The 211,704-nt window shown below is 37.3% G+C and overlaps 4 protein-coding genes and 1 pseudogene across 6 annotated transcripts; 2 read left to right on the plus strand and 3 right to left on the minus strand.

Annotated features, from left to right (window-relative positions):
* Positions 1-30,669: 30,669 nt before the first annotated feature.
* On the plus strand, positions 30,670-147,017 carry NT5DC1 (5'-nucleotidase domain containing 1). Its single transcript, XM_069487690.1, has 12 exons — positions 30,670-30,833; positions 35,822-35,913; positions 37,723-37,794; positions 42,469-42,575; positions 46,095-46,174; positions 47,981-48,065; positions 129,350-129,524; positions 131,321-131,418; positions 135,937-136,055; positions 137,566-137,727; positions 141,748-141,916; positions 145,880-147,017. The coding sequence occupies exons 1-12, from the start codon at positions 30,741-30,743 to the stop codon at positions 145,993-145,995; spliced, it is 1,368 nt and encodes a 455-aa protein (XP_069343791.1). The 5' UTR covers positions 30,670-30,740; the 3' UTR covers positions 145,996-147,017.
* On the minus strand, positions 49,016-126,038 carry COL10A1 (collagen type X alpha 1 chain). Of its 3 annotated transcripts, none has more exons than XM_069487689.1 (3): positions 125,861-126,038; positions 56,661-56,811; positions 49,016-52,062 (listed from the first exon to the last, which is right to left on the minus strand). In XM_069487689.1, exons 2-3 carry the CDS (start codon positions 56,794-56,796, stop codon positions 50,174-50,176), a joined length of 2,025 nt encoding a protein of 674 aa, XP_069343790.1. In that variant the 5' UTR covers positions 56,797-56,811; positions 125,861-126,038; the 3' UTR covers positions 49,016-50,173. The 3 variants fall into 3 exon arrangements, with proteins under 3 accessions (XP_069343790.1, XP_069343788.1, XP_069343787.1); XM_069487687.1 differs by lacking the exon at positions 125,861-126,038 and adding an exon at positions 81,877-82,047; XM_069487686.1 differs by lacking the exon at positions 125,861-126,038 and adding an exon at positions 57,331-57,410.
* Positions 147,018-149,068: 2,051 nt separating the features above from the next.
* Positions 149,069-149,371, plus strand: LOC138395693 (peptidyl-prolyl cis-trans isomerase FKBP1A pseudogene; annotated as a pseudogene).
* A 4,449-nt stretch (positions 149,372-153,820) lies between these two features.
* Positions 153,821-155,989, minus strand: TSPYL4 (TSPY like 4). Its single transcript, XM_069488216.1, has one exon. It carries the CDS (start codon positions 155,985-155,987, stop codon positions 154,743-154,745), a length of 1,245 nt encoding a protein of 414 aa, XP_069344317.1. The 5' UTR covers positions 155,988-155,989; the 3' UTR covers positions 153,821-154,742.
* A 7,426-nt stretch (positions 155,990-163,415) lies between these two features.
* TSPYL1 (TSPY like 1) lies at positions 163,416-168,280 on the minus strand. Its single transcript, XM_069488090.1, has one exon. It carries the CDS (start codon positions 168,247-168,249, stop codon positions 166,942-166,944), a length of 1,308 nt encoding a protein of 435 aa, XP_069344191.1. The 5' UTR covers positions 168,250-168,280; the 3' UTR covers positions 163,416-166,941.
* Between the last annotated feature and the right edge of the window lie 43,424 nt (positions 168,281-211,704).

Here is a 211,704-nt window from a genome sequence, read left to right on the forward strand (position 1 = left end):
GAGCAATTGGGAAAGAATGAGTCCCTCCCTTTTTTCATTACCAGGAATAGATTTTAATAGCCTCAAAGTATATTCACAGTCTGGACAAGTAAGAAAGCAGCTGACGAAAACACTGAGAACCTGAACCACTGCTTTTTCCCACAGACATTTAATTTTCCATCCTTCAAGTAGGATTTCTGAAAAACATACACATGCACACACACACACAAACTAGGTGGCCAGTAGAGAAACGAAGAGAAGAAGGGCTCTTCATGTGCTGCTCTGGAGGCTGTTTCTGCTAAACTGTCACCTCGGGTCTATACTAGTTCTTACTAACCCTGTTGGCAGGGGCCCAGGAACTAATGAGACTGAGACCAGAACAGCCATCCCCAGGCAGGCAGTGGGTTTTGCTCGACTTCCCCCAGTTCAGGGCAGCTGTCTCACAAAATGTGCCCTGGATCACAGGAGTAACTGGGCAATGAGTTTGGGCAATTTATACTACTAATAGTAAGGAGCATTGCACAATGTTTTATAATGTGTCACTTGTTTTTGTATAAGATGTTTATTTAAATGTTTCTCTCTTAAAAACAATCTTTCAAAGTGTTGTCAGAGCCTTGAACCTGGCTAATCTAGCCCCATTACAATTTCAAAACTCCTGTTCTTTTTCTAATTGCAACGCATTTTTAGTAATCAGAATAATCAAACTCAAGAAAAAGGAAAAAAAAAAAAAAAAAGAAAGAAAGAAAGCCAGAGAACCATGGCTTCAGCCCCACCTGCTATTACCTTGTGCTAAAACCAGGCCCTAGCAGTGGACAATCATTTGGCTAAAACAAGATCTTACATCACACTCTCGGTTTCTCCCATTGTCTTTAAAGTCAGAATAAACGTGTCAATTCAGCAAGAACAGAAAAGCCAAATGCTGAGCCAGGTTTTTGTTGTTTTGTTTTGTTTTTTAATGATATGGGATCTAAAATAGAATGTATATATAACTCCATATTACACACAAATGAGAAAACAGGTAACATCAAGAGACCATAAAGAATATTTTGTTCCACTGCCCTGCTCTTCTGTACTACCTGTACAAAGTCTTTTCTTATTTTCAATAAATGTCAGACACTATTGAAAAAGAAAAAAAAAAGGATATTTTGTTCCAAACACAATACGTATGAAAAAAGTGTAGGATTCTATCAATGCCCCAAAACAGAGCCACAGATGCTGAGACAGCTACATGATCTGGAAAAGAAAAAGATTTGGAAGCAACCAGAGAGACATACCCATACCCAATCAAGTGGGGTTTGAGACTCCAAAAAAATTGAAGGTTCTACATTCACATATGCCTTTGCTATGGTTATGACAAGGCATTCTGGAAAAAGACAAAGCAGCAGACCTGCACAGCACAGTCACTGAGCAAGCGAATGAAATTCAGAAAGCGGCCAACCATCCCAACATGTCAGGGGAGCAATGGCCTGAGACAGCAGAGCTGAGGGGTGGGAGAAGAAAGGGTTTCCTCGTGCCTGTTGTACCAGAATTCTCCAGGCACCCAGGCTTGAAGCCATGCAGCCATCGTTTACTCGCTACCTGGTTTCCTTCAGCTAATCAATCACTAAATTCTGCTCAGTCTTCCTTTTAATTTATTCCAAAAACTCTTTTTTTTTTTACTCCTTCTTAGTGACAGGTGGGCACTTGACAGAAAATAGAAAATTCTTTTCTAGATTATTCCAAAAGCCTCCTAACCAGTCTCCCTTCCTCTGCTTTATTCCCATCTCTGGCTTATTTTGCACACCAAGATGAGTGGTGTTTATAATAGTTTATAGAGCAATTTTTACAATAGTAACGGTGACTGAGGTGATACAAGTACTAGTAAAAATCGTTATCTGTTTTGGGAGGCTTTCCACGTGTCAGGCACTGTGCTAAGAAAGCTAGAAACGAGATCTGGCAATCCCACTCCTGGGTATAGATACAAAGGATTTGAAATCAGGACGTCTGAGAGATACCTCACTCCTGTGTTTATTGTAGCACTATTCACAATAACCACATTATGGAATCAACCTAAGTGTTCATCAGCCAATGAGTGAACAAAGAAAATGTGGTGTATATATACATAAGGGGATCCTATTCAGCCTCAAAAAAGAAGGAAATCTTGAAATTTGTGACAATATGAATGAACCTGAAGGATATTATATTATGCTAAGTGAAATAAACCAGGAACAAATACTGCATGTTCTCACTTATATGTGGAAGCTAAAAACATCAAACACATAGAAGCAGAGAGCAGGATGGTGGTTACCAGAGGCTGAGGAGTGGGGGAAATAGGGAGATGCTGGTCAAGGGGTACAATGTTTCAGTTAGACAGGAAAAATAAGTATTTGAGGGGATGGCTATGTTAATGAGCTTAAGTCAATCATTCCACGGTGTTTGCATATATTATAGTATTACTTTGTACCCCATAAATATGTACAATAATGATTTGCTAATATCCAACAAAAAATAACAAAAGAATGTTACAAATAATACATCGTTTAATTCTCACAAAATAAAAAAAGAATGCCTTAATTATTTTAAATTATTTTAGAGAACAAACTGAGGGTTAGGTTAGGTAACTTGCCCAAGGTCACACGGTCACCAAGTGGCTGAACCATGAGTGACACCCTAGTCTCACTCTGATTCCAGAGCCTGAGATTCAAATCCTCAGTTTCACTGACTCTTAAAAAAAATCTGATATTATTCTTCTATGTAAAATCCTTCAAGAACCTCCCACATGTTTGGAATAAACTTTAGCTCCTTAGCAAGACACACAAGGCCCTACTAACACCTCTAGCCTTATGGTCCCTCGCTCCTGCCCAAGCTTCCTGTGACATAGCTCATCAACCACCAGCAGCTCCGGAGGCCCCCTTCCCCACCACATGTCTGCATCCTCCTCGACCTGCTCCCCTCGTGACTTCATGGTCATTCTTCTAGGTTGGGTTCAAGCACCACCTTCTCTGCCCTAATAGATTAGGGGCTCCTACTCTGTGCACCCCTAAAACCTGGCTCACACTTCTCCTTGGTTGCTTGTCGAGCTCCTCTTGGTTCCTTTATTCATTTGCTTTCCTAGGAGAAGAGATTCCCTTCTCTGAATCTTCAGTGCCCCTTATAATGTCTGATATGTACGTAGTAAATACTCAGTATTTTTTGAATTAATTAAAACAGAAAGAAAGAGTTAGAAGGAAGAGGAAAAGGGAGGGAGAAAAGAGAGAGAGGGAGGAGGGGGGGAGGAAGAAACCACTGCGTGAGATAAAAATGTATGCAAATATTCACAACTGAGAGTGCAAGTTCTGTAGTGTGAAAAGAGCCAGGAGCACAGAGTGACTTTCTCTCTATTGCCTCTCGGCCCCTTCCTTTCCTCTCTTACTGTCCCCTGAATGCTGGATTCCTTTGCCAGCCTCCTAAACCAGTTTTCCTGCCTACTGTCACGTTCCCTCTCATCCTTAGAGCAAATTGCCACCACATTAATCTTCTTACTCAAAATCTCCTGCACAATAACCTTCAACAGATTTTCATTGCCTGGAAGACGTGGCTTAGAATTCAAGGCTAAGGAATTTGAACTTTATCCAGTCTTTATCAGATGTACCCTTTCAACACCCCTCTCCATTATGGCCTTACATTAGCTCTCCCACTCAGCCAAATTGGTTTATTGGATCTCCCAATATGCCTCATCTGTTCCCACATCTCATCCTGTCTCCTTTGCCATTCTTTCACTTAATATTCCTTCTCCTCCCAGCAGACTGCTGCCTGTATTTCAAGATCTAAATAAAAGTCCTCCATTTCCTTTAGACCTTTCTCAACCATTCCTGCAAAAAATAATTTCTCTCTTCCTTAAATCTTTCTATATCCTACAATCCCCATCCCCAATACACACAACAGTGAATGAATTGAACCATGCTCCTGTCTGTATCTGGTGTGCTGAATGCTGCCAAAGAAAATCCTACAGCTATTCAGTTTTATACTAGGACAAATTAATGATCTCCAACTCCTGCTAGGCCCTCCACACCACCCCACACTCTTTTATGTGCCAGTCTGATCAGTCCCTTCAATTTCCCATAACACTATCTCAAATTATCTATCATTCGCCCAGGGACTCTGAGGATATCCCTTTCTTCTGATGACCTTGTCATACAAATTCACAAAAATTCCAAATCTAGTTGACATTAACTAATTCAATTTCCTTTTCTTGCATCAAAAAATGAGTCTATATTTGCAAATACATGTACTTTTTTTCCACCTGGGAAGAAAAACTTCTACTTGCCTACTTAATGTTCATTTTTTTCTTCTTCCTTCCTAATAGAACTTTACTTTTATAGAAGCAAAAAGCAAAAGATTATATTTCCCAGCCCTCCTTAAAGCTAGGAGTGGCTAATGAAAAATAAGCAGAAGTCTTTGGGTAGGGTTCCAGGAAAGTACCTTAAAGGAGGCTGACTTAGCTGGGAGATCTACTCTTTCCCTTCCTTCTTTTCTCTTTCCTCCTGTTTGGAACTCAGTTGAGGTGGCTGAATCTCCAGCAGACATTCTTGGACCATAAAGTGACCTTAAAAATAGAAAGCATAAAAAGATAAAAGTAACTTATTCCCCTAAGGCCCAGGAATACTTCTTTGTAATATGGGAGACAGATTATCTTCTATGTAAGGTATAATTATTTTGATTTTTTGTTATAGGTAGCTAAGCCTAGACTTAAGTGATATGGTCTCAATAACAGAAAAAATGGTTAAATCCCATGCCTATGCTCTAATATTATCCCCTCATGGGATCTGATTCCATCAATGAGCTGTCACCTTGCCTTTCTCTGTAAGTGACTCCCTCAAAAGCCTGTAGTCAAGTTCAAGAATTAAAAGAAGAATTAAAAATAATTAAAAAGAAAAGAATAGAAAAAGAAAAGAAAGGAAAATAAGAAAGATAATTGAAGAATAAAAAGAAAAATAATCTTAAATCTTTTATCCCACTGTAGCTTCTATGCTGCCTCTCTTCTTTCTTCTACTATACTTCTCAGAGAAATAGCGAATGTTTCCTTTCCCATTTTTCTCTTTGTTTTCCACTCATAGACTACAATCTGGCTTTGTCTCATGCCACATCACTGAAGCTGGTCCACATGATGTCACCAATGCCTTGCCATTTGCCAAATCAAATCACTCTTTTTCTGGTCTCATTCCACTTGACCACTTCCACTATCTGACAAAGATAGATGCTCTAAACATTAATCCACAATGCTGTCCTCCTGATTTTCTTCTTTATCAGACAATCCTTCTCAATATCTTGCAGGTTAGTGTTCCTCTACCTATCCTTCAGAGTTTATGATAACTGGAAATTCTAGCTGGAACCCTTGGCTAGGTTCTTGTTCCCTGCACACACTACCGAGTGGCCATGCCCTCTGTATCCATCACTTCAACTGCTGATAACTTCCAACCCTACACCTACACCTAGACTGATCCATTGAGATCCCAATCCACATAGTCATAGTCTGCCCAACAAAACTTCCCAGAATATTCCACAGGCACCTCCATTTCATATTCAACAGATCCAAAATAACATTCACTATGATGCTCTCAAAACCTTTCATTTTTATGTATTCTCTGTCTTGGTCAAAATCATGTCAACTAGAACCTTAGGAAGCATCCTAAACTCCTGTTGTTTTTACTCCCTTCACTGATCAGTGACTAAATCCTATGATTCTGAACTGCCCAACATCTGCTCTCTTCATCTGCTTCCCCTCCACCCCACTGACACTTCCTGGATTCAGGACGTCTTTGACTCCTTCCTCAAATCTTTAATAATCTCTTTGTGTCTTAAGGAAAATCTCGAATGTTGTTCTAGATTTTCTATGCATAGGTGGTTTCCCTGCTTTTACTTTTTTGATCCACCACAATCTATTTATTCTTCAAATGTCAGCCAAAATATTCTTTGTAAAATATCAATCACGACCAGGCGCCATGGCTCACACCTGTAATCCTAGCACTTTGGGAGGCCAAGGCAAGAGAATCACTTGAGGTCAGGAGTTTAAGACCAGTCTGAGCAAGAGCAAGACCTTGTATCTACAGAAAATAGAAAAATTAGCTGGGCATGGTGCCACTCACCTGTAGTCCCAGCTGCATTGGGAGGCTGAGGCAGGAGGATTAGGATCGTTTGAGCCCAGGAGTTTGAGGTTGCAGTGAGCTATGATGACACCACTGCATTCCAGCCAGGGCGACAGAGTAAAACTCTGTCTCAAAACAACAACAACAAAAACTATCAATCAATTCTGTGTTTTTTAATAGCTTCCGATTGCACTTAAAATAAATTCCCAGGTGGGTGCGGTGGCTCACATCTGTAATCCCAGCACTTTGGAAGGCCAAGGCAGGAGGATCACTTGAGCCCAGGAATTAGAGACCAGCCTGGGCAACATAGCGAGAATTTGTCTCTACAAAAAAACTAAAAAACAAAAAAAAATTAGCCAGCGTGGTGGCGCATACTTGTAGTCCTAGCTACTTGGGAGGCTGAGGCAGGAAGATTGCTTGAGCCCAGGAGTTTAATGTTGCAGTGAGCTATGGTCACACCACTGCACTCCAGCCCAGGAGACAGAGCAAGACCCTGTCTCATAAATAAATAAATAAATAAATATAAATAAATTCCAAATTCCCTATCTTTGGGAAGAAGGCCCTGCCCGAGCTGTCTCCAGCCTGCCCCTTCCCCTCCTTCTAACACCACTCCTCTGGTTCTCCATGGTCCAGCTACAGTGGCCACCTTTCTGTTCACCAAGGCAACAGCCAAGACCTTTTTCTGGTGGAGGATTCTTACTCACTATTCTCCCAGTCAACACCATGCTTATCCAGATCCTTCATGTGGATGGATCTTTCTGTTCTGAGCCTAAATAATACATCATTAAAGAGGTTACCCCAACTACAATGTCTAAAGTAGCAAAACTGTCCAGTCTAGCTCCTCTCTTAATATGTCTTAGAGTTGAATTGTGTCCTCCAAAATGATATGTTGAAGTACTAATTTTTGGCACTTTAGAATGCGACCTTATTTGGAAGTAGGGTCTTTACAGAAGTAATCAAGTCCAACTGAGTTCGATAGGGTGGGCTGTGACCCAATATGACAGAAGTCCTCATAAAAAGGGAAAATTTGAACACATACAGGCACAGGGACAATAATACTGTGTGAATACACACAGGGAAAAGCATACGACTACACATGTGACTAGAGTGATACTACTGTAAGCCAGGGAACACCAAGGATTGTCAGCAAACACTGGAAACCAGAGGGGGCTATCTAGAGGAAATGGCACTGCTGACACCTTGATATCACACTTCTAGCCTCCCAGAACTGTGAGAACTTGAGGTTCCTGCTGTTTTAGGCCACCCAGTTCTTGGCACTTTGTTACAGCAGCCCTGGGGGACTAACAATATGTCACCATATTTATATTTTTGCAGCACTCATCACAATGTGTATTGACATTGTCTATTTCTTTGTTTGCTTGCTGAGTACAGTCTCCCCACTAGAAAATGTTTCCAGTGAAGTAGAGGCTTCATCTACCCTCACTGCTATGTCCCTACAGTTTAGCCTGTCATAGATGATTGATCAATAATTATTATATAAGTAGTTAAGATACCAAAAACCATATTTTTATTGATAAAATAATATCACTATAAATTCTATAGGTACAAGATACTGCTAATTCAGTGGAAAATTCCTATTTCAAGAAGGGCATTTGGGGCCACTTAATACTAATTTTAAGAGCAGGGTTTGTTTTTTTTTTATTTTACTATAATAGAACAAAGTACAATATTCCTTTTTGAAGATTATTTTATACCAAAGGCTGAATGATGATGTTTGGCTATTACTGCTGAGAGGTTGATGACTGGATTTTCATTCTGAAGTTTAATGAAAACTTTTTGAGGCTTTCAGTTTTCGGCTGTCCTGCCTGGTGCCATTAAATAAGCAGGCCCCAAACAATCTCATCTTACCCCTTGGACTTGAGTCTTGGCATCATTCATCAGCTTAATCTTTTATTTCTCTTCTAGACAAAATTCAGATACTTCCTTTGGCTAAAATACAGACTCATACTTTGAGATCCTTCATCTGTTTCATCTTAGCCTTCACCAATTCCTCATTTAATCATCTCTTGTAGGTCCAGACACTAGTAGCCTGGCACTAGGGGAAATGACAATCATCTGTTAGAATGAGCTAAAGGATATAAAATATATTTTGGAGAGTTTAAGTTATATTCAGAGGGAAATGATGATGATCATGATGATGATCATTATGATGATGAAAGGATAGCCTTAGTATTTGAAGCAGATGGTAACTACTTAATTTTAAATTTAACCCAGTTTCTTGGCCAAAGGGTACAATCCTCAGAGTGGAAAAAGAAGACCACACATATCTGAGTGAGACCTGGAGTTTAAGGGAAAATAATGATTCTCAGAAGCTGACATGGGCTCAAAAAAAGATGCCAAATTGAACTCAATTTCTTTTTTTCTATATATAATTGCTATTGGAAAGGAAAAAAAAATTTTACTTACTGCAGTACACAGGACATATCAAAACCAACTGGTTCTGTCTAACCGTCTAAAACTATTGAAGAACAAGAATTTCGATGTGACTTGACATGCTGGATCCTTCTGTCCATAACCATGGCATCATTCCTCACCAATGACAAGGGACTACCTTAAACATCCAGCCAACACAGAATGCTGGACTCATTCTGTCCTATTTACAGAATATGTTCTCAATACTTAAAGATCATGAAAACCCATTTCTAATATTTGAAAACCCATGAATTTGTCCTTCAGTGAACTACAGGTACTCAGTGAATTTCTCTTCTGATGTACGTTCCCTTGCTTGCATGTAAATCAATTCAGATTTTTAAAAAAAGATTTTTTAAAGCTCTTTGTTTCACCCTTTGGCACTATCAAAGACCTGAAATAAGCATAGTATATCTAGATTTCAGTAAGATACTTTAAAAATGTTCCAGAGATATGTGCCAATGGGATTAAAGAACTTGCTTTCCAAAAGTGTTGAATATTCTTATATATACAATCTCTCAGAAGCAGCTGACAAGCCTTTCCTAAAATAGAGATAGTTATCCATGGTTCACCCAGGTGATTTGTTCTTGCCCATTAAACAGATCATTCATCAATCAAGGTTTACATCTATCTAGCAGCAAAATTATTTTAGTAACACTAAAGAGCTTCTCTAGTCTGTTAGACACCATCACAGTTCTCCAAAATGATAGAAAACAGAAGTACCTGGAAGTCTCTGGGTTGTTGTTTTCTTTTTTTCCTTAAGCCCACCTCTTTTGATATTTCAACAAGCTTGAGACAGAAACTTTATGGTGGGGCAGACTGAATATGAGCATATGTAGTATGACAGTGTACTTCTCACTGTTCATCTTTCAAGTTTCTTGGCTAATTCCAAACTCTATGTGCAAAGTAAGCTTTAGCAAAGCCATGCTTCTGTTGGAGTTTAACTCCTGTCAAAAGATTAATCTTACCCAATATTACTGTGGGAAAGATATGTTAAATGTTCATTAGATAATAGAAAAGTCAGATAGAATCACAACTGGCTGAAGGGATGGATCCAAGCAGCATTGCTCATTAATCAGTGTCCCTGGATGGGGGTTTCATGCACTGCCACAGAGAGGCAGAATGGCTTGTGAAGAAAAATTCCTGTTCCTTTGGTACTCTTTGGCTCTGTGGCCTTGGATAGTTATTGACTGCTTAGCCTCAGTTTCTTTATCTGAAAAATGCTGACAATTTCTTAATAATAGCATGTATGTCATAAAGTCTTTATGAGAATTAAATGAGATAAGGCATTAAAATGGCTAGCATAGATGTGGGGTAGATGTGGGGTAGAAGACTCAGGGAGTGGCAGAAGAAAGGCATGTGATCAAGGAGCATTTTGATGCAGAATATGACCCATTCAAGATCCCAGGACTGGGACCCTGGGCGTCTGATTCTCAGTCTAGGATTCTATTGTATCAATAGCAATTTATTTTATATCCTTCTAATTATGATGTCTACAAATCATATAACCTGAACCACAGGCTTTCCTTTCCTATAATACTGCACTTATGATACAGCCTTTGCAAAATCCAATAGTATTAACAAGAAGAAATCCATGATAGATTGACTATAAAAAAAAAGAAGAAAAAAAAAATTGCCATATATTCAATCAGTATTTTCCAATTAAAAGTGATATGTAAGTAGGTTCATTTCTATTACCCAAGTTGTAAAAATTTTAGTCATCAGCAACAACAACAACAAATGTACTGTTTCTTACTTATTACTTATACATAAATGGTTTTATATAGAAACAAAGAAAAAAATTATTATGTTTAACTTTCCAGATTTAGAGTTTTCCAATGTCCATGCCAAGTAATTGGGCAGACCTTCAAGAATTTTCTGTCCTGCTAGGCCTTTCTTTTGTCTCTTGATAAATAAGTAGTATACTTGGCATTCTTTATTTTGATATTGGACTATCTCTAAGTAACCACATTCAGATTTCTACTGTTCACACTAATGGCTATTGTTTGTTTTCATGTTTTTAAGTATTTCTTTTCATTTGTTTCTTGATTTAAAAAAACAAATCCTATTAATCTCATAAATTTATATTTAAAGTGAAGGTCAAAGAAATATTTTGGTTGAAGTCAGATAAGAATGTCAAATAAACTTTTAAAAATAATAAAAGTCTCTCTGGAATGGTTAGATATTTGTTAAGCACTTGGTATTTTAATAACTATTAATAAGTTCATAATAATGATGTTTTAGCAATGTTGATACTGAAAATCTGTTAAACTATAAATGTGTTCTGTCATGTATGGCACAGCAATTTACGGACTTGCAATGCTGTCCTAGGCCTTGAAAGATGGAGTTGCTCATTTTGGAAAAGTAACCAAGTCTCAGAGACTTAATGATCCTTGGAGAATCATCAAAGTAAACAGGTTTAACATATAATAAAAGCCTATGAGAAGGTGGTTTGCTTTTCTCAGTTACAGTGAAAACACAAGTCACACCTTGCCCCGCCCCCCCCCCCCCCCCCGGGTACACAATGATATATATGTATTTCATTCACTTTAATACAAAAGCCTATAATCTGAGTGCTACCCTCATGTTCACAAAGGAGTATTCATTATAACATTGTTGACTGTGCACATTTTTACATCTTGCTAGTCAATAGAAATGTCAGATTATCAAACTTGAAAAGATCATTTATGAATTGAGTTACAGATCCATTTTAAAAATCTAACTCTGAATGTATAAAATGTAAAAATATGTCCCTCCTATCATGCTTCGCTTTTGCCTCCAGCAGAGGGTCCATCTTCAGCTACTAAAAATCATCTGCTGAAACTTCCTTGTCTAAGCTAGTATCAGATGCGATCAGAAATTGTTCAATGACAAAAACACTCATCTGCTAGTCTATCAAAAGCAATTATATGTAACACTCATGCTTTAGAAGATTAAACCATATTTTATTAATGGTCCAGTTAAAGGAAGCACTCTCCAGTGACTGTTATAAAACAGTGGCCTATTAACAATTATGTATTTCAGCAGTCCGTGAGGGCTTACTTCCTTTGCTTCCCTGAGTCAACAAATATTCACTGAGTTCCTACTATGCGTCAGGCACTGGGCTAGTGCTTGGGGATATAAAATTAAATATAATAAGCATATTTTCTCCTATGCAAGGACATCATTGCAAACCAAAATCTGACCAGATAAATATTTTCGGTGCAAAGAGAGTTTTCTTCTTTTATAATTTAGTCAACAGAAAACATCACCAGTGAGGCATCAGGAAGGTGCTTGCTGTTGAAGATATAGACATAATAAGAGATACAGCCTGTATCCTAAATAGAATTTATAAACTAGTAGAAGAGACAGCATTAGACAAATAGTTACAGAAATAATTAACAACCATTTTGCTAAGAGCTATGAAGCAGAAGTATCAAGTGCTGTAAGAGGACTATTGCACTCTATTATACAAGAGAGTCTTTAGATTTGTATTGGTTTCAACTTTGTATCACCCACAGAGCTTGGAAAAGAATATTGGAAAAAACTGACATTTAAATGAATATTTGTTAAGTATTGAGCCCTGAATTTGAGAATTGGGCCAAAAAGTATCACTCTTTACAAATGAAAATATTAGCCAAAATTACTAGATGTGGTATTTATTATTGCTATTTAAAGATATTCCCAGTTCTCCTCTTCTAAGACATGGCAGAACTATACTTTCTTATCCCTTTAAAGATAAGGATGGCCATATGAAGTGCTTTGACCAATTAAGTGTTATTAGAACTGATTATATCACTTCCATGCTAAAAAAAAAAGACTTTATGAGGAAGAGGAAGTGTGCAATTATGTGTGTTTCCTTCCCCTTCTGTGATGATAATGTTCCAGATGAGGGGTGATCGATTAGCTAAGCAAAACATGGAACAGAGCCTCCACTGATCAGATAGATACATATAACCTAATCAAGAAATAACCTTTGCTGCTTTAGGCCTCAGGGATTTAAGGGTTGTAGGATTTTAACCTAACCCATGCTGACTGGTAACCTAGATTAGGTGAGATATCTGTGTAAAGTGTAATGGTGTAAGGGGGGGAAAGCATCCAAGAAAATGTTAAATAAGCAGCTGGTAATATTAGAGTGTTTTCTAAATCTCAGCAAAAGACTTGGGGTGATCCCTGGAAGAGGAAGTATCCCTTTGAAATGGATCGTAGAAAATGTAATATGTTTGTCATAAGGAAGTTTGTTATGTAGTGATACAAGGGTTTTGTGTATATGTGACTGATAAAAAATATTAAAAGAAGAGGGGCACAAAAAGAATGTATCCATGTGTCTCTATTATGCTCTGATTTTAATTACCAGTTAGTACTACAGAATTTTAGTGAGAAGGAGAAAGGGTCACACTCTAGGATATATTAGGGTGACACTGCCATCTGCTTGGTAACCCAATTTCCTTTTTTTTTTTTTTTTTTTTTTTTTGAGACAGAGTCTCACTCTGTTGCCCAGGCTAGAGTGAGTGCCATGGCGTCAGCCTAGCTCACAGCAACCTCAAACTCCTGAGCTCAAGCGATCCTCCTGTCTCAGCCTCCCGAGTAGCTGGGACTACAGGCATGCGCTACCATGCCCGGCTAATTTTTTTCTATATATATTTTTAGCTGTCCATATAATTTCTTTCTATTTTTAGTAGAGGTGGGGTCTCGCTCTTGCTCAGGCTGGTCTCGAACTCCTGAGCTCAAATGATCCGCCCACCTCGGCCTCCCAGAGTGCTAGGATTACAGGCGTGAGCCACCGCGCCCGGCCCCAATTTCCTTGATCAGATTCTGTATTGACTTATCAACTTGCTATTCTCTGTTTTGGACTTCTGAATGTATCTCACTAGCTCTGCCAAGCATGCCTGTTAGTAGGAATTAATAATTTGACATTCTATTTCATAAGTCATTCCCCTATGAATTTGATTAACTTTAATATATTTTGTAAATTTCATAATTTCTGGACAATCTAATTTTTACAAAGTTTCTACACATGTGTTATTGAGAACCAGGCCCTGCATCGGTGTTGATCCTACTAAGGTGGCCCAAGACACTCAGTCTGAGATGGCTGTCATCCTTGTGTGGCACATTTGGTGACAGCAGACAATGTGCCAGACCTTGTCGGTGTCTTAACTGAAATAGCAGCTATGGCTCGAAAGAGTTGTGTAGGTTGGAGTTATGAGAAATGAGGGAAACATTTACAAAAATAATCTTGAGCTTAAAGTTAGACATGATACAGGAGTTAAACTATTAAATATTAAATTGTTAAAATGCTGCCTCCTTGCTGTTACAACATGTGAGGAAGAATTTTTTAAAATACATTTCCTGAACTGGATTATCTTTTAACATTTAGTGTATTTACTTTTTGCCACTTGTAAAGAATTACCACTATGACTATTTTGAGGATTATTACTAATGTGTTATATATTGTATGAGAAAGGTATTATTTCCCTATTTTATATGATTCATAAACTTAACCAAATACTTACATATAATTTTATTGTACTCCAGATCCCATTTTCTTCCAGTCAAATATACTTTTAACTTTATACTTACAAATTCAAGAATGGAGTGAGAATTCATGTAATAGAAATTTGATGTGTAATGAACCTGACTAGAGAAATATTTATTCTCTTAAGCAATGGGCTTTGATAATTATTCTTGAGTAATGATAAATTTCCTAGTACACTAGACAAATTTCAATGAAGGAAAGTCATAGTCAATGATTTACACATTTTAACTGGAAATAAAGAAATACATTGAACTTAACAGGAAACAAAATGCATCAATACATAATGACAATAATAAAATAAATGTAGCAGAAATCATTGTTGAAAACATTAAATAACAAAAGCAATAAACTTATTAAGGATGATAGGGGAAGCAGCAGATAACTGATCAACATTTTAAAACTGTTCCAAGAAGCCACTACGGTCCATGGCTTATTTTCCTTGTACATAATATTATGTAGGAAACGATTTTTCAATTCATGCAATAATATTTATACTGCACTTTTCCATTTAAATGTGTTCATAAATATTAATCAATTCCCACAACAACACCGAGAGATAGCGAAGAATTATCCAGAGTTGACAGACTGAGAGCTTAAAATGATGTTTGACTGTGATACCAAGGACTGCTGAGGGAATTAATAAGAGAGCTGACATGAGAGTCCAAAATCCTGGCTCCTGGCTACTGCTAGGGTGAAGGAAGCTGTCAGAGGTGGTTTGTTCTGTCCTCTGTCCTCTACAGCGACACAAAGAAGCCAAGAGTACCTCCTCCTACTTTACCCCACATGGTCAACAAAGCCATTGCAGATGCGTCTTCTATCCTAGCTCTTGGTATGTCACTTCTCCTCAGAAAAGATTAAGAAAATTTTCAAATCCACAATTCAGAGACCTGGGTCAAGAAGTCCTCCAGAGGAACAACTGAGAGAAGTCTACTTAGAGCTTAGGAAATAACCCTGTTGCATTCGAAAGGTAAACCAGGAGCCAGCCTGGCCCATCTGAATTCTTAATGACTAGCATCATTGTTTACATGCTTTTAATGTTAGGAAGCTTATGGTTGCATGCTGGTAACCCACTGTCCCTGTTTACCAGGGACTGAGGGTCTCCCGGTCTGCCAGTGTTAAAACTAAGGGAGTCCCAGGCAAACCCAAATGATTCGACATCTTATTTCTGGATAATGAAATATGCCTGTGCTTCGCCATTTTATGTGACTGATGAAATGAACTTGCCTTATTTCTGCAAGCAATCAGATATATATGGGGAAACTTTTAAAGTATTTACTTAAAATATATTATCTTTTAGTGAGTTATGGCCAAGTTTTCATAGATAGTAAAATTTCATATATAGTATTCAAACTGCCATGGGGTGGGATCATCAGCGTATATAAAAATCCACACAGAACACTTGCCTGAAGATTCTTTCCCTGAATAGGAGCCAGACTGGAGAGGTCTACCTCCCTTTGTCCCATCCCAAGGCCTCTTCTCATCTGTGGCCCTCAGCCAACCTACTCCAGAGCCCTATCAGGGACATGAAAAACTTCCTAATGTTCTCCAGGGCCACACCAGGGCACAAGTGAATCTGAGCAGTTGCCCTCAGTCTTACCAGCCCCTATTGTGACATGCTGCATTCTCCTTGACGTTTCACTTTGAGATTATAACCTCCCTGGGTCACAACCTGGGAAGCCAGGCACCAACAACGCCTGCTCCGGGACCTCCCTCTTACTCTCTCCCTTGTGAGTGCTCAGACAGGAGGGTAGGAGCCGAAATTAGGCTCATTTCAATCACCCAAGAGGAGGGAGTCTCAGCTCTCACCAAGGCCCCTCTGATTCTCTTTTTCCCACTTGCTTGTTGAACTCTTCTCTCCTTTTGGAAGATAAACTTTCTCTTACACATTGTCATCCATCCACTCATTTCTCCACTCTGAATCATGGAATAGATTTTATGCTAGGTCCTCAGGCTTTAGCTTTTCTACAACTACTACTGTGTGACTGTGAGCAAGTTTTTAAAAATATCTTATTATGTTCATTTCTTCATCTGTAAAAATGGGGATTATTATAATAGCTGCACCATATGGATCATTGTGAAGATTAAATGAGTTAACAGGTATAAAAGGTATATAAAATTTTTGACAAAAAGACCTCAAAAAAAGTTAGTTAATATAATAATATCTTTTATTTTGGTGTGATTATTTAAATGCAAGCTTTAGAGCTAAAAAAAAAATAAAATAAAATAACTCAGAAGAAATTTTTTCTCCCAGAACTTGTTTTTGTCAATAGAATTTCTTTTTAAGATGACTATTTCTGCTAAAGACTCAAAATTCCACTTTGAAACTCAGGTGAGGAGTTAACTCTTTTTGTTGGGGTTCTTTTGTGCTCTCCTTTCCCTGGAAACTAGACCTCAGTCTTTTGTTCCACTTTTAACTATAAAATGAGTATCCCTTCACCCAAAATTATGGAGTAAAGAAAAAATACCACCATGATATTAGTGTCCTTTGTCAGCTATGTGACCTTGGAAAGTGGCTTAAATTCTGAGCCTTAGTCTTTCTCATTTATGAAACAGGTAGGAATAATCTAGTGACACAGGATTATTAGGCACAAGATCCCTATTATTATAGGTTGAGTAAATCAATCAGCAAATATTTGTTGAGTACTATATGTTGGTCCTGGGGATAAAATGTGAACCAGACAGACACGGTCCCTGCCCTCATGTAGTTTATAGCCTGGCATGAAGGATAAAGATTAAACCAATAATCACAAAATTATTTAGCTTGTAATTTCCATTGTGATGAAAGCTATGAAGGGGACCTCATCCTGGTTGTGATAGTTCAGGGCTTCCTGTGGAAGGGATAATAAAGCTGAGACTGGTAGGGAGAGTAAGATGAGGTAGAGGACAGAAGAGAACTTCATGACGAGGGGACCCCATGTGCAAAGTCCTGACACAGGCAGGACCCCTCAGTTTCTAGGTGCTTGGAGAAGGCTGTTGTGTCTGGATTGAACAAATTGAGGAGAGTGGCAAGAGATGATGATGAAAGATAGAGGAGCCAGATCTACAGGGCCCTGTAGATTGTAGAATGTGAAAATGCAATGAGATAATAAATATAAAATGTTGGCACATAACAACTCTTCACTTAACATTGATTTCTTGACATTCCTTGACATTGATTCCATTGTGCAAATTCCTTCTGCAATGTAGAGTTTCTCACCTTTATTATTGTTTTCTTAGTGTTCTTCCTTTTTTAGTGTTTTAGATTAAGTTGACTTAACTGTTTTATATAGTTCCATCACCTAAATGTCTTGTATATCTGTTTCCGTTATACTCTCATCAAAATTTTATATGACTATAAAATTTGACTATTGGCAAAGGATAAAAGATTTTTCTGAAATTATTTAAGGAAATTATTTATTTTTTCCATATAGTATGTTATGATGGGTATCATCTATGTGCTTATATGTAAAATTATATGTGTCTAACTTATAGAAATACTAAATAAACAAAGGTCAAAATTATTTATTGCCTTTAAATTATTCTAAAGCATTCTGTTCTATTGAACCAAGATTCATTTTGTACTTTACATATTTTAGTTTTACAACTGTTGTGTCCATTTCTGGTTTTTAAAAATGACTCTACTGTTAGATTTTTGGTATCTTTCTTTAACAAACGATAAATTGTTATTGTTTTTTCATCCATTTCAGTCTTTGTAGAACTACAACAATGATAAAGAAGCAAAGAGTATAAAACAGCCCATAAGCACAATGCTGAATTGTCTCTGGTTGGTCCCTGACATGTCTCAATCCTTTGTTGCATTTATTTTGAGGATGAAAGCTACAAGTGAACTTAACTGCTCAAAGGTCACACATTTCAGATCAATGCTCGTGTATGTTTTTCTCTGACTAATGTGGTGCAGTGAGCTGGCTGCGCAAATGGCCTTGCAGACCCAAGAAGTGTTTATAATTCTGTTGTTCTATGAATGTTCTGTGTACTCTAAATTAAAATAATAGTAATAATAACAGCAACAATAAAATGCCTTTCACTATGCTAGCAATTTGAATGTGAACTTGTCAGAGAAAGGTGTGATCAGATCAAGGAAAAAAGGGTGACAATATTATAGATTATTTTTATTATTTAATATATTCTATCTGTAATTCTCTTGAAATCCTCATCTCCCAATTAAACATTTTCAGCTACCCAAGGATAATTCTAAAACATCTATATATCAGATTGACTATCCAAAAGATAAAAATAATAAAAACTAAAAAGTTTTAAGTGCTTACCACATTTAGGTTAAAGTAATTCATACAGAAATAGAGGCATATTATACCTTTCATTTTGTGTGTTTTACCCATGATGTTTTATACACATTGCCACTCATCTTTATGATAAAATAGAAAACTGAGGCTCAGAAGCCCTAAATAATTTCCGTGAGGTCACACAGTAAGGGTCAAGTAGAAATTAGTTCCCAAGACATGTAATGACCTAAGTCTTCATTCCTTTATGCTGCTGTGGAGAAGCACAGGGGTCTCCTGTGCCTGTGAAAATGCACCTTAGGATTCCTGCACTTCCCCACCTTGGAGGGCCCAGGCTTGCTTTTCCTTTCACAAAGATTACTGTTTATTTCAGCCAGCTCCTCAGGCACAGTGGTCCTTAAATCCCATGGCCCCCACCCAACTCATTCAAATTTGTAATTTGATCCTTGTAGCTATGTTCACAGTGCTGATTCAGTATGATCTTTCTCTCAATTATGGCCTCTCTCTCCTCTGATTTATTTAAACTGTAATTATCCCTTAACTTCTTTCTTGATCAGTATATTCCTATGTACATTCCCTTACTCACTGGACAAAATGGTTATTTTAATACTTCTTAAATGCCAGGAACTACTCTATGCACTAGAGAAAGTCTGTGCTGCTTTCTTTCGGAGAAAACGGGGAATCTCCTTTGTTTGGTCATAGATCTCAGTGCCACCACTGCCTAGGACAAGATGCCTTTGTTTGTTCCAACCTTACAGGATCAACTCATACTATACAGCAGTTACACAGCTGGACATTGGCATGTCACACAAGACAATAGATATTGGAAAATGAAAACTGGAGCAAAATGGCTGTTTGACCCAGGAGTAGAGTGTCCTATCTTCTGGATAGCAGTTATGAAGATGGCATCCCAAGATTTGTTAGACAAAGGTATTTAACTTTTTGGGTAATATTATTGCTTATTCTTAGGACCAAAGGCAATAGAACACTCATGGGAACAGTCCTGTTTTGCTTCTAATGCCCCTTAACCAATCTGGAAAAATGAGTTTAATCAGCTTGGAGTTCAGTTATTGAATATACGAGGTCACTAAATAGTTTGGGAAGGACACACAGATTCCTAATAACTAATCTTTGTTGAGGGATTTTTATGGTACCGAGGCTTTTTGTTAGATCTTTTAATCCTCACAATACCCCAAGGGATGTGAATACTTTATTTTGTTAAATTTTCAAAATTGTGAAATAGAGCAAACATACAGAAAAGTGTATAAAATGTAAATGTACAGCTTAACAAGTTGTAAAATGAGTGCTCGTGTAACCCAGATAAAGAAACAGAGCATTAGCAACATGCTAACAGCCCCTGCTGGACCCTTCTGCATTGCAGCCCCATTTACCCCCCAGTGCCAAACATTTCCCTGACTTTTATGGAATTCAACTTCCTTCCACTTCTTTATCATTTTACAATATAATTAAGAATCCCTAAATATATAGTTTAATTTTTATCACTTTTTGGTTCATGCAGTAACTGTGCTATTGTGTCTGGCCCCTTTTGCTTCACATTATGTCATTAAGATTCATCCAGTTTGTAATATATATCAAAAGTCCATTTATTTTAATTGCTGTGTGGTGGAACTTGGTGTGGATATACTGCAACTGTGTATTCTACATGTCTCCTGGTACACAAGTCTACACATTTCTCTCTCTAGTAGTGAAATTCCTGTGTGTAGGGTTCTGGGTATCTTTACCTTTCACTGGATATTACCAAAGAGATTGTACCAATTATATTTCCACCATCAATTCATGAGAGTTCCCATTGCTTCACATCCCCATCTGACTGGTATTATCGATTCAGACTTAGAACTGGCAAAATGTCACTTTGCACTGCAGTGGAGATATAGACTCTATGCCTTGATGAGGAGTGTTGCAAAGTTGCATTGCAAGGGGTGTGGATACAGGGAAAAGAAGAAGTATGGCTATCTTTGAAATCTACCACTACCATGGTTGTAATTTTTCCTAAGAGTATGAAGAAATGAGAAAGGAATATAGAAATTAAGGCTGTATCAATGAAGTGATTATAATGATTCTACATGAATATTCATAGCTTGACAAAAAGAAGTGAGAACATAATGGCAGTGATGGTCAGTGAAAAGGATGTGGCAATTGTTAGACTGTAGATGTCACTGGCCTCCGAGAATTGTTGGAGTTGGATATTTGACAACATGATCTGGAAAGGTGAGGGTAGTAGAGAATAGTATGCTTGCTTTTGAGATTATGCAGGAGTGGGTGGCTAGCGCAGTATGGGTGACAGGATCATCATATAAGATTGTATACATATATATGTGCATTTTATACATTGGAATATTAATAGATCAGTAAGACATTCATTCAACTGATATCAGCAGTTGTGTCTGGGAAGAAGACTGATAAATGTGTGAAATAGTAAAAGGAGATTTTCATTTTCATTCTATTTGCTTCTTTTTGTTGTTGTTGTTTCACAAGACACATGTATTATGCATAAATAACTTAGTCTAAAGAAAAAGTTCAAATAAAAAAATGAAATAGAGCTTTTAAGAAGGCAAAATTGTTGAACTGCTTGTCACAGAGATCAGACTTTGAGTTTCATCTGTAAGATGAGTATGGTTTTACCTACTTCCATGCCGTTGTGATGAGTGAGGCCATTATCTACTGTTCTTAATACGATGCCTGGCACATGGAAGGAGCTCAATAACATTTGCTATTTCTCCACTCGCTGACAAGTCCTCCCCAACCACATGCACATGGAGTATGTGTGTGCATATGCCACACACACACACACACACACACACACACACAGATGGGAATGAAAGATACATATGAACACAGATTCTATAGCACTTATGTACTCTCCCTTGGAGCACACTCAAATTTTGGGATGAAAAGGAAGAAAGAAAATGGACATGTGGTTTTTATTGCTTACCTGGCTAATTTGCAGAAGAGACTAACAATAATAATAATAAATTACACATATATTAACACTTCCACTCTAAGCTGCAAGCAGCATTTATTCAACCATTCTCAGTAAGAATGGTTTGCATTATCCAAATGACATTTTAAAAATATAGTTTTAAGAACAAGAATAGGCCGGGCGTGGTGGCTCACGCCTGTAATCCTAGCACTCTGGGAGGCCGAGGTGGGCGGATCGTTTGAGCTCAGGAGTTCGACACCAGCCTGAGCAAGAGTGAGACCCCATCTCTACTAAAAATAGAAAGAAATTATATGGACAGCTAAAAATATATATAGAAAAAATTAGCCGGGCATGGTGGCGCATGCCTGTAGTCCCAGCTACTCGGGAGGCTGAGACAGGAGGATCCCTTGAGCTCAGGAGTTTGAGGTTGCTGTGAGCTAGGCTGACGCCACGGCACTCACTCTAGCCTGGGCAACAGAGTGAGACTCTGTCTCAAAAAAAAAAAAAAAAAAAAAAAAGAACAAGAATAAATTGCAAGGGGTCAAAAGTACTATTTTCTAACAGTCAGCAGTCATAATAAAGATAGTAGGCAATGTTATCTCAATATAGACAAAATCTATTAATGGAAACTAGGGGAATTCTATGAACCTGACAATAAAATATATAAATGTAAATTCCTAAAATAAGTATTTTTCTATGTGAAGTACTATTTAAAAAGTAAGTGTTGCTGGGTAAGTTCATTCTCAGGTTCCTAAAACATTAGCTTAGGCCATCCTTAACCTGTAATTACTTATATAGCCTGCACGTGATTTCTTGGTGTGGGCAATGAAGAGTTTACCAACAGTCAAATTAAAAGTAGTAGCTAATGCACTTATGCTAGTATTTAACAGAACTAAAAATTAATGGTTGTCAGAACACAGCCTGAAATTGTGGCTCTAAGCAACTAAAATCTTTATTATAAATCTATGAAATGTGAATTCTGATTAGCTGATGACTAAGAACATGGGATTCAGGGTTTCAGTGAAAGATAGTGCCTCCTGCCTCTGAGTAAAAGCTTCTTTGCAACCATTCAAAACTTCATAATGGATAAGATGGAAATTAAGAAATGGGAATTCATTCATTCATTCACTGGACATAATGTGCCAGGTTGCATGCTAGGCACTGAGACACAAAGATGAACAAAATGAAGTTCCCAGTCTAAAACAACTTATCCCTAATGGAGAAGGCTGACATAAAAGCAGGTGATAATATAACAAAATAGAAGAAAGATATGAGGTCTGTCTGGAAAGTATCCAGCCATAATTTCCATAATTTTTCATATTACATGGCTGGATACTTTCTGGACTTCAAGTTCCTGCAGCTAGACAAAATACTTGATGTTATTTCCAAGGGTAATGTGGGAGCTATCCTGCATGAGAAGGGAAATCAAACAATCAGGGGGTGGGGAGAATACTTGGGGCAGAGTACACAGCATGAATGGAAGAAGTCTTGCCAGACTAGCTTCTCCTTCTCTTTTATCTACAGTGTTTTATTGCAGTTATTGGATTATGTGCTATCTTCTCTAAACTGCAGACCCCTCTAGGGAAAGTACCATTTTGTCTCCTTCTGTATTCTAGTAGCTGCCATAGTACCTGGCATACAGCAGATTCTCGATAAACATTTGCTAAACTGAACTAAGAAGTAAGAAGCCAAGAGTTCATTATGATTTAAAAAGAAAAACTAAAAGCTGATTCAATAAAATATGTCAGAACACTTCAACCAATGTGTCCAGAACATACCTGGTTTTATTTATACTAAGATACTGATCAGCCCTGCCCTGTGGACCTCAGAAGAAGCCCAGAGCATCAAAAGCCCAGGCTGCCCCACCTACCTGGGCCACCTTTCTCTGTTTACCCCAGCATGCTAAATAAACATTACAATTTTCTATGTGAGCCATGATATGAATACATTTGGAAAGTGCTGGACTAAAACATTTGTGGTAGTTTCCACTGAGTTTTAGTACTTTGCCTTAGGGCAGCGACTACAGAGTAGACCACAGATGGAACAGAAAGAGAAGATACAGGATGAATGGTGGATTAGAGACAGACTCACCAAAAGATGGAGACACCATTCCCAGGTAAATTCTTATAGGGTGGAATAAATTTTGTGGACTATACTGAAATGAATAAGCTTTTACAAAAATATCCACTGTAGTGGAAGGCACTGGTGCTACATGTCACATGCCCTTAGCCCACTTCTGATTTCAGCCACAGTTCACATATGGTCATTTTCATGTCAGTTCATACTCAGCATGCTAGCAGTCACTTGCGTCCACAGAGTTCTGCAAGGTCTTTCTCCTTTGTGACTGAGGGCCTTCACTGAGGCCATAGGGACCCAAGCTCAAGCACAGTCTGAAATATGGTGGGTGGATAACCTTCAACCATGAGTGAACAAGAGCCAGTAGATAAACACTCAGCCTCTCCTCCTTCTGGTGGACAATTTAGAGAGGGACCCTTTGTGTTTCATGGGACATTCCAGCAGAATTGAAACACTCTTGCCTATAACAGTGACCTTGACATTGCCTTTTTGTATTGTTATCGAGTCTCTCTACTATTATACTTCACTACTTATTTCTGGGATCACTTCCTAATATATTACCTGCAGCCAAATCCTTGTCTCAGGCTCTGCTTGTAGGACAACCCATCCATGAGAAAGATGCAGTACTTAAAGTAACTTTTGATAGTATGAATTTTCTGCAAATAGTAATAAAAAAAGACATGAGAACTCAATATCTCAGCGTACAATGGTATAGGACAAGACCTATAAAACCAGCTAAACCTGGAAAAAGAGAAAGCTTGACCTAAGAGCTTTATCTTACCATAACAAAAAAGTTCCAGTAATTTTCAGGAACAAGGAAGTGGAAAATAAATATCATAATATCAGCATATAACATTTCTATTTTATTGCATATGTACATGCAAATAATTATGCACCATAAAATATGTGATATGAATTATGTCATTTTTTAGCTTACGTGTTTGGTAGCTTCCTAACATCCCTAGTTCAAGGTTTCTTCTTAAGTATTGTCATAGTTCAATTTCTCAAGTCTAGCTAATATTGCAGATAGGACTCTGGTGCTCTGAGCAAGAAAAGCCAAGGACAATGTCTGACAAATTCAATAAGAATTTATAAATGAATGATTGATTGCTCTTTTAATATAATTAGCTCTCCTTGGGTGCTTTCCATCATTTAAGTCATGAAAGTAAACATACTGCCCAAGAGGTTTGAAGACAAGGAAGTTATACATTCAAGTCTGAGCCATGGGGAACTCTCCATTGTCTGGATCACAATTTATAAATGACTCCTGAAATATGTTCATGTTTGGAATGCCCTTGAAGACTCAAAATTTTAACTCACCTAGATATTTGAAAATTTGGAATCAAGACATAAGTGGAAAAAGAGGAAAGGATGGCCATGGATATAAGAACCATTTCAATGTGCTCATTCACATATTATTTGGTCTATTAACACCAAAATGCTAACCAGACACAAAGGCCATCTCACAAATTTCCCATAATCCCTTTAGAAACACCAATCCCTAGATAAGAAGGCCTGGCTTAAATGTTTCCATTATATCGTCGTTTATAGATTTTGCCCATACTAGTATAACATTAAGGTATTGATTGAAGTCTTTTTGCTTCAAATTTTCCCCTCCATTCAGGAAGCAGCGATACTTTTTTCTCAGTCTATCCCTCAAGGGAAGATCTTCTATAGCAGAAAAGAGAAACAATTCTTGGTTTTGTTTTCCAGAATGAACTCTAGACTGTTAGAGTTGAGAAATAGTCTTGAATGTTGTATTAGTTTATTAGTGCTACCACAACAAAATACCATCAACTGAGTGGCTTCAACAACAGAAGTTTTATTTTTCACAGTTCTGGAGGCTAGAAGTCTAAGATCAAGGTGTCAGCAGGTTTGGTTTCTTCTGAGGCCTGCCTTGGCTTGCAAATGGCTGCTTTCTCACAGTGCCTTCACATGGCCTTTCCTTTTTTTCTTGCTGTGTCCTCACATAGTCTTTCCTTGTGCATCCCCGCTGTCTCTTTATGTGTCCAAATTTCCTCTTCTTACATGGACACCAGTCAGATTAGATTGGGGCCCACCCTACAGCTTCATTTTAAGGTAATCATCTCTTCAAAGGCCCTATCTCCAAATACAGTCACATTCTGAGGTCCTGAGGGTTAGGTCTTTAACATATGAATTTTGGAGGGACACATTCAGCCTATAACAAACACCAAAGCACATTTAATTTGCAAGTTTTGGGCTTTCTGAAAGAAAAGAAAAATCGTGACAAAAAATTTTCAAAAAAGTTTGCCTCAAAATGAATACAGATTACCTATCTAAGGGGGGCAGGGTTGCCAAAATTAGCAGATAAAAATATAGGATGTCAATATAAATTTGAATTTTATATAAATGATGAACAATTTTTTAGTATTAGTATATTCCATAATATTTGGGATATTCAAATTTAATTGAGGATTCTGTATTTTATCTGGGAATGTTAGTCTCAGGGAAACAGGATAGAGAACATGATAATGAACCCTGTCCCACTGTAAGGTTAAATTCCCTGCATGGGAAACAATAGCACCCCACCCTCCATGACCTTGGGGATCCAACAGCAGAGAGAACTGGGTCCTGATTAACATTTGGAATTCTGAGAGAAAACAGCTTTGCAGGGTATCTGTCACAATATGGAACAATGACTAGAATAGGAACACAGGGTCACATCTAGATAGACAGAGGGTCTGAGGTAGCCACCCCCCCTTCCCCTACCACAGCATATACATCTCTTTCTTCTTTGTGGTTCTAAAGCTGAAGATTTCCTGTGTCTGTGCAAGAGAGATACAGAGGTTAGCTGAGTGTGGAGTGGCAAACCTGAAATAGTCTCATGGCTTGGGTCAAAACTAAACATTTTTCTGACATCATTTCAACTACAAGTGTTTCAGAGTGTATACAGCAGGGATGGTTACTGACAGTATGGCCAGTGTGGCCTAAGGCAACCAAAGGCCATCAGGGATGGTCTAGTTCAGAAAAAGCCATGTGTATGGATGCCATTAACCAAGGACCAAAATCCTCTTCTCAGACTCCTCCACAGTATGTTAGCCCTTCTGCAATTAATTAATAGAACCCCCATACCCCAAAAAGAACAGCTAAAGGCAAAGGGAAATATTGTGAAGTGGCTGTCAATCAAAGAGACACTGAGTTTAAAGTAGAACTAGCTGAGTCTACCTTGAGTTTGTCTACATTTTATTTCCAACTTAACTACTGGTAAATCAAGGTTCCCCATCATATATTGTTAAAGTTGATTATTTGAACCTTAAAGCAAAACTTTAACATTTATTCTAACTAAATTTCAATCCATTGCTCCATCATTTGACGTCTTTTGAATAACAATTCTGGCATTTAATATTTTAGCTCTCTATCCAAGAGGAACTTGTTTCATATTTTAAACATTGGTTCTTTATCCGGACACAACCTTTATAAGAAGTTTCCTACTAAAGCACTTTTTCCTCTCATATCCTCCCTCTCCATCATCAAAAATAAATACACATGCAAAAAACACAGTGAAATTTCTAAATAGGCTTCTCTTCTTGTGGCAAGAACAGAAATGGAGTGTAGAAAAAGAAGTATTTTTTAAGATATTTAAAGATTTTAAGATTACTAAAGAAATCAAATGAAAAATTTTCCTAATGCAGAACTACTGCCATCTAAAGGCCTCAGTGCAGTATTACAAGTTAGCTTTTGGTTTTATTTAGCTAAATGTCTTAATATTTAAATGACAGAAAGATTAATTTTTAGGCATTTGCATTTCCTCATTTTTTTCAAATTATTAAATAAATTTTCTTGTTACCCCTTAAACAAATTATGTGTGCCAGAGAAAGCATGTAGATTAGATCAGGGTATATAAAAAGTTGAACATTACAATATTTAATTTGGACTATTTAGAAAAGTACTTTTTAAACTAATGAAAAAATAAACAGGCCATTCTCCTCTTTCCCCAAAATAACAGTTTGGGAAATAATATTTACTACGTAGATGTTAAAATACAGTATTATAAATTCACAAAAGATTATTTAATGAGTTATGATGGAGTCTAAAACTTAAGTTGTTGTATCACAAAGTTTTAATAACAAATAAAAGGTTGCTATATTATAGAATTATGTTTATTAAAAGACAGGTCAGCTGAAATGATGAAATTTAATTCTAGAAAATTAGCAATATCATAGCTTCCTATTTCTTAGTATTTCTAAATTATTACATAACTCTCTAGTTATTAAAAAAAGTATATAAAAATAAAAAAGTAAAATTTCACAACATGGTATCAATATTACATGTAAGTAAAAATACACAAATTTAAACTGTCAACAAATAACAAGCCAGAGATCCTTTAGGGAATTTTTAAAGGGAAAATATTATTTGCTATATTTAACACAAGATTAAAGTCAACTCTCATTATTGACTGTTTCAGTCTACTCAGGTTGCTGTAACAGAATACCACACATGGGGTGGGTTAAACAACAAAAAGTTATTATATCTTCTCACATTTCTGAAGGCCAGAAGCCCAAGATCAAGGTGCTATCAGGGTTGGTTTCTGGTGAGACCTCTCTCCTTGACTTACAGTTAGCCATCTTCTAGTGGCTCTTCACAGGATCTTCTGTTCTTGCAATCTCCGGTATCTCTTCCTCTTCTTAAGAACACTAATACTACTGGATTATTGCCCCACCCTTATGACCTTATTTACCTCCTTAAAGGCCGTGTCTCCAAGTATAGTCACATTGGGGATTGGGACTTCAACATATGAACTGGATAGGACACAATTCAGCCCATAACACTGACATACTATATCTAACATGTTGCTCAAAGAAAAAGAAATTAATTGGTAGCTGAGTGGATTGAACTTTTAGTTGATAGTAGAAGAGTTATGGTATTTCAGTAAGTTTGATAAAAGTTTAACGTGCAGGGAAAATGAAATATCTTTATTTGAAAATAAACCTTATGAAACAAAGTGAATGTCTGTATTTAAGCTCAGGGTCAGGTACGGAATGGGGGAAGAGAAGGGACCCATCCCCTATGTTCCTAGAGGAATTAGAATGAGGTTTGAGGTAGTGGGCAGGAAAGGTGAGTGGGGCTCAATGAGGAAAACAAGCCTCCAGGATGAAGGGACTGGATAACTTGCAAAATTCTCCCACAAAGTGTAAATCATGTGGACCCTCTAGCCCAAGGGCCCTTTGGGTAGGCTTGAGGAATACAGGAAATATAAATTGTTATTCAGCAAGTTGATATGACTGTTAAAGTACATGCCTAACAGCCAACTCCAGTCCGAGGGCCACCTGGTTAGAGACCTAAGGATCTTCTCCTCTTTCTTTAAGAGTGCTCCAGGTTCCTTCCCTCCTTTCACCCCAATGAATTTCCCATCTGCACTTCAGCACACTCAAGAGGTTTAGTAAGGGGACTTTTTTGCAAAGTCGTCAAAAAACAATACTTTTACACTCTTCCCTCTGGCAATGAATGTACTAGTAAATTTATATTACTAAGGGAAGTACCTACTCCCTTAATAAAACAAAATATCCTCCAAGGAGACTTGTGGCCTTCAATGTGTAGTCTATCTGGAAGTTTGACTTTGGTAGCATTCTACTGCAGAGGACAAAGAGGAATGCTAAGGCCTTTGTTTCACAGCCAACAGCTATAGAACAATCCAGCTTTTCCTCTTTTGGTTCACAGACATTAAAGACATGGTGGTTGGGCTGCTATGAGTGAACAGCTCAAGTTTCTTGAGGATTCTTTCCTGTTCCTATTCCAGGGAGATTTGTTTGGGACTTTTAATGGTTTTAATGGAACAAGTCATCCACTTATTCAAATGGGTCCACTAGGTATAGTTAAGTGTCCTCCTACCTGATTGAACTATCCATTGCACTAAATTAATCCCCTGATTGGTCTATTAGCTTCACAAAGATTAGTTTTCGTAAGGGTTCAGTGTAATTCTAAATCAATTACATTTTCATTATGTCATGACTATCGATTTTTCCCATTGGACAAAGTGTTCCTTAAGTTAAAAACAGAAGCATTATAAAGACAATAGATTTGTATTTTCCCTTTTAGATGAGCTGTACAGTAAAGATCTCAAAGTGGTAGTCCTTCACATCTAGTGAATCGTGGAGAGAAGTAAATGCTCTGAACCCATGGTCCCCAATCCCTGGACCACAGTGGTATGGGTCTGGTCCATAGCTTGTTGGGAACCTGGCCTCGCATTACCACCTGAGCTCCGCCTTCCCCTGCCTGCCCCTACTGCCCTCCCTTCCGCCCCCTGCCCTGTCTGTGGGAAAACTGTCTTTCAGGAAACTACTTAGGAACTGAGCTGCACAGCAGGAAGTGAGTGGCATGGGAGTGGGGGAGCCAGCGAAGCTTCATCTGTATTTACAGCAGCTCCCCATCGCAGGCATCACCGCCTGAATTCCTTACCCCCCACCCATGGAAAAATTGTCTTTCAATGAACCGGTCCCTGGTGCCAAAAAGGGTAGGACCACTGCTCTAAAGCATCCCTTGTATGTAATGGATTAACTTAACTCCTTTGTATCTAAAATACTACTACGTATACACAGTCCTTGAAAGAATTGAGCATATTGTCACTATAATCATTTTGTAGTCTATAAACCTTAATATCTGTTTGTAAGAATTCTTTATTCCAGAATATGCTCTATATATTCCTGTGAAGTTTCTAAAGTCCTTTCGTAGAAAAATTCATTACAATAAAAAATAGGATCATCAAATAACCAATATTGGTTTCTTTAATCACTGCCATTTTGCAAAATAATCCTTCACGATGTCTAATAAATTTATTTTCTAACGCACTCCAGGGGATGAAATGGTGAAAGGTCTCTTTTCCATTTTACCACTTAAGAAACTATGGAATATTAAGTTTTCGGTTTAACCCACTGTCAGACATCATGTGGGCGAGAAGACTTACCATTATGTAGACTAACTGGGTCAGAGGGATATCAGTGGATGAAATTTTCTCCATCCTCTCACACTATTCTGCACACAAGAGTAAAGGGTCACGTCTAACTTCATGATCTCCTGGTTCCCGAGGCGCTTTTGAAGACCACGGAGAGTTCCAGTTAATTTTGTGGTAACCCCAGGCAAGGGCTACGCGCCAACAAGCCATAGCTGCGCAGCGGTAGCACCGGCTCCCGGTCACCACCGGCCTTCGGGAGTGCAGGTCCGGGGAAGGAGCAGCGGGCGCGGGCGTCCGAGTGTCAGGCGCACGCACTGCTGAAAACCCGACCCGGCGCGGCCCAGGACGGCAGCCGCGCAAGGGGCGGCGCTCGAGAGCGCGGGAAGCGCAAGAGGCAGCCGCGCCAGGTGCCTGGGCCCCGCAGCCCCGCCCCGCGTCGCTCCGCCTCGCCCGCCGCGTCCGGCAGGGTCCTGTCCTGCAGCGTCCTGCCGGCGCGCTCGTCGCACCCTCCCCGGCCGAGGCGCCTCCCGTTTCTCCCAGCGCAGCCATGGCTCAGCACTTCTCCCTGGCCGCCTGCGACGTGGTCGGCTTCGACCTGGACCACACTCTGTGTCGCTACAACCTGCCCGAGAGCGCCCCGGTGAGTGGCGCGGGCTGCCCCGGGCGCACGGCTTGCAGCCTCCATGGCGGAGAGGCTCGAGTTTCCTCCTGTCTTGGGCGGCGGCGAGGGCCGCTGGGGAGCCTTTCCGCGGAACTCGGCCTCCCACCGCGACGCTGGCGGAAGTGTGCATCCTCCGCTTCTCGCCGGTGCGTGGGGACCGGCTTTTGGAGCCCAGCCTTTAGCTGAGGTTGAGAGAGGGGTAGGGAAGAAGAGGAACGCAGGGGGCAAATTGTGCAAGATCGGACTGGGGAAACGGTTTCTAGGGCAGAGGAGGGGCGGGGCCCGGGTTACTCGGGGTGTCCTTGCAGATCCCCTGCCTTGGAACTTCTCTGCTGGTCGTTCTAAGGACTACCTGAGAGTGGGGTACAGCCACCAGGTTTGGGACTTGTATTTTCCATGGCTGCATTTTGCCATTTGCATGACCAAGTAACCACCAATCAGTGTTTAAGCTGCAGTCAGGGAGAGATTGTGTAGTGTACTGGAAGGAACACTAGTTGAAAAGTCATTAAAATCTTAGCCCTCATTTTGCCTTTTACCAAGAGAAGAAAACAGACATTTGTTGTGCACCTACTACATGCTCCGTGCACTTTGAATGAATTCTAGCAGCCTGCAAAGTTTGGGTTCCCACTGTGCTCTGAGTTAGGGGGAAATAGGAGTATGTATGATTCCAGATCTGTCCCCTCAAGTTAATGGTCCTCCTTCCCCCATACCATTGGTTTCACGAGGAAACTAATTGCGGAAAGTTAACAGAATTTTTTTTTTTAGCTCAAGACCTAAGCTCCAGACAGAAAAAGAGCTGGTTATGAGCACAGTGGTCAAAGCGAGGACTCCTCAGCTAGACTGCCTAGCTTAGAACACCAGACCCACAGTTACTAGCTCTCTGACTTTGGGCCAGTGCCCTAACCTGTGTTTCTTCTCAGTTTTTGCATCTATAAAATGGGGCTAATAATTGGATTTACCCCAAATGATTGCTACAGGGATTAAATGTGTAATAGATGTATAATGCTTAGAGTAGTACCTGGCAAATACAAGTGTTTGCTCTTGTGGTTATTACTCAAACCATTTCAAAACCTCACCGTTTATGGGCAGAACTCTTAGGTTATGGTGCAGACATCAGCCAGGCTGCTTTCATTATGGTGATGTCAGTGCCCCAGTCAGTTCAGGTACACTTCAAAGGTCAAAAAGGAGTGGCTGTCTGAATTACTTGGGTGTTTTCTATGCACAGATGCTAAAAGAAAAAAATGTACTTTTCCTGCTATTATACTTTTTTGCTTTCCTACCCATGCAGGTCTCTTATCCTTAGTCATACAGAAAGCTTTTCTTTACTTTTTGATCCTTTTGCCACAATTTCCCTTAGTCATTGATTCATATTTTCCATCCCTCTGTGCCTTTCAAATCCCCTTCTGGCTCACATTTTTGTGCCCCTCCTTTCTAGTCACCTTCCTATGGAGGATGTATTGTTACACTCCTGTCATGTTAGAGCCAATTTTGTTCCTCTGTGAGCCTAACACTTCAGAATATAAGATCCTCAAAGACAAGGACTTTTTAGTATAAGCCTGGAATATGAGTGATGTTTAAAGGTTGAAAACAGTTACCTAGTGAATTTTGGATCCTGTTTGGTGTGAAAATCTTTTTAAGTCCCACAGTGTACTGAGCACCATGCTAGAGTTGGAGGTACCCAGACAAACAACACGAAGGCCTTCACCCTCACGCTGAAGGCAAAAGATGCCGAAGACGTAGTCTCAGGCCACTGTGGTGAAGAGTATTTCCTGGACCTTGTCTCCTCCTTCCTGGAACGGGTCTCCTCCCTTCTGTGCAGTAAATTCATCCTGTTAAGTCTCATCTGAAATATCCTTCCCCTTCTGAAACCTTCCTGGGGCCCCTGGAGTTTGCCCTTCCACTCCAATCCTATCTCCAGTGTTCCATAAGACTAATTTCCCATAGCACTTACTACATGGTATTAACATTTTTTGTTTACTTGTCAGACTTGTCTCCCCGGGGCCTAGAGCGACGATGGCTTCTTGACTTCGGGATCTGTAACAGTTTATTGTGTGGTCTGTGTGCTGAGCTTAGTGTTGGGAATATACTGAGCCCAATCAATAATTGTGGCTGAATGAATTAAAAACTGAAAATGACACAGCCACGATTCTAATAAGCATTCTGCTTATGTGAACTGATTAAATCTTTATGACATCTCTGTGAGGTAGGTAATATCAGCACAGTCACTATTTGGAGATGTGAATGAGGAGGCACAGGAAAGTTAAATGGCAGATCCAGGGCCACCCAGCACGGTAGTCTGACAGTGGGTTTCTGCCCTCCCCACTATGCTGTCTGCTTGGTGCCATGAAGCAGGGAGGCGAGGCGAAGCGAGGCCTGGAGCTGGCAGGTGAGGCCTGGGGAAAGGGGCATTTAGGTAGAGGAAGTGCAGTGAGGACCAGGACCTAGAGGTGAGTGACAGTGCCATGAACTGCGGGGAATGCAAGCACAAGGTGGGGAGTTGCAGAAGTCAGCGGGGCCTCCTGTTGTGCAAACGCAGGGCCTCAGCAAAAGCATTGTAGAAGACACAATGAACAATGATGGCTGTGTTCTCCTGGTACCAGGAAGTTAACCTAAATGTATGAGTGAGTGGGAGAGTGGGGTCCCGAATATTGCATGGGACATACTTATACTAAAAATTTGTTTATTTGAAAATCAAATTTACCTAGGTATTCTTTATTTTATCTGGCAAACTTAAGTGGGAACCAAACAATTTGTGGGCTACACATGGTCCACAGAGCACTAATTTGCAACCGCTGTGGAGGGTGTATTATTAGTCATGTGAGAGTGGGAGGGAGCAAGTACAGCTGAGGCTGGGAGAGGGGGTCCTGGAGGACCCTGTTCTGTGAAAGCTTCCGGGGGCACTTACCAGAATCTCAGGACAAGCTGCAAGAAGACTTGGGCCTAGATCAGGAGTTTCAAAGTACAAACTCCCTGCTTTTCTCAGCTTCTCCCTGTGCATTGCCCCGCCCTCTCCTATTGCATAAATGTTTCCCCTGTGAGGTAAGGAACACAGCTGTGGATGCCCCTGATGCAAAAGGCTCCTTTTCCCCAGGAAGGAGTCCGACCCTATTGGAATCACATGCCCATATCTTAGACTAATGTTGTTGCCAAGGGGTGAGAAACTCCAGTTGTCCTGAGACTGAATAAAGTGTCTCGACCAGAGGCAAGTCTAATGGTGTATGATAGCCGCCCCTCAGGGGCTTGTGAAAGCTGATTTTTAAATATTCAGGAATTGTGTAAGCAGGTAAACTATTGGTAGTGTGAAACAGGCTATGCTGGGAGTATTTATACCACAGAAATAGGCAAATGCTACAAGTCAGGGTGGTGTTTTGTTTTTGTTTTTTAACCACATATCATAATAATAGCAAATACTTAAATTGGATTTACCTGTATGCCAGGTACTGCTCTAGGCACTTTACTTCTGTTAACCACACGGCACTGGTTCTTCCAAGTAGCATCATGACGTATACTTTTTATTGCCTGTAGTACTTTGTATCCCAGAGTGACTCAGTAAATTTTTGATTGTTTCTTTTTTAATGATTGAATGAAAATCCATAAAACATATGAGTTAGTGACTTTTAGTCCTCTTTGGGCTTCAGGAATCCTACAGGTGCCCTACCTGGGCTCCTGATTAACCTGTAGGCTTAGAATCTCTAGGTGGTTTTAAGATGTGTCATCTGTGGTTCTGAATCACCACCAAGGTTGAGAACTGTTCATAAATAGTGTTGTCGTAATGTGGGCCTATTAACAGTTGACCTGGATTAGGATCAGATTGCATTGGATGGGAATACGTGTATAGTGATTTTAATTAACTTTATGACAGAGCAGCTCTATTTGATAAAGGAGCCTTTGTTTCTCCACCCTCATCTCCTGGCACTCAGACCCCAGCCCCCCAACTCCAGCCCTGTGCAGGCCCCTCAGTTTCTAGACCTTTGTTGTCTGCCCCTGCCCCCATCCCCTTTGGTTCACTCAGCTGCCGGCTACATCTAGGTATCAGTGTTAATCTCACCTCCAGGGACACCTTCCCCCACTCTCTGATTCCCTCTTCCCCCAAGTAGCATGCCACATTATCAAAACCTGTCATGAGTTAACATCTACAGAAGAGTCAGATTGTTCAGTGTGTCCTTTTGGACACTGCTTAGACCTACCCCAGGCCACTACTCTGCCTCAGGTTCAAGTGTGTCTGACAGTGGACTAAGAACACTCTTCTGAGGCATAGTAAGGTAGGGCCGATGTGGACCTTCATCTACCTTCTGTCCACTTTTTGTTTTGTCTACACAGTTCTTTTAAAATTGAGCCACCTCTTAAAAAAAAAAAACAACTGATATTTCACTCAAGAACCTAGAATTTTTGTTGTTGAGAAATAGATCTGTCAACAATCAGCAGAGCTTTGATCATTCATTGTACTTGCTTCCACAGGCTCCTTTGTCCTCTTTCATCTGTTGCTTTGGTGGAGAAATAAAGAGATACTTTCTATATCTGATAGAGGCTTCATGATTCCCCCTTTAGGTCACCTGCCTGGTCCCCATGTGTATTTCACTTTGAGACTCCCCTGAGATAGGGCCTTTCTAGCAAGGATGGACCAAGGACTGATGTAATGATAGAATGGTCAACATGTTTATTGTCTTAGTGATAGTTAAATAAGTTTACAAAGCTTCGTCACGTCCTAAATTATGATCTCCAACACATTAGTATTTGAGAGTAGGATTAATAATTGTCCTTGGTTGTATAATTTTGGATGGGACAGCTGCCTGGGGCTCACAGGGGTTGATAAGATTCTTGTGAAGGAGGATTAAACTGCATAATTACAGATATTTCCCTCCTCCTACCTGCCCCCACCAGTGATTCCATTAGGTTTTCAGGTCTGTGAAATTAAGAATGAATAGTGAGTTTCATATTTAATCTTTTTTTCTTTCCCTTATTTTCAGCTCATATATAATAGCTTTGCTCAGTTCCTAGTTAAGGAGAGAGGGTATGATAAGGAATTGCTCAGTGTGACCCCAGAGGATTGGGATTTCTGGTAAGTTCTTTTTTTTTTTTTTTTTTTTTTCCTTTTTTTTTTTAAGGTCTGCACATTTCCTGTGCTTCTTTAATTGTTGCTGATAAAATTTTAATGCTTCCTCTTCTATGGAGGTAGAACATGAAATGTGAAATTGAGTCAAAGGACAAAATGCCTTCTATACTAAAAGTTTTGTGTTTAGTGAATTAAAAGTCTTCCCTACTTTAAACCAGTTTAGACCTTGCTTAATTAAATGTAGAAATAAGCTAAGAGCTTATGTGATTAGGATATTTTGGTATGATTTAATTTTGTCATAATTAAGAGTTTCAGAGGTTAAGAACTATCTCTAAATTACATCTTTGAGGGGAAAATAGTTTGTTTTGTTACTCTTCAAATTAAAAACTGTAAGAGAAAAGGAGTAATCATCATGTTTTATGTAAGTGTCTGAATTAGGACATTTGATTTTCTGTAATTTGGATAGACATTCTTGTCTAAAACTCTAGCTGTATACTCCCTTCCTGGTTTAGGATTCTCAACTTCCCAAAGCTTCCTTTGTCTTTCTTCTTCGTTTAAACAACAAAAACAAACAAAAATCCTAAGCCACTAAATTGTTCAGTTTAAAATTAATGATGATCCTAAAACACATGAAAAATACATGCATAATATTCATCTAGTATATATTCTTCCAATACTTGGTTAGTCTTTTTTGATGTATCCCTTTTATAAATGGAAGAAACAGAAACATTTTACTATATGAACCTACTGACTCTGGAAATTATATGGTGAGCACAAGTAAATAATGTTTCTAAAGTACCCTGTCTTTTTTTTAAAATTCCCTTGGTATTTGGTGGCCATTATGCCTCTTCACTTTTGTTATTCATAATAATAAATCTATACACACTTTTCTCCCCAAATCCCACAAGTCTTTTCAGGGGAAAATCTACAACTTAGTATTTGACTTTATTTTAGTGGTTTTCAATGATATGCCTTGTCCAGGGGGCAAGTTCTTATAACCTGACCTAAACTGAAGCAAATTCTAAAGAGTATAGAAAAGACTCTGGCTAAGAGCTCAACTTGTAGACTATGAAAGAGAGAGAAAGAGAGAGAGAGAATGTGTGTGTGTCTTATTTGATAGAAAATATTTGCAAATTTTGAAAGAGGCATGGGTTGATGTTCAGGTTTTTTTTTTTTTTTTTTTTTCTCTTTTGAGATTCCTCTTTTTGAAAGCCTAAAGATTTTACAAACTAACCATGCTGCCCTTTGTTTGCCTACATAACAATTTTCTGTACGTGCCTGCTCTGTGGTGGATATTTACTTTTACAATTCTTGGATATTCTTATTTGTGTGGTTAACGTATGATTCAGCTGAGTGGGAGAATCCTTTTTTAGTGTTGTGACTTTTTTTTTTTTTTTTTTTTTTTGAGACAGAGTCTCACTCTGTTGCCCAGGCTAGAGTGAGTGCCGTGGCGTCAGCCTAGCTCACAGCAACCTCAAACTCCTGAGCTCAAGCGATCCTCCTGTCTCAGCCTCCCGAGTAGCTGGGACTACAGGCATGCACCACCATGCCCGGCTAATTTTTTCTATATATATTTTTGGCTGTCCATATAATTTCTTTCTATTTTTAGTAGAGATGGGGTCTCGCTCTTGCTCAGGCTGGTCTCGAACTCCTGAGCTCAAACGATCCGCCCACCTCGGCCTCCCAGAGTGCTAGGATTACAGGCGTGAGCCACCGCGCCCGGCCTGGTGTTGTGACTTTTTAAAAATTTAGACTGTTATTTCTTAGGTTGGCTAAAGATATGAACTGATTGATAATAAAACTTTTCTATTTTAGCTGCAAGGGTTTAGCATTGGATCTGGAAGATGGGAACTTCATTAAACTTGCAGATAATGGCACTGTGCTCAGGTAATAAAATTTAGTTGTGAAATCAAAACTTTACTTCCTCCAGGATACTTTGTTACTAGGTAGCATATGACCCTTAAGATATGGGATAAATAAGATTATCTTAGTCAATAAGGTGACAGATTATCTGTCTAATTACTTGTCTTTGTGTGAATTATGTAAACTATTAAATACAAATCTGTGAGCATTATATTTCAAGGTCTAGTTCCTTTAAGTTTAGCTCATTAGAAGTATTTGCAGGAAATACAATAGAAAGTTAATAACTTCTATTCATTGACCACCCCTTACTGCAAAAGAGCCTGGGACTTATATTGTTTAGCTGGGTATGTATGTAGGTGCCTAGAATAAAATCAGGGTTCTTTTTATTAAGGAGGAAGAGAGAATGGATATTGGGTAGGGTTTGGTCGTCTATGCATACCTCCCGTTCTTCTTCCATTAATCCAAATTTTCCCCCATCATGGAGGGCTTATGTTGTGTCTTAGTGCCTTCTGGACTGTTCCAACCCTCTCCCACACTCAGTGCTGACTTTCTTTCTTTCCTTTCTCTCTGGGCCCGACCTTCCAAGTATTGAGAAGGATCTGACATGCAATCCAGAAGCAGCTGCTATCGCCGCTTTGAGCCTTTCAGAGAGTACCAGGGAGTGAACATCTGTTTTTCCCTCAGTACCAATAGTACAGGCAAGTCAACATAGCCATGAAGCTCTGCTGTTTATTATTAAATATTTATACAAACACAATCAGAGTCAAAGTAGAAGACTCTCAGCAGAGGTTGCTTCTTATATATATTCTCCCTTTTCATACCTCATTCTTTTTACAAGAAGTAAACTCCCTTTCACAGTCTTCCCCAGACCTTCCCCTAAGGTGCATCTGACTAGAGCGGGTTCCACTTTTGATTATTTTGTAATTTATTTGGATGTTTTTTTCCTCAGGCAACTAGAGATAGAGTGTGTATGTATATATGTGTACACATACAATGCAGCTCTGACTGTGGCCTTTAACTCTACCGTCAGATTCTTACAGTGTACTTGGCTATCATCAACTATGGTTAAAAGAATGAAAAGCATTCCATAGTTTTGTTTCTTTCTCTCATTGTTCTGTCTGTCCACTCCCAACACCCCTTCCTGAAGGTCTGTTGCCTTCCATTCAAGCTCTGGCTAACCTGCAGTTTCTTCTGAATTTTAATAGCTGATCTCCTGATGCCTTCTTTGAGCCAATATAGTAGATTCCTCATCTGATCGTATTTCCCATTCAGGATTCCTTCATCTTTACATATAGCTTTCTAAAATGTTAACTTCTTTATAAAAAGGAGGCTATTCATGCTTTTCCCCTCATTTGCTCTTCTTATTTCATTTCTTTTTTCCTTCATATTATTTTGCTACAACATAATACCAAGAGAATAATAATGATACTCCCTATAATTATAATTTTTCATAAGAAACTGTATGAGATGTCACCTACAGTAGTCTCCCCTTATCTGAGGGGGATATGTTCAAAGATCCTCAGTAGATGCCTGAAACTGTCATACATACATACCTATGATAAAGTGTATTTTGTGTATTTTATAAATTAGGTACAGTAAGATGTTAACAACAGTAACTAATAACAAAATAGAACAATCATAACAATACTCAGAGTGATGCACAATTTAAAACTTATGAATTGTTTTTCTGGAATTTTCCATTTAATATTTTTGGGCCATGATTGGCCATGGATAAATGAAACTACAGAAAGGAAAACCACGAAAAAGGGGAGGTTGCTGTATTTCTTTCTCTACAGGGTAAGATTTTCATAACCAGGCCTAACTGATGCAGCAGCAATATTTTGAGCACAGAAAATAGCTACTTGTTCATCATGTTTTTCTTTTTTGACATATTCCTCTTATGATTCCCCATGTGGTTTTAGCTATGCTGTGTCCTTGTGTGGGCAGGTGGCTCCTCATTTTGTCTTCCCAGTCTCGTGCTTATAGTCATCTGTCCTCAAGTGCCGGGTGCCTTCACACCTCCTGTGAGCCTCGTGTAGCTCATGCTCTAACTGTGGTACCTGCTGCTCTTTCTCTAATGCACCCAGAACCAGCTTCCCACCCCACCCACATGGTTGTTTTCTAATTGTTCCAGTTATGTTCATCTTATCTGTATGGTTAAATGGTCTAGAAAATCCTAAAAACTCCTCCAAAAAACTCCTAGAATTGATAAATAAATTCAGTAAAGTCTCAGGTTATAAAATCAATGTATACAATTCAATAGTATTTCTATATACTATTAACAGTCAAGCTGAGAATCAAATGAAGAACTCAATACTATTCACAATAGCTGCCAAAAAAAAACAAAATACCTAGGAATATACTTAACCAAGGAGTTGAAAGATCTCTACAAGGAGAACTACAAAACACTAATGAAAGAAGTGTTTCGACACAAAGGAATGGAAAAACATCCCATACTCATGGATTGGAAGAATCAATATTGTTAAAATGTCCATACTGCCCAAAGTGATTTACAGACTTCATGCAATTCATATCAAAACACCAACATCATTTTTCACAGAATTAGTAAAACAATCCTAAATTTCGTATGGGATCAAAAAGGAGCCCAAATAGCCAAAGCAATCCTAAGCAAAAAGAACAAATCTGGAGGTATCACATTACCTGACTTCAAATTATACTGCAAGGATATAAGTAACTAAAACAGCATGGTACTGGTATAAAAGTAGACACATAGATCCATGGAACAGAATAGAGAACCCAAAAATAAAATCATATGCCTACAACCAACTGATCTTTGATAAAGCAGACAAAAACATACACTGGGGAAATGATGCCCAATTCAATAAATGGTGCTAGGAAAATTGCCACATGCAGAAGAATGAAACTGGATCCCTATCTGTCACCATACACAAAAATTAACTCAAGATGGATTAAAGACTTAAACGTAAGACCTGATAACATAAAAATTCTAGAAGAAAACTTAAGAAAAACTCTTCTGGACATTGGCCTAGGCAAAGAGTTTATGATTAAGATTCCAAAAGCAAGTACAACAAAAACATAAATAAATGAGACTTACTTAAACTAAAAAGTTTCTGCACAGCAAAATAAATAATCAAATAGATAACCTACAGAATGGGAGAAAATATTTGCAAACTAAACATCTGACAAAGGACTAATATCCAGAATCTACGAGGAACTCAAAGAAACAAACCATCTCCATTAAAAAGTAGGCAAAAGGGCCAGGTGCAGTGATTCATGCCTGTAATCCTAACACTCTGGGAGGCTGAGGCAAGAGAATCCCTTGAGCTCAGGAGTTCAAGACCAGCCTGAGCAAGAGCAAGACCCCATCTCTACTAAAAATAGAAAAATCAGCCTGGTGTAGTGGCATACACCTGTAGTCCCAGCTACTTGGGAGGCTTAGGCAGGAGGATCACTTGAGCCCAGGAGTTTGAGGTTGCTGCAAGCTAGGCTGACACCACGGCACTCTAGCCTAGGCAACAGAGCAAGACTCTGTCTCAAAGAAAAAAAAAAGGTGGACAAAAGACATGAACAGACATTTTTCAAAAGAAGATAGACAAATGGCCAAAAAATATATGAAAATGCTCAGCATACCAGTCATTAGGGTACATGCAACTTAAAACCACAGTGAAATGCTACCTTACCCCTGTCAGAATGACCATTATTAAAAAGTCAAAAAACAATAGAGGTCAGCACAGATGGGGTGGAAAAGGGAGGCTTATACAAGCATTATATTCCCTGTCGGTGGGGCTGTAAATTAGTACAACCTCTGTGGAAAACAGTATGGAGATTCCTCAAAGAACCAAAAGACCTACGATTGGATCCTGCAATCCCACTTCTAGGGACCTACCCATAGGAAAAGAAATCATTATATCAAAAAGACACAGTCACTTTTCTGTTTATCACAGCACAATTCATAATGGCAAAGATAAGGAATCAACCTAAGTGCCCATCAGCTAATGAATGAATAAAGAAAATGTGGTGTGTGTGTGATATACACACGCACACACCATGGGATACAGCCATAAAAAGAATGAAATAATGTCTTTTGCAACAACTTGAATGGAACTGGAGGCCATTATCCTCAGTGAAGTATCTTAGGAACAGAAAAACAAATACTGCATGTACTCACTTATAAGCGGGAGCTAAATGATGGGTATACATGGTCATACAGAGTGGAATAATGGACTTCGGAGATGCAGGAAAGGGGTGAATGAGAGGGGGGCCAAGTGATCAAAAATTAACTGTTGGGTACAGTGTATACTATTTGGGTGGCGGATACACTAAAACCCCTGGATCCACCACTATACATTTCATCCAGATAACAAAAAACTATTTGTATCCTCTAAATCTATTGAAAGAAAAAAGTTTAAAAAAAATAAATGACAACTTCTCTAGGAAATGGTGGTATCTTGTCCAGTATTGACCTCAGAATGAGCATCTTCTAATCACTTGCTAGTTGGTGGATTAAAGGAAGGAAGAGCTAGAACTGTCCATAGAAATGCCTTATAGAAAGATCCTAAACAGGGAAGTCACCCAATTGAAAACAGAAAAAAAAAAAAAAAAAAAAAAAAATCTTTGTTAGCTCCAGCAGCAGCGGAGATCAACAGTCACAATGCTAGAGGAAAGGGCATTTAAGGGAACCATTAATCGGCAATGTGCATCATCTCCCCAAACTAGGGCAAGCCACGGCACCAAGATGATGACTCCAGAGGCGCTGGCAGAGGCGTATGGCAAGGAGGAGTGGAAGCACTTCGTGTCGGACGCGGGAATGACTTGCCGCTCAGGTATGACTCCAGTGGGGCAGCTCCCCTTTTGTTTTGGACCCTGGCCCTCCAGTGTGAGGACACAAAGAAGACCCTCCTTTCCCCCTGCTGGGCAGATGCACAAGGGAGCAGCCTTGGCCTTATAGCAGTAGGATGTATTTTTTTCCATATGTGTCTGATTTCTGTTTGGCAGCTGATTCCAAATGCTGTTAGCATTTTCACACTTCTTTATTTAAGGTTTTGTTGGTACTCCTTGTACTTGTTCTGGAGAGGAGATTAGCACTTAGGAATAATACCTTAGCTGTCCTGCATTCTTTATCAGTTTGTTACATGCTCAATCCTTTTCTTTCTCCACCTCCCATTTCTCTCCATATTCGCGTTATCTACCACTCCTGTTTTTTAGAATTCTCCTCCTTATAGAAATGAATAGAAGGAAGAGTAATTGTCACCAACCCTTGTTCCCCAGAATACCATTTCCCCAAAGCTTATTTTTTAAAGATGTACAAAAGGGATCATGTATTTACTTTGCTCTTTTTAATTTACGTCTTGGAAAGCCTATCATCAGCACATGTACTGGTGCACCTCATTCTTTTAAATGCTGGCCTGCTCTGCTATCCAGGGCCTGTATTGTGATTTATTTAATTGGTCCCCTAGCAGGGGGCATTTATGTTGTATCTACTGTTTTACCTTTACAAACAAGCCTGAGGCAATGTTTTCATAAATGTATATTTTGCACTTTTGTAAATATATCCAGAATTTATTCTAGGAATTTATTCCTGGAAGTACACTTGCTCTAAAGATCCACAGGTTTAAAATTTTGTTGTATGTTGCCAACTAAGGCCTTTATTTTCAGGAACTACAGTTGCTTCTCAATATGTAGCCTTCTTCTACATTAAGTGTATTAATCCTCAGAGTTAGGTACAGAGTCATAAAGCACGTTCCCTGCCAATACATTTAGGAAATGTAAAGCATTGATGGAGATAGAAATTTTTAAGGACAACTTATTTGATAATGCCTGTTCAGTTTGTTAACCTGCGCATGAGGTTGGTTTTCCTTGCTACCTGATCTCTAGAGAGCAAGTCCTTTTGAGCTTTTTTTCCCCAAATGGTAGATTATGCAGAAATAGGTCGGTATAGTGGAAGTCACAAGGGGCTTGGTGCCACATGGCCCTAGATCATATTGGCTCTGTTACTTGCAGGATAAAGTGACTCTGGTCAATTACTAAGCCACTTTTAGCATCAGTTTTCTTATCTTTAAGTGAAGATAATATCACTTATCTGAGGAAGTGAGAACCTTTGCTAGCATAAATTGTTCTTTTCCCCTCAGTCATTCATGTGCCTTTATTCCATTTCCACTAAGACAAAGGGTAGTAGAGTTGGCTTAGGTTCTTGGGGAGTTTTTCTGTGTGTAAAGCTTAATGATTAAAGGACTTGGTGTTGATTGAGAGGCTTGTTTTATTGAACTGAGCTCACTCATCACTTCATTCACAATGAGCTATCTGCTCTATGAGATGGTAGAAGTTGAAGCTTTCGTGTGGTACAGTCTCAGAGTTTGGGTGTTGGGTGAGGCATTGAGAGCAGCCTGACCCAGTTAACAGCTCAAGGCTGAACAGGCCTCCTTGTCCACACTGTGGACATTCAGCCAAAGTTTGATGGTTGAGTGACATCAGCCTCTTGCCTTGTGGGCAGGAATCAGTGAGTCCTTCTCATTAAACCCTCTGAGTTATTACATTAGACCCTAACCATGACTCATAATCAGTGTTTCGAGTCTTGGATTGAATTTCATCTCTTAAGGCCCACAAAGAAAGGGGAATGGGAGGGGAAAAGCAAGGGTATGTCACCGGCAATGATGAGATGCTTCCTGCTCCAACAGTGCCCTACGAGAGCTGGCCATTGGGTTCAGGCAGGTCACTTTGATGTCAGGCCAAGAGGTAAGAGAAAGCACAGATTAATGAACCTTGGGAAGCTTTGCCTACTGTCCTAGGTCTTGGGAGTCCTAGAGATTGCGTGGTCTTACAGCATAACAAAGCATGGGCAGACATGCACATTGGGTATCGTCTCTCTTTTCTTCCAGATCACTTGTTATTCACACTAACAAAGCCACCCTAACCATTCTTAGGAATGAAAAACAGTCTGAGATGTTCCCCCAAGAATTTAAGCTATGAAAGAATGAAAAACAGGAAGACCGTGAAAACCAAAATATTTTTAACTTAGAGAAAGGGCACAAACTGGCACAGCTATATTTTGAATTAACTTTGACTTTATTTTTCAGACATTTTAAATAAATTGATAGGACAAGGCAAGAGGTACTAAATGATATTCAGAGAGATAGACCCCTGGCTTCTGCATACATTTTTCTCCTAATTTACTTCTGATACTCCTTCATTCCAAAGTAATCCATTTGATTATTGGATAATTCATTCATTTGGTCAACAAAAGTTTATTGAGTGCTTACAATATGCTGGACACTATGCCTAGTGGACCCTTAAAGAACAAGACAGATATATTCCATAACCTCAGACCCACAGCTTATAAATGAGAGGAAGGGGGACTCAAATCAGGCAATTAATATGCTCAAGAGTAGTTACGACCATTTGAAAAGTACTTTCTTATTATTAAACTAAAATCTGGCTCACCCTATCAGTTCTGTTTGATTCTTCTTTGTACCAAGAGTTAGTCTAGGGGACTCTGTGAGGTTGGGTTCCCCCAAAAGTGGAGTGGTTACTCTTGATCCCAGTAGGCAGGAGTGAGGGAGTGAGAGGGAGAGACATAGTAGGAAGGAAGGAGCAGTGGGTGCTGGATTCTACTGAGGCTTCTGTGAAGAAATACAGAGACCTCCCAGAGTTGTCAATCCAGGGAGCAGGAGGCTGGGATCGTTTACTGGCTCCTGACCTGTTAGTTGAGGTCATTCTACCCCAAGGTTATACGGAATAAATCAAATCTGTCTATTCTGTGAGATCCTGGAATGTACCTGTCCTGTACTCTTGCGTTTTTCTAAGATAAGCACACCATGTCCTCCCATGGCATGGTTTTTATTCCTCTCATTACCCCATTGTTCTCATATTGTACTGAAATTTATCTCAAGTGGCATAGAAATTGGATGTGGTACTTTAGGTGGGGCCAACCAGCACGTTATGAAAAGGCACTATTGTGCGGAGCACATCATGGTGCTCCAGGGTTAGGTTATTTCATTGTTTTGAAATTCAGTGACTTTGATAACAAATTTTGGCTCTTTCATATTCCATGTTATAGGTGGGGTATATTCTGGTTTTAGTTTTTATTTTTTAAAGACAACTCAGATATTTTTGAATAAAATGCTTAACTTACAGATATCATATTTTAACTAAATTTCTTGTTATAATAATATGCTCAAAGCTTTAAACCTTCCTTAAAAGATGATGTGCCATTTTGAATTGAAATGAAGGCTTCTTCAGATAATTAAACCGAAATCTAGTGTCTTTTCAGCCATGTTTCTGTGTCTTTCGTGTACATGAGGCATTGTTTGTTCCAAGTTTAAAATTACTATTTTGTTCTTTTTTAGGAAAGTACTATTTTTATGATAACTATTTTGACCTGCCAGGAGCTCTTCTATGTGCCAGGGTGGTGGACTTACTAACAAAGGTGAGTAAGGACTCATTTTTTAAAAACTATGGCAGGTACTTAGTCATAAATCATAGGAATTATATATAACTTTCAAGTTGAGATTTTAGTTTCTTCTTTGTGGTTTCAGAGGTGACTGGGAAGGAAAAACATGGTGACTTTGGTCAAAATATTTTTGGAAAATTAAATAGCAGTGACCATTTTTTTCCCCAGGGAAAATAAACCTATTCTCCAGCAGGGGGTGTATAAGTCTAGAAAAAGAAAATACATACCAGAACTTGAATCTGGAAAAACTATTTTCTTTAGCAGAACAAATAAATAGTTTAACTAGCAGAATAAAAAAAGGTAAAGGTAATTAAGAAAATTCTATACATCTGTAAGTATTCTAAATAACAGAAAAACAGAAAAATAAGATGAAACTTTTAAATTCATTATTTTGAGCATAGTTTAATGTATATAGATTTTTCCTTTGTACTGTGTACCAAGATTAAATACGTCTCTGGTTAATTAGTTTATACTTAAAACTTAAGACCTATGAACATAAATGGGTTTACATGTCACAATCACTTTCCTTTTTGCATATGTTGTCTTTTAAAATCACTATTATCATGTTTATAGTAGGGTACGGGTAATGGTTTATTTTTGAATCAGAATTATTTTCATGTGTTTGTGAAAAGTTTCTGGGGTGCAGGAATTTTGGTATGTTTGTAGAAGTCTTTATTAACACAAGATGGAGTCAGTTTCTTATTTTTTAGTTACTACAAGCAAAATATATCAGTCTTTACATATTTCATAGTTTGTATAATTAGGTACAAATATCTAGTAATCTGTCTTTAGTTAGATAGAAGGACACTGGTTAATGTCCAAGGAAGCAAATGGTTATAAGGTTTTGTGTTTTAATGTAATGTTTATTTGCTTTCTGGTTAAAAAAATGTTAATAAAAATGATTTACAATTTATATTTGCAGCCTCATTCATCTCACCTGTAAAGACTTGCTGCTTTTTAAGATTGAAATTCAGATTAAGTGTACACTGAATTCTAAAGTGATAGCTTTTGGGGCTTTATGACTTCAGGCTCCTTAGCCCCATTGATGCCCTAGTATGTTAAATAACACATTCTGACATTCCAGAAATTATATAACATTGTAAGTTTACCTATGTATTCAAAATATTCTATAATTCTTAGACTTTGAGTGGAAATTTTTATTTGATTTTGTCTATATGAGCTATATTAATATTTATTGATATCTGTGTGTGTATATATTTAGGAGAATGAGAACTTTATTAATCTATTATTTTTTTTAAATCACATTTAGGAAAATGAGAACTTTATTTATTATGTTTTCTAAAACATAAATTCCTATCTTAGAATATCGTAATACAGATGCTTCCTTACTTATGGTGGGGTTACCTCCCAATAAACCCACTGTAAGTTAAAAACATCTTTAAGTTGGAAATGCATTTAATATACCTAACCCACCAAATATCATAGATTAGCCTAGCCTTCCTTAAATGTGCTGAGAACACTCACACATTAGCCTATAGTTGGGCAAAATCATCTAACACAAAGTCTTATTATAAAGTATTGAATAGCTCATGTAATTTATTGAATCCTGTGCTGAAAATGAAAAACAGAATGGTTATATGTATACTCAAAGTATGGTTTCTACTGAATCTATCGCTTTCACACCATCATAAAGTCAAAATATCTCAAGTGAACCATTTTAAGTTGGGGACCATCTGTATTGTAATTGTTTGCTAGCATTTTTAACTATGTTTAAAAACAGAATTATTACATTTATTACATTTAGAATTTTTTTTTTTTCAGCACAACAATGGTCAAAAAACATTTGATTTTTGGAAGGACATAATTGCTGGTATACAACACAATTACAAAACGTCAGCTTTTAAGGGTGAGTAACGGCAAGAGAGGCTTCCTAATAGATGTTTTTGAAACACTGTGTGTCTAGTGAATTAGTTGGAAGTTACCTCTTTTGCCATGTTTCTTAGGATTTAATTTGATCTTAAATATTGTTATAAGGTTGGTTCTGCTTACATTTTAAGAGGTCCTTTTCTGCATGTCTGTTTCATGGCCATAATTGCCGTTACTCCAAGTTGTGCTGTTAAACTGCCTTTTAGAAAAATGTTTGCCAATAGGGTTGTTCTGTAGGCTCCCCCAAAATTGAAGTGCCAGCTTTGCTGTTTCCTGGCTTGGGCATGAAGTGTTGGTGACACTTGTAACCATTAGTGTAGTTAGTTGTAGACAGGTGGGCAAAGTGCCTGCTGGAGGAAATTTCATTCTTGTTGCTTAAGGAACAGGACTGGTTGACCCAGAATGGGGGCAGAGAGAGCACCAGCCTTGAGCCTAGGGTTTTACCTTTTCATTCACAGCTTTTCTTGGGCTACACAAAGTTGCTTCTAAGGAATAAACAGATGCCTGAGTGACTTGAACCAGATCATGCTGATTCAACTAATGGGCTGATGGATACTCAAGAGCAGTATTTTTTAGCTTGGAAAAATATTGCCTTTTGATTGAAATAAAAATGACTTGACTTCCTTTTAATGTAATTCAAGCCGTCAAAATAATTCTAAATATTATGACTAAAAACATGTCAAGATAATAAATAGTAACTGCAGGATATTTGTTCAAAGTACATATTTCTCTGCCACCTGCTTCTTTCCTGCCCAGAAGAAAATCACTGCTTTGGGATGATTGTCTCACTTTTCTGTTTCTAGTCAGCAGCTCTTGACCCTGGCTCATAGGTCACATGTGGCTTCATGGGTCCCTTTTCACAGTCTACACTGAGTGCTTGAGTGTGTGGGAATGCCCATCCCCATTGGAAGGACAGATCCATGACAACTATAAAAGCCACCCAACACTTTGTTTTTTTACTCTTTTATTATCTTTGTAAAATAAAAAGCCTTAAAAGAATGGTTGAAAACAGCAAATTGCGGCTTTCAAATAAATCCAGCATAAAAATCTATTGATGTTATTTTATTGCATTGTAAATAAGGAGTAGTAAAACATTTCATGCTTTAATAAGTGAGGCACAGCTTAAAAGTTTTAAACAGCAACATAAAAATACAGTACAGAGCATAAATAAATAATATCTTTTCACCTCTAGTCAAAGTTTGAAACCCTTGATGTTAGTTATAATTTCACTGAAGTGGGAGGCACAAGGTACATATGCTAATGTTCTATAAACCCACAAAATCATATCACATAAGATTCAATAAGGAATTAAAGAAATCAAATTAATCACACTTGTGTTAAATAAATAAGAATAGGTCAGACACTTGATTCCAAGATGTGCTGGGTATATAGAAAGCTTCTCTGCAATGACAGAAAAGTTTAGAAAGATTCATTGACTAAAGCACCTTGCATTTCAGATTAACTTCAACATAATATTTTGATTTTTAATGAGAGCTTTAAAAAGTATATATGCACCTATATATTTGAATAGATCTTGATGAAAGGGACCATATAGGCCTCTGAACAATGTACCATCAGAAATATCTCAGGGTACACAGTGTCTTTTAAATTTGAATATTCAAGTATTTAAGTTCTATAAAGTTATATACTTCCTCCTGAATGTTTCCTGGAAGTTCTCGTATCGATTGTTAGAAACAGCCTTATTTTACAAGGAAATCCTGAGTTTCTGAAAGCAAATTTAATATAATTTAGAGCCTTATTTCTGTTTTTTTGTGGTAGTTTTGTATTTTTTTAACTTAGCAAGACTTCTGTGGTAAAATTTTTAATTATTAAAGGAGTTCACAGAATACTTTAAAGGGCCTTAGGATTGCTGACTCACAATTCAAAGGGTCTTCATGTGTTTACTCTTGCTGCTCACTTTTCAAGGGGAGGGAAATTGTTGATCTCATAGCTCAAATCTGTATTTTGGAAAACAAAAATTACTCACATTCCCTTCAGCCTACCTCCGCGTGCATTTTGTGGGGTGGGATGGAGTTGGGGAAATGCCTTTCCAAGCAGAAGATCTAGATTAGCTCAGTGGGCATGTGCTCACATGGGAGCCACTAAGAATCCTGAGAAAGAGGAGTAGACGTACTCAGAGGAGTACAGGCCGTTCAACTCCGCATTGGGCAGCTGGAGCCACACCTGGTCATTTTCTGTGAGATCGATTATGGCGCTTCCTGAAGCCTGATCTAGGTAGCCTTTGGAATATTCATCATAGGTGTACATTATGGGGGTGCCGTTCTTATACAGGCCTACCCAAGCATGAGTGCTTTTCACATGCACGTGGTAGGAGAAATAGTATATTCCTGGTATCCTACAGGTAAAGATTCCAGTTCTTGGGTCATAATGCTGTTGCCCGTTATACAAAATCTTATCAAATGGGATGGGAGTACCTACTGCTGGGTAAGCTTTGGAGAGAGTAACAGTAAAAGCAGACACAGGCATTCCTGTTACTCCCTGATTGGCACTAGTAAGAGGCATCCCAGAAAGACTCTGCCTTTGGCCTGCCTTTATAAAGCCCTCGGGCGTGGCTGCTTGACCTGGTGGGCCTGGGGGCCCTGGGGGCCCTGGCAGGCCAGGCTCTCCAGTGTGGCCTCTTGGCCCTGGAGGCCCTGGTGGCCCAGTGGGTCCATTGAGGCCCTTAGTTGCTATGCCAGCTGGGCCAGGTGGACCTGGATTTCCTGGATCTCCTTTAGCTCCAGGGAATCCTGGAATGCCTGGTGGTCCAATGGGGCCTCTGGTACCTGGTATTCCAGGGGTGCCTCTTGGACCAGCCTCACCATTGTGTCCAGGCACTCCCTTAGCTCCTGCTGGGCCCATAGGGCCTGGGACACCAGGAGGTCCTCCAACTCCAGGGTCACCTTTTGAGCCTGGTAACCCTGGGTTGCCCTTAGGGCCATGGAGACCTGGTTCTCCTGGGTACCCTGGTTTTCCATCCAACCCAGGGGAGCCCCTTTCTCCCTTAGCTCCAGGGTATCCTGCAGGCCCAACCGGCCCTGTCTCGCCTTTAGGGCCTGGGAAACCGTGGTTGCCCGGGATGCCCTTTGGTCCCTGGGGTCCCATATTTCCAGGGGGTCCAGTCAGACCTGGCTCCCCAGGATGACCTGCTGGCCCTTGTTCCCCTTTAGCACCTGGAGCCCCTGGAAGGCCGGCAGGTCCTCTTTGCCCCTTCAGGCCTGGCAAGCCTGGTTTCCCAAAGCCAGGAGCCCCTGGGGGCCCAGCTATTCCTGGAGCCCCAGGGAGACCTTTTGTTCCTGGAATCCCTGGCTGGCCTGGGGCTCCAGGAGCTCCTGGCTTTCCAATGCATTCTGGTCCTCGTTCCCCAGGAGGACCTCGGGGACCTGGTAGGCCAGTTGGTCCCCTTTCTCCTGGAATACCCCGATCACCTTTGATACCTGGCTGTCCTGGAAACCCATTTTCACCTCTTTTTCCTACTCCAGGAGGACCAGGTGGTCCCATGGAACCCTGAGGGCCTGGAAGGCCCCTCTCACCTGGGCGGCCAGGAGCACCATACCCCGTTTCCCCTTTCTGTCCGTTCACACCAGGGACTCCTGGTGCACCCTTTTCTCCAGGATAGCCCCTGGGGCCCTGGGCTCCTGTAGGTCCCTGTTGTCCAGGTTTTCCTGACACAGAAAGTCCAGCTGGGCCAGGGATTCCAGGTGGTCCTGGTGGGCCCCGTGGTCCTGGTAAGCCAGCTGGTCCAATATCTCCTTTTGGTCCATATGGTCCTCTCTCCCCTGGTTTTCCTGGGAGTCCTGGCAAACCTGGCTTCCCAATGGCCGATGGTCCTGGTGGTCCTGGCAAACCTGGCTCTCCTTGGAGTCCAGGACTTCCATAGCCTGGTTTTCCTGGTGGTCCAGAAGGACCTGGGAGGCCTCGAGGTCCAGCAGGGCCCGGTGGACCAGGAATACCTTGCTCTTTTCTTACTGGTATACCTAAAATACACACCCAATACACCCACCCAGAGAGGAGGATAGTTAGTAACGTTAAAGATAATCATTGCTTCTCAAAATGTGTATTGAATTGGGACAGGACATTGCAGTGTCATTCAGTCCTTTGTAGGCAGACCAGTCTGAAATGGTTTTAGATGATATATTTTATATGGTTTTAAAAAACACTGTTAGAGAAGATGGTTTCAGAAAACCATGGCTATCATAATAGTTTCATCACATCTTAATGATCCATGAAAATCAGCAGGGATTTGAAGAATTCCTCTAGAATAAGAGTACAGTGGAGGTAAATCTATCATATTTGTTTTGGGAAAATTATCTACCTACAAAGAAAAGAAAAGAAAAGAAAAGAAAAGAAAAGAAAAGAAAAGAAAAGCTATTTAACAGGACATGCAGAAAAGACAAGTGCAGAATAAGTGAAAAAGTTCAAGAACTATAACAATTTTCCCTCACAAAGCTATCCTATCAGACATAAATGAGAAATGGAATTACTTCTAGTTCACATCTACCATGGCCCTGCTGAAAATAGTTTAGATTTAGGTTGATTTTCTTTTTATCTTTTTTTTTTTTTTTTTTTACCTGAGAGTGCATGTGTGTATGTGTTTCAAGTTTAAGTCAATATACTGGCTGGGCACGGTGGCTCACGCCTGTAATCCTAGCACTCTGGGAGGCCGAGGCTGGTGGATTGTTTGAGCTCTGGAGTTCGAGACCAGCCTGAGCAAGAGCAAGACCCCATCTCTACTAAAAATAGAAGCAAATTAGCTGGACAACTAAAAAATATATAGAAAAAATTAGCCAGGCATGGTGGCACATGCCTGTAGTCCCAGCTACTCGAGAGGCTGAGGCAGGATTGCTTGAGCCCAGGAATTTGAGGTTGCTATGAGCTAAGCTGACGCCACGGCACTCTAGCCCGGGCAACAGAGTGAGACTCTGTCTCAAAAAAAAAAAAAAAGAAAGAAAAAGTCAATATACTCTCCGTTAGTGACTTAAACTTGAAACAAAGAAAGTATATTGACTTGAACTTGAAACAAAGAATTAGAGAGTTAGATATAATGAGTGAGGTACATAAAATAGTATTAAAATAATTATCTAAATACAAATAAATATTGTTTGATTTCATAGAGCTTTGAGTTCGTTTGACTCAATATACTGAACTTAAACACAAAAATCACATATTTAGTGCCTGTGATGTGAAAAATGCTATTGGGCCACAGGTGTGGAGAAAGCACAGAATGTTTCCTGTAAGGGCTTCAGTCACAAATAGTAAAACAAGTGTGCACATGATAAGTGCTCTAAGAGGTGTCCAAGGGCTGCTTTGGTCATTCAAAGGTGGGACATACCAGGCATTGTGAGCATCGTAATATACTATTAGGGAAGCATTATCAGGTCAGTCTTTTGGCAATAATCATGATAAGCATCTATCTACATGAGAAAAATCATTATTTTTCAGAGAAATTATTTAATAGCAAAGATGATAATAAAATTACTTGCTTTTTAAATCTACTTGCAGAATTTTGATATAAATTATTTTCTGCTTAATAAATTTCAGAAACAGTAGAATGCCTGCTTAAAAATGGGTCATAGTAATGTAGATTTAGTAGATGTCACAGTAGTTGAATAGTTTAGCCAAAACCCTGAAAGTGACTTATAGCTATGACTTTTAAGCCAAATCTTTTTTTTTTGTTAGAAAAAAAAATGATTAATATACTTAAACTGTAACTAAATCTGTAATGGTTTAAAAAATCACATTGAAGACTAAAGGGGAATTTATAGTAAATGAATTGAAATGAATTGTAAATTGCCTTTGAAAACTTATTTTTATGGGTATAGTTCCCTTTATTAGTTGTTGGTACACAAATGTATTAAAATAAAAAATCTCTCATTTAATTGCCTGGCACACAACAAGTAGTCAGCTAACAGTATTTGCTAGTATTATTCCCTTAGGTAAAGATGTTCCTGAGATTTGAAAAACATTTGGTGTATATAAAATACAGAGCAAATCATTAAAATACGTATGCTGAAATGGGGAAACAATTGTTTTAGATTTCGGTATCTTTATATTTTATACTAATTAGAGTTATATTTCAATTTGTAAACATTTAAGTACATAGAGCTTTCCCATGGATTTTCAAAAAATGACATTAGGCAAAAGACTATGAGAAAAATTAATTTTTAAAAAAGATTTCCGTATAAACACATATCTTATTGATTGACTTTAGTGTACATACATGATATATCTATATGTATGAATGGATGTAGATACATTGCAAATAGCATATATAAGTCATTTCTTAATGGTTTGGAATAACATAGCATATTTTTTAAAATGCAAACCATGTTAGACTGAGGTTTGCTTCAAAATCTGATTATAAGAATCATGTTCATACTAAAACTAATCGTCTTAGTATGACTGGAAATCTGTTTTACTCTTAAAGAGGAAAAACAAGTCAATGAAAACAACTGCACTGGGTGCCCTTTGAGGCTAGCACTCCAATGTCAGGGTGATCCTTGTAGCTTGGAATGTTGTACTAATGGGTCCTTAACCTCTCGGTACAAGAATTTAACTTCTGTTTGAATCCTTGGGGGACAGCCCCAGTTTATAGCTTGCCATCTGAAAAAAATTTCATTTGTTCAACATTAAGGGGACACCATCCTCAAGGAAAAATGAATACTGACTATTAAGTTTTTTAAATGGCACAAGCTGAAATAGTGGTTGGATGTGTCAGAGTGTGGCACCTGTGTCTACTCACTAGCTGTGGAATCCTCTGCAGCATAGTTTAGTGTGTTTTGGCTGAATTCTCTTTCAGTCTGTGTTGAGCAGATATGCCTAGGAATTACAGAGGAACTCTTCGAATTTCTGTTATCAACTCAATGTTTTGCTTGTATTACCTGTGGGCTTTTGTGTTTGTTACAGTGCATTCATGCCTGCCAGTAGATGATAATGTAGTTGAATTTCTACCTTGCATTATCAAAAAGAGACCAAGGTTAATAGTTAAAATATAGCTTCATTTGTTAACAAGATATTTTCATTTGTTCTGTAAAAATAGCCAAGATGATACAGTATATTAAAGAGGGAAGATAGAAATATTTTTAACCTTATAAATGTGGTGCATTTTATTTTTAATTCAAGACTTTTGATTATGATCTTGGTAAGGTATAAAAAAGTCTGAATTTATAGTCATAGAGATTATTGAATCCAGTGCTGCTTAGTATAACATTACAAATTGCACTTATTGCCTTCAAGTAAAGTAGCATGTTTCTTTGTCTTTTACTTTTTTCTTTCCTAGTTTTTATTTCTATTGTGAGACATTTAAGAGTATCTGTTGTACACCTATGCATTTGTTTTTAAATATTCATCTACCTTTTGTGAAATATTTTAAATGTCATCTTTCTTCTTAAAATGACAATCTTACAAGTTTCCTGTGCTTGAAATGGTTTTTCTCAAAAGCATAGTATTTAAAGTTTATGACAAATATCCTTAGCTTTATTTACATGATAAAATATATAGCTAAAATGAAAAATATTATGGAAAGGAAATTTGAAGCCTACAATCAATTTGTATTGTTTAGTAGATGTTTTATAGGCAGTTTGTGTCAGATGGCACTAAATGGAATTAGTGAGTATGAGGCCTAGACCTTGCCCTCCTTTGAGAATCTCTTGGTACTTCGTATATAAAAGGTATTATCTCAATACCCTTCAAAGTAACCAAGAAAGCTGGGCAGATGAGGAATAGATTCAAGGAGAAAGTTAAAACTTACCTAAGGCTACACCAGTAGAGCAGTAGTAGTAGAAGTAGAATTACAAGTAATAGAAGTAGTAGTATCATTAGTACTAGTAATAGCAACACTTAAGGTACTTTACAGGTGTTAACCGATTTAATCTTCAGTATAGCCCCTTGAGATAGCTGATCCTTATTTTACAAATAGGGAAAATAAGGCACAGAGAGGATAAATAATTTCCCCAGAGGTCACACACATAACGGTATGTGGCAGTTAAGTCCGTGCATTTTACCCCTAAATGATATTAAAAATGTGTAAGTAATTATGAGAATTGCTGCTTCATTACCCTATTAAATTTATTTAGGGGGGCATCAGGTTTTATTTGATAAGACTCAGTTTTGTGTATATTTATGGGCTAGTTGAATGGGTTTAAAAAGTAACTATTTAAGCATTTAGATATATAAACCTGCTACTCTCTTTATACTATTGGCAGTTATTTTTAATTTATAATTTGTAAGCTTGATTAATTTTGATTGGATTAATATTTCTGGATTATGTGTAGTTATTCGTGTAAAAACATCATTTAAAGAAAAAGATCTCTACACATAAAAGTTCTTAATATTCTTCAAGTATATCTTTACTATACTTTCAGGTATATACTTTCTGCTGTACTTACTGTGCAAGGGATTTAATGTTCTTGACTGGACCTACTTTTTTCACAAATCACTTTGTTGTAACAATTTGAGCTAATTGAGGAGTTGGAAAATAATTGATGATGTTAAAAGCATTTTGTTAAAGAGATCATTATGATTATAGAAAGCATCTACCAACTGGTTAATAGAGCAAAGTATACATTTAGTTTACCTTTACTGTTCATTGTGTGGGGAATGAAGAACTGTGCCTTGATGTTGGGTAGTGGTCCTTTCATGCCTGTAAATGTAGCAAAGGACTGAACCAAGTTCAAGGACATTAGCAGCAAAAAGGCTATTTTGGGCAGCATATTCTCTGATGGATTCTGAAAAACAGAAAAGAATAATTTTATACAGCTTTGTTATAGACCTGTTTTATTCTAATTTTACACAGATGAATTCTTTATACAGTTGTCTACTTTTTCACCTTATCCTATATATTTTAAATATATTCCATAAATTAATGAGAAATAATTTTTATTTTTGTCAATATGTCTTATTTTTGGAAGCCACATTCAAGTAATCAAGTAAAAACAAAGTGATTTACAAAAAAAGAAACACATTATTATTGTATGTCTCTATTAAATAATTCAGGCTCTTTGACATAGCCTGAAATATCCAATAGTTTCAAAATACACTAAAATTCAGATTAGGGCAAGGTTGTACAATATGGTTTTATTAGGACTATGTTATATAGACTGATACAAATAAAACTTTCTGAGTGTATTTTAGTAGAAAGCAATTTTTTAAAATCACAAAGCAAACCCAATAGTTAATTTATTGAAGCTTGTTTCCAAGCAAGCTAACATGGATGTCCACCAGCGAGCATCAATTCACAGACTTGCCTGAGTGCTGGGCGTTCCTGGAGATGGTGTCTTGGCAGCTTTCTGAGGCCTCCACTGGTCAGGTGAGCAGTGCAGAAGGTGCCTCTCCAGAGCTGCCCTGTGGTATTTATACTGTTTTTCCTTTGCTGCATGAGGTTACCCTGAGTTTAAGCTCCTCCCCTTAGAGGTGACAAGCACTAATTATGATGGAAAGTTCTATTGGGCAGGCACACAAGATCAGGTCGGGTTCTCTTTTTCCTTGTTTTCTTATTGAAAAATAACCTCTTTGTCTTAAATATATATTAATAGTTTCAACCATGTACCACATTTTTCTGTGATTTTATTTTAAGTATTATTACTCCACTGTTTAGGCTGGTTCATGATGGGATGATCATACCCCATTTTTATTTTTGAAAAACACATTCTTGTGTTCATTTGGTTGAAAATATGTGGTAGTACATAAAAGTAGGTGAAGAATTCTCTTGGGGCAGGGGGTTTAGATTTAAACCATCATCTAAATTCTTCAGTTATTACATAAAGCCATCAGTGTATCCATTAATGTTTCTAAATTTTTATGAAAATAACTTATCCCAATTCTTAATTATTTTTAGTCTTGAGAGAAAGAAGCAAAATGGTGAAAATTTGTTTGCATTTCAGGATTTTAGTGTAAGCCCTCAGAAGTTAATAAGAGAAACTTAAAGTATGATGGCATATTAAATATTTAAAATTTTTGGACATTAAATATTTTAAAAATTTCAGATAGAGGCAGGCCATCTGCAAATTTGATAGTATAGTCAGCAATATAATTACCCTAAAGGATTTAGACTCTTTATTCACAACACTATATACTGTGTTCAGTAAATGGCTGAAGATTTTCTTGCTTAAATTTGGATTTTATTTTAGAGTTGCAGTAGAGTTTGCAACAGCCCCTTAACTTGATAATCTCATATTATGTTTATTTACATAAGGTTTCTGTGTAAATTTCAGGAGAAAAAAAAATTTTCAAACTGCTTTCAGCTTTTTAAAATATCATTGGCTTACCTTGCAATTTCCTTTAGGGATCTTGAATTATCCCACTTAGAAATATTTTTCCCCAAAGGTGGAAGTAAATATTAATGTTAATTTCAGTAGTTAGGTTCTCTTTAACAATGTTAGGAGACTTTTGAAATCAGTTCTCAAGATCCTAAAAAATCTAATAAAGGCAGGAAGTTGAAAGCTCAAATTTTGTATCTAATTTCCTCATTTCAAATCTAAATCGAATTGACTATACAGGTGAACTGGGTGAGAATAAGAATTCCATTCACAAGCATAGATACATCATTTTTGTATCTCCAGTAGTAGTATAAAGTAGTATAGATTCAGTATTGATCAATAGTTGAATATTTGGTGAATGAAATAAAGGTTTGTCCTCTTTCTTTTCCCTTTCCCCTCTGAATAGGCAATTTTCTGTGTGTATATAACAAGCCTTATATAGCCCCTTGTAGAAACGTAAATGGATAACTCATCTCACCTGCCCTTTTTCTCCTTCCACTTTTAAGCCTTTTGTTGATTGCCATATTGAAAAAAATCTACATTGTCATATGTCTCTGTATAATACTCATAGATGCACATAAAAATATGGCTTTTATATCAGTTCAAATTAACAGGATAATTGGAAAGTTTGTATTGCAATCATTCTTTCATCATTTGGAAATTATATGTTGAAGAGCTTTTGTATTTATAATATGTACTCTACTATATCTGTAAGAGACCACAAAAGATAAGTAAGAGAAAACAGCTGCCTTCTATTTGCTTACGGTTCATTTGGACAAGATTTTGAAAAAGTAGGTGAGGTGATGACATTATGTATGCTCTTGAATACTAGTTGAAGAATTTGTTTTGAAAGGAATTATTAGAAATATATATTTTAGTATTTACATATGTTTATAATTGAGACTGATACCCTGTTGGTTATTGTTCATGAGAACATTCAGAAGATTAATTCTAAGCTCTTTGTACCTAACACTAATGCACCTGTGTAGAACATTTGTTCATCTGTGGCTACTCCAATAATTTTCAGAGTTTTTTCTGTTTTTTCATCAACACAATGAAATGTTTGGACGAGGTGGTTTGTAAACTCTTCCCAGCTTTAAAATTAGATTATTCTCCTGCTTGAGGTATTCTGCTGCTCCCTGTGGTCAGTTGGTAGACTTGGCTTCATTTAGTACTTACTAGAACCGAAAAACAAAAATCCATACCAGGTGGTTGCATGCCACCTTTTTGGGATGTGTAAATATATGTGAGTATTTGTCATTCTGTATTCCCCTTTAGCTTTGGAAAATGTGGTGTCTTTATTGGATAAACCTTGGATGCTCAGCCCTTTTTGCAAATAGTGTACTTATTTCAGCACAAGGAATCTGAACTACTGTTTGCTTTGTTAGTCACATAAGAAGCACTGTCTTGTCCAAGACAGATTGTAGAATCAGAATATTTGCTAGCCACACCCCACCCCAATTTGTGTGTTTAAAACTTTTTATTCTGGGTGTTTACTTGTAGCTGTTTGAAGTGACTAGTCTGTGACTTTATGATGGAAACCCATTCCACTTAAAACAGAGAGCCATGCTCTTTAAACCCAGTAACCTGAGTGATTTTTTTAATATCAAATATTAATGATGTTTTTTTACAAATCTAGCAATTAACTGCTATTAAGCTTGCCTATTCATTTATATATACCTGGTCATCATTAATTCACCAAAAATTTCTTGAATACTTTTTAAGTGTCAGGCATTGAGATTAATATTGGTGAATCATGCATATTCCTTACCTTTAAGGTGTTTACACAGTGGTTCTCAGCCTCTTTCCCCAACTCCTGCAGTACTGAGGGATATGATACAATTCCTTCAATCTTTGGGGTTCATTAAGATAGTGGTAGTTCAGAGACTAAATTTTGATAAAGCTCCTCAGGTGATCATGATGGACTCCTAAGTTTGAATGTATAGTGTGATATCAGTGTTCTATTATCAGCTTGCTAATACTAGCTACATAATATTTTGTTGTTTGTGTTCAAATGGTTTTCAGACTTTATCATAGGAAATTATAGTCTTATATAAAAGCAAGGAGAATAGTTACAATGAATGTCTATGTACCTATCACCCCATTTAAACTAATCTCAATTTACTGTCACTCAATCTTAATTTCATTTACCACCACCCCAAATTTTGAAGCAAATCTCATATATTGTAACAATTCATTGGTGAATATTTCCACATATTTCTCCAGAAGATAATCCTTTTTCTTTACAATAATATCTTCATCATATTTTAAAAATTTAACCATTTCTTAATATCAAATGTTTTAGTCTACATTTACATTTCCCCAGTTATCTATATGTGTGACACACACATATATATACACATACAAACATATACATAGATGCACATATATAATATACATGTAAACACACATATATTTTTTATTGATTGGTTTGAGAAAGAATTATATTTGAAATCCACCTAACCTTAGACCATATTTACTCTCAGTATTGACACAACAAAATTCTTGTGCGTTTTAATGCACACTATGTGCTTCAGTATAACAATATTGAACTGCTTTTAAAATGCATTTGACTTACACTGTTGATAAGTTTATCAGAATTTTAAAAAAACATTTCATATGACAATGAAGGGCACTACCAGCTTTTAGAATGTGTTAATTTTATTTTATAGCACTTTACAAGCTAGTTTGTCAATTGAAAAGTATTTATGTGGGTCATGTTATGAGTTGTGGTTCTGTAGATATTTCTTGTCATGGGGGGAAAGAGGGAAATAGCAATTTAACTTTGTTTTGCTTTAAAGGCATTATAAATATTAAGCCATCTTCTTCAAAGTGAGGGCCATTTGTATAATAGTTATCTGTCTTTGAGACCTAATATAGCACTTGAGTTTTCTGTCAGTCATTTTTTAAATAACATTCCATGATTATTACTCTAGTTAGATCTGATTCAACTTTGTCTTCAGATTGGACTTGTATTTATTGTCTTCTCTGTGTCAGGTGTTTTACTTTTCTCATTTGATCCACAAGAACCTTATATGATAGATATTCACTCTTATTTTGTATGTAAGGAAACTGAAGCTCAAGCGGTTAAGGAATTGCACAGGTTTATAAAGCCAGTAGGTGGCAGAGCAGCGAGGAGAATGCAGCCATCTTTGGACACCAGGTTCAAAGGCTACATTGGCATTTTCCACAAGAACATGCTCTCAGGTATTTTTAAGTATTCCTCTTTTGTTTAATTTCCTCTAATTGTTACCTAATGCCATCAGCTTATGCTCATGTTCCATCGCTTATAAACTGTAGCTGAAATGCTGATGTAGCAGTTATGTATCACTTAGTTATATTTTCTCAAGGTAGGAGCAACTCCTTTGCTCTTCTGGCCACATCAGACCTATCTCCCTTTTCAGCCTTACAATGCTGCTTTCCACAGTTTTCAAGAACAAGGACTATTTTTTTCAATACTTAAAATTAGGAAAACTTTGATACATATATAGGATAAGTTTTTGTACTAAAGGCAAAGAATATTAATACAATGAACACGTGTTTATCTGCTACCCAGCTAAAGAAACCTACATTACCATTATTTTTGAAGCCCCTATGATACTTCCCTGACTGCATTCCCTGTGTTTCCCATAAGGGTAACTGTGCTGACTTCTGAGTCTGTTATTGTTATTCCTTCTGTCTTTGTGGAAAGTACACCTACCACTCCATCTCCCACCCCTAAAAACACACATGTATTAATACATATCCCACAACTTCTTTTTGCATGTTTTTAAACTCTGTATTTAAAAGGAATTATACTGTATGTGTGTGCATCTGTAACATGGTTTTTTGATACAACATTATGTTTTTGAGATTTATCCATACTGACGTGTGTGGTGATGGTTTATTCATTTTTCACTGCTCTATAGTTTCCCATAGTACAAGTTTATCAGAATTTATCTGCTGATGGATATTTAGCTTATTTCTATTTGCTGTTAAAAATAATGCTGCTTTGAACATTTGTGTACACATTTTCCTGGCTACGTGCAAAAGAATCTTTCTAGGGAGTATACCTACAAGTGGAATATTGAGTATATATATTTTTCTGCTTTACTGGCTAATTCCAAATTGTTTGCTAAACCCATTTTATATTTTTAACAGCAGGATATAAGGGATATAACCACTTGGTATCATCTAAATTTCAAGGTTTGCCAATCAGTAGTTGTGAAATGCTATCTCATTAGATTTTTGTTTATATTCTTGATTCTAATGAGGATGAACATATTTTCATGTTTATTGATCATTTGAGTTTACTCTTCTCTCAAATGCCTGTTTATACCTTTGCGCATTTTTTAGCAGGTTTTCTTTTTTGTTGTTGTTGATTTTTTAGCATTCCTTATATATTTTGGACATTGATTTTTATTAGTTATATGTGTTACAGGTATTTTCTTTCAGTTTTTGACTTGTCTTTCACTCTCTTTATGGCATCTTATGTGTTATCTGCAGCTATCATCTAGCCAAGAAAGATTCTTTTTTTAACAATAACTCATTGGGACCCAATAAATTATTTGTTATTCTTTTCCCAACTTTCTAGTGGGGCTCCACATCATTGTATATTCTAGGAAAGATCTGGCACCTCTGTGAAAGATAGTAGAGAATGTTTCACTAAGTTTTTCTTTTTGATGGCCTTCCTTTTTCTAATAGTGATAGGTAATCATTCTTTTTATGTAATTTACAATTCTAGGCTTACTTGCAAAGGTTCTACATAAATCATTAACAGAAGTTTACATCAACATTTGAATTCAAAAAAAGTTATTTTTCTTCATATATAATAAATAGTGCCATGTTTTCTTTTTTGGAGTTTCCAAAAGGAAAATGTTTCCAATTGAGGATTATGGTCAGCATTTAATTACAGTTTCTTATACAGGGTCTTAAGGGTTCGTTATTTCTCATTTTCATTTAAAAACTGATTTGTAGTACATGATACAAATGGAATTGATGTTAGGATCTTATTTCACATTACTTTGATATTTACAAAACTTTTTTGTAGGAACTGGATGTCCTTTCTAAAATAATAAACTAATATTAGTGCGGCTCACAGGTGTTCCATTTTATTTTTCATAATTTGACCAATTTTAGTAATTTAATTGTAAAAGACAAGAATACCACAAAATCTGTTTTATTAAACTCTGTTTTTGCTTTTTTAAAAAAAAACTTAAACAAATGTTGTAACTTGGCATATTCTTAGAAAAAAGTAGTAGACGTTACGTTGAGTTGGGGGAAAAAATTTTAATAACGTAAAAACCAAAACAATCTAATTTGAAAGCAGCTCTTGCTTAGTTGCAGGTTTTGTATTTTATATTTATTTTATATATTATCAATGCCAGTTCTACTCTGAAACTCATTTTTCACTCTTAAAACATGTTAAATGAATTTCTAACTTTGGATAATTTTGTTAAAATTTGTTAGAATCTGAAAACAAACATGTACAGGAAAATGAGATACTTAGTTTATAGTGTGCGATGAAAACTGATTTTTGTGCTTACAGTCAGAATTGTCTTTAGAGACCCTGGCATCTTGATAGAATGATAACTTAAAAGAGATTCATGGTACTGGCTCAGAGGTAAGCAGGAAGGAATCAGTGAAATAAATTCATAGCAGGTACAATGCACACACTATATGGGTGATGGACACACTTATAACTTTGACCCAAACTGTACAAAAGCAATTTATGTAACCAAAACGTTGGTACCCCTGTAATATTCTGAAATTTAAAAAAATTCATAGTGTTCTTCCAACTTTGAAAAGTATAATTTGGCACTGCTTTTCTTGTTTCTCTTCACTGCTTGTAAACTGCTTCAGACTGCTGAAGATGCATGCTTCTGTTTTTTGTCAGTTCTGAAAGATATTTTCTTGTTCTAAAAGCCTTTGTGCCATATATCCTAGTTTCTTCACATATTTGTCAGTCTGAATACAGGAAAATCAAGCAAATTCCTCCCGAAATCTGGATTAATTTAGAACATTGTTTCATGGTGCGAAAATTTGGTGTCTAAAAACATAGATATTATGGTTTATACTTTATATACATCATGGTTTACATCATATACTTTATATACATATGGTATATACTTGGAAAAAGACTATGATTCTGTCATAAGCATTTTGCTATTGCTATGAGATTCCTGGAGACAGGATTTTGTTATTTAGAATATTATTTAGAAGTAATATCAAAATGTATGTTAAATTTGCCCTGGAATAGATAATAATTGAAGGGATTTTAACGAACATGCATAACATTAAAAGAGATAGTACGACATTTTCCCATCTTTTTATTTTAAGTTTTTTTGTTCAGAATGAATCAGTTTTACTACTTACAGTATTTTTTTTTCTGTGAAAATTTTCAACAAGTTACACTATCCTTGTTAGCCATAGCTAAGAAATGAAAGTATGCCATTTTTAATTGCTATTAAGTCAGCATTTTGCTGTGCCACATATTTAGGTGTTTGATATATTAATATAATTTTTTAAAGACAAGTGATCATTTTATGGATAAGCCTAGGAAATAAATCATTCATTCAACAAAATTAACTATAGTAATTCATTTCATATAATCAAGTCAAGAAAGATTATTACTGTGTCATTAATTGCAATATTGCTGAATTTATGGTAGCATTTGGTTGTAATGTGCTTTCTCTATTAGATTTTAATCTATAACAAGTAGTAAGATATTTGTAACCCATTATGAAAGTGCAAATGTGAATGGAATGTCTTAAACCTTTTTATAACTTGAGAAAAAACTTAGAGAGATTAGGAGCTTTTTCATTATGTTTTTTCACACTCATTGCCAAATAAATATAGTCATTTTTATTTTTATAATGAGGCTATCTAGAGCTCAGTTTTTAGTAGTATCGTCCACTAAATTCATAGTTATATATAATTCGTATATTTGGATTTCCTGGGGGTTTATGTAATTGGAATCCTTTTTATAACAAAGTATGAAAACGAGCATATTCTTGTTACAACATTAAAATGTAAGCTTAAAGGAGAACACCAACCTCCATTCACGTATACTAAGCTGCTAAATATATTTATTGAACTGCTTTTCCTGGTTTCCTATATTACTTTAAATATAATATAAGACTCTATGTTTAGAACTCAAATATTTGGATGTATTTAAATTAACCTTGACTTCTAATAAGCTAGTAAATAGACTCTTAGAGTTTATTTGTAATCCACATCAGACTTTGGGGCAACTGTTTCTTAAACTTCACACCAGTAATATAATCCTTCAGGGCACTGGGTGTGATAGCAGGAAGTAAACCAGGAGTGGTGAGCCAATGGTATGTATCCCTGACGACTTTGCGGTAGTTCACCATATCCCAGCCACAAATATGCATGATAGGAGAATGAGAGCTCTATTTGGCACGTAGTACAAAAAGAGACTTTTTCAAATGAGGGATCTTAGGCTGATGGTATTGACTGTTTTCTGTACAACTTTTTCGAAAGTACTGGATTTGTTTTAAAATGTGCTAGTTGCTAACAGTGAAGAAATGATCTGAGGGAAAAGGATTCAGCTGGAGTATGAACTTGAGATAGTCTCAGGGTGAATGGACATATCAGTCATAGATTTGATTCTTACATCAGATTGACACATGAGAAATGGAATGCCTTTTAAATCTAAGACTTGAGCAAAGTTATGGGACATAAAAGCTTCCTTTGAGTTTCTGTCTTGAAGCCTTATAATGTATTGAAATATTCTTTAAACTCCTCACTCTGCCAAGAGTTATGTTACAGAGGACAGCCATTACCTGCTTACTATTAAATGTTTCCAAGTGAATTTGTTTAGAAAGATGAAATATGAAGTGAATGGGCAACAAAATATTTGGCTTATCAACATAATGGTATTTAGAGTAGCCAACACCTGCCAAGAGTTTTGCATTTTCCAATTATTTTAATTTGATATGCAATCTATTTTACTATTTTCGCAGAGCACAGTGCCAGGCAGAAGTTTTCCCTTACTTATTTCTAGAGAGTAGCAATAAGAAAGAGGATGCTCTCCTCCTTCAGTCACAGTTAACATGTGCATAGTTACCAGCCACATGTCCTGCAGCCTGCCTTGCCCATTATGGTTACGATTAGTACTGATTAGAAAAAGATGTTCATATTTGTGCAGTGGGTGTGTTGGGCAGAATTTGAGGCAGGGAGAATCCCTGGAGTATGATAAAGGAATATAATCTGAGATTTGAAACCAATATATGAGTAAAAGGGAATCAAACAAATAAAAAGCTATCCAGGCTTCAGGAAAACATTGGCTGTGTACTTTTTTGAGTAGGTGGCATCAATCTGTGATTTTAGATAGCTTGCTGAATGGACTTGATCATACTTTGACTTCTCAAGTTCAGACGAAAGGAACAAAGAGTAATTTCTCAGAAGCTACATGACACAAGAAAATAATTGGAGCTGCTTCACTCAAAATGGGGGAAAGAAATCCCTTTGGGTTAAAGCTAGGTAAATTCTTAGCTGGCCGGTTGGAAACTTTCCTTTTAACAAAAGAAAGTGTGTGCCAAGGGGGAGGAGGGAATTAAATGAATTATGTGGTTAAATGAATTAAATGAGAATTAAGTCTAGGAGAAATATTTACTTTATCTGAATCTTATAGTTTCCTCTAGTTATGATACAACATAACTTATGTTTCTTAAACTTCAGTATACTATAAATTCTTGTTGATCTATGTTGTTTAAGAATTGTGGTATTCAAACTGAATAGAAGGTCTGGAAGTAGACCCAAAAGGACTGGGAAATTCAGTATATGATAAAGGTAGCATTTCAAATTAGTCGACAGATTATTCAAAAAGTGGTGTTTGACCCATGGATAGGCATCTGAAAAAATAAAGTTGTACCCTACCTCACACTTAATACCAAATTAAATTCTACAGAAATCAAATATCTAAGCATTAAAAAAGAAATATCAGTAGAAAATATGAGGGAAGACATATATTTGTTGTTTTTAATCCTGAAGTCAGCCTTTTGAATTGTGATCTCAGACTCAAAACCACGAAAGATAAGATGTATGAATCTGACAACATTAAAAAACATTCTGTATATAAAAAGAAGTACAAGTAAAATTAACAATAAATGACAAGCTGGAAGAAAAATTTTCAACTCATGTAATCATCTTAACATAAAACAACTTTCTTTAAAAAGTATTCAAAACAAAAAACCCAATGAATAATGAATGGACAAAGGATGACCACAGTTCAAAGAAAAGGAAATACACTTAGCTTTAAACCTATGCAAAGATCTACAATTTCATTTGTAATAAAAAATTATAAATAGAAACTATTGCAAGAAGTGTAAGTTAATGTGAACTTTAAAATTTTTCAGTGCACATGCCCTTTGCCCAAGAATTCTATCTCTAAGAATTTATCCTACAGATATAGTTGCATATGTGCAGATGATGTATATAGAGTTATTACACCATTGTAATAGCAGAAGGAAACTGTCCAAATATTCATTAATAGGAACTAGCTACATTTTTGTACATCTGTACAATGGAACATTAAGTTGTCATTAAAAAGATGGAGGTACCTTATTATGGACCATGAAAAGACCTCCAGAATATATTTAGTTGAAAAACAAGTACATACATATGGAAGTAACATTCATTGGGTGTCAGGCATGTGGGAGGGAAGCGGAGGGGATAGGTAAATTCACACCTAAGGGATGCAGTGCGTGCTGTCTGGGAGATGGCATGCTTATAACTCTGACTCGGGCTGTGCAAAGGCAATTTATATAACCAAAGTGTTTGTACCCCTGTAATATTCTGAAATTTAAAAAAAAAGAAAATGATAATTAAAATGAGGGGTGTGGGTGTTTCACAGATGTCCTACTGTACAAAGTTAAACATTAAACTTTAGCAAAGAATATAACTTTAGGAAATGTTTCACCAAACACTGGCCTAGACTGGGGTAAAATCTCACTCTGAAAATCATTTTCATTTCCATGAAGTTAATGTGGTCCAAGAATAAATGTCCATGAATTGACAAAAACAAAAAAAAAGAAAGAAAAACAAGTACATAGGAAAGATTATAAATAGATTATATGACATACAGCACTTGTGTAAAGTACATACACATAGTTGATGTATGTGTAATACAGAATATGTAATATACCTGAGTAAGGATAGACAAGAAACTAGTAAGAGTGTTTGTCTTTTGGGATGGGAATTGGGTAGATTGGGGCAGGGGTAGAAGGGAGACTGACTTTTCATTGTATGCCAGTCTTTACCTTTTGAATGTTATATACAAACATATCTATTCAAAAAAATATCATGTTATTTTAAATCCTTATAAAAAGACAAAAAGCAAAAGAGAAAATAATGTAGCATTTGTTTTCATTGCAATTTATCATAGTTGCCGTCCGAAGATTGCCTACTTTTTGGAGTATTTGAATACAGTGATAGACAACTATAATCCAAATTATATTTAATATATATTTTTTGCTAGTACTACTCAATCTTGCATTGTCTTAGGACCATTATTGTGAATATTGATTTCATAGTACTCTCAAAACGTGGACATGTTGGTTAATGGAAGTATGAATATGATAAAAGTGTATTATGTAATTTTTCAGAACATCAATTTTTTTGTTAAGAAATGACTAACAGTTTCATGGCTCATATAACAAAGTCATTAATCACTAAAATGGTTTTTTAAGAAATATTCTAAAAAGCTTCTGCACAGTGAAACAAACAATCAACAGAGTAAATAGACAACTGACAGAATGGGAAAAAAATTGTTCACAAATTATATGTCTGACAAAGGTCTAATATCCAAGATCTCTAAAGAACTCAAACAAATTGGCAAGAATAAAACAAATAATCCCATTAAAAATGGGCAAACAATATGAACATTTCTCAAAAGAAGATATACAAATAGCCAACAAACATATAAAAAAATGTTCAGCATCATTAATCACCAGGGAAATGCAAATTAAAACCACAGTAAGATACCACCCTACCCCAGTCAGAATGGTAATTATTAAAAAGTCAAAAAACAATAGATGTTGGCATGGATGAAATGAAAAGGGAAGGACTGTTTATATACTGTTGGTGGGAATGTAAATTAGTACAACCTCTATGGAAAACAGTGTGGAGATTCCTCAAAGAGCTAAAAGTAGATCTATCATTTGATCCAGCAGTCCCACTACTGGGGATCTACCCAAAGGAAGAGAAGTCATTATATCAAGAAGACACCTGCACATGAATGTTTATTGTAGCACAATTCACAATTGCAAGGATGTGGAATAAACCTAAGTGCCCATCAATTCATGAGTGGATAAAGAAAATGTGGTATATATACACACCATGGAATACCACTCAGCCATAAAAAATAATGAAATAATGTCTTTTGCAACAATTTGGATGGAACTGGAGGCCATTATCCTTGGCTAAGTTACGGGTGTGCATGGTCATACAAATTGTCATAATTGACATGAGAGACTCAGAAGGGAAAGGTTGGGAAGAGGGGAAGGGATGAAAACCTACCTATCAGGTGCAGTAAACACTATTCGGGTGACAGGTATATTGTTATTTTTTTATTATTATTATTTTTTATTTCAGAATATTACAGGGGTACAAATGTTTAGGTTACATATATTGCCTTTGCCCCTCCCGAGTCAGAGCTTCAAGTATGCCCATCCCCCAGACGGTGTGCACCACACCCACTAGGTGTGAATATACCCATCCCTCTCACCTGCCCAACACTCGATGAATGTTACTGCTATATGTACACTTAAGTGTTGGTCAGTTAAGTCAGTTAATACCAATTTGATGGTGAGTACATATGGTGCTTGTTTTTCTATGCTTGTGATACTTCACTTAGTAGAATGGGCTCCAGCTCTATCCAGGAAAATAAAAGAGGTGCTATATCACCATTGTTTTTTGCAGCTGAGTAGTACTCCATGGCATACATATACCACATTTTAATAATCCACTCGTGTATTGATGGACACTTCGGTTGTTTCTACATCAGTGGGTGATAGGTATATTAAAAGCCCAACACCACCACTATACAATTAATCTATATAACTAAAAGTCACTTGTACTCCTAAATATATCCAAATAAAAAAATAATAAAGACAAACATGGTTGACTCAAAAAAATTTTTGTTTTTCTCTTCTCTATGGGAGAGAGGCAATTGAGCAAAATAATCTTTGATATTCAGATGTACTTAAGTGTACTGATTTTTTAAACCATACTTTCAGTGGTTTATAGTCATTTCTATAAGTAAATCAAAATGAAAGCATAACAGGGAAAATAAGGATCTAGCCAAAGATATTTTTAATAAATATATATTACATGTTACTAATTTATGAGTTACAGCTTATTATGAGGAGACAATCCTTTGTTTTTAATCAGTAGATCACACTAAACATTTAAGTGATGGGAATTGACCATTCTGTTTAGACTTTCCTAGATGTGTGGATTTTTAGCCTACTTCACACGTTTCTTAAATTTTTTTTCTTTATTATAAAACAGGTACATAATCCATGGAGAAACACAAGTGGACAGTAAGTCAACAAAGTTCTCAAAATACATTTTGCCTAGTAGGACATTTTGGAGTAATTATACATTTGGTTCAGAATTTGAAAGTGTAGATGATATTATTAGCAATTCAACACAACTTACATTACTCAGTAACTTCCAAAATTTTAAATTAAGAACTTTCTCATAATTAATAGCTTAAGTATGATTTCATGACTTGCAAAATTTCAGAACATTATTTCTATATACTAACTTATTCTTCTTTCCACTGTGTATGACAGGAAATCAAATAGACGGTGTGTCTTTATTGGACTGACTCTGCATTTTTAGGATTATAATCTTCTAAATTATTTCTGTGCCAGTATTAACAGAACACTGACCTATTCAAAAGTTACTTTAGTAGGATAAATAAGTTGAGTCTGAGATGGAGCTTTCAAAACAGAGCGGTATTTGAATAGTGAAGTACATAGAACTATTGCTTTTCACAAAGTTGAACCAAAGGACAACTGTCAAAAGGGTGTCTAGCCTGTAAATTGGAGAAATAATTATCTTCCAAAAGAGCCCAAATACCTAGTGCAGACAACGAATTTAAAAGGAAATAGTTGAACTTAATATTGGTGTACCTAATCAGTGTAGAGATTGGGGTAAACCTTTGAATCTGGAATCTCAGTATAAAATAAGTAGTGACAGAGTTATGGGATCAGAGAACTTGAAGATTCAAATAGAGATCTTTTTGACCAGTCTCCTTTCTTTAGAGGGGAAGAAATTGAGATGAGGAATTTGATTTGCACCAAGAGTCAGGATTAGAACTTGTGGCTTTTTATCCTAAACTTGATATTTGCCCCTCGTAGGCGAGTACAGTCGAAAGTGGTAAGTTGTTGCACCTTTATTTCCTCTGCTATCTCCCTTTGGTGATGGCCCCCAAAGCCTTGTTGAGGGGCTGAGAGAAGGCGTGTGCGCCGCAAGTATTGAGGCTTAGAGAATAGGAGCTAGATCCAGTCAGTCTGTAGGCCCTGGTAAAGGGTCTAGTCTTTGACAAGGGCACTGAGAGGCCAGCACTTGGATTTATACGGAAGAATGACCTAATTAGATGTGTATTTTCGAAAGATTACTCTGGTTCCATTAGGGAGAACATACTGAGGGAGAAGAAAATGATGTCTTATATTAGGATGGTGCAGTGAAAATGGAGAGAAGTCTCTGTCTGGATAAGAGTGACTTTTAGGTATGTAACTTTTAGAGGTTGGGGCATTAGTCCAGCAGTATTTGGTAAGCTTGTGTTTATTTGATATTGTTAATAATTTTTGCTCTTTGACATATATTATTGAAATTTAATAAAATATCTGAGTGTAAAGAGGCTTGAAAGTCTTAGAATATTGTATGTCTAGTGAATATTAAATGTGAGTTTAGGAATATCGCTCAATTATATGTAATTGAGTGAATAAGATAACAATGACAACTCTTTATGGCATTTAAAAATGTTTTTTTGTTGCCTGAAATCTTGACATCTCTGGATGTATATATCTTTCTGAATTTGTCAGATATTAGAATTAACAGCTCTGGCTGGGGGTGGTTGCTCACGCCTGTAATCCTAGCACTCTGGGAGGCCAAGGCAGGTAGATCACTTGAGGTAGGAGTTCAAGAGCAGCCTGAGCAAGACCAAGACCCCATCTCTACTGAAAATAGAAAAATTAGCTGAGTGTGGTGGTGTGCACCTATAGTCCCAGCTACTTGGGAGGCTGAGGCAGGAGGACTGCTTGAGCCCAGGAGTATGAGGTTACTGTGAGCTAGGCTGACGCCACGGCACTCTGGCCCAGGCAACAGAGCAAGACGCTGTCTCAAAAAAAAAAAAAGAATTAACAGCTCCCAATTGCAATTTGTATCAGCTGTTCTTCCTCAGGGCTGTTATCCAGCCCAACTACCTGCCACCTTCAGGGCCTGCACTGTCACTTGTAAACCCTCTGACTCTCTCCCCCATCTTTAAGGACTGTAAGCATATCAGCCATGTTAGATCATGTTCATACATGTAAATACATTTTTACTACACATATTTTTCTTGGCTAATTTTTTCTTGAAATAAATTGCATAGGAAGAAAGATCCTGTGTTTTCCACTTATACTGTTTTTGGTTTACACCCTCTAAATTATTATATGGTTAAAAGGCATTTGTAGAGTAAAATTTTATTCCATTCATTCATTTATAAATTGTTTACTTGAAATATGTTGAGCATTTGCCTGCTGTTCCTGTTTGTTAATATAAGGCTATTAAATCTAAGTAATGTGTATGTGGTCTATTATTATGCTTTAAAAATATACAGTATTATAAAGAAAAGTGATACTGAAGTGTTAAATTTAGGATTAGGTTTATAGATTGTATGTTAGAAACCATTATTTTATACTCCTACTTCCCACATATAATGGGAATAAAGTTTGTACATTTTAGCTTTTCTATAATAAATACCCTTTTAGTCTACTACAACAAATAAACTTTAAGTTTAAAAAAAAAGCAGTCAACAAAATATTTCCACTATAGCCTTTGAATAATAACAGCTCTTTTCTTGATTACTGAGGCATTTAAAAACTGAGAGTGTTGCCTTATCAAATATTCTTTTGTTTCTGGAGCATTGAGGCATTTATTTTGGCTTCTGAAGCTATGTAAGGACATGTTATTTGGGGAGTATTGATGCCAACTTTATTGAAAACACCTATTTTATTTTACTAAGCTAATTTTGTTGACTAAGATGCAGGATTATAGTAACCTGTTTGATTCTGGTACACGCTTCCTTACAAAGGAGAAGGAGAAATGGAAAATTTGGAGAAGGTGGAGTAATGTTTGTATTTCATAGTCTATTTTAAAAGGATGCACTGTCTTCATTCTCAATGTATTTTCAGTACAGTTGACTTCTGAAATGTAAGTGTTAAACTAGTTTGAAGCTTGAGAATTTGAAATGGGAGTATATGATTAGAAAATATAGGAGTTAACTATTTGATTTTTCTTCATCTAATAATAATTATCATTTTAACATCTTAAAGGTACACATAGCAGTTGACTGTTCAACTTCTTTTACCACTTAACTTCCATCCCTTTCTTCCAAGCCTCTGCTTCTACACCACGAAATAGATCCCTTTGCCTCTTATTTCAAGATCAAGGAAAAAGAAACATTAGAAAACAATTTTTTTAACTCCTCTCTCCTCTACCATTAAACACATCTATTATAGTGATTATCTCTGTACCACCATGTCAGAGATTGAGATGTCTTGCACTTTCCCCATGGCAGTTTGACTCCTGTGAACTGGATTCATCCCTCTATATCACATGGGACTTAGGTTCTCTGTCCTATCTTTACCTGACCCTTATTTAAATCCCTTAACAGTCAAGACTTTGAATGCTATAGAATGGAAAGAGAAGCTTTCTGACAGCCCTACAGCTCCTTCTCTTCTCCCTTTCACCCTTCACAGGCATACTTCTTGTTTAGATTGTTTCATACTTTTCTGTTTCCTTTTATAACTCTAATACAGTTCTTAGCACCATTCCATTGTTCTTGATAAGGTCAATCAGAAACTCCAAATTGCTAAATCCAGTGATCTATTTTCCATAGTGATATTGCTATTCTTCTAAACATCTAACTTTATAAATCACCCTTTCTCAGAACCTTCTCCTCTCTTGGCTTTCTTACTACTTTTCTTCCCTGGTTTCCCCACCAACTCTTTCATTCTTCTTTGTCTTATTTTTAACTTCTTTCTTTGCTCATCTTATGGTTATTGGGATTCCTGAAGGTGCTATATGAGGTCCTCTTCTTTGTACTACAGGGGCTACCTAGATGCTCAAACTCATTGTCATAACTTCATCCACCATGTAGGTGATGATTTCTCTCTTCTCTGGTCTCTGCCTAAGATCTCCTGCCTCTTTTCCAGATTCTCATTTCTAACATCCTATTGGAAAATTACTAGACACTGGGACTTAGGAGTTAGGAGACTATTACATTTATCCTGATGAAAGATAAGGAACTAAACAAACTCAGACGTCTCCAAAGGGATAGAGAGAAGTTAGATGTTTACAAAATATAATAAGGATGTGGACTGTACAGGATCTTATGTTCCATTTGATTGGGGGAGTGGGAGTGAAGGAATGACTGAGGTTTTTGGCTTGGTCATTTGAAGGTTTATGTGTCTGTTCATTAACATTTGGAGTATTTGAAAATGAGCAGAACTTTGGGATGATGACTGTATCTTTGAACATGTAGAGTTGGAAGTATGTGTTGGACTTAGGTTATTTGTTTGACTTGCATGGGTACAGCATTTCAGAGACAGAAATCTGGCATGGAGGTGATGGACATGAAGACATGGGAGAGGACACAGAACGTAGAAGGTGAAGAAAAGGGCTGCTGTCACAGCCCCTGATAAATGGCTTATTCACATTTCCCACTCCTTATCTGGCTGTTTCTCCACATTTCCACATGTAAACTTTGTTGTAACCATGGGAAATAACTTGAAGGGCTCTTAATGTGCCGTGTTCTTTTTACTTTATCTTTACACATGTTGATCATAATATCTGAATCACCCCCTGCTCATCCGGTAAATTCCTTTTTTTATCTTCTAAAATTTAGCTCAATAAATAGGAAGCTATAGTCAAATTTAAGCATTCCTCTGTTTCTGCTCTCACAGCACCGTAATACATTGTGACTTTTACACGTCTAGCTCTGTTCCCTCTAGACGGTATTCCCTACAAGCTTAAGACAGGTGTTGGCAAGTTTAGGGCAAAGTCTACTTATTTGTCAAGTTTATTGAATTTTTGGTGGGATGTCTATAATTACATGGCTCATTAAATATAATAAAAATAACTTAAAAATAAATGTTTGGTGGTGTTAGTATTTAAACATGACTTTGTAAAGGTCCAATAAAAGGTCAGGCCCACTCCTGTAGTCCTAGCTACTCAGGAAGCTGAGGCAGGAGGATTGCTTGGGCCCGTGAGTTGGGGTTGCAGTGAGCTATGATTGCACCACTTCACTCCAGCCTGGGGGACAGAGCAAGACCCTGTCTCTTAAAAATTAAATAAATAAAATAAAGGTCCAGTAAGAAAATGTTTCTGAGTTCTTGATGGGGTCACCAGAGGAAAGAAAATTTAAACAAGTTATAATCCCCCTTCATACTGCTAGTCTTGTTTTTATAGCTTAATAAAATACACAGAAATGAGTGCTTTATACTTTACCACTAGATGGCTGAACTACATTGCTTTTAGAAAAGAAGTAAAATCTTAATCATTTAAAGTAGCCTAATGTATAACATTTAATAAAATGTCTGAAATATATTTATACATATACAAATATTATACATACATATCACACATACTACAAATATACACATATAAATGATTTAGTTTTGGAGTATTAGGGTTAATTGGAATTAAGAATTGTTTTTTAAAAATTGTAAAAATTATAATCTTGTTTAGTTTTAGCTCTATTTATAAGACATGTTGTATAAGACATATAACAATTCAGTATATTTTAAAATCATGTCTTTGTACAGAATATCCATAAATATCAGCTCCTAAAATTTCACAAACACTTTAAGGGTCAATTTAGCTCTACTGTAGACCTAATATCTATTGTGGGATGAGTACATTTACTTTATCTTTAAATATAGTATTTTGTAGAGTCTCTACTCAATTGGTGTTCAGAATAATAGAAAAAGATAATGTGCTATTTATTCATTTAAATTTTAAGTTATAAACATTTTGTTGGGCCGGGCGCGGTGGCTCACGCCTGTAATCCCAGCACTCTGGGAGGCCGAGGTGGGCGGATCGTTTGAGCTCAGGAGTTCGAGACCAGCCTGAGCAAGAGCGAGACCCCACCTCTACTAAAAATAGAAAGAAATTATATGGACAGCTAAAAATATATATAGAAAAAATTAGCCGGGCATGGTGGCACATGCCTGTAGTCCCAGCTACTCGGGAGGCTGAGACAGGAGGATCGCTTGAGCTCAGGAGTTTGAGGTTGCTGTGAGCTAGGCTAACGCCACGGCACTCACTCTAGCCTGGGCAACAGAGTGAGACTCTGTCTCAAACAAAAAAAAAAAAAAAAAACATTTTGTTAAAACTTTTAAGTCTCTTTGAATCAAGTCTTGGCATAAGTACCTCTATTTTTGGTCAGGCTTTAAGAATATATGTTACAGCATATGAAATTGCCATTTTTATTTATCAAAAATAGCCACATATTGGCAGTTTCATATGGTTCAACCTGTGTATTTCTTATTGTTTTAGTAATTTTTATTTATGTGCTTTATGTAATGACCTAAATAGTTCCTGTGAGGCTAAGTTTTGGTAAACTAACAATTGACCTTGATAGGATTGTTTCCTTACCTTCTCTGTAGGGTTTTGTGGAAGACACATGTACAGAAATGGAATTTAGTAAAATTACCTTCAGGAGGAAGAATAGATCTTATTACATGCCAAAAGATTTCCAAGTACCATCTCGGTGTAAAGTTACATGTATTGCATTCAGAAAATGCAGGGTTCATCTTTGAAAATAGGATGTACGAATACATGTGTAAAGGAAATATTTCTAGATTTATTTTGGTGATAATTCAAGTTGAAGTGATTGACTAAAGAGATATTAAAACATGGTTCTCAAATCAACACTAATGTAATGTATTCCACCCCCCCCCCCAGGAATAGCAGTAATATTATATGATAGTCTATTGATTCTATTTTTGTTTATTTAGTGACATTGTGAATACTTAAGATGTGTGAAATTTAAAAATAGTTGGTAAATACGTTTAATATTTTAACAAAACAGCAAAATATCTGGAGTGATGTTTTTGGCTAAATTAAAAGATGCTGTCACTGAGGTCTTGATCTCTTTCTATCCCTGTAGCTTAACACAGTCCACGGTGATCCAGTTTCCTCTTAGGAGGAGACCCGGTTATGACTTGTTTTCTTACCTGAACTCTTAACAATAGATTCACCCAAACACCTGACTATAGGTGATCATGTTTGTGATCTGGAATTTTTATGTTAACCTTATTTTAGGTCTTCCAGCAAAATGCTGATTAAAAAAATACACAAAACTTTGTATTTGCTTTTTAAAAAAAAAAATGCTAGAACAGTGAGGTACTTTTGAAACAGTTTGAAAGTACACTGTGCACGGTGTTTATTTGGTAAACTTACAGGTTAATTTAGTTATGAAACGGAGAGGTTCTCCCTGAGAAATATTTGGATGTTTTTGATGGAATTAAATAATTCCTCCTTTGTTCTGTTTTATTTCACCCATCAAACTAAAAACAAAGCAATGTTTGACTTGTTTATGCCTCAGGATTAGTCATTAGGAGATACTTAGCAGAGGCGTCTTGTTGTCTTCCTTGACTTGGCTATAATATCTTATAGATGAATAAAATTAATGAATTGTTTTGAGAATAAGATATTTTTTGTAAGATAAAAAATAATCACTTAGGATTTAAAAAAAACAAAACCCAAAACATCCCTTTACAACCACATTGTTCTTTCTGTTTTGCTTTTACTCCCTGTGCTGATTTGGAATGAGGCAGGTAAAATAGAATTTTGTCTTGGCAGGGAGTATACAAACTTCATACGTGGCCAGCTGAATATGATATGGTATTTGAATATGTCCCTATTTGAATTAGTTAAGGGTATGAATGATTTGCATGACTTTAGTGCATATAGGTATTGATAGAAAACAGTCATGAGGGTTATACATTATGTAGTTTCTTAACTTTCCCAAACTGTGCCAGATATCTGAGATAATCTGAGAAAAGTAATAATCTTTCTCATCATGAGTGACCAATTCATTTAGCACTTTATACTATTGGTTTTCATTTTTTAGTTTTTGTCACTTAAAATACTACTTCTGTAATTCAGTGGCCCCTTTCTAGGTCCCTAAAGAACCATTGTAAATTAACATTTGCCTAAAATCATATTTTAAGAATAAGTAATCAGTACGCAATCCAGTTTAAGAAGTTTAAATATGTTCTTTAAAAGACTAAACAATCTAATAATTTAAATGACGTCAAATCAATAAAAAGTCACAAATGTATTTACCTATCAGTATTCTACACATCAGCGATACATGAATGAGATTACATAGGTTACCCCTTAAAACATAGATCATAAAAGCAAAAGGTTGGAAGCAAGGTTAGTATCCCTCTAAAAGGCACTGGGTGGATAAATAAAGTAGCATGCATCTACCCACAAGGAAATAATGTTTCTCTTAAAAAAACAAAAGGAAAAAAGAGGAAGCTCTCTATATACTGAAATTTAAAGATTTCCAGGATATAAGTTTTTAATAAGCAGATACAGGGCTGTATACATTTTATGCTATCTTTTGTATAAATGAAGTTGGGGGTGGATAAGTACATATTTATACAAAGAAATACTGGAAGAGTATACAAGAAATGAATATAAGCAGTTATCTAAAGGCATTTGGGGTTGGGAATAGACTAGAAAAAAAATACATTGACTTGAATCAAGTTCAAGAGTAGCTTTTCTCTGCTGTAGTGAAATATTATGATAGTGACTGATATACTTTCCTGATTATGCCATCACTTAAAAATCTTGGTTATGTTAAGGTCAATAATATTTATTTACTTTGAAAAATTTATATCTTTAAGTTTCTTGTTCCCCATCATCTTTTATTTGAGGGAGGAATAAGTCAAATATTTTCTGTTTTCTTCTTGTTTTACTTTTTTTTGCTCTTCACTGTCTATAGTTTTTTTCCCCCCTCTGTCCTACTTCCTCTAATTTTCTGACAAAACTAGCAAGCATTTTTATTAGGGTTTTTAAAATTTTTTTAGGTTGCAGATCTCATTCAACTAGTAGTGTTTTGTTTATATGTTTGTTTTGTTTTTTATTACTATGCAGAGACTGGGATTGAAAAGAGGTATTATATAATCTCTGCTTTCAATTAGCTTATTATAGTCTGTCTATTAAGGGATTACCATGCTCTGTATAGTACAAAGTAGAAAGGAATGTGTCTTAGAGAAGGCATGGGTACAGTAAGGGAGGGGGAGATTATATGTACTAACAGGGGATGGATGAAGGAAGGGATAAAGGTAGTCTTCATGGAGGCAATGGTAATTTAGAGTTGCCTTGAAAGATGAATTTAAAAGTTAGGGGAGAGAAATCAGATGGAATGACACTATAGGTATTCTTACCATACTCTCATAATTGCTTTTCAATTTCAGTAAGAATTACATTTGAGAGTAATAGCAAAGATAACTACGGGTATGAAGAAAGTAGAGATCAGATGACAGTAACTTTGTGCTTCCTATCCTTTCCCCACCCCACTCATCACATCTAATTGCCACAATCCCTTTTGTTCTCCTCAACACTCCAGTCTGTGTAAGTAGCCCCTGGGATGTGAACCAGCCACTTGCTCCCTGGAAAGAAGGCCGTGGCTTATTCATTCTGATGTTTTTATCTTTGCCTAAGTATACTCACTTCAAAACATTGCCTTCCCTTCTACCAAATAGACAGGGAGGGGAGGACACAAGGTCTTGGGCTGCAATTACCTGGATTATTTGGTGATGAGAATGTGGAAAACAAAACTAACCTTTGGGAATATGTATATCCCAAATATTTGCTAGTTTCTCCTCCAGCTCATGTTTTCTTGATTAACCTGGTCTAAGAACGAGGATTTCCCCCATGACTCTTCAATTAATTGCAGTGCTCCAAGTGTCTGTAAAAATGTCAGATTGTGTGGGACCAGTCAGTTGTGAGCGTGAATGGTTTAGTGGGACCCTAGACAAGTAATTTTATGGGCTTCCACATGCATTTCAATCCTTTGGCCACAGCTATCTTGGAAGCTCAGACAGTGGGAAAAGAGTCATGGAGACGAGTTCAAAGAGCTGAAACTATGTTGAAAAAGCTGTCTGCCAAAAACCAGCATTGAACTCTTAAAACTAAATAGTTTTTTAAATTCAAAAAATATTAACATGAAGAGATTTGAGTCCAGTGGAGGATCACATGTATGTGAAATTGCATTTTTTAAGTTACTCTTTTCCAGTAGACCGTAACAAAAAAGTACATGAAACCACAAGAGAGGGTGTCTCCCTGCCCTCCCCGAATTTGGGCCCATTTGTTAACAAAACAAAATAAAAAGAGTTGAACTAAATTAGAGTGTTGAAATGGTGAGAATGGATGGAAAGATGAAAGGCACATCAGTTCAAAGAGACTTTAAGGGGGAAATCACAAACTGACAATAAAACCAGTAGCTGACTTGACCCACCTATTGAGGCTTCTTCCGAAAGCCTTTCCTCCCTTGAGTCGTTTGTACACCTTTTAGATTACTCATAGTATCATTAAAGTACAAAAACAAAATGGCTCACACATGTAACAAGAACATTCAGAAAAATGAAAAGCATATTTTTCAATTAAATCTCTTTGTAATTCTCTTTCCAGTTTTTTCTTCTCATCTTCTATTTGACATTCCACTTTTTAAAAAGAAAAAGCACCACATGTTGGCACCTTGCACTCCCAAAAGGTCTATTCCTCTGAACTTGCAAGAACTTTCTAGTTTCAATAGCTGTAATGAGTTCAAATTACTACAGTTTTTATTACACAATAACTCTGCAATTAAATACTGATTATCTCTCATTGTTAGGAGATGTTTAGTATTACAAAAGGGAGTGCAGATCTGAGAATACCTCAGAGTGATACCTTATTGAAGATACATGACATTTCAAACAATAACTTTTTGTTCTATGCATCTATGTGGATGCTTTCCTCCTATTTAAAGTGCCTAGACCGACTTCTCTCCAATTCCATAAAAGAAATATTGAGTTTTTTTAAACGATTTGCTTTTTATTTAACCATTGCTTAGTGAAGACAAGAAGACACAAACATAGTAATCTTACGAGATGCAGAAAAAAGTATCATATTTTTTTAAATGCATTTTTATCTCTTCTGAGAAATTGTTCAGTCACAGCCAGTGTTTATGCCCTATTTTTCATCTAATCACATTATTGGTTCTGTAAACCTATTGTCACACATTCAGATTTCTCCTACCTGTATTTGCTGAAAGAGTCCCTATGTGCTTGTTGTTGGCTGCTCTTTAAAAGTCACTACTTTGTCATCCTGGTGTGTTCCTCTGTTACACACAGTCAGAAGTTCATAGATGCCGTAGGTTGTGCTTCCAGGAAGGGTGAAAACAATCCACTACTTCCAGAGCCCCTTTTGTGTTGTTTTGAACTTTACACTTTTTATACAAAGCTCTGCTGAATCACATGCTGGCTACCAAATGACGGTCTGCCTTCTGATTCATTTCTAGGAGAGTATAAATTTCTGTTGTTTTCCAGCAGTCAGTGACTTTTTGAGACATGGATGGGGATCGGGGAATTTCATTTATTTGATCCCATGTGTAATGCAAGAATGGAATGACACCTTGGCACGAACACTTGTATTGGGATGGCTCAAATACAACTTCTTCAGTAGTTTCAATTAACAAATCTAAATGATATGTGCATTTTAGAAAGGAAATTACTTCCTATCTACCTACTAACCAGCAATGTTAGGGAGTTCCACAGGAGACTGACTTCTTAATGTCATTGCTCTGGGATCAGTGATTTTTTTTTTTAAAGGATACATTTATGTGACTTTTTTGTAGCTTTATTGATTTTTATTCTGTATTACTCCTTTTTAAAGTTGACTCAGTTGTATGTATATTATCAAAAACTAGAGAAGCATACTTTTTTCCTATAAAGAAAAAAAGACACTTCTCAAATCATCAATCCTTACATGCTTTTTCCTAATTATTTGTCAATTTACACATACATGATTATTCATTTTTCTGCCCATTCTTTTGTTCTTTATTGCCCTCAAGTTAAAAGGTACCATGCATTATAGAATGTCCTAAATGTTGCAGACTTTTTTTTCACTATCATTATTATCCGTCGGATTTTCTTGGTAGCATATGAATAGTTAATTTGCCAAATTTACTGAATCTATATGCTGTAGCTATAGCCTATATTTTCTTTATGCTCCCTGGAATATATCCAACACTGGTGACCTTTTCTATATGCTGGTAAATAGAAAACACTCTTAAAACCAGGTCAGTAATGTATTTGAAAAGTGGTTCAGTTATAATCTAAATCTATGAGAAATTTCTACTAAACTTTCAAAGGGACCTCCTTTTATGTTAATATCTAGTAGTTACTTAAATTATGTATTAATAAAAGATAAAAATGGCTCTAAAAAGTCAATTTTATCACAGTGGTTTCTATTTAAGGATGAAAGGACTGAAATTTGTAAATGTGCTGGTTCTAACATTGAAATGAGAATAATTTTTTCTTCTTTGGAATTGAGCTGAAGGAGTATGTTGCCTTTCTTGTCTATCTGAATTTTGTTTATTATGTTAAGTGTCTTAGGGAGCCTACTATGTACAAAATTGTATACTGGGCATTCTATAGGACTTTTATAAAGATGATTGAGAAATTTCTTCCCCTCAAGATTAAATCACACTTAGACTATTTGGAATATAAAATATCCTTAGAATCATCTTTTGTCCTCTTTTAACACTGATGATTTGTATATATGCAACAAAATGCTTCAGATATAAAAGTGATGTACTTTGTTCTTAAAAGCATTTGTCAAATTAGTTCAAATAGAAAAATCTTCTAAGGCATTAAAATATATAATTTTGACATCAGTTGTACTGATTTCATTTGATGAAATTCAAATATTTTATAAGTTATAGGTGTTGTTCTTTCCTTCCTTCTGTTCTTATCCCATTTGCCTCTCATTAGTTTCTAAATTCATTTGAATTGTTTATAAATAATATTTGTGCTTAGTGCTCTACTTTTCTAAGAAAGTAGAAAGTAGCTCTACTAAGAAAGCTCTTCTAAGAAAGAAGAGCTTTCTCAGAAAAGGCAATGCCTGTGGTCATTGTTGAATAATTACCTTACATAGGCCACAAGTTGTGATGGCAAGATATGATTATTTAGCTCAAATGAAATGTAAAAAGTTACTTTTTGTATTGAGTAACTGAAAATATTTTTATTTCACTTTCATTCTTAAACAATATTTTTTCTGGAAATAGAAGTCTAGGTTAGTGGTTGTTTTCTGCTGGTTGTTTTCTGCACTATCTTCTAGCTTCTATTGTTTATATTGAAAAGTTAGTTGTCAGTCTAATTGTTTTTTAAAATATCTGTTTTGCTCAGACTACCGTATGATTTCTCTTTCTCTTTGGTTTTTAGCCTCTGATTATGATGTACCTTGGTGTAGTTTTTTGTTTTTTGTTTTTTTTTTTTTCCTTTATCTTTCTTGGAGAGCTTCTTAAATGTGTGATTAACACCATTGGTTTGTTTTTGGAAAATTCTGAGACATTATCTCTAAAAATATTGCTCTGCCCCTTTTCTCTCTTCTCTCTGAGACTGAAGTTCCACATATTTTAGAAGATATTTTTACTGATTCTTTATATCTCTCACCCTCTTTTCTATGTTTTCTTTTCTCTTATCTGCCTTTTGTTCTGTTTTCTTCTAATCTTCTAATCACTTTTCTTATTCTTTCTTCAACTGGATCTAATCTTCTTTTAAACCTATCCATGGAGCTTTTAATTTTGGTTACTGTATTTTCCAGATCTAGAACTATATTCAGTTCTTTTCATATTTTTCAGTTCCCTGACAAAATCTTGATTCTATTGTATAGCTCCTTGAATTTGTCACACACAGTTGTTTTTAGGTCTGTGTCATAATGCCACAGTAGCTCCAATGGGAGTGGTTCAATCGTCTGTTTTTCCCCTCTTGGCTTTCTGTTTTTGTTTTGTTTTCATGTTATATTGTCTCTTTGGGTATCTGATAATTTTTTATTGATATCAGCTATTTTTTTTTTTTTTTTTGAGACAGAGTCTCACTTTGTTGCCCAGGCTAGAGTGAGTGCCGTGGCGTCAGCCTAGCTCACAGCAACCTCAAACTCCTGGGCTCAAGCGATCCTCCTGCCTCAGCCTCCCGAGTAGCTGGGACTACAGGCATGCGCCACTATGCCCGGCTAATTTTTCTATATATATATTTTTAGTTGTCCATATAATTTTTTTCTATTTTTAGTAGAGACGGGGTCTCGCTCTTGCTCAGGCTGGTCTCGAACTCCTGACCTTGAGCGATCCACCCGCCTCGGCCTCCCAGAGTGCTAGGATTACAGGCGTGAGCCACCGCGCCCGGCGATATCAGCTATTGTATTTTTTTTTTTTTTACTTGTAGAGAAATGTTGAGGCCTACGATGATGTTAACTTTTTACAGAGAGAACTTATGTTTGCTCCTGGCAGGCAGCTAGGGGACTACAATCCCAGATCACCTTTAATTCATTTCCCAATACTGAGGTGATTTGAAGTTATGCTTCAGACTATTGAGAACTATATTGTATCTGGTTCATACTTACTCCTATAGCACAGCCCTTTGGGTTACCATGCAAATCATGGAGAGTTTATTAGCCTCTACCCTACCTTGGCAGGCACCGGCCTCCATTTTTTGTCTTCCAAGCTTCTTGAGGCTGCCTAGGCTCTCCTTTACCTTTCTTGGAATTGGTGTTGCCGCTAATTCCAGTCGGAGGCCCCAGATTTCAGACTCACCTTTCTGGGTTTCTGTTTTCCTCATTTTGCCCCCTTAAATCTGTATTGACTTTTTGTTAATGACTTGTCAAGATTATTATTTTATGAAGAATACAAGTCATAAAATCAAATAAATATGTGTTTTTTTGCTCTGGCTTTAGAAGAGCATTCATTATTTTGTGCAAGGAGTTTGAGACCAGGAATTACAAACAGACACTATTCCAAAAGGCCATTTATAATCTATTTATCAGAAATTTGGAAGATACTTTCTAAAACAAGTCAGGCTGTACAAGTGTTAGTATTGGTAAGGATGATTATCATCATCATCATAATCAGATTAAACAATCATATTTCAGACTTGTACTTACAAAATACTTGTTTCAACCATAATGTCATAAAGGTTGAGAACTAGCTTTTTGGAGAGGACCTGGAATAGGGCAATGATATGATGGTTTAGAAAGGAGAAGCAGGAAGACAATTTATACTACATTTGACTTTGCTGAATTCTCTCTTTGATATACCATGGACCCCTTTACTTTTCTCTGCTGTTTCTATTCTATTTTTGAGTTTAAAGATTATTCCAGAAAGCTGAGTTTTTAAGGCTTTCTCCCATGGTAGGAACAGTGAAGCTGTGTTGGGTAGTTGGGGTGCAGAGAAGCCTTGGGACACCATTTGTATGAATGTGTAATTTCTAAGTCTAGTGTTTTGATGTTGAAAAGGTACTTAAAGAGTTGGCTTTAAATCTGGTTCCTGTATGCAAGGAAGTTTAAGTCCAAGGGTGAGAGAGTTTTCTGACCTTCTTTGTGTAGCAGTTGGGATTTTGTTGATGGATAGCCAGCTAGATGAAAAGTGGCACGTCTTAAAGAAGTTATATTGTAGAAAGATTATAAGGAGGGATGAAAACTAGGTTCTTGCCCTAATGCTATCACTTCCATCCCCAAATCTTGGGCTTCAGTTTTTCCCATCTGTAAATCAAGATGACTGAACTAGCTAACCATTTCCTAACCTGTTATAAATCTGTGAACACTTTTCTAAGTGACATGATCTCATGATTTCCTCATAGAAATTTTGAAAGTTTTTTTTCATTTTTATATACTATATGGTAAGTGGTTTTAATTTAAAGATTATATTTGATCAATATACTATTAAAGATTATATCATAAAGTTCATTTTAGTATAATAGTAATATTTATACTTTATAAAGAAAATTTTTCCATTTTCTCTGTATAGCAGGTAATGCATACATACTGTTCAATTGCATAGGAAAAAATTATTTACTGAGAAATTGTTTATTGTATTTCCCTATGTGTTAAAGCATAAAAAATGGTCAAAACTATTTTTATGCCTAGATGTTTGGAATCCACTCTTTTTCCTGTTTGATTTCTAAATGATGAGATAAGATGGAATGTTTCAGGGATCTATTTGCAGGTACTTTTCTATAATTTCACAGGTCAGGATAAGCAGCTAGGATAAAAACATCTTTATATTTTGAGATATCTTGATTTTTTTACATAAGAAATTTGATCAGATGAATACAATTCATTGACACCGTTATTTTGGGGTGAAGCTGTTGAATTAGTCATTTTTATGTTCCTTCATAATTTTTTAAAGTTCAAAATTTGTGGTCCTTATGCTTTCTATCTTTTATCAGTGATCCATTATGGTAATAAATTAAATGCAATGTACTAAAAGTGATAACTAAAAACACTGTGTAAGTGTCTGAACTGCAGCCCCCAGCAGTGTTCATCTGAGGCATAAACTGAGTCCATAACTGTGCTGGAGGCTGCTCATTACCACTCACTTGAAATACACATCGAGGCTCTCCAGATTTTGCTTTTAAGGGCTACAAAATTTGAAACTTAGAAAAATATGATTAAAAAACAAGAAGAAATTATAATATTTGCATTTAAAAATCGGAAATTGAAATACCTTCACCCATCTGGGGTGGTAAAACACTGAAGGTTCCTTCTAGCTGTGTGATTTTTGGACAACAGAACAGAATATTCGAGTGATGTGGTGAGAGGGTAGGCAGTCTGTCAGTCCTCCTTAGAGCAGAGAGCTTCATTCATTCACGTGGAGTGTTCCTGCTGAGCATTGGTAGCAGGAAAGCTGTGTGAGGGCGAGTGTGTTCCTCAGGGTGGGGGGAGCTGTGGACTATGGTAAAAATCAGACGCAGGACAGAAAATCCCCTCGGTCTCCTCTTTTCCTGCCCATATTGTTTTTGTGATTTATTTTTTGTCGTTTCATAAACTTTTTGTTTTGGAATGATTCCTAGATTTGTGGAAAAGTGGTAAAGATAACATGGAGAGATCGTGAATATCCTTCACTCAGTTTCCTCTGATGTTAACATCTTACATTGTCATGGTACCTTTGTCAAAACCAAGAAACCAACATTGGCACATTGCTGTTAACTAACCTCCAGCCTTCATTTGGATTCTACCAGTTTTTCCACCACGTCTTTTTCCTGCTCTAGGATCCCATCCAGGACACCCCATTGCATTTAGTCATCACATTCTATTAGTTTCTTCAGGGCTCTGACAGTTTCTCAGTTTTTTCTTTCAATTTCGCATGGCCTTGACAGTTTTGGAGTACTGGCCAAGTATTTTGTAAAATGTGCCTGCATTTGGGTTTGTCTCATGTTTTCCCCAAGACTAGACTGGGGTTGTGGGTTTGGGGAATGACTCCTGCAGAGGTGAAAAGCCAGTCTCATCACATCACATCAGAGGTATGTGCTGTTAACATGGCATCACTGGTAATGCCAACCTTGGTCACCAGGCCAACATAGCATGGACCATGATTCTCTACCATAAACTTACTGTTTTTCCCCTTTCCATACCCTGTTCTTTGAAAGCAAGTCAGTAAGTCTAGCTCACTCTCAAGGTTGCAGGGTAGGAATTAAACTCCCCTGCCTGGAGTAGGGAGAAATATACTTATTTGGAATTCTTTTTTAAGGAACATTATAGACATGCTGTTTTTGCCCTACTAAGAGGGCTGTCCATCAGTGTTAATGCTTTCCCTCTCTCCTGAGGCAAAACATGGTGTGCGTGTTCAGTGAAAAAACAACTGGAATTATGGTCATGACTAGATTCATTGTATTTTTCACCATGATTATTAAAAAAGTCAGAGTACAAATATTAAGTGAATAGCCCTAATTCTTGTTTTCTTTCATGATAAAAATAATGAAAAAGAACAATTTGTGTGAACAGTAGGTGGATTAGAGAATTCAGGCATCTTCCCTTTACAATTTTCAATAGGTTTTTTAAAGCTATTTTGAATTTTTACTCAGATACTTGTTTTGAACTAGTTTCTAGCTCCTGTAACTTTTTTTGTGTTTGAAGTTTGCTTTTGTTGTACTCCATTTTGAAGGATTCAGTCTCCGACTTTGCCACCTGCTTTGCAACCTGCTGATAACACAAGGCGTGGCTAATTCAGACTAACTGGATTATTAATAGTGCTGCCTATAATTGCTACATGGGCCATATTAGGATAGCAAAGGTTTCTTGTAGTTTTAAAGATAATCTAAAAAGTTGTTTTGTAATAAACTGTTAGGTCAGATTATTGAATGACCATGATAATCATTTATAAGGGATGTTGAATATTTCCATGAGCAGGATTATTTATTCATTGCTTGAAAATTTGAGGAATCAGTTTTGTTTATGGAGCTGAGAAATTTAAGTTTATTTAAGTTTAATTTATATATAATAAAATGCACATATTTTGTGTGCAGTTTGGTGAATTCTGATACATCTCTACATTTGTATGATTATTACCCCAATCAGGATATAGAACATTTCCAGAAGGTTTCCTTATTTTCTTCTGGAGTCAATCCTCCCTACCTCAACTTTCCAACCTTCCAACCAACCACCCAGAGAAAGCAATGATCTGATTTCTGCCACTATTCTGACACCATAAGTTTGTTTTAGAAAAGCAGTTATTTTATATTACTCATACTTTTTTCTCTAGCTCCCATCATGATTTTCTTTATAGAAAATTTGCTTTATAGCAGTTTGACTATAATGTGCTAGATATTGAGGTAGGGGAGGTATTTATCTCATTTGGGGTTCTCTTAACTTCTAGAATCTGTGTCATTATTTTTTGGAAAATTCTCATTTGTTATCTTTTCAAATATTCTGCTCTGTTGTCTCTCTCTCCTTTTTTCTGAGACTCCAATTAAATGTATGTTAGACCATTTGATAATGTCCTGCAGCTTTTGGATGCTCTGTTCCCTCTCCCCCTATGCTATTTTTTTCTTTGTGTTTCAGTTTAGGTGAATTTTGTCTGCATTTCTTCAAATTCATTATATTTCCTTAGTTGTGTCAGAAGCTGATGAGCTCACCAAAGGAATCTTCTTCATCTCTGTTACTGTCTTTTAAAATTTATAGTATCTTTATCATTTTCATTTCTCTGCTGAAATTTCCCATCAACTCATTCAGGTTGCTCATCTTTTTCACCAGACCCTTTAATACTTTAATCCTAGTTGTTTTTAAGTCTCTGCCTGATAGTTTCAATATGTGGATCAATTGTAAGCTTGCACCTGTTGATTACTTTGTCTCTTAACAGTGGATTGCTTGGGGGCTTTTTGTTTATTTTGTTGTGAATCTTATAATTTTTGATTGAATGCTGGATATTGTGTGATCATTAGACACTAAGACAAACAGTATTTATACCTCACCATGGGCTTGCCTCTTCTTCTATTAGGCTATTAGTGGGTGGAGTTGAATCAGCCTAGTGAGGAGCTGAGCTGCATTTGGATTTTGTTACCTTCAGTATACCACAGGCTTCAAATTCTTCTTGTTCTGAGCTGAGCTGAGTTGTCTAGTTTTTAGGGCTGCTATACACACACACACACACACACACACACACACAAAGTATTGTTCCTCAGTATTGCTGTTTACCATCAGCTTTCAGCTCTCTCTGCACACCTGTACCACAGAGAGTGTATCTCTCCACATTCTTGCTCTTCCCCCAGCAGAAGACTACTGTTACTTAGCACTCTGTGCTGTGCTTCTCTTGAGGCTGGAGGCAGGGCATGTTCTCTATTGTTTTGGCTCAGCCTCAGTCTTAGATGGGCCATGTGCACCTGAATCTTGGGGATTTTTTCAGCATTCCTGGCTCTCCTCCCTGTGACAACCAAATGCTGCCTTTTACCTGCAGCTGACATTGGGCAGAAGTTTCCTGCCCCTCTGCCAGCAGTAGGAGACCTCTACTTGGTATTGGTATAGGACCTTAGGCTCTATACCTAAACGGTTTTGTACCTAGGGTACCGAGGAGTTTTTTACATTTCTTCCAAGCACACTTGGTCCTTTTTGGTGCCCTTTGGGTACTTGTCCTTCCTCCAGCTGCTTAAGCCATTTGCTCTGTCAGCATGAAGAGTCTGAAGAAGCAGGTGGCACTTTGTGCCTGTCCCCACCCCCACACCCACCTTCCCACCACTGCTGATCACCTCCTTGAAGCTCTGTGGGCTAGATGGTCTGTTGTTTCTCCCCAGAGGAACAGATACATCCAAAGCTGTCTACTTTCTTCTTGCCTGATAGACTATCCTGTGGTCATCTCACTTCTCCAAGCTTTGCAACTGGTCCAAGATACGAAAGTAGCCTTTTTCTTGCCCCATGTAATTTTAGAAAGTTTATAAGAATTTTAGATATAATTTTAATACAACTCTTTATTTTATTGAATTGAATACTGGGGCATTCTAAATGTTAGAAAATGTCCAGAGAACCACAACCAGAATTTGAAGTTTCTATTTATAGTACAGTTTCTGTTATAATATGTGGATTAGTTTCTGTATAAATGCCCAGTAGTGTCTAATATAATGTGTTCATGCATAAAGACTATAAAAATTAAGTCTTTCGTTACATGAGCTTTCGAGTCCCCAGAAATTCTCAATACAAATAATTAAGTTTAGCCTCATAGATTATGTTCCTTCTACTGTTTATAACATTCGTGACATACTTTTCAACTGTGTTTTTATTCATGGGCGTTACAGACTTTAAGGAAAAAATTGGGTAGAATATATCCAAAGGAAGGCGCCACTATAAGATGTTGACTTTATTATTTTTGTGATTGAAACTCACCACTCTAAATATTATAAATTGCTTCCATCTATTTTATTGTAAAGTGAGTTAAAATACATTCATGAACTTTCTTTTTAATGATGCAAATTTTCTATTTAAATGTGAACTACATTGCTAAATTTAAAATACTATATAGGTAAATAGAAGTAGATGATAAAATATAATTAGAAGCAAAGAATTGCCCTTTTTTTATTTCTTTTTTGAGACAAAGTCTTGCTCTGTTGTCCTGGCTAGAGTGTAATGGCATCCTCATAGCTCACTGTAAACTCAAACTCCTGAGCTCAAGCGTTCCTCCCACCTCAGCCTTCCAAGTAGCTGTGACTACAGGCACGTGCCACTGCACCCAGCTAATTTTTCTAATTTTCTTTTTCTTTTTTTTAGTAGAGATACGGTCTTGCTCTTGCTCAGGCTGGTCTCAACCTCCTGAGCTCAAGCAATCCTCCCACCTCGGCCTCCCAGAGTGCTAGGATTATAGGCGTGAGCCACCGTGCCCAGCCAGTATTAGCCTTTTAAAGTCTTTCTATGACTTCTTTAAATTGTCATTGTCAAGAATCTTTGCTACTTTTTTTTTACTAGGTAGACTTTTAGTATTAAAATAAGCATGTATACATATTTTTTGAATATATGCTACTATGCTGCCTCTTACCATGTCCTATCCAGATACACCTTTCATAAAGGACGTAAAGTCTGAAACTCCCTAGAGTTCAACCTTGCATAGAAAGTTTCATCTACTTTTCAAAATACTGTAAATTGCATTTAAACCCTGCACTTTTCAGTGCACTTAGACTTTTTAATTAAAGGAATTTATCCAAAAATTTATGGAAATAAAAGATGTAATATATCAAAATGCAATCAGCTCTTTTTAAATTTATTACTAAATTTAGTAATAAGTAATTAAATAATAATGTTCTAAAATGTTTTCTGTTCTAAAGCATAACCATGTGAAAGGGCATTAAAACATTCCATTTGTGTATTTTCTACTGATATACTTTAGATTACATCTCCAAAAGCCCTCCTGGATGGGCAGGGAAATGGGAAAGGAGATGGGCTTTTTGATGTACTTTTGCTTGAATAGACTGAACTCCTTAGAGATTGGAGGTTGGTTTTAAAGTCAACATAGAAACATTACTACCCTTTACTACAGTATCAAGGAGTTTATTTAGTGAACTTTTCTTACCCTATATATCTATTTTCCATAAATTGTTTCATAGATACTGAAAGTGTGTGTGTGTGTGTGTGTGTGTGTGTGTGTGTAGAAGCAGGACCAAGTCTAAATTTATGTGATCTAAGTGAAAGTTAATTTGCTTGAAACCCCTCATTGTATAACAAGCTGAGGATCACAGACCTAGGACAGCTTCCTAAACTCTTTAACTTGAAGTCAACCTCTCTTGATTCATGAGGGGCATAGAAGGAATCTGTAGGCACCTCTACATTTTATGTCCAGACATAGAAATCCTGAAATTGGATAGTCAAAACCTGACCAGTTCATTAAAAGGGATTACTGCAATGACTCAGAAAACCAACCTACTTCTAGTCATCTGTTGTTGAACCAGTTATAACTAGGGTGAGCTGGTATGTGAAGCCAAATTACCAAGTGCTCCCATATTTTCCTCTGAAGAATGAACTTTTCAAACCCAGTGCAAAGAATTATAGTGTTAGTAAAGGCAATTATACTGAACAGTCCAAAATTTTATCATACTTCTGGAATTGTAGAGCAGTTTCCACCTAATAATAAAACTTGATTGATCCCCCAAAAATGTGAGTATCTCAGAAAGGGAAAAAACCCAACAACCTGGATTAATTTACTTGAGGGGTGCCACAAAAAGCCTCCAACTCCCAACAAATTTGCTGCTTGAGTGTTCATCTCATAAATTATCTTTCCTTAAGCAAAACTTCCTTGACTTGATATGCATTTACAGCTCTTTAATTTTTTTTTTTCCTTATGGGCCTGGGAGCACAAAGCCAGTGAACAGTAGAAAGAAAAGATTTTTATATCCTCATTTTTATGGTTAAACAAATGATTACTTCTTGGCCCTAAAACAGTCAAGACAAATTGAAAAAATGTTAAAATTAGATGTGTTAATTTTTTATTATATTAATTATATATTAATCTTTTTATTTGGTATTAGGTAGAGCTACTTAGCTTAAGGTAGTGTCACTGGGAAGGGAGGGATAGCAATTTATTTCAGAATAATACATAATAGGCATTGTCCCAGTGTGTGCGTTTCACTATTGATGTCAAAATATTCCTCATCTTATTAATATTACATTAAAATGAAAAATTTTGAAAGCTGCATCATGGCAGAAGGATTTACATTCTTTTCTGATCAGACATTAATACTTTCTTCAGAGAATTGTAGTTTTAGCATTCACTCTTTTTCATTAAATGCTGTACTCACAAAGGTCTTTTTAAAAATTGACATGCTGGCCGGGCGCGGTGGCTCAAACCTGTAATCCTAGCACTCTGGGAGGCCGAGGTGGGCAGATCGTTTGAGCTCAGGAGTTCGAGACCAGCCTGAGCAAGAGCGAGACCCCATCTCTACTAAAAATAGAAAGAAATTATATGGACAGCTAAAAATATATATAGAAAAAATTAGCCGGGCATGGTGGTGCATGCCTGTAGTCCCAACTACTCGGGAGGCTGAGACAGGAGAATCCCTTGAGCTCGGGAGTTTGAGGTTGCTGTGAGCTAGGCTGACGCCACAGCACTCACTCTAGCCTGGGCAACAAAGTGAGACTCTGTCTCAAAAAAAAAAAAAAAAATTGACATGCTGATATTAAAGTGTTTTAATCATTCCCAAGGTCATCAGAAAGAATAACAGATTTTGAGTAAGCATTTGGCACTTTGATGATAGGAATCTAAATCAGCTTCAGTGATTAACTCAATAAATGTTTTAAGATTCTGGTTTGATTGAGACACACACATCTTTGATGCCCTGGTTTGTTTCAGGCATACTGAGGATTACTTAGTGTGATCTTTTTTTTTTTTTTTTTTTTGGAAACATACAAGAATATACATAAATGCTACCAAAATATTTTATGTGGTATGAAAATCAAACTTGTTCTAAAGGATTTGTTAGCCAGTGATCCCTCAGAAGCAAGTACACATTTATTAAAATTTTAGAAAAATGTAGATAGTATGAGTAATTTTAACTTTAGTTGCATATAATATTAAGAAGTTCTTTACTACAATTAAATCTTGTTTTTTTAATTATAAAATACCATCATGTTCTGTATAACTGTGTTGAACTTGTAATCATCTAATTGAGAGGAATTTACTCTAAAAGGATAAATGTTTATATTTCTTTATTTTAAATTATTATTAGGGGCATATGATATTTTAATTATAGAGATAGTATGTAAGTAAAAGATGTATTTTACTTTAAATATTCTCATGATATCACACAGAAATGCTGCATTCCTATAGAAATCTTCTTTCAACAATTCACGTTGCTGATTCTATTCTTCATAAAATTTAACTATCTGTTCTCGAAGAGATAAAATTTTGGCTAACACCTGTCCCTGCAATAGCCAATGCACTTAAAAGAACGATATGGCAAATCCACACTGAATACCTTACTTTCAACGTTAGCATGTTTATAAAACTGATGATGCCCTATTGCATTTGCAAGAATATAGGTAACAATGCTTACAACTTGTTGCAAAGTGTCACTGAAAATACTAACTTTAGCACAGAGACTTTGCTGATGCAAGATACAGTGAAAAGAAATGAGAGCCTCTGGATCTGTTAATACTTTTTTAATCTGTGCATAAACCCTTCATGTTTTCCTGTTATGGAAGGTATATCATCTGCACATACACTCACCAAATTTACCAAATTCAGTCCAACACAGGAATGAGCATACATCAAACAAATGTTAGATGACATTGAGTTTCACTGATGGGACTCTTGGTTCTCTGTAGTTCTTGTGGATGAAATAAAGTTCAAAAGTTTAAACCAGTTATGCAGACTGTTTTTCTCCTTTAAAAAAGCTCTTGCTTGTCAAGTGAGAGTAAGCATTTATAGTTGGCCATGGTAAAATGTTCTGAGGGTGAAGAAAATGATTTAAGTAGAATTGTATCCTTAGTAGGGATGGATACAAAAATCCATTCATATGCAGAAGTTAGGGAAAATGAAGTAATGATAGATAGTAGTTACTTAGTTACTGCTAAATCTATATCAACATCTGTCATGGGAAGTAAATAATTCTTTTATTGAATACCATGCTATGTGTTTGCATTTGCCTTTTAAGAAGACTTTGAACTGATTTCAATGGAAAAATGAAATGTATGCTGTTCTTTTAATAATTTTCAGGTAGTTACCAGAGTAATGACATAATGAAAACTGCATGGGCTCTAGTTAAATGTGAGCAAATTACTTAATCTCTCTGAATCACCCTCAAGGCTTTTTTCAACTGTAATAGGGGTATAGCAGTATTTATCCCAGAGGTTATGGTGGGTATTAAATGAGATATGATATATAAAGTGCCTTTTACGTAGTAGCTAGTCAACATATTTCCATTTTCTTCTCTTCCCATTACCATATTGTTTGGGTAGAAAGTCAGCATTCCCTGAGCCAAAACAATATTTTTTAATTATCTACCTGTTTTTCCTTTTATTATTATATGAAATACTGTCTTTGTCCTTGAAAAGTGAGATTGTTGCCACATGATAAAAGGAGGTAATTTCTGACAGTTCTTATTTTGAAAGAGGAGATAAGTTGTTTTGTTAGTGGATTTAGAAATAGAAGGGAAATGTGGATAGTTACTGGGATGAGGGATGAGAAGTGAGGAAGAGGCAGGTATGATAAAAGGGTTAATGGCATTGGCATCTTGAGAAGAAAAACAAACATCTCTCCCATCACATTAGTTGCCCTTTTTTACACAGCTAAAATTAAGTCAAAAACAATAAAAATGACAATGGCTGTGGGGTAAACAGCCCATGCAGAAAGCCTCTACTTTTGCACAACTCTTTGCTTTACTGGGTCTTGAATAAAATCAAACAGGAAAAACTTTAGACCAATAAAGCTGCCAAAAATGTAGTGGTCTCTGGATTCTTGACAACTGAACAGTGAGAATCATGTGGTATGTAAAACGTCTGGAAAGAATCATTCTGCCGAGGAACAAGTGACAGGTCTGCTAGATTTCAGTAAGCCAAGAAGGTGCCAGAGACAAGCTCTCATAATTTCATTGAGATGAGTTCTATGTGGTGCCTCTACCCATCCTCATTAGTAATTACTTCTAGTAATGAAGTTTAATACAAGGAAATCCTAGAATTCTAGAGCTGGAAGGGACTTGAGAAATTATCTAAGTACAGCTCTTTATTTTAAATGTAGAAACTGAGACTCAGAGGCCTAAAGTAACTTCCGCAAATTGCATGGCAAGTTAACATTAGAACTAGGACCAAGACCTGAGTCCCTGAACTCCTTAGCTATAATAAATACTATAATAATAGTAGGAGAAAACATGTTTTAAAATGTAGTGTGTGTTTCTACCCCCGTAACATTATTCAGCTCCAAAAGTCAATATCCTAAATAAAGAAAAACAAATAAATAAACAACAGCTCCTACCCTTCCTTCTGTAGTTTAGCGGGAATTTATACCTCGGACTCAAAAGCCAGGACACGTTGCTTCATGACACAAAACAAGGAAGAGCATCTGAGGTCTTTAAAAAATGTTAACCATAAGTAAACAAACAAAAAACAAAAAAACAGCTGTACTTATATGACTCCCATCTCTGTCTGGAAGGAGAAGGAAAGGAAATTCAAGGGAAAGAAGAGGAAGAAGAAAAGTTTTATAGTTTAAGAGATTTCTACTTAGTAGATGTTTCATAAATATTTATTAACAGATTTATAGATGAAATAGGCTTCAGTAATCACTATCTAACTCAAACAGATTTTTATGTATTTAATTATACATTAGAATACCTACATCTTGCCTTTTCAAGGTGCATGATACCACCAATTACATGGAATTAAGTGCAATAGGAAAATACAGTCTGTCTAAACTAACTGAAAATCTTCCTACTGCTAAAAGGAATCTACAACATTGTCTAACATTTTTTGTAATAATGTAGGTTATATAAGTTTCTGGAATCAACATCTTAATTTTGAGGTGTTTCTCTTAATACCAAACTCCTAAAAGTGTGTATATTGATGTGCAGTAGTTATATATTTGTATTCCCCAAACCTTATAGCTGCATGGTGCTCATTGCTCATTAATGCTCCCACCAGCAAGGAAACAGGAAATGCTGTCAAAGATATGTCAAATCAGTTTTGTTACTTCTTGTAAGCTACACTGATTGCCAATTTTGGGGGGGACAGAACTAAGATGAGGTAGAAATTAAGAACAAACATAAGGATGAGGATGTAGGATTATGAAACTCATCTAATTAATCACCCTTTAGCCCATTACTCAGATGAAAATTGATAATCATGGCCGGGCGCGGTGGCTCACGCCTGTAATCCTAGCACTCTGGGAGGCCGAGGTGGGCGGATCGTTTGAGCTCAGGAGTTCGAGACCAGCCTGAGCAAGAGCGAGACCCCATCTCTACTAAAAATAGAAAGAAATTATATGGACAGCTAAAAAAATATATATATAGAAAAAATTAGCCGGGCATGGTGGTGCATGCCTGTAGTCCCAGCTACTCGGGAGGCTGAGACAGGAGGATCGCTTGAGCCCAGGAGTTTGAGGTTGCTGTGAGCTAGGCTGACGCCAAGGCACTCACTCTAGCCTGGGCAACAGAGTGAGACTCTGTCTCAAAAAAAAAAAAAAAAAGAAAATTGATAATCATTAATATCATGGTAAGAATTGGTCATGTGGACTTTCAATTGACTTAATAAGGTAGTTAGAGAGTCGTAATATGTATGTTTAAGAGATGATGTGAGTTCAGACTTACCTGTGATTTTGGCAAGTTAATTAACCTCTGTAAATCTGTTTGCTCATAGTTAAAATAGGGACAAGTTGTATTTTATGAATGAGAGAATACATATAATATATTAAGCATGGTAAGCTCTCAATAAATATCAGCTAATATTATTATTGATGAAAAGGCATGGTTTCCATTTTCTGTATAATGAGATATTCTTTTTTTTTTTTTTTTTTTTTTTTTTTTGAGACAGAGTCTCGCTCTGTTGCCCGGGCTAGAGTGAGTGCCGTGGCGTCAGTCTAGCTCACAGCAACCTCAAACTCCTGGGCTTAAGCGATCCTACTGCCTCAGCCTCCCGAGTAGCTGGGACTACAGGCATGCGCCACCATGCCCGGCTAATTTTTTTGTATATATATATGTATATATATTTTAGTTGTCCATATAATTTCTTTCTATTTTTTAGTAGAGACGGGGTCTCGCTCCTGCTCAGGCCGGTCTCGAACTCCTGACCTCAAGCGATCCACCCGCCTCGGCCTCCCAGAGTGCTAGGATTACAGGCGTGAGCCACCGCGCCCGGCCTAATGAGATATTCTTATGAAATACAATTTGTGCTTTAAAGGGTTATACATGCTTTCCCCCATCATTTTAAAAAGAGAAAACTGGTACTAGGGTTTAACTATATGTAACTAAAAGACTTAAAATGGATGTTTTTTCCTGCTCAAATTGGATTCTATGTTTCTGTCATGGTAGGTTACCTTTAAAAAACAGCAAATAAACTTCTTTCTTAAACTATCTTCTTTTGATGTGAAGTCAAAAGTCAAATCTTTAAGTATATTAAAGAATATTTATTTTGTGTATTATAAAAAGTATAAAATTCAAAGTTTTGAAATTGAATTTTCAGGTTTTGCCTTACACTTGTATTGCAAGAGTATAAAACTTCAACTAACCAGAATCAACCTGGTCTGAATACTAATATCTTTGTTTCTGGGAGCACATTTCTCCTCTGTTAGGAATTCCTCCTGGCGTTACGCTGAACCTGCTTTGTTGGCCTCCTACCACTGAAAGGTGTGTCTTCTCCAGGCTCAGTTTCCCCTGCTTCCTCATACTGTATCTTCAACAGACCCTGGTTCTCCTCCTGAGTGCACTCTGGTGGGCCTTCTTTCAGTGAATACCCAGAGTTGTTCTTACGATGCTATTTGTTTGAGATATATTTGGTTTGTAAGAGCATTATTGGGATCACTTCCCCTTTTATGTGAACACTGCATTATTAAAGCTGTACAGAATAGCCTCCGTGCTTCAGAAAGTGCTTATGAATCTTTGGACTTTCTTGATATTCAATTTATTATTAGAATAACATTCTTTGTGTAATGACCTTTTAATTTATTTGTATTTTTCTTCTAGTTCTGCCAACTTTTCAATTGTTTATTTATAAAAACCTTGCCCCTAATATCTAGTAATAAATAGAGAGTGAAAGTACTGTGTTGCTTTCCATAGGCATGCTGTAATTGATAATAAGACCTATAAATCAAAAAATCATGATGTTTTAATTCTAAACAAAAGGCAGAAAGAGCCCATGCGTTGGGCAGCTGTGTAGAAGCAAAGTATACTGGCCTTTGCAAAACAAAAACTTGATTTCAAATCTGGAATTTGCAAAGTCCTTGCTGTGAGATCTTGGCTAAACCTCTTGGTCTCTCTAATCTTAAATTGCATTATGTGTGAAGTGGAGAAATTGCCTGCTTTATGGATTGAGAACATAAAATAATATATGTAAGCAGTGGTTTATAAACTGAAAGTACCAAATAAATAAAAGTCATTAATATACACAGAATGCATCTCATCTCTATGCTAAAGGACAGAGAGTAAATAGTTATCTTTGAGCATTTTAAAACCAAATAATATTTTGAAAAGTTTGCTCTAATTTGAACTCTGCTATAATAAACCTTGAATTTTTTCATCTTTATGTGTTGACCCAAACATGTAAAAATTTAAGGATTTGGGGAACGATTAAAAAAAAGTACAATTAGAAATTTCAGGTAAAGTAAAAAATTGGTAGAATGATGTCATGGTCCAATCACAGTGCAGCAAAAGTTTGGCATGATTTTGAGCAGTTATGAAAATTAAGAAAAGTAAATCCATTTGGCCTTTATTCCAGTAACATGTTCTTTTGAATGACTGAGTTCATAAAAAATGATACTCTAAAAATATCATAGAAATATAATATTACTTGTTTTTACAATGAACAATATTTATATTCACAATACAATAAACACAGGTTATTTCTTACAGAGCATAAAAAGGTTAGTGGATAATTTGGAGGGGAAAAAAGATTGTGGTCAGAAGTTAGAATGTTAGGATGTAGTGGATTGGAGAATTGGTAAGAAAGTAAGAATCACAAACAGCCTATTTTATATTGTGGGGAGTTAAAAACTGATGGAACAACCGAGCTTGAAGTATTAATATATTGTTTAAAGTGAACAGTAACCAGTAGAAGAATAAAACTAAAAATTTTGAGGTTGAGGGAGAAGAATAATAAAGGGTAATGTGAATTCAGTAAATCTCTATTTGTTCATGAGAAGTCAGTGGATGTTTATAGCTTATGAGTTATAGTTCTTAAACTATAATTATATTATTTAGAGTTGTGAATATAAATTACCATAAGAGTTAAAAACAAGTCACTAAAGGTAGTGGCTTTAGGGAGGAGTACTGAAGGAGGACAAGTATGGGGCTAGAACCTACTATTTTTCATTATAAGACACTGTACTATTATAGTAATATTTTTACTATGTACATTCATTACTTTGATACAAGCATTTTTTTTTAAGTACCGATTACAAAAATGGTGACTTTCACTCCCAACACCAAATCTAGAAGATACACTGTAATTATTTATACCTGAAGTCATCTGACCTTCCTGTCATCCATCGTCACTACTCCCTCCACATTCTCTGTACCCTGCTCTCATCCCTGGGTAGCATGGGGTGGTTCTGCTTTCCAGCCTAGGATCAGCCTATGTCACATTATATTTTATAGTATCATCATTCTTAGTTCTCTTGGTCACCGAAATGTCAAGATAGTAAATTTCTATAAAATAAAACAGACTCAATTCACAATGCAGGTATATGTTAGTAAGTGATATAATATATCTACTGCTTTGAAAATGGCTTGCTTTATGCCAGGATTTTATACTGAGATTTCACTATAAAAACGATGCAGAAGAGAATATTGATTGTCCCAAACATTGGAAATTTTATGGAAACACCTATTTTCCATATTTTTCTATTAACTTTCCTTAAATTTTTATTAAATTAACATTTTTCTATTAAAGAGGTAATGGTAGTATACCAGATTAGCTTCATCATGGCCAGATTGTGACTAAATCATTACTAAAATATTCATTTTTAAGAATAGCTCAATACAGGACGCCACCAATAATCTAAATATTTTGCTTTTAGATATGACCACATTTGAAATGATTGCTTTCATATCATTTCCCTGCCTCCTCTCAAATGTACATAGTCAGGGGTTAAAAAGGTGACTGACTACCAGAACATGTTCTAAATATCTGATTGAAAAAAAAGTACATCTTTAGAATACAGGAGGCTCTCTTGTTAATCAGCCAAATGTATTTATTGACTGAGATTGAAATGTAGGCAGATTTAGATCAATAATAGCAACTAATAGCAATTGAGCAAATTCGACATGCAGAGAGCAGACTCTGAGATCATGGTTGGGGATTGAAGACCAGAAAGATGTTCTTTTCTAGCACTAACTTTAGAAGAGACCAGAAAGAGCTATTTTGAACCACAGGTTGGAAAGGAAGAAGGTAGACATGGGAAAAGAGTCCCTCTCTCTAACCATGTTTGATAATGAGCATTTTGTTCACTTATTCATTCTTCCATCCATCCGTCTAGTGTTTGTTTGAGCACCACCTGTAGGACTCTGGTTGGTGTTGTCAGGATGTTAAGGGGACATTCTGTTGTCCGTGTGATTTCCTGACCTCATACTATCTACAGGAGTCAGATTGTATTTCAAAAAGGATAGTTTTCCTTTCCTTACCGATCATAATATCTCATAAGCATCTAACTTCCTTGATGGCTTCAACCTCAAATCACCCAGCAGCAACTTTCAGGAATTACATTTTTTTTACCTGATAGATTATTTATATTTTCCACATCACATTTGTCATTTCCTAAATGTAAGTTAAAATCTGTAAATTTTTTCTCATTTTGCATTGCTCTAGCAATGACAAAAAATATAAACCAATGGGAGAGAGTTCAGTTAATGAAAATTTAAGCCTGTTGTACTTAATTGTCTTTAAATATTTTCTAAATGTTTTCCACAAACTATAAATTAACTCATTATTGGTAATTATTATGATTTAGAAAAAAGCTTTCTCTTTTCAATTAGATTTTTATTTTAATGGCACAAAGAAATTATATCAATTAGAAAAATACTCAAAATATGTGGATGTTATTTTGTCAAATTATATTTAGTACATAGAAGGTTGAGGTCAAGAGGACAGGAGGAGTAGCTTCATTACACCAAATAAAATAATGTTTATCCCTGTCTGCTCTGACAGTTTATGAGCATCTCACCAGTGTTGCTGACTCTCTGGGGCATGTTTGCTGCTGCTTGCTATTTTTTTTTTTTTTTTTTGAGACAGAGTCTCACTCTGTTGCCTGGGCTAGAGTGAGTGCCGTGGCATCAGCCTAGCTCACAGCAACCTCAAACTCCTGGGCTCAAAGCGATCCTACCGCCTCAGCCTCCCGAGTAGCTGGGACTACAGGCATGTGCCACCATGCTCAGCTAATTTTTTCTATATGTATATTTTAGTTGGCCAGATAATTTCTTTCTATTTTTAGTAGAGACGGGGGTCTCGCTCTTGGTCAGGCTGGTCTCGAACTCCTGATCTTGAGCGATCCACCCGCCTCGGCCTCCCAGAGTGCTAGGATTACAGGCGTGAGCCACCACGCCCGGCCGTTTGCTGCTTCTTAATTCTGCACTGTCAAGAGTGCTGGCTTAGTCTCTCCACCTTCCCTCTTCCACTTGTACAACCTTGTGTATGTTGTTTTTAACACAGTGCTACCATGAGTCAGGCACCAATTTTCATGAGACAGGGAAAGGCGATACTTCCTTTTCCACCCCTCTTCCACCGTGGTATTGGAGGTATCCTCAAATGGGACAGGCATGTTTTCTCCAGAGTCCTATCTGGTAGTAACTCACCAGCTCTTTTTCCTTTTATGTCTGGCAGACCGGGTATTTAGGGGCTCCTCATTCTCCTACAGCTGCATGTGTCTATCAGAGCCACAGCCTGAGAGTCCTAGAGTTGTAGGAAGCAAAGTCTCTTCTCCTCGCTGGTGGAACAGGGCATCCACTGGTCTTCTGTCCACCCCCTGCCTCCTTGCTCCATTTGTAGTGTGACAGCTGTGCACCTCACCTCCCCTTCTACACCCTGCCTAGGGCCTGATGAGGCATGAGCCTCCATGGCCATCTCATTAATGATGCTAATGTCACCTTTGTCCTGAACCACACAGTACCCATGGTTTCTAGACACCATTCCCCTCACTGGGGCTATATGAGATTTATAACTGAAATTTTTATAAAACCCACAAAAAGTCTTTGATTCCCTACTAGGTCTCTGGTTACCATTTTGTCTCATTTGAAAAGCTAAGCAGAATTGAGTCACTGGAAAATATTGGGTAGAAAAACACTTAATATTCTTGACCTCCACCACCTCCTGTCTCTGTCACCCAAGTTTTAAGAATGAAGAGCAGGTACAGTGGTTAATAATAATAATTTTAGTGACTGAGGTAGGGAGAGAGGACTATATAATATACTGATATAAGTACCCGACTATTGAAGTTAGACTGTAGAGTTCAAATGCCAGTTCTACTTTTCTGTTATTTAGCATTGGCCAGTTGACATAATTACTTTTAAATTCCACATATGAAAATCAACTTGATAATGATATTTATCTCATAGGTTAGTTATGAAGATTCAATGAGATAATGTATAAATCACTTAGCACAGGGCCTGTCAGATTGAAAGTACTAGCTACACATTTGTTCTTTATTGTTGCTGCCATTGACAAGCAATTAATATGTATCAGACGTGACGTGCATTGACTACTTTACATAAACATGACTTCTTCATCAGGAGCTCCACAAATGGGTTCACCCCAGATAATGCTGCTGCCATAAGCTCTCTGCATTTTTTTCATAGAGTGCAATGGAAGTTTGTGGCCCCAGGGCACCTAGCTTTGCTCAGAAAGTGTCCTTCATCGACTTGTTAGTACCAAGAGTGACCAAGCTTTTTCTAAAGCTTCCAAGAGAGATCCTGGTAAACAAAAGGGTTCTTTCTCCTATCAGAGTGCTGGGTGGTCACTGACTACATCAACAAACAGGGGATTCAGTCACTCACTTCCTCTCCAAACTGAGGTCACTGACTAGTGAACAGTTTCTGGGTAACAGCCATCTACTTAGTAAGGTTCACCCATTCATTGGCATATTTTCCAAGCCACCTTACTGTCCTGTACAACTTGTTCTTGAACCAGAAGATGCCACACAACATGGCCAGTAAATGATGGTTTAAGTGGAGATATGCCTTCCCTTTCCCAGGACCATTATATGTAACTCTGGTCATACTTGGGGAAAATTACTGCTCTGTTCATGCCCTGCTGACTCAGCAACTTGTCTTAAACTAATGTTTGTTCTATGGAAAAGAACCATACAATTCTCTTACCTGATTGACAGCTACATTCTTTAACCAAAATGGGGACTTTTTGTTCTGATAGGCTAACTCATGAGATCACAGGATGAGAAAAGATCTTCCATGGTATGGTGGTCACTCGTAACCACCAATATAAAAATAATTCAGCAAGAACAGGAATAGTGGAAAATTGGTTATTCTTCTAACAGTCCTTTGTCTACCTTAATGCTGTTGCCATTTTTGAACTGGATAATTCTCTGTTGTGGGAGCTGTTTTGTGCAATAGAGGATATATGGCAACATCTCTGGCCTCTACCCACTCTAGAGGCTGGTAGCAGCATCCTTTACCCACCTAAAATATCTCCAGACATTGCTAAATGTCCCTGTTGCAGGGGGAGTGAAATTGCCCCCAGTTGAAAACCAGTGCTATGATATATAAAGACCTCTTTCCATAGAAGACAAAACCTCCAGTTGTTCCTCTTAGATAGACCAGAGAGTCTTTCAAATATCCCTGATAAATTTCCCCTCCTGAAAGGAACATGTTTTGGAAGTGCCTTTTTCTTTTTTCCTTTTTCCTATAACTTGTTAATCTGTTCTTTGAGGCTGTGTCTTCTTCCAAATGATATCAGATAGTGGAAAGAACATGGAACTATCATCAGAAGACTGAATTTTATCCCAATACTGCTGTTATTAGCCTTGATACTGAGCAAATCCCTTTACTCTGAGCCTTAGGTACCCATTTGTCAATGAGGTTGTGGAAAAGAGAGAAAGGTATATGTATAAAAGCATCTTTAAAAACCAAAGAAGGCACCTAGCACCCAGATCTTAGTTTCTAATACCATTCTCCAATAATAGAAACCAGGGCTCCTTGGAGAACTATCTGACTGTAGGCCTGGGTCAGGAAATATACAAGATAGCCTGAAGCATCTTATAGTGCTAGAGAGTAAAGAAGTGCTTATTAAGGAATTATCATGACAGGGGTATGGCAAAGAGATACAGGAATCAAGTGATAGAGTTCCCAGTGGCCAAGCCTGAAGCAATTTGAGAACAAAATAAATAAAATAGTATTGGATTATAACCCAAAGTATAAAATAAATATCAATGAACCTGATATAAATAAATGATTGAACAAAAAATAAATGAGAGAAGAGACTAATCTCCCATGCAAAACAATTCCAAATAATTTATGCACATATTTTACTCTCAAGAAGGTGGAGCATAACTTTCTACTCCTTAAGTGTAGACTGCACATTGTGACTTCCTTACAAAGAGTACGGTATAGAAAGGGGGGAGAAAACGAGTTACTTTACAGTGGAGAAACCTGACAAATACTGCCCTAGCCAAATGATCGAGGTGAACATCAACAGTGATAAGTCATGTTGATAGTATGTATCCCTGATATAATGTGATGAGAATGGCACTTCACTTCCATGACCTTCCCCCCAAAAACCCATAACTCCAATCTCATGAGAAAAACATCAGATAACTCCCTACCAAGGGACATTCTGCAAAATACCCAAGCAGTACTCCTCAAAACTGTCAGTTATCAAAAACAGGGAAAGTCTGAGACTATGTCACAGCCAAGAGTAGCCTAAGGAGACATAACCACTCAATGTAATGTGGTGTCCTAGATGGGATCCTGGATCAGTTAAGGGACATTAGGTAAAAACTAAGGAAAAATAAATAGAGTACGAACTTGCGTTAACAATGATATATCAGTATTGTTTCACTAACTATGACAAAAGTACCATCATACTATAAGGTGTTGATAGGGGAACTGAGTGTGAGGTGTTTGGGAACTCTTTGTATTATCTTTGTAATTTTTCTGTAAATCTGAAACTATTCTAAACTTAAAGATTTATTTTTTAAAAAGCTAACTAAAGGTAAGGCACTATTCTAAGTAATGGTTATTTTATGCAGAAGAATATTATGAAGTGCTGATGCATAATTCTCTTAGTTTTAAAAGTTTATGGATGAAGTCTTTCCCCAACTTCATTCTCAGGGTGATGTTTAATATCCTTATCAATCATGCTTCATCACTCCTCCCACTAGCTTGAAGCAGTTTTACGTTTCTGACCAAAAAGGCCGAAGGATATCACATATCAGTTCTTCACCTTCTTGGCATAAATCCTATGGCAGACCATGTTTACTTTTTCTTATGAGGAAATCCACATGTGCTTCCCTCTTCTTCTCCCACCTAGTCTGAAATACAGCTGCCCTTAACAGTTTACAGGTGCTTTCTTCTAACAAAGATCTGAAAGATTCCCTATTTGCTTGCTTTGGTGTCAAGGTGTCAGGGTGGCAGTCTGCTCTCGGTTCTTATTGTGCTCTTGGCTGAAGAATGACCAGACACACCAAAGTGTCAGGTCCAGCCTCTTGGTGGACTATTATCCTGGTTCTTTGGCTCCTTACTTGGAAAAATCACAAGTAGGGCCAATACAACGGAGTGACCACAGGCAAGAAATAATTTCACACCAATAGCTTTGTATTGTGGAACAGAACAGGTTTGTCTCCAAAAATGGAGAGAGACAGACTGACTCACTGACTGACTCACTTACCAGCTTTATCACTGACAGACTCACTGAATTCTTGGATTGTTTCCTTTTATTGGCCGGGTCCAGGGGAGGGCTCTCGGGAGGTGTGGGATATTACCAAATGGTCAACAGGTGTCCTCCAAGTTCCATCTGCCTATGCGAGCTCCCTCTAAGAAAGCCCACCTGCGGGGGTAGGGTGAGCCACCATGTAGATTTAGGCTAATGACATAATAATTACCCTTAGGTTCTTCTAGGTCACTTTCCAAATCCTATCATGCCTGGGCTGGGGAATTCCCAGATTGTTAAAACGTCCCCCCTTCCCCAGGTGTAGCAGTTGCTCGGGATAGGATTGATGGTGGGGCAGCACCGGAAACAGGGTGTCCACCCTTATCCTTCTTCCCAGGTGGAGCAATTGCTCAAGACAGCACCAAAGCAGGGCACCCTTGTCCCTAGAAGAGCTGGAGTTCCTATCTACCTAACAAAGGTGGAATGGAAAAAGGTGGAGAGGTACTATGGCAGCACTCCTTTATAGCTGTGGGATGAAACACAGACCTGCCCAGCAGGTCCTGCAAATGGATGTGTAGAGAGGGAAATGTAAGGTGAGGGGATCCTTCAGAGTGGATCACCATATGTAAAATCTTGGAGAGACAATATACGAGAGGATTAAAAAGTTTAATGTAGCTAGCTAGAATTTGTTACCTCTGTGATCCTCTTCCCTTTCTGGCTATAGCTGTGATACCTAACTATGTAGTTGGAAGTCATTCCCAGTATCTTTATTTCAGTCTTATGCATTCATTCTGGGTGTATAACACTATATAAAGGTATGTTTTTGAACATGGTTGATTATAGAAATTGAATTCAGAGTCACTTCATTATATAGAGAGCAGTGTTCTGTAATCTCTTGGTGAAAAAGAATTGACCAATCAAGTTTCCCTAATGTGACCAGTAACTTATGGAATCACCACAGTGATGGTTTTCAATTCTGAGCACCTCAGTGATGTGAGCATTTTCCAGAGTCAAGTTTACTGAGGATACCAAAAGTTTAACATAACATAAAAATAGCACAAACAACAACTGCTTACCACTCCCCAGATCATTCTCATCATTTAGGCTTGTTTGACATCTCATTCCACCCATGAAGTAGGGAAGGTAACATATGGCCGCTTCTGACAGATGAGTGCAAGGACACACAGCTGCAACACAGGTGTAAAGCCTGAGCCACGTGATTCTGGGCAGTGTTTCCCCTGTTGACCCGCACTGAAGCCTTGGGATAACTTCATAATTATAATTACTACTTCTACTTTTTTAAATGTTCTATTTCTGGACCAAATCATGTTTGCTTATTATTTTGCTCCACATGCCACACTGTAGCTTTATTCAGCTACAGGTGATAATTTTAGGAACCGTGGACTGAAGTTAACTTATACCTAGAGGAGTGCTGACCCAGAGAACTTCCTGCAATGATGAAATAAATACTCTATCTCTGTGCTGTCCAGTGCAGTAGCCACTAACCACATGTGGCCACAGAGCACTTGAAATGTGGCTAGGGTGTTACAGGAACTACCTTTTAAAGTTTATTTAATTTACTTAATTTAACTTTAAATAGTTGCAGGTTACTAATGACCTGCTGGAGTACAGTCTAGACAGCGTAGGAATCCTCCACTATGATGCAGGCTGTTCTGGAACGTTAGCTCTAGGCATTGCTGGTGCACACTTGGCCATTCTTTTTGAGAAAAATGGTTTTTTTGAGAACCTTTTTTTTTCTTATGCTTAGGATATTTGGAATATATAGATCACTAGCAGAACAAAGTTCCTTTTCAGTTTTGACCTACTAAAATCTAAAGCTGTCAGATCTTATACTCGACACTAAAAAGTAAAATTCACTGAGTGTAGTCTACCATACTCTTTTTGGGGGGAAATGAGGAGACAGTGGTCCCATATGTCCTTGATTCTACCTTTAGGAGTCTGAACCTTTAGAAAATTATTATTGGCAAGAGGTTTATTTCTTTAATTCTAAAAACAAAGGGCTATTTTCTTTTACAGATACAAATCTGTTATTTGATGCCTACAAAGTTCAATGACACTTTAAATCCGGATCGAGTGATATTTACAGAGCCAGACAAAAATCCAGTCACATGATGTTCCCATTAGGCTAAGAATGGAATTCTGAGATTATAGTCTGGGAAAAGGGGAATTGTGGTTTATAAATTCATAAATACATTGCAGATAAACATTAAAATATTAAAATAATAACTATTTTTCTTATTGTTATTAAGTTGAACAAGTAAATTCAAAAGCTCTATAGAAGAAATCAGAAAAAAGTGACAGTTCTTAGTGACCTAATATTTCCTTGACTAGAAAATCTCAAGGAGTAAGGAAAGTACAAAAGTAACAATTATTACCAGGAGTAATATAGAAATGCAGAAAGTTTGGGAGGGGCTATCTCGTAAGAAACTTTTTCTTCTCCCAACATGGTTCTTGACTTCTTAATACAAGTGCTTGTTTGTTAAATTTAAAAGACAAATTCCTCCTACAGATTATGGTATAGAAAAACACTTCTTATGCTGGGAGACAGAAAATAGTGAAGTTAATCTAAAATGTTATTTAATGTAAATTTGAACAAACTAAATTACCAGATGCTTGCTTTTCTACATTGAACTCTTTCATAATGTTGTGTTACATAGATTTCTCTTTTAATGTGAGTCTTTCATTTCTGATTTAGCATTTGTTTCTACTCCATTTCTTGGATTTATTTTCATGGTCATGAAACTACTACAACAGTTCTTTATTATTATTGTTGTTAGACATTGTTGTTAAATATGAACATACTTTTAGCACACAGAACATTGCGGTTCCCCAAAAACCCTCCTCATGTTCCCTTCCAGCCAATAGCCTATCCCTGGAGAGACATCTAACACCACAGATTAATTTTGTCTGATTTTTAACTTTACATAAATGGAATTATGTTGTATATATTTTCTTGTTTTGGGTTTCTTTTCCTCAATATTATGCCCTATAATATATTTCTGTTGTTGAATATAACAGTAATTCATTCATTTTCATTGCTGTGTTGTATACCATTATGTAACTATACCACAATTTATTATATTTATCCATTCTAGTTGGTAAACGTTTGGGTTAATTTAATTGAGGACTGTTACAAATAATGCTTCCCAAACATCATTTACATGTGTTTTGTGAACTTATTGCATGTTACTCTTATTTATACCTAAATTGGAATTGTTACATTATAGGGTAAGTGTGTATATGTGTTCAGTTTTAGTAGGTAGAGCCAATCGGTCTTCCAAAGTACTTCTACAGTATAGGAGAGTTCCGGATACTTTATATTCTCAATATCCTCACCAATACTTGATATTGTCAGGATTTTCTTTTACCACTTAATATCTATAATGATAATCACAATTTAGCTTTTGGAGAAAGCCTGCTTTACGGTTTCCACACACATCTCCACATACACACAGTGATCATCAAACATACTCACTCCCAGCTTTCCATAGCCCCATCCAGAAAGCCACGTGAAGGCAGTGTCCTCTGACCCAGTTCACTTTGGGCAGCATAATTTGGAATTTGGTCCTGCAGTGAAACAGTTGAGTGAGGGAGAGGACGATGCCCTGCTGTGAGCCTGAAGGCTTTTGATGGAGTAGGAAATACTTCAGGAGTTATTAATACTGAATTTGCCAAGTGCTCTTAGAGTGTGTTTGGTACATTTTTATAATAAAGTAATTTTTCATAAATAGTCCTCAGCTCACCCAACTGAATTCAACAAACTTTTTTTTTTTTTTTTTTTTTTGGTGATTGCTTCATTTGCAACCTTGTATGTTGTAAAAATATAAAAGAAATGAAAGATAGTGACTACTAAAGTTCAAAAAGATGCATTGCCTAATCAGTAATTAGGGAAATGCAAAGTAAAACGACAATGAGAGGCCCATTTGCACTCAGTGGATTGGCAAAAATAAAAGTCTGATAATATGATCTAATGAGAGTGTGGGGTATACACGCATATGTGCTGCTAAAATGTTACCTTTCTGGGAGGAAACTCAGTGTAACTATTAAGATTAGAAATTTGGATATGCAGTGACCCAGCAGTCTCATAGGTATAAACTGTAAAGAAGTACTCCCATATGCATAGGTAATTGTACACAATAGTTTACTCTAGAATTGGTAATGACGAAAAAAATCATCAAAGGACTGGTATATTCATGCACTGGACTATTACGTTGTTAAAAAGAATGAAGTATTTCTAGAATGTAACCTCTGTGAGGCAAGGACCTTTTTTTGTTGTTCATTCCCATATCTTCAACAACTAGAGCAAGGCATTAGGTATGTGGTAGGTGATCAGTAATTATTTGTTGAATTTATATGTACATGGCTAGATCTCCAGTCCTATTGTTGAGTAGACAAAGCAAACTGCAGAAAATGTGTATTGAAAAATACATATGCATATGTACAAGTCCATAAAAACTTACTAGAAGGATACACACCAAAATGTGAACTACGTATGTGTGTATTTAAGTCCACAGAAACTTATCTGGGAAGTGTACACCAAAATGACAACAATGATACATTTTAGGGTAGACAGGTAAGGGACCAGAATTTGGGAATAGTATTCAGAGAAGACTTCAGACTTTTTAAAATGTTTCAAAATTAGGAAAAGAGATAATGTTTTCATGTATTACTTAGGTAATTACAAGGTAATTTTAAAATTATATTTTACTATGGGAAGTTTTTTTTTTTTTTGTTATCTGGCAGGTTGGAACTTTCTGATTTGGGAGCTCCTCCCCCTGGTTCCCCACCATCTCCACACAAATACACAGAGAGTCCTATCTTGCTAAAGCTAGTCTTCCCGAAGGAAATCCTTGAATGTGTGGAATAGTATGGGGGGGAGGAGCTGTGCAGAGATTTGGCATATTTCTTCAGGATTAATTAGCTGTTTGTGTAGTTTCCATCTTTGTTCTGATTTTGTATTAGAAAAGTACATAAAATTTTTTTATTTTCACTAATTGTATTCATACCTCTGAGGCAGTAAAATACCTTAATAAAGCAGATAAAACAATAAGGTTAATAGATATAGACAGTAAGAAATATAGAATGAAAGAAAATCAGGAGACCAGGATTTTCATTCCTTCATGCTTTTTTCCTCATTGTGTGTTGATATACAAGGCAGCCTCTCTAGGCCTCATTTTCATATCTTCACAGTGAAGAGATTGGGTTTTGTGGTCCCCAATTCCCAGCAGCCACCCCAAATTTCCCTGTTCAGTGCTGCATGATGATGTAATGGTGATGATATAATGGGCCATCTAGCCTATTGTTTTGCCCTGGAAGTGACAAAAAGAGGAGCCACCCTGCGTCCCCCTCAGTAGGACTTTAAGGGTTTCTGCATAGCAAATGTTTTTTCAAAGTATGTTTCGAAGATAAGTAGCATTTTGATAAGAGAAATACTGCATTTTGGACCCATGCAGGGCAATTTCATGGTGCAATGTGGCCCATAGCATTCATGGTTAATTAACTGTCTGTACTTAAGCTAGGGGGACTTGTTAAAGAAAAAATAGCTCTAACACAGAGTGTTAACTATGAGCCAAGCACTGTGCTAAGTATTTCACATACATTATTGTATTTAATCCACCTGATGGGATCGGTTCTATTATTATCATCATTTTATGTATAAGCCAACAAAGTCTCTGAATAACTGAATCACTTACCCAAGTAGATTGCACAGCTGAGACTAGAATCAGGACTGTCTGATTTGGATCCATGCCACCCAGGAACAGCCACACCCTGTGATATGTTTACAACTGTGTGTCTACTCTAGCACAGAAATGTTTTTGTCCTTTGAAGCGTTCTCAGTAGGAATGGAATAGCCACCCTCCTTACATCAACAGCAATAACAGTTTCTTAATGATGTCATCTGCACGTCACGAACTCCTGCTCTATAATCATTTAATTTGCTGGCATGAGACATTTGGATTAAAGTCTTTTTGAAGTTTTAAATGGATTTCTTATCTGGAAGGCAAAACATTTTCTTTGTCGTAGTTTTCAGATAACTTGAATTGGTTATTAGTCATCTATGAGGTCTAGTGCAATTTCCTTTTCATTCACATTTTTCTTCACTGAGTGTACATACCTCATTTAGTATTTATTGCTAACATTTGCCAAACAACTGTGAGTCAAATATTTGCCTCACTTAAATTGGATTTTGAATGTTTCCTTCTTGGTTATTGAGTAATTCTGAGGTTCAAGGTTCTCTGGAGTTAGGTTGACAGCTCCTTTCCTTTTAAAAAGAAATAGTCTGATCACTTATGCCACATGCTTTCTTAACAAACTTTTTCCTAGGTCAAAAGAAAGTTAGAATATAGTTTTTCATCAGTAAATAGTTTCATTATTACAATGTTGTTTTACTCAAGTACTCTGGGAACTGATAGGGTCTCTGCCTTAATAACTACAACTGTTCTCTGCCTACAGCAGATTTGTGTGCTTTATTCTGAAAGATTGAAGGGGTACACTAAATACACATCACTATTCAGATTTGCACTACTGTTCCTAAGACCTTTATCCTTGAGATTTCACTTAATTATAATGTGTAAGTAGGCCACATTTAAATTCAGTAGAATGAAGTTTACCTTTGAATACAGAAGAAATGGTTTGTTTTATTAAGCCACCTAATAGTATCACTAAGATTTAAACTCCTTAACAGAACAAGTTTTCATTACATGACCTTTATTGAATGTGTTCTATATGTCCAGAATCTACTCACTGTAGCTAATCACTGTAATGGCACAAAGAAAATTGCTTTCATGGACCTGAAGTGGGAAGTAAAAATCTATTGTGCAATTAATGAACTATATAGAAAAATACATGAACAAGGGTTAGAGTATATGAAATAGGATATAAATATTTGGCATATCCAGTGGAGAGAGAAAACTAAAAAAAGTGGGAATTGGGCTGACCTTTTAAAGCAAGGTGGGGTTTAGAAAAGCAGAGAAGAAATCAGTTTGGGGATAATGGCTTCAAACTGAAGGTGGGATGGGCTGAACAGCAACATTTTGGCCAAAGACACTGCTGTAGGAACAAATATGTCCAGTTGTCCAGGCAGTAAAGAACAACCTTCACTTAAGCCCCAGAGAGCCACTGATGTTCATTCTCTTTACCTTCTGCCATTCTCTGCTGGGCTGCCCTTGCTCCCCTTCACAACCTGCTTGGTCTCTCACTGACCAAGATCCAAACAAAATCTCACCTCTCTAATCCTTACTTTACCTGCTGCAGAAGTAGTCATTTTCTTCCCCGGGGTCACTGGCATGTTGGTCATCTACCTAACCAAGCACACTTCAAACTGTATTTCAGTGATTCGGGTTTTTTGTCTCAAGGTTAAGACTTTCTTGCAAGTGGGAGCCATGTGTCATTTTGGTATCCTCAGTACTGACATAGTACCTGGCCCCAAATAGGCACTCAATAAATGGATCTTGTGTTTTAAGGAATAGTGGGAAAAAATATTTCTCTTCAAACATTTCCTATTAACATCAATAGAGTCTATAGCTATAGAAATAAAATGTTTATATTTTCATATGTAAATTTAAGGTATACTAAAGACAGAAAGAAGAAAAATATCTTTCTTTCAAAACCCTTGATAAGATAGATAGATGGATGCATGGATAGCTGGATGGATGGACAGATAGATAAGTACATAGATAGGAATAAAAATAAAATTCTAAGTCCCCTGCCAACTGAACGGACCCTGTTTTGCCCAAGGTGACCCTAGAGAAACCTTAAAACTGAGTTCCCAATCATGACAGGATGAGAGGTCAGACATACCTCATTATACCCCCACCCTGTTAACTGCCACTAGGGTTTCTTCTCAAAGGGCTAAACAGAACCAACCATTTGGAAAGACTTGCCCCACCACTGATTTCAATCAACCACCTAATGTTGCTCCTCCCTTTTTGGGGTTTGGGCACAACAACTGACCAGCATTCTTTCCTGATAAGGAGCCAGTGACCATGGAGTGGTTTTAACCAGACTAAGGGAGTATGTGCATTAAGGGTTTTCATGTCCTCTGCTTCACTTTTATGTCAGAGGGTAGAAAATGCCACTCTTGGAGCATGCTAACACCACCATTTTTTTTTGTACATGCAGCCCATGAAGGGGCGTGAAGCTCAATATTCATGACTCCTATAGCTTGTTTAATATGCATATTTGGCCACCCTGCTCAGCATAAATTCCTGTTCCTTGTCCCTCAAAGTACATACTCTGGGCTTCTGCCTTAAGCTATTGCTTCCCAGCCTGTCAGAATGGCCATCCTGTAGGCTGCAATTCTTTATGAGAAGTAAAGCTCACCTTTCCAAATTCATGAACCTCATTATTTCTTCTTTTGACAATAGATACAGATATGTGTAAAGACTGAGTTCATAACTTCATTTTTCATGTTAACCTGGCAAAGAGTTGTCATTTAATTTTTGGTTTAAAAAATATTTCATGTTTGTGTTTAAAAAATACATATGATTGTTACGTTACTGTAACTATATGTTTGTTCAGAAAAATACCCAAGATATATAAACTTGTTGCATTAGTTAGATTGGAAGGAGACAGTGAAAGAGATAAAAGGAGTCAGGCCTGAGAAGAAAAAAGAGGGACTGTGAGGTTAAAAGCCCTGAGTCTAGAGTAGAATATTACCTGGAAGGCTGCCATACCCAGCCATTATTCACCTTTGAACCCTTTCTGCCCAGGTGCCCACTGTGTTTCTACCTGAAACCCTGCCCACTCCTTACACAGGCTCCAAGCTGCCCTCAGACTTTGTCTGCCCTGAACCTCATAACTGATCATTGTAGAATGAAGACTGGGTTCCCCTCATGGATCGATTGTAGTTATTTATGTTGAATTTAGCATAAGACATACATACTAAAATGCTGTCTTGGCATTTGTTAGACTACATACTACAGAAATAAAAATAGATTAGAGAAACACACCGAAAGTTCTATTCCAGGTCTTTTGTTTGTGAAATAATGGAGTGCTTCAGCCCTCAGTGGGAGGCAGATTTCCTGAAGACATTTATAGTAAATGAACCCTAATGTCTAGTTTCTGATTCCTTTGTTCCTGTTTTTGTTTCTGATCTCTTTGTACTTCAAAGCTAGAGAAGTCAACTCTAACTTTTTTTTTTTTTTAAGGAATAAGCATTGCCACCTCTCTGAGCCTGCTTTGCCCCGCAGTTATCCCATTTTAGTTATATTTTTTTCTAGTTTCTCTCTTCTAGAGGAGGTGGGAGGTTTCAAGACAGGATAGTCAGTCAATGGGCCAACTTCGGTTAAAAACAAAACCCTCCTAGATGATTTTGTGCATGGCAAATACATTTCAAAACTATTTGGGATGAAACCTACAGTGTATCTCTTTGAAGCTAGCCCCTAAAACCTGTCCCATATTTTACCTGGAGGCATCCTTAATTTGCTATACCAAGGAAAACATTCCTGTTCCTTGCACAGCTAATTTGTAAGACTGTATTTAGGCAATAGTGCCTTTATTCATCTCAAGCTACAAGCTCTTTGGTTCATTGTGATGATGTCATCATGTCATCATATGCATTTTTTGGATCTTTCTGCTTCCTCTGACATTAACAAGGGAAAATATTACCAGCTGTTAGCTTTTAGCCCTGGGCTTGCAGTGTCTTGCTGTGGCCCCTGCCACTGCTCTATTAACAAATAGACCCAGTGAGCCTGAAACATTTTATTCAGAGACTAAAAATAAAGTGTACAAGAATCATAAGGGCAACAGCAAAGGCAGATTCACATTTGTTTTAAGAATGTGGCAGAGTGAAGAGACCCCTCTTTTGGCTCGTAGAATATTCTATTAGAGGACCCAGGCCAGAGAATAATTGAGGGGCAGTTAAATTAGGCCTGGGGATCTACTGTGATGAAAAGATACATAAAGGTATTTATGTTGTCTTTCAGAAGTGTTATCATAAATGATTTTGTAATACTCCTGCTGAGAGACTGCATAGCCTTTAAGCAAAATCTCTCAAATTAATGATTGTATTATTCTTTTGGTACTTTCTAATAATAGTGAGTTATAACTCTTTGTTGCTTATTAAGTTACTGTTCTATAATTATGAAATACTATATATCAGGAACAAGCAAGCTTTTTCTTAAAGGGCCAGATAGTAAATATTATAGGCTTTGTGCACCAAGAAACAAAATCACAGCTATTATATTGGTACTTACATAACCATTTTAAGATGTAGACACCTTTCTTAGCTTATGGGCTGTGGTTTGCCAGCCTCTGATTCTTACGGTCACTTGGTGAGTCTTGGCTGGTAGCTCTCCCTGCACACGTACACTTACTTCTGCAGTCATTAAAATAGTTTGCCTGACAGTAGGAATATAAACACGAATGTAAAGACAGTTCCCTTCCTAAAAAATCTCATAGTCTCGGAAGAAAGAAAAATATTTGAAGATGCTGTTACAGGTGTTGATTATAGTATGATGAACGTCATCATCGATGTCCAGAGGTGGCGGGATGGGGTAAGGCCATTGGGGAGGGCTCTACACAGAAGGTAACCTGCTGACGAGCCTCCAAGGTTCGCCCGGCAGCAGAGAGAGGGCAGTGCATTCCAGGAAGGGAGATAATATTTATTTCTTAGTGTGGGACATTTATTTGGGGGGGGGGGTCCTCTTTCAGTAGGTTTCAGTTCCCAGATAACAGAGATAACATCAGCTCAGTGACTACAAAGAACTTCTATAGATAGAAATTCTGAGGAAGAGCAAAATTGAATTTTACTAGTCAATAATAACAGAGTTAAACAGGTATACCATTGAAAGCATTTAGGACTTCTGTTTCTTCTTTAACAGAAAGTGGTCACCAGATCTCAAAGTGAGATCTAAAACACAAAGATTTAGACATGTAAATGATGAGGTTTAGTGGACTAGGATTCTTGAACATTCTATTCCATTCCCAGGTTTTTTATTAACTGTAATTTTGAGCAAAGCCTATGGCCTCTACTTAATCATCTTTCACATGACAGGATTGACAGATGATTTCTAAGGCTCTTCTCAGCTCTAGGTGCTGTGATTATAATTAGAATGTATATTGATAGATACTTTTTTCCTCTGCAGAAATCTAATTTGATTTGTCCAAAGTTATATAAATTCCAAACTCTCATTTATTCAAATTCCAATCAACCCCAAAGCCCCTGAACTGTGATACTACATGATAGTGTACCATATGAAAAAAAAAAGAAAGGATTTATGGTGACCCTAAAGTAACTACGTAGTCCCCAAATGCCATATCACAGGAGAGGCAATATTGCATACGCTCCAAAAGCAGACTGGTTACATTCAAATCCTGATTCTGCCACATGGTAGCACTGTGACTCTGGGCAAGTTCCTTAGGCTTTCTGTACCTCAGTTTCCTAAATTGCAAAATGGGAATAATATAGGACCCATCCATGGGGTTGTTATGAGGATTAAATGCATTAATATAATTACAAAGGTCTCAGAACTGTTTGGAAAAAATAAGCACTCAAAGTATGTCAGTTATTAGAAGGATAATTATTATAAATAATCCATTTTAAACTGATATTAAATTAAAACCATGAAAATGTTTTAAAATAAATGTTAATGCCATAGGAAATTCCTCAGATATGATGCTGAACAAAAACACAGATAACAGAACTATATATGGTATGCTTTAAATTCCCATAGTTACGTATGAACAGAAAACAAACTTGTAGAAATTACACAGAAGTATTAGGATGTTTGGTAGCTAGTCTGCAAAGATAGCTCCCTAATGATTCACGTCTCCCAGAATTGACACCTTTCTGTCTTCTTCTCCTTGAAAATGAGCTGCCCCTACAGCACCAATAAAATGCTGCGGAAGTATCACTGTAAAAATTCTTAGACTATGTCATAAAAGGCCTTGCAGTTTTTGCTTGTTTTGGAACACTTTCTCTAGGGGAAACCTGCTACCATTTAAGAAGTCCAACTACACTGAGACCCACTTGCTATGGGGAAGCCCAAGCTAGCTAAGTGGAGAGATGTTTCTCCAGCCCCACTGTTCAAGCCAGCTCTGCTCTGGTGCCAGAAAACGAATGAAGAAATCCTTAGATGATTCTAGACCCATTGGTATCTGGTGGATACCTCTCCAAGTGAGAACTGCCCAGCTGAGCTCAGTCAACCCTCAGAATCATGAGAAATGATAATACGATGTTGTTTTAAGCCACCCTGTTTGAAGTGGTTTATTTTACGCAGCAGCAAAACACCCAATACAATGAATTGAGTTTTCTACAAAAAAGAATGTATCATATTTTTAAAAAGCAATAATTTAATCTTTAAATATTTTTATTTTCAGTATAATTTTGACATTAGGATTTTATTGTTCTTTATATATTTTTAGTTGTGTATTTGGTATTTCTCAATTAACTTACAAATTAAATTAACTAGAGCTGCCATTTGTTAACCATCCTAAATAAGTGTAAATTTATTGGACTTAGAATATATATATATAAAAATTACAGAGTCCAGGAATTATATTTATTTGTGTAAAAATTTTATCCCATCTATTATAGAGAATCTCCTTTTTTCTAGGACATTTTCATAAGATTTTTCTTGACAATAACAAGGGGAGGAATATTGATTGGAATGCTTTTTTTATTGGACTTTCCCGATCTAGGAGAATCTAAATCTTTGCCTTTTAACCTTATGGGGAGTCACATGTCCCTTGCCCCAGGAATCTGATGAAAGCTAGAGAGCCTGTCTATCCCTGCTCCAATTCCATAATGCTCACAAACACATTGTTGAACAAAATGTTACACACAGTTTTAGGGTTTCATTCATCCACAGGGGCCAATGTGTAGACTCTAGGTTAAGAACCCTGGTTTAGAGCATTATTATTTCTCAAGAAATGTTGCAGAGCATTATATATAGATCCTATATATTTTTGTTTGCTATATCAAAGGAAATTATTTAATTCTAATTGTCTTCTATTAACAAAGTTAATAACTCAGTCAAAACGATTATCTGAATTAAAATCTCACTGATTTGAAACTTTAGTGAGTTCTTTTTTTTTTTTGGTAACATGGGGTAGCTGTTCAGCTGGTATTTTGTAAAACGTATAGAAGTTACAACTGATGCGATACAGATTTAGGTGGAAAAGTGTGATGAAAATCAGTAATGCTTCCTTAAAATAGCTGCTTAACTATTCTGTGTGTGCTAGGCATAAATGTGGCACAGACCTAAGACCCTAGGTAGGTCTTATTCATGTTTATGTAATACATGTGATTATAATCTTTATGTGTGTTCTGAAATGTTTTTCTTCTAAGTGAGATATAGCTCTACATACTTTTGGCTTTATTAGTGAGAAAAAATATTTCTGAAGACACTGAGGATATTTGAACTAAAGTAAGTAAGGAAACAGTGCACCCTTGTGATAAAATTTGATCTTTAAAATGAATATTTCTTTGAAGACCAATCTGTTTTTTGAGGAACTATCAGAAGTTTTTGAGTTGAGATTTAATGGGGGTAGGGCAGGGGCAGACATCCCAAGAGTTTCATTTTTACTGCCATAATCAATCTGTATTTCAGCAGTTGGTTATTTTCAATTTCTAAATATCTCATATTTGAAGCAGGTGAGAAGTCAGAAGTACTATGTAGAATTTACCTTAAATACTTGATAATTTGGGGGGGGGTTAGCTGTTTAAAAGATTTATGCTGACATAAGCTATTCATGTATTTACATTTTGTAAATTTATATACAATAGTATTGTATATAACTATCATATAATAGTAGAGTTATTTTTTAGAGGTGAAGAAGAACAATTTAGAGCCTGTTTACTTTTATTTCATATGTTTCTAGAAGGATTTGTAAATATTTTCTTAACTTATCTTGAATTGCATAGAGATAATAATTAAAATTTTGACTCCATTCTAAGGAATCTTGTTTTGCTTATCTGTTATTCCATAGAAAACCACTACAAAACTTAGTAGCTTAAAACCACAATTCATTATTGTCACTGATGATTTGGGGCTCAGTTGGGAGCTTCTCACTTGCGATTTCTCCTGCAGGTACAGACAGGTGTCAGCTGGGGCTGCAGTCACCTGAACGCTTGCTTGGGCTGGATGTCCAGGGGGCTCACTCTATGTCTTGCAGTTGAAGTTGTTAGCTTAGCACTCAGCTGGGGCTTGCCGTTGGAGCACCTGCATGCAAGTTCTTTGTTTGACATGCTCCTCACAGCATGGCGGTCTTAGATTGCTTGCACATCTTTCATGGTACCTGGCTTCCAACAGATAGGGAGTTGAAGCTGCCAGGCCAGTTAAGGGCTACACCAGGAACTAACACAGGGTAACATGGACCACATTCTATTGGTCAGAGTAGTAAAAGGTCCTGCCCAGATTCAAAGGAATGGAGCAATCAACTCCAGCTCTAGACACGTGTGAGGTGGGAGATATTATTGTGTCCATTTGGAAACCCAACCCACCACACACGTCTTCCTATAATATAAAATATGTACAACAAATTGACCGTGTATTCTATATACAAATTGCATGTAGGAGAACATGAAAATGCCCCTTCAATTGTAATAAGCTTTACTAAAAAATAACTCGGCTTTTAGAAGTGCAGTAAGTCATAGGATATTGGCTATTTCACCTCTAGAGATGGGCTCCCTGCAACAGTTCAGAAACAGTTGTGTCTAGGTAAATGGATGGGGTGGAAAGGAATTCTTATTGGGGATTTTGTGCCAGGCACTGTGGGGTGACTTTACCCACATTACTTATTTATTCTTCTCCATAATTTAATAAGATTTTATATATGAAGACATTAAGAATCAAAATTTTAAGTGACTCTTTCAAAAATATCAATATAGTAAGTAGCAAACCTAGGATTCAAACCTAGGCCAGTCTAATTCCAAAGCCTGTGCTTTTTCTACTTTACCTACACAAAATTACTGTTCTCATGGCTGAGAAATTAAAACAAATGTAAAATAGTACAGTGAAAAACAGTCTATCAGATTTTCACCCTTGCATAGATCCTCCATATAAAGGAAATGAAAATCATTTTTAAAAACTTAAAACCTTTTTGGCTTAAATCCATTTTTTTTTTTTTTAAGATGGAATCCAATTAATTTCCCGGGCTCAAGCGATCCTTCTGCCTCAGCTTCCTGAGTAGCTGGAACTATAGGCTCATGCCACCACACCCAGCTCTAGATCCATTTTAACATAGACACAGGTTTAAGAATTTTCATCAGATAATATTAAATATGTTTAATCTGGTTTTTGCACTTCTAGCCAAAATTGTGAAGATCAAGTTCCACTAGGAGAAAAGTGCTTTTAAAAAGCTATCTGGTTTTATAAGGGTATTATAAGGGTATTCTACTGCAGTAATTCTTAAAGTGTGGTCCTTCAACTGTCAGCCGTCCTGGGGAATTGTTAGAAACACACATTTTCAGGCCATACCCCACACCTATTGAATCAGAATCTCTGGGAGTGTTTGAACAAGCTTTCCAGGTGATTCTAATTTACCCTGAAGTTTGAGAACTGCTACTCTACAGAAATCCTGTTTTTGAAAGACAATACACATAAAGAAAAGACACATGTTAAAAGAGGAGAAACGCTGGAAATGGGTGTTTGTTGTGACTAAAGAGTTATCTGACCGAACATCACCACTGAGGCATAGACTCAGGCAATCGTAGAATTAAAATGGTCCTTTCAGGCCACCTATTTTACAGGTTTTTAAATGCCTGATTAGTCAGATATGACTCTCTGGGTCCCCACCAGAGATTTCTAGGTAGGGCACAGGAACTGATATTTGCTACAAGTACTGCAGGGTATTTATTTGTTGTGCTCCCAGGTTTGAGGATCACAGATTCAGGCACCATAACTTACTACCTCCCCTAGTTCCAGTTGCCCTTAGCACTGTCATTGTTCTTATATTTGAATGTTCACCTCTCATATTCTTTTCCTTCTCTTCATTCCTGTTCCCAGCACATGCCTCTCTTTTTCAAAAAAAGCTCTTTCCTACCCTCCTAAGTGAAGTATTGCAAGAATGGAAACACAAACACCACATGTACTCCCTGTTAAATTAGAACTAAATGATCAACATTCATGTGCACATATGATAGTAAAATTCTGCAGAAATCAAACAGGGGGGAGGGGGTAGAGGAGACGGGTAAATTCACACCTAACAGGTACAATGCACATTATCGGGGTGACGGGCACTTATAACTCTGACTCAAACTGTACATTCATGTAACCAAAACGTTTGTACCCCCCGTAACATTCTGAAATTAAAAAAAAACTTTAAAAAACAAAAGGTCTTTCATCTGATGTCCATGCCCATGTGTTGACACAGTCATTCTCCTCTGGACACACTCCCTCTTGAAAAGTGTCATCCAGATTTGAACCCAACGATCCAGGTTTAGTCTGAGTGATTAAAAAGTGGGAATTGTTGCTTCCCTGGGTCTACACATTCTAATCACCTAATTGGCTAATGAAGAACATATAAAGATCCAATGCCTGGGGTTCTGAAGGGGGACACATTCTTCTTACCCAACATTCTAGAGCACAAATATTTTTCGAAAAAGATGACAATGTCAAAAGTATGTAAAATTAACTAAATAAGTTGTAAGACATGGTCCTAAACTTTTTAATTACACTTTGCCTATACCGTGGACCCTGAGCTGATTATAGGCTCTATATTTTGAAGTTGCCAAAAAGCAACAGCTCCTCCGTTGCTGCACGTATGTGCCTGAGTTTTCAACCTAACAATATTACATCTATCCCTATAAAATTTTACCTCACTAAGTCACCTTGTCAACCTTACAGCCTTTCCAGATGTTACTGTATGTGATTCTGTCTGTCATCACATGCATATGCTCTCCCTCCCAACTGTCCATGTCTTCATCAAGGACTCGTTATGTTTTCCGTAAGACCAGGCAGGCTTTTAAAACCTCTCTCTAGATTTACATCATTTTTCACCAAAAACATAATAGCTGTCCAGTTACCATGTCAGAAAGAAGAAACTAAGTTCTTTTAGAATGACTCATATTGGCATCATAGAAGAAAACATAGGTTGTGAATTCTGATGGCAACAGGGGAGTTGACTAAGCCAAGTGTAATACAATACGTATAGTGCAGATTGTGGTAAACTATTAGAGTACATATGTAATCCTATCCAAAGACATCAACATCCAAAAATTTAAAAACATTGATGACCAAAAACCATGTTTATAGACTATATTCCGTCCACGCTCTAGAGAGATAACATCTCTTTGGCTTGTTCTTGTGTTCATTTAAACTGTTTGAATGATTCTTCTCTGAAAGAATTCCATGTCCTTTTTTTCCCAGTAATTCTCCAGTCCATAGATATGAAATCTATCATTATATACTTAGAATGCTTAACTAAATCTAGAATACCATGCTTCATTGGTATAAAGTAAATAAACATTTTAAAGATCATCATCGACAATGACATTTAAGATAATCAGCAGCAGTCAGTATTTGTTGATTGCCTATTATGTACAAGGCTATGTGTTAGGTAATAAAGATACTATAAAATTAAGAAGTCCCTCCTTTCTGAGAACCTATGATTTCCAGGGAAGCCAGCAAGATATACAGATAATAATAGTAAGAGTCCTAGCTCTTACATTTCAGAGTAATAATTCTTAATCCTAGTGACACATTAGAATTACTTGGGGAGCTTTAAAAAAAAAATACCAAGGTGATGGCCTAGCCCAGACCAATTATCAGAATCTCTGTGTTAGGGCAGAGGTATGTGAATTAAATTACAGAGCCAGAAGTCAGATATTTTTAAAATATAAATTTTATATATTGTTTTTTAATACATTATATACTTCATCTCCCAATTCTTATTTGGTATCCTTTTCCAAGCATCATATTTAGCATATAGATTTTCACTTTACTCAGTCTAAATATTCTAGATTTTTTTATAAATAAAACATTAAATAGATAAAAACCCTATCTCTGTTATATAAACAGAAAATCTGTTTCAGTATTAAATTCCAATTTTATAATTTGCCCTCTATAAATAAAAGCAATTTATCTTTTATCCTCCAAAAAAATATTTCAGTGTCTCTTAGCCAAGAAAAAGTTTTATATTTTTTCAGAAATTAATTATATTTTCTCTACAGCAAGTAAATTTAAACAATTCATAACTAAATGTTTTAGCTGTTCACTAGCATGGTCTTATATAACTTGTATAGATTATAAATATTTAAAGCTCTCCTAAATTATGTTCTGCAATGGAAATAGCAACAAACCTTAGTTGGAGGCTGAGGGTGAAGGTGTTAGCATCCGGTATCTCTAATCCTCTTAGACAGCAGCTTTGAAAACTCTAGCCACAAATCACACGAACAGTAGTTACACAGTTAACAAGAAAAATGCTTACTTATTCAGTGATGCTAGAAATAGTGATGTGGCAGAATTGTCTGTTAAACTAAAAAGTATTTTTGATATTCAAGCTGTACTAATTTCTTTTTTTGCCACGAGAGGTCCTAAATCCTGTTTAATATATTCAGGCCATTTTGTGTGCATATTAGACTGTTCCAACAGTTTGCTATTTTTCCGTGACTCTATATTAACCAAATTTTTAACATAGGAGAGCTAAACTTTTATTCTTTAGAATCAGCTTTTTTAAAAATTTACTTTTAATTTCAACTGGACATAGAAAATACCAGCATCTAAAGATATAAGAGAGGTGGAAAGGCCAGGAAAATGAATTACACAAAGTGGCAGTGAAATAGAATTCCTTTAGAGGTCAAGTGAAAACACAGGCTACTTTGTGAGTTAAGAATAAGCAATACCATTTCTTTCCACCTTCGATCTAAATTCCCTGTTTTGTTCAATCAGTGTTAATATTTTAGTATCATAATTAAACATGATTTTTTTTTCAACAGGGGTAAAAAAAGAGTACATTAGGGTAACTTTGATAATATATGAATAATACAGTTTTTTGCCATTCAAGGTTGGCTATATGTTACAAATTATGTTAGAAGGTAAGGAAACAAATGTTCCTGGATCTGCCCCTGGGCTAATTTAGGTATTCATGCATTGAATGCCTGCTCCATGCCAAGCAGATATATTTCTTGCCTTTGAGAGTTTACAGTCTCTTTTGGAAAATAATTTAATAGACAATTATAATTCAGTGTAGTATGTTTAATATAACTCCTCCTTTGGTTTAATAGCTTGATTTATTTCAATAAAAAGATGAGTGTCTATTCATGTAATTTTATCTCCTTCCTTTAATGATTTGAGGTTACAAAGGGACAAAAATATTTTCTCCAGTGATCTTTTGTAGTAAGAGCAACTCATAATCCACCATTGGGTATCTAATTGTACAGGGCTTGTCTTTTTTAGTTTGCTCATTTCAATCTAGCTTGTGAACAAAACAAAGGCATCTCCATTATTGCTTAAGGGAGTAATTTTCTGATTAAACTATTACATTTGCACTCTTTTGAGTTAGGCATTACTAATTAAGAGATACTAATAAAATTAATCTAGGTAAGATATTTAAAATACAATATTTAAATGTATATGCTTTATTTTTTATTGGCTTAGAAATGTTAACAGTAGTTTTTTAATAGTAATTTATATTTTGATCACTAGATGGCACTAAGCACATGTAGCTAAGAAAAAAAGAACTTTCTCAACAGTTTTTTAATGAATGCAGAAGTTTAACTCTATAACTATTTTCAGCATTACATACTATAAATCTTTTGTTATGCAGCCCACAAAATTCCTCTCACGATAAAAGCTTTGTTTTTCTGAGTGAAATAGTCTCACATATGACTCCGTTAGGTATAATAAGTTCCGAGAGAGACACACACAGCCTCTGAAGTCACCTTGGTAGTTGTCCACTCACTCATCAAACTATTCAATTCTTAACCATTTAGCTTTATTATTATCTCTTTCTTAAATTGGCCTTTTCTTACTAGTACCTTTTCTTTTCTGGAAAATAGAAAATATATTTTAATTTTTTAAGGGCTATTAATATATAGTTCCTGGGATAGCAAGAGATCCCAGAGATTTACACACAAAGGTTCCTGCAGGACAAAATACAAGAAGAGCACAGACTTTTTTTGTTCTTGGTCCCCTGATGTTTGAATATTTTCTCACATTGTAACATATTCTTTGTTTTGTTATTTTTTTTTTGGTCTGGGTATGATATTCTTGCAATGTGTTATTTTCTTAATCAAGATGCTTTAAGTTGTACATAGGAAATATCCTTAATGTTTAAGCTATTATTAAATTGAGTTATTTCACATGACCGGAGGTTGGTTGCTACTTCCAATGGTGGTTAGTTCAGACGCTTAATCAGAAACCCAGTGATGTCATCAGGAACCCAGGTTCCTTTCATATTTCCACTCTGCCATCCCTGGTATGTCAGACTTAAGCTATTTTTCCCCTTTGTATGTTACTTTTAGTGAGTGGTATACATTACTTCAAAATTCCCTAGCAGAGTTCATCTTAGGTCTCATTGCCATGACGAAGTCTCCTGAACTTCCTAAACAATTCACTGGCAAGGGAAGGAAATTGCTACCATGTGCGTAGACTGGGAGAGACCCAGATCCTCCCAAAGGAAGACGAAACCTCAAATAAAACCAGAGAACTGTCCAGCAAGGAAATGGAGAAGAGATTTAGTCAGGCAGACAGCAGTATTCGCTACCTTTTGTTTTGTTTGTTAGTTTTACTTACAGAGTCTTTTCTGTCCTGATATTCTTGAAATATACCTTTCATTTCAGTTATTTCAAGTGCATCACATTGGACAAAGTTACAAATGCATCCCATATCTAGTTATTGCAGAATCTGTCATTCAGTACAAGCTCTATTGTTTTGGCTGTGCATGTGTCCTTTTCCTAGCAGTTAGAGAAAATAAGAACATGGATTCTTTGTATCTATTTATTAGTTCTATCATGCTCAGAGAACAGTATTTCCAAAATACTTTATGAAGCTAGTAGCATTTCAACCAAATCTGCAATTATCTGCTAAGTAACCACAATTTTAAAGGAACTGAGTCAAGCACTATAGATGAGTCTAGCCAGGCTGTCCGTAGATATTGCCACCGTCTGCCTCCGAGCTCAGCCTGACCCCTGAGACTCTTTAAAGGGGCAGAGCCAGCAGTCCCAGTTCAGTGATTCAAGCCCTTCCATCTTCCCTGTCAACTGCAGTGCCTTTTGGCCTCTTCTAGCTTGTTTTGCTCTGGTTTTTCCATTTGACATGTCAGCGCTTCTCAGAGGCTATAGACTGGTTCCCCTAGTATAGGTTCTATCTGAAACAACACTACTGTGCCTCTAAGGAACCCAGCTCTCTTCTCAGCTACTTCATGCCAAAGATGTGTTCCTGGTACATTGTCTGAATGTTTATTTGTTTCTTATCTGTATTCAGCAAATATATGTTGAATAATTATAAGAATATTTATTAATAATTGATATGTCAAATGCAGTAAGGTCTTCGCTGGTTTAAAAATGCTAATTATTTTATGTTTCTTATGTTATCTGTTTGAACAGCTTATCAGTTCTTTTCAAATAGCTAACCAATATTATCAACTGACATTTTAAATCATCATTATATTTTTAATTAAAGAACAAAAATTATTCTTAAAAACTAGTTAGTATGGGTATCGTTGCTAAGTTGTTCCAACTTAGTCTTTATCCTTTTATCTGTAGCTTTGAAAGAGATTAACTTGTATGAGAATATTCAGTGTCAAAAATATTTTAAAAAGAAAAATCTCTGATATCTCTATTTTTCAGAAAACTCTGGAATGTATTTCCCAGAAATAAAAAGAGATCCAGGCAGATATTTACACAGTTGTCCCGAATCTGTTAAAAAGTGGCTTCGACAGCTAAAGAATGCAGGAAAAATTCTTTTGTTAATTACCAGTTCTCACAGTGATTACTGTAGACTACTCTGTGACCATATCCTTGGGTAAGTGATGACTTGTTTCATTTTCATTGTCTTATAAAAACTGATAGCAAATTAGCCCAGTGCTTTTTTAAAAGTGTCAGCCCTGACTATGTCATTATATTAAACAATGCTGAGTCATAGTTGTTTTTTTCTTATAATAATACCTCAATATCTGCCAACGGCAACCCACCCCAAGTACATTTTAGCAAAGCAGTGGTACTGGGGGCCAGTATGCTCATAGCTCACTAATGGTCTGGGCTTTGGGTTTTCTGAAAGGTGAATAGACTGTATATCCTTCAGTCTTCCATGAATTTGGTTTCTCAGCTTGGGCGATTACTGAGGGACAGTGGATTGGAGATTACACTCCTGGACAGATACCTGGAGTACAGCCACTCTGCAGCCATTTCATTGTGAAGCTATTGATATGTACTTTTACCATGTAGCACAGCCAGGGATGCAGTTGATACTCAAGAAAATCAAGGAAGTGTAAGTACATAGACTTTAAAATAAGACAGACTTGGGGCTGGTCTACAACTTACTATGTGACCTGGGGCAGATTTTGTAACCTCTTTAAGCCTCAACGTCCTCATCTTAAAAATGGTACAATAATACCTCATAGGTATGAGGGGGTATTTAAATAGCAGTAGTAAAGCATGAGAGCAGTTGATAGTTTCAATGTGTTCATACTTACCTTTGTCATTCCTGTGGGCTATACCAGGAAATGTCCATGGTCAGAGCAAGATTCTACAATGGGCTGCTAGATCTCCCCTAACGTTTCCTCAGATTTTAGTAAATACTGTATTGCCGTGAGTATGGAGCAAAACTGACCTCCACCAACTTTCTTAGCCTCATGATTTCCACGTTCCTTAGCATGTGTGTGGGTTTAGTTTGTTCTATGATATACTTACTATCTGTGAGGGGATTTTCTGCCTTCTGAATAATACATAGGTTTGGGATCCTAAAGTGAATTAAGGCTTAAGTCCTGGATGCCTTGGAAGGTGCCTCTTATAGAGACGTGTACTGCCATGGTAGTGGGACCATGCTTTAGAATAAACACTCAGGAGTTTTCATTCCTTTTTCCTTAGCACAGATGATCAAAATTTTTCTTCTCATCTTAATTTCTATTTATTGCTCTTTTGATTTGTAAAACTATTCTGGAATGTTGGGCAAATATTGTCTCCCCAATGTGAAAGCGAGCCCCTCTGGGAGAAGGACTGCCTTTCCTCTGTCATCTCAAATAATCCTTAATGAATATGAAGTACAGATTAAAAATCATTAGTAGTGATCATCTAAACATTGCCACATTACAGACTACACTGATTTTCAAAATAAAATATCTTTTTGAGCATTCTCTGGAAGATTTCACCTGACTTGCTATAATGCTGCTTTCTGTAGGACCCATGTAACACACAAAATTATTAACTCTTTCTTTAAGCTAATAAATCCAGACAAATTTCGGTCCCCAAATTTGAAGACATAGCTCCCAAATATTTCTAGCTGTGAAAAACTATTGGATTCGTCACTGTAACTATTACCATCATGAGAAAAGCCAGCTCAGTACCTAGAGTTGATGTACCTTTTTTTTTTCCTGCTGATGTTTATACTTCAAGAAGTTGTCAGGAAGACTAGTGCTCAGCCATCTTCTATTTCCAGTTTAATATTCACCTAAAAATGTATAAGAAAAATATAAAGCATGTAAAGGTTAAGCAAAAGATAAGAAATGATGCTGTGGTAAAATAGATAGGTAAAGTTCTGTTTTATATGGACCCTTTCTATTTCCTTAAAATAAATTTACGAAAAATTTTGTTGCTTTTTAGGAATGATTTTGCTGACCTTTTTGACATTGTGATTACAAATGCCTTGAAGCCTGGTTTTTTTTCCCATGTACCATGTCAGAGGCCTTTCCGGACACTTGGTAAGTTACGTTTGGTTTCTTCCTTATTCTATATACCTGTTGGCAAAGCACTGTGCTGTGTGCAAAGCACTGTGAGATGCAATACCATGTTTTCTTTCTTCTCATGGGGGAGAAAGAAAGTAAACCTATGTTTGTATTAAATTTTACTCTACCACTTTATACCATATTTATTTGTTTGTATGTCAGTCTATCCCTGAATTTAAAAATGAAGAGCATGGACTTTACCTTAGTTTTTAGGGCCTAAATAAATATTTGAGGGATGAATTAGTTGTAATGAGTCAATTGGGTTATTTTCTGGAAGAAAAGTGCCTGAAGAATACATGAGGATGCTAACACATGAAACAGTCCTCTCTCTGGGGAACAGACAAGGCCTTCAAAGAAGGGTACTTATAATTGTCACTCATGTATTAACAGAAGAGACTGATAGGGAGAGAGGTGGATTGAAAAGAGTGATCAAATTTTGCAGATGAAAAAGAACAATAATAGCAGAGTAAGGTACGCAGGTAGGTGCTCTCTGAAAGCTTCTTGAATAAATATAAATGAATAAAAAGCAGAGTCTGGTCAGGAATGGAGGAATGATACATTTGGGGGAGTGAAAGGCAGTGAGTTTGGTTGTATTTAAGTAGATGTCAAATAAGCTCAGTGACATATTAACATTTGAGGACCATTCAGAAGTTCTCTTAGGGGATGAACATCTAAAGTAAACCCAGGAATGGTTAGAAGTTGGAACACAGTGAATGGTTATAAATACATATAAATGCATATAAGATCATTAACAAATAAAATTTATAGACCTATATGGTGATCTAGCTGTGTTTAAAAAAGAATGATAAAAATTAACATATTATATATGTATATAATGTGCATAACACATATAAGCATCCACTATAATAAATGCTTTATAATTTATTTTACTTTTGATTCAGATGCTCAGCATTATTTAAACAAACTGGGCCAGGAGTCTCCTGAAGGTTCTGGTACCCTTCCCTCAGACTCACCCCCAATCTATATTTATCTGTTTGTTTTTTCTCTTTCATCTAAAATTTCTCCTTACTGAGATGCTCCAGCAGCTGTTGTCTCTGGTCAGCCATCTTCCCCACGAAGTTCGAACTACAGTTTTCAAAAGAGTGTTATTAATAGTTTGATTTACTAATTGCCTAAATTGGCAGCTCCTCCATCTCTATCCAACCCTCATTTGCTTCTTAACTTCATTAAGTCAATTTTTTCGGTGGTTTATAGGCCATAGGAACAAGTTTGAACTTTGGTCTTCTGTGAGTTTTTCTCCTTTGTAGTTATCTGATAAACCAAACATCTATGAGTCATTCAGTTAAGGGATTTGAGGAATAATTTGGACATTTTATAGAACTTTGGTATAGAAAATTATTCTAATATATTTTCATATGAAGATTTCTTCAATTAATGCATTTTACCTAGCTATTAAGATTGCTTTAAACTAAAGCTGTGACAGAATTGAATTTTAGGAAAATAATACAAGTTTGCATTCTTCATAAAATAGTGTTGTTTTGTCAGTGAATTTGAGGGAGAAAGTAAAAATAACGATAAACTTTATAAAGTTAAGTTCAAAATGCATTCTAAAGTTCCCTTTCCCTATCCATTGCTAACCTGTTTTTGATATAAATGGAAAACTGTAAACAGCACTGAATTTGGGCATGTATGAAAATGTCACAGGGAGTAGGCTGGGGCTCCTTTCAGGGTAAGAACGGTTAGCTTACAGGTGCCTTCAGGGCTGCCAGATGAAATTTTGTCTTGTGCTTTAGTTTCTTGTTTGTGACAATACCATGAGCCACATTCAGGTCCAGGAATTCAAATTCTGAGACATCTCTGGGCCTGTCATCTTACTCTGTCTTCCAGCCCCAGTTTGAAGTCCTTCAAGAAATAAGACAGCAAGAAGCATTCTTGGCTTGGCTTTGATCATGACAATTAGGTAACTTTGGACAGATTCCTTAACTTTTCCAGATATCAGTTTCTTCACTTGTAAATTAAAGGGATCACAGCTGAGTTCACAAACACTGTGTGGCAGGCACTGGTCCTTGTGTTTCATCTTTATCTGTATTAGTTTATTTACACAAGCACTCCATGAGGTGAGCATCGTTAGTATCCTTATTTTAAAACTGAGGGAACAGATCATAGTCACCTTCTATACTTTGTCCTCCTTTATTTTTTCTATATCTTCCCATATCTTTATCTTTCCATATCTTCTAGCATATTTTTAATTGAATGTTTTGAAATCAGTGTCTTCATTGTTCTCCTTGCAGGGCACACTCTTTAACATTACGTGAAAATGGAAGTTCATGTAACTATTTCCTAAAGACCATGCAAAGGAGTGTGAGTGCCCTGCTTGGATCTGTGAACATTGTACTTGAAATTTCCATGAGTTTGTTCCTCTGGGCCATACAGCTTTCACCTCAGCTCTCTTGCTTTCACTGACCTCATAGGCTCTCTACTAAGAGAATTAATAATTTTCTGAGTCCCACAGCTTGTAGCTGTGGAGGTTCTGGTAGAACCACTGAAGCTGCCTTCATGGATTAATTATCCTTTAAGACAACTTCCAGTAGAGGGGCTAGAAACAGGGAGCGTAGGTGATGTTTGTATAAAGTGGGTGTTTTTGTTTTGGTTTGATTTGGATTTTTTGCTTCTCATTAAATTACTGAGTTCTGACATTTGAGCAATTATTCTAGAAATTATTTTTAATAAGCCGTAGAAAGATTCCTTTCTTCACCTCTCTTGCAAAGTATCTACATATCAAATATAAATCAGCTTTCAAAAATATTTCTCTAAATTATTCATTTTCCAAGTGCCATCAAACCTACATTATTTACATAGTAAGACATTCTAGTGAATAAATAAAGACAGACACGAGAAGTAATCACTTTTCACTGTGTTGCTCCAGGGAAGTACTGAATCTTACCTTTTAATATTAGGCTAGTACATGGTTTGGCTTGCTGCCTATTATTTAGAGTGTAGTGGGATTTTCATTTGATTGTGCAGAATTATTTTAAAATAACTGCTGAAATGGCAGCGAGATAGGCATAAATATTTTTTGACCGTAAGCTGCCAGTTGCTCTGATGTGGCTTTAATTATCTATAAATGTGTTTTTAGAGTTCCTGTTCAAAATATCTGAGGTTATATAGAAATCCACCTCATGTTATTGTGACATATTTGACTCTTTTTTTGTTGTAGGATTAATAAATTGCATTCCATTACAATTATAGTGACCAACATTTCGTTTATTAATCTTAAATTCTCTGGTACCTTATTCAAGGTGGCTTATGTTATAAACTAAGCAGAGATTTAGGGTAGTTACCTGTGACTTTTACATATAGTTTCTTTAGGGGGAATGAGATTTTAGTTCAAGGTACTAAGAGTGCCAGAGATGTATTTTTAATAACTGACTTACCTACTTTTGCCGTCTTCTTTCTAGATAGACCCTTTGTTTGTACCTGTCCTGCTCCAGGATTGACTCATACTGAAGCCAGTGAAGCTTAATCTTTAGGACCCCTCATTTGTCCCTTCCGGCAGGGACCACAGCAATTTTGTATTGTTGATGTCATATTTCTTCTCTTAAGGAGGTCTGTTATTACATAAGCTTCTGTATATACCACCTCGGTATACAATGTAGGACTATATCTCATTAAGATTCTTCTTAGAAGCGCAGCAAAGAGGACCAAAGAAGTCCTCTTAAAATCTAAATTGTACAGTTAATGTGGAAAAAAAGAGATTTTTTTTTTCCCCATACAGTTTTCAAAGCTGTGCCAATAGCTACCCAAATCTCCTCTGGTATATCATCCATTTTGTGACACCTGCCTGAGTCTCCCTTCATCATCTTGCTAATGAGCAGACTGTCTTCCCCTTTCAGCCTGTGTACAAGGTATATAGTAGTTGACAAGATCCAGAGTGGCAAAGACATTTTACCTCTTTCACCAGCCCTGCTTTAACAGAAGTGAGGATGAGGAACTAATGTGCTGGAGAGGACAGCCTGGAACAGTCCACAGACTTCTGCTCTGGCATCAGATAGTCCTTTTAGTCCCCACACAGCCACCCTGGGCTGGGACTAGAAGAAAGCGTTGGAGGCACCTAGAGTGCGAAATGTAAGCCTGAATTTAAAAGACTACTGATAAAAACCTATCTCCCCCACTGCCAATTCTAAACAAATAGGACCTAATAGCTTCCATTATGTTGTTTGTTTAGTAAACTGGTCTGCAAAAGCAGGAGCAAGCAGACATCTATCTAATCACTGAATAAATCACTTGCCAGCTTTGAGATCTTGGGCAAAATAACTTCTCTCAACCTTGTTTTCCCCAGTTAGGAAGGCCGTAGGATTTAAAAATACATGTCCATAAAATGCTTACAATATGTAGATGCTCACTGAATGCCAGCTCCCTTCCCCACATGGTTCCTTTTGGTACGTGTCCTGCAGCCATGCCTTAAGTGTGATCTGCCCAACTGAGTCCTCTCACTTGATTAAGAAGTAAATGATTGTCAAACTGTATTTTCAGAGAATGATGAGGAGCAGGAGGCGCTGCCATCTCTGGAAAAACCTGGCTGGTACTCCCAAGGGAACGTTGGCCACCTCTATGAACTTCTGAAGAAAATGACTGGCAAACCTGAACCCAAGGTATTCTCTGATCAAGGCGGAATCCTTGATGCCCAGTTGCAGACATAAGTGTTTGTAAACTGACCCCATAATTCTCAGTGCATTCAGCTTAGATAACTATGAGGGAATCATCTGCCTCTGTCCGTGTACCGAATCTCTCCTCTTGCCTCTTCTGCTTAAATAAGCCCTTCCTTTGTCCACGTAGACCGGGTCTTTATCTGTGACAGAGGAGAGCCAGGATTCCACACAGGGGGGCCACAGATCTAAGGGGTACACCGGATGAGTGTGTGGGATACCTAAGGAATGATATCCTGATAACAATCCAGCAAAAAAGTTTTTATATGTAAAACAAGCACTAGTTGAAAGCGTGCTACAGACTAGCCTGAAGATACACTTGCTTTTGGCAATTTGATCACACTGTTGATGTTGAGCATTGGTGCATCTCTACCAGCAGAACCTGCCTTCCAAAAAATACTTACCAGGAGCCCGTGGAGCAGAGGTCATGGGGTAACTAAGCCCTGCTCCGTTGACTCCCACAAGGCCACAGTTCCCTGGGGACGCCTGAGAGGTTAAGTGAATGGAGCCTCCTAACTTGAAGTTTCTAGTTCTTGTATCCCTTAACCTTATTTTCTCATCTGTAAATTGAAGGAGTGGACTAAATCAATGGAGTTTTGCTTCAGAATACCTAGAGAGCCTTCCAGATTACACATGTCTAGCCCCACTCACAGAGATTCTGTTTCAGCAGATCTGGGGTTGGACCCAGAAACTCTTGAAAAGTGGTCATGATATGCACTCTTTATAATCTGCAACCTGCTATAACAAGTTGTCTCTAATATCTTATCAGCTCTTCAATTCTAGGGGCAGGTTTCATTGTAAACATATAAGTTCATGTCATCTTTAGGAAAATTGAATAACACCATGTATTTCCTCATCTTCTTTCTTGTATCTGCAAATGTGCTGTACAACTTGGTAACAAACCTGGCGCCAAGGGAATCAAATGGAACAAATCAATGGTCATCTGTGAAGTTATTCAAGGAAATTTAAGATGTTTATGCGGCCGGGCGCGGTGGCTCACGCCTGTAATCCTAGCACTCTGGGAGGCCGAGGCGGGTGGATCGCTCAAGGTCAGGAGTTCGAGACCAGCCTGAGCAAGAGCGAGACCCCGTCTCTACTAAAAATAGAAAGAAATTATATGGACAACTAAAAATATATATATAGAAAAATTAGCCGGGCATAGTGGCGCATGCCTGTAGTCCCAGCTACTCGGGAGGCTGAGGCAAGAGAATCGCTTGAGCCCAGGAGTTTGAGGTTGCTGTGAGCTAGGCTGACGCCACGGCACTCACTCTAGCCTGGGCAACAAAGTGAGACTCTGTCTCAAAAAAAAAAAAAAAAAAAAAAAAAGATGTTTATGCAATTTTCTATTGCTGTACTCTGATGCCTGCTTAGGAATTTTCTTCTGTCTTCCGTGAAATGAACACTGCTCTTTTTCACAATTCTGTGCCTCAAATAGGATTTGCTGTGTGTCTTACAGGTTGTTTATTTTGGTGACAGCATGCATTCAGATATTTTCCCAGCCCGTCACTATAGTAACTGGGAGACGGTCCTCATACTGGAAGAACTCAGAGGGGACGAAGCTGCGAGGAGTCAGAGGCCTGAGGAGTCAGAGCCTCTAGAGAAGAAAGGAAAATATGAGGTAAGGTTCCCTTCCCCTCTTTCCTTGAAAGAAAAACGTTTATGTTTGAAATCTAAAGTATCTTTATACTGCTTGACTCCAAAATTATCCTGGTCAGACTGAGTGCCCTCATGTTCCTGTAGGTTCTTTTTGAGGCAGTATTTGTATAGATGGGCCCATCCCTAGCAGATGTTTCGGGCCAACTTAGTTGTTTTATCTGCTTTATGAAAAATCTATCATGTATTTTTCTGTGTATATTTAAGGCAGATGAAACAGTTGTGTGGTTTATAAAGTCAGACTGCTTTCGTATCTAAGTTCAGGGACTGTTCTTCTGCACAGAACAGCACGTCTCCATCTGAAAGGCCCGAGCAGCACAACAAAAACAAGCAATAAGTACAGCACTTCCTGAGAGTCCAGATTCTTTCCTGCTTCCCTGTGGAGGGAACAAAGATATAAACATCTTTAATTACTGCAGTAGGAGGAAAACAGTTCATAAAAAAGAGAGCTAAAAAGGAAACACCTATGAGGGTTTTTCTGTTTATTGTGTGATTGTTAATAAAAATGCAGTTTTTAGTTTTTCCAATCAAATATCAAGCACAGAACACAGATAAGGTGCAGTCTTTTGGTAAGTACAAAGTCTGAATGCAAAAGGATTTAATTTTGTATTTCCAGTTACTTTATTCAGCCTAAGTAAACTTTTAAAAATATAATTAAAAACCAAAAAATATAATTAAAAACCAAGTTAACCAGATTATTTTAAGATTGACGTTGTGAACCATTTACATTTACTACATTTTATGGAGATTAATGTTTTGTTTCACTTAGGTTTGAATTTAATGTCTCAGATATTTACAGTAATTTCCATTCTAGATGAAACCATCTGGAACTTGAGGATCACTTTCACCTTTCTATGTGACAAGAAGCTTAAGATAAGGATAGGGAACATCTCAGATGGAACTTTAAAGGCTTATCTACAAAACTTTTTCTAAAATCATGATACATCAATTGATTATCCACTCTACTATATTGGAGCATGAGGTCAGCTAAGCAAAAATGGTACATTTTAATGATTAAAGTAAGCCTAGTTAAAGAGACTAAGGAATAATTTGTTTTAATTTATTTTTATTTCCAGAAATAAATCAAAAGTCTATTATACTTGTAATTACTTGTACACTCTCAGTCCTATATGACTACCCTCCTGTACGAAAAGAAAAAGAACTTTCTTTTTCTGTTTCCTTCATTCGTGTTGTCATGTGTTTCTTCATTTTAACTAAAAACATACAAAAAGCATTTTCAGACTTTTTAGAATAGCATGTTGTAAAATTCAAGTGCAAAAATAATTCATTTTAATGACTAAAGTTCTTAGCAGGCAAGAAAAAGATATCAGCCTTTAATTAGAGAAAGGCTGTCTACCAAAACCCCAGCGGTAATGTAATATGTAATGGAGAAATTTAAAGAGAGAAAAAGCCACACTTAGTGGAGACACATGCCCCTTAAGGTTCTGAGCTAAACAAAGATGCCTATTACTAATTACACTGTATAACACAGATCTGGCCAACATCACAAGAACAGAAAAAAAAATGTGGGATAAGATTAAAAGATAAGACACCTAATTATCATTATTTCATGATTGTGTGATTATTAGCATAGAAAGCCTTAGTGAATCAACAAACTGAGAGTTCAGTCAGAATGCTGGATCCAAATCAACATTCAGAAATCAATAGCTGTTCTCTATACTACTAGTAACCACTTGCAAAGTATAATGAGAAACAAATCATTTGCAAAAGCAACAAAAACAAAAATCACTGTCTAGGAATTAACCTAACAAATACATAAGACCTTGATGGAGTAAATTTTAAGCCTCTATTAAATATTCTGAATATCAACTTGAATAAATGGAGAGATATACCATACTTATGCATGATATAAAATTATACAGATACCTGTTTTTCTCAAATTTATTTGTAAAGTCAATGTAAAGTTATGCAAAATCCCAGGAGGATTTTGGGTAGACCTTCACAAACTGATTCTGCGGTTAGATGGAAGACTTAAGGCCTAAAATAGCTAAGACAATTTTATAAAAACAATAATGAAAGGAGTGAATGTCACCCTATCAGATACTAACCACATTAGAAAGCTAGAGTAATATTTTTTTAATATAGAACCGGTGACAAAAATATAAAAAGGTTAGTGGACAGAAAAGAAAAACCTGGACACAGGCCCCTGGACCACATTCGAAGTTACCATGTAAATATGGTATATGATAGAGCATTATCAGGAGAGGATAGCCAATTCAGTAAGTAAGTGGTCTTAGTATATGGAGAAAAATAAAGGTGAGCCCCTTTCTCATCCTATATATAAAAATAAATTCTGAACAGATTATAGATTTGAAAATAAAACATACTATCTATGAAATTGCAGAAAATTTATGAAAGTATTTTTGGGATCTCAGGGTGGGGAAGGATTCCTTAAGTTAGAACTCAAAGGGCAACAGTAAGTAGAAAAACTGATGACTGGCTGCATCAATATTAAATATTTTTGTTCAAGATACCTGGGATACTGTTAATCAAGAGACAAAAGACAGGGGAAAGAGTCTTGCAATGTCCATTTATTAATAGATTGAACCTTGTGAAATTGCTATTTTTGTATGTTTGAAACCGGTGAACATCTACACTTTAATATGGCTCAGCCTACTGAAACTGACAATGGATTGGTATCTAACATGTAAGAAATCTAACATTCAGTAGGAAATTGGACAAAAGGTATCAGGCAGTTGACTGAAGAGGAAAGCTTACCTAAGAGAGGAGATGCCCATCCTCACTAGTAATTCATAAACTGCAAATTAAAACAACGGTGATTTACCTACCACCTTAAAGCCATAAACTGAGTCTGGATTTTTAAATTGATTTACTAATAAAATAGTCTGAGATACATTTCTGAGTTAACTAAGAAAAACATAGACTGGGACCAATATCGTTCACTAAAGCTTTACTCCATTGCATTTGACAACTCTGAACTATAATGAAAATAATTTTTAATTTTTTGTTTTAGTGAACACCTCTTTGGCTTTTCAGTGAGAAACAAATACTATTTTATTTAGAATCATACCTGGAGTGTAACTAATACACTTTGGCAATTCCCTAAATGAAGAGTATATCTGTGAAAAGAGTTAGTCCTAGAACAAGTGGACGTATTTATCTCTCAGTATTCCCAGTGGGTGTCTAAAAACTGAGAGAGATTTTTTAAAAATAATAATTTGAAAACTTGTATCAATTTGTTCACTTCATGTTCCATATACATTGAAAGCAATAAATAATAATTCTGTCCTCATTCTCTTCTAAAAAATAAATACCAAATAAGAAAATTAGACCAAGTTGTTTTTTTTAACTAGAGAGTTATTTTAATTATAGGAAAAAATTATCTTTCTAGATTGCTCTGCTTAGGGTGGTTTTCAGGTAACAACAAATTGACCATTTAAAAAGCCAGTTCCAGGCCGGGTGCGGTGGTTCACGCCTGTAATCCTAGCACTCTGGGAGGCCGAGGTGGGCGAATCGTTTGAGCTCAGGAGTTCGAGACCAGCCCGAGCAAGAGCGAGACCCCATCTCTACTAAAAATAGAAAGAAATGATATGGACAGCTAAAAAATATATATATAGAAAAAATTAGCCGGGCATGGTGGTGCATGCCTGTAGTCCCAGCTACTCGGGAGGCTGAGACAGGAGGATCGCTTGTGCTCAGGAGTTTGAGGTTGCTGTGAGCTAGGCTGACGCCACGGCACTCACTCTAGCCTGGGCAACAGAGTAAGACTCTGTCTCAAAAAAAAAAAAAAAAAAAATTAAAAAGCCAGTTCCAGTTTAAAGTAAAGGATACTTCATAATAAGAAGGAAATATTATTTCTTTTCCAAAAATGTAATGTGTACCCAAAGCCTATCTGTAAATTCCTACAGAGTTTTTCTATTTTGATATACCTAATGGATGAAAAAACTTAAGAGACTGAACATTAGTTAATCACAGTTTTCATTGTTCTATTCTCTTGTTTCAGGGACCAAAGGTAAAGCCTCTAAGTACCTCATCTAAAAAATGGGGCTCTTTTTTTATTGACTCAGTTTCGGGACTGGAAAATACAGAAGATTCGTTGGTTTATACATGGTCTTGTAAGAGAATCAGTACTTACAGCACTATTGCAATTCCAAGTATTGAAGCAATTGCAGGTAAGGGGAAAATGCTATAAAGCTTTACCTATTGCTGGATAGTAATGACCATAAGTACTAGGATTATTGTCTTTAAAAGAAAGAAATCTTGCCACAGCATGATTTATTTTGAGGGGAAACATCTTCTAGATATGGCAACCTAGGTCATTAGGACCAGCCCTTCTGCTGGAGCCAACTACAAAAGCTGGATAATTTTTTTTTTTTTTAAGTCTGTTTGGAGGCAGAGGACAAGGATAGGGAAGGATTATCAGGGCACCATGCTGAGGAGGCCCAGGAAGGTGAACCTGGCTTTTGTGGCTGCTTTTTCCTCTGGATATTTGCTGATGCCAGAGAGGGCGCCAAAGAGGGTGAGTGGGTCTTTTGGGAACTTCATGAACCTGCAGGAATAGGAACTGGAGAGGGTGTAAGGAGTGATGGGCCTGGCGAACTCCCTCAGTCTGTGATGAGACCCTGAAGGGCGTTACCTTAGAATAAGGATGAATTGGAAAGTAGTTCTCATTTTCACAGGGACCGAAGCTTAGCTTCAAATCAGCTGAATCTCTAAAGTTTGGCTGAGGAGATTCCAGATTGCTAGTGCAGTCTACACACCTGGTAGAAACAAATGTAGATTGTATTCGAGGAAGATAATATCATTCTAGGACTCAAATCACTTCTAAAAACAATTCATATAAGGTTCAGCACATAATGAAAAAATAGCCAGGCACATAAAGTATGAGACCACACGAACAGAAATAACCATGTTTACTGTGGTTAAATACAGAAAAGAAAGGAATGAGAAATCCGGTAGAGACATAAAGACTATAAAGAAGGAATGTACAGCACAAAAGGATAAGTATATGAATAAATTGAAATGAATGCTTACTGTTTGAAACAATAAAAAATTAAGTCCTATGGGATTTACATAAATAGAGAATTAAAATACATGACAGTGGCATATAAATGCCAAAGTGGGGCAGCTGGAGTTGAAGTATTCTAACGTCCTTGAATTATGGATAATAGTATGTTAGGTATGAAGTCAGAAATGCATGTTGTAATCTCTAAGATAACTATCAAAAGAATTGCAATGATATATCTGTATATATATCAAGTTAATATGTAAAATAAAGAATCCAAAAGAGAACAAGAAAGGGGAGAAAAAAAGTATATTGAGAATCAGCAGGACAAATGGAAAGCATTTAGTAAGATGATAGACTTAAACCTGAAGTAATTACATTAAATATGGATGACTAAATACTCCAACTAGAAGCCTGAATAAAATAACACTACTCAACTATAGGCAGTTTATAAGAGACATAGCTGAAACATAAGGACTCAGAAAGTTTAAATCTCAAAAGAGGGAAAGAGGCAGTACCGCATTTTGCTATTTGGTAACCCAAAAAAGCATTGACTGTGTTATTATGAAACAAACTAGATATTAAGGGGAAAATCCATTAACATGAGAGAGAATTACATCCTAATGATAAATTCTTAGTGCTCAGAAATATAACTGAAAGTCTAAGGTATTCACCGGGGGCTCCCTCCTCTCTCAGGTTAGAACTTAACCTCTCCCTGTTTTCACAATGCCAAGAAACTGCTAAAAAAAAATCCACTCTGCTCTGTAGAGGTGTATGCCTTGTGCTTGGATTCTTAGTTTCCAAGTTCCCTTCAGAATTTGGCAAAGGGCTTAAGGAGAAAACCCACAGAGTGCAGTTCTCTACCCTTTCCTGTATAGCGGACTCCAAGCCCCTCAATGTTCATCTCTGCAGCCCTGCAAGACGGCCAGAAGCTCTCCTGGCTTTGCTGCTGCTGCTGCTGGGAGTGAGTGGCCCCCGCCACCAGCCAGAGCTCCAGTGCCTAACGGAAAAGGCTGTGGCAACAGCTCCTCTTCTGCAGGATACTCCTTCCCAGGAATCGTGGGTCCTAAGTCTCGGTTACCTCTTGGGCTGTCCGGTGATTTCACTCTGATGTTTCTAGTTTATCCAGCTTTTCTAGTTGTTTCACCTCCAAGTTAGAAGTGGAAGTCTAGTTAAGGTTTTTGAACTTCAGATTCTTCTTCCTTATATTGGGGATGATAATACCAGGCTGCATTTTCTCCCTCACAGTATAGATGTAACAAAGTGAAGCAAGATATTTATCTGAATTTTGGTAGGATGATTGATGATGATGAGTATGACCCTAAGATATGTATGACCTTCTAAATGATTCCTCCTCCCTGCCAGTATACAAATCCAATACGTATGTTAGTATAGCCTGCTCTTTGAAATGATATCTTGTTCTCACTAGTTTCAAAATAATGATTTATTTTTTCATTTTGTTTCATGCTTGCACACATAAAATTAAAGAAATATAACCTAAATATAATTCTTCCTTTTACAAACAATTTTCCTGTTAAACTGGACCGTGTAACTTTAAGCGAGGGCCAGCCCAGAATTAAACTATCATTTTCAATCTTTATAGTTCATTTTTATTTTCTTGTAAAAGGATTCAGATTTTTAGTGAGTGTGTGTGATAATTGCAGCCCCTGAATTATTTTAAAATACATGGGTAAAACTTGTGAAATAGTAAGAAAGTCAAAGAAAAGTGAATCTCCATTATTCCGGAATTTAAATATTTCTCCAAAGAATTGGAAAATAACTACCTCTCCTTTAACAACAGTAACCTCAGTGTACATTTCATTTTCATATCCCAAAAGCTTTCTTCACAGCACTCTTGAAGAGAACTTGGCAGGGCTTCTGTCTTCTGTCCAACTTTTCTCCTGCGGAAGTATTAAGTAGGACGTGTCAGTATCAAACACACCTAAACAAATGCCCTTTTTTTGTGTGGGCGACGAAAGGATGAGGAGTTGTGTCACATTCAGTTGTTGGTTTTGGTGTTCAAGATACTTCCTCAAGAAGCAAAGTGTTAGTCTCTAAGTTAGCCATTGCTGTGATCACATTTTCATACAGAAGTTGTATCTCACACAGAACTTGCTATTATCTCAGTAACAGCTTCACTACAGTTGGCTAATACGGTGTAATTTACCTCCAAGTAAGAAGAATGGCCGGAAGAAAAATAGTGTTATGGTCATGGCCTTAGACATGTTGAAGATAGAATGTTTGTATAAATGTTATCCTGCTAATCTCTTTTTTGAAAAAAAAAGCCCCAAGAATTATTCTGTTTCTCTCCATACTATTTTACATTGAACTTACTGTGTAAGAATATTTATTTATTTTTGTTCACTTCAATTAATTGTTACCTAAATGTGGATAATGTGGCTGATACTATAGTGTATTTAGTGCACAGAATTTAATAGAACATTTTGGTAAGAAAGAATTTGGTTCTTTGTCTCCCTTTCTTTTTTCTTCCAGATAGTCAGCACCCAACAATGACTTTTCTATGACAGAGACAGATTCTTTTCCTCTTGCTGAGTCCCCAGTCTCAAGAAGCCGCAGTCCAGGGATTCTTGTTTTAACGGAACAGTCATCTGATCTGTTTTGCTCTCCCATACTCAGATTTCTTAACAATGATAGACCTTTTCTGTTACTTGGGAGAAAGAATAAAATTCATTTGTTTTGAATGAAACAGGAAGTGAAAAACAACCTGATATTTCCCTTTTGCCTCTCAAAACGTTTTTGTATTCATGTAATGTTTCTGTATTTGTGGATATCCTATTAGATGTGGTTATCTCATTCATATTTAAATCCCTAGAAGCCATTGTTATAGCTGTTATAAAAGTTTGTATTTGTTAGCCATATATGTTACAGTGGTGGTTTGATTTATAAACATTTTGATAAGGTCATTATTTTCAGCTTTATAATATCAATAATAGGTACACATAATAGCTACACAGAGACTTATCCAGGTGGCAAAAGAAATATTAAAATTATGCATCTCTAAAATATGTTTCATTATCAGTGAATATCAAATTTTGGTTTGTTTATAGTTATGAAAGGCATTCGGAGACCAGTGGAATAATCAAATTGTTTTTTGGGTTTTTTCCCCCAGAATTACCTCTGGACTACAAATTTACAAGATTCTCTTCAAGCAATTCAAAAATAGCTGGCTACTATCCAAACCCTCCATTGGTCTTATCAAATGATGAGACACTGACAACCAAATAAAAATTCTTTACAATTGAAGTGAAGAACCACATATGCAGCAAATGTACTGTAAAAAGAAATGTTAATTTTCAAAAAATAATGCTTTAGTAAATTCCTTTATAGAAATATTTTTAATGAAAATTGACCAAGAAATTGATATTTGTCCATAAGTCTCCTTTCTATTATAAATCATTTTGATGTTTAACAACTCTCATTAAAATTTCAGTATCCTAGAACTAAAAAGAAACTTATTTATATTTTCTATACCACTAGTTTTGAGATTAGAATTCAGCTGGGGAGACATACACAAGCACACACACACATTTACACATTTACACATATGCCTAGTCCAGTGGTTCTCAAAGTGTGGTCCACAGACCAATAGCATAGCATTACCTGAGAACTTATAATGCAAATTTGTGGTCCCCATCCCAAACCTCCTGAATCAGAAACTCTGGGAGTGAGGCCCAGCAATCTGTGTTTTAACTGGTGATTCTGATTCACCACTGGCTAGACCATATCCTCCAGATTTAGTTTAATTGGTCTGAGTAGTTATAGCTGAGCATTGATACTTTTTATATGCCTTAGGAAAGTACAGCCAGAATTGAGAACAACTGATTTATACCAATTCCTTTGACTGATAGTCAAGAATGCTGAGTCCAGTGAAATTAAATGATTTTTCCAAGCTACTAGGTTTTATGCTATTCCTGTGTTTTTTTCTAAAACAAGGAAATAAAGAGACATGATTTCTTCTGAGATCACAAAGCCAGTATGGAACAGAGTGAGTACTCGAAGTCACCTATCTCAGCCTCCATTGTTACCCATTAAGTTTTTTCCCCCCTAATAATGTTAAAGTCTGTTTTATTTTTTTTCTTTTCATTAATTTTAAGCCATGTATTTCGAATGGGGACAAAAATTGGTTCTTGGGGTGGTAAAAAAAAAAAAAAACTCTTAGATAATACAGTGGATTATAGCCTTCCAAAAGCATAATCCTACCCAACAAAATCTTATTCCTTAGTATTAATCTCTCTCATTAGGAAGAAATTTAACTTATAGCTATTAAAGCTATTAATTTAGTTTAATTAGCATTAAATTTAATTTTTCTCAGGGGAAGGAAAATGATAATGAAAAAAGAGTGTAAGAAAAAACTGCTTTAAGGGGTTTTGTAAGTATACTATAATCCAGGATTGTTGTGTTCTGTGTGCTATGTATAAGTCATAGTAGCAGCTATTTGTTGCAAGCTATTTGGAGCCAAATAATGTTTACAATATTAGTTCCTGGCTACTCCTTATGCTTTAAGTTCACTCTCTCCATCAAGGACACACTGGTCCCTATCATTATTTTACCTGGATTATAGAGGAGAATTTAGTATATTGATGTGTGCAATGAAAAGAAAAATATTTTGTTAAAATTTGTAAATGTCAAATGAATCCCAAATATACAGTGTGGGTGAGTATCTCAGGGTAGATAAAAAATTACTGAAATTTTTTCCTCAAAGTCAGTAGCTTTGTTTGATATATGTCAATAAATATACAGTAATATACTTGAATTGGAATGTAATTGGAATATTATGAGCAACACAATCAAGCTTACAGCTAAATGAAAGATGCTATCTCATGTATACTTTAAATCGACATTTGATTTCTTTTAAAAATAAAGCTATTTTTCCTTATGCATTTTTATTTTGTAAATGCCAAAGGATACATCTTTAAATGCTTATAAACTGGTGTTAATACAAAAAATAAGAACCCCAAGTAAGAAAATAATTACACCAAGAAGTGGGAAAAAAATTCACTTAAGTCGAAAGTTCTAGTGCTACTTTTGCCAGTATCTACCTAAAGACCCTGAACAAGTTACCACCTAATTTGACTTCAGTTTTTTCCATCTTGTAATAAGAGAAGGTTAGAGTTTAAGTTTCCTTCTACCTTTATAGCATAGTCAGTGCTTCTAATAAATGTTGTTTTTCCACTAAACTATAATTAGGCCTTTTAAATTTTTATTCATTGTTTCTAAAAAGTGCTGGTGTTTCTAATTGGATATGAAGTTTAAAAATATCATCTAAAAGTGGTACCATAAAAATTAAAAAGAGAATATTATAGAAGAAAAGCTATATATTCTCTAACGAAGGTATATAAAGTAAGAAAGCACAAAAGTTGTGTAAATGGGCAGAAAACTTGTTTAATATTAGCACACAGGCAAACCTAAAAGATGCCTAAAAATGCAAGGGAACTTGAGATTTTCTTTGCCGGCCACTGTTGATCTCAGCAGCAGAAAGATCTGAATGACTCAGTGGTCAAATATTTTGTCAGAATTTGTTACTTGTAATATTGAGGTAGGAGAAACTTCAGTTTAACCATGAATTGCAATCTAAAATCAACTGAGTTCATTGAACTCTAAATTGAAATCACGTATTATTTCCCCACCAACATTCATATCCAAAACTAACTTTATGTATATATGTGCACACATGAAAATCAAATATCATTTCATTTAACAAACCAGCATAAAATGGAACATCAAACTATATATAATAACCTGGGGGGCCGGGCGCGGTGGCTCACACCTGTAATCCTAGCACTCCCGGAGGCAGAGGCGGGAGGATGGCTCAAGGTCAGGAGTTCGAGACCAGCCTCAGCAAGAGCAAGACCCCGTCTCTACTAAAAATAGAGGGAAATTAACTGGACAACTAAAAATATATAGAAAAAATTAGCCAGGCATGGTGGTGCATGCCTGTAGTCCCAGCTGCTCGGGAGGCTGAGGCAGAAGGATTGCTTGAGCCCAGGAGTTTGAGGTTGCGGTGAGCTAGGCTGACGCCATGGCACTCTAGCCCGGCCAACAGAGTGAGAATCTGCTTCAAAAAAATAAAATAAAATAAAATAAAATAACCTGGAAAACGTTAGAATCACATGAATAGCCTTTTAAAATGTACAGCAGTAACATTCATTCCTTTTCCTCTTCTCAGACTCCTGAGCACAGATTATCATAAGAGTTGGCTTCCAGATTAGTGCAAGACTGGAATACACTTGACCACTTTTATTAAAGTCATTAGGGGTGCAGAGGGACGAGGCAGAGCCTGGGAGTATCCACTGCCTCCATGGGAAGCCAGGTGGAGACCATCTCCCCAAGGAGACAGGTGCACCTTCCTGAAGCGTGGCCAGACCTGCATGGTGCGCTGCCCTGGGACGCTTGGAGATAGAAATTTGATTCCTCCTGGGACAGAAACACGCCCTTTAAGTCTATGCTAGACAAGCAGGAGGTGATCCAAGGCTGGGAAGAAGAGGTTGCCCAGATGATCATGGGGCAGAGAGCCAAACTATCTGCAGACTATGCTTATGGTGCCACTGGGCGCCCGGGCATCATCCCACCACATGCCGTGGAGCTTCTGAAACTGGAATGACGGGGGCGGCCTCCTCCCTTAGCTCTCTGTTCTTGGATCTGCCATGGAGGGATCTAGTGCCTCCAGATGTGTGCACGTGAATCCATATGGAGCTTTTCCTGATGTCCCCCTACGTGCTGCATAAGCATCTACCCCAGCTGAACGTGTTCTGGCACTCAGCTTTGCTTCTGACACCTCTATTTCCTTTCTTCGTATGTGTGTTTACGCCACCCATAAACTATGCCATAAACCTCAAGTTACTCATTTGATTTTGTTTTCATTTTGGGGTGAAGATTCAGTTATAATCTTTTGGATCTATGTTTCCTAGTAAGTATATGGTCAAGTATTAATAGCACAATGATAGGTTAACTTTAGAACAGGAATCGGTGTGTGTTAGTGGGGTACAAGAATCTTTATTTTTTTGGATGAAATTTTTATCTATTATGTATTAAACATTCTTGCTGCTGTGCTGCAAAGCGATGGCAGATTAGAGGCGCTGTTAAGAGCTGAATTATTCTCCAAGGTGAGAGATGGCCTTGGGTTAAATTAAAAGCCCTACCCAAAACTCAAGTCAGGAGCAGGGAGAGCCTTTGCTTCCACCAGCTCCACCTCACCCTCCCATTAAACCTTCTGCCTTTTGAAAGCAGGTCATTTTCACTGCGATGTTGGACACTACAGGTATCTGTCCCTAGGCGAACAAGGACTTCTGAAGCCCTCTTCATGGCCTGGCTAATTTTTTTTTTCCATCCTGTGGTTTTTCTAATGGACTTTCAGGAATTTTGTAATCTCATAACTTACCAATATCCACCACTTCCTAAACTTAAGGAACATTAATTGAAAGTTTAAATTGAAGGTGCTGTATAGACAACACCCAATGAAGGCCCAGCCATCATGACAAATCCTTCAATGTTCTCTTAGGAAAATGATGCTGGTCATCGCAGCTTCAGCATCTTCTATTTTTTGTTGCTTGGTTCCCTCTGCTGATCTCAAAGTTTCCTGCCTTTTGTTCACACAGCCTCTTCTCACCCCTTTGCTGTCCTATGTAGTGATTTGGTAAGAGAAATTATTGCTGCCCCTCTCCCCTATGGCACCACGTATGAGTTTCACATTTTATTATTGCAATAAAAGTGCTTTATGCTGGCAATTCTCAAAAAAAAGTCATGAGGGCATGCCAAGTTATTCACCTACTATGGTCCAGTTGCTGCCCTTGACCATTCCTGGGCATGGTCCAGGCCACATAGGATGAATTCAAAAAAGTGTCTCTTGGTCTCTAGAACCATCCTCAGAAATAATGGTAAAATAATGGTAATGAGGCCTGACTCCTCAGCAGGCTACTTCATATGTTATCTTGTTTACTTCCTACAGCAACCATATTAGGTGTACGTAACTGCTAAAATTGTACAGGTGAGAAAATTGAAATTCAGAGGGGTTACATACTATGCTTGCTCAAATTGCACTGTTAGTAAGAGTCAGAGTCTCTTACATGGCCCATGTTTGACCCCCAAAATCATAATTTCAGTTGATTGACACATAAAGTCTTCCAATATTGAATCTAGACTGGGGCAAATTCTCAGTCTAAAAACCACACTTCAATTTAACAATTACATCATGCTAGGACATAAGAGGGTTTAAAAGTGCAGACACAGGCTCTGTCCTAAAGTAACTTTTAGTAAAATATATTAAAACAAATGTCTATAAAACTTACCTAGAAGAGCAAAATAGAGATTCAAGAATCACAGAAGTCCTAAAATATGTAACCACACTGTTCTTGGAAGCCACACATGGTAATGTCATCAATCCGCAGACCTCCTCTTCATTTTCTGGTTCAAACGTTCACCTTAAATACTTAGCAAAGCTCCATTGCTGGTGCTGAAGTAACCAAAACGGAGTATGAAAAGTCATCTTCGACTTAACTTAGTGGGAGATGGACTATCTGGGCCTATGTAGAGAAGTTAGGTCATTACTCAGAGCACAAAGACTGCTTGACAATCAGTGTCCTGCACCACATACCTCTTCACAGACTCTTTTGGGGAAAAAAAAAAAAACTTTATTTTACTTTCCTACTACTTTGGCCTAGGTACTTTCTTGGTGAGGGTTAAAGTTTCATAAAATTTAACAAAGTTTAATATAGAAGGTGCTTTGGGCCCAGGAGTTCAAGACTCCCGTGAGCTATGATCACAGTGAGATAAGCCTGTCTTAAATAAATAAATAAACAAGAAGGAATAAATTACTAAGTATCCATTAAAAGCAATCACCAAGCTTAATTAAAAAAAAAACTGTGATTTTAATTGCAATGTCAACAGTTCTTAGCAGCTAAATTCCATGAGTATAATATAATATTTAAAGTCTCATTGGTGCATTTGCTGTAGGGAACATACAATTTCATTTATATGCAGCAAACATAAAGACTACATATGTATATGTTCATGAGTATGCAGTATGGCTTTTATTTACCGTTTTTTCAAGCAAAAAATCTTGGAAGGTTTGGTGGCTATTACCTTTTTTTTTAACTTTCAGAATGATAGTTACTGTGGTTACTGCAATCATTCGATAACTTTAATTAAAGGTTGGGAAATCATTAATCTAGACAACACAGAACTTTTAATTTATTTTTATTTTGGTGAAAACAAGAAATACAGTAGTGACATATTTTTCCTTCAAGCACATAAGAGAAGACAAAAGTATTAATGATCTTCATTTAGTTTGACAGAGCAATTCTAGTACTTACAACTGGTTAGGAACATAAATGTCAAGTACATTATTACTAGGGCAAGAAATACCAAGTAAGACAACAGAGTTATATATTTTCTTCTTGAGATTACTTTCACATGACATAGCAACAAAATCTTCAGACTATTCAAAGATGACATCATTCAAATTATATTTCTAAGAATAAAGCTATAGATGAACAGAGACCAGAACAAGCTAATATATTAGTGAATATTCACTTAAGTCTTCATACAGCACAAGATACAAATTTGGTATTTTTGCACTTGTTCTCAATTGCAAGCAAAAAGCAGGCCTGTAAACATCAATTTTGCCAGTAGGCTGAAATGGAGAAAGGAATAGGATTTTACTTAACAACATTGAAATATGGAGCATATACCATTAATCTTCCACATATATAAAGGTCACTCCCAGAATAATAGAGAGAAAACATCCAGACTTACATTTTTGTTTACAAAAATCTACTTGTGAATTCAAGGAGTTACGAAAAACTGGAGGAAAACCCTCCTCCAAGCATACTAAACCCCAACCCCTTTGATTCTCCCACCTCTACCCTGGGAAGTGCCTCAGAGGCCTCCCCTCCCACCCCTGATCCTGCAGGGTTTCAGTGTTTGCTGTGGGCCTTTCCAAGCCCAATCCACAGCAGGCTCATTTCTACTTCTAGACTTTTACTCAGTTTCCCAGCCTAGACCACTCTTCTCCATGGCTTGTGTCCAGACCTCCTAAACCCTCAGGGAGCTTAGGGCAAGGCCCCCAAAACAGAAGGGGAAAGGGTAAGAGTGGATGGCCATCACCATCACACACACACACACACAACTAAAATGGCCCTGACAGTACCCTTGTCCTACCCTCCGGAACTTGTCCTGGAAATCCAAAGGGTTGCCACCCATGCCTTTAACCCCTAGGAGGAGGCTTGGGATCTCCCACAGTGCAGACTGCAGCCTGCTTGCTCATTTGTTAGGACAGACACAGGGAAGGAAATGCAGAAGCTGAGGACTGAGGGCTAAGAAAGCCAAGCAATGGGATAGAGGCCCATGGGACACCAGGGCGCTAATGAAATAGTACAGAGGACAGGGGTGACCTGCCAAATGCTACCCAGGGTCATTTCTAGGCAGTACAAGGCCTCAAAAAGAATTCTATGTTTAGAAAAGCAGAGTAAAGCTAAGTTTTGATTGCTTTAGCTCACATCCTGCTCAGGGCCTGTTCTGAACCCATCACTATGAGGCCCTTCTCTCCTCCTCCCATATTCTCAAACTAAAGCTCAACAAACACACAGGTTTTGGTACAATGACTAAGAAAACAGCGTGAGGATGTCAAAATTAGCTTAAAAGAACAATGCCTATAACTAAACAAACTATAGGTCTCTCTTTGAAACTTTCAGACCTTACTAAAGGAAGTGGGGCACAGGAATGAGGAAAATAAGAGATCTGGAGTCTATTTTAGGATACATTTCTCTCTCTAGACACAATCAAGGAGAGAGCAAATTAAACAAAAAGCCTGCTTTGCCAGTTTTGTTTTCTATTTCTGAGCCCTAAGGGCTTGGGAGGAAGGGAAGGAGGGAGGGAGTGAGGGAAGGAGGAAGGGAGTGAGAAAGAGACATAATAAGCCCCACATTCCTGAAATACTACTTCCTCAATGCCCCCACCCTGGCAAGTAGATGCAGGCGGCGGGGGGGGGGGGGGGGGGGGGGGGGGGGGGGGGGGGGGGGGAAGAGGTTGCCCAGATCAAGAGTGGTTTGTTGGTTAGGGGTCAGAAAGGCTAACTGCTGGGAGGGACTGTGTGTTGTAGCCTTGCTTTGGGCATTGTCACCTAATGCCCAACCTGGTGGGGAACAGGGGTTTCCTGTGTGCTGCCTGGGAGCTTAAGTCCACAGATAGTTCCTGAGGAGGCAGACAATGGTGGCCTGAGCAAAGCTCAACCAGAAGGTGAAAGCAAGTAGGAGTGGGCTATAGCACAGGCCTTCATACTCACCAGCAGCTGGTCATGATGCAGAGTAACCAAACATACAGGAAGACCGACGTGATAACATAGAACACTTCTCCTCTATTACCTCATTTGTGCCTAGCAGTCACCCACCAGTCACCAGCTTGTTCTACCAGATAACCAGCAAGGTGGATGGCACAGGTCCAGGAAAGCAGCTGGGATCCAGTTAGTGGTAGACTGGAATGTCCGATTTGGGTTGATGGCTGGGTTGGGATATCAGTTTCATCTTGCAGTGGTGAAACTCAACATAAGTACATGGGTATCAGGAGCACAGCCAGCATAAAGTATGAAGCCCAGCTAGTTATTTGCAAAGATGTATCAAGCTTCGTTGTGGTAGAGAACCACTTAAAAACCTGGGAGAAGACCATGGTCAGAAACAGGGGCCAAGCCATGCAAAGAAAGGCAGTACAGTACAGTATATCTACAGCATCGTGTAGTGTCATAGAAGCAGAAGACGTTGCGCTTGGAACATGTTAATACGATGCAGAACAGCATGAAGGTACAGAGGAGGAAGAACACAGGCATGTAAGCAACAATCTTGCAACTGATTACTGAAGATTCAGAAGAACCAAAGGACAAAATAATCCACAGTATGAAGAGAAGAGATGCATGCTGTTGGCCACACATAGGCCAAAGAGGAAGTGGTAAGAAAACTCGTGCAGAAGCTTCTCAAGGGCAGAGGTTAGCCAGATTGGAATCTGAAGGACCTGGGGCTCTCCGCTGGCTGCCTTGGTGGGCCTTGAATTCCTCCGCGGGGCCCTTCACCCATCAGGTAGTATTGTAGGGGATTGGACCACAATTCTCCTTTGATAATCTCTGCAATCCTGTCGAATTCTAGAAGGCTGTGGTCTGAGAACCAGTTGAAGAAACTGGGGATAGTGTTCCCTTCCCGGTTCCTGTGGATATGGGCCTGGGGGTCTTGGCCCCGGTGCCAGCGGATTGGAGTGGAAAGAGACACCACCCGGCCGGAGGATCTGCGCTCATATTCCTTGACGAGCCCCTCATTTCGGAAGTAGGGGTTGCTCTGAAAGATGAACTTGAATTTGCAGCCTGCTCTGGGGTGTTTAAGCTCCTCCACCTCCAAATTGATCATGTACCTCATCATGTCTTCATCTTGGCCACTGATCATAGGTGACAGCTGGGGGTGGTTTCGAAAGGCGGTGACCCAGAAACCTGGGATATTTTGGATAATGAAACTTCGGCGCTGCATATGGAGCCTTCGCATCCGGCCAAACTTGCGCTCCAGCTGGAGGAAGGCCCTGTCAGCCTGGGCATTTACGTTTGACAGCTCTTGATCGATGGCCTCCAGGGAGTCCATGCAGGTATTGATTCTCAGGCCCCTGGGCCGCATCTCCTCTCTGGCTCCTCCCACCACCTTTTTTTCCTTCTGTGCCACCTTCTTTTCCTCCATCACTGCCCCTGCTTCTCCCTCCTTTTCCGCTGCCGCTGAGATGGCGCACTTTTTAGTCGTCACTTCTTTGGCCTTCTTCCCAGGCATCATCTGAGACCCCAACCCCTCTGCGCCACAGGCTTCTAGAGCCTTCTGCGTAGCAGGGCCGCGGGGCTCTCCACGCTGACAGCCATTTTGCTGGCTGTTCTCAGCCGCCACGGAGGGAGAGGCTGCTTCCAGGCTTTTTGTGGAAGGCGGAGCATCCGCCTTCCAAGCTGCAGGCGCTGCACCGCCGCGACTCCCAGCAACTCGGATGCAGAATGCGAAGCCACAGTCCACAGGTTCCCCGAGTGCACCTCCCTCCGCAGCGGTCTCCAAACTGCTCCCACCTGCATTCGCCATCGCCGGTGTCGCCTCGGTTTCCTCGCGCAGCCCCTCGCACTGGTTTAGGTCCAGATCTCCTGGGGCATGGTCGGGAGTAGCGAGACCGCCGGTTTTAGCGAGAGGGAGCTTGTTGCCCCCATCCAGGCCGCTCATTTTGGGAGAAATCAGCCTAGCGGGAGAAGGAGCGTTTCTTGTCCTCCACAGCAGCCGCACTCTGCGGGATGCTGTAGCGCCACCCCTCTTTTCCACTCGGGCGGGTGCTACCATGGCAACGGGTGACATCAGGGCAGGAGCGTCTTACCATCGCGCGAGAAGTCGCTGTGCCGGTGATTACGCTTATCAATCAAGCGTAATCCTTTGTCTTGTTACAAAATGGGAATTTAATCAGCCTGGAAAAGAAATTTGGCTTACCTAAATGGATGTAGACCAGAATCAAACATGTGAGAATTGTGTTAATGTGGATTTCTAAGCCTCTCAATGAATTTCTAAGGCACCTAAGCTATTGTCTCTTAAAATATTTAAAGATAAGAAAGGTTAGTTGTCGTCTATTTAAGTCAGTTAGCTGTAAGGCTTCTCACAAATAGGAAAGTGGATTCACCAACTCACAGGGCTTTCTTCTTTGAGGTATGGATTAATGGCTATTACCAAAGAACTGAGATGCGCAGAGTATGATTTTTAGAGAGCCGTGAAGTATGACTGTGTTAAGTGTGATAATTTTAAAAAATTAGGAGCAGCTGAAAGGGAAACATCTCTCATACTAACAAGACATAATAAAGGATTGTTTCAAGTTGCCTTACGGATTTTAAAGTTTATGTACTTTGGCCAATTTCTATGAAGCAACTGGACAATATTCCCTCCTCTATTATGAGAAACAAAATGTTTTTCCTTACTTAAGAGATAACTTAGCACACGTGCACAAATTTGTCCTTTAAACATTACTGAAAGAAGTATGATCTCAATGGGTTTTCATTTCTAAAATGCACATTGTCTGTTGCTTTTCCCCAGGTTATAATCTTAATCTAAAAGTAGTTCCTGCTTCATAAATCCTGTGGGCATGAAGCCAGCAAATATTTGCTAAAATTTGTTCCTGTGGTAATTCACTGCAGGAAAGAAGCAATAATTAGCTATTTGCAGGTACCTAAAGCTATTGTCTCTTAAAATATTTACTTTAAAATAAAGGTTAGTTATTGTCTATTGGAGTTAGCCCATAGAATTCATTTGATAGTGATATCACTACTATGTATTAGTTTTTTGGAGTGTGAGAATAATAGTGTTCATCTTTAGAAAAAGGGAAGACCAAAGGGAAACTTAAATTTTGCATATTAATGCTTAACATCTTAAATTTATTTTAGAATAAACAATTATGGTTATAACTCCTTGTAATAGAAACTCCATTTTGAGCACCAGAGATTATGATCGCTTTCAAATAAGGGGTGCAGACGATTTAGAGATAAAGGATTTAGAAAAACATAGCACAGCACGTATACTGAGACTTCTAGTAGACCTGGTTCAATTAAGTATGAAGTGCTAATGGAAGGACAGTGGCAGACAATACAGAGAAGCAGCCTGCCAGACGTGTTTTTTTTGTATGCCTAGTCTCAAGGACACTGAAGGACAGTGTGTCCAGATTGCCTGCCTGCTAATCAGTTATCCCATGAAAACCTGATTTGCTCAACAGATAGCAAAGATTTTTCTCTCCCTCTTTCCTCTTTCTCTTAAAAAAATTCTCTTTTTGTATTTGTGGGGTGAAATCAATCTCCTGATGTATCTTCTTGGTAAACAAGTGTGCTATAATTGACTTTTTGACTTTGTGTTATTCTTTGACACTGCTCTGCTTTGTTTCTGTTCTTAAAGAATTGTTGCACTGTTGAAGGAGTAATTCTCTTGGATTATATATAACCTGAGCCAAGATGAAGAGAAGCAGCAAATGCATGAAAGTTCCTTTGCCATGCAGGGGGAAAAAAAATGTTTGCAATTATAAAACTTTACAGAAAATTGTGAAATTCCATGTGAACTTTTTTCTCTTTATGTATACCAAAATTTTTTAAAGATTTATATCTCTACTACTGAAAACATCCTTGTCTCTACCTTTGATTACTCCTGTCGCCTGAATGATTTCTCACTCATAAAATCCTGCCCATTCTTTAAAACTCAGTTTAGGATGGGTGCGGTGGTTCACATCTGTAACCCCAGCATTTTGGGAGGCCAAGGCAGGAGATCACTTGAGAACAGAAGTTTGAGATCAGCCTGGGCAACATACCAAGACCCCTTCTCTACAAAAAATAATGGGCAGGGCATGGGAGGCTGAGGTGGGCTGATTGCTTGAGCCTAGTAGGCTGCAGTGAGCTACGATCAACCTCTGGCAGGTTCTTCAGGAAATATTACAGAAGAAGGCATGCTATTGTAGAAGATGACAACTCTGTGCAAATGCCCCTGAAGACCTTCCAGTGAAACAAGATGTAGAGATGGAAGACAATGACATAATGATCCTGAACCTGCATAAGCCTAGGCTGATGTATGTATTTATGTCTTAATTTTTAACAAAAAGTTGTGAAAAGTAAAAAAAAAAAAAAATTAATTTAAAGTTAGAAAAAAGCTCATAGAATAAGGATATAAAAAAAGAAAATATTTTTGTACAGCTGTGCAATGTGCTTTAAGCCAAGTGTTATTACAAAGGAGTGAAAAAGTTAAAAAAATATATAAAAGTTTATAAAGTAAAAAAGTTACAGTAAGGTAAGGTTAATTTATTGAAGAAAAATATTTTAAAATAAACTTAGTGTAGCCTAAGTCCACAGTGTTTATAAAGTCTAAAACAGAGTTCAGTAATGTTTTAGGCCTTCACATTCACTCACCACTCACTCACTGATTCACCCAGAACAGTCTCCAGTCCTGCAAGCTCCATTCATGGTAAGTGCCCTATACACGTGTAACATTTTTTATCTTTTATAACATATTTTTACTGTACTTTTTCTATGTTTAGATATGTTTAGTTACATGAACACTTACCATTGTGTTCCTATTGCCCACAGAATTCAGCACGGTAACATGTACAGACTTGTAGCCTAGGAGCAATAGGCTATACCATATAGCCTAGGTATGTAGCAGGCTATATGATTTAAGTTTGCATAATTGCACTCTACAAGGTTGGCACAATGATGAGATCGCCTAACAATGCATTTCTCAGAACTTATCCCCATCGTTAAGTGACACATGACAGTAATGCTATGTTCTAGGCTTAAATAATAATTAATGGATTTCTCATCTACATGAGTGTTTACAGCTCGACAATTATTTAATATAGGGCACCGTCCCTTACATTGCAGGATGTCTGGCATCCCTAATGCCCTTAATGAATGCCAGTCACATCCTCATTCATTGTAATAGCCAAAATTACTCCCCAAAATTTTCCAAACACCCCCTAGAGGGAGGTACACATACACATTGAGAATCTGTTACCCTAAATGCTTGGTATTCCCCTTCGTGGTCACTAGAGGGAGGAAGTGGTCTGTAAGACGATAATGTGATCCTAGTTTGCCTTTGAAGTTAAAGTTGCTCTAAAGAAAATATTTATGGCAATTATAGACCATATGTTCACTAAAAGAACTATGGCATGGTTTTTCAACATAAATTTGGTACTCTATGTATTATTAAGAGTGAAATATAATCTTTATTCTAGGCTACCACTGTTACAAAATTAAAATTTTTCTCAGGCTTCTTTAATTGTGATGGCTTCCTGTGATAATACTTGGCAAAAGAAAATCTCATACGGCTCTGCTTTCCCCAATCTTAAGGGAAACGAGAAACAGGTTCTGACCTGAAAGACCTTACACCTTTGTAAGCTAGTGAAAGACACACACTTTGGAACGAGTCAGATCTGGCTTCAAATCCCAGTTCTGATACTTACCAGCTGTTTGATTTGGGCAAGTCACTTCACATCTCTAAGCCACAATTTCCTCATATATAAAATGAATATAATAAAACTTAACTTACAGGACTATCATAAAGATGAAATGAGATATCTATGAAGTGTTTATCACAATGAGCTTTCAATAAATAGAAGCTGACTTGCTCATTTTTATCATTAGCTTTACCTACATTAAACAGACAATATCGCAGGCAGTAAAAAAAATCAATGTCAAATTCTATTATGAAACTCTAAGTATATAGAAGTTCAGGAACAAAAGACATCCATATAGAATGAAGCAACAAATGAAAGCTTTGTGGAAGAATAGGAGAGTTGAATTGGTCCAAGTGGGATACAATTTGAATAATCTAAGACATGAAACATTGGGACGTAATACTTATTCCCAAGTATAAGTATTGGGAATACTTGTTCACTGTTAGCTACTTCTGAAAGATCCTAGACATATGGTATTTCTGGTTGTTAGAGAACAAAAAAGTTTATTGCTAGAACTAAAGTGCCTCACTACCTTCTTCCACATAATCACCACATAATCATCACTTTAAAGACTTATAAAACACCTTAAGAAAAAAATTAGCTTTGTGAAATATATGCTTTTAATAGAAGATTTTAAGCAGACTTCCTTCCTCAAAGTTACATTCTAAGTGAGGAACAGAGTCTGGATTTCAAACCAAGTTTGTCTGACCTCAAAATCTTTGCTTATAATGAATGGATCAATACATTCAGTTCGCCAATATTGGATCAAGGCTGGAACACAGTGTCTGAAATCACATTTCAACTAAACATCTAACATGCTAAGAAATGTGAGATATAAAGATGAAAAAGACACAGTCTCTGCTCTGATAGACTTATAGTTTATAAAGAAGGCCTAAATACAAATAAATAGAAAGTAAAAATTTCTTGGGAAAAGAAAATTATTCTGGAAAAATAGGGTACTAAAATATATGATTACCCCTTATAACCACTCTATTTCTGGGAGCCATAAGGATATAAGTAAACAAGCCTATGCGTGCCTTATATTCAATGCTCAATGTTCATCTTGAAATTACATTTCCCTCACTCCTGATGAAATTGAAGAGGATTCACCAAACCTGACCCCAGAGTAAACTCAGAGAAATCTGGCCGTTAGATAAAATGGTTGACTACAACAGCACCTAGACTACCATGCACCTGTTTTTAGAGCCACCTGAACACAACTTTTAGTTGTATTTATTGTACTAAATGAAGTTAGATTTTGGTGAAGAGGATGATATTTAAGTACTAAATGCCTGTTATAAGTAATCACTCTATTGACTAAATTAAACCTCAATAAATATACATTATCTGCATTTCTTAGTTATATCAACAGTTCTTTACATCTCAACAGCCAAATTCCAGATGAATATTAAAATACTCTTTGGTCCATTCTGTTCTTCTGAGAGCGAGCACAACCAAGCTATTTAATTCAGGCAGTAAATGTCAAAAATTACCTTTTTAAAAATAGGAAAGTTATAATCTGTTAGGATTTGGAGACCCTCTATTGATTAACATACATAAATATAAATAAAGTCCCTTTTAAAAGCTACTCATGAATGGATTAGGAATAGCTTTCAACTAAGACCAAGTTATTCATACTAGTAATTAGGATTTTAGATATATTTAAATCCTAGAATTAGGATTTAGATATATTTATATATATTTAATATATCTTTAAATAGATATATTTAAAATTAATTATAGGCTGCTGCAATGTGGTGCAAGGTATCTTAGCTTGAAGTAAGAAACCCTAATTGAATGCAGCCTATTACTTACATCATGGGTAATACACTTCTGTTTGCTGAGCCTCTATTTCCTTATCCATTAAATGGAGATAGCAAAACAAAAACCATAGGATTATAAAATGAAAGCATACAATGAAGTTCCTGATATAACTAATAATTTGTTGAAATTATAAAGACAGAGAGATATACTTGACACAGAGTTGGATATCGAAAGTTCACATTGTGACTCCATGGGGCAGGGAACTCATTGTGATTAACAATATTGGTAAATGGGCTATAATGAAAACTTAATTAGGAAACAGAATCAACTGGAGATGAAGCAGCAGCAGCAACAGAGTTTAGGGCAATGATTCCCAAATATTAGTCCGCATGTATCAGAATCACCTGGCGCACTGGTTAAAACCTGGTTGCTAGGCCCCACCTCCAGAGTTTCTGTTTCAGTACATCAGTAGTAGGATCTGAAAATCTGCATGTCTAACCAAATCCAGGTGGTTGATGCTGCTGGTCTGCAGACCACCCTTTGTGATCCACCGCTTTAGAGTAATGGAGAGCAGCAGGTTGGAGCAGAAGAAGTCAAAGAGAAGTGTCTTGTGGGTATATTTTTTTTTCTTTTTTTTTCCCTGAGACTCTGTAGCCCATCTGGAATGCAGTGGCATCATCATAGCTCATGACAAACTTAAACTCACGGGGCTCAAGCCATCCTCCTGCCTCAGCCTTCCAAGGAGCTCAGACTGTAGGCTTACATCACCACACCCGGCTAATTTTTTCTTTTTTTTGTAGAAACTGGGTCTCCCTCTTGCTCAGGCTGGTCTAGAACTCCGGACCTCAAGGGACTGTCCTGCCTTGGACTTCCAGAGTGCTAGGATTACAGGTGTGAGCCAACACGCCTGGCCTCGTGAGCATCTCAATGTTTAGAAATGGAAAGGGAAGGTCAGGGAGATTCTTGAGAATGCTCCAGGGAGATTATCTTTGAGTATGTCAGTACTATTTACAGGACAATATGCCCAAAGGAGACTTCACTTCAGTGACCAGAGGATGACAGACTTCTTAGTTTGAAAGTTGAGAGAATCTTTAGAAAGATCAATTTTGTCCCAGAATTGCAAGAGAAATGTAAAAAAAAAAAAAAAAAAAAAAAAAAACAAAAAAAAAAACCTCCAAGATTGGAATTATAAACAAAATTATGTGGCCAGGCGCAGTGGCTCATGCCTGTAATCCTAGCACTCTGGGAGGCCAAAGTGGGAGGATCTCTTGAGGTCAGTTCTAGACCAGCCTGAGCAAGAGAAAAATTAGTCGGACATGGTGGTACATGCCTGTAGTCCCAACATCTTGGGAGGCTGAGGCAGGAGCATCCCTTGAACCCTGGAGTTCGAGGTTGCAGTGAGCTATGATGACGCCACTTGCACTCTCCCCAGGGTCAGACTGTCTTAAACAAATAAATAAAATTATGCAACAGTAAGAACTAGCAAGTAAGATTTTAAAAGTCAGCAACTTTTAACCACAGAGGAAGAGGAGCCAAAAGACTGGAGATGGGTAAATGGAGTTCTAGTTTAATTCTCAACATTTAAAAATTTATTTATTGAGATATAATTTACTTACACTAAAATGTATGGATCCTAAGTATACAATTTGACAAGTTTAGACAAATGGATACACCTGCATTATCACCCAAATTAAGATATGGAGCACTACTATCACTCCTAAGAAAAATTTTCATGAGGAGAAATAACATGTTTAATTTTTACAGATATTTTATATGCTTTGAGACATTCATCAGGAAGTCTAGAGCCACACTGTCCTATGTAATTTAGAATTTACTAGTAGCCACATTAAACAATGAAAAAAAACAAGAAAAATGAATTTTATTAATACATTTTATTTAACCCAATGTCGTATTATCAACATGCAACCAGTATGAAAAAATTGAGATATTTTACATTCTTTTTTCCGTAAGTCTTCAAAATCCAGTGTGCATTTTCCACTTACAGCAGATCTCAATCTACACCAGCCACATTTCAAGATTTCAATAGCCACTGGTGGCTAAAGGCTACTGTATTGGACAGCACATGTCTAAAGTCTAACCCTATCTCCAGCGTAATCATCACCTTAAAATATACAAAGAACATAAAAGGTTATCCTAAACTAAGTAGTGCTCTGTTAAAATGGCAAGTGAAAGACTAAATGTTAAAGTATTTGGACCTTTTCTAATTACTAAATGAGAAATTTTGCTGTTACATAGAAATAAATGGCTTTGCAAATCTTTTTGACATTTTTACAAATGCCTTGAAAACCATTTTCTTCTTTCTATTGTCTCATTAAGATAATGAAATATCTTAATGAGCACTAGATTATTTTTTTCCCCATCTAACTTGTTCATTCTGTCATTCAATAAATATTTATCTGCAAACTATGTGCAAAACTATGCTACCCAACACTACGTGATGCAGTGAGGGATGTAGAGTACACTCCATCTCCACTTTCACAAAGTTTCCAAACTAGTAAGAGAGGGAGTGAAAATGTGAATATGTGAAAATATACCTCTGTATTTTATTTTACTGTATCACTCTGTGTCAATTATTTGACATACTAGTCCTTCCCCAATTCTTTAACAATGAAGAGAATAGACTTTATCATCTTCTCAAGGCCTAACAGAACATCTTAATAAACATTTATGGAGTTCACTATAATGAAAAATTACATATTATTTTCTAGAACAGAGGTCCCTACAAAGGACACAAAGAAACATTTTATCTTCCCTACACTGGACTATAAAGCAGAGGAGTTACCAAGGGCAGGCCTTGAAAGATTTGACAGAGGGTGGTGAGAAGTTTGAAGAAAAGAATGACAAATTTTTACAGATGAACAAGTATGGGAACAGGAGAGTACATCACATATGATAGGTATTCCCTGCATGTTTGCTTATTAAATGCACAAGTGACTAAAGGGAAGAGACTAAATGACTAAGAATATCATTTATAGAGATAGAAATGGAGGATTTGAGAATGTGAAGGGGTGGTGATGCTACATAAGCTACGTGGGAAAACCTGACATCTTAAGTAGGCAGCTGTAATTCTTAACATTGTAAAGCAAAATAACAGCAGTAACTACCCTCCCTACCTTGGAAGGTACAGTTCTGTATCCTATTTTCTTACCTTTGGGATAATGCCTATCGTGTCCATTTAACAACTTGAATAATTCCATAACCTGTCATCAACTTGAACAATTTCACTCAAGCACATTTATGGGCAGGATGAGAAATAAGAAATCTAGCAAAATTACATGCTTTTATTTTACCATCATGCATATAAACGAAGACAAATATGCCAGTGGTACACTTCCAATATGTCAGAGCAAATTCACAGTATTTATGCAATTTAGGAACAAAGACACATCAGTTACTAAGTCGTTACCAGGGCAAATTACCAAGTAAGACAAACCACACACTTTTTTGTTGCTTATTTTTCCACAAAGACAACAATTTAACAAGCCTAACAAAGACGGAGTTATTCAAACTATGTTTCTAAGAATATAGTTTAACAGAAAGAACAAGTTGAAAACTGTTATGAATATATATCTACATTCATGTCTCTATATTGTAAAGACTGTTATTCTTCTAAATGTTACCAACTGAAAGCAAGCTTGTACTGCTCAAGTTTTCCAATAAGCAGAAACAGAAAATAACGAGGTTTTACTAAATACTAGTGAAATAAGAGCACAATATTAATCTTCCACATAAATTGGGTTACAGGTGTTCTTGAAGTCTGTTGTGATGGTCAGAGGAGGCAAGAGGTGAGCCGGGAGCCGGGAGCCGGGAGCCGGGAGCCGTGAGCAGGGGCAGTGAGCAGGGGCGGGAACAATGTCCTGTGATGTCCGAGCCTGTGAAGTGTGAGACAACACCCTGCTGCCTGCCCTCCCCAGCCTGTGCGCACTGGATTCCTGCCCAGCCTCAGAAGAGTCCCTATCCCTTCCCCTGCAGGCACAGGAAGCTGGAGGATTCAGAGGCCAACTGGTATCTGCCATGGTCACCATGGTCAGGCTAGCTCAGGAGGCTGAGCTGGGTCATCCCCACAGTTACTTCCTTTACTGAACCACGAGCTTGCGAGTCCAGACAATATGCACTAGACAATGCACCAAGGCTGGCTCAGTTGCTCTGTAGTTGCCATGACAACAACTCAGCACCTACTAAACACCCCATGCTCTGCACGTGTTATCTGCAGTCTGCATAACAAGAATTCTTACTTAGCCACATTTTACAGACGGCAATACTGAGGCTCAAAGAAGGTAAATGACAGCCCCCTTCCAAAAAAAAAAAAAAGAGAGAAAACACCCAAAGTTGCATTGTTTGCGTTTCTTTTAAAGAACCCTTGTCTAGGCAATGTTTTTAATATTCAAACTCCCTTCAATTCTACAGCAATCCTGAGAAGTATTTCTCCTCCCATCACCATTGATGAGTAAGTACCCCTTTCTTAAAGGTTCTTAGCCCAGTCTTCACTCTAGACCCAATGTTTACCTGGCTTATTTCTGCCTCTAGCCTTTAGTTTTCCCACTCCTTAGGGTACCCATCATAATCTCTTTAGTTCTTCCATCCATTATAAACTAGATCTCACCTTTTATTCCATCCAGATCTCTATCCCTTTAGACCCTCTAGGAGTTGCTAAAGAGGCTGGGGAGTTAGAAAGAGAGCAGAGGGGGACAAAAAGACCTTTTAACAGTCTACTTTACAGGCTAACCTCTCTGTCTCTGGAAATGACAGAGTTGAAATAAACCAAAAAGCTTGCTTTTGTAGAGGTTTCTAAGCTATCACTTTTTTTTTTCTAATGAGATAGGAGAAAAAGAGGAAAAGAGGGAGAGAGGGTCCTTGGCAGTAGCCAAGGAGGGTGGGCATAGCCAGTAGCAGATAGCAAAAGGTGACCAGAGGTACAGGAACAGCAATGGAGTAACATACATCACGTAAAACAAGCGGCCCACTGCTGCTCTCCCTTGACGTCATTAATGCCTAGTAATGTCCACAGGCCATGTGCCTGTACTGCCAGAAGCCAGCAGAATGGATAGACTGGGCTCCTAGATAACGCCAGGCATCCAGGTGATAGTAAGCAGACCAGAGGCCCTGGAAACAAACAGAGTCCAAGCAGTACAGATAAAGGCAGTATAATATACAGCATTATTTGCTTGGCTTAGAAGTGTTGTGGACCATGGCCACACAGAATGTGACAATAATGCAGAACAGCATGAAGACCTTGTGAAGTGGAGAAGAATGTCCATGACTATAAATCTTGAGGTTGAGAGAACTGAATATCTAGGAGAGAGGTTGCAGAAAGGTCAGCCAAAAAAAAAAAAAATAGAAGGCATACCCATCGTTGTTTCCCAAGCACAAGTCCAGCAGGCGGTGACAGGGGACCTTGCGCAGGAATATTCTCAAGGGCAGATGTTAACCAGACTGGAACCCAAAGGGCCTGGGGATCTCCACTGGCTCCCTTATTGGGCGACGTCTGGGTCTACGGACTCCTTGACGCAACAGGTAGTATTGCAGGGGATTTGGCCACAGGTCCTCTTTGATAATCTCAGCAATTCTATCAGACTCTGGAAGGCTGTGGTCTGAAAACCAGGTGAAGAAGCTGCAGACGAGGTCTTGGTTTCTGCGAATGAAGGACTGGGGTTCATGTCCCCTGCGCCATATGATTGGGGTGGAAAGAGACACCACTCGGCCGGAGGATCTGAGCTCATATTCCTTGACAATCAGCTTGTTTCTGAAGTAGGGGTTTCTTCGAAAGAAGAACTTGAACTTGCAGCCAGTCCTAGGGTGTCTGAGTTCCTTCACCTCCAAGTTGGTTATGTACCTTAACATCTCTGCATCTTGGCCCCTAATCATGGGGGACAACTGGGGGTGGTTCCGAAAGGCAGTCATCCAGAAGCCGGGGATATTCTGAATGATGTAGTTCCTCCGCTCCAGGTAGTGTCGACGCATCCGCCCAAACTTGTGCTCCAGCTGCTGGAAGGCCCTGTCCGCCTGAGCATTCACGGTGTCCAGTTCCAGCTGGATGGCCTCCAGAGGATCCATGCGGAGGGCCACGTTCAGAGGCCAGGGCCCTGCCTCCTCCTTCACCTCTTCCACCACTCTGTTTTCCTCCACCACTTCTATTTCTTCGCCTGCTGGTTTCTCCTCCACCTCCATCAGATCCTCCACCACCTCGTTCTCCCTCACCCCTTCTATCTCCACCACCTCAGCCCTCTCCTCGTCATCCATTGCTACCGAGAGGGTGGCGCACTTTTCAGATTTCACATCCTCCTCCTTCGCACCCACCATCACCTCAGACCACAGCCTCTCTGCGCCACAGGTTTTTAGGGCCTTTCCTCCATCTTGAAAGTCATTTTTCATGCTGCTTTCAGCTGCCACCAACACAGAGGCTGCTTCCAGGCCTTCTGTGGGAGGCGGAGCCTCTTCCTGCCCAGCTCCGACAGCTACACGACCGCAACCACCACCGACTGGGATCTGAGGAGTACGGCCACTGTCTGCGGGATCCCCGGGTACGCCCCCCTCCCCTAAAAGCTGGGGCGGTGGGAGCGCGACCGTCTCCAAGCTTCCCTCACCCGTCTCCGCCATCACCAGCGTTGCCTCGGTTTCGTCGCGGAAGCTCAGGTACTGGTGCGGGTCCGGGTCTCCTGGGGCATGGTCGCAAACAGTGAGGCTGCGGGGTTGGGAGAGGGGGGTCTTCTCGACCCCACCCAGGCCGCTCATGCTGCTACCAGGCCAACGGTAAGATAACGTTTGTTTTCCTCGCAGAAGCCACGCCCTGAGGTAACCGCCGCTGGCGCCGCCCACTCTCCAGTCTCGCGAACGTCTCCGTGGCGGTGACGTCAGGGCTGCAGATTTCACCGTATCGCGAGAATTCGATGTGTCTGCGGACTGCGTCTGTTGCTGCGTGCCAGCTAAGTGTATTTTCTTAGTTTTGTTTTTGTGAATTTAACCGGCAGCGACGGTAATTTTACCTACATAAATAAGTGAAGGTTGTCCTCAGAGACTAAAGGCATTGACGATCCTCCTTGCAATCTATCTGGAAACTGCTCACAGCGTGTAAGCTGGAGCAATTGTAGGAATCACAGTCCTAACGGTGCCTACTGTCCAGTGTCTGAAAAATGTTTTTTCTGGTTTTCAATTTATTGAGGCAGGAAAATAAATTATTCCTGTTACTCCATATGGCTAGGAGCAAAAGTCATGTCTTTATTTTTAAGATGCATAACAAAATGTTTCCCTTACGTAAAAGTGGCATGAAAATATTAATTCTAGTCTCTACCACTACTGGGAGAAAAAGCTACTCAGAAGCTTTTTTACCACTAAAGTGATGTATATTATTCATTGCTGATCTTCAATTTATAATCTGCATAAGAGTTTGTGCTGTATGAAATTGACAGGAATTAAGCCGGGATCAATTTGCCAAGTTTTGTTACCTGCGCCCTGGATTTGTTATCCTGGATTATCCAGGTGGGCCCTATGAAATTGCAACAGTCCATATAAGAAGGAGGCAGGAGGGTTAGAGAAGATGTGATGACCAAAGCAGAGGTGAGAGGGAGAGAGGCAAGACACATGATATGTTGCTGGCTTTTGAAGATAGTGGAAGAATCTGGGATTCTAGGAATGGAGGCAGCCTCTAGACGCTAGGAAGGTAAAGAAATGGGAATCTCCCCGAGAGCCTCCAAAGGAATGCAACCCTGCCAACACTTTGACTTTATGACCTCTAACCTCTCCAGCTGTAAAATAATAAATTTGTGTCTTTTTAAGCTATTAAGTTTGTGGTAATTTATTACAGAAGCAATATGACATCACACCTTGGATTAAGGTTTGGTTGCATCTATGCGAGCCTCAAGTTGTTCTAACACCAGCACCTTCAACCTTACCCATTGCTTCCCCTGCAGGCCTGCTCAACAGCTGTGACTTATCACAGTTTGAGTCTCTCTTTGAGTAATGAGACCAGAAATATACCTAGGGAATAACACAGAAAGACAAAATTAAAGCCCAAACTATTACAAAAAAAAAAATATTTGAGAAGACTATGAACTGCAGGAAGACAAGGTCAGGGTTTTGTTTACCTTTGTTTACCTAGTGCCTAGTACACTGCCTTGCACAGTATTTCATAGATTGTTAAAGTGTTAAATAAAGGAGCAAATTAACGAAATACAGTTTCTCCAGCTTGCAATTTGGGGCTTTCAGAAGAGAAGTGAGGGGCTTGTGTATTGTCACCCTGCTCTCCTCCCCATCTGCCACTGGTAAACTAGAGGGCTGCTCTCCTGTATACAGTAACAAAAGCCTAGTCAGGAGAATGAATTTCTATATGTGGGTCAAAGCCCCTACAAGCACAGGAAAACCACTGAGAAAACAATTTTGTTTTACAAATAATTTACATTTGTGTGGTCACAAACAAACTCTGAAAAGATCAACATATTTAGGTGAGTTTACGTAGCCAAGCCTCAAACTACCAGCACTGTATTTCTAATTCTTTCTGAACAAGCCAAGGTAATGAGTGTAGGCCTTACTTCATTTCTCTCTGCAAGAAATGGATATAGGATTTGTTTCTCTCTGCAAGAAATGAATCCTGTGATGCATGGCTGGAATTACTTTTGGTACAGAAAAGAATGAATAATGGAACTTTCCACAAGGCCTGGTTCTTTCTAATTGCCATGAAATCATTTTCTATCTTGGAACTGGAATAATTTAATTTGGCCTAAAGTGGAGATTTTTATTACTCCAATATGCCTTCTATTTTTAAGCAGAAATGAGTGCCAGGCTTTGACCAATCCTAGATCTGGCTCTATTTGTGAAAGTTGCCATTATGTAATTAGTATAATTAGCGCTGTTACTGATAATGCTGGGAAAGGCTCCAGTTACAGCTGGTATATGTACATATAATCAGAACTCCGCTGAATATAATTTCCCCAGATAGAGTTGAAACACTTTGAAGAAACTCTTCCTTCTCTTCTTGTCAGTATATTTGAAAAGCTGTATATAGAACATTTGATTAAATATTTAGAGAAAAATGAGGAAAAACTTAAATTTCTGCTACTTTTAATTATCTGAAAATCATGTTGGAGAAGCGATTGTAACTCTGTTACAAGTAATGGAGAGCCCAGGTTATGACTGTTTTTGAAGAAGTGTTCAGAAGGGCCAATGAAGGGCCAAGATTTTAGAGGGAAAAGAAAATATGCATACTGTATGCCTTATCTTTGCTTGGAAGAAGGAACTCTTCTAGGATTTCAACCTGTGCCAAGGCTCATGTGCTCAGGGAGTTATTCTTCCAGGGAAGGAAAAAAAAAAAAAAAGTGGTTGCTATTTGGTACAGAATATTGTACTTATGGTAGGGCTAGTACTTGTGGAATTTTTTGTTTATCTTTTTGTATCTTAAAGTCTTAAATAGGATATGTCTCTTTTACATGACACAGGTTATCTTGCTATCTGAGCTTTCTCTTTCTAGGCAGAAGTTACGCATTCTCTAAGACTCACCGAAAACCTGTCTCGCTTCAGAATGTGCTAGACATTTTAAATGCATTAAATTATCAAATTTCACAAAAGAGGAGAGGAAACAGTAACTTTGAGAGATTAACTAACTTTATCAAGGCCATACATACACTAACTGCTAAATTCTTTCTCCCTTCTTCTGGATGCAGCTTTCCTTAACCACGCTGTGACTCCTTAGTATTCCTCACCTGAATTCCTACAACTCTTTTATGAGCTGTGCCATTGCAATTTAGCACTTAATTACACTTTTCCTCCAGGTGATTCTCATTGTTTCCTACTTGTCAATCTCATCATCCCTGCATTCCGGCATCATCCTATAGGATAACAGCACAGTTGCTGCTGCTTTTACATTTACTCAGCATAGCATGAGGCTCAATTTTTGTTGTTTCTTAATGATATTTGTTGATTTTAATAAAATAAAACCTTAAATGATCTTAAAAAACTAATAATGTGTCTATACTGGCATTATATTTTATTTGAAGAGGGAATATATTTTGGCCATGCTCCATATGTTAGCTTTTTGCACTTTGGAATATAGGACATAGTGGTATATGGCAGAGCATTTCTGGGGCAATTGGCATCAAACCTCACTACCCAAAATACAATTGAATCTTTTCTAATGTGGTCCTAGGGAAAAACATCCGCAGAAAACTGAAGTTATTCTCTACCACAGGATTCTTCAGGAATGATTTCTCAGGTGGCAAGGAGTTTAGCAGAAGTTTAGACATTTTTGTTTTGCAGAAAGATATATTTTCTGATTACAATTAATGATAGCTTTCTATTACAGCTTCTGATGGACCAGCCACTATTATGAACTTATCATATCATATGTCATATCATATCACTTAGTTCTCCTAAGAACCCTGTGAGGTAATGCTATTATGATCCTCATTTTACTGACTGGGGAACTGAGGCAAAGAGAGACAGTCATTTACCCAAAATGACATAGAAAGGGGTAGGCCCATGATCTGAACCCAGGAAAGTGGTCTTGAGCCTGTGCTCTCTGAACAAAATGTAAAGTCATTTTCTTAAAATAAGAGTATAAATCCACCCTTACTTAATGTTAAATTGATATACAATTTTTCTCTCCTCCCTCTCTCCCCTATCCACAAGCATATTCATATTTGTTAGAAAGTGCCCAAGTATTTGCTTTCTGTTTAGAGGAAAATCAGTTATCCATGATCCCAAATTCAATATTTTCTTAACCCTGTCAGACCAAATGCCACCTTTTGGTAACCGATATTTTCTAAAACAGTCTTTATTTTCCTGAAATGAAATTCATAGATAATATGACACACCTATACACATAAACAGAAAAATATCAATATAATGACAACTCTATAAGAGAAAAGTAATTTATAGTAATGTCTTTCAATATGTAAAGGCATTAACATGCCTATGCTATATATAATGGGAAAGTAGTTAGAAAGTTACACCTGTTAATCACCATGGAATGGAGACTGATACAGGTGTGTTTTATTTGTGGTTCAAATACCTTGGTGATGAGATTTTCTGAAATGGTGACCAAATCTAGGTTAAGTTCTGGAAAAGAAAAAGAGAATGCTCCCCTTAATAACATCCTACTGTATTTCTTCCATTGTAAGCAATACATTTTCACATTTCTGAATCAGAATGTGTCTTACAAGCACTCTCAGCCAGGTGTCAGTCGTGACATCATTGTCCATTGTCACTGCCTGAGATGTGCGAACTTGTTTACTGTTACCGATTTCATTTCTGAACAATATAAAGACCATCTGAAGAAGGGGTATGAATGCTGGTTGTTGTCTGAAAACTTTCCAGCAATATCTTTGGAAGGCTCAAAAAAAAAAAAAAAAAAAGCCAGCATCCAAACTTACATAATTGATGTCAGTGGTTTGGAAGAAAACCCTAGCTACAAGAGTTGAGCACTGTTTTAGGAAATATAGCATCATCAGAACACTTGATAACAGAGAGGATGATAGTGTTTGTAAAAAACATGGATATTGACAACTCAGTTGAAAACTGTTTCAGTAAATTTTCTGAATATGTAGAAGTTTAACAATTTATTTTGCTTTTGTTTTTCCTTTTATATATGCCCAAGCATGATATTTTATTTCTATCTAAATATACCTAAAAGAGCTATTAAGCAAAGATAAAATAATAATTATGTATAAGATTCATTGTGTCATAGTTTAATTGGCAGTGTCTTTCTTTCTTGATGATATTTATATAATACTATGTTTTACAATTGATGATGTCTTAAATTGGATAAAATAGCATAGTTTCCTTCCTGGAAAATTTATTTCACATTAAAACAGTGTAAACATGTTTTGTTTTTATATGTAAAATGAAGTTAAATTCTAGGCTGAGGGAAATATAAGTAGATTTTCCCTCTTGAAAGTAGGGCAATTTTTTGTTGAGGGGAGTTCCCTTGGATAGCATGACATCTAGCATCCCCGACCCCGCCTAATGAATTATTAAAATACATAACAACAGATTTCCAAGAGATCCTTCAGAAAGGTAGAGGTCCTTAAAGAAGGTGCAGCTCCTGCTGAGATGCTTTTAAATGTTTGCTAGGTACAGTATTTCCATCGATTCTCACCAGAGGGAGCAACTGTCTTTCAGAAAGTGATGTGCCTAGTCTATGGCGGAAGAACTGTGGAATGGTCTTTCACTGTAAGTAGTATTGTAATTATGTTTATTTATATTGTAATTTAAATTGAATCATAATCTTTTATTCCCACTAAGCTGTAATTATTACAAAGTAGTTTTCTCAGTCAGGCTTGGATTTGTTATGATGGCTTCTAATAATCAAATTGGGCCAAAGTATCTCATATGAGCCTGCTTACAAGGTCCCCACCCAGTCATGAACCTGGTTTCAATTTCCAGCTCTGCCACTCATCACCTGTTGACCTGGGCTAGTCACTTCATCTCTCTGGGTGACAATTTCCTCACAGGTAAAATTGAGATTATAATACATACCTGTACAGGCCTATTATGAAAATAAAATAAGAGATGTATAAAGTGTTTAGCACTATAAGCTTTCAATGAATAGAAGATGGTAATGTTATTTATATAATTTTATGCTAAAACTTACATGCATTAAAATTAAACTATTGTGCAAGGCATAATCTGGCACTAAATTCTGGATTTCCTATACACAGTTCAATGTATAGGAGTTTAGAGATATCATCCATTAGATAAGAGTTGTCAGTGTAAGCTTCATGGAAGAAATGAGCTTTGACTTGTATCCTACTATGGGTAAGAGCTGAATAACTTAAGAGGTGCGGCATGAGGACATAGTTATCATACTTGTCCATTGCTCCAGCTATTTCAACATGCATTCTAGACCTGCACTGTCCAGTATGGTAGCCACTAGCTACATGTGGCTATTTAGATTTAAATTAAAGGTAAATAAAATGAAAAATTCAGTTCATCGGTCATACTAACCAGATTTCAAGTACTCAGGAACATCTTGCTAGTGGTGGCTGTGTTGGATCACATGCAGCGTTTCATCACTGCAGGGGATTGGACAATGCTCTAAACATACAGTATTAATATCTTCAGGTGATGGGAAATAGTGGGGTTTCTGGAACTAAAATGCCATGCCACAGGGATAGCAGGCATACACTTTATAAAAGTCTTAAGAAAAAAAATACTTTTTGAAATTCATGCTTTCAGTTAGTATTTTTTGAGCAAAAATTGTGCGTGTTTATAATTGGGAGTAAATAGTCTAACTAGAAGTAGTTATCCATTGATTTATATAATATCAAAGAGATAATCTAAATATTATATTCCTTCACTATAGAACTTATAGATTTAAATAAATTATAAAAGTGTTGAGCCATTACCCTTCAGAGAGAGAAATGAAGCTAAATGGGTCAAATTCAGGAAGCGTTAATTGAAAAATTTGTGTAACTACATTTGTTATTTAAATAATTAATAAAATGTGTGCTTGCTGGGACAAAACCCTACTGTATTTTTCATAAGGTAAAATAGTAAGGTATAATAATTAAAAAGAAAATAATATATGTGAAACAATTAATGAAAATAATTATATATATTTTTAAAGTCACTATGAACATGGTGATTTATTTGTTATAATACCAAAAATGACAATAAGTTACTTAATAAATATGACTTTTTATACTTGAAAATATATTTCAGAATCCTAAGGTTAAGTAATTTCATACAAGGGAAAAATTTCTATGCATTTACTAGGTAGTATGAGGTTTAGATTAGTAGCTAAAATCCTTTGAACATTGTTCCTATGAATTTATCTTATTTGCCATTCATTTAAAACTCCAGCACTCATATGTAATCTTACAAAAATACCACCAAATTCTTTTTAAAATATGAGTACAGTCCCATGGTCAAAGAACCTTTTTAGAACAACCAGACATTCATGATAAAAAACAGCCCTGTTGCTTTAAAGCAAGGCTCATCAAGGTCGTTCACTACTTTCCACATAAAAATTAATTCAATATGAAAAGTTCATATTGTGGTATCTAACTTGATACTTGGTTGCCATAACACTGCATCCCTTAGCTGAGAACTCTGCTTGTGACTCTAAGACTATATGACAACTTCCTTTGGTTTGTAAGCAAGCCATTCTATGCATATCTGTTTTAAAAATGTGAAAGGTTGATTTGGAAAGATACCATCATTCATTCATTTCATCATTAATAGAAAGGCTTATATTTATTGAATATGTACTGCATAATAGGTTCTGTGTTAAATGCTTTCCATGTATTGTTTTATTTAGTTATCTCATCCCTCCATGACATGAGTAGTATTCACCTTATCATAAAGATTAAGAAATCTCAGAGAAATCAAGTGACTTGCCTAAAGTTATATAACTGGTAAGTAATGGAGTGGATATAAACCCAGTTTGCCTGACTTAAAAGTTCTTTCTACTATGCTATGTTCTTCTCTTTTTAATTTTTAAAGATCTTTGACAGTAACCACGGAACTCAAGGGTTGTTGCCACCTCTTTACTGATAACTTCTTTTTCCGGGGTATGTATCTTTGCTGCCCATCTCCCAGAGGACTCTTATACAGTGTTGGCTGTATTGACTGAATGATTCCACACTGAAGCCTAGCTTAAACAGCCATGGAAACTTTAATCTAATTATAATTATAATATATTAATCAAAACAGGACATATGGTTTTTAGGAGACAAGTGCCCTCAGGGGAAGCATTCAACCAAGTGTGGGACAAGTTTAAGAAACAATATCTCCTGCTACTGCTGATATGTCTAACAACAGTATTTTCGGATTCTCAGATTGGGTTTCAGAGATTTCACTTGTTGATAAATTAACTCAAGGATAAAAGAGCTCTAGCAAGTAAATATTTAATTAGTTTGTACTGTTCTATATTCAGTAGGAATTCTTGAAAAAGTAAGGTTCATTATCAGGAAACACATGAAATCCAATTTGGAAATAATTCTTTCAAACTCATCCTGGGAAGAGAGAGGTAATCTGTGTCCTTCCCACTTAGCGTAAAGTATAAAAATTCAGGCAAAAGTTGATGTGGGTACCTTTAAGAATGTGGTAGAGAAATATCTCAGGGAAATACTGAAATACTAAATATGAAGGTAGGCAAGAAGGAGTTGAGGAAGAATGATTGGTTTTAGTTTAAACTAGAGAGATGAGTGGAAATGTGATTGAGTTAAGGAATACAGGAAGAAGATCAGATTATGATGGGAGGAGAGAGATCATGAATTCTGTTACAGACAAGAAGTACTTCATGTGACTCTGGGAGAGATATTGGAAGATAGATTGTGGCATTCCTAGGTCAGAAGAGTGGGGTTTACAGATGGATTTGGAGGTCATTAGAGTTTGAAACCATCAATGTGGCTGTGAGCAGCAGAAAGACATGTAGAAGGAGAAGAAAAAGAGCCAAGAATAGAGCTCTGAGGAACACCAACATGAAAGAGACAGGTGAGGTAGGACAAGCAGGGGAAACTAAGAAATGGCCATTCAAGGTAGGAAAAGAACCAAAAAAGAGTGTTGTCTCAGTAGAAAAGGGAAGAATGAACTTCAGGAAGCTATGGTTCAAGGGATGCAGCCATGCTGAGTGAGATGAAGACTGAGAAGAAAAGTTCCTGAATTGGGTAGCGGCTGTGTGGGTATTAGTGAGAGCAGTTTCATAAGAGTAGTCAGAAGATTACAGGGTTGGGGAATGAATGATAAATGAAGAGAGCATAGAGAGCATGTGAGTCCAGTTCTTTCATAATTGGCAACACAGAAAAGGAGAAAGGCTTGGCAACAGATTCAGGGAGATACGGGGTTGAGGGAAGAAAGTTTTCAGGGAGAATCAAGGTTGGAAGCAGAGTAAGAATCCAGTTATTTTATCGGAAGTGTTGAGGAAGCAAACAAACAAATGGAAACAAACTAAATATCAGTGAGTAGATGAAAGGTTGAATAAATCATGGCATGTTTATATAACTGAATATTACATAATCTTTAAAAAGATTAAAATGGATCCAAAATAGTGACCTTCGAAAGTATCCACGTTAACTAGAAAGCTATAAAAGAACATTGCAGACCAATATATTTATCCTAGTTATATTTTAATAAATATTAATTGACCCCCACGTATCTATATAAACACAGGAAATATTTGGAAAGGATATGTACCCGGTTCCCAAAAATGGTGATCTCCAGGTGAATGGATGAGGAGAGGGAAGAGAGCTTTAACTTCTTGCTTCCTATAAGGGTGATGACATCAGGAATGACTTTTACACTTTGGACTTGAAACATTTTTCAGACAGACGTTAAAGAAAATTCTCTCAAACAAGAATGAAATAATTTAAATTTATATAATCAATTACAGAGTTGAAAAGAAGAAAACAACATCAACTAACACATTTGCTTTGATAAATTTTTGAGTTGGTATTTAAAGCCTGAAGCAAAATCATTTGCTCAAAATGTGATATTGAGTTCAAGGTGAATTAAGGATTTTTTTCCTTAAATCTGGGAGATGAGGCCAATGTTAGTTCAAAGAGTGATTTAAAACAGCTGAAATTCAGTCAAAAACTTAATTTATTGGATTGTACCTCTGTATTATGGGGCATTGGTTGCTTTAAAAAAATGATCTAGAGGTGACCTTGTTGATCTATTTGGTAGGATTTCTTTTATCTTTAGATATATTTTTTAAAAATGTATGCAAGTTAGTAATTATCCAATAGTTAATAAACATGTCTACTTTTTATAAAAAGTTATTTTGTATGGGAAGCTCAGAAGCAAGGTGCTGGAATTAGCAAAAAACACAGTTTCCAAGTTAAAAATACTTTATTAGAATTGTATTGAAGGTAACAGATTCGTTTTAAAATAGAAATGCTTCTATATTCATACATTAATTTGAGTAACTTAAATCATCTGTACACCAACTTTCTTAGATTGAATTTTGGGGCCTAGGCAGATTAATAGAAGGATCAGGAAAGATGGGAAAACCCTAAATAGGGGGCTTGAAAAGCTTGAGGGGACAAGACCTCTTGGAACGGAGGGTAGATGGGAGGAGTATTTGTAAAGAGAGGTGAGAAGATATCAGGAGAGCCCTGCAAGCTGGTACCTGAGTCCTGGTGTCACCGGTGGGTTAGCATGTCAGAGTCTCACCATCTGGCCTCTGGCCCCAGCCTGAGGCCAGACCGGAGGACATAAGGAAAAAGAGGAAACATGTTCCTAACAAGTCCCTCCCCCAATCTCCTCCCACCCCATCTTTATCACCATTTACCAATGGAGAGCAAAATAATATACACAGAACATACATTCTCAGAACCCCAACGTAGTTAAAATGAGCAGAATATTTACCAGCTTCTTAGTAAGCACTTCCTATAGTAAGTATGATAAGTGGTAAGGATTTCAAGATAAAAGATACTTTCTGACCTTGAGAGATTACCCTCAGAGGGGTGGAAGATGACTTGGAAATAAATCATTACACTGCAGTGTGAAAAGGGGAATGTTAGTTATATTCCACCAAGTACAATCTGAGCACTGAGGACAGAAAAAAGACCTAGTGAGTGCCAGGGGTAGGGGGCATTGCTGGAGGGAGCTTCATAGAAGAAGGGACACTTGTGGGACTTGAAGGCAGAAGAAAGGTGGGAAGAGGATGGAAGATAGGCTCAAGGGAACAGCCTAGGCAAAGGTGTAGGGAGGGAATGGAGGGTGGATGGGGAAAGAAGGCTAGAATGTGGTTTGGCTCACATTAGAAGGACTTTGAGACTCACTGTGGCGTATTATGTTCTGCCATCAATGTCCTAGTGAACCCTGACAACATGCACTTATTTTTTCCTATTTAACATTTGCCGACTTCCTCCCAGACATTTTTTAATTTCAAGGTCTTTATGTAAGATGAGATATGATCCAACAAGTAAATTAGCTCACATGTAGAATGAGAGGGCAGGAACCACAATATAGAAAATAAAATATCATGGCCTTAATTTAAATATTTAACATAGAACTATCTGGATTTTCAGAAAACAATAATTTACCTCCTAGAAATTGATATATTTTTTTGACACTGTTAGTTTCAGTTATAATTCAATGCATGACTAAACCCTGGAAGAGTTTTAATTTATAGTTATAAATAGGTTTACTTAAGGGGAAAAAGAAAACTAAAAGATGTCATTTTATTTCCATTCTAAAAATAGCTAGAACATTATCATAGAAGCCTCTTTAAAAGTAGAACTTCATAAACTGGGACACCACTGAGGCAAATTTTCCATAATCTCATCAGTTTTGCTTTTGCTTAGCAAACCATCACTTCATGATTGTCCTAAACCAATAATAAACAAGGTATATTGGAGTTATGTTTACAATATGAAAGACAGCCCTTTTCAGTCAACCTCATCAATGTTGGAAACATATTTTTTTTTCTGTAAATACATATTTCCAAAATCTCTAGAAGTGCTTGGCACCATTCTCAGTACTGGGGATATACAGTTGCCCCTCAGCATCCGAGGAGGATTGATTTTAGGACCCCTGGGGAAACCAAAATCCATGGATGCTCAAGTCCCTGATACAACATGGTGTAGTATTTGCATATGACCTATACACATCCCCTTCTATCCTTCATATCATCTCTAAATTACTTATAATATTTAATACTGTGTAAGTACTATGTTTATAGGGTTATACTGTATTATTTCTTTAATTTGTTTTTTTTTACTAATATTGTTATTTTTTTTTCCAAATATTTTTGATCCACAGTTGGATGAATCTACAGATACAGAACTCTTGGATACAGAGGGCCGACTGGTTTTGAATAAGAGATGCCAAATCCCTACCAATTAGGAGTTTACATTTTGGCATAGGGAAAGAGGTAATAAATATAAAAACATAATATAATTTGGGGGAACTAAAATGTGCTCTAAAGAAAGTCAGTCAAAGGCCCTCTAGGGGTAAGGTGGCAGGTAAGGCCTTTGTGTGGAGGTGATATTTGAGTTATACCTGAATGGTGAGAAGGTATCAGATGCAAAGATCCACTGGGAAGAGCATCATAAACAGAAGGAACAAAAGAGCAAAGACCTTGAGACAGGACTAATCAGCAATAGAGATTAGTGTGGCTAAGTAGTGAGCATTTTATTTGGGAGATGGGGGTCAGAGACATGGGAGTGGTCAGATCACATGAGGCTTTGAAGGCTATGAGGAAGCTGGATGCTATTCTGGTTACAATGAGAATCTGTTTAAATTTTTGGTAGGGTGGAGGTGACATAATTGGATTCATGCTTTGGAAAAATTCATGCTTTGGGCTGTTTTGTGGGAATTGGGTGAGTTGGAAGAGTGAGGCAAAGAAGCTGTTGCAGTGGTCCAGGGGAGAGTGGCTTGGACTAGGGTTGTAGCTGTAGAAATTACGAGAAGTGGTAAGACTCAGAATATAATTTGGATAGGCATTTTATAGCGGAACTGTTGGTGCTCTGTCCATATCCCCTGGGTACTTACCGTTTCAATGCTTGCTGAAGGCTCTGTACTGCCAGGGCAAAATGCTAGGGAGTTGGTTCCCCTAGGAGCAGCACTTAGCCAAAATCAGATGGGAGTTGGAGGATAAAGTTCCAGCTTCCTCTCCTTCTGGGTGGAGAACAACTCTGATGCATGTTCTACACCATCTGTCAAAGGTCCTGGCTGCCCCCATGAGTAACCTGCTCATCCTCACACTTGTTACTGCTTCCTTCCTCCCTTTCGCCTTTCCCTAGCCCCACACCAGTACTTCCTGGAATCACCTCCTAAAGAAATGACTTGCATTCTAATTCCTAATCCAGGGACAGCTTCTGGGGAAGCACAGTTTGAGATACTAATTTTAGTAAATTCTAAGTAATTAATTAATGAAGGCTACAATGAGGACTTTTAATAGGTAATATTTTAGGATTATTTGATTTGTTAAACATATTTCAACACAACAAAACTACATTTCCACCTCAAGTGCATTCTTTTATCTACTTCCAACGTACTGCTTATGAATCTTCTTAGGATAAATTATCTCAACCATTTTCACAGATTCACCTTTTGTCAAACCAGGGGAAAGTGGATTTGTAGGAAGAGGTAGCATTTCTCTAGCTTCTCTTTGCCTCAGAAGGCACTGTCCACAATGGAGCTCCTGGAATTTAGTTGTGATCTGTGATCACTGGGCCCTAGTAAACTCTTGCTAAATTATTGTAACCAGGATTTGGGTTAGAGGTTCAGACATGGTTATTGATCATCCTGGTTTGCCTGGGACTGGGATTTTTCTGGCCTAGGATTTTGCTGGCCTAGGAAATTCAGTGTTAAAACTGGTCAGTTCCAAGCAAAGCAGGATTGTTGGTTACCCTATCAGAGTTTAGACCCTGGGGTAAGAAATATTTGAGTTCTAATTCCTGATTTGTCATTTATTGGCTTGGAAATCGTGGTCAAATTGTTTAATTTTTCTATTTCTTTAGAGTTAATGCTAGTACCAAATTTATAAATCTGTTGTGAAGATTAAATGAGGTTATCCATATGTGGTAGGCAGAATAAGGACCCCTCAAAGATGTCCATGTCTTAGTCCTGATAACCTGTGAATATGTTATGTTGCATAGCATGGGGGAATTGAGGTTGCAGATGGAATTAAGGTTGCTAAGCAGCTGACCTTGAGATAGGGACATTATCCTGGATAATTTAGATGGGCCCAATGTAATCATAAGTGTCCTTTAAAGTATGAGAAGGAGAGGCAGAAGAAGACAAAGTGACACAGTGTGAATGAGGAACTCTACCAGTCATTGTTGGTTTTGAAGACGGAGGAAGGAGCCACTAGCCAAGGAACACAGGCAGCATCTAGACACTGGAAAAGGCAAGGATTCTCCCCAGAGGCTCCAGAAAGGAATGCCCCCTGCTGATACCTTGAGTTTAACCCAGTGAAACACATTTTGGATTTCTGATCTCCAAAATTGTGAGATAATAAATTTGTGTTGTTTTAAGCCATTAAGTTGCTGATAATTTGTTACAGCAGCTATAGAAAACTAAACACTAAAAGCATTAAACACAGTGTCTAACATACAGTGTTCAGGCAGTGCTGTTTGCCATCTCATTTCCAGTGTTACAACTCACAGGAAGCATCTGACTTCTCTGCATTTTGCTAACTGGGCCAGGGGAAGAGGAGCCACCCTCTCCTGCTCGGTCCATCCATTAACACCCTTCGTAATCATTAACACCTGAATAAAAATCATTTGCAACACCTCACGCAAAGTATATTATCTTTTGAACCCTTAGGCATTGTTTATATATCTATTATGAGGCTTATTATATTCTACCTTGTTTCTAGTTATTTGTGATTCAATTTATCCCTTTTAGTTTGGAAAAAAGTTAAACAGGAGGACAACTTTTACTAATTTTTATATTCCCACGATGGGATCAATTTGCATAAAGTAGGTAATATGTATGAAATATTTTTAAGTAATAAACATGGGAAAAGAGGAATTGAAGACAAGCAAGCAGTTTTCTAATGCTACCTGGCAACTGCCCAGTCATGTCCACTCTCATGCCGATAGCAAAACTTTCTTGCAAAGGAGGTAGAAATTAGTCTTTAGTTAGTGTGGTTTTGTGCTTACCTAAAATTCTGGGGAAGAAGAGAGGACTGAAAATTGAAGAATAATTAGCACTCTCTGCCTCTTCTGGTTTTAAGAATAATTTGAGCCAATTAAGAGTTATCCATAATTATGAGTTTAGAAAGCTAGGAGGGAAGCACATGCCCCAAAGGCATGGGAAACTAGAAATGGAGGTAAACTCTCATTCTGAAAGGCTGCTTGAATTTTATACATGAGTATATATATATATATTCCTTGACTTTGAGTTTCATAAAATTTGAGCTTATAAGTCTTATTACTGTTATGACTAGAATGTATTTGGCTATCCTGGGCCAAAATATTTAAGAGTATAAGCCAAGTTAGGTCAGCTTTGTAGAGTCTATCCTTCAGAACTCCCTCTTTTTTGAATTCCTGGCTCTAATGATGGACAGAGTGAGGAAGAAAAAAAAAAACAAAAGAAATATGTGCCACATTTGTGGGTAATGGAAAAAGGTAAGTAGAGGGAAACAGAGTTCTGAGTGTCATTGCATTTATATATTTACTCAAGTTCTGGATGTATTTTTGATGTATAACTGGTTGGACCATCAAGGATTTTTAGGAAGAAGAAACAAAATCCTCGACTATTTAATCTTCTGGGATTGTTATTTTTTAATTTGGGGCCTTTTTCTGGTTTTACTAAATCTTGTATCTAATGCTACAGAGACAGCAGTATGTGTTTAAGCTACTTTAGAATGTGGTTTGGTTGTCCCTTTTTCTAAAGGAGTCAGAAGACCGTATCAGCAGAGAGGACACAATCCACATATATATGCATATATATTAATATAGAGAGAGAGCGATTAGATGTAGGTGTAGTTATAGATTAAAAGATAGAGATAGATGAGGGAGGTGCCTCTGTACTCACATTGTACCAAATAGGATCTCCAAAACTTTGTCAAAACTATTCACAATTTTTTTTTTGTCACCTAAGAGGTCCAAGATGTGCATTTCAGTGCATATCTTTAACCATTATTAATGTTGAAATGGATAATTCCACAGTGTACTATGAATTCAAGTCAAGAAAGTAAAATCAATATGGTCTAAAAGAATGTTACTTAACATATTTTACTGTTTTCTGAAATTGCTGGTGTTTTGGCAGTGGTTCGCTGTGGCAAGGATAACATGAAGCATTAGATGGAAATATAGTTGTGGAATTTTAATAAACTGCTGGTCTGCTAATAATTTGCTTTTATTCGAACCATTTTTTTAAATTTGGCAGTTATTCATAAATCTCAGTCCAGAAAAAAATATGTTTTTCTAAGGAAGATGTGTACAGTAATAAGAGAATAAAGAGAAGACAGACCTTCCGGAAACAGATTTCATTTAGCCCTAAATTACTAAATTTGTGCTTTCAGAGGTTGCAATAGTACTTTGGGATCCAAAGGCACAATTAGAGGAACAATAGGAACTAATAGAGTCATGTTTGAATAGTTAAGTTTCAAGTAAGTAGTACATTTTAGGCGGTTGTTACTATTTTGGGAATACTAAATAGTCCTTACAAGTACAGCACTCACTTCCTTCCATATATGCATATTAATTTCATATGGATGCAAAAATGAAAGAAAAGAAAGCCCAGCTTCAAACGTATGTTCCTTAAACTTCTGGATATATAATATATATTTTGTCACTCTTGTTGATAAAATTCCATATACTAAAGAGCTGAGAATTTTTAGAATTCGGAGGGACTGTATATAATATTTGGCAATGGCTTGATGTGTTTCATGACATATATTTATCTTGTCTTTCCCCTCCTGCTGAAGATCTATTTTGCGTAATTATTTTCCTGACTATTCTGCCTCAGGCCATCAAGTTTAACGGAGGGATTTTTGGCCTCCTAACTTACCGGTGCTGGTGTCAAAGGACTATTGTCCTTCACCCCTTCCTCCCACCCTTTGAATCTAAGTCCAAAATAAATGAATGGTAACAAGTTTTCTTCACTGCTTTTTAGTGTAGAGTTTCAGTTCGGGGAAAGTTCTGTTCCAGAATGAATTCCAGCAGTGTTCCTAAAGCCAGCAGGCGGCATGAAAGCCTTGCAATATGGAAGCAAGCCAGAAAAAATTCTGCTCTATTCAAGTGAAGTCATTTATATGTGATAACATATGATTATGATTCTTGATGCAAAATTCCTGGCCATTTTTTCTTAAGAGCTTAAATGATCAGCATTTATAAACAACAAACTTAGAGGTGAAATCAGTCCGGATGTGATTTTTATTCAGATAAGATACTATTTATATACAAAATATGGAGGAAGGTCCTAAGAAATAGACTGTTTTTTGGTTGTGGAATGGTGGTTGGATTTCTGAAGTAGTCAGGCGGAAAGGTTTTAGAGTGGATGTATGTATGTATGCGCTGGGCAGTAAGCGGGGGGAAAGAGACAGAGAGACAGAGAAAGAGAGAAGAGGTGCCTCCCTCAGGGCTTCTCCCAGAGGTAAAAGGCAGTTCTGAGGACCCACCTGGGCAGACAGTCTTGCTCTTCCTCCCTGGAGGTGGCCAGGGCGTTCAGAAAGGCCTGTGTACAACTAGGCTGTGTAATCCACTGTTTGCAGAGCGGGGAGGTCCAGGCCTGCTCAGATGCTGATTCGATATGTTTCTGTGTTATCTCTTCTATTAGATGTGTACGTGTCCTGAGAGGGAAGAACCATTTTATCTTTAGTCGATTCTTGCTACCTACATTTACTCTTAATCTTCCATTCCCTTCTCCACACCACAGCCAGAGTGATCTGAGAAGTATCTGATGACGTCCCAGTCTTAACTTAAAACCCCTCAATGGCTAGTTAGTGCTCTTAGGTTAAAGACCAAAGTTCTTTTATCTCACCCCATGCTCTCTCTCTGGCCACAGCTTTCACTTCCACACTCAGGTCAAGCTTCTTCCTGCCTTGGGTCCTTTTTATCCAGTTTGCTTTGCCTGGAATTCTCTCTACCTCCACCCTCCCCACCACATTTCACCCTCTTTACCTGGCTCCCTCCTTCTCTGCCTTCTTATCTCAACTCACAAGTCGCTTCCTCCAGGAGGACTTCCTTCAGTCTCTACACCAAGTTAAGCCCCTCTCCTCCCTACACACTATCACTGCGCTCTGCATCCCCATCCCCATTTGCAGCACTCACTACAATTGGAGTTAACTATTTGTTTAATATCCGTTCCCCTTGGTAGATTGCGAACTCAATGACGTCACCTAATACGTCTGTTAATTACTGTATCTCAAGCACCTAGTGCAGTATCTGGCACATTGTAGATGGTCGATATATATTTCTTGAATGAATGAATAAATGATGAGCAAACAAATGACCAGCTGGGTGGTTGAATGGCTGCCTAGTCTGATTCCTTTGTCCACCCCCATCCCCGGCTCAGGCTAGGACAGCAGGAGACAGGTGCAGGTGATAAGTCCCACAGGGCTAGGTGAGAGAGTAGTAAGCTCTTAGAGGTAGTTATAGTTCAAGGGCCATAGATAAAATAGCAAAATCCATATCTCATTTCTATGAGATACAAAAATGCTCTCTGCTTTCAGAGCTTTTTGGATTTGGAAATTCTGGATGGGGGATCATGGCCCCGGTACATAGCGTTGCATGCTTCTGGTGCCCTGTTAATTCCTGTTTCACTGATTCCCAGCAGCAGAGCGGAAGCTGCCCTGGTTGATAAACTCAGGGGTTCCTCATTTCTGCAGGGAGATCCCCAGAGTTTTCCCAGCCCTTTTCTGCCTGGAAGGAAACTTGCCTTTTCCTTAGGCTACTGTGAGATGTTTGTCGCTCTACAGTTTTTATTATTAATAAGTATCTGCTGTGTTTAGGACTCAGCTGGGAAATAGAAAGAGAAGCAGAAGATGGCCTGTTTAGGTTTATTTTTCTTTAGGTAATCCTTCTTGATCCTAGACATTTCACCTGAACTCTGTGTCTTATTTCCAACTACATGATACACAGATCCACTCAACATTCAAAATCAAAACTGGGGTATCCTCCTTCAACCTAAAATCAAACAAAGACAAAATCTGCTGCTCATTCTATGATCCTTATCACCATCCACTAAATGGCTCAAAGCTAGAATGAAACTTTAATTTTCTTTTCTTTTCACACATAATCTGCACTAAATCCTGTTGAGTCTCCCACATAAGTGCCCTCTTCTCCTGTCCCAATAGGCCCTCAGCACCTCAGCTGGCTTAACCTACCAAGTCTTCTTTCTGCCCCTTATTTTATGCCCTCTCTTATCCATTCATCTCTTCCTTGATGACCTTAGTTATTTTTCAGTACTGAAGATTTTTGAACATTTCATTTGCTTCATAAATCCTATTTAAAAACAAATGTCCGTGTCACCGAAAAATAAAGGCTGAGGAATGTACATGGCAATACAAGATCCTGGATTGAGCACTACATAAGGAAAAAATTTCCATAGTATACGAGTCATTATTAGTGTAATTGACAAAATTAGAATAGATAAAAGTATTATATCAGTGTTAAATTTCCTGAATTTGATTACTATGGTTATTAAAAAGAATATCTTTATTATGGAAAAATACACACTGAATTATTAATAGACAAAGGGAATGATGTGTGAGCCTACTCAACTAGTTCAAAAAAGAATATTTGTGTACATGTAAGAATGTGTATATGTGTATCCATACATGCACATCTATATGTTTATTTCTATTTAATATATGTCCATATAAATAATATATGTTATACATATATATGTAGAGAGAGAGAATATTAAAGCAAATATGACAAAGAGTAATAATTGGTAAATCTGGGTATGAAGTACACAGGAGTTCTTTGTATTATTCTTGCAACCTTTTTATAAGTTTAAAATTATTTCAGGCCGGGCTTGGTGGCTCACGCCTGTAATCCTAGCACTCTGAGAGGCCAAGGCGGGTGGATCACTCGAGGTCAGACCAGTTCGAGACCAGCCTGAGCAAGAGCGAGACCCCATCTCTATTAAAAAAAATAGAAAGAAATTATGTAGACAACTAAATATACATATAGAAAAAATTAGCCGGGCATGGTGGCACATGCCTGTAGTCCCAGCTACTTGGGAGGCTGAGGCAGGATGATCGCTTGAGCCCAGGAGTTTGAAGTTGCTGTGAGCTAGGCTGACACCACAGCACTCTAGCCTGGGCAACGGAGTGAGACTCTGTCTCAAAAAAAGAAAAAAAAAAAAAAATACCCCCACAATATGCTGAAATAAGAATTTAAAAAAAAAAAAGAAAGAAAAATAAATAAATAAAATTATTTCAACATTTAAAAATTCAATTTTTAAATATTAAATTTATATTATTGTTGTCCAAACAATAAGCTTTATTATAACATATATCTACACACACACAATTTCATCAGCTTCCCCCACATAAAGACATTTTAAGCTCATCAACATCATGCTCAGGGACTTTCTGCAATCTGGCCCCACTCTAATTTTTCTGCTTTACTTTTTTCCTTTCTCTGCAAGCACTCCTTACTCTGTATATGCTGAAATGATCACCTTTTATTCCTCCTCCTGAGTTTTTGTTTCTGATGTTCTCTCTACAAAATAAGACCTCTCTGTTCCTCCACTGGTAACCTCCTACGTCTGATTTGAGACCAAGCTCAAGTGTCACTTCTATAATACTCTATAACACAAGCCAGAGTCAACTCTTCCCTCTTGTTATGGACTGAATATTTATGTCCCTCCAAAATTCATATGTTGAAGCCCTACCCCTCAATGTGACAGCATTTGGAGATGGGGCCTTTGGGAGGAGTTAGAGTTAGATGAGGTCATGAGGGCTGGGCCTTCATGGTGGGATTTGTGCTAAGAGTGCTCTCTCCGCCATGTGATGACACAGCAAGAAGGCTGCTGTCTGCAAGCCAGAAGGAGAGCACTCACCAGTAACTGAATTGGCCGGCACCTTGATCTTGGACTTCCCAGAATCCAGATTGTGAGAAAATACATTTCTGTTTTTTAAGCTACTCAGTCTATGGTATTTTGTTATGATGGCCCAAGCAGACTAATATACCTCCTCTCTGGATTCATAGCGCTTTGCACAGAGGTAAAATATAGCAGTTAGGACTCTATCTTCTATTGGGTTGTTGATGAATCGTTCTCGCCCACTGGGATGTGAGTCCTGAGGGTAACAGCTGTGTGCTTCATCTTTCTTCCAGGCTTGCTGAATGAATGAGGCAGGATCTGAACCTACCCACTTCAATTATTCATTAACTTTACTATTTTAGTGTGGATTGATCATTACTTTAATTAATTTGTGGTAAATTGATTTTGAAAGTTGACAGAGCTATTTTCTAATTAAGCAGAGGCACTGTATGTAGCACTACCTGCTTGTTCGTGTATCTTCAGTGATGGATTTCGATGCCCTAAAGAGAATATCTTAGAAAAGAATGTTGAATGCATTTAGTTGAAACTGTTATTCTAAAAAGAAATGAACTTTTCTTCATATAGTTTATATTTATTTATTTATTTTTTTTTTATTTTTTAATTTTTTTTTTTTTTTTTTTTTTTTTTTTTTTGAGACAGAGTCTCACTCTGTTGCCCGGGCTAGAGTGCCATGGCGTCAGCCTAGTTCACAGCAACCTCAAACTCCTGGGCTCAAGCGATCCTCCTGCCTCAGCCTCCCAGGTAGCTGGGACTGCAGGCACGCGCCACCATGCCTGGCTAATTTTTTCTACTTTTTTTAGTTGTTTGGCTAATTTCTTTCTATTTTTTAGTAGAGACAGGGTCTCACTCTTGCTCAGGCTGGTCTCAAACTCCTGACCTCAAGCAATCCTCCGGCCTCGGCCTCCCAGAGTGCTAGGATTACAGGCATGAGCCGCCATGCCCGGCCCATACATTTTACATAGACATGAAATATTAAATAGATAATAACACACACACTAATGGAGAAAGTTTTTTAAAAGTTAAATACTGTGAATAATTGTTTTTCTGTAGGTAGTACAAAGTTAAACAACAGGAGGTATCTTGGCCTCTGTTACCCTTACTCCAGTTCATCTTTTATTAAAAATATTTTTCCTATGCAGCTTCCTTCTTACCGCTTCACTCATGGGCATTTCAGCTGATTATTTTACTGAATACAAAACAAAACGAAACTGCAGCTCATGCTGCACAATGAAGGAAGTATGTACAAGATTATTCCAAAAGGAAATGCATATTTCCAGTTGAAAGTTGGAGAAAGATTATATAAATATGACCTATTTAGTCAAGTTTAAGTATAATTAGGAGGAAGTATTGGAAAAGCATGAACAATGATTATATTCCTTAATTCTGAGTCATTCAATAGCAATCTCTATGAACTCAGAGATCACTTTTGCCTGTTTTCTCTATTTTTATTTTATTCTGAACAGGGCTTGAACATAAGTGACAATCTATGTCAATTGCCAAATCCACCATGACTATCCTGTGTTCTTTGGATGACCAGCAAGCCGAATTCTGAATGTCGTAGGCTTCATATTGCCCTAGCTCTGTGTTAACTATGTTATGGAGTGGATTCATTTCCTCTGCTGGCTATCAGACAAAATGACTGCTTCCACTTACTATGTATTTGGCTGACACTGCCTGCCCCCATACTGTATGTTGTAATAGTTGGAAACAAGTTGTTCCTTGGTAAGAATTAGACTCAGAAATTCTGGGTGGTTTTTTGTTTGTTTTGTTCTTAATCTTGGCTTAAATCTTGTAAGGGATTTGTAAATTTTGTAAATATATAAGGTAACATAGAACTTGATGTGACCTTTCTTGCCCTTGTGTTTTTTGAAATGAGCTGTTTAGACAGAAAATATTTATTTATAAATATAAATGAAAACATAAGGAATGTTAAACATGGAGACTAAATGTCAAAATACTTTGATGATGGCCTGGTATAATGGATGGAATGAAGTCTTTTTAATCATAGAGATCAGGGTCCACATTCTTGTTATATTTTTAAAGCAATTTACATAAATTCACTGAGCCTAAAGTACATCTTCTTTTTTTTTTTTTTTAGACGGGGTCTTGCTCTTGCTCAGGCTGGTCTCGAACTCCTGAGCTCAAACAATCCGCCCACCTCGGCCTCCCAGAGTGCTAGGATTACAGGTGTGAGCCACCGCGCCCGGCCATTAAAGTACATCTTCTATATAATGGCAGTAGTAATACCTATCTTTCTGTTGGATTGTTTTGAAAATAAAAAAAAAATATATAAATTGTAAGTTATAATGCCTTGAGCATAGTAGCTACTCAATAAATAGTAGCTGTTATGGTTAATAATTTTAAATCAAGAGGACAAGATGAGAAACAGATAATTAAAAATCTCAAATTGATTATTGCTTTTACTAAAATTTTTAATTTTTATTAGAACACCTATTAGTAAATTGAGCTTATTAATATTACCTCATAATGTTTTTATGAAGACTAAATTAAGTAAAACTAGTCATCTATTGTACCATATGACACATAGTAAACACTCACTAGGTACTCATTTTATTCTCTCCTCCCCAACTTCCACATACATAAGTCTCTTTTTTAGGAAGCTTTCTTCCAAGATTGTATAGAAAATAACTTTTTTAGTAGTCATTACATAGGTCATTTGGAGTACACATACATACACATAGACACACCCCCCTCCAATATGAAAAAGATCAGTTATCTATTATTATCTATCATCTACTATGAATGCTATTATTGCTATTTTATATAATGTTTATATATGAATGCATTCACTTTTTTATATATGAATGCAGATGTTTATATATAAATAGATACAATATATCTATTTTTAGGTACATATGAATGCCTTTATATAGGAATGCATTCAGCTTTGCTTATCTTAAATCAAATATAAGAATAACCTAATAGTCATTGTCTTTGTTTATGTTATAACAAAATATCTGAGACTGGGTAATTTGTAAAGAACAGAAATTTATTTCTCACAGTTCTAGAGGCTGGGAAGTCTAAGATCGGTGCCAGCAGGTTGGTTGTCTGGTGAAGGTGTAATCTCTGCTCCTAAGACGATGCCTTGCATGCTGCATTCTCCAGAGGGCAGGGACACTGTGTTCTCACATGGCAGAAAGCAGAAGGACAAAAGAGGGACAAACTCCGTCCGCAGAGTCCTCATGAGTCAATCACCTCTCAAAGGCCTCACCGAATACTGTTGCATTGGGGATTAAGTTTCCACATAAATTTTGGAGGTGAAAAACATTGAAATTGTTGCAATCGTGCACATAAGGAACATTCTAAATGTTGCCAACTATTAGAGTTTACTGAGTATTTATCATGGCTACGTTTTCTGCTAGGCACCTTACCTATATAATCTTATTTAACCCCCCATCAATTCTTATAAGAAAGCACCATTTTACAGATGAGGGAGCCAAAGCTTAAAGTTTGGTCCAATAACTTGTATGTGGCTTCAAGACCCTATATTTTCAAGTTGTTCTTCCTCTTTTCTAGGCAGCTGTTTCTTACCTTTTCTACTTAATCCTTTCTTCCCTACCCGCCCCCCCCCACAACCTCTCAGTGTGAAAGGGCTCGGCCTTGGCCCTCTTCTTTTCTCTGTGTATGCTTCCTCCCTAGGTTGTTTCATCTATGCAAATGTTTTTTTAATATATTGATAAATCATCTGTAAGCCTAAAAATTCTTTTTTTTTTCCAATCACTAATGAGGTCCTCTGCTTATCTAGCCATTCCCAATAATCTCCATCCAGGTGCCCAACAGGTTTCTAACTCTTACTGTGTCCTTCTTGGTATCCTCACCCGTTCCCACCAACTGTGCTCCTACTCCAGTTTTCCTCTTTTCAGAAAATCTAAACCAAGCAGCAGTTACACACTGTCATGGGTTAAATCGTGTAAAAAAAAAAAAAAAAGTTGAAGTCCTAACGTCCAGTCCCTCAGGAAGTGACCTTACCTGGAGATGGGGTTGCTACAGATGTGACTAGTTAAGATGAAGTCGCACTGGAGTAGGGTAACCCCTAACCTAATATGACTGGTTTCCTTATAAGAAGACACCTGCGTGAAGACAGAGACACACAGGGAGAATGCCATGTGAAGATGGAGGCAGATGTTGGAGTTAGGCTCCTGTAAAGCCAATGAATGCCTGGGCCCATCGGAAGCTGGAAGAGGAGACTTCAGAGGGAGCATGGCCCCACCGACTCCTTGATTTTTAACTTTTAGCTTCCAGAACTGTGAGACAATAAATTTCTGTTATTTTAAGCCATACAGTTGGTGGTACTGTATTACAGCAGCCCTAGGAAATTAATACACAAACTCTACTTTTACAACCCAATTTTGAAATGAGGCCAAACAGAAGAAAACCATCACGTTGCTTTGTAACTGGGTTTATGGAGCATTTGGTAAATTTTATTAGAACTTTGTATATGTTTTTGTTGAATAGTGATAATGACTGGTTACATAATGCCCATAAATGTGAGCATCTTTAAATGTTTTGGGGCATAAGTCCTTTATAAACTAATTGGGAGCAGAGTTGCGGTAACTCAAGCCACAAACTAATCACCAGCAGAATCAGACATAGATCTTTTCTTTGCATTTTCCAAACTAAAAGCTCAATCTTCAATAGGCTTTGTTTTTCTCTTCTTTTAGTTGAAGCATTATCTATGTATATCTAATCAAATGACTTAGTTACTGATTTCTTATATAAAACAGGTTTTAACTCTTTTGGTTTTAGGTTCTCGAACATGCATGTCATATAGTCACTAAATATTTCTGGTATCTTACCCATAATAAGACATTTAGGACTCACTATTCCAGTAATCTTGCTGACTCATATCCTGAATCAGAGGGAAAATTCATAGAGAACGAATTATACATAAACTTAAACCCACCTAGGCACATAGCAATGTTTTCCACTGTTTATATCATTTCATCTTATTTATCTTTGTTTTCAAGATTCTCAGCCACTGCCTTGATGGTTTCCGTTCTCCTATTTTTTTTTTTTTTTTCTGTCACTGTAATCTCTTATACTAAACCAAAATGTACTGTTTTGTCTTTTTCTTTTCCGGTCCATGTGTTTTCACAATAAGGATAAAAGAAGATTTTTCATGTTATAATAAGGCAGGATTGTAAACACAGCAAATGATATTTTTCAAATAGTTTCTAGTATGGTTTGCAACATGTTAAAATTGATTGCTCCTCCTTCCTTTACTCAAACTCAAATTGAATTCTTAATTAATTCAGTCTTTTTTTTTCTTTTTTTTTTTAAGACTTGAGGGTCATGGGAACAATTTTGAGGTTTGAGTTTGGTCACATTATATGGGTTTTAGTCATTCTGATAAAGGGTTAGAAGAATTGTTTGGACATCGCATAGGACTTTGGCTCAGATAAATTATTCCATTAATACATTTTCTCATGAAAATGCCTTCAATTTTCCTTTCCTGACTTATGGGCTCCTGTAAGTTTTCTAAGTTCCATCTGACTCAAGTGCTTTAAAATAATGCTCTGGCCTAAGGATATTTGGAGAAATTATCAAATTTGCTTTATTCACAGATAGTGTTATTTGAGGGAAATTTTTAATAGTTATTTATATTAAATTATGTCAAAGATTCACTTTATAGTTTACTTTTACATTTTTCCTTAGCCATTGCTTACTTATTCATGATATAAATGGAGACCAGTAGATAGCTCCTCATATGACCATTATTATACAAAGGTGGTTAAGGAGTTGGCTGGAGCTACAGGCAAGGTGAGTTCCTTTAGTCCCTTATCTTATACCCTAAGGAATACCAAATAAAAGCTCTATTTAGCAATATTTGCTTCCGATGTGTGGCACCAGCAAGAGCTACATTCAGGTAAAGGAATCTGTGTTAAGAGGTGGGTTCTGGCCCCGTTGTTTCACCATCTGTCTTCCAGCCCTAGACTGTAATTCTTCCAGGAAGCCTACGTGGGTGGAAGACCCAACAGTCACATACTCTCAATGGGGGAGAGTAGGGAGCAGCAAGCATTTGTATTTTTTAAAGCACCACGTATAATTCTGATGTGAAATCAGCGTTATGACCCATGCCTTAGAAGCTATTAATTGCCTAGTTTTTACTCAGTGTAACAGGGCTTTAGACCAGAGTATGGAATCCAGAGATAAACAACCTGGGACCAATCCCCAACTCTGCACCTTTACTAGCTTGGTGAGGGTCAGTAAATTACTTGATCTCTGTACCTCATTCACTCAACATCCATTTTATAGTTATTGAATGCCAGGCTCTGTTCTAGAGCTACACCAGTGAATGAAAGAAACGGAAATTCCCACCCTTACGACATTTACATTTTAGAGCAAGGAGACTGACAAAACAACAAAAACATAGTAAATAAGATAAACATATATTAGAAGGTGATAAGACAATTGGGGGGAGGGAAGCAGGAGAAGGGGGGATTGAGAGATGCTATGGTAACAAACAACTCCCAATGCTTAGTGATTTAAGACAATAAAAGTTTATTTTTGGCTCATGATGCATATATACCTTGTGAGCAGGGAAACTCTGTCATTGTAATTATTCAGGGACACGTGCTGACAAGTAGCCAAGCTATCCAAGTTTACCAATCCTTGTGCTATGGGGAATGGGGAATATAGTGAATGTAGCACTTCTGCTCGCATTCCCTTGACCAAAGCCAGTCACATGGTCACATCTAACATGGAAGGAAGGCAGGGAAGTACAATTCAGGGGAGGAATGAAATGGAAATATTTATTGAAAAACCCTAATGGTTGTCACAAAACTAATACAATGTGAAATGTGGGTCTGATTGTATCTTGGTCTTAAAAATCTACACTGCCTTCTTATGGCCCTTAGGGTAAATATAACATCTTTGACACGGCCCATAAGGCCCTGCTGATCTGGCACTTACCTTCAAAACCTCATCTTACTGTTCTTTCCCTTTCACTTTCTTCATTCCAGTGATGGTGGTCAACTCTTGGTCTCTTAAATATTTTCTTCTTTCTCTCACTCACATGCCTTTGCACTTGATGTTCAGCCTACCCACTTTTCCATATAGCTAAATCCTATCCCACCTTCACATCTCAATTTAAATATGACTTTCTTTTGGTAACTGTCCCTGACTCTCCAGGAAAAAGATCCTGTTACACATTCTCTTAGTACCTGATGCTTTTCCTCAGGACATGAGCTGTGTCTATTTAACTCACCACCCCTAGCACAATACCCAGCACATACTAAAACACTCAAATATTTGTTGGCCAAATGTGGATTTTGGATTGGTGCCCAAAGATTGCATCATGAGATTCCACAGGAAAAATAGACAATTTTACCAGCAGAGCTGTTGGAAAGCGATCTGTATCAGGTTTGTTTGTATAAGAGAATGCATAGCAGAGACCTGTTATGTATATACTTTGTTGCAAAGGTTTCTCTCAACATTAGAATATGTTCCTGGATAGTTGTTTGTTTTTTGTTATTGTTGTTGTTGTTGTTGAGACAGGGTCCCTGTCTGTAGCCCAGGCTGGAGTGCAGTGGCATAATCATAGCTCACTGCAGGCTCCAACTCCTGGGCTCAAGCGATCCTCCTGCCTCAGCATCCCGAGTAGCTAGGACTAGAGGCGTGCGTCACCACACCTCGCTAATTTTTCTTATTTTTTTGTAGACATGAGGGTCTCACTAGGTTGGCCAGGCTGGTCTTGAACTTCTGGCCTCAAATGGCCCTCCCACCTCAGCCTCCCATAATGCTGGGATTATATGTGTGAGCCACCATGCCTGACACTGAATAGTTCTAATTATGAGATTTTCTGAATCTTGTTTTTTCCATTTGTAAAAATGAGATTTTTAGCAAGAATATGTCAAATTTTTTATCCATTTCAAGAGTCTGGATTTCTAGATAAAAAACTTACTAGATACTAGATGAGTCAGAAAACATAAAATATGTTTGAGGAGTCTCAGTGAAGACAAAACAAAAGTGAGAACAGTGCAGTTAGGGCAGGCAAAGGAACAGTCCTCTTCCAGGGAAGGAGATGTACTTGTTTGCTAGGGTCGCCATAACAAAATACTGCAGACTGGGTGACTTAAACAACATAGATTTATTTTCTCTCATCCTGGCGGCTGGAAGTCCAAGATCAAGGTGCTAGCAAGGCTGGTTCCTCTCCTTGAGCTTGCAGTGGCTGCCCTCTTGTTGCCTTTTTACGTGGTCTTTTTTCTGATCGTGCCCATCCCTGATGTCTCTTTTGTGTGTCCAAATTTTCTCTTTTTATAAGGAACCAGTCAAATTGGATTAGGGCCCACTCTAACAACTTTGTTTTAATTTAATCACCCCTTTAAATGCCTATCTCCAAATACAGTCACATTCTGAGGTACTGGGACTTTAGGGCTTCAATATACAAATTTTAGGGGGGACACAACCAAACCCATAACAGAAGGCAAGGAAGAAGTATAGGAAGAAAGTGGAGATAGGCTGCGCAGGTGAGCAGGCTGGCTTGTGCTAGGTGAAGTTATTGAGTAAATAAGTCATTGGAATGTGACTTTCTTAGGAAAGCAGTTCTGGAACCACCATCACCACCCCCACCCCCGATATGATCTCCAAGCCACATATTCAGATAACTTATTACATTTACAATTACTTAATTCGTCTCTGCCTTCTACCCTATAAGTTGTCATATGGACAGGAACTTTTTCTTCTTCACTGTTGTAAGTCTAGTACCTGACACTTCATCAACGTGCAACAATTTTTGTTCACATGAAAGAATAAGTGGAAGATGATGATCAAGAAGAGAAATGGAGTCCTCGATGTTCTGAAGGGTTTATGGGCCTCAGCCAGCCTCCCAGAGGGAGCAGAACCTCTGCCATGGAGACTTTAGACAAACTCTTGCTTCCCCACCATCCCCAAATTATTGCTCCTCTCTCCCCAATTATAATAGATAAGATTTACCTTTGGGACATGTTGAGTAAACATTTAGGTTTTTGTCTGATTGTTCTTCCTAAAACACATGATTTTGTTGATGCCCAAAGTTCTTTAATATAGGGGAAAGTCTCATTCCTCAACCAGTGATAAAAGATTTAAATGCAAATCTATGATTGAAGTTGGGATGTCAATCTATCGAAATCTAATCATCCCCCCTGCACATGTAAATGACTCTCAACCAAGATTTCTGGTTTAATACGGAGAGAAGAGAAGAAGCAGGGAGAGGAAACTGCAGAAAGGTGTTTCAGAAAGCTAACTTCCCCAAGACTCGACCCTCACACAGGGCACCTTGGAGTGTTTGGGGAAAGGGCATTTTTTGTTTCCTGACTGTGGGAAGTCCTTCCCTAACCACCTGCAGGAAATAATTTACCCAGGTAGGGAACAGAAGAGTCTTCCAGAAAAGAGAGCTGACTGTGGTTTACAGTATTCTGTACTTTGCTAGTATTTGATCATCGAATCCCATATTTTCAGCCTTTGTTTATAGTCTGGTTTTGTTAGTGCTGTTCTTTAAGCAGTCAATGGAAAAATTTCCCCCCAGTTCCCTTGTAAAGTGAAAATTACACATCAGGTATAACCAGCTCTTAAACAGATTTCTTTAAAATAGTCACTTTTTTTCAGTTGCTAGCAAGGCTATGTCATTTACGTTATAAGAAACCCTGTACTAAAAAATACGAGAGCTGGTATCTTTCACTGTGTTTCTTCAGGACTGTACTCAGTCTTATTAGATCCTTATTAGTTAAGCTATTAATAATAAATAATTTGGACTTTTTAAATTGAGTAGTGAGATTCTCATTTGATTTGCCAGAAAAATGAATGGCAGCAATGCAGATAATAAATATTTCTTGGCCATTAGTTTAGCAGCCAGGTGCTCTGGTGTGCTTTAATTATCTATAAATGCACTTTTAAATGTTCTTACTCAAAAGTGTGTCCTGAAAAAAACCCTCTTATGTTATTATGATCTATTTTACTCATTTTAGTTCTAAGGATAATGGAATGTCATGCCATTCCATTTGAAGTGAACAACACAAAGGGTTTTTTAAATTTTTTTGAGACGAAGTCTCACTCTGTTGCCCCGGGTAGAGTGTGGTGGTGTCATCATAACTCACTACAACCTACAACTTCTGGGCTCAAGGGATCCTCTTGCCTCAGCCTCCCGAGTAGCTGGGACTATAGGTGTGCACCACAATGCCTGGCTAATTTTCTTTTTGTAGAGACGGGGTCTTGCTGTTGCTCAGGCTGGTCTCGAACTCCTGAACTCAAGTGATCCTCCTGCCTCAGCCTCTCAGGGTGCTAGGATTACAGGCGTGAACCACCGTGCCTGGCAGCACAAAGATTCTTAAATATTCTGAAGAAAGTTTTGAAATTTAGACCTATTTAAAAGAAAAATAAGAAACATTTTAAATAGCACAACATTTGAAGTGATTTAAACTATACCAAGGGAAAATTTAAGTTGGTGATAAGTTATAGTTAATTTTGTGTATGGTTTCTATAAAGGGAAAGTAGGTCCTTGGCATGATAGTTTGTATCTTTTCTGATACCTTCTTTCTCATTCCCTCTTCCTTTACCTTCTTTCCACCTCTAACTGACTTCCTGTCCCAGTTTTACTTAAGCTTCTTCAGCCAGGATATGTTTTTAGTGGCTGAGTTATCCAGCTCCTCCCTTCTTTCTGGGCCCTGTAGTCAAACCACATCTCATTAACACCCCTCAGAGGCAAAGCAAGAGGCCAAAAGAGGAAAGGAATGCCCACCTGTGGGAAGCTGAACTCAGCAGTTAATGGGGGCCCCCCCACACCTCACCCCAGGGCCCAGAGGGATTTTCTTCATACTTACACCCAGAAAACTCAAGTCCCAAAGCTATGTCTGCTGATATCCTTTCCTGCTAATTCCACCTCCATTTTGATGAGACTGTACTTACGTCTTACTTCATTATCTTGCCATTGACAGGTGGGAAGATTTTCCTTAGTTTTGGGCCCAACTCTAAAGTATATGCAACAGCAGTCAAGATCCAGGGAAGCAAAGATACTTTGCCTATTTTCTCCAGTTTGCTTTAATAGCTGAGGACTGGTAACCAGCTGAGAGTCAGCAGTTTAGATTAGTGACAAGAGTGTGTGTCAGATAGCCCCAGTTGAAATCCCAATTCCACCCCCTTATAGCTGTTTGAATTAACTGTGAGTTTCAGATCTTCATCAGCACAAAGAGCAGGGAAAGCACAATTGCCTGAGAAGAACAGGGTGACTGCAGATTAAGTAGCTTTGGAACCTACATGAGATTCTGAGGGTTGTGTGCAGGTATATGTGAAATACAAAACGCGCCTGATTGTGTTGAACACCAATGGTAGACCACCCCGGGTGGCACTGAAGACCCTCTATCCCCTCTCACTGGTAGCTCAAGGAAAGAACAGGCTGACATTTCAACTACTTCTTTCCATTGCACTGATGCTCATTGCCCTTCTCCATTTCCTATAAATGGTGAAATATTATAGGGGCAGTCTCACCCTTGTGGGGGCAGATGCACTCCATGTCTGCCTGGCCTATATTGTGGGTAATGAAGGCTCAGGCAATCGTGTGCACTCTCCATGTCGCCACTTTTAAAATTTTCTCTGAATTTATCCCATCTTTATATTTGTATCATGAGGCATTAATAACGAGTGCTCATGAGCCCTTTGCATGACAGTTGGAGACCAAGTAGAGACACACACACCACCCATTCCGGTACTATGTGTTTATGGAAGCAGAAGAGTTTAACTGGTTCACCCAGGGTGGGAACCAACCCTCATAAGGGTGGCTCATCATTTGAAAGGCTGGGGCCAGGTCATTGCTAGCCCAGGATCATGTCTGGTGGTGTTAGGTAGGGATGAAGGTATGCAGGTGGCAGGGCAGGTGGTTAGACATGCAGGTGGCAGGGCAGGTGATAGGGGGATGTGGTCAAGGGCTGAGGGTTGGGACAATAAAAACAGAGCAAAGAAATCACAACAGTAAGGACTTGAGGTTAGGGACTTTTTCTGACCAGGAACATGGGCAGAAGCTTATGACCAAAGGTAACCTTTCCCTCATTAACATAGTAAAACTCATACCCCCCTAGCGCCATGACAGTTCTAGAGCCAACCATACAAGGACAGGAAATGGGAGGGTACATGATTCCAGGAATCTCCACCCACTTCCCCCAAAATACATCAGTATTCCACCCCCGGCTTAACATATTATTAGGGATTAGCATAAAGGACAGACCCTAACCATGGGATGACATTGTTTCTTATTGGAGCAGTCCACTCTCTGCTGACTTTAAAAATATACTATGCTTTCTATACTCCGTCTTTAAATTTAGAGTTGTCTCCACTCAGACTTGCTCCTCTCTCTGGAACTTACTTTTTGCTTTGCAATAAAAGCTGCTTGTGTGGAAGTGCTTTGTGTCTGTCATCACTCCGTTGCACTGGCCCTGCTTGCAATTCTTCCAAGCAAGGAGCCAAAGAACCAGGACAACTCTCCCTAACCAACCTGACAGTGGCATCAGAGGAGTCCTGTGGACACCAAAGCCTCCAAGCCCCACAAGTCACTGGGAAGAGGTCAATTTTCTGCAAAAGGAAAACCCAGGAGAGTGAGACTGCTGGTTGCCTGAACTTTGCAAATCTCAAGGCCTCACTTTGAGACGCTGCTTTCCCAGGTCTGAGGTGAGGCCAGGCATGATTTCGACAAATGACCACCACAAGTTGTGATGTGCGCTCCAGGATAAATACTGTAATCTCCAAGGTCCCGTCAGCTCTTTAGTTCTCAAGGCAGGTGTCATTGTAAATATATGGGCTCTTTCTCTTTTTGGTTAGAGAGATTTCATAAAATGATTTGTTTTTATCTTCTATCTTGTCTTCATCCCCAAATTTCTTGTACATTTCATTATTTTTAATAAAACCTAATGTCCTGTGTTACAAGTGGAGTAGGTAGATGGTCTCCTGCAAAGTTTAGATGTTTATACAACTTCTGTTTGTCATACTTGATGCATGTGGTGGCGTCGTCCTCTGCCTTCCATGCAAGGACCATCACTCTCTTTTTCCACAACTCTGCTTTCTGAAATACATAACCTATTTGTAATTTGCCGTTTGACTTACAGCAGGCATTTAGATATTTTCCTGGCCCGTCACTGTAGTAACCAGAAGACAGCCCTCATCCTAGAGGAGTTTAGAGGGGAGGGAGACAGGAATCCTGGGGAGTCAGAGCCCCTAGAGAAGAAAGGAAAATCTGAGGTAAGGGTTCTCTTTAGCTCTTTCTTTGAAAAAACAAAAAGTTTATGTTTAAAATATCTAATGGGCTGCTTATGCCAAGAGTGATGAAATCTTTTGGCAACTGCCGTGATCTTTGAGCCAGTTCACCTCTTTACAGTATCTTGCTGATAAGATTTAAATGATGCCAACATACCACTGTTGGCTGTTGGACCATCTGTCTCTCTTCTCTGCTTTGCACATTTATCCGGTGCTGTGGCACCACGGTGTCTTCTGGACAGATGCTGAGGCAGCCAAACCCTGACTCACTATGGTCATAAGCCATGTCTCTTTTGCTTGGCCAAAAACACTGTTAGGTTCTCTCTTCATCTGTCAAATGTTAGGATATTGGGCACTCCCTGAAACTTACTGCTGAGCTACACAGTATGAATTTGGGGAAGATTTTAGTGGAAAGAAAAGTAAAATATGTCAAAACCTAAATGGAGGAAATAATGTGTAAGGGCAAGATGAAACAGAAAAATGACTTGAGAGATGAGAAAATAAAATCTATTTTTCTTACTTCATTCTAATAGAACAGTTTATAAAAAGGGAAAAGCCCAAATTAAAAATATAGTTGTAAGTAAACTCTTCAAAATGATCAGTCAGCAAGTTAGATTATCATGATATTCTGTACTCATTAACCTTCAGGTTTTAGACCCATTTGTGTAATCTTCAAATATGCAGGCCTTCTATATAGGCCTTCTAACTGCAGGGAAAATGGGTAGGTTTCTCCTCAATTAATTAATGGGGCCTAAAGAAGTTTACAGTGCATATAGTAAAGAAGGGAAAAAAAAAAAAAAAGGAAAAAGTTGGATACATCTCCAGCTTGTATAGCTTCATCCCCCTCCAGAACAGACCCTGTTTTTCTCAGTTACTTAGTTACACAGCACATCACAAAGAGTAAGCTATTGACCCCTGAGGTACAGAAAGAAGTGAGCCACAGACTTTGTAAACTTTATTTCCTAGCAGAAAATTAAAGTAAATAATGTTTCATGAATGTCTCCCTCTCTCCCGTCACAAGGTAAACAAGGAAGGAAGGAAGAGAAGAGTTAAAGGAGAGGGTTAGAATAAACTTCAGATCTCCCGAATGTGATCTGGGAGGTTATAACTTTAACCGTCAACTGTCTTTCCCTCTCCTGTGAGGTTGGGATTCCAGAAAAGGTAGATGTGGAAGAGGATGGATTTTCCAATCAGGACCTCAGACAAATGATGTGCTGAAAGAACCAAAGCTGGGGTCCAGGGGATGGAAATCACTGGAATGACAGGGTATGTGGAGTTCAAAACTTTAAAGCATTCTCAGTTATACTTAACTCCGAAATGCTCCTGGTAAATATATCTATTTGTTGTGTATGGGCCCATTATTGGTGTATACTTCCTACCTTCTTGGCCATGCTACATAATTTTTAGAAAGTGCCTTGTTATAGATTTTACCCGTCTAATTTTGAGGGCAGTTGAAACCACTATGTGTGTTGCTAGAGAAATGATATGCTTACACAAGTAAATTTAGAGACACAACTACTAAATCGGCATTTTCATTGCTTTTAGTGTAAGTTTAGGTCGGTTCCTCTGCACATGGAGCTTCCACCACAGAGGCCAGAGAAGCACATCAAAGCCAAAAGCACAGCAAGTCATCAGAGTTCAGATTCTTTCCTGCTTCCCTGCAGAGGGGTCAAGAATACAAACATCCTCAATTGCTACAGCAGGAGGGAACATTAGTTCATCAACAGAACCAAACAGGAAGCACCAAATGGGCATTTCTTCTATTTATTTTGTGATTATTAAGAAAGACGTAGTTTAGTTGCTTCAACCAAATTTGTCAGTGAAGCATAGAAAACATACATGGTGCAGTCATTTTAGTGCAAAGTCTAATTGCAAATATTTAATGCTGTTTTTCCAGTTATTTTACTTACTACAGTTTATACACTAAGGATTTGGAATTTTAAAATAATTAATATTTGCTGTAGTCTTTTGAGATTCACATTATGAATCACTTAGACTTTAATTAAATTTCTTAGCTATTCCCTTTCTAGACCAAGGAGGATATGCATATATTGAGCAGAACATGTTCACCTCCCTCCAGTTTGTGGGAGGGTGCTTAAAATTTCAGACAAAGCCAGGAAATACTTCAAGTGGCACTACCGAGGTTTGTAAGCCTAACCAAAATTTTAAATCTTGATACATCAATTCCACTACATCAGACTAAGTTCCATCTAGTACTCCACCGCCAGTGTCGGCAGATAACAAAAATGACACACGTTGTAATGATTCAAGCAAGACTTGTGAAGGAGTAAAATGGAATGTAATATATATTTTTTGTAAATATTTCCAGAAATAAATCAACAGAACACTTCATTATTCTTATAATTACTTAGAATCTCTTAATTCCAGAAGACTGTTTGGTCTGCTGGTTGAAAGGTAGTGAGTGTTCCTTTTCAACTTACTTCATTATTTTTCTCATCCAGCCAGTGGTGTAGCAAGGATGGGATAGTGGGAGGAATTTACCCCTAGTACAGGCAGTAAGAGGCTGCTTTGTGTGTAGAAAATGGGAAAGCAATAAAATACAATAATAAAGCCAATCTGCTTTTTATTATCACTGTGCACTGACAATTCCAAGCTACATCAATGATACTATTACTCTTTGAAAAAAAAAATGCTCTTATTGAGTTCTAAATGACTGCTACAGTTACTGAAATTTAACAAAATACATATAAGCTATTACCATGTTTTTTATTATTACTTATTCTGTAATAAACATTGTATTCTACATGGAAATAATTGTAACTCCCAGATGCACTGTGGACTCAGCAGGTACTTGTTTATTTCAAGAATAAGCAGTCAAGTTCTGTTTCATTTTTATAATCACAGTACTATAATTGTTTACTTTGAGTCTATGTTTAAACACAGGCTTACATAGTACCACAGGGGTCGGAGATAGGAACTGAGCCTGAGGAGAGTGCCAATAATTCACAATCATTACAAGCTTTGGAGAATTTTACCAAATATAATAGAAATTTACGATGAATCTTCTGGTGAAGTTATTTTAGTGGAAATTTTTCAACTACAGAAATATTAAAAAGCTGCTAGAACTGATCCCAAAGAAACAAAGACATGGACAGTGTTGTAATTTCTGGAAATTATTGTGAAATGGAATTTTTATGAATCTCTGCTAAACTTATTCTTAAAGGTTTCTTCACTATTTGTATATTTGTTACTTCATCTGAGAGAAATTTTTGAAGCTAAAATGAATAAAACGTGTTCTTCAATCAACTATGAGTGAAGATAAGTTGATAAATCTGGCTGTACTGACTGTGTTGACCATGAATACATAAATATTAATTTGACAAAACCATTGACAAATTGCAGAAGTTAATTCCCAAAGCCAGAAACCATAATGTGATTGTTCATCACTGTGGCAAATCAATATATAGGAATAGGTATTTTTTTCCTCTCTTCAAAAAAACACATAAATGTACTTGATAAGTATTAAATCTTAACTTTTTTGCATTTTCAAGTAAAATATGTATTTTATTAATTTTTACTAGCATAATTATATATGCAAAATTGAATACATGAAAACTTGCATTGTCTGGATTTCTTTTCTGAACATAATAATAATTGTTTCATTTCACAATTATTGCTGAAAACAGTTTTGTCATATAAAGGAAGGTATATTAAAAATGATCCCTTTCAGGTGTCAAGTACACTAGGTATGCCACTGTATCGTCCATTCATTTTAACTCAAAACAGAGAAGATATATTCCCAATCTTTTTATTACCACATCTGTTTTTGAAATCTATGGCAAAAAGAAATTCATTTTAATAAGGCAAACTCAACAACCAAGAAATAGAGCTATCCTTTAATATAGCTCTCATCTACCACAGGTTTTTGTAATAACTATATTTTTAATAAATGTGTGTTTTGTGTCTTAATTATTTTATCATAAGCTCATTAGGATGAGAAAAATACAAAAAAATACCACCTGTTGAAATTTCAACATGACGAAATACAAATTATGAATATTTCATAATGACTAAAAAAGTTGAATCTCTAAAACCTTATACTCTAGAAAATAATCTTATGCTTTTCAGAACACCAAAGAACAAGGAATATTCCCCAACTTCGTTTATGAAGTCAGCATAACTTTGATATCAAAACATGAACAGGAAATTATAAGGAAAAAATTACGGGGCAACCTCAAGCATGAACACATATGCCAAAATTCTTAACTTAATATTAGATAACTAAACAACATGTACAAATAATAATATGTCACAAGAAGAGTTCATTGTAATTATGCTATGTTAGTTTAATATTAGGAAACTGATCAATATAATTTACCACATTAACAGAATAAAGGAAAATAATGATATGATCATTGTACTAGATACAGAAAAGCAGTTGGTTAAAGTCAGCATATGTTTATAATTAAAACACGTCTTTTGGCAAACTAAGAATAGAAGAGAATTTCTTTAATCTAATAGAGGATATCAATAAAACATTGATAGCAGACACCATAGAAATATTAAAAGCTTTCTTTCTGAGATCAAGAATAAGACAAGTATGATTGATGGTTATCACCACTTCTAGGCAACCTTGTACTGGACGTCCTCATCAGTGTAATGAGGAAAGAAAAAGAATTAAAAAGAACAAATAAAGCTGCCATTATTTGATATGACTATATATATATGGAAAAACCCAAGAATTCTACAAGTAGATGTTAAAATTAAGTGAGTTTAGTATCTATCTGCAGATTTTTAAAATGCATTTCTATGTTGATTAACAATAGACTGAAAAAAACAGAATAAATAATTTTTTCAATAAAACAAAAAAATTTACAATTGGATCAAAAAATATTTAAAATCCAGGAATATTTTAAGAGTTGTGAAAAAATAGAACATTTCAGAGAGGCATTAAAAAACTCAAATTAATGAATTCCTATATATCACATTCGTATATTGGAATACTCAGCATTTTAAAAATGTTAATTTTTCTGAAACCGATTTTTTTCCTGTTTCAGAACATTTTTATTACTCTGAGAAGATCCTTCACACCCATTTACAGTTTTTGTTTTGTTTTTTTTCCGAGACAGAGTCTCACTGTGTTGCCTGGGCTAGAGTGCCATAGTGTCAGCCTAGCTCACAGCAACCTCAGACTCCCGGGTTCAAGCAGTCCTCCTGCCTCAGCCTCCCAAGTAATGCACCACCACGCCCCGTTAATTTTTTCTGTTTTAGAGAGACAGGGTCTCGCTGTTGCTCAGGCTGGTCTCAAACTCTTGAGCTCAAGCAATCCTCCTGCCTTGGCCTCCCAGAGTACTAGGATTACAGGTATGAGCCACCGCGCCCAGCCCCTACAGTTTTTTTTTTTTTAATTTCAGCTTATTACGGGGGTACAAATGTTTAGGTTACATATATTGTCTTTGCCCCACCCGAGTCAGAGCTTCAAGTGTGTCCATCCCCCAGACGGTGCACACTGTACCCATTAGGTATACATATACCCATCTCCTCCTCCCCCCTCCCACCTGCCCAACGCCCTAAGAATGTTACTTCCATATGTGCACATAAGTGTTGATTAAGTAGTAACAATTTAATGGTAAGTACATGTGGCACTTGTTTTTCCATTCTTGTGATACTTCACTTAGAAGAATGGGCTCCAGCTCCATCCAGGATAGTACAAAGGGTACCTCAAAGAACTCAAAAGTAGAACTACCATTTGATCCAACAATTCCATTACTGGGTATTTATCCAAAGAAAAAAAAAGACATTCTATAATAAAGAAATCTACACTCATATGTTTATAGCAGCACAATTCACAATTGCAAAGATGTGGAAACAACCCAAGTGTCCATCAATACATGGGCAGATTAATAAAATGTGGTATATGTACACCATGGAGTACTACTCAGCCATAAAAATGAACTAATACATGTTATCTTTTTTAATGCAATAACCCTATGAACTGCAAGTACAGTGTACTATCGGTACCTCTATTATACACATAAGGAAACTGAGACATAGGCAGTAATAAATATTTGCTCAAGATCACATAGCTAAAAAAAATACCACATAGCTGATGAGTGGTAGGGCTGATACATAAATCTAAATAATCTGGCTCCAGAACCCTGGCTCCTCACCACCGTGCCACAGTACCTCATATATATGAGGACAACATATATAAGAAAAGTTGCTTCATATAGGATTTGCTTTAGCTAAATCTTACCATAGTATCATTATTGATCATTTAAAATTAGAAATGTTCTATTTGAAGAATTAATACAGATAAATGGCAAAGCATTGGTATTATTAATGGTTTCAAAGAGTCTTGAGGTCAAATAAAATCTGAATATTTAGAAAAATTATGTTATGGTGAAGGCTGAAAATTCAGATACATTACAGTAAAATAGTTTTACGTGCTTCTTATTCTTAGTAAGCAAAAGTATGTGCTTTGTTTTTTAAAAAATGGCACTGAAAACTTGGAATATAAATTCAGTCTGTTCTAATTTACTAAGACTTTTTACTTCTGCATTCAATAACAGTTTTGAACTGTTATTGCCATCCTCCTTGGCAGTTTCAGAGGATGTTATGAAATTTGGTATGATTATGAAGGTTATACCTTCAGCAACTGTAGCAGAAATTTGCAGTTACCTTAATTCTATGAGAAACGACAACTGCTACAGAGAGTAAACGTCATCTGTTCTTTGCTGTTACCAGGAGCTTTGCTATTTTTTTCCATCTCTGTTTGGTGTTCTGATTAACCTTCCTTTTGGGCTCTATTTATCTTTAATTATTATGCATCCTTTCATAGTGAAATGTTTTAAATTTGGATTTTATGAATTTAGAATTCATTATAATTCATAGACTGAACCTCTGGTTTAAGTACAGAGAGAGTGGCAGGCTTAGCTAGACAATTTGACCCACACCCAACCAGCATCTGCAGAGTTTTTGTTACCTAATTTGCAAAATCCACATAGTTTATTCAATTCACAAAGCAGTACAGTGATAGAAAGCTTTTGTCATTTTCCAGCAAAGTGTTGTACAGGCAGCAGCATGTTTATAAAAACAAAGCAGCTTCGTGTCAGTTAATCAAGATTCTCCAGCTTCCTGTTGTCAAGGTCTCTGGACCTCTGAGGGCTTGCCCAGACATCCTTGCCCAGGTTCATCTGGAACTACAAGTTCCTCTAAGGTCCCAAATAGCAAAACTGAGTATTCCAGAAATGTTCACTCTCATCTTTGTTTTATTTGTCTCATGTACCCTGTGCTAGAATCTCTTTTCATCTGTATCCATTTATTAGTAATATGCTCCTGTTTAGTAGATAAATCCATTTGTTTTCTTGTCTGTAACTGGCTGAAAAAGTCCAGGGTGGGATCTCCTCCACCTCAGTCCAATCCATCTGTTCACCATATTCCATGGCCACGTACCCTGAACTTTTCATCTCCCATAGCTGATGTGGCCACTCTACTCTTCCAAAAACTTACATAATGTTAAATCTTAGAACATTTACAAGTTGTCAGGGAACATGTACCCACCCAAAAATAATAACCTTTCCCCCCAATTTCTTCTTTCTTTTTTTTTGGTTTATTTGAGTTGAATTGAAAAAAGGCTCCACATTTTTTTTTTTTTTCACAACTGGAATTGGGGGTTGGTGAAAGGAAGTGGTAAATACAGTTTGGAAAGGAATGTTCTAAGGAATTCAGATTTTATTTTGTGAGCCATGGGAAACCAGTGAATCTTTTTGTTGTTGTTTTAAAAGCTGTGCCTTAGGAACATTAATCTAACTACTATGTTTTGGATGGATTAAAGAGAGAAGAGAACAGTGTCATGAAAACCAATTACTGCTGTAGGATCAATCTGTGTGAGCAAGTAATGAAATGCTGAACTAGGGAAGTCGTGGTAAGAATGAATAGGAAGGAGACAATTGTCAGTAGAATTGGTATGACTTGGCAACTTAGTAGAGTCAAGAGAGAAGGAAATGTCAAAGGTAGCTGACGTTTTGAGATGCCTGTTGCCTATTCCTTGTGCTGATACTATTATATAAATATAGAACAACAGAAGAAGAATCTCCATTCTGCACTTAGGATACTAGCAAGATATCCACAAAGAGGTATTTAACCAGGCAATGGAAATACAGAAGCCATGTTATATGTTTTCAAAGCCTCTTTACTAATGGTCTATGAACATGGATGGAATTTCTATGTGAAAGTATGAAGTCACTCACTGAGAAAAAAAAGGATTGAGGAAGGAAAGTGCACAAGGGAGGAATAGTCATGAAGTATGAGGTGACCCATGAGAGTACAGAATCACAGAAAGCCAGGGAGAAGAGTTTCAGGCAGAAGGTTTATCTACTTATGGTTCATTGAGCTTCTTGGATCTGCAGATTAATATTTTTAATTAAATTTAGTAAGTTTTCAGTCATTTTCTGAGAAGTTTTTCTGTCACCCTTTCCCTCTTGTCTCCTTCTGGAACTCCCATTCCATATATATTAGTACACTTGATGTCCCACAGGTCTCTCTGTTTTTCAGCTTGGCTAATTTCCACTGATCTATCTTCAAGTTCATTGACTATTTCTTCTGCTCTCTTGAATCTGCTCTTCAGACCTTCTAGTGAATTTTTAATTTCACTTTTCAAATCCAGAATATGCATTTGGTTCTTTTTTCTAATTTCTATCACCTGAGAATTTCTATTTGTTGATTCATTGCTGTCATATTTTCCTTTAATTCTTTAAACATGTTCTAATTTAGTTCTTTGAACTAAATGGCAGCTTTTAAAAATATCTGCTTTGCATTTTTTGCCTGCAAAATCCAACACTGAGGACAACCAGAGATTGTTTCTATTGAATAATCTTTTTCCCAAATAAGGGTTACACATTCTTGTTTTTTTGCATACCTTACAATTATTTTGTTGAAAACTGTACATATTGTATAATATTTTATAGTAAGTCTGGATTCTAATTTTTTTTAACTTTCTAAAGGTTATTGTTGCTGCTTCTGTTTGTTTAGTAACTTGCCTGGGCAAAATTTGTGAATTTTTTTCCCCTGCCATTTCCACATGCTGATGTTTCTGCTCAGTTAAAAAAATTGGTACAAATATCAATGTAGTATGGATCTACACACCCCACACATATGTATAGAGATATATACTAAAATATAACATATATACTATATAATGTATATACTAATATATAATATCTATATATCTACATATATATGTATATCAACAGTGTATTTATACACACATAAACACACAAATTTCTAAGCTTGTATTCCTAAGAGTTTCCTCATGTCTGCATGGCTTAGTGATCGGACAGAGGTTGTGCTCAAATACCCTGAGCCAATGAAGCTTCTGTCCTATGCCAATGGAGTTCTGTGTGAGTAGGGAGCTCACTCAAAAAGTTCAGACTACTCTTAAGTTCTGCTCCACCTCCAGCTTTTACTTCCCATTGGACTTTTTCTTATCTTCTCTGTAAATACACAGCACTCAAAGGTTAGCCAGGAGTGTGAGACTAGATTTGGCCTTTTCAAGTTTCCACATATACACATCCAGAGATCTAC

The sequence above is a fragment of the Eulemur rufifrons genome, chromosome 15, assembly GCF_041146395.1.
Source record: "Eulemur rufifrons isolate Redbay chromosome 15, OSU_ERuf_1, whole genome shotgun sequence".
Lineage (NCBI taxonomy): Eukaryota > Metazoa > Chordata > Mammalia > Primates > Lemuridae > Eulemur > Eulemur rufifrons.

Bases quoted from the DNA above. Each gene is read 5' to 3' on its own strand.
- TSPYL4 (XM_069488216.1), bottom strand. From the start codon at position 155,987: ATGAGCGGCCTGGATGGGGGCAACAAGCTCCCTCTCGCTAAAACCGGC.
- COL10A1 (XM_069487689.1), bottom strand. From the start codon at position 56,796: ATGCTGCCCAAAATAGCCTTTTTGCTGCTAATGTCCTTGAACTTGGTT. The intron at 52,063-56,660 runs GTAAACTAAATG...TGTGTATTTTAG, and splicing joins CCACACAATGAACAGTAAAG to GTATACCAGTAAGAAAAGAG.
- TSPYL1 (XM_069488090.1), bottom strand. From the start codon at position 168,249: ATGAGCGGCCTGGGTGGGGTCGAGAAGACCCCCCTCTCCCAACCCCGC.
- NT5DC1 (XM_069487690.1), top strand. From the start codon at position 30,741: ATGGCTCAGCACTTCTCCCTGGCCGCCTGCGACGTGGTCGGCTTCGAC. The intron at 46,175-47,980 runs GTGAGTAAGGAC...TTTTTTTTTCAG, and splicing joins TGGTGGACTTACTAACAAAG to CACAACAATGGTCAAAAAAC. The intron at 48,066-129,349 runs GTGAGTAACGGC...TCTATTTTTCAG, and splicing joins CAAAACGTCAGCTTTTAAGG to AAAACTCTGGAATGTATTTC.